This window comes from Ochotona princeps, chromosome 7, assembly GCF_030435755.1.
Source record: "Ochotona princeps isolate mOchPri1 chromosome 7, mOchPri1.hap1, whole genome shotgun sequence".
Taxonomy (NCBI): domain Eukaryota; kingdom Metazoa; phylum Chordata; class Mammalia; order Lagomorpha; family Ochotonidae; genus Ochotona; species Ochotona princeps.
The window spans coordinates 6,440,044-6,728,401 of record NC_080838.1 but is presented as its reverse complement, the minus strand read 5'-3'; the positions used below and the strand labels follow the sequence as shown (position 1 = coordinate 6,728,401).

General features: G+C 42.4%; 1 protein-coding gene and 1 pseudogene across 6 annotated transcripts; one reads left to right on the top strand and one right to left on the bottom strand.

The window, feature by feature from the left end:
- Window positions 1-125,049: 125,049 nt before the first annotated feature.
- FBXW7 (F-box and WD repeat domain containing 7) lies at window positions 125,050-264,843 on the bottom strand. Of its 6 annotated transcripts, none has more exons than XM_058666755.1 (13): window positions 264,802-264,843; window positions 258,858-259,019; window positions 206,507-207,073; window positions 152,460-152,542; window positions 149,518-149,659; window positions 141,924-142,058; window positions 136,001-136,124; window positions 134,411-134,547; window positions 132,908-133,021; window positions 131,601-131,782; window positions 129,543-129,768; window positions 127,824-128,034; window positions 125,050-126,991 (listed from the first exon to the last, which is right to left on the bottom strand). In XM_058666755.1, the coding sequence occupies exons 2-13, from the start codon at window positions 258,966-258,968 to the stop codon at window positions 126,723-126,725; spliced, it is 2,301 nt and encodes a 766-aa protein (XP_058522738.1). In that variant the 5' UTR covers window positions 258,969-259,019; window positions 264,802-264,843; the 3' UTR covers window positions 125,050-126,722. The 6 variants fall into 6 exon arrangements, with proteins under 6 accessions (XP_058522738.1, XP_058522739.1, XP_058522740.1 ...); XM_058666756.1 differs by lacking the exon at window positions 264,802-264,843 and adding an exon at window positions 254,137-254,180 and having other exon boundaries at window positions 258,858-258,968; XM_058666757.1 differs by lacking the exon at window positions 258,858-259,019.
- LOC118759057 (U6 spliceosomal RNA) lies at window positions 156,959-157,038 on the top strand (annotated as a pseudogene).
- Window positions 264,844-288,358: the final 23,515 nt, after the last annotated feature.

Here is a 288,358-nt window from a genome sequence, read left to right as displayed (position 1 = left end):
GAAAGGAAGATCTTCCATACGATGGTTCACTCCCCAAGTGGCCGCAACAGCTGGACCTGAGCCAATCCAAAGCCAGGATCCAGGAGCTTCCTCCATGTCTCCCACGTGGGTGCAGGGTCCCAAATCCTTGGGCCATCCTCGATTGCTTTCCCAGGTCACAGGCAGAAAGCTGGATGAGAAGCGGGGCCACCGGGATTAGAACCTGTGCCCCTATGGGATCCCGGAGGACTTTAGCTGCTTCGCTATTGCACTGAGCCCAATTATTAGCATTTTTTTAAAGTAGAAAATTATCTTCTAGAAATAATGAATGGAGCCAAAGTGCACATTATCTCAAGTGCGCATTTATCTCATCAAAGTGTGAGATAAACTGCACAATGCTCACATTATGTACTTCTCTATTCCTTTCTCTATGGACCTATTTCTCAAGGAGTTATTGTGATCATTCACAGGTAGCCATCTAGTGCAGCAGTTCCCTGCTGCGGACCCCGCATCCCTCCTTGGGGCAGGTGGGTGTGAGTTCCGGTTCCCTGCTGGGGACCCCCAACCCTCCTTGGGGCAGGTGGGTGTGAGTTCCGGTTCCCTGCTGCGGACCCCTCATCCCTCCTTGGAGCAGGTGGGTGTGAGATCCGGTTCCCTGCTGCGGACCCCTCATCCCTCCTTGGGGCAGGTGGGTGTGAGTTCCGGTTCCACTTGTGATTGTAGTTTCTTCATCATGCTTGGTCTGGGGGATAACTGGTATTCACTCAAGTAATTAGACCGTTTGAGGCCTCTGGCTTCCACCTGGGATAGTCTTGGCTGTTGTGGGCATTTGTGGTGTGAACCAAAAGATGGAAGATCTTTCTCCACTTGTTCTGACTCTGCTTTTGAATAAATAAATAAATAAATAACACAAGTCTTGATGACCATAGCATTTAACACCGCACACCACTGTCTGACTGCTCCGTGGTAAAAAGCCAGCAGATATTTGCTATGATGAACACCATTACTGCAACACCATCATTTCGTACCTCTCTATTTATACAGAAAAACTTCTGCAAGGATAGACCATAAAACGCTTAACAATGTTTACCTCTAGAAGGCACAAGTATGGATTTTTTCCCCCTTCTTCTTTGTGCTTATTTGCATTTCTGTAATGTTTCTGACCATGAAAACATATGGATTTTCTAATAAGGAGCAACAAGCTATTTTTAATTTTTGAAAACAAAAATCAATGAGATGGGGAAGGGAGTAGTGACTATGATCTTCCTATCATCAAGCACTCCCCATGAGCCAGCAGCCTAGCTGCTGAAGCAGAGTTCTCCTCCCACATACAGACGGTGTGGGGGCGGGAAGGTGGTCAAGGGAGGGAGTCGAGGCAAAAGGGGCAGAGTGACCCTGTCTTCATCCCGTGCTCAAGGTTAAGGTTCCATATAGCTGCAAAATGAACAAAGAACTCCAGTTAGGGGCCATAGGGACAAACACCAACTGGCTCTGGACTTCTGAAAGGCATCGGATAATTTCCTGACCATTAATAACATCTGCAGTCCTGCTGAGCCGGCTAATGACAGGGGTAATTAGAGCGTATGCTCTAAGACAGATGACTGCTTGTCACAACAGGGCACACCCATCCCGATGACCTCTGCCCAGGGTAGTCAGCTCCAGGAGGGGCAAGGCCTTGCCAGAAAGAACCCCAGCTGGTCACTGGGCAGCGAAGTCCCAGGTTGGCCTTGTGAGCAGATTCTTATAGGAGAGGGTGGAGCTAGGTGCAGCCTAGGACCTGGGCTGACCATAAAGACCTCCCACATTAATCACCTGCAGTGAAATATTTTCACACTTCACAAATCCAGGACAGAGGCCTACAGGAAGACACCCTGTCTAAAGAAGTTGTGAAATCAATAAGTTGTGTCATTAACCAGTAGTTAGCCAAGAGTAATGATTCGCAAGTGGAGTGATTTTCTAGTCACTCAAATCCAGAAGGAGCCATTGGGAAACATAATCGCTCTCCTAGAGCAAGGCAGACAAGGATTTAACATGACTGTTTTGACCTTTGCTTGCCTCCAAGCCAGATTAAGTTGTTTAGTTCTTTGATCAAGATGGCTAACACACATCTTTTTAAAGTTTTACACGTAAATGCAAAGGCTGATTTTTAAAGCGCATTTTTTAAACACTAACCATACCACTTAAATACTTTTGCCTTGGCAAAAACACACTCATGACTATTCCAGTGGACTTCTTTACAAGTGTGTTTTCTTGGAAATAGTAGACCTCACAATCAATGCCACACGATTCCAGAAAGCAGGTACTCAACTTTCACTCATACCAGCCCAAAGTGTTAATCTTCAGTGTCTCTACTCCTTTAGAAAGAGAATTTAGAATGTTTGAGAGTCCACAAGCACAAAATCCAAAAGGAAATGACAGCCGACTCCTTACGGTGATCAGATGGGTCACCGTAGCTGGGGACCTCCTCTTGCTGCCTGGAGAAAGACTGGTTCGTCTGACAAACTTTATGGCCACATATGCTGAGAGCCTCAGTACCTCACATTCAACAAACCTAACAAGACAAGGAGAGGGGGAACCAGGGGAGTGAGATAGGGAAGACAGAAAGAGAAAGAGAAGATTGGATAGAGTCTTACAAAGTTAACAGAAAAGAAAAATGTCACTGAACTTATGAAAAGTATCAATGTACTATTTCAGAAAATATCCATCATACAGGAGAATCACTCATAGGAGTAATGCGTCCTTTTGTAAAAACTAGATGGTGTATTCATTGGTGTTCATTGTAAAATTGGACTTCTTGAACGTGCATAGATAGTAGGTAGGCATATTCTTCGTAGTGTCTTAAAAACTATACACTGTGTACCTAGATCTTGCGATCCTCAGAAAGGCATCAGGAGTCTGAAGCTGATGCAAACACATAAGGGCTTTTATTCGGGCTGACCTAGGCTCCCAGCTGCCACCCCAGCCCCGCAGGACGGGGGAGCAGTACAGCCACCACAGTGGCCAAAGCAGGAAAAGCTGCGGCAGAAGAGAGGTTGAACAGCACAGGGTTCTTATACATTTTAGGCCAATTCCAAATAATTATACAGTTATGATTGGTCAGTTTATCTGTTAACTTTTAAAAAGAGCAAGTTGGTAGGCTTCTATTGGTAGGTTTGAAGTTTCACAAAGTTTGAGGTTTCAAAAAGTAGAAACTGACGGGCTATAGGGCAGTGAGGAGTCTTATCTAACACCAGGGTTCTCCTTCCTGAGGAGTGCTCTGCCTACGTGACCTGTCAGGTGTCACATAGACTGTCAGGCCTGGAGTTCACACAGCCCCCAGCCAGGCAAGTAAGGCAGACATCACAAAAGCAGAAAACACTTAGGTTCTTCAATACTTTAACAAGTTAAAGTATTTGGGTAAGTGTGAACTAACTTAGGCTCTGACTTTCTGATCTTTTTAAAGGCTGCAATAACAATTAAACCTATGGCAGGATAGGACTTTGAAAGGACCATGAACACAAAGGTAGGGATAAGCTGGGACTGATTAAAGTCTATAGTGGGGGCCCAGCGCCGTGGCCTAGTGGCTAAAGTCCTCGCCTTGAACGAGCCAGGAACCCATATGGGTGCCGGTTCTAATCCCGGCAGCTCCACTTCCCATCCAGCTCCCTGCTTGTGACCTGGGAAAGCAGTCGAGGACAGCCCAAAGCCTTGGGACCCTGCACCTGCGTGGGAGACCCGGACGTGGTTCCTGGTTCCCGGTTTCAGATCAGCGCAGCACCGGCTGTTGGGCTCACTTGGGGAGTGAATCATTGGACGGAAGATCTTCCTCTCTGTCTCTCCTCCTCTCTGTATATCTGACTTTGTAATAAAAATAAATAAATCTTTTTTAAAAAAGTCTATAGTGGGAAGTAGGTGGCCTGGGTTCCTTCTTCCAGCGACAGTTAACTTTCCCTCCACTATCCCAAGACTGAAGGTTTCCTTCAGGAGAAACTGAGTCAGAAGGATCTGAATTTGACACCAGATATGTCTGGGTTAAGTGACCATGCTCCCACCCCTGGCCCTGCTACACACATAAAATATTAATATTTTGATATTAATATTAATAATCGTAATAGTATTATTAATATTATTACTCCTTCCATTCTGTCAGAGAACAGATTAGGAATTTTGGTGTTTCGAGACAGATTGATACCCACATGGCCCAATCTAAAGATATTATCACTTTTTAAAAAAAGACTTGGTTATTTCACGCACACAGAGGAGCTGGGGCCGGCGGGACAGTGGGGATGCAGACAGGAAGAATATCCGATCCCCTGGTTCACCACAGCCAAGGCTGAGACAGGCCAAAGCTGGGAACAGGAAAACTCAGTCCAGGTCTCCATGCAGGTACCAGGAACGCAGTGAAGGGAGTCCTCGCTGCTGATCCTGGGACTGTAGTAGCGGAAGCTGGAGTCACTCACTTGGAAGATGAAGATGCGCAAGATGATGGCAAGTTCCGAGAGGGAGGAACAAGACTTCAGAGCAGCCGGCTTCCTGCTCCATGGGATGAGTGCTGGGGCCTGCTGGTCGGCTGGGGAGCCTCTCGGGGAACCTGCCCTGTCCCAGGGCAGGCCAAAACCCCAGACATCAAGAGGCCAGTTAAGCAGGCTGCAAATCACATCTTAGTGCCTGGGTCTGCAGCTCTGCTCCTGACTCCTGGCCCTGGCCCTGCCACACACGAGGAATGTTAATAATTTGTTAACAGACATCTGACGAAAGCTTCCCCTCCCCCATGAGAACCATACCTCAAGACACACCAATGGCGGGAAAAGGAAGAAGGCAGAAATCAACACAGGGCAGGAATGGGGGGCCATGAGCACAAAGTACAGTCCGTATGGAAACATGAGCAGGAATATTACCATCTATGAAGCGAGAGTTGAGTTTTTGGGAAAGGGACACCCAGAGAATAAGAAATAGGTGTTTAAAATTTAAAATACCATGATAGACATCTAAAAGTCCAATAGAAAGGTGAATGATAAAAACTAAATAACTGTTTTTTAAAAATGATAGAAAGCTACAGAAAAAAAACTATTTGGAATTCAGTCAAAAGGTTCAACATACACGTAATAGGGTTTCCACGCTGGGAAAACAGAAAACAAAATAGAGGAGAAATTATCAAACAGGTATCACAAATTGCCCAAATTTAAGGACACAGGTTTTTGTTAGTAAAGGTCCTTTTGAGAGCTAAGTAAAATGAACACTAAAAACAGCCACATCAAGTCATACTGAGTGAAGTTTTAATGTAGCAGGGAGGATGAGAAGAATCTGGGCAGGCATTCAATGTAGTGGTTAAGATACTACCTGTATTGCCTGTAGGTAGAGCCTACAGAGGCTGTGTCCGCCGCCTGGGAAGGGCTGTTCAGGGCATCTGAGGGACAGCCTAGTGGTGGGGGCACTGAGAGCCACTGAGGGATTTAAAAAGGTTGTTAAGGGATTCCACAGAACATGTCACTACCTTTACATGTGAGGAAGAGAGCTGTGACAGGATGTGGATCCAATCGGGAGCCTGGAGGGTCTCCCAAGGCCAGACTGCCATACCAACCAACACACAGGAGAGCTAGGCCTGGGTGTGAGCCAGACGAAAGTCCCTGGAGGGTCTCCCAAGGCCAGGCCGCTACACCCACTGACACACAGTAGAACTAGGCCTGGACGCGAGCCAGATGAGGGTCTGTGAGAGACCACCCCTGGATCTCTGCCTACTTGGCCTATGTGGCAGGTCATAGGTGTGAGATACATGACACACTGTGTCTGACTATGATTTCGGCTAACCGAGATCTCAACCTGGACTATTCATTGGCCATGCAGGTGAGGGCAGTGAGTTGCACCCCAGTCTCTCTTCTCTGTCCTTGGCCGAACTGTGCTGGGACTTCCTTGGTAAGTAACTCTGGGATGTCAGGTGTAGACCATGTTACCTACAATCCTACCTGGTATACGTGACCCACAGCCCACCTGCCAGCCGGGAGTGTTATACATGACCTGTGACATGATTGGAAGGTCTAGAGAAATAGACATGCCTTCTAGCCAATTACAGTGTTGTTGGGTGGGAGGACTGTTGGGAGATACTCTTCCGCCTTCCCCTTTATTAATCTATATAAGTTTGTGTTTGCATTATAATAAACAGACATGCTCAATCAGACTATCTCTGGGGTTCCTGTTGAAGAACATCGCTGCTGTTGCCTCATCCCCTTTGTGGTCACAGGGGCCTGCTGGTCAAGAAACCCCTAGGAAGTGTCCTTGCAGGATCTCCCTGGGCTCAGTTGTTGCATCTGCGCTTGCTGGGGCACATGAGAACGAAAGCAAATGGTGGGCCAAGTAGGGTGGCTGGGTCAGTAGTAGGCACCCTGAATTACATGAATGCCTTAAAGTGACAGGAACCCCAATCTCCACATTATGTGGTCTGGTCATTCAGCACATGTTGCAAGACCCAGGTCACCTCTGTTGCTGAGTAGAAAAAGGATGAAGAACATACCTAGATGCCCATGAAGGACAAGAGAGTCTGCTCCTCTAATCCAACAGAGGATCTCAAGGGCCTCTTCAAAGGGAAAGAAGAACAAATGGCACAGCACTTCAGGCCAAGTGCAACAGAAAATGCCCAGGCCTGTGGTCACTAAGAGGCAGACAGGGACAACCACAAGCTATAGAATGTACGCAGAGAGAACAGCGAAGAGCCCTGTGAGGACAGGTGGAGCGAGTCTCCTGCTACATAAGGAAGCCAACAGCATCTTAGAGCAATCCGAATGATGCTGGGGACACTGAAGGGAAATGCCCTGGCCAGCAAGAAGGCTCCACTAGATGAGGTCAGAGTCAGGACAACTATGCAGCAAGCTTCGGGCCACACGCATGCACTCCACAACATTCTTACCCATCTATCACTGAAGCAAGCCCCAGGACAGTCTACCCACACACACTCCCCAAGACCCCTGGGGCAGCCATCAGATCATCTCTATCCCCTGGCACTAATGTAGCTGACAATAGAGAGTAATCCCCCCCTCTCCACACACTCCCAGCCCCTCCCCCTCTCAGACACACTCCAATCCTCTCACCACAACCAGTGGCCAATAGGGATTGCAATCACCCACTTTGGTAATGCACATTAAAAAATTAGATAACCCACATCCATGACCTTTGGTTTAGGTCTATACAAGTACAATCCTCATAGCTCTAGGCCTTTGAATCTCATACTTTGTGAATGGATCCTCTATTTCTGCATTAATAAATTTGTTTGATTTTTTTCTTAAAAAAAAATGCCAGTGTCCCATGTTGGGGAGCATGGTTTGAATCCAGGTTCTCAGCCTCTGCTTCCTGCTGGTTCAGATCCTGCAATGTGGTCAGTGCTATCTCAAGTATGTGGGTTCCTACCTCCTGCATGGGAGTCCCAGATCGAGTTCTGTACCCCCAGTGTCCACCTGGCCCAGCACCCACTGGAGGGAACACTTGGGGAATGAGCCAGAAGATAGACGATCTCTCTCTCTTTCTGCCTTGCAAACAAAATAGAAATAGATAAAATTTTAAACTTTTTGCTAAACAAAGATAAGGTCTTTGTGTATGAAATAGGAGGAAGAGATTACATATAAAAATTAAGAATGGAAATGTTAGCAAAATTTCAACAGCTACAACAAAACCTCATGCACAGTAGAGCAAAGTTCTACTGGAAAAAAACTGGGAAAATAAACCACAATATTTTACACGAGCCAAATTATCAATCGGGTGTGAGCACAGGACAAAGGCTTCTTCAAGCATCTAAGTTTGCTTTCATGTATTGTGTCTCAGAAAATACTGTTCTCTACTAAACCAATGAGAGTAACGCCAAAAAGTAAACCGATGTTGGGAATGAAGGAAAAGCTTTGTTGGAGTTTTGAGACAGATTAAAGGTGAACCAAAATTTGGAGAGAGATAAAATATATCAAGCAATATAAAAAGATGTATGTTGATTATTGAAAATTTGGGGGCCCGACATGATAGTCTAGCAACTAAAGTCCTGCCTTGCATGCAAATGATCCCATGTGGGCGCCGTTTCTAAACCTGGCGACCCTGGTTCCCATCCAGCTCCCTGCTTGTGGCCTGGGAAAGTAGTGGAGGACAGTCCAAAGCCTTGGGACCCTGTGTCTGCTTGGGACACCCAGAAGAGGCTAGGGCTCCTGGTTTTGGATCTGTGCAGCTCCGGTGGCCATTGTGGCCACTTGGCGAATGAATCAATCGATGGAAGATCATCGTTGTCTCTCCTCCTTTCTGTATATCTGACTTTCCAATTCAAATAAATAAATAAATAAATCTTTTAAAAAAAATTTTTAAAGGAAATTTTGGGAGATGAATGCCAGGAGGGAAAAAAACAACACAAGTGGGGATTATTTGAAATGGTTGCCTTAGGATACTAAAAATAGGGGTTGGTTAGGAGTACAGGAAAAATATGACTGCTTTTCAATCTGCAATTTTACATTTAAGTCAGAAAATCTTGGTTTTTTTTTCCTAAACATCAACCATCATTTATTTCTATGCATTCAAGTTATCAGTTTAGGCCATGAAGAACCTTCAAGAAAGAAAGAGGGAAGCAAAAAAGAAATGGAGGAGAAAGGAGCCACGTTACTCATAATCTCACAACTCTATACAAGCAGTCTATCCATGTCCCTTCCAGAAGCTTCCTCTGAACATTTTACAGTTATAGCTATGGTGTCTACAGTTACATCCTTCTTCCCAACCCCCAACACATACAACACCACCATCAGTTTCTGGCTTTCTGCATAGCATTATTTTTTTCCTTTGAAATTAACTTCAATTTTTGAAACAGAAATAAACATGAACTATCATCAAAGAGATTCAGGGAGCAAGTGTCAAGAGAAAGGGGAGAATCCACGTATGAATGCTTCCACGCGGAAGCCATGGTCAACAAGGAGGAAGAAGTGTCTCTCACAGCCACAATTCTGAGCTGAACGTCCTCACATATCTGAAATGCAACAGCATTTATACCTGAACTTGGCCACCACTTTAAGCTGCTATTCGCATAGTATTACAACAGCTTCTTTCTTAGTGACCTGACAAGACTTTTTGCTCTGACTGCCCCATTCAACAAAGCAGATTCCCTCTGGACTAATCAGAATTTTCTTTTCCAGAAAAACAAAGCCCATAGCAGGCGTACAGGAGATGATTAGCGGTGAAAAATTGACCCATGCAATGATGGACGCTGAGAAGTCGGATGTCGGCAAGTTCAAGTCCATCTGTGCCGAAAAGTCCTGAAACCCAGGAACAGAAAGGCAGAAGAACGGGAGTAAACTCCCTCCGCCTCTGGCTGTTGCTTCCTCACGTCCCCAACAGGTGGATATGTGACCTCCTTACTCAGTCCACCCATGCGGAGGCCGATTTCCTCCTGAAACAGACCCACCCAGAAGTGATGTTTACCCTGGGCTCCCAGGGTTGTGACCATCCGGCCTCCTTTCCCTCCCTCTGGATTGCTGTTTTAGACTTTCTAGAATGTACTCGGCCCTGGGGGGTTCTTTCGAAGGACGCTGCCTCCCTGTGTCCCCAGTGAGAATCCGTTGCAGAGCCGCCCCGGAGCCTTCTCTTGGCCGGCGGGGCCTCCTTCTCTCACATTCTGCTTTCGTCATGGAAGTCCTCACTCCCAGAGGACTTTTGTGTCTTACTCTATCTGTTGGTCTGTGGTCTCTCTCGGAACAGAGAAGTTCCAAGAATACGGGGATCACAACAGGCACTCAGTAATTCTTTGGGGGAATGAATGCATGCATCAGTGAGTGACTGAGTGGTGAATGGATGAAATTCTAACCTCTGCAGGTCATTAAGAGAAACCGGAAACCGCGCACGGGTGATGGAGGTTTGCTGGCCTGTGATGAGGTGAGCTACTTCAAGACGTTCCTGAGCCACTGGCCAGGAGTCCAGCTTGGACTAACACACACTTCACCCCTCTGGGTCTCCTTCTCTCCCTAGTGAAGAGAAGACTGGGGCCGCCATCCTCCAGCTCCTGTTTCCACACAAAAAACCCAACTCCATCTTTGGGAGTCCTCTCGTTGCTCAAGGTTTCTGTAGAGACTTCCGGAGAATGACATTTGGGTTCAGTTTCCCGGGATGGGCACTGAATACAAATCCTTGTCAAATGCAACTCCCCACCCCTCCCCATAACAACAAATAATTCGATGTCATTCATCTTAAAAACAAAAACTGTACCTTTCATGACTGAAGGACTTTTTGTTACTTTTCAAACGTTGCTGAGTTTCGACTACATGGAAAACAGAGAGGGGCAGGGATCCCCCATCCATTGGCTCTCTCCCCGAAGCCTCACAACAGCCAGGGTTGAATCGGGACAAAGCCAGGTACTCCGTATGTGTCTCCCGCATGGGAAACGGGTGCCATCACCTGTTGCCTCCCGGGCGAGACTGAAAGCAAAGTGGCCTGAACTCAAACCAGGCACTCTGCTATAGCGTGAGACTCTCCCAAACGGAAGCCCCCTAATCCATTTCTTCCTGCAGTGAGTATTAACCGAGCGGTTCTGATGACTGCTCATGTCATTTCATCAACTTCAGATGGCAGTTTTGAATCTCGTTGAAAATGCCAGGCAGTACTGGGATTGAGTATACGCTGAGGCCTCTTCAGTAGCTCTCCAAGAGGTGTCCTGGTGTATACTGGGGAGGAGATTGTTCTCCGGGGGATGTCAGTCACCCCCCAGGAGCTGCTGGCCACCCAGGCACACAGTCCTCGCACCTGTTCTGTGCTGTCAGATTGACCCTTCTCCCGACTCACACCCTGGACCCAAAACAAGTCAGGAAGGCAAATGAAACAGAAACAAGAGTGTAACTCCCAACAACCGGAGGAAGACGGGGCTGGGGACGAGACACAGTCTCCTCCAGACATGAAGGGTGGTAGGCTGCCATGGAGGGTACGCGCGGCAGCCACACCTTCCTTCACTTCTCCAGCACTGGCACTCCTAAGAATCCTGCTCTAATGCAACCTGTGTCAACCCTAGTGATGAAATGGGACCACCCGTGGAGAAATGACAGCACCCTGACAACGGACTTCCCATCGCTGTTCACATCCATCACAGTTTACCTGGGACCAGCCACGGGACCACAAAGCCCCTGTAGGTATGACGTCCGGCACCCGGCAACCTGGGCTGATTTGGTTCTATCTTGGGATACGTGATTCACTGTGTTGAAGTTTTTGTGACTCTAACACAGCTGGGGTTTTTATTGTGGCTAATGTGATTGTACTTTGACAGCACTAACTCCCTGTTGAGCTTTTTTTTAGTAAGGGAGGCCGGACCATCCCCTGGCTGACGGATAACCCTATCAACAAGCGAGTGACGGAGATAACCAGTGAGACTCCTGGGGTCCAGAACTCACCCCTCCCAAGCTGACACATCTCTGGGGCCAAGAAAACTCCTGTCTTCCGCCCACCCACGTGCGACCCATCTGGCCAGGACTGACCTCTGTGAGTATCCGTTCTGAAATAGCGCCCACCCGTGGAGGCTCTGCTGGGGTGACAAGAACTTTACTTCTTTGAGGAGCTCCAGCCGGCCTGTGGATCTGTGTGAAGGGGCTTCTTCTTCCCGGGACGGGTTGGGAAATTTCCTTTATTGGATGCTCAGTGTTAGGCTGCTTGTTAGCGCGCCACGCCAAAATCATCTTCTTTTACCTACTTTTGCCTATCTTCCTCTCACATTGTTTCTACTTTAGCTGATTCTGTTTGTATTTGCCTTGCAATAAAATGATTCTTCAGGGAACTCTCTTTGCCTCATTTGCCTTGTCACATAAGGACTTGCCCCTTTTAGAAAAATTATAATCCTATGGTTAAAAATTGTTACCAGGAGGCCGGGCACAGTAGCCTAGTAGCTAAAGTCCTCGCCTTGCACACGCCAAGATCCCATGTGGGCGGCAGTTCGTGTCCCGGAAGCCCTGCTTCACATCCAGCTCTCTACCTGTGGCCTGGGAAAGCAGTTCAGGGTGGTCCAAAGCCTTGGGACCCAGCACCCACATGGGAGACCTGGAAGAAGCTCCAGGCTTCTGGCTTCAGATGGGCTCAGCTCAGGTCATTGTGGTCACTTGGGGAGTGAATCAGCTGACACCAGATCTTCCTCTCTGTCTCTTCTCTTCTCTGTATATCTGCTTTGAAAAAAAAATTCTCACCAGGACCCAGTGCGATAGCCTAGTGACTAAAATCCACTCCTTGTGTTGCATGTGCCAGGATCCATTAAGTGCACCAGTTCATGTCCCTGCTACTACACTTCCCATCCAGCTCCCTGCTTGTGGCCTGGGAAAGCAGTGGAGGACAGCCCAAAGCCTTAAGACTCTGCACCCACATGGGAGACCCAGAAGAAGCTCCTGGTTCCTGGCTTCAGATCGGCTCAGTTCTGGCATTACAGCCACTTGGGGAGTGAACCAGCAGACTGAAGATCTTTCTCTGGGTGTCTCCTTTGTATATTTGCTTTTAAAAATAAATCAATATTTCAAAAAAATTGTTACCAAGTATTGGGGAACCCAACCACCCTTCAGGTCCAGTATGAAATCTCTCCTGGCATGTGGCAGCAGGTAGGAAGAGTAGGAACTGACTACTGACGATTGGGCAGGCCTAATGTATTTTATGGGTCTTGGGAATATTTCAAGAAGGGGCTAGTGCTGTGGCATAGCACGTAAAGCTGTAGCCTACAGTGCTGGCATCCCATTTGGGCACCAGTTCAAGTCCCACCTGTGCCACTTCTGATCCAGCTTCCTGCTAATGCGCTTGAGAAAGCAGCAGAAGGTGGCCCAAGCGCTTCGGTCCTGGCACCTATGTGGAAGACCCAGAGAAAGCTCATGATTCCTGATTCCTGGCTTTGGCATGAGAACCCTGGTTGTTGCAGCCATTTAGAGAATAAGCCAGTGGATGGAAGATCTCTTTCTCTCCTTCTCTCTCTCTTTCTCTCTCTGTGTGTATGTGTAACTCTATCTTTTAAATAAATAAATAAAATCTCAAAAAAATAAAGATAAATAATTCCCAAAAGAAACACAAGGAAAACCTAAATTTCTTGTTGGTGCGGCAGACAGAACACATCATCCTGTTAAGATATCCTAAGTTAAAGAAGTACTTGACATTCTGGCCTCGCAACTGCTCACAGCCTTGGAGCTTGCTTACTGAGTTTAGTGAAACCCAGTTTAGTTGAGGCCAGAGGACAGCGAGTTGAGCGTCTGTTCGGGGTTTTGACAATAAGCTGGGAGAAACTTTGTGCCATGGTAGGAGAAAGCAAGGCCTTTGGGACTCCCACCAGAGCCCCAGGCTCAGCAAGGGGCTAGAGCTGCAATGAGTGGGCCTCCCTCGGGAACCACATTGCCCTGACCCAGAGGAGCCCCATTTATATCTGGAAAAGGAGGTAACCAGAGCCAGGGAGGTGGGGAGGAGGAGAGATGGGGCAGGATGGGGCAGGACGGGGACCACGCCTAACTCAACGCTTCTGCCCCTCTAAGAGCATAGTCTTACTTCTTGTCCAAACTCCTAGCTCCAAGCAGCTTTTGCACTTCCTTTCATTAGGCTGTGGAGGGGGAAAGAAGAGCTAGTAGATGGGGATGAGTGATGCGGAGAGATGGGAGAGCCAACACACAGGGCCCAGCACTGAGCACCGTGGCAGGTGTACCCTGGAGTCAAGGTTACCGTGGGCAGGACCCTCGATGCTAGCTAGAATGAAGCACCAGCCACTTGCCGGGACATCGTCCCTGGGGCCTTGCTAAGCCTGGCTTTGGGGCCATGGCTTCTGAAAGGGCTTTGAAGTCGTGATCATGATAGCCACTGAAAGCAGCTATCATTTGGCCACCTTGTCTGGCCCACTGACCTTGAGGAGGCCGGACAAGATGGACCGTTACAGGAGCAGGACACAGAGTTCTCAGTTGACGGAGCTGCGGGGCAGTTCGTTCCTTCCCTTTCGGTATTTCTGGGGGTGATTGGAAACCGATCAACAGGGTATAGAAGCTTTTCTTGCTGCTACAGCAACTCTCCTCCTGAGTTTCTCTCTGGATTTCCAATCTCACTGAAGGTCCTTTTGTTGCCTTTCCTGTGGAGTTCAGCACCTGCCCTGCTGAAGGCTTTCTGTCTGCCTTTTGTTCAGACGCTGGTACCAACATCAATGGGCTGTTATCCCTCAGCCTCTTTCTGTCTCTCTTTCCACCTGCTTCTCCCTCCCCTTCGCTTATCCCCTCCTCCTCCCTTCCCCAACAGCCTTTGAAATCACCAACACAGTGTTTCCTGCTCCGACTGGGGCAGCCTCGTTTATAGATCTGGTGTTTCCGGTCCACTGCCCACATGACTAACAGTATTTATCTCATGCGCTTCTCCCAGGTGGAATGGGTAGTGAGAGCGACCCTAAGTCAAATGCTGCCTTGTCACGCCAGTTCACAACACTAGCTACTGCTACAGAGACTCATCAGGCAGACCCATTCAGTCAGGTACAGGTAGGCCCTGCCCGATTGCAGGTGTTGGCTTCTTACTTGGGGTCTCAGGTAAGGCTGGCCAGCAACATGGATAGCTGTGGGGCTTGCCAGTCATCTGCACCCCCACGTTTTGATCTTCCTCTATTAGAGTTTTTTGCTCCTTTAGCTGGGGGATCAGGCCTGCTACATTCTCACCACCCCTCATTCCCTTAGAAGAAAGGCTGGAGACAGAAATGGCCCCAGCCGTGCTGGGCATCCAAGCTGTACCTGAGTTGCAAACTTAAAATGAAAAGCCCCCAATGTGAGACAACAACTTTCTGCTCCATTGTTGTTACCTCTCCCCTCAACAAGCGTATACCCGTCATGATTTGGACAATCTCTCGTGTTAACAACGCACATAGGAAGCCACAGAGGGAGATCCCAGAGCGTTTCACTCCAGGTTGCTATGGGACAATAGGTGACTTCCAAGACAAAAATAGTTTTACATCTCAGATGGAAGCCATCAGAATTGCTCCCATGCAATTCTAACAGTGTCTCCACTGGCTTAGCTCTTCCTGACTGCACTGTGTTACCTGAGGCTCTGCCACCTCTGAGCCCAGATCAGTGGGAGACAGGTGTAAATGCCCATCTTGGCTTCACTATGTGGGCTTGGGGAAGCCACTTCCTCTCCAGGCAGGCCTGGGATTCCTTGACTATGAATTTGGAATCAAATTTTGAATTATTTCTAAGACCTCATCAAAGTTGAAAAATCTATAATTTGGCTTTGAAATGTTTTAAGGGTTTATTTATTTTTTTATTATTATTTGAAAGGCAGAGAGAGAGAGGTGAGAGAGAGAGATAGATCTTCCATTTGCTGGTTCTCTCCCCAGATGGCCACAGTTTGGGGGGCTGAGCCCATCCAAAGCCTGGAACCTGGGACTCCATCCGCATCTCCCACATGGGTGGCAGGGGCTCAAGTACTTGGGCAGGAAGCTGGATTGGACTTGAACTACAGAGCGTTCATATAGTTTATATAGAGTGCTGACTCTGTGGTGACACTGCACTACCACCACCCACACACTCACACACACACACATTTGCAATTTGCTAATATTAGTGGTTCCCTAGATATCTCCACAAAGGTAGGAGAAACTGGTGATTTCATGCATTTTTTTTTTGCTAAAAAAGGAAAGTACAGTATACAAGTAGAAAAAGCTCTCGAGTGAATAACAGAGGAAGTTCTCCCAAACTGTGCATCCTCAGGCCACCAGCACCCTGTTCAACCTTCATGAATAGAAGGTTACAGAAACTCATCTCCTGTCCCCCTTCCAGTTCAGGCTGTCTGTTAATGCCTCACAAATAACACCTATCAACTCTCGGGGCTGTGTGTCTTCAATTCTGTACCTTAGGCAGTCATAACTAGTTTGCACCTGCATTGTGATGAACAATGGGTGCAAAATAAGTGATTTCAGGGAGCTGGAAGTGGTCCTTTATTACTCAGAGAAAGAAGTTGTCAAACACAGGGGACACACAAAAGCACAGGAGTAAAAGGGAAAATGGCTTAAAACATTGCAATTGTGGCGGTGGTCAGCCTCATCCGGCCCCCTGAGCGTCACTGCCGGGGGCGGGGTGGAAATCAGCCCACTCCCAAAAGGAACAGAACGGCCACAGGACACGTTCCACCCACAGAGACACCCGCTCACGCTCACAATGGCACATTCACTGGAAGGGAATTCCTCCCATTAGAGACAAACAAGCATTGAGGGTTCAGTGAATCCTATGCTCTCACATAAACAGCTTTGCAAACACGACAGGACTCTGCAAACATCTGTCTATGAGCTCCAGATGGAGGGGCTGTGGGTACACTTGCCTGATTTCACCAGCCATGAAGTCAGATTGCAGGGCCTGTGTCTTGGGCATGGGAGGGGAGAGGGCTGTCCTTTCTGAGTCTGTGCTAGGGCTTGTTCCCAGGGCAGGCGGCAGGGGTGGAGCTTCCACCTAGGGGAGGTGCAGTGCAAACTCTCCATTTCACAGATGACAAGATCTGGTCCTGAATGGGTAAGAGGGCAGAGAACCAGGATCTCCTTCCATGTCACCTGCTGTGGGCACCCACCCTAGTGCATTGGTGGCATATGTGCCCTAGAATTTCTTTGACCTTGTAAGCAGGTGGCCTGGCTCTGTGGTGTGTGGGTTTCTAAATGACAGCAAGGACCAGGTGCTATCAGCCTCCTTCCCCTTTTGCTCATTTGTGCTTTGAGTTCTATCCATGTTTGTTCAGTGGACTATTTTTAACTGTACAGTGTATTCAATGGTAGCAGGAACCACAGTTTATTCAGAGATTCTCCTAACAATGATTTGTCAAAATAACATTTTATTTGAAAAGCAAAGTGCCAGGGGGTGGAGAGAGAGAAAGAAAGAGAGAGAGAGAGAGAGAGAGAGAGAAAGAAGTGTTCTATTCACTGGTTCTCTCCCCCAAATGGCCACAGGAGCCAGGGTTGGACTAAGCCAACACCAGGAGTATATAGCTCCATTCTGGTTTCCCCTTGTGGGTGGCACGGTGCCAAGCACTTGGACCAGCTTCTGACTTTCCCAGCCACATTAGCAGGGAGTTAGATGTAAAATGGAGCAGCAGAACTCACTGGTACTCAGTGGAAAGCCAGGGTAACAGGCAGCAGCTCCCAAAATTGTACCACTCATCACGTGGTCTGTAACAACAAGTGAGCCCAATGCACAGGAACTACAGCCCTCCCTCCCTGCATGGCTGGGCAGAGAGGAGCTCTTCCTGACCTTGGCTGGTGTGTAAGGCTGTTGTGGCCTAGTGGTTACCATGAGGGAAGTGGATCTGCTGGCGAAACCAGAGCATGGGAAGAACAGAAAGTGAAGAGCCACAGACACACAAGAACCAACACCTTGAGCAAACCGTCCCCAGAAGCTCTGCAGTCTTGGAATTCACTCACATACTGTGGCCAGTACATTCGCTTCTTCGAGTGAAGTAGTTTGAGGTTGGTTTGCTATTAATTTGCAGCCCAAAAATCCTCTAAGTTATACAGAGCTTCAAGATCATGAGTTTATCCAACCTCAATCTCTTCGTTTATAAAATGGGATTTCTAAAGCCCACCTCACCTGATGAGACAGCACAGGCTATCAGCAGTGAAGTGCCTAGCTCTATACCTAACAGTAAATAAAGATCCGACAAAGGATTTTCTCTTCCTCTTCTCTCTTAAAGGACTGGCTATTTGTAGAGAGGAAAATGAGATGTGTATGCTCCTAATTGCATGGAGAAGAGAGGAAGAAAGATAGCAGGAAGCATGTGGCCACTGCCACACTCACAGGTAGGACTTGAACCTCTAGGAAGAATGGGATGTAGCGTGGGCTCTATGAGCTTCTTCAAACCCACGGCAGGGACCCTGCCCTCGCCACCTGCCCTGCTCTGAGCTGACTCTGATGCCTTCCCCCCAGCCCCTGCAGCTGGATGTTGTGACAGGGAGTGATTGTTCCCAGGCAGAGTTGGGGTGACTAGAACTGAGGACACTCAAGGACATGGCTGCCACACACAACCAGCCGGGGACCTGCTCTGATAAAAAGACAGACTCAACCGCACTCACTGGTCTATGTGGGCAAACGGATTCTTAAACAAACAAACAAAAAATGTAAAGATGGACTTTTAAGAAGATGTGGTTCGTTTGTTCAAAGGCAGAGTGACATACAAGGGGAAAAAGAGAAATTGGCTGGTTCACTCTCCAAATGGCTACAGGACTGGGGTCAGGTCTAGCCAAATTTAGGAGCTTACAACTCCATCTGGGCCTCCCACAAGGGGGGCAGGGGTTGAAGGACTTGGGTCATCTTCTTGTTTCCCGAACACACTAGCAGGAAGCTGGTTCTGAAGTGGGGCAGCCAGGACTTGAACACATGGAATGATAGCACCACAGACTGTGACTCAACTCAGTGTACCATAGTGCCAGCCAGCCCCAACATGATATTTTGTTTGTTTTGTTTTTTAAAGAAAACATCACTTTAATTGATATTTTCAACCCCATGCACAATAGATAATAATAGTCTTATTCTTTAAAGAAACGTACTACCTCTACCATATCTCAGAATTCACATTATAAAAACAAATATCTCTGCCCAAAACAGGGGACATTATTATGTCCACACAATGACTCCATCACCCGCGAAGACTTCCGGGTGCCACATCAGAATGTCTGGGTTTGACTCCAATGGCAGCTCTTGTTCTGGCTCCTTACTCTAGCCTTTTCTACTGCAGAGGTCGGAGGACAGTGATAAAGGCTCAAGTAATTAGATTCCTGCCAGCCACACAGGAGATCAGGACTGGTCTGCGGGCTCCCAGCTGCAGCTGACCCAGTTCCTACCAGGCGAGCACTGGGTGAGCGAAATAGCAAATGAATGTTCACTCTGCCTGTCTCCTGCCTCTCAAATAACTTTTACAACTGCTTTTAATGTTCTATTGTCACCTAAGAGGACGATAAATAAAGATTGGCATGGGGTTTCATCAACAACAAGAATTCTTTCAGTGAGTTTAGTACCCCTGGCATAAAATCTTTAAGAAAATCTAATTATCAAGTTTTTTAAGCTGAGAGTGAGGTGTTGAAAATGTGTCTGATTCAGGTGCAGCGATGGCTTTTTTTTCTTTTTGGCAAATGGTGACTAAAAGGAAATATTTCTCTCTAAAAAATAAGCATCCCAAATTTCCCCGGAAGGTATCACTGTGCTAGCATATTTTCAAGGATTCTCTGTTGGGGGGGATGAAGATGGCGGTAAGAGCATGGCCTTACCTGCTTTGCCCTTGGCCTCGCATCCTGGTTACCCCAGGAGCATATGCACTGGGTTATGTCTGGCTCAGCTGAGTGCAAAGCTCGGGGCTGGGGGCTGATGCTGGTCCCTTTGCCTTCTCCCAGCCTTGGGCACCTGTGCTTTATAGAGACCCTCCTATCATGATTGCATTATTCTCCCAGATGGGTACTTATTTTACAGGGAAAAAGATTTTTGCTTTCTTATGCCTTTTTAAAATGTAAAGATGAACAGCTAGTCATCTTTATGTCCTAATCCCAGGAATCTTGCTTTATAAACCTGGAGAGGGATGGGGGCGGAGGAGGACTCACATCCTCTTCTATTAAAAATGGTAGTATTTGGCCATGAAATAATTTTCTGGAAAAGCCATTTGGGATTTTTTATACAGCCGTGATGTACTTCTCATTTTTCTAATTTCCTTCTCGACCATGTACCTGTTTTGATCTCTGATTTCCTTTAAACTTCCAGTGAGGTAAATGTATTCTCCTCCTACTACCTTTGATGCATCCCAAATTACACCCCTTGGAATTGCTTCCATATTATTCATTTCAAAAATGGCTTCTCAACATTTCTTGAATTTCATTTATACAGGTAAAGTCTTTAAGCAAAAGGTTATTCTGGGGCCAGAGCTCACCGAATCCTGCGCGTACTCAGCCTCCTGACATGTTTTCCTCTGGAATCAGCCCAAGAAAGAATTCAGCCTGAGAGCTACAAAATGCAGCAAAATCAGCAGTGAATGAAACATACATCCAAATGCATTTGCACCAAACAAACCCCGAGTGCAGCGCCTTCATCTTTTTCCCAAAGACCTATTAGATTGATATGTTTGTTTATTTCATAATTCAATCTTTCAATTGCAGATTTAGCATCCAATTAAATCATCCTTTGAAAACTGCACTGGCTTCTGAGCGTAATTAGCATGTTAAGCAGAGAAGTTTGCTCGTTACCTGGGTTCTGTATAGAGCTCAGGCAACTGTGGTCACCCTCACTCCAAAGATGATTTCCAGGAGCCAAGTAGATGATTGGTGGAGTAATTATGTTATTCAGGGCCCTTCTCCAGCACTGAAAGATGAATCACATTTGCATAGGTGAAAACAAAGACTCAAATGAGAGGAAATAAAGCAAAGTTGTTTTGCAGAAACAAAGGAAAATAATGCTTCAGTGCTTTCTCTTCCGGAAATATCTTCTGCCTGCTGCCAACCCATGCAGGCTAAACACCAAGTCCTCACTGGGGCCTGGAGAGGGAGGCAAGTCCCTGGGACTCCAGGTCCCCACAGGTGGCTCTGGCATCATTGAGACCCCCTGTAAAGGGGCAGTCAGTGTAGAAAGACAATGCATGTACCCCTGTGATCACACGGTCACATTGTTCCCAATCACAAGCACATGGAAACAGATCAAGTGTCCATGGATGGATGAGAGAATAACCCAAATGTGGTCCATGACTGCCTATGACTGACTGGTACTTAGCCTTAAAAAGGAAATTCTGACACATGCTACCACACGGATGAGCCTTGAGCATGTTATGGTAGGTGAAATAAACCATAACAAAGAACCAATATTAAATACAATACTTACAAAAAGAGAAGGATGATTCCAAGAGGCTGGGAGGCGGGCAGTGGGAAGCTACTGTCTAAGGGTTCCAACGTATCTAAGGGTTCTGTGAGTACATGGTGATGTTGGCTTCGCAACCGTAGGAATGCACTTAATACTGTTGAACCGTCCACTTAGAATCATCAAGATGGCAAAGTTTATGGTATGTGTATTTAACCACCATAAAAAGAAATTAAGGAAGGTGAGGGTCTGGCTCAGTGGTGAAGCAGTCCCATTGGATGGCCTGTGTGTCATATCCAAGTGCTAGGGTTCGAGTCCTGTTTCCACTTCTGACTCCACTTCATCATCAGAGGCTGTAGGTGGTGGCTCAAGTACCTGGGTCCCTGCTGCCCATGTAGGAGCTCCAGGTTGATTTTCAGGCTGTTGGCTTTGGCCTGTCCCAAATCCAGCTGTTGCAGATATCTGGGGAGTGGACCAGCAGGGGGGAGCTCTCTAGGTTTCTGAGTCTCTCTCTTGCTCTCAGTAGTTCAAATTAATATGAAAGAATAAATAGTTTTCAATGGAGGCCCGGCGTGGTAGCCTGGTGGCTAAAGTCCTTGCCTTGCAAGCACTGGGATCCCATAATGGGCACTGGTTCTAATCCCGGCAGCCCTGCTTCCCATCCAGCTCCCTGCTTGTGGCCTGGGAAAGCAGTTGAGGACGGCCCAAAGCACTGCCTAAGACAGGACCACCAGACAGGTGTCTGGACCCCATATTTGCAGCTTAAATGCTCTATAGTTGCCACCTTGAACTTTTTAATCATTTTGAACTGAAGTTTCAAAGTGAAAGCCAGTGAGAGGTAAGAGTATACAGCAGGATGTTCATATCTTGCTGCCTGATAGTCTGGCCCCCTGCTCCCCTGCTTCCCTCCAGGCCAGGTTCTTATCCAGTGACCACTGCCTACCCTGGCACTTACTTACTTACTGCTGACGCTGTGTTCCTGAGGACATGATAAGACAAGAGTGAGCTGCTGCTTTTTTTTTTTTTTTTAAGATTTACTTATTTTTCTTGGAAAAGATTTATGAAGAGAAAGAAAGATCTTCCATCTGCTGATTTAGTTCCCAAATGGCAGCAACAGCTGAAGCTGACCGATCTGAAGCCAGGAGCTCTTCCAGGTCTCCCACGTTGGTGTAGGGTCCTAAGGTTTTAGGCCATCTTTTGCTGCTTTTCCAGGCCACAAGCAGGGAGCGGGATAGGAACTGAAGCAGTTGGGACATGAACCAGTGCCCATAAGGAATGTCGGAACTTACAGGCTGAGGATTAGCCAGTAGAGCCATCAAGACGTGTCCAAGAGTAAGCTGTTCGTCCACACTGATCTAGGCGTGTGTCTGCTCTGGTCCAGCAGCCACAATTCTTAGATAAGGTTGTTCCTTCTCCCCTGAGACTTTCTCTGGCAGAGACTGGGAGTGTAGCTTTGGTCCATTGCCCCCTGAATGGAGCAGAAGGGCCCTAGACTTGCTTAGTGTGTGTACTTGGCCTCCAGTTCCTGTGAAGGGAGTCTTCCCAGCCCACCTCCAGGCCTGGAGGATCCTCCCTTTCTCCTTCCAACCATACTGAGTCTGGCTACATCTGTGTCACATGACTAACTGGTGACACCACAAAAGACAAGCCACAAAAGACGAATTGTGTGATTCCAGTGACTGTGACACAAGTTGGACGCTCAAATTTACATTTGAAAGCAGTATTGCACAATGAAACGAAGGAAAATAAGATGCAGCCTAATAATTTGAATTTCTGAGTTTTCTTTACTTGAATGACATTAAAGAGCAGTCAAACAAACAAACAAAAATACACCAACATGACAAATCAAGAAAGGAACTGCAGGAGATAAGAATAGCTTTGTCTTTCAGAATCTTCGATAGCGTGTACTCTTTGCTTTCTGAACAGGAAGTCCATATTTTCACTTTGTGCCAGGCTCCACAAATCACATAACCCGTCTTGTTGAAGATTTAGCATTATTTCTGAAAGATCTGCTAAGATGCCCGTGTACCAAGGGCCAGTGTTGTGGCACCGAGATTTCTGACAGCATTGGCAGCATCAGCATCCCAACGTGGGTACCAGTTCAAGAGCAGCTGCTCCACTTGTGAGCTAGCTCCTTGCTAATGTGCCCAGGAGAGCAGGTGAAGATCACTCAGCTTGCATCCCTCCACCCACATGGGGGAACCAGGAGTTCCTGGCTCCTGGCTTCAGTCTGGCACAGTTTAGCTGGGGTAGCCATTTAGGAAGTGAACCAGCAAATGCAAGAGCTCTTGCTCACACTCTCCTCTCTCTCTCTCTCTCCTTCTGTCAGTGTAATCTGTCTTTCAAATAAATAAATAAACCTTTAAAAAGACACATATCTATGAAGAACATGAGAAGGCAAGCCACAGAATAGAATATTTGGAAAATACGTGGCTGATAAAAAAAAAAAAGAGGAAGACTATTATCCAAAGTGTATAAACAATTCATAAAACTCACTAGTAAAACAAGCAACCCATGAAATAATGGGCCAAAGACTTTACTAAACATCTCACCGAAGCAGACAAACAGCAAGTGTGCATACAGAAAGATATCCAACATCATTGTCACCAAGAATCCGTAAGCGAGAGCAACAAGGAGCTCTACACCTGCTAGTGGCCTGAATCCTGCACACGAACAGTGCCAGAGGCTGCTGTGAAGGGAGCCACAGGAACTCCTCTCCTCAGCCGACGGGAGTGCAAGAGACGATGGCCACTTTAGAAGATAACCAGATCATTTCTAACAGCACTCAACACACTCTTATCAGTTTCTGCAGTTCACACTTAATTAAAGTGTGAACATAAAACCATCCTTAAAGTTCTGTTAAAAGAAAAAAAACTTTAAAATAGATTTAGAAAATACATCTGCTCTGAGACTGCCCAGAATGAAAAACAATATTCTGCCCATGAACATTTGTGGTGCCCAGATTATGGTCTTTTTAAAAAATGTTTTGGGCCCGGCATGATAGCGTAGCAGTTAAAGTCCTCGCTTTGAAAGTGCCAGGATCCCATATTGGACCCGGCTCTAATCCTGGTGGCTCCACTTTCCATCCAGCTACCTGCTTGTGGCCTGGGAAAGCAGTTGAGGATGGCCCAAGGCCCTGGGACCCTGCACCCGCATGGGTGACCAGGAGGAAGTTCTTGGCTCCTGGCTCCGGATCGGCGCAGCACCAGTCGTTGCAGCCACTTGGGGAGTGAATCATCGGACAGAAGATCTTTCTCTCTGTCTCTCCTCCTCTCTGTATATCTGACTTTGCAATAAAAGTGAAATAAATCTTTAAAAAATGTTTTGAGAATATTTAAAAGTTTTTGAATACTTACACGTTGTTATGGAGAGATACACAATATTTCAACACATACACAGCATGAGCAGATTACATAAGGCAGCTAGCATTTCTATTTCTTTTTCTCTGTGTTTGGAGTCTACTAGCTTTTCCACTTCTTTTTTTAAATATATTTTTATTTTAAATTTTGGTTTACGTGATATAATTTCGAATAGGCTGGGATTCTCCCCCAAACTCCCACCCCCAACAGATTTTCCCAATTTTACTGCAATGGTGTAGTCCTTCATAAGGAATCATAATTCTATCAGTCTCTCATTTAAGTGTACCCCGACATTGTTCATACAGACAATGTCAGACAGTCCAGCATCCCATTGTCTGCACATGTCCAACAGTTTCATTGGGAATCCATCTTTCATCTGGAAGCAGGGATGCATGTTCCCTTATACCCCCATGTCTGTATATGATAGACCCCAGTACTCCATCACTATACATTACCATAAGTGAGAAGCCATGAAACCAGGTCAACAACTGGTATGAGTTAGAACAGCCACAACAACAACAACAACAAATTACAGCACCATGAAAAAATGTGCCACTGAGTAACCAGCACATGAGTGACAAAAAGGAAACACAAAAGTCTGTTGGGAAAAATGATGTCACTGTGTAATCCATGAGCCAGTGATGAATTCGACAAGAGAAAAATAAATTCTTCAGAATAAACAAAGCTGAAATAAAAAACATCAAAACACATGGGATACAGTCAAACAAGCACACAGAAAACAGTATGGATCAGATTATTGAAGTTACACTTTCCATGCTGGTTTCCTTATATAAGAGAGAACATACGGTATTTGTTGTTTTGTGATTGACTCATTTCACTGAGCATAATGGTCTCTAGTTGGGACCACCTATTTGTAAATAGTATAATTTCATTCTTCTTAATAACTGAATAATATTCCATGGAGTAGATGTACCACAGTTTCTTTAACCACTCTTCGTCAGACGCACATCTGGATTGTTTCCATGTCTTTGCTATTGTAGATTGTGCTGCTGCAAATATAGGATTACAGATCCCCTTCTCATATGCAGATTTCATTTCTATTGGGTATATTCCTAGGAGTAGGATAGCTGGGTTGTATGGCAGGTTTATTTACAATTCTCCAAGCACTCTCCATACTGATCTCCACAGTGGTTGTACTAGCCTACTCTCCCACCAGCAGTGAAGGAGGGTGCCTTTCTCCCCACATCCATGCCAGCAGGTGTTGTTCGTTGAGTTCTGAACGCAGGCCAGTCTCACTGGAGTTAGGTGGTACCTCAGCATGGTTTTTATTTGTATCTCTGTGATGGCTAGGGAGCCTGAGCATCTTTTCATATGTCTGTTAGCCATTTGAATCTGTTCTTTTGAAAAATGTCTATTCATTTACTTTGCCCATTTTGTTTTGTTTTGTTTTTGTTTGTTTTCTTGCTATCCCTGGATTTCTGAAGCTCTTTGTAAATCCTGGATATTAGTCCCCTATCACTTGTGTAGTGTGCAAAAATTTTCTCCCATTCTGTTGGTTGCTTCTTCACTGTGTTAATTGTTTCCTTGCTGTACAGAAGCTTTTTAGTTTGATGGCGTCCCATCTGTTCATTGTGGCTTTGATTGCCTTTGTTTTTGGTGTCTTTTCTAAGAAGTCTTTCTCTGTACCTATATCTTGGAGTGTGCTTCCTATGTTTTCCTTTAATAGTTTTATGGTTTCGGGGTGTAGATTTAGGTCCTTAGCTTTTCCACTTCTTTAGGCAGAATATAAAATATTATTCTGAAGTAGAGTCATTCCACTGCCTTGTAGAACTCCAGAACCCATTTCTGTCACCGACTATGTTTTGGTACTCCTTTCTAAATTTTTATTTTATTGGAAAGTCAGATGTACAGAGAGGAGGAGAGACAGAGAAGATCCTCTGTCTGTGGGTTCACTCCTTAAGTGGCCAAATGGCCAGAGTTGAGCTTATCCAAAGCCAGGAACCAGGAGCCTCCTCCTGGTCTCCCATGCAGGTGCAGGATCCCAAGGCTTTGGGCCATCCTGGACTGCTTTCCCAGGCCACAAGCAGGGAGCTGGATGGGAAGTAGAGCTGCCGGAATTAGAACTGGTGCCCATAGGGGATCCCAGCGCGTTCAAGGCAAGGACCTTAGCTGCTAGGCCACGCCGCTGGGCCCAGAAAAAATTTTTTTTGATTCTGTGAAATCTATGCAGATTCCAACAAAGAAACTTTCTGATGTTTTACTTAATGTTCTTAGAAGGACCAATGAACAAGCCGATTGTCTAAAACAACAACAGATTTCTCTATTCAAATGGAAAGTTAAGTTCTTTAATTCTATTAGAATTACACATATTAAGAATCTATGTCTTTTTATTCATTTTCACTCAAAAACCCAGGATCCTATTTCAATTTACAGCATCTGTGCTATTATCTGTAAAATAGATGAGTAACAAGGCTCCTGGCAGAATAATTAACAGTGTTCCACAGTCAGGGACTTGACCTTAATGGCTTGTTCCATGGTTGCTGCCTTTCCAGCAGCCTGTGTGGTCTGTCTTGGGGTCCTAGCGAGACATTGCCCTGAAATCAAATTGCCCCTGGTAGCTGGTGGGGGAGGTGTTTACAAATGGGTAAAGACTGCTATGCAGGTGGAAAACAATCAGGAACCAGAAAGCAGCCCCCGTCTTCAAGACCCTTCTGCTCCTTGCTCATGGAAGGTTCTGTGCGTGCCCCAACACCTTCTCCTTGCTCTGGCATTTGCCCAACTTTTCCTTGTAAGCACCCAACACCTTAGAGTCATTTCAGGCTTAGCTCCATTCATACCCTTTCAGTTCTACAACTGTGGACTTTGGTTCCAGTTTCTGAGTGGAGACAGGCAGTTGGCGCAGCGTGGCTTTGCCCACCCCATTTGGGTGGCCTAAGGATGGGTTCTGGTCAAGGCTCGACATTCATCACATTAGCTGTGACCCAGGAAGGAGCTGAGCCCCAAAGCACAAAACAAGGCTGCCTGAAATTGTCAGGGCCTGGGGATGGGCTGGTCTAACCAGAGTGGTGAAGTACTGTACACGTTTCTAGTCCCTTCCACCATCCCTGGATGGAATCAACTAACAACAATGAGTCCCCAGATCAACTTGGGCCTCCATTTACCAAACTCCAAAACTGAAAACATCTCAAATGAATGATTTCACAACCTGCTGAGTGCAGCCATCGGGAAGTGACACAGGTCCCAGGAATAAACCATGTCGTGTTCCTACCAACCTCACAACTGTTTACAGACTGTTAACTGAACATACTGCCATCTTGGGCACAGAACAAAAATGTTCAGGGTGAAGAACACTGTTGAACACTATTGTTGAACACTGCCTAACTAGCTACTATTGCTACACAGTGGGTCTTGGATTCCTTACATGTGTCACCTTAGTTATTTCCCCAACTTCAGATATGACTCTGTGTGACAGACATCTGTTTGACTGACCTCTGTTTGACTGAGGCTGAGAGGGGCCAAGAGGCTTGTCTAAGGCCACACAGCTACTAAGCAGCACTTCCAGAACCTGAATCCTGAGTGGATTGCTGAATCAATGCGTGATGTTGTCCTCTGTGCCGGAGGTTTCACTGCTCATGTCACTTGGTTCCACTGGGTCCTGTCATGTCTTCAGTGAAGAGGAACCATACACTGATCTTTGAAATATGTTCTCCAACTTGTTTATCCACTGTTAGGTCCCTGAGCCATCATCTCAAGGGTGACCTTGCTCATTCCAGGGACAAATGTCCGTGATTTAGCAAATTCATTCAAGGGATACAACATTTTCTGATAAGAGGGTCTTGGCCCGCACAGCATGCAAACGCATTTCAGAATGAACTCATTTATGATCGCATTAAGAAAAACTCCAACATAATGAGTTTCTGTGGCCTTGTTTATGAAAAGAGAACTTCCAGACTCTGCAATTACCCAAAGCCGTAAAGCAGCGAAAGAAAACCAGCATGTTAAATAATAATTGCAAATGTTATATAAATGAGAGTGGTTCGATTGAATTTATTAGATATGTGTTGCTGGTATTTTAAGATATAAAGCATTTATCACAAAATGATGATTTCTTCACTTAAGCTCATTAGGAAATCACACATCAATTCACACATAATTACAGAGGAATTTCTGCTGCTCCCTACAAATCATTAACATGTTAGCTAAAGTTGAATTGTTTTTTTTTTTTTTTTCTCATAATTTGGAAAGTTGAGTTCTCAACAGGAACCCACAGCTCAACCTCTATCTGGGATCCATCTCCTTGATTCAGGCAGAAAAGATAGTGGACAGAGACTCAGGACTAGAGTGTGGGGCTTGCCCCAAAGCCACACGTGACATTGTCTTGCTCCATCCTAATCACACCCTGTGAACCATCCTGCCTCAGACACTTGACGGAGAATTCAGTCTCCACATGACTGCTTGTACCAGATAAATGGCAATCACTATTTGAGAGAATTCGGAAAAAAACAAAACAAAGCAAAACAAAAAGCAAAGTGTAGTAGGCATAAGCTTAAGTGTAAGAAGGTTGTTCAATGTGAGCATTCCTTACAGTTACTGAGCAAGTCCTGGGCAAGTAGCATCCGTAAACCAACCAGCCATCCACGCACTCCGATCCTCCAATCGTCAGCAAGAACGGGGCTTTTCTGGCTTCAGTTTCTTCTTGTACATCTTGTTAATTGCATGCTTTTTGGCCACTCAAAATGACACTGCCCTGAACGCTGACTCACATCCTCCTTTCCCCATTTGACCCATAAACAAGTGCGGAAGTAATAGGGCAGACAGGGAGAGAGAGAGCAGGTAACATGTAGGAGCAAGAACTGATCACTGAAGCCACGATAAAGCAGGGATTTGGATGACATGAATCCTTGTCCAATTCCCCAAGATGTAAAAGAATTCTTACAAGTAAGAAGGAAAGAGGGTCCAGTCATTTTTTTTTTTTTTTTTAAAAAGGGCAAAATGCAGTAGAATCCAGTTCAGGGAAGATCCTCAATACCACCTGAAGTGCAACAACTGCAAATTAAAACGGTATGGGATACGACCTTCAGCCCAGCAGGCTGATAAAGTTCAAAATGTATACCATGGGGGCTGGTGCAATGGCTCAACTGGCTAATCCTCCACCTTCAACCTCTTACCCCAGGTTGAATTCCTGGCTCCTGGCTTCAGCCTGGCTCAGCCCTGATAATGCCAGCAAATGGGAGATGTCTCTCTCTTCTAATAAATAAGCAAGTAAATAGTTTCAAAAGAATTAAATAGGTTTATTTTCTTTTATATTAAGAAATAATGTTCAGGCCCAGCGCTGTGGCCTAGCGGCTAAAGTCCTTGCCTTGAACGCCCTGGGATCCCACATGGGTGCCAGTTCTAAGCCCAGAGGTCCTGCTTCCCATTCAGCTTCCTGCTTGTGGCCTGGGAAAGCAATCGAGGACAGCCAAAAGCATTGGGACCCTGCATCCACGTGGGAAACCCTGAAGAGCTTCTGGTTTCTGGCTTCGGATCGGCACAGTACTGGCCGTTGCGGCTCACTTGGGGAGCAAATCATCGGATGGAAGATCTTCCTCTCTGTCTCTCCTCCTCTCTGTATATCCTCCTTCCCAATAAAAATAAATAAATCTTTTTTAAAAAAACAAATAATGTTCTGCAAAGCTTTCAAGAGGTTTTAAAAATAAAGGTGTATAATATGCTAATGTTCATGTAAAACAAAGAATATACATGCATACACATAAATATAGCATATATTCATATATAGAAGATATAAAAGTAGCCATAGCCTCTCTCTTATTGAGAACTGGTAATAAAACTTCTTTCCATTGCCAACACTAGATATTATAGAATCCATTCAACATAATTTGGAAAGTTGTTTTTGTTTACTCTGTTGGAACTTAAATTCTGTGTGTGTGTATCTGTACACATGCCCACTTATATATTTACATTGGTGTGTTTCTGGAAGAATCATTAAGGAAAGAGTGGTGGTCTGCTGGGGAAGGAAGTCTTCGGGGTAGGGAAGAGAGTTCAAAAGAAATAATCTTTCCCTGTCAATTCATTCATAGTCATAGCCTTTATTATTGTTGTTGTTATTAATTATTATTATTATCATTATTAGAAAGTCAGATAGACAGATAGGAAGAGAGACAGAGAGAAAGTCGTCCGTCTGTTGATTCACTCCCCAAGTTACTGCAACAGCCAGAGCTGCGCCAATCTAAAGCCAGGAGCCCGGAGCCTCTTCCGTGGGTGCAGGGTCCCAAGACTTTATGCCATTGTCCACTGCTTTCCCAGGCCACAAGCAGGGAGCTGAATGGGAAGCAGGGTTGCCAAAACTAGAACCAGCATCCACACAGGATCCCGGCGCATGCAGGGTGAGGACTTTAGCCGCTAGACTATGGCACCAGGCCCTAGTAGCATTTTTTTAAAGCCAAGTTCTGGACTGTGGTCCTTGTTCCTTTGTCAGGGGTGTGGCGAGGGGCCGGGCTCTCAGCTCACCTGCTGGGTGTTTTGGGAGGTAGTTCCAGAAGACAGCTCCCCACCCTGCAGTCTTCTAAGCAACACACAGCAGCTGACTGCTAGAGGAGACAGTGACAATGAAAGCTGGCCTGCCCAGAGCACACTGCTTTCTGCCGGAAACAAGCTGTGGGAAACAAGTGGGGTTCTCCAGGGCGTAAGTCTCACACCTCCCAAGCACCCAGGAAGCCTTTTCTGAGCGGTGGCTGTGGGGCTGCCGTGGTTCATCCACTCAACTGGGGTCTCAGCAGACGTTTGGTACCCTGAGTTCCTAGGGGAGCAAAGCCCTGTTACAGAGGGAGTGAGTGGCCTTGGGTCCCCACCATGCTGAGGGGTCGTAGATGGCCCTTAGCACAGTGCTCAGTGCCTTGAAGCACCCCATTTCCCTGGGTGGCCTTATTTGGGGGAACCCAGGACTGGAGTGTCCCTTGGGACTCCTCCTGGACATTGTCAAGATTTTGATGGCTTTTACTTCCGTTCCATTCCATTTCAGAATCATAGGAAATGAGTTGAGAAGCCAGAAACAAAGCCTTTGGAAAGAACTCGGCATGTGCCCAGACTTGGCCATTGGCCATTGGTGGCATTTGCTAAGCGGCCGCACTGGCTTTGCCTAGTGGGCTCAGTGGGCTGCTAAGCCCAGGATCTGAACTGCTCACATCCAAAGCCCGCTAGCCTCAATAAGCAAGGCCAAAGTCATGTGCAAGGATACGCTAGAGAATTCAACTCCATTTTTTCCCTTAATGCTCCAATCTGCTGACAGTTACAAGTGGGAAAGAGATTCTCTTGTTATAAATGACAAGGGGGTAGGGACCCCACCTCTCCTTGTGTTCCTGTGCTGGAGAAACACAGAAAAGTGAAATGGCTTTCTCCTTTTTGGGAAAGAATAGTTTTCACCTTCAAGTAACTGCAGAGGTTGTTGGAGCTTATACAAGGAAACTCTTCAGAAAGACAAGGACATGAATCATGGCTCGTTTTATCTCCACTTTAAAGCACTCCAGCATTCACATTTCCTAAAGAAAAGACAGTCATGGTGCAAATGATCCGATCTGATGGATTTAATATCCTCAGGGCCAGCCCAAGGAGGTTTCTTTGCCTCTGCTGGCGGACATAAGGGGTGGTTTTTTTTTAATCTCACTTTTAAATTATTTCCCCCAGAGACTGAGTCACAGTGTCCCCAAGTCATGGGGTTGAGGTCCCTGGAGAGGGAAGTCGGTGTGCTTTCCATTTGTAAAACATCAGGGAGAGGGCGGCATGACCTGGCTCGGGGAAGGCACGTGCTACTGATGCCTGGAGTTTGACGAATGACTGAAGGCTGTGCTGTTAACAGAATGAAGGGGCAATCGACGTAAGTGTACCAAGAAGGGACACATGTAGGTCGACGAGTGCAGTGCCAGCTTCGCCAGGTTGGTGAGGAAATCGCAGCGGCTGGGAAGGAGCTGGCTCGCGCCACGTCGGCTGATACATGAAGGATGAAGAGGCAGAAGTCTTCTGCTAGGAACTTATTTTCTCTGGGAAAGAGCTGATGCATTTCCTTTTCCAGCAACATCCATCAGGGCCTGACATCGATGTGACATTGCTCATCAGATATTCATGAACATGTAGCTCGGGTTGAGCGTTGGGCTTGGAGGCACTTGGCAGCCACAAGGGTTGGGCCTCCTTCCCACAGACAGCTCACTGGCCCCTGGATGGCACCCACCGGTGAAGGATCGACCACATCCTGCAAACAGCAGTCCCCCAGACCCTGCTTCCCTGGCCTGCTGTCTCTTGTCTTTCCCTCTCTGGCCTTACTCCTCCTGAAATCTGGGACTCCAAGTTCTTTGAACAAACTCAGCACCACCCAGTTGTGCCCACAGCTGTCCACCTGCTCTGAGTCCAGCAGCTCCAGTTGCAGGCTGCCCAGAACCAAGGTCACAGCCCTAGCTTTTTGACATCCAGCTTTAGGGACTCCTGGATGCTTATTCTCTCTTCCCTGCTTCTCCTGGTCTGTGAAAAAGATGAGTGTGGGTAACAAGTGGGTAGAAAAAGAAGAAATGAGCTAGAACCCACTGTGGCTTCTGCCACAAGGAAAATAAACACAAACATTTTCAACTTAAAATCAGCCTCCAGGGCTGGTGTTATCGCCCAGTAGGTTAGGCTATTGCTAGCAATGGCAGACATCCCATATCACAGACTCTGTTCGAGGCCGGCTGCTCCACTTTGGATCCAGCTCCTGGCTCATGTGCCTGGGAAGGTGACAGAAAATGGCCCACGTGCTTGATCCCTGCATGGTCCCTGCTCCTGGCTTCAGCCTGGCCTAGACCTGGCTGTTGGCACCATTTGGAAAGCAAACTAGTAACATGGGAGATCTGTGTGTGTGTGTGTGTGTGTGTGTGTGTATGTCTCCCCCTCACTGTTGCTCTTTCAAGTAAATAAATAAATAGATCTTTAAAAAAAATTAAATATCCCTTTAGAGAAAACTAGAAAGTAATTCCCTCTTGGTTCCCTCTCCCTATACCCTAGTTGGTTAAAGACCAAGAACCTGCAGAAATGGAGAAAAATCTCAACTGGTAGTAGTTTTTCTACCTAAGGTCAGATGTCCCTTGTGAATAACTTTCCATGAAGTTGCCCAGATGTTTTTGTTTCCCTTCTAGATCCCCAGACATGTATGATATTTCCAACAGGACCGTAGCCGACTTCAATAACACTTTTATGCCATTACATCTTTAATCCCCATGGTGCCTAACCTACTCAACCGCTATTTTGGAATGGATGGATGAACTCATCACGTTTGGGTTAAATTTGAATTTGATTTGGCCCTACGTGGTAGCCTAGCAGCTAAGGTACTTGCCCTGCGCATACCAAGATCCCATATGGGCACCGGTTCTAATCCTGGCGGCCTTGCTTCCCATCCAGCTTCCTGTTTGTTGCCTGGGAAAGCAGTTGAGGACGGCCCAAAGCCTTGGGATCCTGAATCCGCATGGGAGACCCGGAAGAGAATACTGGCTCCTGGCTGCAGACTGGCTCCGTTCTGATCATTATAGCCACTTGGGGAGTGAACCAGCAGGTGGAAGATCTTCTGTGTCTCCTCCCCTCTGTAAATCTGCCTTTCCAATATAAATTTTTAAACTCTTAAAAAAAAAAAAAAAGAAAGAAAAGAAACCACAAATGTCTCCCAGTACCCAATAGACGAAAGGAGAGAGAGTTTAAACGCTTCTAACTTGGAGCTCATTAGGTCAGTTCTCAGATGTTCAGGCTGAACAGAGCACATCCAAGCAGCAGCAACAGGGCAAGCACTGCCCAGAATATTCTGTCTGTCAGAACTTCCCAAGGTCTTGTTTTTGTGTCAGCAACAGAACTGTGGGAGAGGAAGAGACAAATGCTTTCTGGGACGAATGTCTGAGCTAATGACACAGTGTCATCCTGATGCTCACACTGGGGACACCCCCACCCATCCCTTTGCCTCCTGTCTAGCCTGCCCATCACGCCTCCCAGCTGTGTAAATCAACCCACTGTATCCTCCCCACACCCCAATTCCCCATAATGTGTATTTAATGGAATTTGAATCTGGGATGCCATCCAAAAATCATTACCTGAACAATCCCATTAGGATGCTCAAACTATGGTACCACCATGACAAGTGTCCCAAGACTCCCAGGATTTAGTGTCTGAGATTTTAGTGTCTTTTCAGTTTTGATAGGGGGTAAAAGGGTACTCTTGTGTGTTTTCTTGCTTGTTAGAACCTGCCACACTTTCTGCAGAAGCTGAAGGAAAACACAAAAACATAAAAAGTTCACAGGAAAGAGTGAAAGGATAAGCTTATTCTGATGCCAAAGAATTTTCTTAGGATTTTTTTTTTTTTTTTTTTTTTTTGAAAAACAGAGTTACAGAGATAGAGGGAGATACAGAGAGAGAGTGCAAATTCTTCCCTCTAACAGTTCACCCCCCGCCCCCAAATGGCTGGAAGAGCCAAGACTGTGCCACATAAAGTCAAAAGCCTGGAGCTCCACCACGGTTGCCCATATGAGTGGTAGGAACCCGGGCACATATGCCATCTCCCTCTGTTTTCCCAAGTACTTCAGCAGGGAGCTGGATCAGAAGTGGAGCAGCTGGGACTCAAACTGGTTCCCATATTAAACAGCAGCATCTCAGCCGACAGCTGCAGGTCCATGGTGTCAGATCCATGCCAAAAAAAAAAAAAAAACTGAAATAAATCTATACATAATTCTCATAATATGCATTTTCTGTGAGCTTATTAAAGACTCTGCATATTTTATGAGATGTGCAAGGATTCTCAAATCATAATCTCCCCTTGACAACCCAGCAGTAAGTAGATGAGAGCAGGGCAAGCTTGAGATGTGGATGCCAGGGAGCAGGGTTGGCTTATACTCCAGCAGGTGCTCCACCATCCATGCCAGTGCCTAAGTGACATTTTGTGGCTGAGCAAAGCGGCAGACTCTACACATAGTGGACTTTGAGTTGCGGAAATCAAACAAATCAACCGGAAAGTATGAGTATTAGATTCATGGACACCAGGACTCCATTGTAAAAGAACCTCACAGATCATGTGCCCTGCAGTAATAAATGCTTCCCACATCATTGTCCGGGATGGAAACAGGGTGGAGACAAACATCCCGAGGCATCTGAAAGTGACAAGGGACCCAGCACGATGCCTCAGATAGCTAAGTCCTCACCTTGCTAGTGCTGGGACCCCGTATGCATGCCAGTTCACCTCCCGGCAGCTCCACTTCCCATCCAGCTGCCTGCTTGTGGCCTGGGAAAGCAAGGGAGGGTGTTCCAAGTGCTTGGCCTCTGCATCCGTGTGGGAGAATTTGAAGAGGCTCCCAGCTCCCGGCTTCAGACTGACTTAGCTCCAGCCATTGCGGCCATTTGCAGAGTAAACCAGTCGATGGAAGATACTTCTCTCTGTCTTTCCTTTTCTCTGTAAACCTGCCTTTCTAATGAAAAATAAAATCAAAGTGACAAGGATTGACGCAACAGGTGCAGTGACAGAAAATGACAAAACCAGGTGCACTCCTCCTGGCAAGATGAATCATCTCTGTATGATCACTCTACCATTTCCTGAGGGAAAATTCAAGATACTTGGAGAAGGAGCTGGCGTTCTTATGTAACTGGTTAAGCCACACCCTGAGATGCAAGCATTCCATGTGAGTGCTGGAGTTCCAGCTGCTGCACTTCTGATGCAGCTGCCTGCTGGTGCGGGAAAGTATCCAAAAATGGCTCCATTGCTTGGAACACTGCCACCCACATGAGCAACCTGAATGGAATTCCTGGCTCCTGGCTTCAGCCTGGCTCAGCCCTGGCTGTTTCAGCCATTTGGAGATCTTACTCTGTCTTCCTGTCTCTGTCACTGTGTCTTTCCAAGAAATAAATAAAATCTTTAACCAAAGCAAGATGCCCGGAGAAGCTCTGCTGCACACATGCCCTCCCCCGTGCTAGGAACAGAACGGGCTGCTGACTTTGCCTGCAGAGTGCCCAAGATTCCTGTGTCAGCGAAAGACTTGTTTCCTGTGGGATCCGCAGCAACTCCCTCCAAACTAGTCGAGTACCACCACACATGCAGCCTTGCACAATGCACCTCACACAGGATAGCATCAGCCAGCGTAGCGCATGCCATCTGGGAGTCAAACTGGGGCTCTCAGGGACCCCAGGATCTCTGTGACAATACAGACCCAACCTGACATGGTGTGGAGGGTGAGGCTGCTGGGTCCTGCCACTCTGAATGCCACAGCATGGGGAAGAAGCCACAGGCATGTCCTCCTTGCTGCCTCCTCTCATTCATGGAAAAAATACAACCCTCAGTGGAGGCTCATCCCGCCTGCCCCCAACTTTAGTTATGAGCAAATCATCCAGCTCTTAGCTGGGACACTGAGGCTGGGGATTCCAGCAATGGGCCTGGCACCCTCTCTCTTCCCCACCCTGGGGCATTGGTGCCCAGCTGGGGCCATACCTGCCCATGCTCTGGGGTCCTACAGGAAACGGGAGCCTTGTATACCCCTGATATTCTTCCATTTTCACTTGCCCTCTCTTTGTGAAAGAGTGGTCCACGAGTCCTCTAGCCCCTGACCCTACTCATGTGCAGCAGCCTTCAGCACTCCCATGCGTCTAGGTGGCTGCCGGCTGTGCCGGGGAGAAGCCATCACTGCCCTCACCCTGCACATGCACCTGGAGCCCTGCTGAGGCGAGTCCTTTTCCCTTCTTGCAGCAGATCTGGGCCTCACTAGACGCAGCTCACATCACACAGCTGTGACCCAGCATGGTGACCAGGACCTTTAGGGCAAGAAGCACACATCACACAGCCACGACCCAGCATGGTGACCAGCTCCCTCTGGTCAAAGAGTATGAAGAAGTGAGGTAGAAGAAACAAAAGAAAGGGAGAAAAAAAATATCACTGAAATGTTAACACAGACTTACATATGTACAACACATGTATTTGAACACACCCATAAAATGAGCGCATGGGCAGGAAAAAGGCCAGCGATGTGTTTGGCTGGGCCATTCATTTATGCCACAAGATTTCCTGGACCTGTGCACATGCCAGGCCCTGCTCTGCTCATCTCCCGGGTCAGAATACAGAACCTGGGTCTCCAAGGCACAGATATTGGTGCTGTGAGCATCTTGGAGATGCTAGGCCTGTGGCTTCCATAGCAACCACCTTCCTGCCTCTTTCGACGGGACACCCCCTAAGCTGGATATCCCATGTGGATGCTCGGCAGCTTCTACAAAGACCGTGACAGCCAGTTAGAAGACTGGGGGGACAGTGCCAGGCCCAAGGGGTTCAAGGAGCGTCGGACTCAGTTCAGATTCCTCCAAAGGGTTCATCCAACGGCTTTGGACCTAGTGTGGTTACACACACGGCTTCCTCCATGCAAGCACCTGTTCTAGGTGAGTGACTTGGAGCCACACTGTGAGCAAAGCAGGGGTGTGGAAGGTGGAGTATAGAGGGAAATGAAAGGGCTTTATAAGTCAATATTAGGGATATACTAATGTATTTTTATAAGGCAGTCTCTCCTATTAACTGCATGAAACCATAACTGATTTTATAGATATTTGAAGAGTGGGTATAAAACAACCATTAACCATCATTTTCTTTTATTGACAAAATAAAACAAGGTATTAAGTGTATACATTGAATTGTGCTCAGCTGTCACTGATGTCCCTGCCTCTTTGAGCACCAGACACTTAGCTGCACAGAACTTATAGGCAGACCTCCGTGGAGTTCCTTATAGGGTGGCTTGGATCAAGAATATACTCTCTCAAAAGAAAGAGCTAGGGGAGAAAGGATGGGATGGTAGAGGCGGCAGGGGGTGATGGTGAACACAGCGGTGGTAATAGTGTAACAGAATCAATGAAGAAAGAGAGAGTAAAAAAAAGGTACAATTGGGAGCCAGCATCATGGCATACTACCCTAAACCTCCACTTGCAGAGTTGGTATCCCATGTGGCTCCACTTTGAATCCTGGGTGCTCCACTTCCGCTGCAGCTCCCTGCTTACTTACGGACTGGGAAAGCGGCAAAGCAAGGTTCAAGACCTTCGCACCCCTGCACTCACATGGGAGTCCCAGAAGAAGTTCCTAACTCCTGGCTTTGGATCACTGAAACCCCAGCCTTTGCACCCATATAGGAGATGAACCAGCAGATGAAAGATTTTTTCTCTTTATGTGTAACTCTGCCTTTCAAATAAAAATAAATTAAAGAGCTTTAATGTTGCTAGTAGTGGGTTTTAAGCAGTCAATAAAAGAGTGTATCCCCAGCTTGCCTGAGTCCTTTGTTTCTCTTACTCCTGGAACACAACTGCATCCACTAAGGTCAAATCAGACAAGTGCAGCATCTTAACTCTCTTGCTGTCTGAGTCATTGAGGATTTAAGCCTAGATTGGCTGTGCTTCGGGCAGACATCAGTGCCGTCTTCTTTGAGGCTTTGCCCAGGAAAGCAACTCCAACACCACAGTGGTTTACATTATCCTATTGCTCAAGTTCTAATTCATTTCTCTCTCTCTCTCTCTCTTTTTTTCCTGGCTCCCAGAATACTAAACTGTCAACATCCAAGGCAAACCAGCTAAATGCAAAATGGAAGGGGTTAAGTGAAGCTTTAAGAAGGGGCTAAGGAGTATGCCTTTGCTGCTCTTCACCTTTGCAGAAATAACTTGCACCCCACTCATGCAGTCACTCAGTGCTTCATTCTTTCATGCGTTCAACAATGATTCACCTCTAACACTCTGCTAGTTCCTTGTGCAAAGTGGAGGACCAAAGATTCCCATCCTTACCTTAAAAATCAGACTGGAGAAGACACAATACTCCAGCGTGGAAGAGCTTCCGGGGTTGGAAGCGTCCTGCTCAGGCAAGGAGTATGGAAGGAAAGTGGGAGTGGTCTTTGAACTAGCACTGGCATTCTTTTTAGGATCTCCCTAATAAGGGCTAGCACCGTGACTCAACCGGCCATTCCTCCACCTTGTGGTACCAGCATCCCATATGGGTCCAGTTTGTGTCCTGGTTGCTCCACTTCTGATCCAGCTATCTGCTTATGACCTGGAAAAGCAGCAGAGGATGGCCTAAGCCCTTGGGACCCTGCACCCACTTGGCAAACCAGGAAGAAGCTCCTGGCTCCCAGCTTTGAATCAGCTCAGCTTTGGCTGTTGTGGCCATATGGAGAGTGAACCAGCAGATAGATGTTCTTTCTCTGTGTTTCCCTTCTCTGTTGAATCTGCCTTTCAAATAAAAATAAAAAATCTTTTTAAAAAGAGAGAGAAAGAAAAACTACAGTTAACATTATACTTTATGATGAGAAACTTGAAGCTTTCCTAAGACTAGGTGTAAGGTAGGAATGCCCTCTTCACACTCCCCTTGCAACATTGTATTAAATTACTAGCTAATGCAATAAGAAATTAAAATTATGTATATATATATGAAAGCACTAATATCATCTTTGTATGCAGATGACATGATCATTTATGCAGACAATCTAAAAGAATTTCTAAAATGGCAGCAACAAGTTAGTGGAATTTGAGATTAAAAACACAATATTATTTCTATTAGCATCCCTCCAAATGAAGTACTTTTAAAATAGTGTGTTTAGTGATTTCTACACCAGAGTCACTATAGGGATATGTTAAAAAGTAGGTTCTCTGGTGCTGGCACTGTGGTATAGCAGGCTAAGCCTCCCACCTGCAGCACCAGCATCCCAAATGGATGCTGGTCTACTACTTCAGCTCCCTGCTCGTGGCATGGGAAAACAAAAAAGGATGGCCCATCCTGGTTCCATGAACACGCAGCAGAGACCCAAAAGAAGTTCCTGGCTCCTGGCTTTAGATTGGCCCAGCTCCAGCCATTGCAGCCATTTGAGGAGTGAACCAGCAGATGAAAAATATCTCTTTCTATCTTTCCTTCTGTCTCTAACTCTACCTTTCAAATAAATAAATCTTCCCTGGTAGAAATCCCAGCACAATAGGCCTGGGACTTGCTGTTTTCACATGGGCTCCCACAGAGAATGCAGGGGATTAATACAGTGTCTTTCTTGAGTATCTGATAGACTTTACCAGTGAACCAATTCAGAGATAATGTTTTCTTTCTTGGAAGGCTGGTATTGATTCTACTTCTTCAATAGATGACGGTCTTCTTGGATTATTTATTCTTGTGTGAGCTTTGGTAACTCCTGCCTTTCAAGGATCATCTAGGTTATCAAACTTGTGTGCACAGAAGTTTCCTTTCGGTGCCTTTGAGATCTGTAGTGATGTCTCCTCGTTCATTGTCTGTATAAGTAGTTCATGTTCTCCTCTTGCTCTCAGCCTAGCTAGTAGCTGGTTGGTTTCTTATCTTTCCAAAGAACCAGCTTTTGTTTTTCTCTACTGAGTCTCTACTTCAGTCCCACTGATTCTGTTCTAATTCTAGGTGTTTTTTTTTTTTTTTTCAATTTGGCTGACTTTGAAGTTCTCTATTTTCTAAGCACTATTTTCCCTGCACCTCACAAATTTTGATAAGTTCTGTTTGCAACTTCACTTAGTTCAAAATGTTTTAAAATTTATTTCTGGATTTCTTCTTCCTCCTACATATTATTTTAAAGTGTGTTTTTTAATCAATGTATTTGGGGATTTCTTTATATATTTGAAAGACAGAATAACAAGGAAAGGCAGAGATAGAAGGAAATCTTTCATCTGCTGGTTCATTCCCCAAATGGCAGCAACAACTAAGGCTAGACCAGGAATAAGCCAGGAGCAAAGAACTCCAGTCAGCTCTCTCATAACAATGGCACAGGCTCAAGCACACCATTCCCCTGTTGCTTCCCAGTCAACTCCAATGTCTGTCACTTGAGCCCCACACTAGAATACAGAACATAGGCACTGCTGGCCCCATATTTGGTGATTATTCCTGTTATCTCTATTACTGATTCCTAGTATAATTCTGTGGTACCTGGAGAGCAGGTACTGCATACTTTCTAGTCTTTTAAATTTATTCAGGTGTATTTTATGGCTCAGAATCTAATCTATATTGATGACTGTTCCATATAAGTTCAAAAAGAATGTGTTATCTGTTGTTGGATGAAGCGGTAGCCACCTGCCAATTATATTCTGTTGGTTCACACTGGTTTTGAGTTCAACCATGTTCTTACTGATTTTCTGCCTATTGGATCCATCCATTTTTTTTCCCCCAACAGCTTTGTTAAGTCTTATTTTTAGAAATAGTTGTGCTATTTCAGGTCAACCATGGGGTAGGTAGTCATTTACAATACACAGCATTCAAACTCCCGTGTTCAATAGACTACCAAGGTTGGAAGGCCATTGTTAAATCCAATGAAGTTCTTCATGTGATTCCTGCATAGGACAAATTTAGAGTTCCAGCTGACATTTCATATTAGCCTGTTGTTTAACACATTGTGGATTTATGAGTCGTTACTGACTTTCAGGAAATGAGATGAAAATGACAGAATTATCAGTGTGAGGAGACACCAGCTGGAAAAGGAACCACAGCTCTTTGGAGGATCATTATCTCAGTAAACGTTAAGTTCAAATTGCCTGATATGTGCTCACACATTCAGGGGGGACAAATCCCAAATGATGCCTGGGTTTAGGAGAGTAGAGTGTATGCTGAAGACGGGTAAGGAGGGGAAGAGAGAATATGAATTTTAGCTTTTCCACACCCAAGGCATTTGTGCCATGGTGACTGTGTATGTGTCACAAGCAGGGAATTCTTCCTCCTGGGACTAAGATGACATCTCCCCAAAACAGAAGGATGCCTCCCCCTCATGAATTCAAACAAAATTGTACATCTTATAAAAACTCTTTACTTCAAATTCGACAGTCACTAGGAGTACAAAGTCCCCCAAAAGCAGAAGTGCACATATTTGGAGAAGGTGTTTGGCTCTCAGCAGGGATGCCCACACTCTACTTGGGAGTGCCTGGGTTCAGTGATTGCCTCTGGCTCAGGCCTCCAGCTTCCCACTCACACACGTTCTTGGAGGCAGGAGTGACGGTGCAGATGGTTGCATTCCTACCGCTCACACAGGGGACTTGGATTGACGTCTCAGCTCTTAGCTGTCTCAACACAGCTCCTGTGGGCATTTGAGCAATGAATCATTTGGTGAGACTGATTCTCTCTCTCATAAACAGAAAACTTTAACAACTTTTTCTTTTTCCTTTTTTCAATGCATCTCCAGCCCCTAAAGCTTCGCTTTCTGACATCTTTCTTCATTTCTGTTTTCTGCAGGGTCTGTCCCTGTTCACCATGACAGCTTTTTCCTCTTCCCCTTTGGGTGCCTTTACCTCCTGCAGATGCCCTGGCAGGCTCAGGAGGCTTGCACCTTTGGAAGAACAGCTTTCACAGAGAGCCCAGCAGATCTCCTCTGTGCTTGGTCCTTGATCTTGGCTTTGTCCTGGAGCAGGCCATGAAGCTTCTGTCTAGGGTCTGGTGGACTCAGGGACAAGATCGGTGCTGGACTCAGGGAAGCACTGGAAGTGATGTTCCGTTCTCTTCACACTCCTCCAGCTCTGTTCATTGCTGACAGAAGGATCTTGAAGTCTCTGACAGTAATATTAGATTCATCACTTTCCTGCAGAATCACACAGCTGGACGTTCTGTTATTGGCTAAGGATTGTTAAGCGCTTCCTGGAAGCGTGATCTGTTTCTCTTCATGTGGCACCATTATTCAACCCTGTAACTTTCCTTACTAAAATTTAAAGTCTGGGGCCCAGTACAATGGCTCAGTAGCTAAATCCTCACCTTGCATACGCTGGGATCCCATTTGGGATCATGTCCTAGCTGCTCCACTTTCCATCCAGCTCTCTGCTTGTGGCCTGGGAAAGCAGTAGAGGATAGAACAAAACCTTGGGACCTTGTACCCTTGTGGGAGACCCAGAAGAAGCTCCTGGTTCCTGGCTACAGATTGGCTTAGTTCCAGCCATTATGGCCATTTGGGGAGTTGCAAACAGAAGATCTTGCTCTCTGTCTTTCCTTCTCTCTGTAAATTTGCCTTTCCAATAAAAATTTCATAAAAAATGATTTAATGTCTACTCTACCTGAAATAACATGATATATTTTCTCCATCCATTTACTTATAATCCATGTGACATTAAATATATGTTAAATATATATACATATATAATTGAATCTTATTTTTTATCCTCTCTGACAATCTCTCTTTTTACTTAATATTTATTTACTTGGGGGTTCCATTATATAGATTTAATTAGATATCAGTGTGGATTATAACAGAATGTGATACCTAAAGGAAACCATAGCATAGAGTGATAAGCATAGAGAACCTATTACCATGAAGTATTTATGTATCAGTAAAAACCATATAAAAGTTCTAAAAATGGTAAATGGTTCTAAAAGATTGTGGAAAATTGAGAAGGCTAAAGAAGTAACACACAACAAAACAAAATTGCATTTATTTATTTTAAAGGTAGAGAGACAAACAGTAGTAGGAAAACCTCCCAACCACTGATTAACCCCCAAATGCCACAAGCTAGACTGGGAAGTAGCAAGGAGCCTGGATTTCCATCCAGGTTTCCTGAATGGGTGGCAGGGATGAGTGTATTAGAGTTCTCACCTGCCACTGCCCAGGCTATGCATCAGCAGGAAGCTGGAACCAGAACCCGAGGCAGGACTCAGAGCTGACCACTCCGACAGGGACTGTGAGCATCTCAAGGGGCATCTGAACCTGCTGTACCAAAGGCCCACAGAGGACTATGCGATTGTTCTAACAAGGGGAAGGCAGTGGGGGAAGGAGATCAAGGAGCCATGGGGAAATCCCAGAGCCTAAGGAATTGTATCATGGAATGATAAAATAAATTAATTTAAAATGAATGAATTAATAAAATTAAGTCTATATTTACTCATTTTTACTTATTTGAAATGCAAAGCAACATTTCTCCATCTGCTGGTTCACTCCCCACATGCCTGTAACAGCCAGGGCCAGGTCAGGCCCAAACCAGGATTGGATGATTCCACTCAGGTCTGCCAAATTTGAGACAGGGTCCCAAACATGTGACCCATCACCTGCTACCCACCCAGAATGCGCATCAGTTGGATGGAAAGCAGACGTAGCCCTCAATCCCAGGTACTGTGTGGATCTATGGTATTGAGGTGTCCCAAACTGCAAGTGACACCCTAAGCCACTGCCCCACAGTGTTAGCCTTCAAAGTGATGACAATGAGTTTGACGCGTATGCAACATAGCTGTTGTTGTTTTCTATTCCTTTCCTTTATACATTCTTCCTGTTTGCATCCTCCACTTTTTTCCCACCATGTGACCTGTATTTTTTAAACATGTGTTAGGATCTAACAGGCTATGTAGCTCCAAGCCGCCAAGACACAGCCCCCTCACTAGCCCAGCCCTTAATCACAGTTTCCTCAGTTATTCTGCCCAAGAGCTTGGCCTCCAGGATGCCAGGCTGCTTTGGGAACATCCCCTTTCCCAGAACGTTGCAGTAGCATGACCACATTGTATCAAGGGTGGGAGCTACAGCTCCAGTCTTGTTTGAGCAGCTTTGCTCCCCCTTGTCTGCTCACTGGTCCAGGGCCACAACTCATCATGCCTGGCATTTGGGCAGAAGTGCAGGCACCTCTTACAATAGCAATGCCTCCTACTAACTTTCCCAGAGTCACCTGGAGCCCATTTGTCAAAGTTGATCCTGCAGGCATGCCTGCCACCAGCATTGCCCCAGCCTCTTTGGAGTTTCCAGTGCCTGCCCAGGTGGCTATGGCCAAGGCTCTTGTAACCACAGAGTTTCCTCATCTTCTTCCTCAATCTGATTGGCAGGTTGGCTGCTATGACAAAGCTGGCCATTTTAATTCAACATTTTCTGTGATTCCATTTGCTTTACTTTTTAGCATCATGTCCATTATACTACTTTTTCCTAACACAAACAAACAACAAACTTTTCTTAGTGGCTGATTTGCAATATACACGTGAGGGTCACTTCCCCTTAATTCCATACCATTTCACAGGCAGTGTGGGCATATTCAAGAAGGAAAGGAATCTTCATTCTTCCCTGAGGTCCTTTGTAGCATCTTTTCTTCAGTGCGGCCAAGAGCAATTTTAAATTGCCTCTGTGACTTTCATTTGTGGCTCACGGCGTGTTTGGACAAGGATCCAAGACATGATGCCTGCTGGCCAGGGCTGGTCTAGATGATCTCTAATCCAGTACTGACATTCTGTGCCATTTTTAGATAGATTAATGCAGACTTGACAGGAGGTGTCACTTGAATCAGCGCTGGATCAAGGCTCTGAGCTCTGGCCGGAAGCCAGCCAACGTCCAGCAGGAAATCTCTCGCCCACCCAGTGCAGGAGGAAGCTGCAGAGAGGAACTGTTCAGCAGAGCCAGGCCCTGGCACGACCTCAAACACCGTCTCTAACAAATTTGAACAGTATTTGGCCATTTCAAAATCATCTTCAAGGCTGCCATTTGCCACCCTAGAGGGGTGGGAAGGGGTGATAGATCTCTGGCCAGCATAACCAACTGATGGTTTTTCTGGACTATTTGACATTTCTGCAATGACACTTTCAGAAATAGCTTTCTTTTTGGTTGTTGTTTTCTGTGAACACTATATTTGCAGGGTCATATATTAGCAAAGGCAAGCTTGGCTTGCCATGCAGAAATGAATCTAAATGTTCTTTTCCTTTCTTTTGCAAGAATGGCAATAACATTTGTAGAAGCTCAGATGTCCCTTTGCTAATTGTTCTAAGTAGTTAGAAAACAAAGAGACTGAATTCCTCGAAAGTGATCCTCACTTTGATAAGTCTTGCTGGGAGAAACAAGATGGCAGAATACGGTAAGGGCATGTTTAAACAGACAGAGGATCATTAGCCAGATGAAGAAGAGAGGCTGTGATTCCAAGAAATACGAGAGGACAGGAAGGACACCTGGAGATCCATGGACATGGGGAGGCAGAAGAGAGAACAGAGTGGTGTTGGTGACCAGACACCCTGGCAGTGCTCAGAGCTCCACCAGAAGCCAGGTGAGAAGGGGAGTTCACCGGGAGCTCAGGAGGTGAACCCAGGCATAAAATTGCCTGTCTTGCTGATTTGCTTGATTTGACCACAAGTAGAAGCAGAGTGGCAAAGCCCAAGCAGGCAAGTGTAGGAACAGGGTGGATCTCACAGCTCAGAAACCCACCAGCACCACATAGGGCACCATTTTGTGTACTGAGGAAAAGGCTATGAGCTGAAGGAGCAAAAGTGAGCTGCACACTAAGCCAGGGAACTCACTTCTGGCTCAATGCATTACCCTGGTCTCACAGGAAGAATAGTCCTAACTTGGCATCCTATGGGTTCTACCCAAAATAGCTTTGGGTAGCCTTCAGACTTAATGGCCAGCAGGTTCCAGCAAGACCAGCACCACTGAAAAATTAGTGATTTAGGATGGCTGGCATCTCCCTAATCCCAGGTACTGCTCAAACTGGGAGTGGGAGAAAGGCTGTGCAGGCAACAGTGTGGCCACAGCATAGGATCCCAGGGGGGTGGAAAGTGGCAAGCCAGGGGTTGGGCTATAAAGTTTGTGGTGGAAGCCTAAGAGCCCAGACTGAAACTTGCTGGAGGGAATAGCACTGCAAACAAAGAACAGGGTATCGCATGCAATCAGTAAAATTGACCTGTAGACCACTGAGCAACACAGCTTGGAAATTGGCCCTAAGGAAAAGAATCTGCTAACCAAAAGTACAATGTCCAAGAGCAAAAGAAGAGACAGAAGCACAATGAATATTACTCATACCTCCCCCCATACAGGAGCAAAAGCCTTTATTAACCTCAGAGTTAACTGAGAAAGACATTGAGGAAAAGGAAGATAAAGACTTTTTAAAAACTTGTTATGAAGCTTCTTAACAATGATGAGCACATACAAGAACTCAAGGAATTTAAGAAATTTGTCACACAGGAAATAGCAACTCTGAAACAAAATCAAGCCAAATTATTAGAAATGAAAATTCAGTGGCAAGTCTCAGTAATGGAATGAATGAGACAGAAGAAAGAATTTCAGAATTGAAAGATATCTCCTTCAACAATAGGGAAAAAATTAAAAAGGTGGAAGTAGAACTGAATCTAGCTAAAAAAATTCAAGAATTAAGAGACATTATTTAAAGGCCAAATGTAAGAGTTATGAGAGTTCTAGAAGGCACAGAAAGAGAAGCTGGGTTTAAAAATGTATTCAAAGAAACAATAAAGGAAAACTTCCCTAATCTGGAGACAGAATTGGAAAATAATATCCGGGAGAGGCACAGAACTCCCAACAGGGTTGATTAAAAGTAATCTTTATCACATCCCATGATAATCAAGCTCTCTTCAGTTGAACACAAGGAAAATATCCTTAAATATGCATGTGAAAAAAATCAATTAACCCATAGAGGAATCCCAATCAGACTCATTGCTGGCTTCTCAGAGGAAACTCTATAGGTCATAAAAAATGAAGTGACAAATTAAAGATTCTAAATGGAAAAACTCTAAGCCCAGAATAACATATCCAGCAAAGCTTTTCTTTATCTTTAGAAATGAAATGAAATGTTTCCACATTAAAGAAAAATTCGAAGAATTTGCCTTTTCAGACCTGCCCTACAAATGATATTTTTGTTCTCTTGACAGAGAAAAGGAATAGAACCTACCAAACCAAAGAAAAATGTGGAGAAGATCCCAACAAAACAACAACAACAGAAGACTAAGGAAAACAGCCAATAACTCATTGCTAAAATGACAAGATCAAATTACCACTTATCGATATTAACTCTGAATATAAACATGTTAAATTCATCAATCAAGCATCACAGTGGACTGGATCAAAAAACAGAACCCGGGCCCAGCGCCGTGGCCTAGCGGCTAAAGTCCTTGCCTTGAACACCCCGGGATCCCATGTGGGTGCCGGTTCTAATCCCAGCTGCTCCACTTCCCATCCAGCTCCCTGCTTGTGGCCTGGGAAAGCAGTTGAGGACGGCCCAATGCATTGGGACCCTGCACCCGCGTGGGAGACCTGGAGGAAGTTCCTGGTTCCCGGCTTCGGATCGGCGCGCACTGGCCTGTTGCGGCTCACTTGGGGAGTGAACCATCGGATGGAAGATCTTCCTCTCTGTCTCTCCTCCTCTCTGTATATCCGGCTTTCCAATAAAAATGAATAAATCTTTAAAAAAAAAAAAACAAAGAACAAAACCCATCTATCTGTCTCCTACAGAAGATATATTTCACCAAAAACAATATCCAGAAACTGAGAGTGAAAAGATGGAAAAGATATTCCAGGCTAATGGAAAAGGAAAATGAGTTGGTGTTGCCATTCACACATCAGATAATACAGACTTTTACATGGAAATGTATTAAAAAAGATGAGGAAGGACACCACATGTTGATCAAAGGATCCATTCAGCAAGAAGAGATCACCTTATTCGTTTCTTATGATGTTTTCTTTTTCAGCTAATTTTATTTGTTTTTTCTCTCTTGCTGTTTTTGCTAGTCTGGCTGAAAGTTTATTTTGCTCATCTTTTTGTTGCAATTTGTAGTTTTTAGTTTCAATTCCACATATTTTTATGTGATTTTTGTCGTTTGGTGCTTCTTGTTCATTTTTTTCTTTTTAAAATAAGTTCTTAGTATGCATTATTAGATCATTTATTTGAGATATTTCGATTTTTTTGTAAGCACCTGATGTTATGAATGGCTCTTTTAATGCTGTTTTGCTACATCTCATGGCTTTTGATTTTTTTGTTTGTTTTTACTTTCATTTCTTTTATTAATTTTTTCACTGACACAAGGTTTGTTTTCTTCAAGAAGGTTTTGTATTTTTTGTTTTTTCAGCAACACATTGGTCACTCAGTCATGTATTACTTAACTTCCTGTTGTAAATTTTCCATTTTTCCTCCTGTCTTTGCTTTTGGTCTACGGATTTCTTTTAAGGGGATATACAGTAAAGGTATAATAGAGAACATCATATCCACGCGTGAAGATGCAATGCAGTGTGCAGCTCTACCTCTGTATCAGATGAACTCCTAATATCTTGACAATAAGATACTGGACTGTCTGCTACTATCCATACCTACGATGTCAGGACACACTTAAATAGAAGAATGATGGCGTTACAACTGCTCATGAAGGACTATGCTATCGTAATAATAGAGGGGAAATGGGAAATCCCAGAGCCTAGGGAACTGTATCCTAATTCATTCATTAATTAAAATCCCTGGGGAAAAGAAAGAGAGTGATCTCATGGTCTCAGTGTCCATAGGTCTGGCTGCACTTCTGCTTTTCATTCACCATCTTTTTTTTTTTTTTTTTTTTTTTTTTTTTTTTTTAAAGATTTATTTTATTTTTAATTACAAAGTCAGATATACTGAGAGGAGGAGAGATAGAGAGGAAGTGGAGCTGCCGGGATTAGAACCAGCGGCCATATGGGATCAAGGCAAAGACCTTAGCCACTAGGCCACGCTGCCAAGCCCCATTCACCATCTTTTATTAGGTCTCCTTCCCCTTTCTCACAGCCCGTCCTTGCAGCCCCTGCTCAGTTACTCTCTCACTCCCCTTGACACTTTCCCAACCCCCTGTTGGTTCCTCCCCACCGTCCCAAGAGCCTGGCTTTGGAGCATTCTAAAGCTCAGGACTTGGCCTCCTCTCTCCTGTGCCTGTCCCCAGGGGATCTCCAGGCCTGCCCACATTCCTGCACACCAGTGGACAGCCAGCCCTCACGCCAGCTTGGAGCTCTTTCCTGCTGTTTGCATCTGTCTGTTCCCCAGGCGCACAAGCATACTCAGACTTAGCAGTCTGGGCTGAGCTGCACATTGTCCCCCTCTGATTTGCCCTCCTAGAATCTTGCCCCTCTCATTTAAGGATAGGTCCATCCTTCCTTCGGTTTAGTGCAAACCCTTGGCGTCATCTTTGTCTGTTCTCTCTCACATGTCCCGTGACCTGCTCATTAGCAATGCCTATTGGCAGTCTCTCCAAATGCGTCAAGACTCTTGTGGTTTTCCACCACATCTGCTGCCACCTCCTGGCACAGGGCATGGTCATTACCCCTCTAGTGGCCGTAGTCTCCCAAACAGCCTCCTGTTCCATATCTGCCCCTCCCCAGCTGTGCTCACCCCAAAAGACAGTGTAAGTGTGTTGACGTGTAAATGAGTTCAAGTCCCTCCTCTGCCTGCATGAAGTAACCGCTGACAATGACCTGAAATGTCCTATGTGATCTGACCAGTGACCTTCCATCTCTGTTTCCTTCACAAAACATATCAGAATTTGACATGACAAGTATTTCCCTTGTTGTCTGTTTTCTCCCACTGGACTGCAAGGTTCTCTTCAAACACAGGCTTCATTTTGTTCAGGCAATCGAAAGAGTACAAGAATAAACCAATGAATGGGCTGGAGTGCCCAGTTAACAGTTGAGTAGATGCTAAAGTTACTTACTATACACCTGCAAGGAGTACTGATTACAACCTTGGGGATTTAGCCTAACCATTTTGCTTGGGCTGATGTGGAAGAGGAGGATATATTTATGATACTATCATGTCCTTTTAACTTGCCCTCTTCTTGACATTTATTTTTCAGCTGTTCCTCACTGACGTGGACACACAGCACTGTGTACAGGGCTCATTTCCATGGCCCTTCATGAGCCACTGCACATCCAGAAGACATGCCAACACATGACCTTGAACTGTTAGGTCCAAAAGATCCTCAAACCACAGACAGACAGGTTCCACACACAACAATGCACGAGCAACGAAACTTTATTGCTAGCTTGAGCTAGGTTCCATGTCTCATCCATCACAGTGGAGTCTTGACAAGGACCCCGCTTGTCCCCTGCAGGCTGTTTTTATCCCCTCCTAGTCACGTATAGCACGTCTCCAGCAAGCTGTGCAGTCCTTGTCTTGGTCACGTATGGCTTATACTGGTGTAGGCCACATTCCCGTGCAACCGATACCAGCACAGACCACACTCCATCTGTGGATGTGCGGATGCCCCTCATTGGCCCATCTCCAGGGTTGCTGCCCTCTGCTCACTCCATCACTCTGAGGAAAATGAAACTTTGAAGTGAAGCGACTCAGACCTACTCCCCAATCTTAGGCCTATCATGGCATTGATCCTGTTCTTTATGCAGCAAAGCCAAGCAACAATTAAAGAAGCCAAATATAGCAGTTATGTTAACATTTGAAAGGCTACCTTATCACTACTCAACACCCGTGTATTCCTACTACTATTATATGTTTAACTAGTCTCACCTCTAGACACTAACTTGCTATTTGTCCCTAATAACCTTTTAACACTACTGTTGTTAAGAGTATATCCCTGCCAACCAGCCTTGCACCCCCAACTCCACAGAACGTGAGGTAGGCTTGATGTAGAGGTGTTTCTGAGAACCCTAACGTCTACGTGGAGGGCCAGAAGACTTTCTGGAAGTGGCAAAACTGAGTGTAGTCTTGAAGGGTAAAGAGACATTCTTTACGTAGGAAAGGGTAAAAGAACATTCCAGAAAGCAGTCTTCTGGAAACAAGAAGCAGAGAGACGAGACTGCCTGAAGAATTGGAAGGGTTAGGCATGCCCTGAGTGCAGACCAAGGATGCTAGTCGGAGGCACAAAGCAAGGCAGCTAGTCTGTGGTGAAGGGCTCATTCAGTATGCTGGCGCATCGCTCGCATTCTTCAGGCCTGGTGAAGGATTAAGCAGATCAGCACAATGAGACCCGCAAGCAGGTGTGCAACGTGACAGCGAGTGTAGAACCGGACCTGAGCACCAGGTTCAGTGGGAGGCGAGGGGGATGGGACAGGGTTGGGCAGGAAGGAGGAAGGAGATGACAGGGCAGCCTCCCCCAGGGGAAACAAAGGAATCAGCCCATGCAGGCAGGAAGGACTGCCGGCTTTCCAGGGAGATGTCAAAGCCGGAAGGTGAGAGCATGTTGAGGCACAACTGAATTCCAGCTGACTCTATTTCCTCACTAGCCACAGGCCTACCCTGTCGGAACAACCTGGAAGGGTTGTTAAATCCTTTCATTGTCCACACATCATGTAATCCCCTTCTCCTTGATCTTCATTCTGGAGCCAAACAGTCCTGACATGAGAGAGCCAGAGAGCGTCTCCGGGTGCATCTTAGCCGTGCCTCTCGACCTTCCCCACACAAAAATACAAACTGACTCTTGACATTGCTTGGAGATTCTGTTTTAGAATTAAGTGTGAAGGTTTGTATTCTGAGTCCAATGTCAGCATTTGTTTTGATAGCAAAAGGACAGTTTTCTTCCTCCAGAATCTCCTGATGAGTTTGATCTTCAATCGGACGTTGTACCGTGTTGATGGACTGCCACCCCATCACCCACGATGATGCCCCCAGGTGTGCAAGCAGCATGGAGTGATGCCTTGTTCACAGAAGAGGCCAATACAGGGGTTTTGCCATCTGCCTAACATTATCCAGCACATTAGGTGTAGACTAACGCCCAGACTCATTGCTGGAATTTTCCTTGGAGCCTGCTGGGCCTTGTAGGCAGTCCTGGCACTCCTGCTTTCCTTCCTGGTCTCCCATTTCACGGACCCATCTCGGGCTCCATCCTCCTCCTCTAGGACTCAAGGACTCAGAAGCGTCAGCAAGAGCAAGGAGAAAAAACCTCCAGCAGGAGAGCAGGTTCCAGAAAGCAGAGCTGCTGGGCAGCCAGGCCCTCACCTTGCTACAGCAGCATCTCATGCCTGCCTGCCTGCCTGCGAGAGGGGAGGTGCAAGCAGAACCAGATCAAAAGGTTGACGCGGGCATTCAGGACTGATCCTAATTAATTATACCTTTGCTTCCTGGAGGCACTTAGTACACATTTCTGTGAGGCTGCCTCAGAGCCCGGAGAAGGAAGCCGGCAGTCACATTGCCTAACCCAGAAAGCCTCCCACCGTTCATTTTCATCTATGCACAAGCCTTTGTGATCTCCTGCAGCAGGGCCCTGCTGGGGACATGTCTGGACTTCCCTCCCTCGGAGGCGAGAGCTGCTGCTGTAGGAGACGCCAGCTAGCATCATTCTGCAGTGGCCCGAGTCAGCCAAGCACGGGAGGGGACGCCGCAAAGCTTCTGGTGTTTCCCTGCAAAGCACAATCCTAGCCAGTTTTTGCCTCTTGCTTGCAACCCATCTCTCTCCCAAAGTCACCGGGATAAGGACATACCTCTCTGCCTTGGTCAGAGCCCCACTGCAAATCTGTCCCCACATAGTAAATTCCAGATTTCCTCTTAGCTCTGTTTATAGATGCTGCTAAGTTATGGATACCACAGGAGCATGGACACTACAGAGATTTGTGTGTTGGTCCCCATGTGTGATGTTGAAAGGAGAGTGGCAAGGCCTTTAAGAGGCAGGGCATAGGAGGAGGTCACTGGGGTGGCCTTCTCCCTTTAGAGTGAGATTAGCACCTCCCTCACAACTGGCCCCTAGCCTCTATCTTCCTGTCCCACCCTGGGATCCCTTCCTGTCCCACACACTCCCATGGCCATCTTCCATGATGTAATATAGTCAAGGTGACCCTTGTAAAAGTCTGCACATGGCTGTGTGGCCTTTCAGTCTCCAAAACTTTTGTGCTAAATAAAACTCTTTTTTTTCATAAAGAACTCAGCAGCCTCGAGTGACAGCAGCAGAAAATGGTTACTTCAGAAATCGTAGCTACCTTCCTCACGCTCCTCCCCTAACCATAGTACTTTGTACCTGCCACTTCTCAACCTGGAAGGCTCTCATGTTCACTTTCTCTACTCCTCCTTGAGTTCTCTGTTCCAATTTGCCTTCCTCAGAGAGGTTGACCATGCCCCCTTACCAATTATGCCTCTCTCCTTCCAGGCTTCAGAGCCCAGATGTGTCTACCCACGTCACAGACCATACGATGGGTTGCTGTGGAAAGTGTTTAGAGCTAGGCACTGTGGGTCCCTTGGGGTGCTCTCATCCCATTGCAGAGTGCCTCATCTGCTTCTGGAATCCCTGACCTGCTTCTGATCCTGCTTTGTGCTAATGTGCCACCCTGGGAAACACCAGAGAAGGCTCAAGCACTCAAGTCTCTGTCAAGTAGGGTTACCAGGGTGGCATTTTGGGCTCCTGGCTTTGGCCAGGCCCAGCTCCTGCTTTTGCAGACATTTGGGAAGTAAAACAATGGAAAGAAGTTAGCTATATGTATTTATCATCTATGTGTCTGTCACACATAGTAGACTTGGTAAACTTGGTGACTGAATGAATACAACAGCAGTTACACCTGATGATCTCTGAGACCCTGAGTTAATCCTTGGACTGATTTCTCCATTAGCAACACTTTCCTGTGGGTGACCAGTGCTTAGCAACATAGCCCTCCATTGCCTCCCAGTGATCAGCCATGCCTTTGTGTGCCTGTCATGGGCAAGGACACTTTCAGAAACTCTCTTGGCTCTCCCTCATCCTCATAATCTCTATTTCAATATAGATTGGATTCCATCAGACATATGCAAGCTGAGTGAGTTTATCATCAACAAACCAAGTGGATATGCACAGAAAGAACAAAAAATATCAACAAATGTGATTACATCAAATTAGAAACCTGTATAATGAAGGAAACAATAAATGCGGAGACAACCTATAGAATGGGAGAGGATATTTATCAACTGCAAATCCAATACATTTAAATCTAAAATACATAAGGAATCCATACAATTCAACAGCAAAATAAGCAAATGACCTGATTACCAACAAGCAAAGAATCTGAACAGATATTTTCCCAAGGACGACGGGCTACGGGGGCATCTGAAAAGGTAGTCAGTGTCTCTAATTATCAGACAAATGCAAACCAAAGGCACAGTGAGAAATCACCTCAAATCTGCTAACATAGTCACAGACAAAAAGTGCAAAGTACAGGTGTCAGCAAGGCAAAAGGAGGCCCTTTCACACTCTTCACAGTGATCAGCCCCACCTTTAGGCCCCTGCCTAGGTTGTCTTGTGTCTGGGCAAGTGTTACATTGCTGGGGGAAAAGCTACCAATCTCTGGTAGGCATTCTGGTTAATGCCAAATCTGTGCTAACTATACCAGTGTGCCTGCGTAGTTACTTATTCTACTTTAATATATGTGGGGAACTCTGTGTTCTTCGACTGTGCAGCAGAAAATGGGAGATGCCCCCGGCCCCAGGCATGCCACATGCTGCCATGTGGTGGAGGGTAGGGTGGGACTGCAGATTGCCCAGGGAAAGGATTCTAGGGACATGTTGGAGTGGGGGTCATCGAGGGCATGTTTGATGGGGGCGGGGCAATGGCTTCTAGGGATTCTGCAAAGAAGCAGAGATGGAGTGGTTTAGAGAGGGGAAACTGGAGGTCCTCTCGGGTTCAGGCGAAGGCACCCACTAACATGGGAGACCTGGGCTGAGCTAAGTAGCATTTTGCGCTGCCCACTGGCACACACAAAAGCTAGGGCTGTGGGCCATGCCCTGCTGGGCCAGGCCACAGTATCTGCCTGCAAATGTCAGAGCAGGAGTAGACCACGAAGCTGGGTCATAGCACCCACTGGAATGTGAAAGAACCAGATAGAGCGTGGATTCTGTTGGGGATTTATGGACTTGCTTCTGTGGGATTACAATACCCACTGGTTTACTGAGAGCTGCGGTGGTGACAGGGCAAGCAAGGCTGGACCACAGAACTCACTGGAGAACTGGAGCGGAGAGGAGGCCGGGGCTGGGTCAGGCCACAGCATCCACTAGCACATGCAAAGGCTGGGACTGAGGGCTCACCATACCAAGCCTGGGTGTGGCACTTGCCAGCACATGTGAGATCCAATATTGGGAGCAGGCCTGGTAGAACTTGGGGAACTCCCCTGCTAGGCCACAGATCTTGCTGCAGACCATGAGAGCTAGGGCTGCGGAGTGGGCCAGACTGGACAAGGCAGTATCTGTTGGCATATGGTAGGCCTGGGTCTGGGGGCAGGTCAAGCTATGCATGACAGCAAGATGGGATGCAAAATGGGCCAGGCTAGGCTGCAACTCATGCCAGCACATGCAAACACCAGGGCCTAGATCATGCCTAGTGGGAGTTTTAGGGGTCACTCCAAGTAGGCCAAGGCACCTGCTGGCCAATCCACCCTTGAGGACTGGGCCTATGGCTGGCTGGGCTAGGCTATAGCACCCATTGGTTCATTTGAGAGATGGGGCTGGGAGCAAAAGTGATCAGACAGCTATATCTATCAGTATATGTATGCACTTGCTGATGCAAGTGTCAATCAAATCTGACCCTGCACTAACTGGCACATGTAAGAATCAAGTCTGATGTCGTGTCAGGTGAGGTTTCTTGGAGGATTCCCCAACTAGATCTCTGGACTCAAACCCTGACTACAAGGAAAATCACATTATATGTGTCTGACCTTGGAGTATATGTATTGGGACTGGATCTCAGTTGCCTGTGTCAGTGCAGTAGACAGACAAAAACAGAGTCTATATTTTCCAAAAAGTAAAAATGGTTTATGAAAATGCATGAAACAAAGAAAAAATCATTTAAAGGTCAAATAAATAACACAAGATGTATAAAGAAATTAAAATATATTAATAATCACACTAAATGTAAATGAGCTAAGGTGGAGATTAAAGATGGAGATTGTGAAATTATACTTTGTGTGTCCATCTATATAATCTTTGTCAGATATATAAAATATAAAATAAACAGTGACTCCCAACCATAAATCATTACATTAATGGAGGCAAAATAAATTTTAGTATTTTTAAATACTCTGGGGCAACGAAATGATAAAAACATTAAATTCACCACGAAAAGAAAAGTTAGTGTGAGTAAGCAACACAGCATCACATATGCAACCAAATTTGGTGGAATTGGGTGGTTTTTTTTTTTTTTTGAGATTTTTTTGGTTTTTTTAATTATTAATTATCTTTATTTTTGTGATTTTTACATAGTTAATTAGGGTGATTAGGGTCAAGGGCTATGAAGATGGATGAGACCACCATTTCCACATTCTCTTTTTTTCCTTCCTGTATCTGGGGGAAGTAAGAAAATACGAAAAGAAGCCACACCAAGCCTCCCAAACACCTCTGTACCCTGGCATGGAGGACAGCCACTAGATACCACCTCAGCATCCCCAGTGTGTGGCATACTCTGAGGGTCCTGTTCAAGAGGTTTTGATAGTTCAACAGTTTCGAATTACTGCCAATCTCGCCACTCTAAGCATGATAAAAGCTCTTCAGAATCCACTGGTTGGCATAGTCTACCTTAAAGTCTCCATTTGTCCCGGTATTCATTGCAAAAACTTTGCTGAGGTAGTTGATTGATTGATTTGTTCTGTCCTCCGTCCTCTGTTGTGGTACCTGGTGTCCTCTACAGACTCCAATGTATTGCCATATCCTCCATGTGCATCTGGATATGCTGTCCACTGCTCTAAGCCTTTAAGGTGGCCCAACTCTGACACATCACTCCACTGTCAGACCATGGAACCTACAATCCTCTCCATGGTTAGGGTTCTGAGTCCAGCAATTCGTCTTCATCTGAGGTGATCCCAGATCTGATGCTTGTGTGTGCTTGCCAATACAGGGTCCGGCACAGTCTGTCGCCCCAATCAGCTTATGCACGTGCTGGGTCAGTTCTGCCTGTTTTGTTACTTCTTGACTTTCTCATTCAAATACTTTCTCATTCTCTCTTTTAGCAAGAGAGGTTTCCATCATATTTCTCTTCACTTGAGTGTGGGAAGGTCTCAGGGGACTGAAATGGTGTGTAGTTCTTTTTTGTCTTGCTGCTATTTCAGAGGCTGAGTAGGGAAACTCCAGCAGAGAGAGACCCATGGGTATCCTGAGAGCAAAATTTAATGACAATATCATTGATGTTTTCCAGACTGGCCGTGAACAGAACAATCAAATACAATTAACAAGGGTGAGGAGAGTCTAAGCAAAGGGCATTCATTTCTGTTGTTGAGACATAACATTTTTTTTTCCTTTCAAGAAAATAGTAGAGCCTAGGGTCCATTTGTGGTCCATTTCCTTTCATCTGGCTGGATTATCTTAGGTTACCAGTTTCTTGTCTGTATTTCTGATCATTAAGCTGTCTGAATTCCACATGAAGAAGGAGCTCCCTACGCCGGTTTTCATGCTCTCACAGGCAAAGGTTCATTTCTCAATCTCTGGGGCAAGAGATGTGAGGCTATGGAAGAGTAGCTGGATTTGAAGGCAGACCTGAATCCTCTATCCTTTGTTTGTTCCGAAACAGAAGACTGGCTGTACTTTATGTACTAGATTGTCTCATGATATACGGCATCACAGTGGTTTCATAGATGATGCTGACTGTGCTGCTGCTTCAAATTGATAAAAACAGCTCATGTCGTGGCTGACCACATGGATGCTGGATCCAGCATATAATGTGGACATGTCTTCATGGATGCAAACCAGGAAAGATAAATACTGCTGCTAATCATTGCAACCTGTTCTGCAGCAATTACAGCTTATTCAAGCTTAGACTGTAGCAATGCATCTTCCCCTCACCTCTGGCTTTGGTAAACTCCAGCCAACATGGATTTACATGTGAGTTTGCCCATGTTAGTCTTTTTTTTTTTTAATTTAACATATATTTTTATTGCATTTCCTTTTTTTTAAAACTAATTACATTGCATTATGTGATACATTTTTTTATGCACTGGAATTCCCCCCGCCCCTCCCAAAACCCTCCCCCCACGGTGGATTGCTCCACCTTGTTGCATTTCCATAGTTCAAATTCAGTTGACATTCTTTCATTGGAGGTATTTACCAAGCATAAAGTCCAGCATCTTATTGTCCTGGTAAGTTCAATGGTTTCTTGGTGAGACCATCTCTGGTCTGAAGGTAGAGCCAGCAGAGTATCATCCCAATCAGGTAAAAAACCCAACATAATATTTCCAAACATTTACAACATTATGGCATTAATTGACATGGTATTGATTAACCAATATGTTAATAGGAAAATGCAGGTTCTCAACCACAACCTGTGATTTCTACATTGACATTTCAATTTTGGTTTACATTCAACCGTTTTCTATACACCTTAAAATGGCTTAGATTGCTATTCAGCTGTCTCATGCCTATTTTAATTTTAGTCTTTAGCAGTTTATAGCATTGAAGCATGATTTCGCTGATCCTGGCTGTTTTTCAGGTGGTCTAACTCTCTAATTCTAACAGGATATATGTCAACAGTTTAGGTGAGCATGTTTAGGAGGGGTGTGCAGAGAAATCTTCCATACCCCAGTGAGGAGTAACTAATCTTTGTGCCCCACCCAGTGAGTTATAAGTGCATCCCCGCTGACCGTTTCCTGTCTGTTTCTAAGCTTTCCTTGTTGTTCTCTGTCTATCTATTCTAGTTTTTTTGTTTGTTTGTTTGTTTGTTTGTTTTGAGGGGTTTCTGGAGCGCTCCTGATGGTTATTACGAGAGAGGGTGGGGACCCAAAGTTGGTAGCAGGCAAGGACCAGAGAAAGCTCCTTTCCCTAGTCCTGAAGGAAGTTTACTGTTCTTCTGTTTCTGCAGACCGCTAAGGGATTCTGGTTGTTGTTCCGATGACCTTGGAACTTACAAGACAGGATTTGGGCTTCTTCCATCCCATGTGGTAGATCCAAATGGGGGTGGGTGACCTCAGAGTTCTTGGCCTCCGAAGGCACTCCATTTCCCCGTGGTCTCCTTGGCACTTGGGATGTAGTCCTCGGTGCTCATGCTGATAGTCCTTGGTTAGGATCTGGGAGTCTTCAGGGTTGGGATAAAAGCCTCCTCCTGTCTGCCTGCTCCACTCTGGGGTTCCCCCCCTGCTCTATGCGTATAACCTGCTAAGAGGTTGTTAGGATTACTCCTGATTCCCCCATATGCCTTTGTAGTTTTACTATTGTCTAATGCTAATTTGAGTCTGTTGTCTATGAGTTACCAGTTGTGATCCTGATAGGTTGTATTTCCCATCTTCCTCACACCTTCTAGGGTGATGTAAGATTTCTCTGCTCTCCCTCCCCATTTCCAAGTATCATGGGGTCTTACAAGTACATTAAGTTTTACAGTTCTTTGGTGTAGATCATAAGCAATCTGCCTCATATCATTGGTTACTTCACAATATCTTGCCCATGTTATTCTTGCTCCTGAGGCTTCATTCAGGACTAGGTTTCCTAGGAAAGTAGGAGGTCCCCGCAAGGTCTCCTCCTCAAGAATTTCCTCTCCCCATAAGCTTCTCTGCTGTTTATTTGAAGCTAAGTTTCCACCAGCTGGTCTTTGTTCCCAGGGCGAACTTGAGAGCTGATTGGCTTCAAACAATGCACACAATTTATAGCTATGGAAAATGTAGGCATCTTCTACACACACTGGTTCTTTAGAGACGGGCTCCAGGTCAAGTTGGAGATGCTTGGCTAATGTACAATCCAGCATTAATAAATCTGCAGAGAAGACACCTCCTACCTCTTCCTTTTGAGATTAAATTAAAAGCAACCTTTGAAATGTCTGCTTTGAAGCCCATGACTGCACACTTAATGTTTTGCCATCCAACAGTAGATGCCCTGAGCTAGGCTCTAATACAAACTTGGGATACAAAACCCCAAAGCTTGAAGAAACCAGAAGGACTAGTTCAAAATAGCAGTATGGTACTTTTTTCTACATAGCAAAAGTAATAAATGTTCACCTTGGAATATTGGCTAAAGCTGAAAAGTAAAAAGAGAATACCAAACTCACCTGTGATCTTTCCCCACTGAATAATTGGATACTTTTGGTCTTTTTTTTCTAAGGTCTACATAGTTCCATATTGTTAGATTATATATATCTGTGTAAATCTATGTATAAAATGGCTCACAAATTCTCATTTAACATGTCAGCCATTGTCTCATATTACTAAGTATTATCCCAAATATATTTTTGGTAATTACTTTGCATGAATGTACCATAATTTTCTAGACTGGCCCTTTAGAGTTGATATTGAGAATTTAAAGATAAATTTATTTTTGGTGCCTTCCTGGATAACGTGCTTTTTCCATGAGCTTGAGCTTTTGGAATAGCCTGGCCTAGATGGCTTTCTCTGATTCACTATTATTAAGCCTGCCATCGTGAACATTCTTGTGCATAAAAGCTATCTTGGCATTCTTGGTTGTGTGTATTCATTATTTAATATGCTATTAAAGTAGATTTGCCAGATTTCTGTTTTATTTACAATTTTTGAGTCTATTAAAGATGTTTCTAAAACCTGTAAGAAATGCATGTAAGCAGACTGTGTCCCACACTGAAGAAAGCGGTTTTGTGGAAGTGTGGAAGGCAATTATTGCTATATGCAAACAGTCTTGGTACCACTGCTATTAATACTGTGTTTGCTGCAGGTCCTCTGAAGGATGCACAGCTACAGCTATTCAAGCAGCATTGGAATTAGAGCAACTGTTCTATTATTGTCTGCAAACTCTGCCTATAAATAACCTGACAGTATCCATCTGCATGGGATGCAGAAAAACAAAAAAAACATGCAAAGACAAGACCAAAATAGACCTGGGGTCCATCTGGTGCACCCTCTCCATGGAGCCCCAAACAGATGGTACAAATTCCCAAGATATACCTACCTAATGGCATTGTCCTGTTTTGGAGGCAGGGTAGGGGGGATTCCTTCCAGCAACTGGCCCATCCAAAAAGAAAAGGGAAATGAGACAGTGAGATTCATCCTTTTATTGAATCAATGATTCTCTGATCACCTCTCAGGTTCCAGGCAGTGTGCTAGACCCTAAGAATACAGCCATGAACAAGAGAGATAAGTTCCTTCAGCTAACAACCTAGTGATGGTTGCTATTTTCCAATTCCATTTTCTCAACTTGTCCTCCTGTCTCCCCACTTGGCCTTCTCCTGTTCTGTCTTTGCATTTCCAAGGCTGAGCAGTCTATAGAAGTCTTTCTGTAAGCCAAAGTTCAGTCATCTGTGACATTTGCAACTTGATGCCTCACAAATCTAAAGAAGTGCCGGCCCATTCTGAAAGTCAGGGGCCATCATCTTTCCACCATTGACCAATTGGACCCTGCATGGTTCCCGACACCTGAAAGTATTCAATAAACAATGAGCTTAAAAAAACTCCAAAGGAGAGGCCTAACATCTCTGAAGTAGCCCTCCAGCAGCTGCATCATGTTGTCTCCCTTAACTCTTTCCAGAAGGGTAGAGCATTCCATCAAACACTTCCTGTGAGATCTGGTGGAGGACAGAATGTGTGTCATGCCAAGTAGACTGAAGTAGGCTTGCTGTTCATGAAATCAGATGGGTGTTTTCTTTTTTTTTTTTAATTAATTTTTAAATGATCTTACTTAGTTAATTAGGGTACAAAGGGTCAAGGGCTACAGGAAAGTGGGTTATACCATTGTTTCCACACTAATATCATTTTTCCCCTGTATCTGGGGTCAGGGGAGAAACAAAGGGAAAATCCCCACCCAGCTTCCCACCCATCCCCTGTCCCCAATGTGAGGCGTGCTACAAGGGTCCTGCTCAAGCAGTTTTGATAGTTCAACAGTTCTGAATTGCTGCCAATCTCGCTGTTCCAATCATGATGAAACCTATTCAGAATCCACTGGCTGACATAGTCTCTTCATGGTTGGGGTTCTGAGATCAGCAATTCAGTTGGAGGGATTGCCAAAGAAACAGCATCTGAGATGATCCCAAACCTGATTCTTGTGTGAATTTCCCAGTACAGGGTCTGGCATAATCTGTCACCCCAATCAGCTTATGTACATGCTGGTCATTGCACTTTCTGGGTCAGTTCTTTTTCCAGCCCTGTCTTCTACGTGAACCAATGGGTGCTGTAGTCCAGCTCGATCCTGCCCACTTCATACTCGGTCCTCACACAAACCAGTGGGAGCTGCAGCCTAGTTGAGGCGACTTGCAATAACCCCCACCAGGCCTGCTCTCTACCCTGGTTCCCATGCATGCCAGTATGTACCGCAGACTTGTTCAGTCTGTCCCATATCCCATTTAGCTCTGGTACTTGTCAATGGGCATTGAAGCCTAGTTTAACCCAACCAACCTACTATCCAGCCCACACATATACTGGCAGTGCCTTTCTGTCTAACCACCCCTGCCCCTGTCCTGGTTTTCGTGCTCTACAGTGGGAGTGATTACCCATGAGAGAGGTGCCCACTATCTCCCTACTAGGCCACTCCAACTTCTAGATTGTGCACTTTCCAGGTGGGTCTTACATTTAACTTAACAGAATTGATCCCCGGTGCCAGCTTCTGTCATCTGATGATGTGGCAAAGCCCAACCAACCCTCACTCACTCTAATTTTTGCCTGCACCAGTTGGAACAGTCAGCCCAATCTGGCCCTTCCGCAGTTTAGCTCACATGAGGCCCACAGGTGTTGTAGAGATGGGTCCTTTCTAATGGATCTCACCAACATTTGTCACCTCAGAGTAGAGAAGGAGATGTATAAATAGACAGACAGGTAGATATATATAGATAGACCTTTTGATAGAGAGATGGATGATAGAGGAAGTGAAAACTGGCAGGGAACACCATGTGTCACCGGCAGGAAACAGATGAAAGATGAAAAGGAAGACAGATGATAACCCAAAGCACTAAAGCTCTGAGTGATCCACAGAGGAGTCACTGGGGGAGTCAGGCATAGCCCTTCCAGTAGACAATGGAAGGCCTTCAAATGTTTTTGAAAAGCAAGGCTCATTTTAAGCGCTTGCAGCTGGAAACAAGAAGGTAGGAAGATGGTCTATGGATGCTTCCAGCTAAGGCCAAGGAAGATGTGCACAGAGATCTGAACCAAATGCAAGGTGGCTCCAGGTCCTCCATTTCTGGCTGAATCCCAATTCCAGTTCCATCTCAGGGTATGTTCTTCCCACAGGTTATCTCAATTCCCACAAAGAAAAAGATCTAAGAGACTTCTAGAAGCTCGATCCTGAGACTTTGCAAGGAAAGCTTAGAGCACAATGTCTGCGGACAGAGGGCTCGGCCTTACATATCCACAGACCCAGCCCCCTGTCGTGGTTGCCCCTACGTGCCCTGTGACGGCAGGCTGCTGCAGCAAAGGTTAAAGCTATGACCTGAATCGCCAAGAAGATAAATAAAGATCATGGAAAAATGAGGGTATACGCAACATTTCATATGTTTGGTCCAGAATCTCTGAATTTCCTGGCAAGCCATGAGTCATAAAAGATCTAAGGAACTGAGACTAGTTCAAGTCTGAATGTGGCCCTTAAACAGCAGGTCAACAGGGTCAGAAAGGACAAAATCAAGTGGAAAAACTCCCCCGTCTGCCAAAAAGAATGCCAAGTATGCCCATGAAGTTGGCCTTCTTGCAGAAAGGGTTGGTATTGGATGTTAGGTAAGTGCTTTCTTCCTTGCTATCCTCCTTCATGAAATTCATCTATAAATATTCTGAGATGCACATAATGGGGATGAGAGTCAGGAACACGTGAAATAACATCTATTCCACACATCCATACAGCAGTTTGGATTCCTAGGAAATCCTTGGATCACACACTGGATCCATGGAAAGCTCAAGCCAGTTGACTATCCCATGTTGAGGGTTAAGAGTTCCTTAACCCACCGCCCCCTGCCTTTTTTTAATCTCTGAGATTAATAGAGGTCATATCCTGACTGCAAGAGACTAAAAAGCCACTAGGCAAGACAGAGAGACAGGCACGAAAATGTTTCTGAAATGTGTTCCCTGGTCAGCAGGCACGGAACGTGTCAGAACTCATCTGCATCCTCCCCTCTTTGCCGACATGATTTCAATGGCCTTATTGTGGGGAATCACCACACTTGTCAATCCTGCTATGTCACTTCTGAAATTAACAAGATTTTCTTGAGGCTGCCCCTACTCAACTGTCAAAACCATAACCCTGCTGAACACAGAGCCCTACCCAGGTGAGGGAGAGATGGTGTCAGAGCCAAGTCCCTAAGCTTGGTCAATACTGGGATTCACGGTCAAGTCCAAATATATTTTCTTCAGAAGTAGCTTGAGGCTTTCCTTGGCAAGTAGTTATTAGCCTGCATTTTTAATTCATGGGGGGGGAGTGTGCACAGAGCCTCGTTATGTTGTCGTTTCCTCAAGCAAGGACGGCACTGATAACAGCGTCAGTGTGTGTCCAAGTGTGAAGGCAGAATCTGAGGTCTGTCCCTTGGATTATTCCACATGGATGTCTGAGGGAGCTCCAATGTGAGCTTCAGTTGTCAGTTTCTCATCGAATATGTGATCTCAGTCTGGATTCTTAAGGATGGTCCTCAGCATTTCAATCAATTCCCATGTTGCTGGTCGATGAAAAAGGGGCAGGGGAGGAAGATCCAGGTACTAACTATAGGGTTAATGAGAATGACTTTTCTAGAAAGAATGATAAATTGTATTCTGTCCTACAAGATTTGTGAATGTGATTAAAGATTTATTGATCAAATGTTGGGTGTATTCATGTGCAGTGTCTCAGTTCTTCTGTGCTCAGTACCCTGGGAAATTGGTGTTCCTGGGTCTGCATTTTTTTTTTAACTTAAAAGACAGAGTTACAGAGAGAAGAGGAGAGACAGAAAACAAAAGAGACAGAAAGAGGATATTCTATTTACTGGTTCACTTCCTAAATGTCTCAGTGACCTGGGGTTGGGCCAAGCAACAACCAGGAGCCAGGAATTCTTTCCAGATCTCCCACGTGAGTGCAGGGGCCCAAGCACTTGGGCCATCTTCCCTTGCTCTTCAGGCACATTAGCAGGCACCTGGATCAGATGTCGAGCAGCTGGTATTCCATTCAGAGCCCACAGGGGATGGCTGACATAACAGATGGAGGCCCAATGCACTATACCACACTGGCCCCTAATTCCATCTTTGAAGATGATGGAACTCAAATTTGAAGAAACTAGATGCCTTGCTCAAAATCATCTAGAGAGCAGGTGGCTGAGACAGGACTTTAATCCCACCTACCAAATCTTGGTCTGCCTACTGCTGGGCTTCTGTCCCTCCCTTAGCTATTGTAGCGTTCTGAGAGTTTCCATTAGTGAGAAGGAAGACGCTGACAGATGGGGCTAGCATGGGGGCAATGGCTGCAGAAAGCTGACCCAGGTGGCAGCTAAGGACCCCAGTACAGATCAGATCCCCACAGTGGCCAAGGTCATCGGCAGACAGCCTGCTAAGAGGACTTCCAGGCAGCCATGAACAATGGATCCTGGGTTGTTGGTGAGGGCTTTCTATGCAAAGAATGCAACAAGTCCCCAGAGTTTGTGAAAAGGAGTAGGTAGAAATGAAGAGAGGTGCTAGCAGAAGTGAGATTCCATGAAATCAAGTCCCAGAGTCTTATTTATCCCTTCCCAGCCCCACCAAATCCACCTGTGACAGGTGGCACAAGAAGCAGCAGTGGGCAGAGGTGACTGCCACCTGCCCTGACCACTCTCCAGGTGCCTGTCACTGCTGCTCCCTGCCCCCGCCTCCTAAAGCCACACTCCTGGCTCCAGTGGCCGCCTTAGCACTCGCTGAAACTTCCCCTTCTCGCCCTGAGCTCCAGCACTCTCAGCTTCTTTGATGCAAATCCTGACCCCAGTCTCCAAGTGTAACCAACCATTCCAAGCTGGGGTCATTTGAGAGCAAAAAAATGGGAAAAGGAGACATTTTCCTAACATGACCCCCCCCCCAAAATCACAAAAACTTCAACTAGTGAAATTGTCTGTGGCTCCATGCCTGGGGAGGTGGAGTTGGGAAGGGGGCGAGCATCACTAGACTTGTCTGACAGGACCAATCAGAGGAACCGAATGAGCTGAAATGTTAGAGAGGATAGTTAGATATCGCAACTTAAAATGTATGTCCTAACTCCAGACATCTAGGAAAATGAGATTTGTGTACAGTTACATTTACAGAGAGATAAACAGAGTTGGGCTACATCAAGTCTGAGAGGCAGGAACACAGTGTTCAACTCTACTGGAGTATTTGGTTCAAGAATGAGACACTTGGGGACCGGTGCCGTGGCATAAGTCTCTGCTTATGTGCCGGCATCCCATATGAATTCAAGTTGGAGTTCTGGGTGCTCCAAATCTGATCCAGCTTTCTGCTGATGGCTTAAGAAAGCAGCTGAGGGTGGCCCAAGTCCTTGGGTCCCTGCAAGCATGGGTCTGTGGTTTCCATAGACCCAGCTCTGGCCGTTGCAGCCATTTGAGGAAGGAACCAGTGGAATAAAGATCTCTCTGTCTCTCCTTCTCTCTGTTTAACTCTGACTTCCCAATAAAAATCAATGCATCTTTTAAAAATGAGATATTAAATGCTTCATGTTCCCAATGCTCCTCCAGAACCACAGGCAAGTCAAAAGAGGCAGGGTGTCAGAGGGTGCTGGGAAGTCCCTGTTGGCAGTAAAGTGGGTTTGGCGTTCAGATGTATGTTCAGGCCACAGGCTACAGAAGTGAGTGGGCCCTTGTGGAGATTCCAGAGAGCTGAGGCGCAGCGCCACCCCTGCCCCAGCCTGCTCTGTAACGGAAGGGTCATCAGGGAAACCCCAGGGCCCAGGTTGCGGAATGCGGGGCTTCAATGCCGCTGGAGATGCCCTGGGAGCAGGGAGGTCTGAGGGGAGTGACGTGAGCTAGCATATCAATGCCAGCACAGAAGGTCATGCAGGAGAGAGGCATGCTGCCCAGGGCCCAGGCTCTGAGTGTCTCATGTACCATGAGAGCACCTGACCTCCCATTCCTGTCTTTCTGGAATGAGTGTACGAAGATGCATTTGCTCTGGGACTTCGGAAGGTGCCTCCAATACAACCCAGCAAGCGGAGAAGTGAAATGAGGGGAGGGGTATAGGGTCTGCTGCCCACAGGAAGCTCCCAGATTAGTTCTCCAGAATTTTCCTTGAGGATTCTTTCTCTCCAGAATCATTGTCTGAGATTCTTCCCTCCTATTTCTATGGGGACTGTTAGTTGGCATTCAAAGTAAGTGGGCAGATGGAACCACTGTACAATACCTGGTCATCTTACCAAAGGGCTAGGGCCCCGGCCACCTCTTCTCAAGTTTTCATTCACCTTTTATGAAGTTTGGCCATTTCCTTTCTGTTTCTCTAAGAGGGAAGAATTTTTTTTTCTAAGTAATGTTTTATTAATTCTTTAATTTGGTCAGCAGTATTGTGCAAACGTGATGGTGAGCTCAGAGTTGGTGAGCAGTCACTGGGCATTCCAGCAAACAAGGGGAGTATGGGGCACCCTGGAAATCACAGCAGGGGCACCTATGCCCGCGGGGGGGGGGGGGTGGAGGCGTCTGTGAAGCGCGTGCTGAGGGCACAGGGCATGCAGCTATGTTAGAACTCCGGCTAGCAGGGCAGTCCTACTTGCTTATCTCTTCCATTTCCATAACTGGATAATCTAAATAGATACAAACATTAACATCTTTTATATCATTTTCTTTTTACCTGACCTTTACCATTTTTTTTTTTAAGGATTTATTTCATTTTTATCGGAAAGTCAAATATACAGAGAGGAGGAGAGACAGAGAGGAAGATCTTCCCTCCGTTGATTCACTCCCCAAGTGGCCGCGACGGCCGGTGCTGTTCCAATACGAAGCCAGGAGCCAGGAACCTCTTCCAGCTCTCCCATGCAAGTATAGCGTCCCAAGGCTTTGGGCTGTCCAAGACTGCTTTCCCAGGCCACAAGCAGGGAGCTGGATGGGAAGCAGAGCCACGGAGGCACAAATCAGCATCCATCTGGGATCCTGGTGTGTGCAAGGCTAGGTCTTTAGCCACTAGGCCACTGCATCAGGCCCGCCTGACCTTTACTTGAAGTCACTAATTCTAATAGCTTTCTTGGTAACCTATTCAGGTTTTCTGGGGGAATATTCTACAGGCAAGCCTAGTCTTTTCAAAATTGTTTATGGTTTTAATTTTTTCACCTCTTGGGATGAGAACTTGAAAAGTTGGTTTTTTCGCTGGATAACATGATCTTTCCTTCTGTTTGGCATGCATGTTACTTTCAAATCTCCAAACTAATCCCCTAGTTCTGATGCTCCATTGTGTGGTGAACAGGCCCTTGTTGATTCTACTCCTACCTTGTGTGAGATCAATAACTCCCTCACAGGCCAAAAGCGAAAATGAAAGAAGTGAATAAAACAGAACTTTACTCTCCCCTCACCTCTTTGTTTTTTTCTTTCCTAGAAGAATCCAAACGCAATCCTGGCAGGTGACGTGTCTCCTGGGTCTCACTGAGAATTTGGTGTGAGGTTCTTGTAATGGAATCCAATCGAGCCCAAATCCATTGCCACTTAGGGCAAGAACAGGCAGGGCGAATGTCACAGGAAGGGTGAGAACAAAGCTCTCCTAAGGGGAACAAGGCTGTTCCCTTCGCCTGACTGCGCATGTGCACATGTCTCGTCAGGTGAATCAGGCGGAAGCAGCCGCCGCACACTGGATCAGCCTCGCACACCCACCACGGCCCTCCCCCGGGGGACTGGAATCCCTGCTCTCCCCGAGGGACGGGTGTGAGACTTCCTGCTGTGCTGTCAAGAGGCACCAGGCTTTCCACAGAAGATGGGGACAAGGGGCTTAAGAGGAGAATGTCATGGATCATAGGATATGGAAGAGAGAAGGAGTGGAACTAGACAGGAGCATCATGGTGGACGCCTCTCTCCAAGACTCAAGACTGGGAGCGGCCTTCGCTTGTGCAGGGCCAGGGAGTTGATCATCTTTGGCTTGGTTCGAGGAAGTCCCAAACTCTGGCCCCAACACTCTTCACTAATTTGAGAGCTTTTTGCATCATTTGAGAGTTTTTGCATCTCCCTTGCGCTTCCAGGCTGGGGAGGGGTGAGACAGGCAGGGCAGGGGAGGGGTGAGACAGGCAGGGGGAAGGGCTGTGCCAGGCAGGGCTGGGGAGGGATGAGACAGGCAGGGGGAAGGGCTGGGGAGGGGTGAGACAGGCAGGGCTGGAGAGAGATGAGACAGGCAGGGCTGGGGAGGGGTGAGACAGGCAGGGGGAAGGGCTGTGCCAGGCAGGGCTGGGGAGGGGTGAGACAGGCAGGGGGAAGAGCTGTGCCAGGCAGGGCAGGGGAGGGATGAGACAGGCAGGGCTGGGGAGGGCTGTGCCAGGCAGGGGAAGGGCTGCCAGGCAGCAAGGGTTTTGCCAGCATCACGTGAGTCCCAGGCCCACTCAACAACAGAATCCGAGATCTGAATTACACCGTTTGCTACTGGTAGACATTTTCTGCAAAGGAGAGTGTAGGCTCTGCCCCATTCCTCTCACAGAGTCACGAGCACTACAGAGAAATAAGAGGCCAACCGCAGGAGGAGGGGGAGTCCACTGGCCAACTACAGTGTGATTTTTGTGTTAACTTACTTATGATTTATTTGAGGTCACAGAGAAAGGATCGAGAAAGAGAAAGAAAATCTTCCATCTCCTGGTTCACTTCCCCAAAGCTGACACAGCCAGGGCTACAAGGCCAAAGCCAGGAGCCTGCAGCTCCGTCCCTGTCTCCCACATGGGTGCGAGGGCCCATCATCTTCTGCCCTCCCGGGAAGTGGATCAGAAGCAGAGAAGCTGCAGCTCAAGCCAGCACTCCAATACGGGCTGCCGCCATCTCCAGCGGTGGCTTAACTAGCTGTAACACAACGCTGCTTCCGCACCATGTTTTTGATGGAATTTTGATGTTGTGGCCCGTTTAGGACTCCAAGGAAAACATACGCATTACTCACCACCAATCAACCTCTTCAGTCAGTTGCCTAACGCTGGGTCAAGGGCAGGGAGATTGGGCATTGACACGGCTCCCTCACCCCTGTAAACCCTTTGCACAGGATAACTGATGCTGAAGTTCATGGACGCAGTTTGAGGAACAGATGGTGGCTTGGAGAAACCATGACAGGTACTACCCTTTGCCAACTCAAAAAAAACCTCATCTGTCTCCCTTACGAAGCTGTGGCTTTCCTGAGGTGTCCACACTTTGAGTGGTTATTATTCATCTGGGATCCTACCACCAGCCTAGGAGGGGAGTAGTGGTTTATCTGAGCTGATCTTGGTGCCCTTTCTGGGACTGAAAGAGAGGTAGGCAAGGTTTGCAATGGCTGTCCCTTCCACTCATGATGCCGAGAGAATGATATTTTATTACCAAATGCAAACTCCATAAGCATTGCACAAATGCATTAGTTGGAACAGAAGAATTCAGTTGTTTAAAAAGCGAAACAAACCCTCCCTCCGTGCAGGAGCAGCGGACACCAAGATGCCAGTTTTATTTACTTTATCTCCTTGAAGGAAACAGTTAAGCCATTTCAAAGAGATGCCTGAGTTTTAATGAATCGGGACAACAAAAGACGTCCCCCCCCCCCCCAGTGACACGGCCCCCGTGTCTCAGGTGCAGGAGGTAACGCGTTCTAGAAACAACGAGCTGCTTTCGTATCCTCTTGCCACTCACCTCCAAACCTGGACCCTAACTTGGTGCTTCTCTTCTGATGCAGCCTTTTGGCTGGGACATTCCTGAAGTCTTGTAGGAAACCTGTGAGGGTTGATTTCTTCCTTTAGACCTCCTAATGAAAACCACCACTGCGGGCCTGGCACGCAGCTAGAGTCCTCGCCTTGCACATGCTGGGATCCCATATGGGCACCAGTTCCTGTCCCATCCAGCTCCCTGCCTATAACCTGGGAAAGCAGTCGAGGACGGCCCAAAGCCTTGGGACCCTGCACCCATGTGGGAGACCTGGAAGAGGATCGGCTCAGTTCCGGCCATTAGGGCTACTTGGGGAGTAAATCAGCAGACGGACGGATCTTCCTCTCTGTCCCTCCTTCTCTCTGTGTATCTGATTTTCAATCAAAATAAATAAGTCTGGGCCCTCAGTGCCAGAGAAAGTGGGTGAAAGAGAATGGCAGGATAGGCATTACCGCTTTGGATGCCCGCTCCCCACACCAGAGGGCCTGGACTTGAGTCCTGGCGCTGCTCCTGAGTTCAGCTTCCTACTGATGAGCACACTGCGAGGCAACTCAAACACCTGGACCCCCAACATCCCCATGGGAGACCTGGATGAAGTGCCATGCTCCTGGCTTGGGCCTGGCCAAAGGGCTGGCGGGCATTTGAGGCATGAACCATGGGTGGAAGTTCTCTTCTCTGTGTGTCTCCCTACCTTTCAATCAAACAGAAAATGAACCAATAGAATTGGTTTACATTTTATAAAAAGAAAAGAAGACTGGAAAAGTGAGAGGAATGACAAAGGCAAGGCAAGAAGGGAGTATGTTACTGCAGAATTCTTAAACCTAGTCACGCTGGTACAGGACGTGGGTGTCCCAAGAGATGTTATAACCGCTGTGCCAGGCACCTGCCCTTCCATGAACTGATTGAGGTTCCCTTGTATTCAGAGCATCCAAGAAACAGGTGAGGGAGTTAGTTCACCATTCTAATAACACCTTGGAGCTGCCATGCCCCTCCCGGGCCTTGAGGGGCCTCTGCACCATCAGAGTTCCAGCTCCAACATCCTCTTCAGTGCCTTTGGAACTGCAGGCCATCTGGAGACCAGGGAGGACATGGTTCCCACAGGGAGCCCCCCATGCCCCGGTCCCCAGCACAGGCCCAGTGGCTCGGCCCTGGCAGCTTCGATTCACCATCTTCTTCGCTTTGGGATTTCACCTGAGACTCATTTTAGAGAGAATGACCCATCATTCTACTGATCAGCATGGGAGTTTTGACATGCTCCGTTTCCAACCTGGGCCGGTTCACCCCCCCCTTAGGCAACCTGGTGGTCCCCCGCTCCCGGGAGGTCACCATATTGATGCCGAACTTAGTACGGACACCTGATCGGCATAGCGCACTACAGCCCAGAACTCCTGGACTCAAGCAATCCTCCAGCCTCAGCCTCCCAAGTAGCTGGGACTACAGGTGCGCACCACCGCGCCCGGCGACCCATCATTCTAAAAATCTGTAAATCTAGGCCAACTTTAATTTTTTTAAATTTATTTATTTATTTGATAGTTGGAGGGGTAAAGAGGGAACATGCCAGAAATCCATCCAAAGATTGCACTTGGGCCATCTTCTGCTACCTTCCTAGGTGCATTTGTAAGGAGCTGGGTTAGAAGCAGAGCCAGGACTCGAACCAACGCTCCAATATGGGATGTGGGCATTGCAGGCAGTGGCTTAACTTGCATGCAGCACAATGCCAGCATCTAAGCCAAACACTTTGATTTTGTGCTGTGAAGCTCAAAGGTGGGACATTAAGGTTGGAAGGCAGTTGAAGAAATGGAAGGAAACCAAGGCTTGAATGGGGGAAATATTTGTTGGAGAAGCAGATAGAGAAGGAGAGACAGAGAGGAAGATCTTTCATCCATGGTTCACTCCCCAAGTGGTCTCAACGGCCGGAGCTGAGCCCCTCCGAAGCCAGGAGCCTCCTCCACGTCTCCCACATGGGTGCAGGGTCCCAAGGCTTTGGGCCGTCCTCCACTGCCTTCCCAGGCCACAGGCAGAGAGCTGGGTGGGAAGTGGAGCAGCTGGGACTCGAACCAACACCCATATGGGATCCTGGGGCATGCAAGGCAAGGATTAGCCACTAGGCCACCACGCCAGGTGAATGGGGGAAATATTTGAACTTCACATTTTTAAAGTCGGATATACAAAGAAAAGGAGAGACAAAGAGGAAGATTTCCATCCAATGATTCACTCCCCAAGTAGCCTCAATGGCTGAAGCTGAGCCAATCAGAAGTCAGGGGCTTCTTCTGCGTCTCCCAAGCGGGTGCAGGGTACTGAGGCTTTGGGTCGTCCTCCACTGCCTTCCCAGGCCACAAACAGGTAGCTGGATGGGAAGTGGAGCACTCATACGGGATCCTGGCAAGTGCAAAGCTAAGTTTAGCCACTAGGCTACTGCGCTGGGCCCATCTTTGAACTTCTAACTTTCCCAGTAGCAACTGTGCTAGCCAGTGGCTGTACTCTGTCTAAGCAAACCCCAAAGCAGGTTAGTGGTAGTCTCATGCCAGAAGATCTCTCTTGAACTTGCAAAATGAAGATTCAGTCACTTCTTGGATACTCTCAATACAAGGGGAAAATTCACGGAAGGGCAGGTGTCTGACACAGAGGTTAAAACACCTCTTGGAGTGCCCATCCTCATACCAGAGTGCCCAGGTTTGAGTCCCAGCCGTGCTTCTTACAAACACTGATGCACGTTCTGAAAGGCGGCAGGTGAGGGCTCAAATATCCGGCCCTGCCACTCATATAAAAGATCTGGATTGAGTCCTGGAAATCCAATCTCGCCCTGACTCCGACCCACCTGCTCCGAGTACTTGGAGGAATGAACCAGTGGATGATGAACATTGTCTCTCTCTGTCCTTTCCTCCTTTTCAAATAAAGTGACAATGATTTTTTATTTGTTAAGTGTCTTAAAAAGATGGGACTCCAAGTTTTCTTTCAGGACACAACTGTTTTTGAAATTCCTGCAAAATATGGTTTATGAAAAAACTACACATGGATTTCAAAATCCTTTTTGCACCAAAGCAAGCTGATCTTTGACTTTCATTTTCTGCAAGCTTGCTGAGGGCTCTCACAGAGTCACAACTGCCCGAATCCCCTCACCTCCCCCAGCCCTATAGGAGAGCCTGCCTCTGGTTCTCTTTCTTGGGACTGGCATGAGGATGGGAAGAAAGCAGCTTTGTGCACCATTTTCCTGAGCTCGTTCGACTCCCTAAGCATGTCAGTGCACGGCTGAGTTTTACAGAGAGCTTTCTGCTGAGTGCAACCATCAAGGCAGCTTCAATTAATGTCTCCACTATTAGAGGCGATTTTACCAGCCGCCCTGGACCTTGATGCTTCGTCTCAACCTGGCCCAGGGAAACAGCAGGGCAGACAGAAGCATTTTCCTGGGAGATTGTGGTCCCAGCGTCAGAGCTGGGGAAAAGGGTTCAGCTCAGGCCAGGGCCAGGACGGAACAGGTGCGAGCATGTTTCCTGATGATAATGTATGCTGAGGGAGGGGTATGCGGTATGGAGCTTGTCGGTGTGGGGAAATAGTTGCCTGTGTCTCAGACGCACCAAGGTGCCTGGAAGGAGGCAGGGGTGAGAGGGAAGATAAAAACACGCAAAAAGAGGAAGGAAAAAAATGTGGCAATAGGTATCCTTAAGAATAAGAAAAGTCCAGAAAAAATTCAAGCATCAGATCTGCAAGCAAAGCCAAAAGGAAGAGGCCATTGCTTGCTACCTTTATGAACACTTATCCCCAAACAGTACTTAGCACGCACATAGGGGGACAGGCAGATTCTAGAAGATGCAGAGGTTGAGTTTATTCAGCTCCCACAGAAGAAAAGGGACAGGGCTGCCACCTTGGCATCAGCACTCCACGTGAATGCCAGTTCATGTACCAGCTGCTCTGCTTCCCACCCAGCTCCCTACTCGCAGCCTGGGAAAGCAGCAGATGGCTCAAGTGCCCTGGTCTTTGCACCCGCATAGGAGTCCCAGAGGAAGTTCTAGGCTCCTGGCTTTGGACCGGCCCAACTATAGCCATTGAGAGTGAAGCAGTGAATAGAAGATCTCTCCATCTCTCCCCACCTCCCTATAATTCTGCCATTCCAATAGAAAAATACATTTTTTAAATAAGAGAGAATAAACCTGATTGTGGGGGAAATGCCTTTCCAGAGAGGCCCAACAGTATCCAATTGTTAAGGTCACATCCTGGCCCCTTGGCCTAAATACTGAGCCCTTGGAAGAACATTCCTCAATCACTCCAAGCCTTGGTTTCCACAGCTGTGAAACCAAGATGCTAAGCCAACAGCAGCCTGTGCTCAAGCCTACAGCTCTGTGCCTGGCACCTGGTACCTATGGAAGCTTTCTCATTCTTCTTATGATGTTTATCTAGTTCGTTAGGGTGAGAGATATCAAGAATTAGGGCACAGTGGCTGCGATCATTATTTCGTAATTTTCTTTTTCTTCTTCCTCTATCTGGGGGAAGAGGGGAGACAAGGGGAGAAGCCACACCCAGCCTCCCAACCACTTCAGTACCCAGGGATGGGGAACAGTCTTCTGATGTCATCCCATGGTCCCTGATGTGGAGCATGTTATGAGGGTTCTGCTCAAGTGATTTCGATAGTTCTGAAACTTAATTTCGCCACTCCAAGGATGAGGAAATCCTTCCAAGGTTCTTGGCTGATATAGTCCACCTTAGAGTTTCCATTCGCCCAGAAATTTACTGTCAACACTTGACTGGGGTAGTTGCCCAATTTGTTCTGCCCTCATTCCTCTGCTATGTTACCAGATGTCCTGTGCAGGCCCCAACGGACTGCCATATTCTTATGCATCTGGCCATGCCATCCGCTGATCTGTCTAAGCCACAGAGGAGGCCCAGTTCTGACAGATGCATTCCACAATCAGACCACAGATCCTATGGTTCTCCCCACGGTTGGAGTTCTGAGTCCAGCGGTTCAGTTGGGGGAATCCTGAAAGAAACCTTATCTGAGGTGTTCCCAGACCTGACTCTTGTGTGTGCTTGCCAGTATGGGGTCCAGTTTGATCCATCACCCAAATCAGCCTATGCACACACTGGTCGTTGCGATTGCTGGATCAGTTCTGTCTCTAGCCCTGTCTATTACAAAACCAATGGATGCCGCAGCCCAGCCCAGTGCTGCCCACCACACACTCAGCCCTTACTTACACCAGCAGTAACTGCAGCCTAATTGGAGCAATCCCCAATAATCCCCACTAGGGGATTAGTCCTGGTTCCAGTATGTGCAGCAAATTGGTCCAGTCTGTCCCACATCCCATTCAGTTCTTGTATATGCCAGTGGACTTCGAAACCTAGCTCAATCCAACCAGCCTCCCAATCCCACCCACACTAATTCTGGGTGGTGCCACTGACTGTGTAGCCAGGCCCACCCCCAGCCCTAGTTCTCATGCTCACCAGTGGGAATTGTAGCCCATCAGAGAGGTGCCCACAGGGGCACCCTACTGGGGCACTCCCAGTCCTGAATCTTGTACTTTCTAAGTGGTCCTGTTGTCTAGCTTAACAAGGCTTGCCCCCAGCCCCAGCACTTGCCCAGCTGATGCTGCAGCAAAGCCCAACCAGTTTGCACTTACTCATGTTCATGCATGCTCAAGTAGACACAGTCAGTTAGCCCAGTTGGTTCTCTCCTTAACCTAGTTCATATGCAGGCCAAAAGGTGTTATAGTCCCACTGGCCTGGTGTGTCACCATTCCCAATTCTCACGCTTACCAGTGAGAAGAGTGGCCCAGTAGGAAATCCCACGAACAGCCCCGACTATCAGGCTCACACTCCCAACCCATGTCTCACATGTGCTGCTGGGTGCTGTGGCTCACTTTGGAATGATCCTCCTCAACTCAGAATTTGCCAGCAGGTGCTGTAGCCTAGCCCAGCCTAATCTGCCCCCAGTTCCAGCTCATGCTGGCAGGTGCTGCAGCCTAGCCCAACCCAGCCAGACCCCAATTCTTGCCCTAACATGAACTGGCTGGTGTTGGGTCCCGGACCAGCCTGTCCTGCACCCTAGAACTGGTTCTCAGATCTGCCAGTGGGTGTTGTGAACTGGTCCAGCCTGGACTGCTCCCCAAACCTTACCCACACATATGCCAGTGGGTACTGTAACCTGGTAGGGTCTGGGCTGCTCTCAGCCTTATTTCTTGCACTCACCTGTAGGTCCTTTGTTCCAAGAAAGAAATTCCCTGGGTTCCTCTATCAGATCTCTTCCCTGTGGCAGATCTCGCGCACAATGGTGGGTCCTTACCCTAGGCTGACTTAGTTTACCTCCTGTCCTGGCAGGAGCAGTGGCTTTGCCCAACCAGCCCATATCCATTCCAGTTCTTACTGGTGGGTACTAGAGGCAAAAAGCACTCTGTCCATGTCCAGACATAGCTCGTGCATGGTTCAGTTGGGGCTGAGACCTAACCCAGCCTGTTCTACACACTCTGTGGCTCTCAGACACATCAGTGGGTGTAGAATTTAGCCCAGCCCAGCACACTCTAGACCCAGTCCACACCCATGCTGAGGGACACTACAGCCATGTCTAACCCAGATCAGTGCCCCCTTTCCAGCTCTTGTACCCACTAGCAGGAACCACAACCTAGCTGGGGCATCCCCTTAGCTCCCCAACCAGGCCTGTTCCCAGTCACAGATCTTGTGCATGCCAGTGGTTGCTCTGACCCAGCTCAGCATAGCACATCCCCTTTTTTGGCTTTTGCCATCAGGTGCTGGAGCCTGGACTGTGCTGGCCCATCCCCAGTCCCAACTCTTATTGGTGGTTGCTATAGCCTAGCCCTGTCCAGGCTGCTCCCACCCTTGGTTCATGCAGAAAGATAGGTATGTTAGCCTAGCCCAGCATGACCCACACTCCAGCCTGGCTTTTGCATGTGACAGTGGGCTAAGATTGGCCTGGCCCTACCCAGTGCAATCCACATATTTACTGATGCCCAGCCTGACCAACACCCAAGTCTGAATCACATGCTCACCAGCGGGAGCTACGGCCCAAGCTTGCCTACCAGGCCCACTCCCAAGCCCAGATCTCACATGTGCAAGAGGGTGCTAGGCCTCTATCTGGCATAGTCTGCCCCCTCCACCTAGGGCTTTGTATAAGCTGGTGTATATCACAGCCTGGCCCACCCCACATCCTATTCTTGGGTATGCCTGTGAGTGCTGTAGCCTGGACCAGCTCTGCCAGTTCCCAATCCCAGTACCCATGAGTATCAGGGCGAGGGGGGAGGTTTCATTGTCATGCCAAGCTCAGCCTGTCACCACCCCAGCTCTTCAGCAAACTAGTGGAAATTACAGTTCCAAAGGGGTGGGCCCACATATCCCCCACAGGATCTGCCCCCAGATCTGGTTCTCTCATGTGCTGGTTAGGATCATGGTCCCACCTAACATGAACTGTCCCCTATTTCACCTCTCATGGCAGGAACTATGATCTATCCCTGCTAGGAAAGCCCCCAGCTCTAGCTATAGTGTATGTGTCAGTGAATGGTAGTTGGCAGTGATCTATGGTAACTAGCCCAGCTCAGGTCTCACATGTGGGTTGGTGTATCGATCTGACCCTCAAAGGTCTTCCAGCTTCCCCACTCCAAACTGCTCAGCCTCAGCCCCTCGCTTACCTGCAAGTACAGCGGTCTTGTTGATGAAAGTCCCTCAGAAGTCATTCCTCACCTGCAACATACTCTTTCGGTGGTTACCCCTCCCACCCACCTCCTTACCCCTTGCCTGTGGATCAATGCACAGTCCCTGCACCCAGGAGCACATGGTTTCCCCAGCCCAGTCTTGCTAAGCCCAGTCTTCTGGTGGGGTGGGGTGCTAGCCTGGAGCTCTGCCTGCCCACTAGGATCCTAAGCTCCTGGCACGTGTGCTGGCCTGGGACCTTACTCCTCCACATACCCAAGATCCAGACCTATTCAAAATCCCCCAAACCCAGTCCACCAGCACACCAGGCCAGCATACCAACCTTGGGCTGTCCTCTCCTCTCCCCTCCCTCCGCATCCCACCCAGGACCAAACACATGGGGAAATCCCTACGCGCACTCGGCCTGCCTGAATGTGAGACCCCAGGTCCCCACATGACCCCGCCAAGATCATGCCAAAAAGCACAAAACTCATGTCTAAAAAAACATTCATTTAGTTATTTCAAAGGCAGAGTAACCCAGAGAGAGGATTAGACTAAGAAAGAAGAGATTTTCCATCCACTGTTTCACTCCCCAAATGACCCCAACAGTCACAGCTAGACCAAGCTGAAAACCAGGAGCCTGGATCTCCATCTGGGTCTCAGTGGGTGATGGGAGTCCAAGCCGAGAGATCGCCTTGAGTTGTTTGAAATGGGAGTGATTGTTGGCCCTGGACCATTCATCATGCCACTCAGCAGAATGCTGGACCCGTAGGAGCAGGATAGAAAACCTCAAGCTAGGGAGACAGTGTGCATTGTTCACTTGCAGTGTCTTGCAAAGAATAGATCCCCGGGAGAGGAGGGGCCAGGCTGAGGTCTTGGCTGCTAGTAAGGAGAGAGCACCAGAAGTCACGCTCCCCCCAGAGACAGGGCTGAGTGTTTTTGTGGGGGTGCAACCTGGACGCAGCCCTGGGCAGGTCCTTGCTTCTGGAGAGTCAGGGAAAGCTCTGTGCTCTCTTCTCTGCCTGGTTTCCTGCGGTTAAGATTGGTGTCTCTCCACCACGAAGCTGGCAAGGCTTTGCCTAGAGAAGCATTCACCTGCTGGCAAGGGCTGTCATGCACTGTGGAAGGCTGGGAGTGGGTGACCCAGACCTGAGTGTCTGTAACCCAGCTGCTTTGAGCGCAGTCTATATGCCATGCAGGCTCACGGACAAGGGCCTCTCACACTCAGTGGTTGGTCTCCTGCAACAGCAATGTGGGGCAGGTACTGTCTGTGTCAAAGAAAGTGAACTGATGGGTCAGCGTAGTGGTGCAATGGGTTAAGCTGCCATGTGCACCACCAGCATCTCATATCTGAGCTTTGAGACCCGGCAGCTCTGGCTGCCCACCCAGTACCCTGCTAATGTGCCTAGCAAGACATCAGATGGTAGCCCAAGTGCTTGGTTCCTGCTACCTACATGGGAGACCCAGACAGACTTACAGGTTCCTGGTTTGGGCCGGGCCTAGCCTGAGCTATTGTCATCTTGGGAGGGAGGTAGCAACACCTGCGTCTCCCTCTCTCTCTCAGTCATTTTGCCTTTCAAACAAATGAAAACAAATCTTGTTTTAAGAATAAAAATGGGAAACAGAGACCCACGGTTGGTAAATCATGTTCTTTTTTTTTTTTTTAAAGATTTATTATTATTATTGGAAAGCCGGATATACACAGAGGAGGAGAGACAGAGAGGAAGATCTTCTGTCCATTGATTCACTCCCCAAGTGAGCCGCAACAGGCCAGTGCGCGCCGATCCGATGCCGGGAACCAGGAACCTCTTCCGGGTCTCCCACGCGGGTGCAGGGTCCCAAAGCTTTGGGCCGTCCTCGACTGCTTTCCCAGGCCACAAGCAGGGAGCTGGATGGGAAGTGGAGCTGCCGGGATTAGAACCGGCGCCCATATGGGATCCCGGGGCATTCAAGGCAAGGACTTTAGTTGCTAGGCCACGCCGCCGGGCCTGGTAAATCATGTTCTTAAAACTGCACAGACAGGAGACTGCAGGATCTGAATGCAGGCACAGGGCCAATCCCCGAGCCTGTGAACTAACCACTGCACAGCACTGCCCTCACCAAGGCAAGCTTTCATCCTTGGCCTACCTTGGTGCTGCTTATGTCACATGGCTTCTGGTGGGGAGGAAGATGAGAGCACCAGGGACCAGCCTTACAAGGCCTGGGGGCTCACAGCAAGCAGGCTAGCAGGAAGTGGGATGAGGCCAAGGACCCCCCAGCTCTTCACAGAACTACAGCTGTGACCCCCATAGTCCTGGGAGAATCCAGAGAAGTGAGTGTCCCTAGCCACCCTGGGGACCTGGTGCTTCCTGCTCCTCCTGCTTTTACATGCAGTGGGTATCTGATCTCTCCAGCACCTGCCAGCTTCCTCCACCTCCGCCTCTCCTCCCTGCACATCTCTGGTTTCTGCAGCCTGCCCCTCACTGGACAGGACAGGCCTGCCCTTCCGCAGCCCTACCCAGGCGCCTTCCCCCTCTTCCCATGCCCTGTGAGATCTGAGTCATTCCCAGCAAGTGAGTGAGAAGAAACAGAGAACACAGAATCAAGGGGGGGGGGAAGCCCTAAGGGCAGCAGCAATTAATATTTAACTTGAAAATTGCCTGGGAACAGATAGCACAGGCTATTCATGTGCTAATCACATGCAAATCATATGCAAACTCTCTCTACACCAGGCCCCAGTAATTATTCTGTAAACCTGGTGGGCCAGCTCTAAGGGCAGGAGTGAAAAAGCCCCAGGCCCCAATCCTGCAGTAGGTTGTGGAGCTCCTGCAGGTGACAGTGCACCTGCTTAGCTCCTCCCAGCACTCCCCAGGTCAAGGCCCCTTTCAACACTTTGGGTCCAGCCAGAGAGAATGCCCTCACAGCTCCCCTTGCCACTCCCCAGGATGTGCCACCTGAAGGCTGCCCATGGCCTTTGGCAACTGACTCCTGGTGTCTCAGCTCCAAACTCCATTCTACACTGAAGCTGCCTGTCTGTGACACTGTCCGCCCCAGAGCTCCACTGCCTTCCTGCCTGGCCCCTGTCCGGCCTGTCTCAGGCTCCTGCTGAGTCCCTCTCTGATATGCTCTGGACAGCATCTGTTCTCTCTGTGGACTCTGAGCAGACCCTGACCACTTTTCCCATTGGCCTGCCTCAAGAACCTAGAGTTCCTGCGACAAGGGTTGGGTGAGCAAGGTCTCCCAGGATCACAGGTTGAGGCCACCTTGTGGTGAGGGGCCTCTCTTTTTCCTCCCCACTGAGAAGCAGCCTCTAGGGCAGATACTGTTCTCCACCCTCCAGGACTCCGTTCTGCTCAAACCAGAAACCCCCAGAGAAAGAAAGGGAGGAAAGAAGGGAGAGGAGCCTCAACCCAATGGCAGGACGACTTAGCACAGGTACTGCCCTCAGCTCTGCTTGCACCGCCACACCCACATTCAAATTTCCCCAGCTCTGACTTGCTCTGCAGCAAAGCCCTTGAGAGTCCAGTCTGTAAGCAGGGAAGGTAGCACAGTCTGTATTGGGGTACCTGGGTTCAATTCCCAGTTACTGCTCCTGGTTGCAGTTCCCTGCTACCACAACCAACTGCGACACTTGAACACTGTTGCTATTGGCGCTGCATGGTGCTGGGTTCGGGAAACATGTAAGACATCCTCAAGGAACTGACCAGTCCTCTGCCAGACCAGGTCATGCCAGGCTTGACCGTCACCCCTGACCTCTCTGCTATGACTACTGGTGCTCAGGGAGAGGCTGGGGTCCCGCTACAGGTGGCCCAAGCCCTGAACTCCCTCCCATGGGTGCTGTGGACCCGGGGTGGGCCTTCAGTCCTCTGTGAATCTCATGGAAAGGACTTTTCTTTATTACAGAAACAAATGCACAGTCATCATTTACAAGGTGATTACTTTAAGATATGCAAAGACACAAAAGGAAAACAAAAGCCACCTGGATTCCTACTGTCCATAAATACATGCTATTAACATTTTAGTCACACACGCCTTCTTTTTCCTATGTCTATATTTGCATACAATTATAAACATCAAGTCTGGATTTTACCAAATCCCTTGCTCTGTAATCTGTTTGCTGCACTTAATATAATTTCCGCCATCATCAAATGGTCTTTTGTTTAAATGGTTACTTACTCTTATTTGTTTGAAAGCAGAGAGGTAAGAGACAGATAGAGATCTTCATCCTCAGGTTCACTCCGCCAATGCTACAAGAGCAGGGGTGGGTCAGGCTGAATACCAGGAACCCTGAACTCAATCCAGACAAGGACCCAAGTACTTAAGTCAGCACCAAGGCCTCCCAGGGCGCATATCAGCAGGAAGCAAGATCAGAAGCAGAGGTGACACTCAAACCCAGGCACTCCACGGCGGAATGTGTTCCAAGCAGGGTCTTAAGACGGAGTCACACACCCAGCCATCAAGTGTCCTCTGACAACCTCACTTGTAATAGCTTGCTCTATTCTAGCATACAGTTGTACAGCAACTGAATGTGCACATGCAGGTTATTCCTACATGTTTTTAAGCTTTGACCGATTTCATCTCTCTGAAAAGCAGAACAATAGAAATGCAGAGGAGGACTCGCAAGATGGCCGACATAGGAGGAAGACTGTGAGAGAGCTCACAGACAGAGAGGGCTAGAACGCGACAAAAGAGTAAGTGGAGCAGCATAGAACTACAGGGAGAAGAACGTGAAGTTCCCTGGACAGTGTGGAACCAAAAAAATCCACACAACTCGGAAGAACAACCAGGGAAAAAACAAAAGAAAGAGCAGGGGAGACGACTTTCCGCTCCTGACCTGCTGAGTCACCTCTGAGTGCAGACACTGAAAGCCGCCGACCGATCCGGAGACCGACCCGCAGACGCAGTGGCCGCGAGGACCAGCGGTGTTTGGGACCCGCCGGCATCCGCCCACCCTGTTCGCCAAGCCCCGCCGGGACCTGCCCCAGCCGCAGCCTCCAGGTTCCAGCCGCCTGCCCCCGCCGAGAACAGCAACGGACACAGCAGTCGCTGGGAGACACACCTGCGGCGAGAATTCCGACCAGAGGAAGAGGCAGACTGCAAGAACCTGAGGTTTGAGAGAGTTGGGTGGGGACAGTGATGGGTTGGAGGCTTCGGGAGTTGGCCCCCCAGGGGCATGCACAAAGCCTGAACACAATTGGTGCTCCTCTCCCCGCCCCTCCCCCACCCCCAGACTCCTGCGTCTAGAGACACAGGGCGAGTGCCTTGAAATTGCCAAAACTGTGTCTGGGAGAAAGGCAAAAGGCACATTGGATATTCCCCCGTGCCTTTGCGGTCTGGCACTCAGCTGGGCGGTGCTATACCACAGGAACCCAAGCACGCCATCTGGGCTGGGCAGTCCCGTGCTAGCGCTGGGGCGGTCGGTCCCCTGCAAGCGCTGGGGTGGGCGGGCCTGCACAGGAGGCGCTTCCAGAGAACACCTGGAACACCCCACGCCCTATAGTCCAGTGCTCCGAGCCCTGTGATCCCGCGCACAGAGGGTGCGCACAGAGAGTGCCTTCACTCCCCCACGCCCTGTGGTAGCATACCTGTAGGGGACGAGCTGAGAGTGCGCTTTGAATCCACTGGGCCCTGGAAGTGGCGCCCTGAGGTCCAGTGTTCTGGAGACGCACCAAAAGTGCCTTGAAAATTCCCACACCCTGCTACTCCACGCCTGCAGACTCCGATCTCTAGAGGATAGTGCTTGGAGACCCCTCAGCACACTGGTGCCTAGGTCTCTCAAAAAAGAAACACTAACACAATGGGAAGAAATACCAGAAAAGGTAATGATCCAGATGAGAGTGCCAACACCCTACCAATACAGGATCGAAAGCCAATGTCTATTTCGGAGATGCGAGATGAAGACATAGAAGATCTACCAGACAAGGAATTCAAAAAAATAATGTTAAAATATGTCAGAGAGAATGAGAAGAATTGGGAGGACTTCAAGGAATTCAAGAACCACATAGCCTCAGAAATACAACAAATGAAAAGTAAAATCCTTGACTTAGAGCACAAAATTGAGAGCCTAACCAACAGAACAAATACAGCAGAAGAGAGGATCTCTGAAACAGAAGACACACAAAACGAACATACCCAGTTCATGAAACAGCTGGAGACAAGTCTGAACAAAGCCAATAAGACCATACAAGAAATGAAAGACAACCTCAGAAAATCAAATATTAGGATTATTGGCCTTCCTGAAGGAGCGGAAAAAGAGTCAGGAATGCAAATGGTGCTCGACGAAATTATACAGGAAAACTTTCAAAACACTTGGAACATGAACCCAGCCCAAATCCAGGACGGTCAGAGGACTCCCAGCAGATATGACCCAAAGCGATCTTCACCCAGACATATGGTGCTCAAGTTCCACTCCAACGAAGACAAAGAAAGAATCCTAAGACAAGTACGAAGCAGAGAAAAGATCACATACCGGGGAAAACCAATCAGGATCACTGCTGACTTCTCTGAAGAGACTTTACAAGCAAGAAGAGAATGGACAAAGATCTTCCAAATCCTGAATCAGAACAACTGTCAACCAAGAATATTGTACCCAGCAAAGATCTCATTCGTATTTGAGAACGAAATCAAATACTTCCACAGCAAAGAGAAATTAGAAGAATATGCCAGCACAAAACCAGCTCTACAAAATCTCCTTAGAAATGCACTAAATCCAGAAAAAAAGGAGGTGAATCATAAGCAAAGATGGCAAACAGGAAGATCTCCCCACTAAAGTCCACACAAGGAAGGGCAATTACACAGATATCAACACCCACAAAAACAAGTATGGCAGGGCAAAATCACAACCTCTCAATTTTAACTCTTAACACAAATGGCCTGAACTCACCAATCAAAAGGCATAGATTAACAGAATGGATTCTCAAACAGCACCCAACTATCTGTTGCCTACAAGAGACACATCTAACCAGAAGAGATTCGAAGAAGCTGAAAGTGAAAGGTTGGAAACAGATATTTCATGCCAATGGACGAGAAAAAAAGGCTGGGGTAGCTGTCTTAATTTCAGATGATGTGGACTTCAATCTGACACACATCAAAAAGGACAGGGAAGGACATTATATATTGGTAAAGGGACTGATCCATCAGGAAGTAATTACCATTGTGAACATATATGCACCAAATTCAAACGCACCTAGCTACGTGAAGCAATTACTCACGGACTTAAGGGGAGACATAGATATGCACACAATAATAGTGGGTGATCTTAACACCCCACTAACAACTAAAGACAGATCAACAAAACAAAAACTCAACAAAGAAACAACAGAGCTCATACAAACAATAGAACAACTGGACTTGGTTGACATCTATAGAATTTTTTACCCTAAGGCCACAGATTATACATTTTTTTCAGCAGTGCATGGCACCTTCTCCAGGATCGACCACATGATAGGACACAAAGCAAACCTAAATAACTTCAAAAAGATAGAAATCATACCATGTACCCTCTCAGACCACCACGGAATGAAGCTGGAAATCAGCAATTCAAAATGTCCCAGGAAATACAGAAACTCTTGGAGGCTGAACAATATGCTACTAAACGAACAATGGATCAGAGAAGAAATTAAAGATGAGATCAAAAAATTTATGGAAACCAATGAAAACTCTGACACAACATTCCAAAATTTGTGGGACACTGCCAAAGCAGTGCTACGGGGTAAACTCATCGCAATTGGAGCTCATGTCAAGGCCCAAGAGAGGTGCCAAATACAGGAACTAAACACACACCTCCAGGAATTGGAAAAACAACAGCAGAAGAGCCCCACACACAATAGGAAACAAGAAATCATCAAAACAAGGGAGGAAATCAACCAGATAGAAATAAAAAAAACCATACACAAAATCAATGAATCAAAAAGCTGGTTTTTTGAGAAGATAAACAAGATAGACACCCCACTGGCCCGACTGACAAGGAAAAAACAAGAGAAGGCAAGAATTAACAACATCAAAGATGAAAAAGGCAACATAACAACAGACACCGCATCCATTAAGGCCATAATTAGAAATTACTACAAAGCACTGTACTCCAACAAATCAGAAGATCACCAAGAAATGGAAAAGTTCTTAGACTTCTACCACCTGCCAAAACTTAGCCCAGAGGCAACAAACGACCTGAACAAACCCATAACTGAAGTAGAGATTGAATCAGTGATTAAAGACCTCCCAACAAAGAAAAGCCCAGGCCCAGACGGCTTCACTCCAGAATTCTACAAAACATTCCGAACAGAACTGACCCCAATCCTCTACAAACTCTTCAAAACAATAGAAGAAGAGGCAACCCTTCCAAACTCATTCTATGAAGCCAACATTACCTTAATCCCAAAACCAGACAGAGAACTAACAGAGAAGGAAAACTACAGACCTATCTCTTTGATGAACATTGATGCTAAGATTCTCAACAAAATCCTAGCCAACAGAATTCAAAAACACATCAGACAGATCGTTCATCCAGATCAAGTAGGATTCATCCCTGGAATGCAGGGATGGTTCAACATTCGCAAATCCATAAATGTGATACACCACATCCAAAAACTGAAAAACAAGAATCACATGATAGTATCAATAGATGCAGAAAAAGCTTTCGACAAAATCCAACACCACTTCCTACTAAAAACCCTAACCAAGGTAGGCATAGATGGAAAAATCCACAACATAATTAAAGCCATATATGAAAAACCCAACGCCAGCATCATACTGAATGGAGAAAAACTGGAACCCTTCCCACTGAGATCTGGAACAAGACAGGGATGTCCACTTTCTCCACTACTATTCAACATAGTCCTAGAGGTACTCGCTGAGGCCATAAGACAAGAAAAAGAAATCAGAGGAATCCAAATGGGAAACGAAGAAGTCAAACTCTCACTATACGCAGATGATATGATTCTTTATGTAGAAGAGCCAAGAGACTCAATACAGAGACTGCTAGAACTTGTACAAGAGTTTGGTAGAGTGGCAGGGTACAAAATTAATGAACAAAAATCAACAGCCATAGTGTATGCGAACAGCCCCAAGATGGAAAAAGACTTAACCAGCAAGATACCATTCAAAATAACAGAGAAAAGTATGAAATATCTGGGAATAAATCTAACCAAAAATGTAGGAGACTTATTTGAAGAAAACTACAAACTACTTAAAAAAGAAATTGAACAAGACCTCAAAAGATGGAGTAACATCCCATGCTCCTGGATAGGTAAAATCAATATCATTAAAATGTCTATACTGCCAAAAGCAATATATACATTCAACGCAATCCCAATCAAATTGCCCAAAACATTCTTCATGGAACTGGAAACAATGATCCAAAGGTTCATCTGGAAGCACAAAAAACCACGGATAGCTAGAACCATCCTGAAGAACAGGAAGTTAGCAGGGGGAATCACAGTTCCGGACCTCTGGACATACTATAGGGCAGTGGTTATCAAAACAGCGTGGTACTGGCACAAAGATAGAGAGGAAGATCAATAGAGCAGAATAGAAACACCAGAAGGAAACCCACACAGATACAGCCAAATAATCTTTGACAAAAAGACAAACGACAATCCAGGCAAATGGGAAGGTCTGTTCAATAAATGCTGTTGGGACAACTGGTTGATAGCCTGCAGAAACAAAAAAATAGATCCACATCTCTCACCATACACTAAGATCAGATCTAAATGGATAACAGATCTAAACCTACATCCAGAAACCTTCAAACTTTTGGAAGAAAAAGTTGGAAACACACTGGAACACTTAGGGGTAGGCCCTCACTTCCTAAAAAAGACTCCAGATGCAGTAGAAATCGAGACCAAAATAAACAATTGGGACCTCATCAAACAAAGAAGCTTCTGTACAGCTAGAGAAACAATCAACAAAGTAAAAAGGCAACCCACAGAATGGGAGAAGATCTTCGCACACGACATAGGTGATAGAGGGCTGATCTCCAGAATATACAAAGAGCTACAAAACAACCAAAATGTCAAAACAAACAAGCCACTCAAGAAATGGGCACGGGAAATGAGTAGACACTTCACAAAGGAACAAACCCAAATGGCAAATAAACATATGAAAAAATGCTCAAGTTCCCTGGCAATAAGGGAAATCCAAATTAAAACATCAATGAGGTACCACTTAACACCAGTAAGACTGGCCCACATGAATAAAAGCACCAACAACACTTGTTGGCGAGGTTGCGGGGAAAAGGGAACCCTACTCCACTGCTGGTGGGGCTGCAGGCTGGTACAGCCTCTATGGAAATCAGTATGGAGAATATTCAAACAACTCAAATTCAACATACCGTATGATCCAGCAATAGCACTCCTAGGAATATATCCAGAACACTTGTTTTATGAGAAACCAACATGCACTCCTATGCTCATAGCAGCACAATCAGTAATTGCAAAAACATGGAAGCAACCAAAATGCCCATCAACAGAGGATTGGATAAGAAAGCTATGGTTCATCTACTCCATGGAATACTACTCAGCTATTAAAAAAAACAAAATGCAGTTCTTTGTGGCCAAATGGGCCAAACTGGAAACCATAATGCTAAGGGAAATGAGCCAATCCCAAAAGGTTAAATACCACATGTTTGCCTTAATTTAAGATGATATGATGTTATGTATAACATGTTATGTTTTGAATGTTATATGTTGTGTATAAACTAAGATTGAAGTATAGGTGAGGTGGTCACAGAAGGTGACTGGGAACTCGCATTTACTTTTAACATGTTGGTTACTCATTACTATGTCAATTAATTCCATAATGATGTAAATTTTTGCTGATGGTATGTTGGAGCTTTCAATTGACTGGGATGATGCTCTGCTGGCTCTGTCTTCAGACCAGAGAGGGTATACCTAAGAAGCCGTTGAACTTGACTGGACAATAAGATGCTGGACTCTATGTTTGGTATACGCTTGCAATGGGGGAATCTCAACTGAACTTGAGCTGTGGTTATGCAACAAGGTGGAGGAATCCACCATGGTGGGAGGGTTTGGGGAGGGGTGGGGAGAACCCAAGTATCTATGTAATTGTGTCACATAATACAATGTAATTACTGAAGTTAAATAATAAATATATATATATAAAAAAAAAAAAAAAAAAAAGAAATGCAGAGACAAACAGATGGAAATTTACCCTACACTCTGTGTGTGTGTGTGTCTGGTGTTTGCTATTACGAATCTTACTGCAGATCAGTAATGATCTCCTTGGGATTGATTCTGAAACACTAAACTCCTAGAGCAATGGTTTTTCTGAACGTTTTCAATACACATCACCCAACTGTAAATAGTCCTGTGGTATGTCATGGAGACTTACCGAACCATCAGAAAGACCTGCCCCCAAGTGGGAGGTGAGCGAAGTTGGTTCAGACCAAGTTGCGTGTCCAACACCCCAGAGTTAAGTAAGAGGGTTTAGAAAATTTCCTCTCCTCTCCACCTCCCTAAAAGCCTCCAAATCCCAAAGTCCCTTCATAAAGATCCCCTCCCCAAGAAGCTTTCTCCGTCATGATGAAACTCAACCCATTTAGGGATCTAAGACAAACCCATAAGGTCTCCCACGATTGTTTCTGAAAGCCAGGCTTCTGACAGAAGTACCTTTAAGCTTTTTTAAAAATAGCATTGTAGTGTGTGCTCTCATAGCAGTTGCTGATTCGAATGTGTGGATGGCAGAGTTGGTGGAAGGGTGAGGTTGGCGTTGGCATGGCAACCAACGACTAACTGAACCTCCCCCTTCCCCCCGCCCCACAGTCTGGGTTGATGTCTTTTTTTTTTTTTTACTGAAAAGTGCTGGAAATGGATTGTTTCCCTGTGTGCCATGAGCTTGGGGTACAGGAAAGGTTACCAACTCACGATCTAGGTTCTTTTGATCCGATCTGTATTTTCAGTTAGCACCATCTTTGGGGTTTGTGTCTCCTTGCCACGCTCGAATGTCAGGTTTCTTCTGATCTACGGTTAGCTCTTTCTGGCTCTAAACTGTGACCCCTCATTAGCGCAATGCCCAGTGTTGAGGGACTCCTCCTTCCTGTTCCAGGCACTCTGCACATGCTGTATATGCAAGCACAGTTTCAAAAGTTTGTGGGAAGATGGAAATTTAGAAAAAGTTTAGGGCCTGGCGCAGTAGCTTAGCAACTAAAGTCCTTGCCTTGTATGCACCAGGATCCCATATGGGCTCCAGTTCATATCCCGGCAGCCCCACTTCCCATCCAGCTCCCTGCTTGTGGCCTGGAAAAGCAGTGAAGGGCGGCCCAAGGCCTTGGACCCTGCTGGCTCCAGCCGTTGCTGCCACTTGGTGGATCAACAAACAGAAGATCTTCTTCTCTGTCTCTCCTCCTCTCCGTGTATCTGACTTTCCAATAAAAATAAACAAATCTTAAAAGAGAGAGAGAAAAGAGGAAGAAAAAGTTTATTTGAGTGTAAAGCTTGACTCATACACATGTATAGAAGGGATCTTCAGAAAGTCCATGGAAAATGCAAGCTGTGTGGGCTCGGCGGTGTGGCCTAGTGGCTAAGGTTCTCGCCTTGATCCCATGTGGCCGCTGGTTCTGATCCCGGCAGCTCCACTTCCTCTCTCTCTCTCCTCCTCTCAGTATATCTGACTTTGTAATGGAAATAAAATAAATCTTTAAAAAAAAAAATGCAAGCTGTGAACAAAATGCAGAGATTTCAAAAATTTAATTTTTTCAAAAGCCTTTAGTTCTTTATTCAAAAGACAGAGTGCAAGAAAGAGAGAGAGAGAGAGAGAGAGAGATCCTAGCTGTTGGTTAACTACCCAAGAGATCACAATGGCCAGAGTTGAGCCAGGCCGAGGCCAGGCTGAGAGACTCCATCTGGTTCTCCCACATGTACTGAAACCATCACCTGTTGCTTTCCCAGGCTATTTAGCAAGAAACTGCATTCCAAGCAGAGTAGCTATATCCAAACCCACACTCCATAAGGAATGCTGGCATTACAAGCAGTGGCTTAACCCACCGCACCACCACCCCAGTTTCCAAATAAACTTATCTTTCAATCTCACTTCCCTTACACATTTTAAAGGAGGCTCACAGATGTTTTCCTTCTAATCCTTAACAAAACTCTGTTGTGGGTCCTGCCACTATCTTGCCTTCTGAAACGGGTGAGGAAGCTGAGGTAGTGATTAAATGACTTGTTCAAGAGTCATAGTTCACAAAATGAGGATTAAAGCCCCGAGCTCTGGAGACCGAGGCTCTAACCATTTGTTCTTCTGCCCTGGTCATGTTGTGCTTGTCAGATCTGTTCCTTGGACTGTAGGAATCCTGGAGTTTGACAAGCCAGTCCAAGTACAAGCTTCTGATTCACTTGTCCTGTATGTAGCCTTTCTCGGCCTTCCAAAGTTAGAAGGTAGTAGCACCGTAGCCTGTCCTCCCCTCAAAGTTCTATTTATCTCCCTGATTGGATGCCCCTTGGGAAGTAAATAAGAGCTTCTTCTCCTTGTTAGCCTCACCAACTGTCAGCACTTTCATCTGCAAGATAAAAGGGGGCTCATGTTACGAAGGTCGCCCAGGGAGGCCTATGCAAAGCCCGGATGACCAAGTCCTGGAGAAGAACAGGTGCTTGGTAAAGCAGACTTGCCTTATCTCCTGTGGGACTTCCGGAGGCACTTTGTCTCAGGGTCCTAGAGCTTCCAGACAGAGCTCATCACTGGGGTTCCCACACTCCCCCTGACAGCAGAGGGATGATCTGACCTTGCTCTTTAGAAAGTTCGACTGTGCTGCATGGTGGCCTGGATCCTGGGGTGTCCTACAAGTCGCTGTGAAAGAAGAAGCTGGCGGGGAGAGAGGAGCCCTGCAGAGCAGAAGCAGGTGGGCAAGCCAAAGGTAGAAGTCCTCCAGGTGCTAGGGAAAGGTTGGGTCCAGATGATTCTTGCTCATGGTCTTTAGGGATCCAAAATGAACCCAACAGGGAACACTGATGATGAGTGCCTGGTGAAATCCCGGGAGAGAACAGTGCAGACTCACATGGGGAGTGACTGCATGAGATGGGTCGGGCAGAGAGGGAGCAGCACTGGGATCAGCAGATTGAACTCCTTGCTTGTCAGCCAGTGCTGCTCTCCGCCTGTTCTCGCCAGTATCCTCTATGGGAACACTGATTTGAGAGTCTCAGCTGCTCCTTTCATTGAGTTCACTTGGTTCGAAAGCAACAGAAGATGGCCCAAGGACTTGGGTCCCTTGCTTTCCTGTAGGGAACCAAGATGGAGCTCCTGGCTCCTGGCTTCAGCCTGCCTCAGCCCAGTTGTTATGGCATTTGGGGAGCAAACTAGGGGATGGAAGATCTCTATCTTTCTCTGTCTCTCTGTCATTCTATTTTCCAAATAAACAAATAAAGATTTCAAAAAATAAACCGCAGTCTGAGGGAACCTGGGCCAAGCAAGAATTCTCAGAACCGTTATGCAACCGCCTGGCCCCATGCAGCCATGACAAAGGATGTTACAGGGTGTGAATGCCATGGCAAGATATCTGTAATTACAATGTTGTGCTGTATGATACTAATATTAAGCAACTATATACATACCAAAAGCATGAAGGGAATGCTTCAAAATGTAGTAGCAGCCTTTGCATTGGCTGGCTTACAAGTAGGTTTTCATTTCATGTTTGTAAATAGAACGTTCTGTGACAAGCATGTATTTATTTTGTAATCAGAAAGAAATTAACATACTGTTTAAAGGTGATACGCATTTTATTGGGATTGCCAGGCTAGAGAGAGAATTTCCCCACGGCAGCTGGGACCGGGTCCTGTCAAGAATATCAGGTCATCTATTTTTTACAACTGCTTCACTGAGTGTCTGGCATAAGTCAGACGCTGTTCTATGCCCAGCTCTTGTCCCAGTGATGGGAAAATGTGAACTGCTTAGGAAGGTTCAAGGCAGGTGCTGCTGGAGAACTGAACCATTGTCAGTCAAGGTCAGTGCTGGGCTAAGTCAGTGCTCTAAGCACAGGCCTCAGGACAGCAACAGCATCAGTCAGACACACAGAGGCTCAGCTCCTCCCCAGGCACGTTGTGTCAGAGGCCTTGAGGCAGGGAGGATTACCTGTGGGTAGACAAGCTGCCCAGATGACGAGAACAAACAGCAGAGTCTGAGAAGCTCTGGGCAAGGTTATCTGCCACCAGGTGTCAGGGCCACGTGCTGGGCTAGCTGTGCTCTGGCCCACCCTGACAGCTGGCTGGGGGAGATCGAAGCCTGACTGGCCGTGACCTCACTTGGGTGTTAGAGCTCAGCGTCATACATGCCTATGCAAGTCCAAAGCAAGTCCAGCGACAAAGCCAGCCATCACTGGAGTAGGCAAAGTTTTCCCCCAAAGAGGGAGAAATCTTTGTATTTTGACACAAGTATAGATTTGCATGCCTTATACAAAAATCATGCAAAATGACCACATATCCTCTTCTCCCAGTTTCCCCCAGTGGTGACGTTTTGCCTAACTGTAGGATGATATCACACCAACCTAACTCACATGTCACCACCTTGGCGTTCACCTGGTATGAATGGCTTTTGCTCTTTCATCTTAAGATATATTTATTTAGTTATTTGGGAGACAAAATAACAGAAGGAGAAAGAGAGATCTTCCATCCCCTGGTTCGCTCCCCAAATGCCATAACAGCTGGACTGAGGCAGGCTGAAGCCAGGAGCCAGGAACTCCATCTTGGTTCCCTACAGGAAATTAAGGGACCAAGTCCTTGGGTCATCATCTGTTGCCTTCCCAGGCTCATTAGCAAGGGAGCTGGAGCAGAAGTGGAGCAGCCCGGACTCCAAGCAGGAGCTCCAATACAGGATGAGGGCATTGCAGACAGCTGACCCCTTAAGCTACTTTGAATTGCTTTTGCTGGCCCTTATTCCTTAAGAATCTTCAAGTTCTGACTTGTCCAAGAAACAGTTCCCAGTGCCAGACAGGAAGTCAAAGGAAAATGGTAGCTCTTCTGCCCAAGAGTATGAATGAAAACCAGTGGGTTTAGGAAAGTGCACACATGGCCACACCTCTGTGTGTGTGTGTGCACACATGTATGTGCCCTCCCTAACCCATGTAGAGTCTGCTCAGAAACTGTAAGCAACAAGCTTGATGAGATAGAATCGGCTCTCTGCTTCTTGCCCTTTTCTTTGAGTTTCTCCCATTGGTGGGAGAACTTTCTGGGGAAAAAAAAATAATCATCGTGCACAGGGCCCCTCTGTAGTGAACAGGTATTTTTGTAAGACCGATTATCCCTGGCAAGCTTTGAGTCTGGCAAGTTGAAGGCTGTAGAGGAAACCATACAATGAACAGCCTTCTCAGGGCTTGACGGTGCCTTGTTCCTCCCAGGGGTTTGCACACCGGTCTAAGCATTGACTATGCAGGTAGGCGCTGACACATTGATGCACTCTCCTCCCTGCCCAGGAAACTGGGGGCAGGGGAGGGGCTAATCAACACAATATGCAAAGGAAGATTCAAACCACCAAGTATTGTAACGTCCCCTGATACAAACACAGCACAATAAGTTTCTCAGGAAGTTTTGTCACCTGCTACTCAGTCACCAATCCAGGAGGGACAGGCCCACTCCATACACTCCCCCCAACCCCTGGCCCACAAGGCTCAAGGCAGGGCTGAGGTGGCTCTGGGCAGCTGTTGGAGAGTGAGACAAAGTGAAGCAACCCTCTGTTCTGTTCACCCCAAGCAGCTGCTTCTGAAACCCCCACAAGCCACAGTTGTGCCACCAGCACTTTCTGTGGCCTGCTTGGCCGAGTTCTCCTTGGGCTTTGAGGCTTGTGTTGCGCTCAACTTTCCAAGCTCCACACTGCGGCAGCACCTCTTTCGAAGCTGGGCAGCTGTGGAGGCTGGATAGCAGCCGTAGAGCCCAAGGCACTAGCTCCACTCTGCCACCCCAGCCAGGCTAGGGCCACCTGGCACAAGACTTTTTGCCCCTCATGAGTCGTGACTTCCTGTAAGATAGAGCGCTGACACCTGCCTCATAGTTTTATGGTAAAGACCAACAGTAGATGACAGAGCTACAGCCAAAAACATCTTTGCACAGCACTGTTGTAGACCTATAGGGTCATATCCTACAAGTCACACCGCTGGCGTACACACACACACACACACACACACACACACATCTATATACATACAAAGACACACACATAAACACATGCAAAGACACACAGACACATAGACATGCAGAAACACACATAGACACACATACAGACACCTGCACACACACACACACATAGACACACTCAGATAGATACATATAGAGATGGACACAAAGAAACACACACAAAGACACCTATGCAGAGACACATCCAGACACACGTGGACACACGTATGTGCCATCAAACCAGCCATCTATAGAGAGAATGTGGATTTTCTATGGTGGAGTGAGTTCAGGGAAGACTTGAGTAGAAATTTCACTGGCCAGTTTTTATATATTGGGGTCTAGCCAGTGAAATTTACCAGAAGGAATTTAACTTTGAAGGAGAGGGCTGCTAGAAAAGACTGAGTTCCTCAAGGTACTGTAAAGGGCAAGAGGAAGCTTCTAGAAGTATTGGATGATTACAGAACAAGGAGGGCGGGGTGGGGGAGGAGTGCCTGAATTTGAAGCCTTGCCTCTGTGGCTGTGTGCTCATTTTGCCTCCTTCCTATGAGTGCGTTTTCTCCTCTGTATCTTGGGAGTTAGAATGCACAACAGAGAGGGTTGGTGGGAGGATTAAATGCGATAACAAGAGGGAATCTTTTAGTCCAGTGCCTGGCAAGAAGTGGGTACCAACAATGGCTGTGATCTGAGGATGCTTGGAGTTCAGTGAAAGAAAAGGCCGTTTTAAGCACGTGGCTCAGAAGGCAGGCACGCCCAGACCGCATGAGGCCTGTCAGCAGCTTGGGATGGGACTTCTTCGCTTTCACTTCCATTGCCTTTTTGCCCTTTCCCACTTGTGTAGAGTGCCCTGTTTTAGCAGACCCCCAAGCCACAACAGGGCCAGCCTGTGGGCAGAGAACACTTGTTGCCCCCAAGACAGCATACCACTCTAAGCACCACCTAGTGTGACTCTGGTGGATGGAGCCCTTGTTCCTGCACCGAGGCTGGTGTAAGGCAGGTTCCTGCAGAGCCAGGCTGGGGGAGCTGGACAGACACCCAGGGGCAACTACCGGAGTCCAGCTTCAGCCGAGGCCGTAACTAGAGCAGGGTGCGTGGGATAAGCATAGAGAAAATGTTGCGGGGTGCGAGCGAGATCAACCAGACATGTCTAAGGTTCATTAAGGAATCTTTGTTAACCAAGCTTGGTGATAATAGAGCATACTAGAAATAGCAAATTACAAGTCCATATGGCAATCAAACCAATCATAATCCAACCAAACATAATTCAAAAAGGAACAAATGGTCATTACCCTTAAGTCCATCCGTTAAGCTGAAGACCTATGTCCCAGCTTCCCCAACAATATAAGTGATCCTAAGAGACATGCAACGAATAACCTGGACACACTCACAAAGAACCTGGACACACTTACAAAGCTGCAGACATTCACCTTTCCCTGGCTTCTCTGCCCACATTCCATCACTGCTAGGCCTCACCTCTCCTGGAACTCCTGACAGCACACAAACCAGAAACAACATTGCTGTATCCGTTGTTCCATCTAAGCAGTACACAGGGACCATGCTCAGGGGATTACCTGTCCCGGGACAGCCAAGAGTCGAGGTGCCAGAGAATGGACACACTTGACCAGAAAGAGAGTGAGCCCCGCCGCCCCTGCCACTTCATGGGCCTTTTAAAGGGGCTTGTGAAGGGAGTGGTTACACAACAATGCAATACTCTCCCCTTTGAGTTGATAGGTGAGTCACAGGTGGGCAGGAGCAAATACCTGGGGAGGGGAGTGGCTGAAAATGGAATTAACATTCTATTGCTGTTAGGACCCACCTTCAGGACAGAGGGTTGGGTACACAGCCACATTTCATTTGCCCGCTGTCAATGGGTGCTGGCTATCACTGGCTGTACCCCATAACAAAAAGAAATGGACCACTACAATTTCATGATCAAATGGATAATGCAAGAAAGCTGTCCCCTTTATTTATACAGAGACAGTCACAAACTCTGGCACAGACTTTTTTTTTTTTATTAATTACATTGCATTATGTGACAGTTTCATAGACTCTGGGTTTCCCCCAACCCCTCCCCATGCCCCTCCCCCATGGGGGCGTCTTCCACCTTGTTGCAGTATTACAGTTCAAATTCAATCAAGATTCTTTCTTTGCAGACATATACTAAGCATAGAGTCCAGCATCTTATTGTCCAGATAAGTTGAACAGTTTCTTGGTGAGACCATCTCTGGTCTGAAGGTAGAGCTGGTAGGATATCATTCCAATCAATGAAGAGTCCCAACATAACATCAACAACAATTTACAACATTATGGAATTGACATGGTTTTGAGTTACCAATATGTTAAAAAAAAATGCAAGTTCTTAGTCACATCCTGTGATTAGCTCATTGTATTTCAATTTTAGTTTATATACAGAACCAGCTGCTATACCCCATAAAATGGCTATAGGGTACTATTCAACTGTCTCGTGGCGCAGACTTTTTACGTCACAGTCAAGCGGGTGTTTCCAAGGATAATTCTGCCATTTGTTTCACCTTGAAGCAGGATGTTATCCATCCTGATCCCGTGATCATGAAGTTCTCAATAGATGGCGCATAGCAATCAGTTACACATTCCTACTACAATCATTCTACAACTTAATCTTGAATCAGTTAAGGCAGGAAATACATCACGGGGTAGGGACCTAAAGATCAAGGATGGTCAGTGGGGGCAGTTGACACAGCATGAATCGTAAAAGGCCCTTTTGCAAGACGTTATCAGCAACATCAAGTTCTAAGCTTACAATGATAGTAAAACCAACTCCACAGCAGCAAACAGTGCCTCAACAGATTCCAGAACTTTCAACGGGGTGGTCAGGTGTCCATGGAATGGAGATGGAACTGCCTTCGGGTGGTTGCAGAGACATCCTCTGGGCCCTGCCATGCAGCGGAAAATTCCTCATGCCCTTGCCTGCAGGGGAACAGTTCTCCACATACCTTCATGTCCTCCACACCCACTGCACAGACCCCAGCATTCAACCTAGTTTTCTGCCACAATGGGGTGGGGAGGGCAAGTTCCAAAACCTCACAGAGGTGTTACTTGGCTGAGTGGTTTTCTTTAAGAAAGTCAAAGCACTTGTCCTTACCATAGTGCCACTGATAAAGGGTTGACTCAGTAAATAGAGAATATTCTAGAAATAGCACAAGCTGTGTTTTTAGAAGTCCATCGGCTTCATCTTAGGTTGGTCAAATAGTGTTTCACTTGCTTCCGAGTGTGAGTATTGAATCACATCTGATTATGTGATGGCTCTCCCCACATTGTTTCCAGAGAGGAACGGGGACCTGACCTGACTTAGCTATGTGTACAGGGCACTTGGCCCAGCTGCTGAAATGAATAATGATCAATATCAATAGACACATCTTAGATTATTCAAAAGAATAGTTTTACACTCAACAAGAATACTTACTTGTCGGAAAGAATTCAATGCCCATAAACATACCCTATGAAATACACAGAGACGCATACAGACACAGACACACACATACAAGTAGACAGGACTAATGCCCAAATCTGTTTTTCCCCTAGACACTCATTAAGCACCTGCTGTGCACCACCCCCTGTTCTAGGAGATACAAAGACACACTGGGGATAAAATTCAGCCCAACAGGAAAGAAGCCCATGTTGAACAAGGGTCCTTGGAGCAGACAACCCCAAACCCTCTAGCTGGCTTCACCCGAGAAGCATTCATTAAGGTTTGCAAAGGTCTCACAACATCGCTGAGAAGAAGTGAGCCCCATGCCGAGCTTCCAGCACTTGTCCAAGAGAACTCGCTACCAAGAAGCAGCCTCTGCCTCAGAGACAGGAAGTGATGGCGTCTGAGACAGGAAGTGACGGCGTCTGAGACAGGAAGTGACGGCGTCTGAGACAGGAAGTGATAGCCGCCATGGCTGACAAGGAAAGCACATCGCAGGTGCCATTGGGCAAACCAATAGGAGTCATGGCCAATGTCCTACTTCTTTTCCCAAGAAACTTCCATCTGAATCCTACTCCCAGCCGAGTACATCTTGGCTGGCAAGACATACAGCAAGATGTGTCCCTGGTACAAGAGGGTTGAGAACTGCCAACATCCTTCCCAGGGAAGTTGGAGTGCATACTCTGAGAAATTAAGCAAAACTGGAGAGACTGTGTAGCATAATGCCCACCACAGGGATCAGATCAGCAGCCACAGCGGGCAGTGGGAATGCTGTGACCCCCAGATACACAGCATGTTCTAGGGTTGCAGAGACTGTCTTGGTCATCTAGCCTGCTGGGCACACCACATCACAGAAGCGAATCTCTCCAAGTGGGCTTTGACTGAGCAGGCAGAAAACATTCAGACAGTCAACATCCAAAAAAAAAAAAAAAATAGGCACATTATTGTGAGGGCCAGCTGGCATGGTGCTCTGAGCTGACAATCCAGCTGAAGCACCCATTGCTTACTCTCATGGGCACTGGCAGCAGGGAAAAAAAGTTGCTGGCATTTGCTGGAAGGCCAGGTGTGCTTGGGAATCAAGGCATCATGTCTGGAATGTGCCCCAAGTGGCTGTATTATTTTCTGATCTCCTGTGCATCACTGACCTGGGGACAGTTTATTCATAGCTCAGCCAGGGGCATCCGGTGATGGCCAAGAGTTGCCAAGCTCTTTCCCTGAGCATTGCACTGTGGGTGGGTGAGGGAGTTAGCAGGCGAAGACACCCATTTGTACAGTAGCCAGATGGAGCTAAGGGGTGCCACACGCAAAGGCCAAGTTCTGTGCAAACAGAAGACACAAAATCTAGGGGGTCCAGGAATAGCATCCTGGCTAGAACATGGAAGAGTTGATGGGAAGGCACGAAGAAGTAAAGCCAAGGCTGTGTCTCTGTACAACCAGCCTCACTCTGGAGGACAGTGAAACGTGATCCTAAGAGCCACGCTGGGTGCTGCCAGTGCCTAGCTTCCCTTCCCACCTCTGCAAGCCCCACTACGGAGGCTCCCCGGATGTCCTGGGCCGTAATTCCCACCTGCGCCCAGCCCCAGCCATCCTGTGAAGTAGCTTTCCAGCGCCTCTGTCATGGTATCAACTCATACGGTGGGAAGCTGAAAGTTTTGGAACTTAGGCCAACCAACATGAAAGAAGGCATTTATCTTCCCTAAAATTAAAAGAAAGAAAGAAAGAAAGAAAGAAAGAAAGAAAGAAAGAAAGAAAGAAAGCAAGCACAGTGACTAGCATGGGACTAGCCATGAGTCAAATCCTGGCTCTGTGTTTTGTTCTTACGCCCTCCTACTCCGGTGTCCTTTGATTCCCCCACCCTTGTTCTCTTCCCGGAGAGCAACTCTGAGAGCATGAGCGAGTCGGGGTCATCAGGAAAGAAAACAGAATAAATGCTCTCTTTTTACCTTTTTAAAAGACATCTATTTTACATTCAGAACAATACAGTCCCTCTTTCTCACCCTCGGCATGTAGCAAAATGCTAAACACATATCTGGTGTTCCTAAATGTACATTGATTGGTGATGTTTCAAATCAAAGGAGGTTCAAGTAAAAGCTTCTGCTGCTGTGTGAAGTTAGATTTAAGAGAGGAAGGATCTGGTTCCTGTCTTCTCTGTAGCCAAGTGACCTCATGGATCCCTCAGTGCCTCTGTCCCAGGTGGCCCCTCTGTCCCACCTGGCCCCAGGGTGCAGGTGGAGAGCTGAGCGGTGCACCAGCGGCCCAAGGAGTTGAGATGAGAACAAGGCCAAGTGTTGACCAAATAAAGACTTAGAGGGAATGTGGCGAGACCAGCGCAGCTGGGCAGGGGTTGTTTCACTCCCAATCATTTCTGCAGAAGAGGTTTACCAAGCGGAAGAGTTAGTCTTCCTTATAAGCTGTTAGACGCTGGGGAGCCAGGACTGCTCCACAACCTCTAGGAGGTGCTAGACAGTGATGTAGTGGTTATAGAGAGGGAGAGAAGCCCAACAGAGTGAATTGCCAGCTGGCCAGCTGTATTCATGTGTGGGCTGCAGCACCCTCAGACAGAAGCAGGTGAGAGGGGGGAACCGGCAACATCTCAACACACAACAGCCTACTGCAGGCAGTATGAAGTCTGGCTGGCTAAGATTTCCTATAATGGAAATCTACCACCATTAGAATGTTATAATCATTAGCTTGTCTACTGAATATTCACTGTGTGCTAGACACAGTGCCAAGTCCTCGCTTTGATTTTCCTGCTTAATCTTTCTAACAAGCCTGGAAATGGAGGGATTCTAGACAGGAACACTGAGCCTTGATGGTAGGCAGGGGATGGGACAAGGCCACACAGCCAAACTCTAGGGCAGAGAGCCCACCCAGGTTGGTCTAGTGGCCTGATGGCTGCCAGGGGCCCAGAGCTTTCTAGAATCACAGCTCCTCTGGGTCCCTGTCTGTCTGGCATTGGCAGACCTTGGCAGCAAGCACAGTTCAGTGGGCGTGGGACAAGAAGGACTAGACCCTTCGGTCGCCCCTCCCATGGCAGTCTCCTTTGAATATTCTGGCATGGAAGTGGTCTGGGTGGATCTGCACGAAACAGGGGTGTGTAGCGGAAGCCAGAGGAAAGGCGGTTGTTCCGAATCCTCAGGATTCAGTTGTTGCCTTTCAGTAGTGACGTCTTGGAAAGGAAAGTTGAGTTTGTCAGACAAGGTTGCGGCACAAAGGATGAACCTTGCTGAACGGAGCGTGGTCAAGCAGGAGGAAATTAACACATTCATTGTTAATCACACAAAAGAGCAACGGGCCCTGGTCGCAACAACCACAATAGGGAGGCATGTCTCAGAGCTGGAAGAAATGAGATGCAGAGGGGAATACTGGTCTGGACACAGGTGGTTTGTTTTACCTTGAGCGATTCCGATCTTCGTGGCATCTTTTCTCTTAATATGCTGTCCTAGAGGGGGTATTTTATTTAAAGTCCACTGGGAAGAAATGGGCTCATTTAAATAAATTTTAACACGTATCTGATAAGCCATCTTTCAACAGGAAGGCAGGCAGCCAATTTGTCTCAGTCACTGTTGTCACCATGTAGACGCCATGTAGACGCCTTCTGCATCAGCTATCTCTTCTAAGCATGCCTGTGTGCGTGTGCGTGTGCGTGTGTGTGTGTGTGTGTGTGTGGTTCAGCAGGTCTGGGGGAAGTCATGTTAGCATTTCTGACAAGCTGATACTGCAGGTCGGGGACTGCACTTTGAAAAACCACTTCTCTCAGCTATACATTTTTGAAAGTGTCTTTTGGTTTGTTTGTTTTTATAAATTTGAGAGACAAAGCACCCTCACTACTGGCTCACTTGCCAAATGTCTACAACAGTTGAGGCCCAGGAAGTGCCAAAACGAGCTCTCGATTCAGTCCAGGTCTTCCACGGCTGGGTGGAATCCGCGTGTTTGAATCATTACCTGGTGTCTTCCAGGGTGATCATCAGCAGGACGCTGGGAGCTGGGGGCAGTCGGAACTTGAACCTGAACACTGTGATGAGGGATGTATGTATCCCAAGCAGCATCTTACTGCTGCACCCCATGCCTGGCCCTGGCGTAAGATGTTTTAGGGAGCTGAAGAATAGGTTGAACTTATCTCAGCAGTAACCACCATTGGTTTTGTCATAATGACCACATCATTGCTATTTTTTTAAAAGGAAATCTGGATTAAATGAGCCAGACAACTGTTTCAGAACCGCCCGCCACCAGGGAGTCTCGGGTTCCCGGTGACAGGCTTGGTGAAGAGCCCAGTCCACCAGGAAGGAAGCACCTGTTGGTGGGACTCTGATCCTGATGCAGTCAGGACCCATTTCCCTTTTCTCTTGTTCTCTGTCCCATCCTGTCCTGACAGCACCCCACTCACCTGGTGCCAGAGGTCAGCAGTGCCGAAGAAGTCAGCAGAGGGGCCAGTGCTGCGGCACAGCAAGTAAAGCACCACGTGCAACACCGGTGTCCAGTATTGGAGCTGGTTCAAGTCCCAGCTTCTCCACTTCTGATCCAGCTTCCTGCTAATGTGTCTGGGAAAACAGTAGGAGACGGCCCAAGTGTTTTGGCCTCTGCACTTGCATGGGAGACCTAGAAGAAGCTCCAGACTCCTGGCTTCAGCCTGGCTCAGCCCTGGCTGTTGCAGTCTCCCATATCTCTCTCCCTCTCTTTACAGAGACTTTTAAACAAATAAATGAGTCTTCAAAAGAAAAAAGAAGTCAGCAAAACAAGTGCTGCATGGGGACTACCCAGGTGCCGAGCAGCCTTCCAGGATGGTGGCCCCCGAATCTGTTTGGGGACCCCCTAACCATGTTGCCTGGATGTCCGCCCCTCTGGTGTCTTAGCCTCACAGCTAGCTCAGAACTGATTCTCTATTTTATGCTGTTTAAGCAAAGCAAGGCTCCTTCTCCCATTTGGGCTTTGACTGCCTGGACTTTGGGTGAATTTTCTAAGAAGCATTTGTAACAAAATGGTCTCAACTGGAGACCATTATGCTCAAATAAGCCAATCCCAAAAAACTAATGTCATATATTCTCTCTGATATAAGGCAACCTTCAAGAAAAATATAAGATCAATAGATATATAGGTAAGCATGTATATACATATGTTTATCTGTATAATGCAGGCAAGTATATGATGACGTGGAGATACACTGTAGCATGTATCTCTACTTGTGATAAGAAGATGGACTCCCAATGAAACTGTTAAATACATCTTGATACTAGAATGCTTTATACCATTGTCCATACTAGATATTTTATACCATTGTCTATACCTACTATGTCAGGATATACTTAAATGGAAGAACGATGGACTTGTGGCTGTTGTTGCGACTATTGTAATAATACAGGGGAAATCAGTGGAGAGAAGGAGGTTTGGGGAGGGTGGTAGGGGACATTCAGAGCCTAAGGAACTGCATCGTGAAAAATGAAGAATTTTTAAAAAGCAAGCAAGCAAGCAAGCAAGGCTCTTCCACTTTCCTAAGCTGAAAGCTTAGGAAGTGGGACTCTCTAACAGATCATATTTTGTACAAAGAAATCTGTATTAAGGTAGTCACTGACTCACATGGATTGCATAGAACCTCCAAAGCAGCCCCGTTGCTTTCTCCCTTTTCTGGTAAGCTCAATACTCTGCAGCATGCATTTTTACTTGAATTTGGAGCAAAAGCTTCAAGGCTAGCGATAAAAAGCTCCACAGGAAATCACAGTGTGCAGACCGTGTGAACAGCGGTCATCTCAATGCTACTAGCAGTCAAAATGCTGTGTTTTGGTTTTAATTTATTTTTTGCTCCTATGTATATTTTGCAGCCACATACACACCTCTGCATATGTTTAAATTCAGCCTTAGGTTCAGAGCATTTGGAATGTGGCAGGTGCAGGAGCCCAAGGCCACCAGTGTGAGGGGGAGAGGGGGAGTTACTGCAGAAGGAGCTCCACAGGCCAGGGTCGATCAGGGCAGAACTGAGGGCTGGCAGGCCCCAAGCCTGTTCCTCAGATGGAAGATGATGAAAAGGTGTAGCTTCATGTCATAAATGAGAACTCGCCTTCAGCCCAGGGTGGCAGACAAGAGGAAGGCAGTGGTCCTCAATAGAGGGGAGGCTGGGATGCTGACGATTAGAGACACTTTGTGCAGGACCTGTGAGGTTCCCCGGGCCTGGCACACAAGGGCCTTGCCTTCCTCCAGGCACGCTTCCTGGAAGCATCCCTGACTCTGCTAGCATCTCTGGTAAAAAGAGCCTTCTTTCTCTTCTGGGTCTCCTTGAGGAGCTGTCCCCCTTGATGCTGACTCAGCTTGCAGAAAGGCACCTTCCCTTGCGTTCTGACCTTTTCTGAGTCCCAGACCTGACGGAAGCCTCACTCTCACCTGGCGGTGCTGCAGACTTGGAGATGGGGGCTCCTCTCACCTCTCTGCTACCAATCTTCTTGGTGAACTTTTCTTGCATTATTGGACTAGAAATAAACCTATGAAAGTCCACAACGGCCAAAGAATAACGAAACGGTGGTACACTCAAATGGTGAGTTTGGGGCTGCTGGCAAAGGTACTTTAGGCATCACGTGTGAGCTATAGGCAGGCTTTGTCTCTGAAGCCTGCCTTGGAAGGCAACCTCCCTGGAAGGCTCTTGGTCCCACCACTGGACCCAACAATTCCACTTCTAGGTACTGATGAGGGAATAATCAGATATGTACAGGAACAACAAATTTTGCGTAAGATGTTCATCCAAGCATCGTTTATATATATTTTTTAAAGAGCAAAAATAGTTAATTGGATAAATGGGCGATAAATATATTCAAAGTTTTATTACAGGGAAATTCTAAATTATGCCGCACAGAAAATTGTTCATGTTTTGCTGTCAGACAAAATACTATGTGTTTGCTGTGACCACAGTCCTCTGCTAAGCAGGAATCATTGATGACCAGTGACATGTGATGGACACCTGTCCCTGCCTGAGCTCCCTGTCCCATCTATGAGCTAAAAGACCAAAACAAAGGATACAAGCTGTAAAAGAATCCAGCGAACACACAGTATAGAAAGATCTTGGCCCCCAAATAAAATGCAGAAAATGTAAAATTAAATAGTTACTCAAGCTTTTTTTCAGTGCCTTTAATATGCTAATAGACACTGAAAATCAGCAAGAAAGAGGTGGAAGGATTTCACACAGAACACACTTTGGAAACTGCTGGGGTAGACCTAAGCAGAACCAGTGGCCTGCCAAGTAGTGTGGCCATTCACTCCCATCTGCCTGGGACAGTCTCCATGTGTCCCTGTCGCTCCATCTTCATTAACCCTCATTTTCACACTCAACAGGGTCCCAGTTAGGTGCTGCGTTAGGTGGTCACTCCCAGAGACCTGGGCTCAGAACTGCTGGTTGCTCCACATTGGATTGCATACCACTGACCCAATCAGATCCTCTCTTGGATGGATTTGGAACTAAACAAACAAACAAACAAACAAACAACCCCAGACACATCAGGGGAAAGAAATAAAAACAAAAACAAAATCAAGAGAAGCAGAAGCAGTAATGCCATGGGTCAAGGTAGGCTGAATCCAAGACCTGGGGGTGATCAGAAGGGAGGGCACATGGACACACTGATCCAAGGAGAGGCAGGAGGCAGATCGCCCAGCACTTCATGCGCCCTGACTTCCCCGCTGAGAAGTCAGCTGCTGGTTCTGCCTCGTGTCCAGTTACTCCTCAGAATGCTGGCAAAGCTTCAGCCCCAGAGCTAACCGGAGTCCAACCACGTGGGCTGGAAAGGCCCTGCTCTGTGGGGCCCTCCAACAGCACATCACAACCACCACCTGCAGAGCTTTCAGCAGGTGCGGACTCTCCTCCGCCCCTTGCCCCTAGCCTTTGACTTCCTAAGACAGATTCTTCAGACTGAGCACTTCAAAACCCTGGTGTGCTCCAGATAATATTTTAACATATTTATTGTTTGTATTCTTTGTCCCTTGTCATGTTTCCCAAAACTTCCATAATAAATATTTCCTTTTATACAAAGAAAAAAGGTGTTATAAAGCAAGGAGGTAGAAACACATCTCTACATTTGTGAACCATTAGCTCTCGGCAAGAGTGCCAAGATAATTTGATAGCAGAAAGAATAATTCTCTCAGGAAAAGATGCTGGGATAACCCAGATGAAGCTGAATCCCTACCTCATACCACACACACACAGTCAATCCAAATGGACTAATGGGACCAGCATTGAATTCCTACCTCACGCCACACACACACAGTCAACCCAGGTGGATTACATGGGGCCAGCATTGCAGTGTAACAGATAATGCTACTGCATACAACACTGCCATCCTACATGGGCACTAGCTCAAGCCCTGACTCTTCATTTTTCATCCTGCTTGCTGCTAATGGCCCGGGGAAAAGAGCAAAACAAGACCCAAGTGGTTGGGCACCTGTCACTCACATAGGAGACCCAGAAGTCTCTGGCTTTGTACCTACCCTTTCTAGCCATCACAGCCGTTTTGGGAGTGAATCAGTGATTAGAAGATCTCTCTATCTCTCCCTCTCTGTGCAACTCTGACTTTGAAATAAACCTTCTACGGAAATAGATCACAAACCTAATGTAAAAAGCTAAAATTGTAGAACTCTTAAAACATGAGCATAGGGGCCAGCACTGTGGGATGACAGGTTTAGCTGCCACCCGGGTGCCAGCATCCCTGATGGATGCCGGTTAAATGTCCTGGCTGCTCCACTTCCAGTCAAGCTTCCTGCTAATGTACCTGGGCAGACATCGAAGGATACCTCCAAGTGCTTGAGCCCCTGTACTCACATGAGAGACCCAGATGAAGCTCCTGGCTTCAGTGTGCACTGGCCCCAGCTGGTGCAGCCATTTGAGGAGTGAACCAGTAACTGAAAGCTCTCTCTCCCTCCTCTCCATTTCTCAAATCTATCAAATAAATAAAATAAACCTTTTTTTAAAAAATGAACATAAGTCTTTATGGTTTTTACTTAAGGATTAATTTCTTAGCTATGATAACAAAAGGATAAGAAACAAAAAATAAACAAAAATATAGATAAATCAGATCTCTTCTGATTAAAATCTTTTGTGCTTCAAACGCCATCCGTTAAAAAGTGAAAAGACCACCCATACAATGGGAGAAAACATTAGCAAATTTTATATAATGGATAATTTACTTGTTTCTAGAATAAAGACTTCTTTTAGCTCAATTATAAATACAATGTGTTTTTTAGTTATTTATTTGTTTATTTTGAGGGTCAGAGTTAGAGAGAGACAGTCAGAAAGACAGAGAGATCTCATAACCTCTGCCTACACCAAATGGTCACAATGACCAGCACTGAGCAAGGAGCCAGGAATCTCTTCCAGATCTCCATGTGGCTGGGTCATCCCTAGCTGTTTATCCCAGGCCAGCATCAGGATGGGTCAGAAGTGGAGGAGCTGGGACCTGAATCAGTGCCCATTGAGATGCTGGCATTGCAATCATCAGCCTGATCCACTAAGCCACATTGCTGGCCCCATAATTGAATTTGTTAAATGAGTAACGATTTTGAACAGACATTTCCACAAAAAAGATGGACAACTAGCTAATGAGCACATGAAAAGGTACATAGCACCATAGATATTAAGGAAACACAAATCAAAATTGCGAGATTTCAAACCCATCAATATGGCCATGAAGAAATCAGACAGTGACGAAAGTTGGTGGTATTACAACATAGTGCAGCCACTTGGGAAACTTTTTGGCGGTTTTTCAAAAAGTTAACAGTATAGTTATCATTTGATCAGCAATTCCATTCGCAGGAATAAATACAAGAGAATAAAAACCTGTTTCCACGCAAAACTTGATCATGAAGATTTATAGCAGCATTATTTTAATAGCACAAATATGGGAACAAATCAAACATCATCTTATGAATAGATATGTAAGCTGCGACAACATATCTATGCCTTAGAATATTACTCAGCTATCATAAAGGATGGGGTCTTCATACATACCAAGGCATGAAGTCATGCTAAGTGAGGAGAAACAGTCACGGGGGTAACGTGATGTATGCCTCTATGTTTATGAAGGACCCAGAAAAACTGCCTTAGTTTTTCTGCTGCTATGCCTGAGCCTCCACAAACTAGGTGCTATATAAAGAAAAATTTAGCTCAAAGTTCTGGGAGTCCAAGAGCATACAGCTGCCATCTGATTGGCACCTGGTGGGGGACGTCCTGTTGGGTTATACTGGCAGAAGGCATCCGGTGGTAAGACAGAGCAAGCGAGCCAGAGAGAGCTCATGTTTATTAACAACACCGCTCAGGGAATTAATCCACTCACAATCCATTGATCCACGAGGGATTAATCAATCCGCTGGGGAGGACAGAGCCATGGTGACCCAACCACTTTCTTGAGAGTCCCACCTCTTAACACCTCACAACAGGAATGATATTTTATCTTGAATATTGGTGGGCACTTTAAAGCCATGGTCAAATCTGCAGAAAGAGAAAGTTGGTCAATAGTTGCCAGGGTGTACAATTTAGAGAGAGTTCCAGCTAATGGACGGGAGATTCCTCTGGGAGATGATGACAATCTCTTAACATGACAATGTTGATGGTAGCAGAACTCTGACTGCTAAAAACAATGAATTGTACAGCTGGAAAGAGTGAAGTTGGGGTTGAGGAATTATGGCCCAACAAAGTTACTTAAAAACAGAGCAAAACATAGGCACACTGGCAAACGAATGTGGAGTCAATGAAGGGCGGGTGCTGAGGTTGGCCGAGTGGGACCAGCTGAGTGAGAGGTCCAGCAGGTGGCAGTGCATGGGTTTCGGCCCACCCAGCCACACATCACCGAAGCCTACTCCATTGACCCACCAGACCAAATTCCTTTAACAGTCCTGATGTTCTGGCACATGCTTTAGAATTGGGTGGGAACAATTGTATTTTACTCATCCACATGATCCTACTTTAAACTTACCTTTTAATTTCCTTGACCCATGATTTTTTTTTCTCATTTGTCTTGGATATATTGATTCTCTCTCCCCAAATGCCCTCAATGATCGGGCAGGGCCAGGCTGAAGCCAAGAGCCCAGAATGCCATCCATATCTCCCCGCTGGGAAGCAGAGGCACAAGTGCCGCAGCCGTCACCACCTGCTGCCTCTCAGGGTGCACATCAGGCAGCTGGAACCAGGAGGGGGAAGCTGTGACTCCAAACCAGGCATGATGAGATGTGAGCATCGCACCGGGCAGCTTGCCCTGTGTGCCAAATGCCAGCCCCCAACAGTTCTATGCCTTTAGGTTTACAGGAAAGTAGTGGCAAGAGGTCCCATATATACTGCATCCAGTCTTGTTGTCTGTAACATCTTAACACTAGTACAGCATATCTGTCACATCAATAACCCAAAAGTGACATTGGAGTCAGGAAGGCTGCAGCTGAAATCAGGCTTGGAACTCAGAGGAAACCTGTCTCTATTGGAAGTGCACCTGTTTCACTCGCTTGAAATGGAGCTGGAGGGAGACATGAGACCAGCCGTCCCCACTCTTATGCCTTTCCTTGCCTGAAACCCAGGTCTTACAGGGGAGCATGCAGCTTTTTTCCATTCTACTCTGCTGAAAGTTGGGGTGACCTCTTTTTTTATATTTATTTATTTTTATTGGAAAACCTGATATACAGAGAGGAAATATAGACAGGAAGATCTTCTGTCTGCTGATTCACTCCCCAAGTGACCACAACGGCCAGAGCTGAATCCATCTGAAGCCAGGAGCCTGGAGCCTCTTCAGTGTTCCACTCAGGTGCAGGGTCCCAAGGCTTTGGACCGTCCTCGACTGCTTTCCCAGGCCACAAGCAGGGAGCTGGATGGAAGGCTGGGCTGCTGGGGTAGAACCGGCAACCCTATGATATCCCAGTGTGTGCAAGGTGAGGACTTTAGCCACTAGGCTACAGTGCCGTGTGGTGTGTGTGTGTGCATGTGTTTGCACATTTGGGGAGCTCAGCCTGAGGCAGAAGGTTTCTCACCTCCAAGCAGCCCACGGAGCTGCAGGGCTTCCATGCACTCATGGAGTCCTCCTTTATATCTTTGGCTTGAACTCTCATTTATTTACAGTTGAATGAACTTCAGCCTTTGCTGCCAAGGTAGCTAAGCACCAGGAAGATAGAACACTCAGCCAGTCAAATGCTCTCCCTCTCCACACTTATCTTTCAGCCCTCGGCACCCTAAGCCGACTTCGAAAGCAGTTCAAGCCTTGGAGCTGGAAAATCCCGGATCTTCCAGGCCAGAGATTGGGTTGTGCTATAAATAAAGATTGGGTGGGGAGTGTGGTGGGGAACAGGGGGTTCCCTTTCTTTGGGGCGCATAGGCATCACTGCCTTGCCTCCTGGGCTGATTCAAAGGCTGCTAGATCCTTTCTTAGGGCCTCTGGGGTTCTACCAGCGCCTTGTGGCTGAGTCCCTTTAAGACACCACCCTTGTGTAAGCAAAGAGTGGTGCTTACCACCCCCCACTGACAGCCATCCCCAGGCCCTCTTGCTCTGGCTTCCCAGGACTCAGGCACAGCGAATACACAGATTCCCAGTGATGGTGGCAGGTCCCGCATGGGGCTGCGCTGCATCCTTTCTGAGGGGCTTCCAGGTGAGGCTGCTGTTGCCAGTGCACAAACCGTGATTGGAGAGTGCCGGACACAGGTCCTTGTACCTAGAGGGTCTGATTTCAACTTCATTATAGCCAGTGCTGTAGGCAGTGTCTTAGCTATCAAGTCATTCTGGTGCAAAGAAAGTGAGTAATTACTTGTGACCACCCAGCCACAAGTGGCAGGATCCCTGCCAGACTCCATAACCTGAGCACACAACCCCTTCCCTGGCCACCCTCCCCCCCTTCTCAGGAGGCACCCTTGGGAAAACAAAGGCACGAAGTGGATTTGGCACTGGTTGGGATTATTGGTGAGGTTTCTTGGGGTGGTATTGGGCAGCAGAGGCTTAAGCTGCCACTTGGCAATGCCAGCATCTTGTATCAGAACAGAGTTCCAGTCCTAACTACCCTGCTTCTCATCTAGCTCCCTGCTAATGCTCTTGGGACGGCAAAGTGCTTATCCTCCTGCCCCCCATGTGGGACATTCAGACGGGGCTCTGGGCCCCCTGGCTTCAGTCTGGTCCTGCCCAGCTCTGGCTGCTGTTGCAGCCATCTGGGAATTAAAGCAGTGGAGAAATCCCTGTCTCTCTCTCACTCTGCCTTGCAAGTAACTTTTTTTTTTAGTTGAAAATAATATTTATTTGAGGGCCCGGCGTGATAGCATAGTGGTTAAAGTGCTCACCTTGCATGTGCTGGGATTCCATATGGTCACCTGTTCTACTCCCGGCGATCCTGCTTCCCATCCAGCTCCCTGCTTGTGGTCTGGGAAAGCAGTCGAGGACGGCCCAAAGCCTTGGGACCCTGCACCTGCGTGGGAGATCTGTAACAGCTCCAGGCTCCTGGCTTTGAATCGGCGCAGCTCCAGCCATTGTGGTCACTTGGAGAGTGAACCATCAGAGGGAAGATCTTCCTCTCTGTCTCTCCTCCTCTCTGTATATCCACCTTTCCAATAAAAATAAATAAATCTTAAAAAAAAGAAAAGAAAATAATATTTATTTGAGACAGGGAGAGAGAAAAATCTTCCATTTACTGGTTGTCTCCCCAAATGCCCACCACACCCAGAGCCAGGCCGGGCTAAAGCTAGCAGACGGGGCACAAGGACTGGGCCATCAGCACCTGCTTCCCTTTAGCTGGATTGGAAGCAAAGGTGAGTCCGTATCTCAGGCTCTGCACTCTGAAATGCAGGTATCTTGAACCATGTTTTAATTTGCTGCACCACAACACCCACCCAGCCTGTTGGTCTTAATCCAGAATATTCTGTGATGATTCCATGTGAAATTCAGTAAGCCATGTCTTGATTTATCTGCCCTGTCGCTCATGGTCTCTGTCTAGCCAGCATCCCCATGCTGCCATGTGGAGGGCCCGGCCTCAGCAAGCACTCACTGGGAGCCTGGCACAGTCCTCTGCTCCTGTTGCTGCAATGCTGCCAACAGATCCCTCCCCCGTCGCAAACACTCCTTTCTTTTCTGATGACCTGAGTCAGATTATGTTCAGATGTGGCACATGTGACGGAGGTAACTTTCTGGCTCACTTGAAGGTGACGGGGGCACTGTGCGTCCCTCCTAGGCACTGTTTCTCTGCATTATTGAAATGCTCCTTCCTCTTAGCACCGCCCCAACAAAGCCTTGGTCTCCAAGAGAGACGTGGTAAGGGCTTCTGCTGCTTATCGGGCGTAAACTCTGGAGCCAGACCTGTCTGGGTTCTAGCTCCGGCTGAGCTGACTGCTATGAGTTTGGGCAATTTCCACAGCCTTCCTGAGCCGCAACAGGTGTGGGGGAGGCTGCATCCGCCTTGCTGAGAGTGCGCCTGGAACATGGGTGATGTGACCTATCAGGCCAAAGAGCTCACTTCCCAAGGTGGGGGCAAGGGGAGACACCTACAACAGCTGCAAAATTGACTCTTAAATGGTCCAGAGAAGACAGAGGGAGGAAAAGCGTCTTAGAGGTGGATGCTAGCACTTATGCAAATTATGGTTCTGGTTAGCCATTGAATGTCCTGAGGCGGTGCCAATCCAGACCTCCTCCCATCCCAGCTGTGTGCCCAGCTAGCGTTGGCCGAGCCCAGTTCCTGTGCCGAGGCTGCGGGACTCAAAGGCAAACACACTTTTATAAAGTAGAAACACACTTTTATTTCCTAAGGGCTCTCTAATCAAGGCAAAAGCTATTACTTGATCGCATAATTAACCTTAGGAATAGAAGTGTAAACAGCACAATTCATGAATTTGTTAATTGGACTTCCCCACCACTGACATTAGCCCAAGTTCGTCTGTTGTTCTCCTCCGCTGATTATCGCAAACAGAAAGTTGTCTAATTTGGGTTTCTCCAGGGTAAGGAAGGGCAGAGAGCACAGCAAGGGGTTTTTCGACAGCCTGAGACTCTTCGGCAGGTGAGAGATGTCTGTTGCCTCCAAGATGGACGCAGCCCGAGGGGAGATAGGATCTGGCCACACAGACTGGAAGCTCTATGCAGATTTTGGTTCTGTGTGCTGATAAGCCGGAGCTCCAGTTCCTCCCGTGGGAGACCCCACCGCCCCAGGCAGTGGGGACATAAAACACCCAGGAACGTTAGTTGGCAGTCATGCTTCCAGAACTCCGGCTCTCAGTCTAATTGAGTTCTAATTTATTTTCCCCTTTGCAATGATTTCTCAGCTGCGAAAGAGACACCAGGGTGTATAGGCTCAGGCGTTACAGATGGAGGCTGTGTGTGTGTGCATGTGTGTGTGTGGACCTATTTGTGTATGTATGCCTGTTTGTGCATGAGTGTATATGTGTGTTGTGTATGTATGTGTCCATATGGTGCATGTGTGTGCACATGTGCCCATGTCTGCATGTGTATGTGTGTTTGTGCCTGTGTGTACCTGTGTCAACATGTATGTGTGTCTGTATGCCTATATGCATGCGTCTTATGTGTCTCTGTGTGTCCTTATGTCTGTGTGTGTGTGTGTGCGAAGTCAGCCCCAGAATCCCTCTCCTGTAAGTTTTAAAGATTGTACTCAGCAAAGCGGGAGACCTGATTTCAGAGACAAGATGCAATGTCACATCTTTTTTTTTTTTTAAAGATTTATTTATTTTTATTGCAAAGTCAGATATACAGAGAGGAGGAGAGACAGAGAGGAAGATCTTCCCTCCGATGATTCACTCCCCAAATGAGCCGCAACGGGCCGGTGCTGTGCCGATCCAAAGCCAGGAACCAGGAAACTCTTCCGGGTGTCCCACGTGTGTGCAGGGTGCCAAGGCTTTTGGGCCGTCCTTGACTGCTTTCCCAGGCCACAACCGGCGCCCATATGGGATCCCGGGGCTTTCACGGCGAGGACTTTAGCCTCTAGGCCACGCCGCCAGGCCCGCAATGTCACATCTCAGCTCCTCCATGTTTCTTTTCTAACATGGCACATGGGAACCAGGGCCAGGGGCTAGAAGAAACGGCACATCCAACACAATCCTCTTCCCTGGCACTCCGGGTCTGACAGCCAGTCAGCTGACGACATCAGACCGCCAGCTCTCTAAAGGCTTCTGCAATTAAAAAAAAAAAAAATATCACGGAAGGTAGTGCTAACAGGCTTCATGTGTTCTCACAGACTTCAAAACAAAAGTTTAAGTCTACACCCCGTGGATTGTCACTGCCAACTTCAAAAAATTAAGGAGCTGGCTCTTTCAACCCACAGCCCATTTCAGTTGACAGGTGATGTCAAATACTTCCTAAAAAGAAAACAAACAGTAAAAAAAAAAAAAAAAAAAAAAAAAAAACCCTCACCAGAGGTCTCTGCTTTGAAACCAAGAGTGATCTGGCTGGGTAACAGTCTGGGTCAGCAGCCAGAAAGCCACAGTGAAACATACACGGGTGCATAGCCTGTGGCCACAGGCCTCGCGGAATGCGTCTGGTTTGGAAGCTTTTTAGCACTCCAGGACAGTTCAGAAGGATCAGGTGGCAGCAGCCGTCGTGGGGTCCTCAGTCCAGCTGTGCCGACAACAGGAGTCTCTCACAGTGTGTCTTTGGAACCTTCTAACAGCCAGAACCCATGAAGACTTCATAGGCAAGGTCTGCGGCTGCGCGGGTGGGGAGGGTGAAAGGTCGGGAGTGGCTCACCGTGCCCACACACCCTGTCACAGCCATCTGGCCGGGAGCCAGTGTCCACTGAGTGGGGCCAGGTGTGAAAAGATCAATGGCCCAGGGAGCCACGCGCTCAACATGCAGATCCCCTCTAGCCAGGCTGATGCGAGACCCCAGGAGCTCCCAGTTCCTGCCTTCAACCCCTCTCCTGGCCCTGCCCACTTCCCCTTCCCCATCTTTTTGGAAGTTTTGATTCAGGATTTTAAGGAAACATTAGAGGTTTCAAAAGAGATACCTTGCAGTTCGGTCAACCAGAAAATCAGATATTTTTGTTTTATCTGCCCACCAGGGGAGTCGGGAACAGATCCCAGGGCTCATTCGTGGTGGGAAGCAGGGGAGACTGAAAGCTTGCGGGGCCAGGAATGGCAGGTTTGTTGGTGGGAGACACATGGGGGCTGCAGCGCAGCTTATCCACCTGCGCACGCTCAACTCGGAGTCCGGTAGCTCTGCCTCCCACCTCTTCAGGCCTGCACGCACAGCCGCCGTCCTCTGGGGCTTCGGGGATGCTGGCGGGGACACTGCCCGGAGCCCCCGCCTTGTGGCCCAGAGTCCACACTAAGCGTGTCCCAGGCGCGCCGACTCGGTCCCCCTACAGTCCTCTGAGCTTAGCAGGACTTCTGTACCTGTTTTACAAATGAAATGGCAGAAGACTGAGAGGCCAGGCAGCCACCGACACTCTGCTTTGTCCAGAACACCCCCAAAGGGAGCCCCCCAAAACTCTTGTGGGGGTATAAGACACGGTCACGCCCCACAGCTGGCCCGACTAGCGCGGGCGGGTGGAGGCTGCCTGGGGTGGTAGGTAAACAAACGTAACTATTTATGAACCTTAGCCCACCCCCTTTGCTCTTTTTGGACTCATTTTCCATACTATTCCATACCCCGAAGTCAGGGACAAGGGTTTTAAGCAATCTTCTAGCTAATGCTTTTCATACCTATTTGCTTTCTTTATATAATATGCATGCTTTTTATTTCATGAGCATAATAACCTCTAATTGTGGTAGCTGAAGATTTGACTCTCTTTTCCTCCACTTCCCTACTGATCCTTATACATTCTAGCAAAATCGTTCATCGAGATTGAAACATTGTTTTGTCTACCTGCACGTTGATAACTGTTGGCCTAAATGGTATATGATTATGGGCTTGCCCGCCCCCCAGATTTCTTTGAATTAATAATTGTCTTATTTGTACTTGCTGACTCACTTTTCCCTCAACACTTGTTTTATTGTTATAATTTTCATGATGCAGTTTTCTAGGTGCAGGGATTCCCCTCTCTCCCCATTTTCTCTTCCCACCACCTTCCCTCTATATTGTTACATGTAGTCAGCACTCCAGGATGGAGACAGTCATTTCATGTGCCTAACTTTCGAACATGGAAACTTTAAAATATAGACTATCAATTTGAAAGTGAGTGAAGGGGCAGGGTAGAAGATAGACCTTCCATCTGCTGGTTCACTCCCCAAGTGACTGCACCAGCTAGGACAAAGCCAGGCCGGAGCTGGAAGCCAGGAATGTCACCCAGGCTTCCCTCATACATGGCAGGAATTCAGATGTGTGAGCCATCCTCCGCCACCTTCCCGGGTACACGAGCAGGGCGCCGGATGGGAAGCGAAGCACCTTGGGCTGCTGCACCGACATGGGATGCATGTGTCCTAAGCAGCAGCTTAACGTGCCAGTCCTGTCTCTATACCCACCTTTTCCCTGTTCGTTTCATTCTCTAAGAAATCACTTAAGAAGAGAAGGCATTTGAAGCAGTGGCTTAAAATTGTTATTTGGAAAGCTTGCATTCCACATCAGGATGCCTGGTGTGTTTCTGATCCACCTTGGTGCCTTCACCCACATCAGAGACCTGGACGAAGTTCCAGGTTCCCACTTCGGCCTGGCCGTTACAGGCATGTGGAGGTGAATTAGTGGGTAGAAACTTTCCCTTTCAAATAAAATGGACTTGGAATTCAACTGCCTTTCTCATTTCTGGCAACAGAAACACTGACAGCTACGATTGACTGACGATTTACTACTCACCTGACTTCACCTGCCTCTCCCCTTTACGGAGGGTCACAGCTTGCTGCTTCACTTACTCAGTTGTCTTTGGAACACAAGGGCGTCGATGCTGAAGTCATTTAGGAAATTTCTTGGGTACAGAATTAAAGCATCCATTGTATGTAGAAATAGCATTTTTTTCCTTCACCCAGAATGATTTGGAGCTAGAATTTCTTTTTGGAAAATGCACTGTTTTGCCCATTTTTGTTTATCACTTTAGGCAACTGTGTGTTGTCTCTCCAACTGAAAAAAACTAGAGCGCCACACCCGAGGGAACCCACTGCAGCCCTGTCCCTCGGCCTCTGCGGCTGAAATCTAGCGCTACACCAGTGTCATGACCTTGTGTCCGTGCCTAGGTTGGCAGGCTGAAATAGAGTGACGCTATTTTCAGGGTTGATCTTAGTCCCACATGTACAAGGCAGCTTTGAGTCGATACATAATCCAGTGACTGAGACCTAGTGCTCCGGAGGCCCCACACTCAAGTTTGAACACCAGCTTTTCCAGAAACATTTTTAATTTTTAAAAGATCTGTTTATTTATTTGATACAGAGAGTGAATCCACTGATTCACTTTTTTTTTAAAGATTTATTTTATTTTTATTGGAAAGTCAGATATACAGAGAGAAGGAGAGACAGAAAGATCTTGCGTCGATGGTTCACTCCCCAAGTGACCACAACGGCCAGTACTGCACCAAACTGAAGTCAGGAGCCAGGACCTCCTCCAGGTCTCCCACGCAGGTTCAGGGTCCCAAGGCTTTGGGCTGTCCTCAACTGCTTTCCCAGGCCACAAGCAGGGAGCTGGATGGGAAGCGGGGTCGCCGGGATGAGAACTGGTGACCATATGGGATCCGGGCGTGTTCAAGGCGAGGACCTTAGCCGCTAGGCCACTGTGCTGGGCCCAGACTGGTTCACCCTTTAAGGGACTGCATCAGCCAGAGCTGGACTTATGAGAAGCTGAGAGCCTGGAACTTCATCCGGGTCTCCTTTGCAGCTGCAAGGTTCCAACGACTTGGGCTATCCTCTGCTGCTTTCCTAAGCCACAAGCAGGGATCTGGGTTGGCGGAGCAGCTGAAACAGGAATGGGCACTCATTTGGGATGCCAGTGCTATAGGAGCGGCCTAACTAAACCCCAACACTGCCCCCCTCAACTTTGTTTTTCCTTAACTGTGTTCTTGAGCAAGTTACTTGATAGCTCCATGTCTGTTTTCTACTAAAATGGATTATCTGCAATAATAATACATCATGGAATGGCTGAGATTACATGCATACATTTTTTAAAAATAGAAGCACACTAAATATCAGCAAGTGTTCAGTAGCAGCTAGCTGCCGTATGATTGTAATAACAACCACCCTGTAATGAATTCTCACTGCATTCAGGTGATAGCTGCCGGACATACATTTCCCATGCACTCACCTTGAAACTGACAAAGCTAAGCTTCAGGGTCCCTCATTAACAGATGCTTCTGAGAGCCCGGGCTTGCTGGGAGCATTTCAGCAGCACAGACACCAAGCTGCAATGTGACACACTTCTTTTTCTTTAACATTTCATTTTATTTGGAAATCGCAAAGACAGAGGGAGAGATGGAGTAGGATCTTCCCTCTGCTGGTTCACTCCCCAAATGGCTGCAGTGGGTGGGGTTGGGTCAGAAAGGAGCCAGGAGTCCAAACTCCATCAGGCTTCCCACATGGATGGCAGGGGCCAAGCACTGGGCAGGGCTTATGTCCCCGGTGCAGTACCAGGGAGCTGGACAGGCAATGTATGTGACCTGGCACCCCAATACAGGATGTCATCATTGCAGGTAGTGACTTACCTCAGTGCACCACGATGCTGGCACCAAAGTGAAGCATTTCTTACAAGCCAATCTGGTCATTGCCAGAGATCGCACAAGACAGGCATCTGCACTTTTGAGACCTTAACAATTCACTATGATTTTTCTCATTTCGAATGATCCACTTTGTGGGCTTTCCTTTCTTCTCCTTCCTTGGAGGGACCTTAAAGTTTGTAAGTTTTGGGTTCCTCAAACCCAAATGCCAACCCTTGCCAGAGATGGGTGCAATTTTAGTCTTGACTTCTGCCCCATATTCTGTCCTGGTCAGATGTGTTGAAGCTACTTAAGGCCCCTTTACAGGGTGGCAAGCACACTCACACTAAGAGGCACCCTGACAACATTTAGTCAGGTGCAAGGGATTGGTGAAGTGTGTACACGCTGCAGCAATGTACATTACACAAGTCCTGCAGACAACCTGCTTACACTGAGCAATGGCTTGATGCCTTGCTTATAATCTCAAAAGCCGGGGGAAAAATAAAAAGCCAAGTATGGGTAATATATTTTTGTGGCCTATTAGAGATTTAAACCTTTGATTTGCAGAAGTGATTTTAAAGTCATTTTTCTTCACAATGTATGCATGGCTGCCCCCAGCAAAGAACAACCAAAAACCAGAAGCCTTGGTAGGCTGCGGCACCACAGATGTCCTAAAGGAAGTAGACCACTCAAGTGATTCCTTGTCCTTTCAGGAGAATCAGATCATCTGAAATAGAAACTCTGCTATTTTTTATACACAATTGCAAATCGGGAAGTTGCCAGACTTCAGCAGGTCGAGCCTTCCTAGAAAATAGACCTAGCACTTATGTATATTTTACATTCTGGGAAAAAATATACCCTGAGTCCTTTCAGCTTTTTCCCTTCCCGAAGGACCTTGGAAGGCACCTGTTGATATTCTGGCCTCATGTAGCTAGAGCGGTGCACAGATAGTTGCAATCGGCCCACAGCTCACTTCTTTGGGTATCACCACTAGTATTGACTGAATGGATTCAACACGCCACCCAGTCAACCATTCTGGACCTTGCTAGGTTTATTTGCCATTCAAAGCAACGAATGGGCACACCCAGTAAAGAGGGCTGGGTGGGGCTACTAGGATCCAACATTCATCTACTGGGCAGTAAATGGCAAAACCAAAATTTATGCATCAACTTAAAAGAAAATCACCATATGCTGGCTGAATTCAGGGCTCAGAGAACATCATGTGAACACATGCAATATTCCTTCCCTTTCTATGGCCCACTGCTTTTTAACAGGTGGAAGAAAAAAAAAAAAAGCAAAGGTGCAAGGGCATGTTAAGACTCAGAACAGGGTCCGGTGGCGTGGCCTAGTGGCTAAAGTCCTCGCCTTGCACGCGCCGGAATCCCATATGGGTGCCGGTTCTAATCCCAGCAGCTCCACTTCCCATCCAGCTCCCTGCTAGTGGCCTGGAAAGCAGTCGAGGACGGCCCAATGCTTTGGGACCCTGCACCCATGTGGGATAGCTGGAAGAAGTTCCTGGCTCCTGGCTCTGGATTGGCACAGTGCCGGTTGTTGTAGTGGTCACTTGGGGAGTGAATCATCGGATGGAAGATCTTCCTCTCTGTCTCTCCTCCTCTCTGTATATCTGACTTTGTAATGAAAATAAAAATAAATCTGAAAAAAAAGACTCAGAACAAAATGCGTACACACAAGCAGGCTTCAAAATGCAGGCGGACCGGAACATGACTACAACCTGTTTCAGAGGCGTTTATTCAAATTCACTCATTCGTCGCACTAAGCCACTCCTACTATTAGTAGAATCGCAAATGGCTCTGCCAAACCAGGAGGGTCTTCTGCAGCTGCTGTAAGGAACCACCAGGTTGATCCTTTATTGGCCGATGGGCTTGAAAAGAATACACACAGGCTACAACCATTTTACTGAGGGTAGGGGATGACTAACAGAAAGCAAACAAAGCTGTAGCTGAGGAGGCTTGTTAACTGAGGAGAAAGATTTCAAAGAATTTTCCCTCTCCCAGAAGGAAAGAGGAAAAAAAAAGTAATATGGACCTATTCCTGCTATGCCAGGAAAAAGAGCCGTATGCTTCTGGTTTCAAGGCGGAGCAGGCAGTCACAGATGAGGCTGCAGGTGTCTGCCGAGCGGTCTTCTAGTCCCACCTCCACTGTTCCTAGGGTTCATCAGGCGCCCTAAGCGCCGTGTGGCATAGGAATCCCCATCCTCTTCATGGATGAGCACAGCGGTCTTTGTGCTACTGTCTGGTTGTAGTCTCTGCTAAGTGGGCATACAGCTTTCTAACAGACTACCTTGGAAGCCAGGGCGGGAGTGGGCGTGGAAAGCACCTGCCTCCCACATCCGAGCAGGTGCCTTGGATTTCCAGGTCCAGTTCCCGATTCCAGCTTCCCGCTAATGCAGACCACAGGGGCAGTGACAGCCCAGAGCAGTTGGTTTTCTGTTACTCCCATGGGAAAACTGGACTGTGCTCCTGCCTCTGACCTTGAGCTTGGCCTAGCCCCGGCTTGGAGAACCAAACAATGCTGTCTTCTCAAATAAACACACTAAACCTTTTTTTTTCTTTAAAGTGTGGAGAACGTGACTTAAAACAATACATATAATTATATGTCAATTACTTATTTGAGGTTAACAAATGGGTAGGTTAAAACAATAATTTGGTAGGTCCTAGCTGTTGCAAAGGATTGAAATAGCTCTGGCAGATGAATTTCTGGCAGTGGGCTTCAAAACGCTAATATTCTAAACAATTCTAATGAAAACATAAATCAATTTCTCAATCCATCAAGCACAAGGATTTTACTGAGCAACTGCTATAGGTTTTTATAGGTTACCCTGTGTCCTAATTTTATTTTATGTTTCAGGTACTGTTTGATCTTTAGGAACTTGTAACACAGACTGTCTGTATTTCTGTTAGAAGATTTAGAAATGTATAGATATTTAAGGCAGCTAATATCCTCATTAAGGATTTAGCCAACTTTTTTTCCCCTATGATTATAATACTTTATTCTTTTGAAGTGAGGATAACATCTTTCCTTTAAGGAACAGATCCACTGTAAGACAATTTTTAATTTATCCATAAATAGTATTAATGACGTAACGTTATTGCCAGGCACTTACTATTAGCCTATCTCAGTTTCTGCAAGACTCAAATGAGATTCTTATGCAACTTTACTTAAAAGAAATGTAAATTATGTATATTCAGATAATTTGTGTATCTATCCCTCTCTATATGCTATTTTTATTATGAACCTGAGTAGATCACAGGTAATACAACTGTTCTCAAAAATGCAAACTTATAATTCCATTTGCCTGTTTTCTTGAAACCTGAATACCATTTTACTGGGTTCCAAATGCCACAACTCAGCTGCCATGGCCTGGGTTTTTAGTGCCATCAGTGTGCTATGTACTGTGCAGTGTTTCATCTAACCCGCATGACCACCTGGGGAAGTGGGCGGGTTCAGAGCTCCGATAAGACCCGGTGACTAGATAATTGTCAGTAAAGGAACCTCAGCACAGGCCTGGATTCTTGCAAGAGCCTTGAGTTCTCTACTCATTGATGTTCTAAAGGTTGGTGTTTTCCACAGCATCATCGTTAAACTTCATTTATAAGATATGAAAAGTCAAGCAGTTTCAAGAACTACCACACTGAAGTACAATTTTCCCTTCAGCAGTTCAGCTGCTACTGTGAATGGCTCAGGGTTGTGTCTGTCTGATCTGAAGCAGGCAGCGAGGGTTCCGACCCCTGCGATTAGCCTAATGTCATTTTTGCCTTGATTGTCTAAAAGATATGTTGGTTTCCATTTTTCTTTGAGAAGCAGAGACAGAGTGAGCTCCTACCTGCTGGTTTTCTCCCCAAATGCACGGTCAAGCTTAAGCCAGGAGCTGGCAATTCAACCCAGGTCTCCCATTTGGGTGACTTGAGCCATTGCTGCTGGCTCCAAGGGTATGTGCTGACAGGAGGTACCTGGAGTCAGGCGCTGAAAGCAGGACTCAAACCCAGCCACTCGGATGGGACATGTGGGTGTCTTCAATGCTTGGCTAGTTGCCCATAGCCAGCCTTGCCTTTAACTAGGCTGTGACCCAGCCACTCCTTCAGCCTGCCACTTTCCTCTGTTGTTACAGAGGCCTGTAATTTGCCATGGAGCAGTAGATAAAACACTGGTTCTCAAAGTTGAGCAGCCGTAACTCACTTGGTAGGCTAGTTTTAATGCAGATTCTTGGTCTTGCCCCCAAGCTTTCTGATTTTAGTAGCGCTGGAGGAGGGATGCCTTCAATTTGCTGCCTTCAATAAAGAACACATACTTCATCACTGTGAGAAAAGGATTCTCTACAGAGAGCCCATTTGAACTAGCTTTTAATTCTCATCTATGGCATGGATAGCTGATATACTATGTTTATGTGCGTATAGATACCCCCACACACACATATGTATTTGAGGTATCCGACTTAGAAGAACTACAACATTTTGGTACCCGAACTTTCTGCTCCCTGATCAAGCACTAAATATACTCACACTATTTAAAAATATTTGCTTAAATACCTTGCAAATGGTGGTCTAAGTCCCTCCAAACCTTGGTGTGTCAAAATTTCTTCACAGATAACATGGACACAGGTTCTGGAAACATGGGTTGGAATCTGAGTTATCCGACTGTCATTGGGTACACAAATAACCTAACAAGCCATTTTTATTCATCTCTAGAATGAAGACCCTCCTATCCACTTGTAAGGAGCTGTGGGAGTTAGAGGGAGAATGCTTGCTCAACACACACTGTGCAGTCAGCATTCTAAAAAGAGCTCAGTAAATGCATCCCTTCTGGCTGGTATTATCACAGAAATGTTGTACTTTTTGATTCTTCTCAGGAGGTGAGATCTGCTAGGGCTGCCTTTTATTTCTTGCTTTGGCTGTGTCCAGCGGGGTCCGAAATGTTGATTCCTTACGTCACCGTTCAGGGAAACCGTGCAAGGAAACCGTGGCTTTACTCTTAACCCGAGACAAATCTTGGGACATTTCAGAGGGGACCATGGCCTCCGTGGAAGAAACAGGCATACTAACATGAAAAAACACATTTTATTGCACTTAAGTTATAAGAAAATAAAATTTCTAAGTGAATCAAACCATAGACACAATCCCTTTAAAGGTCGTTCTCCTCCATCATGTCAGGTTGTTCCATAACTAAAATTAACCAACTTGAATCTGATTGTTTTAAATCAGACTATAAATAAAACAAAACAAAATAAACAGGAGGAGGGAAAAAAAAAGATCGCCTAAGATACAGTGTTAAACCACTTTCACAGTTCAGCTTGAGTTGTGGCTCTTGGAGAATGAGGCAAACCATCCGACTTTTTCATTCATTTCTGATGTTTGCATGTGATGCCCTCACTACAAAAACTGAATCGTTTCTGCTTTGTCAGTTATACAGAGCAACAAAACTGTAACAGTTGTTTTCCCAAATACTGTAAAACGCCAAGACTGACCAGCAACTTTATTTTCATTTTGTGTTTTATATATTTTTAAAATATTTTTTTGTCAGTTTTACTTTGTATGTTCATCCATTCACCACAGCCCTCAAAAAGAAAACTTTCCCCACAGAACAGGCGGTAACAGCTCTGTCCCAAGGAATGTGTAATTTTTGCCCGGATAAAAGAAAATAAGCTTTGCACACACTCTCAATTCTTTACTTGCAGGCAAACTTCACTCTTTATTATCTGAAACTCTTCCATGCTCAGCCTCTTAGAGGCACAGATGGTTCAAGTTTCAGCGGCAAAAAAGTCTTTTTTTTTTTTTTTTCTGTAACCAAACTAGAGCAAATTTGGAATTCAGTCTGGGACTAAAACGTCACAGCAGAAAAAAAATAAAAAAAAATAATTTGCTTCTTCTTCTTTTTTTTTTTTTTTCTTTCTTTCATTTAGCAGCATAAATAAGTTTGGCCACTGGGAGTACAGTACAGGGGTGGGACAACAATCCCATATTTGAAGACCTACTTCTAGCACCAGCATCCAGAATTCAATCCAACTCGGGACTCAGAGAACCCAGGACAACTTGCCACCTTTGAGCAACACAGGAATCGAAGGGTGTATATGGAAGCAACAGGAAAGAGAGGAACAGAGGCTAATACTGTGATTGATTGACATTGGCAATGGTTGGCAAAAAAAAAAAAAAAAAAAAGCTTTTCATGATAACTGTACAAAAAAAAAAAAATTCACAGTAATTTTTTCTTTTTTTTTTTTTTAAGCTTTTCCACTCCAGAAAAATTCTTTTTTGTTGCACATGCTCTCTAATTAGAAAGTCAACCAGTACTCATTTGGATGTTATTGCAGCTCCTTTCCTAGCTGTCAGTGGTAAAAGAACAGGCCGGCGGGATCAGCAATGATGTTTCAGCAGTTACACTGCCCAAGGACCACTGGAGAAGAAAATAAAGAAATAATTGCACCTGGTTTGATTTAGAAAGTCTCATTTTGCAAAGCTGCCCTCAGTCCAGAGTGACGCCTGTCCACGCTGCCACAGCAGGTGGCTCTCGTCACTCACACCCTGTCGTCCCTTCCTCTCTGCCGTCTTCGTCTGTAGGTCTTGCCAATCTGTTGTCCCAAGCCAACGTCCTGCACCACTGAGAACAAGGGATTTTTTTTTCTTTTTTTCATTTCTTCTTTCTTTTTTTTTTTCCAGGGGGAAGGGCAGGGAGTATATTGTCTACACATTTGGACAAATTCATCTTTCTCGTTCTTCATTTCATGTCCACGTCAAAGTCCAGCACCAGCAGCTTGGTTTCCTCAGTCCCGTTCCGACTCCCGACTGCGCACACCAGTTTGGTGTTGGAGGCTCGGATCCGCCACACAACTCCCCCGCTCCCCCCACTCTCCAATGTGACAAGGTTGCGAATAAATTCACCCGTTTTCAAGTCCCATAGTTTTACAGTTCCGTCATCTGAGCTGGTAATTACAAAGTTCTTGTTGAACTGTAAACAGGTCACAGCGCTCTGATGCTTGTTGGGACCTAGGCAAAAACCACAAGGGATTTAAGGACTGGTTAGAAAGCATGCGTGGGTTAGTTACACTGTCATCTGCAGACGGCTACATTAGAAAACACAGTAAATGCAACATCTAAAATGCTGTATATTTAGAAACTCTGTTCTGAGTATTTTAGGATCAGCATGGATGTAAGAAAATCTGGTAGCTATTTATAACTGAAGGCTTAACTTTCAAGAGTTTTGTCTTCCAGGAAGCTTGGTCAGCTACCAGACATACATTTAACTTTCTGGTAGTATCAATGAGAGCTTTCCCTGCCAAGGATATGGGCCATACAGCTCCATATATGCCATGATGGACAAGGGGGTAGACAGGATCTCCTTCCCTGTCACTCCGAACTGACTGAAGGTAAAAGCTGAATGAATGGACACTAAGCCTCACTCTCGGAGGAAGACACAATTCAGTGAGGAAAAAACTGGCATGAGGCAAACCCAAAAGCAAGGGTCTACTGTAGATGCTTTGCTCTGTCCAACAAAGTAGCCTTTTAAAAGTCAGATACAAAATGAGCACCACTCCAGATACTGTGAATGTAATGTTTCTCTGAGACAGGATTTTCACCTCACTGTTCCATAACTCAGGCAAAGTCAACAGAACATTCATTGAGGACGTGTTAGATTTTTATATTAAAAACACAACTTAAAGCATATGTTTGGGTAAGTCAGAGTGAAAAGGCTCACACTCTTCTTGGGAATGCACAGTGGGCAGGAGGTTAGCTCTTTGGTACGCTGAAGCTCTATTTGTCTCTTGAGAACGATCTCATGTTTAACTAACATAACTAAGGATAGACAGTCAATTCTTACCTTGCAATGTTTGTAAACACTGTCCTGTTTTGATATCCCAGATTTTGACTGTAGAATCTGCATTCCCAGAGACGAGGATATTGTCTTTGAGTTCCATCCCGCTGGTTAGTGATTGGTGCCCGGTTAGCGTGTGAATGCAGTTCCCGGTCTCCACGTCCCAAACTCGGATGGATGTATCCAGAGATCCACTCACCACATGGATTCCGTCAAACTACAACAGATACGGGCTGTTTAGCATAGAAGCTTGCAGACTCCTCGGATCAGTAAAGGACTCTATTCTTAACAGAAGTCTGTTAATGCCAAGAACACAATGAGGATACAGTGGCAACTAAGACAACGTGCTTTTCATTAAGCATTCCTATAGTGTTTTCAAACCTTTCTATCAGAAACGCTTTTTTTAAGGCCCAGTGGCTTCAACCTAGTTGCAGAAATAAGAAGAAAACAAAACACTTAATGTGACCAAAATATTTTGGGATCATCTGGTCCCACTTAAAGCAACACAGATACACTATGGATGATTCAGAGAGAATGTCATTTTGGGTTTACCTTGCTCATAGGAAGTGGAAACTAATGAGACAGCTTGTGATAAGTGGGTGCTTCTCAGCACTGAAGGCATAGAAAAGAATAGAGACAGCTCTCATGATGCCCAGAGAAAGTGCCATTAAAAAGTGGGTGACAAATAAAAGTTCCATTTACCATTTACAAGAACCTCATGCTAATTAGGAAAGATGCCAAAAAATAATCACATCAGAATTTTAAAAAGTGGCATTTTGGTAACAAAAGTAAGCTACAGAGCATCTCTTCTCATAGCTTTGTAGCTACATCAAAAGCACACACACACACACACACACACAGATGTGGTTGAAAATAGTACGTTCATTAAGGCTTAAGTATGTTATGAAACATAAAACAGCTGCAATTCCTCCTCTTAATTCATCACTCTGTAATTTAACAATCACCCTTACCAATATTGCATGGGACGGACAGTATCCTACCAATCAGGGAACAAATATGCTAACAATAAAAATGTCAGTCCTGTAGTTATACATGCATTTTCTGATCATTCACAGGCAGTCATTTGTAAATAAGCTATGTTAAGTAGCAGGAAATATTGCTATCTTTCAGGGAATGAACAAGACCTACTTTCTAACCTTGCTATTAGTCTAGTTGATATTTTGAAAAATGACACTTCATTCAAAGCTACCAGGTTCCAATGGACACAGACAAGGTCAGCTTAGGTGGCTTCCTTGTGACCACCATCAGGGGCTTGGTACTGCAGAGCAGCTCCGTGCAGGAAGGCTCCACTGGCACTCGGAACGGGGACTGAATCACAATTACATGGCCCATCAACTTCTAGCTATTAAGGCAAAGGGGCAGCATTTGGCCAAATTAATCCTCTGCTAAGGAGTTTATTAAAACCCAGGTGATTCTCCTATGAGACTATCTAATCATTAATTAATATAGCAAAACTTCGAGCTACTAGATCTCAGGTTGCAAGACAAATATTTTGTCTTTTACAGGGAAAATGGATCACAGAAAATTGAAGTCACTCAACGATTTCAGTATTTCTTAAAAACTTATGTTTCCTTTATCCCCACTTTAATGTAAATATATACAGCAGATTAGTCTGATTCATGTATTGGACTGGACCAGAGCGCCGTATTGACCGTGCTGCTCTGGATTCATCAGCACAGTGACGAGAGGGGTAAGATCTCTTACCTGTAATGAATAGACTCTGTTCGTGTGCCCCTGCAGCGTGTGTAGACAGGTCTCTGTCTCCGGATCCCACACCTTCACCATGAAATCATAGGCTCCGCTAACAACCCTTCTGCCATCATACTGAACACAGCGGACTGCTGCGACATGACCCATGAGAACGTGTAAACACTGGCCTGTCTCAATATCCCAAACCCTAAGAGTTGCGTCTCGAGAACCGCTAACAACACTGCAGCCGGGGAGGAGGACAGAAAAGAGAGAAACAAAATATTAGAACTTTTAACAATGGGACAAACATGCTGGATGAAGCCAGTGGCTTTTCAACTCGTTTTTTCTTTCTTAATCCTATGTAAAACCATTATATAGAAACATATAATACTGAGTTGCTCTGCTGGTTGTGGGAAGTATGGAAAGTTGAGAAGCCTAGAAACCTGTCTGCCAGGTTCCTTGACCTCTGGACCTTGCTTGGGGCCAGTAGCTCAAGGTCTGTAGAACAAAGTTTCTATTGCGTAAGAAAGTAGTCTAAATATATACAGAAGATCTTGATTTTACCAATAAAATGGCAAGATGGGAATTTAATATGTATGTGGGAGAATTCTAACTGGTATCATTTTGAACAGTTTATGTTTTCTTCATTATGCTGTCATTTCACAAAATTTCAATTATGAACACACATTAACAGTGTGATTAGGTAAAAATTCAATAAAGGTGAATCACCAAAACAAATCAGAACCTACAATTTAAACAGGGACAGATACGTGCTTTGCTCATACTATGGTAAAATTAACAAGTTCGAGACATGTACTCAAAAAGATTGTTTACAGCTATACTCCTTAAATATCTAAATATTCAATGGGCCAGGGGACATTAATACATACAGGTCATGAAGCACCTGAAAATTTTGAACCAAATTACTAAAAGTATAAATATACTTCTGTGAAGAAAAGCAGAGTGACATAAGTCCTTATAATCATTTTTGGATTACAAATCAAAGCTTAAAGCTCTGGTCATTCTTTAAGAAATGCTCCAGTTTCCATGCTTGAAAGAGTGGAAAATTGAAGTGCTGAGAGATTTAGGTCAGAACATAATGGGAGCTGAAATACAGAACTGTTTGAGGCTCATCCTCCAAATTTTGGTGGCAGAACCCACTGGTCAAAGTAGACTCAAATTACAATTGAAAAAGTACTCTTCTTCCTGTATTATAATTCCTGTGTGAAATCTGCTTGTTGGAATGGTTCTTAATAAAGAAATGGACAGAGATAAAGACTGTAGTAGATTCAATGGAAGGACTCTTCAATGACACGCCTTTTGATAAATGAAGCAGAAATTACAGTTGTTTAACAGGTATACAACGAACATCTGTCATTAGAAAGACAAGCAAGATTTTAGCAAGAAGGGCTTTGCAGGAGGACATAAAAGCTAAACAGCAAAGATAGTAAGAAGCAAAAGGTAGGCGGCGTGGTTTGGCTGAAACTGTTTTGAAAACTGAGAATTCCTTCCTTAGATCAGGAGGTGAGGGAGGGCTCCCAAAGAACGGAGCAGTCATGCAACCACAATTACAGGAGGATTTCCTGTTAGCTATAGAGTGTGTAAACATCTGGGTAACAGGTAATGGGAAATACGTTGGAATCTCCATGTCTCAGCGTTGGCCTACAGTTAGGAGATGTGATCTAGAGCAGAGGTGGATGTGTAATTACAGACTCAAGCTGGAAGGTTGAATGATTACATTTGTTCTACTTGCTGAAATGAGCATTAAGAAAGAGAGAGGGAGAAAATGACTTGGCTTTGGAGACAGTGAGTCATCAAATAGAAAAATAAGGATTACAGAATGGAGAGTTTCAGGGAAGAAGCCCAAAGCACTACCAAACAAGAAAAAAAGTTGAACGACAATCTTCCGATTTAAAGTCAATACCCCACTGGCTTTCCTGGTATAGAAACATGTCAAGCCTAATGAAGTCTAACTTAGGAGTACATTACCATATCTCAGTAGCTGCACAGAGAGGCCAAAAACTCTAAAGTAACAGAGAGGAAAAGTCTGAGCTGTGATGGTAGCTCCCTTACCGTTTTTCATGCAGGTGCATACAACGCACAGTGGACGTATGCCCATATAAGGTGTGGATGCATTCTCCAGTCTCTGCGTTCCATACTTTGAGGGTCCTATCCGTAGATCCACTGATGATGATGTTGTCCCTCATTTGTGATGACCACACTCCACCTGTATGGCCCACTAATGTTCTCAAACACTGGAAAAATACTTGAGATGATTACTTTGGGGTAGAAAGGAAAGTGATTTAAATACCACTTTAACAGCTCATTAAAATTTGCAGTAAAGTTACTTCTTCAACCTGTCTGATTCATCAGAAAATATTTTTTAATGACTCAATTTACTGCTTTATTTGCTAGCATTACATCCTCACACACACCCATGAACAAACATGTAGGAGACAAACACATGCAACTTACGATATGACAGAAACCAAACACACGATGTGAAAGTCAAGTCTAACAGTTCCAGTCTGGCCTCGGATGAAATAACACTACAACTGCAACTTGGTTCTTTCATGGAAATAGTCACTGATAGAATGCCAACAGGGTTGGGTGTGGCCACATACCACATTTCATCTGAATCTGCCCCCAGGCAGTAGTTAGGAGCCAGCCAAGTTACTTCTAGACAAGTAAAGACATACATTAAGGCTCTGAAATAAGTCCAAAACTAATATTACACCATGGAAACGTGAAGCTGCTTTTAAGCATTTAAGCATCTGACTTGGAATATTTATAAGAGTCTAGTCCAAGAAGCAACATGGTGAAGACAAGCATTTTTATTCTTTCTGTCTGTTAGCATTTTTTAGCTGGCCAATTACTTAATTCATGGTAACATGCTCCAGTCAAAAAAATAAAAATAAGCATTCACTAGAGAATCATTAGGGCATGATATTGTATCCAATCAAACAGTAAGCTTTATTTTCAAACAGTTTCAGGTAAGTTTAAATTAACATGATTTACTTCCAAGCTACAGAAAGTTCATCAACAAGGCAGTTACCGAAGAAAAAGTCAAAGTAAATACCCCTCAATTATACCTTTGAAAAACATTGGAAGTAGTGATGTATAACTTAAGAGTGTGAATAAAGGAGGAAAAAAACTGAGCCAAAAGACAAAGCACATCTAAAAACCTTCAAAATAGTCATAAAAAACACTGCCATGCAAGTCATGCCAACATCACTTCATAAATATGGGTGGGGTGAGAAGAGCTAAGTTAGAATCCTTGATACCTGCTATTAAAACAAGTGAGAATCAAAAATGAATCCTTGCTTTCCTTTTATTCTTTGCACCTTAAAACAGTGACATGAAGTAAGGAGTCAGCTTACCTTGCCTGTGACTGCTGACCAAACTTTCAACGTGTTGTCATCAGAACCACTAACTATTCGGTTACCACAAAATTGTAAGCATGTGATCACATGGTCATCGTGTCCTTTCAGCACCTGTAAGATAAACGTATAGAGCATAAATACTCTATTAGGTTATGTTCTTTAAAATACTGGTGAAAGGAAAAAGGAAGCTACGAACAGGAAAAATGATCTAGTCTATTCTAGAATTAAAATGAACATGGAATACAGAGCATCACCCCTTCTGGTGGATGAATCCAGAACCAAACATTTTGTTATTTCCATATTGTATTATTTATACTTGAAACATTAGCCATTAGAGTTTTATTCATTAAGACTTAATAAAGATGGTTCAAACACAAATGTAGCTTATATTCATCAACTTTGCTTTAACCAAAAGAACATGTATCTAACTCCTGAATTTTGGGCACAAAAGAACACAAGAAACACCTACTAACTAGAAAGATAAGAATAAAAATGATTAGCTTTTTAAATCTAAAGCCAAAAAAATCTATAATGATACATATTATTAGCATGACAGTACTTCCCCCAAATTGCTTCTTTCCATTGGTAAAAATACAATATTCAAGCATTTTAAGCATTTTCACAATTTCATATATTTTAAATATTGTACCAGAATTACATTTCCATTTAAAAATAAAAACATGTAAGACACTCCTCAAAAAAAATTATGTTTTAAATGGCTAAATACTAAAATGAAATAGACACGAGACAGCTGAATGGTACCTTATAGCCATTTTAAGGTATATAGCAGCTGGTCCTGTATATAAACTAAAATTGAAATGTCAATGAGCTAATCATAGGTTGTGGTTAGGACTTGCTTTTTTTTTTTTTTTTTAACATACTGGTTACTCAAAACCATGTCAATTCCATAATATTGCAAATTGATGTTGATGTTCTATTAGGACTCTTAATTGACTGATATTCTACCAGCTCTAACTTCGGACCAGAAATGGTCTCCCCAAGAAACTGTTCAACCCATCTGGACAATAAGTAGCTGGACTCTATGCTTGGTATATGTTTGCAAGGAAAGAATCTTGATTGAATTTGAACTGTAATACTGCATCAAGGTGGAGGAATCCACCAGGGGGGTGGGGGATTCCCAGAGCCTATGAAACTGTCACATAATGCAAAATAATTAATAAAAAAAAAATCATGCTTGGAGTATGACGTCAAAAAGGAGGCAGTAAATTTTTAGTAGGATGTACTAAAACTCAATAGGATATTTAGATGTTTTCATTTGCATAAGGCAGGGATGCAATTCATCTCATTTTTAAAAGTTCAAGTAGAGTTGGCTGTCAGTGTAGAGAAATTAGTAATATTAGAAATAGTGCTGCTTACAATTTTAGTTAGTTTTAAATACAGTGTTTTCCTTCTACAAAAGATAGATGTTAAGTTCTATGTTAGCCAAGAAGTGAAACGAGAGTATACTAGGTACTGATGCTGATGAATGGTTTCAGTTACCTTAGGAGATTTGAGTTCTCCTCGCCTCCAGTTGGTATCAATTCTGTGCTGCCTGATGTATGCACTTTTCCATGGACTGTGGATGAAACCTGGTTTTATTACTTTTCTTCTCTTGATGTGCAATGGTTCATCAATCCCTAAATATTAAAAAGTTCAAGAGTATAACTGACTTCACCAATAATTAAAATTACATTTTATAACATTTCTAATTTTCCTCCATGCTCACACCATTAAAATGCATTGTCCAATACTGAATACTGTTATTACAGTACGTAAAAATAACATATGGCATATACTTGCATTCACTATTTTATTTCTCAGAAAATGTTGATGAGTATGTAAAGAAAATGAAATACTGATGTTGTTGCTTTTGTGAATGGAAAATAATACAGTCATGAGAAAACACATGGTAGTTCAAAACAAAACAAAACAAAACAAAACAAAACAAAAACCACAGAATTAACACATGACCTTGCAATTCCACTTCCGGATATATACCCCAAAGAATTTAAATAAGACTCAGATACTGGCATTCATATTGACAGACGTATTGTTATCTGTCAAAAGGTAGAAATAAGCCAAGTGTGCATTGGCAGATGAAAGGGCAAACAAAATGTGGCTTATACACACAATAGTGTATCATTCAGCTTTAACAAAAAGAGGGAAATTCTGACCCATGTCGCAGATGAACTGTGACGACAAACTGAGCTAAATAAGCCACTCACAAGGCGACAAACGCGTCAGTTTCACCTACAGCAGAGGTGAAGGGAGGAGGAAGGTGGAGCAAGCATGGCATCCCAGCTGGGGAAGACGCAGGTGGAGACCACTGCACAGCAATGTGCACACACACACAACACCACCCAACTGCACACTCACAGATGGTTAAACTGGCACATCTTGTGTGGCAATGTGAGCAGTTTTTAAGAAGACACCCAAAAAGTAATTCTGTGATCCAAAGGAAAAACAGGGCAATTAATCCTACTTTGTGTATATGAACAATTGAGAAGAAGGTTTCACTGATGAATCCTTGCCCTGAACCAGGTAGAACCAGGATTAGAAACAAAGTACATGGGCTTTCCTCTTCAAAACTTGATCAACCCAAACTAAACATCAGCCTTCTCTATTTGACAGTAACGGCCGTGGTGGGCAGGATCACCCACAGAGCTACCTGCATTCCGTCCTATGTTCTGATTCTTTCTCACAGGTATTCTCTCTCTAAGGCAAATGATATTTTACACATTTTTGTAAAATACTGTGTTTTTCTAGACATCTGCTGGAAAGAAAAAGGCTCTCCCTTTAATTAGAATGCACAAAGCTTTCTCCTCTCCTGGGAGGGTGTCTGAAAACGAGGTGTCAAGAACAGGAGCTCCGTGACAGGAAGAGAAGGGCAGTTCACCAACACTCCACCAACACTCCAGAACAGGGTCCAGCACACTAGAGGCATTCGATAAATACTTGTGGAAGGCACAAACAAAACACTGAAGTTTGGCACCTAATCGATAATATAATTTTTGGATTTCCTTTAAATTATTCTCATCTTGTCCACTGCCGAACTTTATTAGGTGACCACCAATGATGACACATTCTTACCCTCTTCTTTGCACTTCTCTCTCCACAGAAGGTTGTCTTCGGCCAGAATCCTCCAGTAGCGACAAGTCTGAGCCGCTTGTAGCAGGTCTTTGGGTTCCAGGAATGAAAGTACATAGAGTGCCAGCTTTGAAAAAGAAGATAAGCATAGTATACCCATAGTTTAAAAAGAAGTACAGAAATAAAAAGATTATTATCATCCACAGTATAAAATATTTGTGTCATGTAATTCTGTATTAATGATTCCTAAAGTTATGAGATAGTATCTTTAATATTTTTTAAAAAAATTATTTATTTGAAAGGCACAGTGAGAGAGAAAGAGTGAGACAGTATCTTCCATGGCTGGCTCAACCTTCCAATCTCAATCTCCAGGCGGAAGCCAGGAGCCTTATGCGGCATGGTCTCCCACATGGGGTGGCCACAGGAACCCACCTGGGCCATTGTGTGCTGTCACTCCGCTTGCACTGAAAGGATGCTGGGTTGGAAGGAAAGCAGCCAGCAGTCAAAGCAGCTCTCTGACATGGGATGTGGGTCTCTCTGATGGAGCTTAGCCCGCTATTCTACAATGCCAGCATTTTCAATCTCCTACTCTTTTCAAAGAACACCTAACTAACTTCTCTCTGCTCTTGTTTCTTCTCTGGGAGTTTAAACTCAATAATTCTACTTTTTTTTTAAACTTGATTACTTGTTTAAATTTGTTTTCTCTCCCTGCTACAGGGTAAACTCACTGAATAGTATCTAAATACTTGTCTCATAGCCTGAATGAAAAGAAAAGAGATTCCAAACATTCTCTGTGGTATGATTTTACATAATTTCTGAGAGGTAGATATCTTAATTAATAATTATTTTCACTTTGAAAGGTTTATAATCACAATGATGAATCTTTGGGACATTTACACCCTTGACTATAAATGACAAAAGGGGACAATTATTAAGCTGTTCCATAGACATACCAGCATAATTGGGTTCTAAGTACTTTATACTGCTTACGGGGATTTTCTTGATGGGCCACACAAAGCTGTAGGCTTTCTGCCAGCCCTTTGATATGGCATTAATTTAAAATTTTTATTTATAGTATCTTTGTATGTGCATAAAGTCAATTTAAATCAACAAACAGAAGAGGACTGGCAGCCTGTGAAAATGCTTACTCAGGTGTCTCACATGTTACCTATGAACTCAATTAACAACATTTGGACAACAGCTCATTTAATCAGAGAAATTAAGTTAGACATGGATTAAAACAAATGATCATTTCAAGGGGCGAGTGTCATGTGGGAAGTGAAAGCACAATTTGATCTGTTTTTGGCTGCTAAGTAGGAATTACATGGTATAGATTGCTGCTTCCCAATGACTGCATGTATGGAGTTCAACATCAACCGCATATTTATTGACTACATTCTAAATACAGAGTACTCCAATTAGCTGGTATTCACTTTAATACTAACACTGATGAGTGATACAGAAAAACTTCCTGTAAAATAATTATCTTCTCTATCAGAAAAAAAAGCACTTGGTATGATGTAGAGAAATGCAGACACTTAAAATAGAAAGGCCTAACTATATCAATAACCCAAGGATATGTATCCATATAAATATGTGAATACGTATGAATGAACAAACATACCTTTCTCTCAATACTATACTTTTTAATGGATACTCCATAAGTTACTTAATTATGAAATTAGCCGTCAACTGAAGCCTATGCAAGTTTGTATGGTCAAAATAATAGGAATGCAATACAGCCATGATTAACTTCTATGGAATCAAAAGTCAATGCAGAAATGATCAGCTACAAAAGATAATTGTGAAAGAGATGCTAGATAATACCTCATATTGGAGAAAAGTGATATTAAAAAACATCTATTCTTTCTGTGGTTATCTGATTTAGAAATCGAGTAATGGATACTACATGTTAGAAAATGACAAATCTAGAACAGCTTGGGTTTCCAAAGAACAACCCACATTCAGCAAGTAAAATTCCCTTCCTTAATAATGACCAAGAGGTCATCTAATCCAGTGTCCACATACATCATGGAGAAAGGTGAAGAAACATTCAGGTTCTCAAGGAAGTTCAAGGGCTAGCACCACATGCGGCACATTTTCCTTTAAAGTAGCAAAAGCCCTAAGTTAACCATGAAGTTGTTAGATGTTTGTCCATTTCCTTTGAGACCTTTTCACATAGGTAATGCAGAACATACACAAAGCAAAACAGAAAAGCATGAATAAAAATGTCAGAACCAGGAGGCATATAAATCAGAAGATTTAAACCAGGGAAAACATAGAACACAATATGTTCACAACAGTGGTTTCTGAATTAAACTGCCAAGCAAAAAAAAGGAAACAGAAATTGGTTCCGTGATTCCTACTGTTAGGGGGAAGTATACTAAGTCCTCCAGGCGATCCAGGTTTATCATGGAGGGCTCTGGAATGCAGCTAGTTCCAGGTCCCTTCAAACGTGCACACTGAAAGCCTAACCCTCAATATGACAGAATTAGGAAGTGGGATCTCTGGGAGGGAGGTCACTGGGCCACAGAAGTGGCGTTCTCATGCATGGATTAATCTGCCTTTCCTAAGGCAGACCTCAGAGGATGTGCTTGCCCTCTTTCTGCACATCACAACAGAAAGAGACAAGACAACAGAAAGAGAAGGTGCAAGTCTACATACCCACCAAAAAAAAAAAAAAAAAAAGGAAAAAGTGGGGGGGACCCTCACCAGAACCTAATCATGCTGGCAGCCTGTGAAAAAGACTGTGTGTTGTTTAAGCCATGTACCTTTTACAGCAGCCAGAATTGACCAAGACAGATTCTTTATAAGGCACACAGATTTCTTGAACATTCTATAACACTAGTAGAGAGTTACAGATATGGGTATCTTGTAGCCCAGTCAAATGGTCTAGCTAAAAGATTTTCTATTCATGTGGCTTTAAGGCAAACCTATATTAATAATTCTTCCGAAAGACCACTCTGCCTTCAACAGACAGAAACTCTTACACTGAAAATCTATTTCAAATAATCATACCTTTTCCTTGCCAAGTTCACGCTTTCAGTGAGAGTTGCTGTTTATCTTTCTCTATAACCTATCCGGTAAAGATCACCACTCTGTAGCAGGTGGCCAACACTCACCCAGAATTGCTAGAGTTGAATGGGCTGGACTAATCAAGCGGGAAGAAAATGATCAGAAAAAAGAAAATGTTGGCTGATTCTGTTAATTTTAAGTTTTGCCCTAGATCACTATAATTTTCTGGACATTTCACTATAAAAGAAAGATAATGCTACTTATTATGACAAGCCTCCCTTTTGATACTAGTCAGATTTCTGTCAAAGGTTTTGAGATTAAGAAAATGTTGGTAAGGAGCTTTGACCCCTGCTTAATGAAATTTTAAGAAAAGCATTCCATTTTCCACCATGAAACTAATAATATTTAAAATAGTGATAGCATTTAGTCATCACTAAGTTAACACTAATTTCTTTAAGGCTTAGATCTATACCAACATTTCTCTGCATATAAAATAAAGCATTTTTTTCAGATTAGAATACATTTCCCCCTAATTTTTGAGAACAAAGTGAAACTATAGATACAGATCTGCTAAGCCATTGCACTCAATCCGTTGTGTTCCACCACTTTCCTTCCAGCAATCTTTAAAAGAACAACTAAGCCAAGGAAATCTTTATTTTATTGATAATTTATGCTTAGTTTTGTTAGGGTCTTCAAAATATGTACACATTCTAACTATAAATTGTGCTTGTGTGTTACTATAGAAAAAGTTACTATAGAAACTCAAATCAAAGCAAAGCAAAAACCAAACCAAACCAAAATAAACAAAAACCCTCATCATTCTGTAGCAATAAGGAGATGAATGCGACTATGAGAACATCTGAATTTTAACAAAAACGCTATTCTGTAAAATAAGAAGGATATACAAGGGAACTATGAAAAATATACCTAAGGTGAATTCGATCACTTTTGGTCAAATGCTTAACAAAGGGTTTCCTATTATTATTGTCTTTCTGAAAGCAAAGAGAGCTTATGCAACTTTTATTAAGCAAATCTATTCAAACAATTCAATTATAGAATGGGAAAAAAACAAACAAAGTTCCCAAAGGTTGGTGTTGTGGCACAGGATGTTAAACTGCCACTTGTAACACAAAGATCCATTATGGCTGCTGGTTAGTATCTGGCTGCTCCATTTCAGATACAGCTCCCTGCTAATGTGCTTGGGAAGCAACGGGATAGCCCAAGTGCTAGGGGTCCCTGCCATCCGTGTGGGAGACACAGACAAAGCTCCTGGCTCCTGGCTGCAGCTTGGCTCAGCCTTGGTTGTTCCAATGGATGGAACATCTTGCTGTTTCTGCTCTCCCTTTCTCTGTAACTCTTTCAAATCAATGAATTAATCTTAAAAATTTTTTTCCAACACAGTATTATTTTTAAAAACACTCCAAAGAAACATTAAAATTTAAAAATAAGTCTCTCCACTTTGCTGCTCTTCCCTGGCATTATGCTTAATTTTATATACCAAATATGACAAAACTATTTTATTCATATCTAATCTGAAATTTAATTTGAATTATTTTGATGCTATTTGGAAATTCAGAATGGTTATCTGAAAAAACACTCCCCTCTTTCTGTTCAAATTTAAGTTTTTAGGGCTATCTGCAACAATATATTAATACTTTATATTATCTTCTTAGTTGACATAATTAGTGACATGGAAACATATAACGTGAAAATAAAAGGCGTGGGAACTCTTTTTTTTTTAAAAGAGAGATCTATTTATTGCTTTACCTGAACGGTAGAGAGAAAGAGAGAGAGAGAGAGAGAGAGAATTTTCCATCCACTGGTTCATTTCCCAGAAGCCCCAAAACAATCAGGACTAAGCCAGACCAAGGGCAGGAACTCCATGCAAGTTCTGATATGGGTGACAGTATTGAAGCACTTGGGTCATCTTCAACTGATTCCCAGCCAAAGTAGCAGGAAGCCAGATTGCAAGCAGAGCAGCTTGGAGTCAGTGATGTAAGCTCTGACTTAATCCGCTTATTGCCTGTCCCTACTTGTCAACACTGCTCATTAAATTATTAACGTTCATTGAAAAACAAATGAAACTGTGTGGTCGTTAATAATGAAAGTATAAAATTTAAACTGAAACTTATTTATATAATCAAGAATGTTTATACTTTCTTAATCAGTCCATAAGAAAAATTAGTGTTGGTTTGCCTAAACATAAATGGATACAAAAAAATCTCAAAAGTGTTGGGGGTTGGTTTGAGTGCTGACTGCTCCACTTCTGATCTAGCTCTCTGCTAATGCACCTGAAAGACCAGGGAAGGACAGCCTGAGGGCCTGGCCCACTGCACCTATGTGGGCGGACCAGAAAGAAGCTCCTGCCTCCTTGCTTAGGACCAGCGCAGTTCTAGCCATTTCAGCCTTTTGGGGTGTTAATCAGTGGATAGAGGATCTCTCCCTCTCTCTCTGAAACCCTACCTTTCAAATAAATCAGTAAATCTTCAAAAAAGATTTTTGGTCTTGAAGGGATTTAGGATAAACAAAGTAAGATAAAAAGTACTACTGTCTTAATTAGAATTTTTTTCTAAAATCTACTATAATGAGCATATCAAGACAACTAAAGGTTAGGTTACAAGTAACCTGTGACGATATAATCAAAATAATGAAACTCAATAGTTACTCTCAGATATATCACTTATTCAAGCAGTGTGAAGAAGCTGCACAGTCCATAAGCATACTTCAATTTGACAATGACATTATTAAGTCATGGTAGATTATAGCAATTCACAGGCCTCTTCACCACTAATTAAGAGTGTTAAATTGACAACACTAAATACCATAATTAGCATGACAATGTGTAAAGGTGGTAGCTCATGAGATATATATGAAACAGCGCCCCATGAAGAATACAGCTGATACTCCTTACCTCTTTAGGGAGCAACGAAATGAAGTCTCGTTGAAACTGGGGTTCTATCACTTGCATCATATGCTTTACTTGTGTCGGCTCACAACTATCAATGAGTTCATCTAATGCAAGCAGTTTCTCTGGTCCACTCCAGCTCTATCAAATAATTAAAAATTCTGTTTTAACAGGTGTCCCAAATTATAAACTCATAAACGAAAACCCACACCCACATACACTCAAATCTGAACAAGAATTATATACAAGGTAGCTGTGTATAGTAACATTTTCTCTACAGAAGTCACTAGACTCTTACCAAATTTACTATTTTTTCTTGTCAAAGCTTTTGAAAAACAATGGTTTTGACACAGAATTTTTTTATTACGCGACTATAATAGTTATATGTTCATTTGCCACTCAAGACATTTATCAAGAAACTGAAATTTTATTTGAGAACCATCAATTTGTGCTACTCCCTGCTGGAATTCTGCTTGGTGATTTTCCTTTCTCTACATTCTTTCCAGTTAATTATGTAAAATTTGATGGGTTTAGTAAGACAGCTATCTAAGAGAACATTAGAATCATTTAGATAAAAATAAGTATATATGTTCAACATTTGAGAAGTGCCTCCCAATAATTAAGAGATTTTTGATTTATTCTATGAAAGTATTTTCAGATAAACAAAAAGTAATAAAATACAGAAGCTGAGTAGTAAAATGACAATCTGAACAAAAAGCCAGGGAGGGAAAGAAGTGCTACACTATAGAAAACCAAAAACATACAATTATCTTTCAAAAATATACATTCCTTTAAAGTTATATAGGGGATTAACAATAAATTGTTTTTTTCCAATGAAGAACACCTGTGTACACAAGCCAAAGAAACCCTAAAACATCAGAGTCGCATAATAATTATACAAAACATTTAAGCATCTCCTATTGTTTCTACTTAAGTGAGAGAACATCATGAACAGGCTTCCATTTCTGCAAATCTATGCTGATCTAAGCAGCTCTTTAAAACATGTCCATTTTGGATGTGGGTAAATAGAGAATAACAGAGTTGAATTTTGGGAGCTACAAACATATGCATTTTGACATTTCATTTCTTTTTCAAACAACTCGAATTTTTTTTAAACATGAGACATGTATAATATTTGGAAATATTTTTAAAAGCATTTACCCCTTTGGGGCAAAGGACAAAAAAACAACAACAACAAAAAAAACACCTTCATTCCTTCTGCCACATGGTGTCCAAAAACCCTATTAAACATTTCAACAGTATTTCATTACTTTTATAATATAATCTGAATAGGAGAAACACTGGCTTCACTGAGTCCTTTTAGCTTACACATACATATACTTGGACTATTCACCTTCAGTAATCATCTTGTATCATTTTTGGTCAGAGTGAGAAACTACACATAGAAATTAAAAATCCAAACGCATGTGTCCACATACAGAGCTTGGAATTTGGTTATTCTGTTCAGTTTCCTAAAGCTAACTTCAAGCACTGGTTCACAGCTTATCTCTTGGACAACGTGACATCCACTCATTTCTGAGAATTCAACAAAAAACAGCAAAAACTAATCTATGAACTGACATCTTTCACAGGATTTGAGGTCCATTTCCTGTAATATGTAGTCTCTCTCCACCTCCATCCTAGGAGCATTCATAGACACCAGTACAAGAATATGTCCATCATGGGTAAGGAAAAACTGTGCTGACTCAGAATGCAGCTTTTTTAAGGAATTTGGGAACAGAATGTTAATATAAATGTGCTGAGAAAGTTTTCAGAGTGTTAATGGTTACATTTTTAAATGAAAAGATAACCCATATTTCTGCAGTAAAAAGACAGTGATAAATCTTTCAATGTATAACTTCCTTACATATATGTACATGTATTGATTACTTATAAAACACTTTGACTATCTATAGTAAAGAACTATATGTGTACTTATTGTTTTCAGTTAATGGGTTACTACTCTCTTTTAACAATGAGAAAATGTAAAATATATATATTTACACATAATATATATATCAATACATGGCATATATAATATATATGCATATATAGCAAATAGCCACTAACAGATGTAAAATTCCTTTTATCAAAGCTTTTGGAAGGCAGAATATAAAATCTTTAGAAAAGAAGCCAGAACAGAAGATAAATAACCAATTCAGATCTTTTGTAAATGTCTAAAACACTGTTGCAAATGTCTAGATACTTAAGACAAAGTCACGACAAAACTATTATTACACAGCAAAATGTCTCCAACAATATTAAGCAATATTTTTCTTTTGTTTTAAAAGACATTTAACAAAAGTCAAATCAGAAGTACATTTCAATTTAAATGACACAGTTGTTACTCTGTGATATTGAGAAGATGATCATTGACAAAGATTAGTACCGTAAACTCTAATTACACAGAAAAAAAAATCTATTTCCCTTGATCACACCTATTGAACAGTCTAATTGAAAACTGTGTCTCCTAAGTGAAGGCCTGGACCATCTGAATACCTTTTCCTGCTCCAGCGTGGATTTCTGCCCTAAAATCCAACTCTGTATATAAAATTGCCCTCTCAATATTCTTACAGGTGCAAGAGAAACGCACATGTCCATAATCTTTCCCTCCAATCTTCCCTTCCATAGCCTTCCCTGTTTCCGTAAGATGCAACTATATACTTCTATTTGCTGGAGGGACAACTCGGGAGGCGTTCCTAGCTCTACTCTCTCCCTACGAGATGGCTCTCCCCTGTGTTTTATAGCCTCCAACTTCAAAAGACCTCCAGCCTCTGACCATTACTACACTGCTTTAAGCTTCCAGAACCTGTCACCTGACTTTCCCATAACCCTGGTCTCTGGTTTCTCAGCTTCTTCCCTTTGCCATCATCATTCTACCCTCCACATAGTACTCAGTGATACTGTTAAAGGTCAAGATCTTCTGGTGGCTTCCTATTTCAGCTAAAATAAAAACCAAAGCCCTCAGATTGGCCTATAAGATTCTAATTTCTTATCACCTTTTTTCTTTCTCACACTGTTTTTCTGTGCCTCAAAACCCTAGGGAAGCTCTTCTTCAAGAGTATTTTCACTTGTTCCCTGGAACATTCTTTCCCTAAATACCCACATGGCTTTCTGTTTTATTATTAGTACCTTTCCTAAGATCTTTTCTGGACAATATTTATTTCTCTCTTATTTCAACTTATTTTTTTAAAAAAGGATGATTTATCTACGTTGAAAGTCAGAGTTACAGAGATCCTCCATCCATGGTTTACTCCCTCGACAGCTGCAACAGTCAGCTGTGTGTCACGCCAAAGCCAGAGCTTCATCCAGGTCTCCCTTGTGGGTGCTAAGGTCCACGTGGCGCAGCCTGCATATGAGCAAATGCCCAGGAGATCCTGCTGCCACAGGCAGCAGTGACGCCTCAAAGTGGGCCTTTGGACGACATTTCCAAAATTGCCAACCAGTTCCAACCTTTCCATCCCATTTTGTCCTGACTAGAATATAAATTCCATAAAACAGATTTTTGCGTGTTTTATTTTCAGTTGTATCCCAGATCCAAAGCCAGGAGTAGAGAACTCAATTCAGTGGTCAAGATGGAGAGGAAGACGTTTTATGTTTAAATAAGCAGTTCAAAACCAGCACTTAAGAACCAATGGTACAGTGGTACGGGTGTTCCTTTGCATCCTAACCAAATGTTGTACTTCATGATGCTGGGTGCTACTGCAGCTAACTCATACGGCAAAAAACCATTTCTCATCACTTCTTGCCAATCCGTCCTGTGTGGCCAAACAGCTGCAGAGTATCTTCTGGTCCCCACCGTACAGTGGGCCAAGCTCTTACACAAAGCTCACTTTAAGAACAGATTTTAACTCTAAAGAAAATGATCTAGGTTTTATTTTTTGAGATAACAAGGAATCAGTCTTCCTGCTTTTGATATACTCAAGACCGACATAACATTTCCTCTTAGTCTTCTACGGATAAATTCAAGATTTTCTTAAACTTTTCCATACACAACAAGGTTTCTTAAATATACTATATACCAAATACAATTTCAAAGTAAGAACTAAATTCAATCTCTTCTGGCATTATGCTGTAGATTTTAATCTTTTGTTGACTAGCAAATAAGATTTAAACAAAATAAATCAGAAAACATGTACAATTTGTATTACCACGAAACTTGACTAAATCCTTGAATACGCAGTGTTTATTCCATTTTGAGTATCAAAGAAGTATTTTATACCTTATTGATACTTTGAGTATAACAGACTTTCAAAATAGTCACAGTTTAACACAAATATGCTTTGATTAAAATCACATTTATATAATGTTCAAACTTTCACATATTTTTATAGCTAGCACCTTTTTAGATCTAAGAAAATCAAGACTCCAAAAGGCGGTTTCTCTATTGCATTTCCAGGTACAGCTTTTAAGCACATTTTCATGTGTTCTCTATTTGACAATACTTTAGCTTTATGAGTTTTATTGAGTATCAAAATAAAAGGCAAGAGTAGTTACATAATATCAATACAATTATTCAGTTATTAACGGGGCAAAGCCCAAATTGGAACCAAGAGCTTTACCTCATAAGTCAAATGTGCTCTTTCTCTTAGGATATTTCTGAATATAAATTTTAACACATAAAAATTACTGATCTAAAAATTTCAAGTGAGAAACCATGTACTCATTTTCAAATAATATATGTAAGTGAAAAAACCTAAGTCTCTCCTAACAAAATGAATAATTTGCAACATCAATCTGGTCACCCCAAAGGTGGAGTCAACAGCTACTCAGAGTTTTTGCTCTTTGTTTTTGTCTTTCATTTCGTCTTCAATTTTGCAGTGGCATTCTGTTTCAATTTTCTTTTTTTCAAAAGGGTGTATCATTGGTTCTCATTCAAATTAAAAACGGAGTGCAGAGTACTTTGTCAGGATAGATGGAACTGGACCAAAACAATGCTGCAGCACCGCCTTAGGAGCAATGGAAGAACAGAATGGGACAAGTTCTCCCATGTTGCCTGTTATGCAACAGCGAAGTCTTCAGAAAATGCCCCCACAGCACAGCTGCAGAAATCATAGCAGTCTAATTATCCCTCAGCCACACCAATAGGTCAGTCAATTCATGCATCCTCCAATTGACTACAGAATTCTCTCTCCACAAGTCTGACACTGAAAAATGTAAGTGTTTAGGAAAGTGATTTGTTTCTGGTGACTCTCATCAGGGTGGGCAATACAGGGTAGTGCACAAACACTGAGGCCCTGAGAGTGCCAGAGACAAAAATGGCTTCCGTATGATTAAGCTACTCATCTACTGGCCTAGCTGACCTTTTGTTATAGATTTCTTTGCTACAGAATATTTATCTTAAAAAAAAAAAAACAGTACAGTTGTATACCTGCAGGGGTAATTCTGCATGTTGTTATTGTTAACTAAATTTTCTTCAGTTCCTACTTCTCTTATGAAAAACAAGCAAATGCTTATATTAGGACCAAATGCTGCCCCAACATTTTTTAGTTAATTAAGTCCCAATGTTTTTAAGAAACTAGTTTTATTATTATTATTTTACAATTAAATTGGGATGTATCAAATAATCTACTGGTGTGTCTAATTTTCCAAAATACAGTGGATAGAATATTTGGACATTTTTGGGGGTTTCTTTATTTTAATTTATTCGAATGGTAGAGAAAGAAAGGAGAAAATGATAATTTCTGCTGGTTTATTCACCACAGGAATTCAGATACTTTATTAAGGAAGGCATGAATTAAGCAAATACAGTACAGAAGATGATCTGAAATTTCTTTGAGGACAAAATAAAGCATAAATGCCTGTTACTATAAATTAAAATCACAGAATTTCCCAATTTCAAGCTGGGAAATATCTTACATAGCTTGGTATTCTGAAACTTTAAATAATGGGCCCTAGCAGATAAAAAAAAAATCTTACTCTGAACCAGCTTCTGAAAACAAGCCTTTCATATAAAATAAACGTTTTGCAGGAAGGTGTTTACAATGATGACAAAGCAATAGCCAGCAGCGTGGTGGTAAAGCGGGCTGCGTTTTCTCCTCACTGTGCTCCAGCAGCAGCTCTGGGCCATTGCTGAGTGCTGTGCTGCGCGTACCACGTGCATGTGCGGGCATGACAACACACCTTGTCCCCACTGCCTAGGCTTACTCACAGATGATACATTTCCAAGTATTTCTTCACAACCATATAAATGTCTGAGATTTATCCTCACCTCTTACTGATGGACAAATTTCTTTTTTTAAAAAGGCACAGTAAAACGTAACAATTTTGAATTGTGAGAGCACACATAAGAAAAAAAATCGCCTAAAAATTCAAACAACACAGACCTATGGTGAAAGAACCTAAGGGGAAGGTAGAGATAGAAATTATCCAGGGAGAGAAAAGGGAAGTTTATTCAACAAATGACTGCAAAAACTCAACAAAGTTTCCTCTTCATTGTAATAGTTAATCACATTTTAATGACAACAAAACACAACTTTGATTCATCTGACTCAGAGATGCTGCATCTTGGCACTGCTGAAGGTGGGATGGACACATGCCTGCAATGAACATCTTAACAACCTAAAATGCCCAAGTTAGGACTTTATCACCCATATTCCTCTGTGCATTCATCAAATAACCATCCAAGCCAGAAGTGATGGAATACATTCTCTTTTGATATTAGTTTAATGGCTGTTATCAACTTATCTGCATTTTATGTTATCTAATTACTATTTGCAGAGTAATTCAATACTTAATGCATAATATTTTGGCAACCATTTAATCTATGTGCAGTATCTTATGGGAAGAGATAAATCAGTTTGATATTACTATCAAGTTATAAAATTCACTATATTCAAGTTTTGGGTAACCAATCCTCCTAGCAAAATATTGAAAGAACCTAAGAACTAATAAAAAAAAAACAGTTGTCAGAATTTGAGCCTACTGAAGAAAAAACATTGCATCAACTCTGCAAGGATAGCAGGAAGGAAAGTTACGTATAATATTAATTAACAGTCTTAAAGCATTGTTAAATGCCTAACCTCCAATGCATTTTAAAAAGCAAGAGCATATTCAATAATCCAGAAATCCAAAACTAGAAAAGAAGGAAAACTCATTATTTAATTTAAAAAAATGTATTCTTAAGGCAAAATTAGTACTAGATTTTCTTAATCTTATATCTAAAAGTGAGCATCCTTATCTTTTAGTGGTATTTTTAAACCGCAATATTCATATATGTCTACAGTGTACACGTTAATGGTCATACCACAAATCCCTTTCAGGCCAACCATCACCACTGTCCAGCTCCAGGACAGTTTTCTTATGCAAAAACAAAGCCCATCCCTACAAGCACTCTGCTCCAATCGTCACTTCTCTGCAATTACCCTGCAACCACTAATTTACTTTTTGTCCCCATGGATTTGCCTTTTCTGGACATTGCAACTAAGCAGAATCGATGTGGTCTTTTATGTGTGGGTTCTTTCACTTAGCATCACGTTTTCAAGGTTCATCCATGGTGTAGCACGTAATCGTACTTCAGTCTTATTTTTCATGCTGAACAATCCTTTATGGTTTGCAGTAATTAAGTGAGGCATTTCAATACAGTATTTAGATATGTCACCTGAAACATCTTCAGCCATTCCTGGAGTCCTGTGGGTGGTTGTACAGATGTAATTCGGCGCCGTTGTTGCCCTTGGCCATTGGCTGCTCTCAGGTCCCCAAAAGTTGTTGGTGTTGCTGAACATGGTACAAGTCCAGTGGTACTACCAAAAAGAAATAAAAAAAAAAGTAGAAGCAAAATAAACATTTACTAAGTATAACAGACTCTGATTTAATAAGAATAATAATCTAACAAACTTCAAACATTAATCCAATTATTGCTTTTATTTGCTTATTCCATAGAGCAGGGGATATACAAAACCTACTTTCTATTCTTAGAGTTCAGTTTCCTCCCTCCCACATAACCACCTGTTATCATCCCGGCAGTGGTAACTGCATCCAAATGACAAAATCTCCACAGTAAAACTGTAAGATATATATAAAAATAATGCTAAAAATTTCCTTGGGCTATGCAGGCCTTGCTTCTATAGTCTGGTCTTCAGTGACATAACTAAATACAGCTAAATTTTCTTTATAAAAATGTAGAAATGCTGTTTATATTGTTGGATTTTACTAGCCATATTATTCCTCAGTTTATTCCAGACATCTTCAACATTATTCATAACATTCATCTATTTCTTTCCAATTTTGTATTGTTACTCATAGAGCATTTCTAGATATTTGACAGGACTTAGTCCTGATCAGAAATGTTATTTATTCAAACATGGTATTTAAAACTTACTGTATACAAAATTAAATATGTTGATCTACACATACTCAATAATTTAAGCTTTGAGACAACTTTAAAAAAAAATCATCTTGAAATTCAATTCTGCCTCTAGTAAAACAAGGGAGTAAGCAGATGATTTGGATCTAAAATTATCTGCCTTAAAAAGAATTAATTAATAGCAAAATAACACAGTTTTATGATCTTGCTTTAATGCACCAAACTTTATTTTCTAACTCATATATCTAATCTAATGATTTGATCTCAGTAACTTCTGTGCATCTGTATTTTATAGACATTAGGAAAAAAGGGACAGGAGGATATGGTTAACAAAATTATCTTGATGGAACACATGTTTGGGATAGCACTTGGGAATGCAACACCCCATATTCAAGTCCCAGGGCCTGAGTCTCCACGCTGCTCCCAACTGTCAGCTTCTTACCACCACGCATGCTGGGAGGCAGCAGAGTGATGGCTACCGTGGCTGAGTCCCTGCCACCCAGCTCTAGCCAAAACGCAGGCTCTTAGTGAATCGACAAACGGGAGTTCTATATATTCCTCTTAAAGTTCTTTTTTTCCCCTTCAAAATAAGGTAGGGTGCGTTTATAGACTTAAATCTTCATATTATTAGCTAATCTGTCCCAAAACATCAAATGTATACCTCAGCAACAGACAGGAACTCCAAATACAAAGACAAACAAATATGCTGTTTGGTCTAATTTTGCTTTGGTAAGATTGTATATTACCAGGCTAAAAATAAAACCTATGCCTTTCAGATGTTTTTTCAATATAAAATCTAAGCAATTAAGGACAAATTTTAGGAAAATATTTTCTGTTTTAAAAACTTAGTATTCATTCATTTTAATTATCTTATAAATAACTAAACAACATAACACTTTCATCCTGGTTATTAGCCATATGAACAGATCATCAATAGAATAGGGCTGATTGAATCAAAACAACATGACACCTCTTAACTTTTTATCCAAGAAATAATTTGTCAAGGCTAGAGGGAAAAAGTAAAACGAAGAAAACAGTTTTACTTGTCTCTATCCCTCCACACCCCCTGGTGGAAGTGCCAAACAGTCAAATTGTCAAAAGGCAGAGCAGGAGGGGAACTGGAGAATCAGCACGCAGAAAAGCACTTTCCGGAGATAGCTTTGTATTTCTATGTTTCGTCCTTCCATTTTTTAATCTGTGTAGTTATGCTAACTCCTATATCTCAACAAGAATACTTAAAAATATTTTCCACAACTGAATGGAAAAAAAAAATTAATCCATTTCTCTTTGAAAAGAAGATTTTTTTCTTTCGCTTCTTTTTTTTTGGAGGAGATTTAACCTTCAACAATGTTTACAATTAAGAGAACTTATATCTAAGAAATGCAAATTTTATTGCATCTGATTAAAACAGCTGAAAATATTTTGTGAGAAAAGAAGAGATGCTATTACTGACCATGGAAGTTCTTACAGTTTCTTTGCTAACCTTCTTACTTGAAGAAATAACAATTATGTTTTTAAGAGACCAAAGTAAGCTCTTAAGATACCTTTGTCATTTAAATTTTAAATCACTGTATTCTAAGTAACATCCAAAGCCATTTTTAATTAACTGGGTAATAGATATTGTGCCTAAGTCAGCCTAATCAGCATGAGATTGGGAAAAGTTTTACACTGATGCAAAATCCAAAAATGATGGACTGAAGCAGAAACAAGACTACAATTGTATTAGTTGTTATGGAAACTATTCTTCTAGTATAGAAATGTTATGTGTTTAAAAAAAAAAAAAACGAGACCTACCAGACCAATAAAGGGGAATGTCTAACACTGATTTCATGAAATTCAGTAATTGTGATATTTATTTCACTGCTAAGAAATCTATCTTCAATCTTACATATATAAATATTCACCCTAGAATAGCTGTTGCTATAGTAACAAAACATATTGGCTTACATTCGTATCTTATGGGGTACTTTTTAGAATTCTTTAAAAATCGTGGTTTTCAAATTTTGCTCACTGGAGACATTCTGCGTGTCTTGCTTCCACATTTCAGTAATAAAATACAAACTGTAGTGGGTAGTCCTTTCATTTTCTTTAAAATAATGTATTCCTCAATTATGTGTAAACCAGTCAATGGTACTCGTAACATCCTATTCTATGAGAATAAACCGAAAGAAATGCTTCCAGAATCAGCTCGCCCAGAAGCACAAGCATCCTGACACATCAACTCCACTCCATATTACCTTGTATATTCTGAAACTTTGCATGGTTTCTTTCCCAGTGAAAAAGAACGAACCTCAGAACCATGGTCCAACTTTCTTTTCATCTACAAGACACAAGAAAAACAAAAAAGATACTTAAAAAATATATCTACAATGGTAATTAAGCAGTTAATTAATTCATACAGAAAATGAGTGTTTCATAACTTGTATTTTTTCCACTTTGCTTTACTCTTAATAAACTGTAAGGAGTAATAGCTTTACAGAAGAACAGTATGCTGTGATTAAAAAATCTGTATTCATCATATATATTTCCTGAGAGTATTATACCTATTGACTAGTCCAGTTTAAAGACGAGTGTGACGAAAAATCTCATATTAACCCATACAGAAGAGGATGCAACATGCCTTTTCATCCATCTTCCTTTTTTGTAAAAGTATGGTTTAAGAAAGGAAAACAAAACTCAAAACTTCAAAATCAAACATGGGTAGAAGTAACTAACTGAATTTTAAGTACCAGCATCACAAAAAGATAAGTAGTGCGAATAAGATAATCTTGAACAGTGATCATAAGGTAGAAAGTAATTAATAAGTGACAGCAAAAAATAAACTCATAATTAACAGAAAAATTAGAGATGGAAAAATAGAGCTGGGGGGTTGTCCACTGATTATATGCACAATGAACACAGTTCTACCGGACAGACACTAATTTTAGGACAAACATTATAACTTGAAAAACAGCAATACCAAAAAAATTTTGAAGAGAACAAGTCATGCCTCTTTATAACAACACTTGCATTTTAAAGGTCTCTCATTATGCCATGCTATAACAGAAATATATTAGAAGTATGTTTTGTCAACACTGACACAGCAATACTTAGTTATTTAATTTATTCCACAATCAGTCAACTGAGCCCATCCGGCTGCATGTTTACTTTGAAACTAGAAAATAAGATCTGGTAAGATGCAACTTTTTCCACTTCAACAATCCTTTTCAGATCTGCATCCACTAATTAGTTACTGTAGAATTGAATGTTAGACTGGGGTGCGGGGGAATCTGGAATGACAGATAGGTCTTCTCATTTTTTTAATAAGCTGGGAACCTGTGCTTTGCAGTAGCCTTATTTTCCTACCTATCGGCTCACATGGGAACACTGTAACACAGCATGATACAATACAAATCCTGAAGAGAAGCAAAGGGACTCCAAGCATCTTTCTGAACAACACTGGATAGGGACTGTCTCTACCATCAGGCATAATTCCAGATAGGAGGGGCTAGAGAGGAGGGTACAAGCAGTTCATCTACAAGGTCCACCTGAGTTCCAGAAATACCTATTGGAAACAAATGAAATCGGTCTGAATTCTTCTCCTCAGAAGTTTCTGTTCTCATATTACAGGGTTTTAAAGTGATTATTCTCAAAATCATAATTTTACTTCTCCAGACATTGAGTAAAAAGGAAACATGAATATAAAAGCTGTAATATGCAGCTGGCCACGTGCCTCCATGTATGTAGTTTACACACACACACACACACACACACACACACACACAAGTGAATCCGTCACGAAGGTCAGTCAGTACAGACTACCTTAAAATCAAGTTTTCTGATAACTTTCCCAGGTTATCTATTCACTCTAATTAAGTTTGTAATACCGGCTTTCAGAACTTCCCAAGATATCTTACAAATACATTGCTGTAAATGCCATCTGCCAATAACAGCAAACTTTATTTTCATCTTAGAAATCCTCCAATGACTAAAATTGCCCAAACTGCATTAACAAGGAAACCACTGAAACAGGATTTTATTTTTACAGTATTTTATAAAGCGCCTTCTCTGTTACTACAGAAGTCTTAACGATACTGAATTGTTCACTGAAAATACTGAGTTTAGAATAAAAAAACAATTCGGCTTTTTTTTTTGCAGGCACAGAAAGTACATACAGCTTCCTCCATATAAATCCTAAATATTCAATAGATTTTATACTTTTAAGAGGCATCTAATGAGAAAAAGGAAAGGAAAAAACTCCTACATATGGTATAGAAAAACTGAAGGCAAGGGGCTCAGTAAACAGCAAGTAAGGATGGAGTATTTCCAGGTCAGCATTTAACGAAGCCACATTTCTAAAGTCAATATATTTTCAGTGAAAAATTCTCAGGTTAAGATACACATTTTAAATCCAAAGCTCTTTCCAGCTCACACTGTCTTTCAATTATTTGCTTACATTCATGATATAAACCAGAATACCAGACATCCAGCCACCCACCAAAACCAGAGGATACTGCAGCCATCTCTGACGGTTCAGATTTTCCTTCTCAGGCAGGCACACACACACACACACGCACACACAACCACACAGCATAGGAAGAAAACAGCTTACTTACTTTGTAAAAAATCATTTTTAATGTGCCGTAGAAACCCATATTTTCTGTATTTTTCCCCTTCAGTGGGTCTGTGCCCCCGTGCGTCCGGCTGCTTGGCACTCTCTGACAGTATAAACCTTTTTCAGGTAGGTATGTCACAGATTCTAATGTGGACATGCTCAGGCACGTCAGAAAAGGAAGATTAGGGAGCAGAACCGGCAGCAAAACTCCACAGTAAAGGCAAAGGCAGCTCAGTAGCAAACCGCTCCTCGGGACACACATACATACATGCAGCTTGACTGAGGAGAACTCGAGGGAATAATGAGAGAGAACGGAGAAGATTATTGGAGGAGACTGTGCCCTGTCAAAGCCTTGACTGAACAGATTCCTCCCTCAGCAGCAGAGGGATCAGATTACATCTTCCCTTGAACACAGAATGGTGCAGTCCAGGATTCAGCAATGCAGACTGCACATCAATTATATGGTGATCCGCTCCAGGGAACCCGTAAGCACACAACGCACTCAACACAGGCAGGATGTGGGCAGCAAATCAGACTGCCCCCGCACCGGCAGCCCCCACTCCCCCTGCAAACTTTCAGGAAATTATTTTTGCATTTTGTAAAATGTGTATTTTTTTGAAGAGTTTTAAATAGCAAGCAACAGTACCACAAATAAGTCCTTTCAGAAGCATTTTGAAAATGCAATATATTATTTAACGTACAGTCCCCTCCAACCCAAACACAGCAAGCTATCTGCACGAGCTGTCCCCCTACTGTAGTTCTGGTGCAGGCTGCTCAGCTTTGGCAAGTAGCTTGTGTAGTACAAAACGGGCATTCCCCAAAGGGGAAATTGAATATTCTTTGGGGGAACTGACAGGGAAGCCAGACTGGACCATACAGTTATTATAAAAATTATGTAATATATAACATTGCAACCTGCACATTTCTTGCAGTATCATCTGATGGAAATACTGCCCATGCTTTTCTATTTCACTCTTTTAAAACGCAGCTTTCAAGAAAACCACCACCTACTTCCTCAGTCCTCAGTAATGATGAGACCTTTTGAAGGTTAAAAAAAAACAAAAACCAAAAAACAAAACCCTAGCAATATCTAAATTTATGAAGTTTGGCTGAAAGGCTGTTTTGTCCAAAGGTAACAAAATCTGTGCCCTTGTTTGCTCATTTAATCATGAGTAAGGAGGAGATACTGGACTTCTTCCTCCAAAATTATCTCGATAACATTTTATCATTAAACAGGCACTTAACAGAATAGGAAAGTTACCAAAGTTTGCCTGAAGGCAATATTTTTCCGAGAATGACTACCACACAAATCTTGATATTTCATCTTGCAACTTGCCACGCAACTGGCTTTGGGGGCAATTATAAGATTCCTTGGGCTGAAAAGGCCCATTTATTAAGGGTCTAGTTAATTAACTCCTACCCTTCCCATTATAGTTACTACAAGTAAACAGAGTGCCTAAGTTATTTAAAGCACTTACGAACTTTCATCAGAAAAAAAAAAAATACTATTTGAACTTACTACATTTTAATACTCTGTGCTATGGTGGTAAATGCCTTTCTTCAGTAAAATGATTCCAAATACTGCATGAAACAGTATCACGATGATAAAAACAAAAAGGCCTACCTTTATAACTAAGATATTAAGTAAATGCAATGTCTTTTCATATTAAATGTAAACAAAAATAAGACAATGTGAAATTCCTGAGTCTCCAGCATATTGTGTTCTACTGTCTATTCTCTTTTAAATCACCAACTACCTGTCTCTTAAATTAATCCTTTCTCTCAAAAACAGTACCTACAGATTTCTTTTTTCTTTAGCTCACTTCAAAAGAAGTTCTTTTTCAACTGAAATCTCTTACTCAACTCAAAAAAGCTGATGCTGTGGAATGAACTCACTATTTTTTTTTTATTTGAGGCTTCAGAACACTCATGATTTAGCAAAGAAAAAAAGAAACTTTTCCTTCCTGCTCTGAGCTATCTGAAGAGTAGTAAAACAAATACCTGAAACTCCCTGAGTTTGTCAGTAATAACTAGCTTGTCATAGGACAAGTCAAATGCTAGTGATGTGGATATATTTTGACTTCAACTGAAATCATGCCTTATACCTCTAGCCAGTCTAACCTTTGCAAACTAGGCTACTCAGGGCTCGCTTCGGCAGCACATACATAAAAACTGGAATGATACAGAGATTAGCATGGCCCCTGTGCAAGGATGACACACAAGTAAGGCCACGCAGGTAAGACCCAAGAACAGTTCAATAAGGTAGAAGCTACTGTCTCAAACCCTAACGTATTTGAAGATGAAGACCTCTCCTGATTATGCGGCTACAGTGAACGGCTACAAAACTACAAGGAAATCTGTTCTCCGTAAGTGTTGCCTTATGTAGTTATTCCCAATCATGCTTTCTTTTTGAACAGGTGACCTATCTACATGGTTGAAAAGTCAAAGCCATGTATAAGAAGTCTTTGCATTACCATGCAACTTTCATCCACTGTGGCTCCCACTTTGATGGGTTTTATTAATTTGTCTATCCATTTAGTGAGAAACACATAGTGTATGTTTGTAAGTACTAATAACGACTTCATGACTTGTTCTCTCCAATATCTTGTTTAAAATGTCATTCTGAACTGTGGAGAATTTGCCAATCAAGGAAGCCTCTACTCAGATTTCAAATTATAAAATAAAAAAAAATTTCAAGTTTTCAACATTCTCTGAAGAGTTGTTGATGAAAATTATGATTATATAATGGTCAACATAATCTGTGAGGTTTTTCTCATATTCCGATTTTCTGGAAGTCTTGGCTAAAATACGATGTTTAAACTACTCAGCTTTGATATTTTAGTAAATATGATTTTGTGAATATCTATCTACTCTTGTAATAGAAACACTGTAAGCCTTAGAAAAGTCTACAATCTATATTAAATTAACTTATCTAAAAAAGGAAGTATTATTGCATTTTATGCTACAAAAATAGTAAGTTCAATGAAAAGGTCAATGAGTCAACCATTCCAGCTAAGAAAATAATTATATCATTCACCCAAATTTTTAGAAATTGTCATTATAATACACTAGACTTCCAGATAATTTCAGATAGGTAATAATTCTTTTTGTTCTATTAAAAATATTTTGTTGACTCACAACTTACAAACATTACTGAAAACCTATTAAGCCAAGAGAAGTAACCAGCAAAGAGACCCTGGAACACAACCCCACCGTTAGCTCCACACAACGTACATCTCATTGCAGTTCCATTAGAGCTAGACGGGTAAGAAAGGAGAAGAGCAGAGCAAACGCACCAAGATAGGATGGCATCTATCCCAGAGTGCAAGCCTCTGGGGAACAATGGCAGCAAGATGAGTAACCTGGGAGCTACTATCAGAGGAGAGACTCAGGGGAACAAATGGTTGGGATGATTAAACTTGTTATTTGGGCAAGTTCAAGTTATGGGTAAAACTACAAGATAATCTACATATAGGGAGTGAGAAAAATGCATAGTCTTCAGGGAAATCATGTATCTTTAAAGAAGCCTGTATCTTCATATACAGTGCTAACGGGGAAGTACCAGAGTGCTTTTCCTTATGTACATATTTCCACTGTAACAGAAATATTACATATACATATATACAATTGCACTTATCATAGTTCATTGCAATTATTTTTGTCTTTCCCTACTATTGACTCTTTGAAAGTCCACATTTTAATCAGCTTTAGCAATAGCATTCAGGAAACACTGCTAACAAATAATTAGTACTTTCAAACAACTGGTCATACAAGTCAACAGCAGCAACAATAGCACTGTTTTACTAGGTATAAAAATATCTTTATTAGTAGACAACTTATCTGTTTCTGTTATAATTAGTTGATGACACTATGAATACCACTGGTTTATAACTTTTCTAACATTTAACACTAAATTTGCATTTTATAATAAAAGGAGCATGTTTATTTTCCTATCAGTGACTTCATTATTGTCATGACAACATTCTTTGCCCCGGAAGGCAGTAGGAATCTACCTACCGGGGTTCGGGCCTTGGGGTTGGGGTGGCTTGCAGCTTCCTGAAGTGTGGCGGCTGTGGGGGGTGCTCCTGCTGCGCGGACCCAAAGTTGGGGACTCAGGCCAAAGCCACTGCCAAAAGGCAGTGAAAAAGTCCTTGGCTTCCTCCAGGCCCAAGAGAGATTTTCCCTCAGGGTAAGTACACCATGAGGGAAACTTGGGAACTGGATTAAAGTCCTAGCTCTGCCCTGCTGCTAACACCTTGTGGCAGGATGAGTTAAAAAACAAAAACAAAACCAAACAAAAAAACCCAAGCAAACAAAAAAAGGAATCTACCTACCAAGTCAGCTCTCTTCCCCAGAGCACAGAATCCAGATTAGGAGCGAGTTCAAAATTTCAATATCAAACACGTTAATGCTGAAACTTCACAAACTCACTGCCATTAACTTTTTAGAACACAAGTTTTTATTAAAAGGTTTTAGTTAAAACTGGCAAGTTAATAAACCTATTCTAAAATAGGTATTATCAATTAAAATTGTATGTCCGCCCAGCATCTACTTTTTACTAATATAAGTAGATAGCAATTTTGACCATGAAGCTGTAGCCTAAAGTTACTCACTCTGAAACATTTGTTTAGCACTCACTGCGTATCAGGTACAGGGTTGTATACAATTAAGGTGGATTTTGTTTTGTTTACATCTTTCACAGGATTTTAGTGACTCAATATATAAAACAAGGTGACATACTCTAAGAAGCCACTCTGAGATCAAGCCTAAAAATTCTTGAGAATGTGTAAAGTGAAACAAAGCAAGGCCGACACAGTTTAAAAATACAACCCAAGGAAACAAATAATTACAATACTAATGGCTTGAAAAATATTCTTAATTGGGGGGGATGTTTATTATAATATGCAAAATTCCACCCCTCAGTAAATTAAACTTCAAATCAAAATATTAAAGATTGCTTATCAAAATTTTAAATTAAATATACTTGTAGAGGCAGTACCTTCATATTTTTCCAATTTTGAAGATTAAGTTACTTAAAACTCTCCTAACAAAGAGTATCCCCTCGTGATTTGAGATATATTGATTATAACGTTCTTTTCACTCTTTTAGATTGGGCCAAAGTGATGTTCTCACAAAATGCATGCATGTATGCACCTGCGATGATAAAAAATGCACATGAGGAGTGCACATACAGCAGCAGCAGCTTTAACTGTGATGTCAGAGCCACAGAATAAAACAGTTGAGAGTTCATATATTCTTGAAAAATCCACATGCTTATCGTAGAGCTGTCAGAGACTTAATACTGAGTCAACATTCTCTACAACACTTCCCTTTTCCAGAAGTATCCTTTCATTTATGAGAGAGAAAAAGGAAAAAGATATTTCCTCTGCTGTTTCACTGCTTGCATCCCTACAATCGCTGGGGCTAGAAGCAGGAGCTGGGAATGCAAACCAGCTAGGCCACACTGCTGCCTGTGCCGTCGATACTGTGTGTAAGCGTCTGCATTTGGCAGGGAGCTAGAGACCACAGCCAGAGCCAGGTAGCATACAAGCACTCCAGTGTGAGACACAGGCACCCTAATCACTATGCTAAACATCCACTCCCAAAAATCAACACAAGACTCTGACAGCAAAGTTAGAAAGTTTACCCTTGATTTATTTGATTTCATCTTGATTTATCAGCCAAGAGTATATTCTTCACATCTCATGCTTCGATTTCAAAATAAAGTACAAGAATCCTGAATTCACAGCCAGTTTCCCCCCCCTCAAAATGTTATCATAAATTTCATATGCCAATATCATAAATAAAGCAAGGAAAACTAGATAGAAGTTGACATCAAGAAAAGGGAAACCAGTGTCGTAGCCTAGCAGTCGGGGTCCTTGCCTCAAACACACCGGGATCCCATATGGGCGCCAGTTCTGGTCTTGGTGGCCCTGGTTTCCATCCAGCTCCCTGTCTGTGGCCTGGGAAGGCAGTCCAAGACAGCCCATGGCTTTGGGACTGTGCACCTGTGCAGGGGGCCCCAGAGGAGGCTCCGGGCTTCTGACTTTGGATTGGCTCAGCTCCAGCCATTGTGGTCATTTGGGGTGTGAGTTAGCAGATGGAAGATCTTACTCTTTGTCTCTCCTCCTTTCTGTATATCTGGCTGTCCAATGAAAATAAATCTTAAAAAGAAAAAAAAAAAAGGAAAGGGAAACAACAATATGACCCAGGAAGGACTTTCCACAGGGAAATAATGACCCCAATTATTTCCTCAATAGGACCTAGAACCCTATTTGCTCTTCTACTTTTCGATCCAATTCCATATTCACTGCTGTTCTTCAAGATGCCCAATTATATTTTCCTGACTTTAAAAAGCTGTTTCACAGGTATGGTATATCAATGTTGCCTCATTTCAAGGACTATTTAAAATTTGAGGCTTAGTTTCCTAAATTAGCTGTAAGTCATGACCAAAAAAAAAAAGAAAAAGCTTTTGAGAAAAGATCTAAAACCCCTTAAGAACTAGAGTTAAAGAAGTAACAAAAGTGGTATCCACTGAATCAACAAAAAACATTAATAACAGAAAACCACAGAGACATTTTGGAACTTATCCTAGCTATAATTCTCCTGCTATTTTCTAGTATTTGTAACATGATACTAAGGACAAAGAAAAACAATACAATAACCTTCTTCCCCCAAAGACAATTAAAAACCCAGCTGGTAAGACAAGAAACTATTAGCTAGAAAGATTACGTTATCTATCAAGGGCAAAGTTTGGAGGGAGGAAATAAGAAACGTGAGCGATGATTTTAATTGTTCGAGGAGATCTAATACAAGAAATGGTCCTGTTCCTGGACTTGAGAGATGAAAACTGCAAGGTGTTAAGGAAGTAGGAAGTTAGCATCCGTGGACTCGGAGGTGCTCATTTGTGGGAATTATCATCCCCACAGTGCAGATATTTCTGAACTCAAAAGACTCCTGGTAGTTAGGCAGAGGTCTTACAAGGTTCATTACAGATAACCTGTTTGGTGCTTTATCTCTTTAAAACATTTAATGCTAGAGTTAAAAATGTTCTTTAGCTGATTAGTAATGGTTTCTTCCACAGTACTTCCTGTCATGACTCACCCTTCTGTTTTAGGACTATATGTGTCTTGCTAAATTAGAACTTTACTGTGTGGGTGTGAAAACTGTTGACTTCATTTTAGTTATAAACACTGACTAATAAGGAGTCTTTCTGTTTCAACAGGTACTTCTGACCAGAAAGTTTACATAGGTAAGACAATGGTGCTGAAAGATCTCTTAAATAGTCATTAAAATCTTATATGCTCCCAGAAAAACTTGATAAAAAGACAGTCAAAAATATAGCTGAGGGCAGCAGGTGCACACATTCAAAAATGTAGAGTTTGCTTGGAAAGTTTTCACCTTGTTCTTCCCCAGTTTGCTCTCTTTACATCTTCACTCTATAGCCCCTATAATGAAAGCCTCTTTGTACGTCATGGGCTTCATTACAGAGCATTTAGAAAGCACAGAAATTGTTCACCCAGTACAGAACAAGGGGAAGGGTTACTAGAAACTAGAAGACCCATGAGATTCAGTAACACGATTAAAGCGCAGTCCTACTGAACACACACACACTGAATATATTAATGCCTAGTTTTCAAAAGAGCCTACATATACAGAATGCTAACAGTGATCATCTGAACGGCGAAAAGGAAGCTTTTCCTGCTTTTCTCATACCTGTCGATACACAAGTATTACACGCTTCCCTTTTGACCATCTATTGTGTCAGCAATTATTCTACGCACTAGATAAAAGGTCTTCAATGACACAAATATCAAATAAATAGGCAAAACAAGTTCTACACAATTCTGCGTCTTAGGAGAAAAATCAAACTAAATGCTATGACACAGATGGGTAGTTCAGGTAGTAGAGAATGCGGTAATTTTGAAAGGCATTGCCAAGGAGATAACTTTCAAGACCAAATGATAGGATACTATATGAAGGCAGTAAGAATAAGGCCAGACTGGCTGGGGTGAAGCAACTGATAAGGATTAAGTCAGAGAAAAAACACGCATGACAGATTGTGCAAGGTCTTTCAGGCAATGGTCGAGAATTTACGATGTGAAGTTATTACAGGATTTCTTAGAATAGAACTGAGCACATCTCGTATACTCTTTGCTCTTTTTCTCTTACTTGCTGAAGTCAGAGATAGAGGGAAAAGTAATACATGCAAGTACTGAAACCCTTTAAATTCTTTACAGCAACTACTCTTCCTTTTCTATCACCACCTGTACCTCAAAACTGTTCTCAAACTCAGCACTTCTCTCCACAAGAGTCCTAAACTCGGAAGAACTGGAACACAACTTAATTAGTGTGTTCCATGTTCTCTGTTTGTAATGTCAATTCTCTGAGAATTCATATCCTATCTCTGTCTTCTTGCTCTTTTATTTTCTATGTTCTTATCTCATTTTCCCAAAGAGAGAGAGAGAGAGAGAGAGAGCGAGCAAGAGAGCAAGAGAGCACACGCGAGCTCAGATCTCTATAAGCTGCCAATGTTTCTGCCAATCTTATTTTAGTAAATGCATACTGAGGTGAAAGATGTGATTACTTAGTTTGTGGACATGAAATACTACTTTATAAACTGCTTCTCTGTGAACATAAAAATAAATTAGAATATAATCACAGCATCTCAAAGTTGAATAAAGTCTCCAGTCCAAGTTTTCTCCTACTTTTACATAGCAACCTCGCCAATGTGGTGTTAGCCAGGATCAGCTCACTCTAAAACGCACCTGTCCACCTCAAATGCGTAATCTTCTATTAGTTGGCTTGCTGACACAAAGTCTGGATTCAAACTTACTAATATTTTTAAAAACGCAGGCCACCTCTTCTCAGCCCAAGCTACTACTATCATTTCAACAGTGTTAATTTTCCAGAAGAATTCAAAATGACAATAGACTAATGCTTTTAAAACTAGTTACCAACACAAGTGTGGGTTTAAAACTCATTACACTTAAAAATATTTTTGAGGACCTAATCTGAAAAAAAATAACACAAGATTCTTGGCTCTTGAAAGAGCATATCACAGTGATCTTTAATCAGTTCTTTACTTATTTTAGTACCGCTTACTTGTTCTTTAAACACTCGAATGTTTGATGTAGCTGTCAAGTGGGTAGGGAAGAACCTAGTAATCATGCCCCCACTATATTTAAAAGAGAGGAGTCTAAATATTCATTTTAGAAACATCAATTTACATTTTAAAGCAATGACTGTATATATAATTGAACAAAATTGCATTCTTTGATTTGAAAAAAAAATCAAGAATTTTATGACTAACACACTGCTTACATGATTCCCTGTCTTGTCCTAAGGTTCCCTGATTGAAGATCCAGGAAAAAAAAAAATCTGGGTACGAAGAAATACTGGTGGAAACAAATGGATCATAAAAACCATTTGGCATAATTTTGCATGGAAATATTTTCAAAATAATTACTAATTTGAGGAGGTATCTACTGTCTTTTATTTGAAGGGGACTGTAAGACTGATGGTTAGGAGTACACTGATTCATAAAATTAATGTAGTTAGTGTTACTTCCGCTCAGCCTAACAAATATAATGGAAATGCTTTACAAACTCACTTTAATTATGATGTCTTTTCATATTTATCTTATAATTCCAAAAAGGCTTCCTAATGCTTAAAAGTTAGAGTTGTATTTTTCATTATATGACTCTAAAAGGCTCTTTACATGGGTTCAGTAACCTGGGTTTCCTACCAACTATATAAGGTACAGTATGTAACCTTGGAATGCTAACTACTAACACATGTGCATAACAACTTAATTAAGAACTGCTGTGCATACGAACAAGTGCACAGAGCTCGTCATTGCCTTTCGGAAACTAATTTTATAAAATGTTAGTTTTAAGTGTGTGAGTCAACGTATGTTCACAATTGCACAGCATGAAAACTCTGGTGGTGGAGAACTAAAGAACACCAACTCAAAGGATGCACAATAACGTGGAACTTAGTGTCATCTGCCAATTTAACATTTTGTTAGCTCTCGAGACAGACACACAGAAGCATACTTCTGTTAAAGTCATTTTATCAAGACGTAATACATTTCTAGAGATGGTAAAGTCATGTTTACCATGACTGTGACATAAACATCAAGGATTAAACATTAAAAAGCACATAATACTTTCTATGATATTATTACTCCTCTGGCTTATATTATACAATTGTGAAAAACAGCTTTTGTTATACCAAGATGTCATTTACTTTCTACCAATCCATTTATTTCAAAGACTGTAACTTTGAGAAGTTCATTATATTTGTTTTTATGTGGGTAACATAGGAAAAGGTAATTAGTGTAAGAACAATCCTATGGTGATCAAGTAACCCCAAATTTCATCCCATTATTATCATTCCCATCCAGATGCACCCTCTGAGTCATATAATGGATCTCTGGTTCTAAACAGTGAGGCAAGAGGCAGGGAAAATGAAGCATGTGAGATTTCAGGTTGGGGTTACCGAAAAGTTAGGCCCTCCAGGCAGGAAGGATGCACAAATGAGCATCTGTACTCATGTACTCTGTATTCTGGAAGAACTCCCAAGTCAGGGGGAAGGCCTGACAGGTCAATAAAAAATGACAAATCAATGTCACTGACAAATGAAATGGCTCAATTTACATGACAACACATGCTAGAAACAGAGTGGAATTATTGTCTGGAAATAATAGATAGCAAAACGAATAAAGAGTTAAAATTTTTCTCCCTAAGTGTCCACTATCAAAGATTTTGTAAAAAAATAAAACAAAAGGGGCCTGATACAGTGGCCTAGCAGCTAAAGTCCTTGCCTTGAACACCAGGATCCCATATGGGCGCCAGTTCTAATCCCGGCAGCTCCACTTCCCATCCAGCTCCCTACTTGTGGCCTGGGAAGGCAGTCAAGGATGGCCCAAAGCTTTGGGACCCTGCACCAGCATGGCAGACCTGGAAGAAGTTCCAGGTTCCCAGCTTCGGATCGGCACAGCACCAGACGTTGCGCTCACTTGGGGAGTGAATCATTGGACAGAAGATCTTTCTCTCCGTCTCTCCTCCTCTCTGTATATCTGACTTTGTAATAAAAATAAATAAATCTTTAAAAAAACCAAAACTTTATTCATGCTTGAATCAAACTTCTTTTTTCAAAAGTTTAGTTATTTTCATGGATATGAAATGTAGAATGAAAAGGGGTAGGGTGGAGTGGGGGGCAAGCCATTCTCCATCTACTGGCTCCCTCTCAGGTGCCCACAGCAGTTGAGCAAGGACCAGTTCCACGGCCAGTAACTGTGTCTGGGTCTCCAATGCGGGTGCAGAGGCCAAGGGTCTGAGCCATCATGTGCTTTCTCCAGGGATGCACACGAACAGGGAGCTGGTAGGAAGCAGAGGCGGGACTCTGTCCCAGGGATCCTGATAAAAGATGCAGACACACCAAGCAGCAGCTTCACTTGCTGAGTGACATCTGCCCCAGCAACTCCCTTTAAAAAGAGGCTCTTTTAGGACCAAGATTCCACTGAAACATCTTTTCTCCAAAAATTCTTTAGTAGTTATTCTGACTCTGCTCTAGTCAGTTTGGTTCTCTGAATATGAAAAATATGCAAAGAATACTTTTAATGTTAGATACATTTCTAGGTTTACTATTCACTCAACTTAATCTTCAACACAGTCAACATTATTTATAGATTTCCAAATCTTTGGAATCTTCCAATAAATATTCTAATATTACACACTAAAATTGAGCAATGTTATTAGTACATTTTCCCAAAGTATTTACACTCTTGTATATAGACATAGTCTGGGAGCTTTAAGTAAACAAATTGATGACAGATACTAAGTAACTGTATTAATTCTTTTGAAGTGGTATCGAGGTCTACAAAATATAATGAAGGAAAAAACAAAAAATTTTTTGGAGGAGGTTGTGGCTTGTCATTCATTACTTTTTTTTTTTTTTGCATTAGAGTTAATTAATATTCTAAAAAGGTCTACAAAAGGCTGAACAACCTCTCAAGCTCTGAATACATGGCATTGACCTTAGAGTTTCTCAAAATGATTTTAATGTACTCTGTTATTAGTAAAACCTGTTCAAACACATGCCCCATCTGCCAGCACCCCATCTGCAAGAGAGCTTCTTATTATTGCAGACAGTCCAACTTCTGCCTGCTCCCTTCGCCTCTCTGCGGACCAGCTGTATGGTAATGAGTATTAGCAGCTGAAAAATACTGCACGATAGCAAACATAATATGAAATCGGCACGACAACAGCAGGAATGAGGCTGATAAACTATTACATGGGGGTACACGGTGCCGGAATTTAATTGTGAGGATGCTTCTGTGTGGGGCAGCACATACGTAAATGTGTGAAATGTGGAATTTACCATGTAAGTGAAGAAACAGAAAGTAAGAGCAGCACAGGATACCAGGAAAGGCCTAAATCTCCAGGCACTGCTGTTAAGATCTGTGACCTTAAATCTCAAGTTTTATATAGTATTGACACACCAGTAGTATTTTGATTTTGATATGACAGCGTCCATGTTGTAATTACCAAATCTGGGGGCTTCGTGAAAGGAAACAGTGCCAGAAGTTAATGGAAGCTATTAGACGTTTAGGCAGCTAAAATAATATGTGAGTCAATAAATCATGTTCTTCTTTCTTATGTAAGCACTATTCAAGATTCAAATGTAAAGACATTTGAAGCCAACAAACTTATTTTGAATATTTCAGAATTTTCAAACAAAATGAAGATGCCACATACAGTTCTTCATTTAGGAAAACTGAATTAATTTTAAATACATGATACTCATACTGAATCAATTTTCATACCGTAAGTAGCACTAAACCACATTCCATTTATGCGCAATACCTTTTCATTTACAAACTGAAAGTTATTCAGGAAATTGTTTAAGAAACTCGACTATTGAAAAGTGGTGTTATATACTTTCAGAATTTGAAGACACTGAAACAATACTTAAAACACTAACCCTGAGTACAAGTAGCCAAATACTATTATGTATCAGAAGAGCTAATTATAATTTCGGGGAACCAGTGCTGTGGTTACCAGGTTAAGCTGCACCTGCAGTGACAGCATCCCACATGGGCACCAGTTCGAGCCCTGGCTACTCCACTCCTCAAACCAGCTCCCTGTTAACGTGTCTCAAAAGCAACTGAGAATGACCCAAGACCTTGCACCCTTGCCCCCATGTGGGAGACAAGAATAAAACTCCTGGTTCCTAGCTTCGGCCTGGCCTAGCTAGCCAGTCCCTGGCTCATACAAAGTGTTTAATAGAATGAATGAACAGATGAGAAAAGTAACTGCTCAAATGCATCAAGTGTAGTCAGGGGAAAAAAATAATAAAACTACTGACCTGGATTGTAAAAAAGCTTATATTAACCTTTCTAACCTTAATCATGTTGATACCAAAGAAAATTTATCAATTAAAGACTCTTAAGACTATTTAGTAATCTAAGTTTTACTCGTCATGTTGAAAAATTAAGACTTAATTTAAAAACAGCTTCTCATAATTAAGCATTCATCTTTGAAGGGCTGGTACAGAATGAATAAAAGCAAAATCGCACTGATGTTGGAATTTTGCATATTTTCATGAATCAATTTATTCTAATTTTTATTGTCTCACTATAAAAATATCTTTTTAATTAACATGTTATTTGACTTCAAATGTAAATCAAGGCAATAAGCATTCATAAGACTTTCTATATTGTATTAAGGTATTTCAAAAAGTTTGCAGAAAAATGGAATGAAAAAGATATTTTTTCCATAAACCTTCTGAAGTACCCTTATATATGTAAAAGGAAGTGAACTGAATGAACAGTTCCAACTTAATGAAGCATTATCAACCACCTTTCAAAAGAAAATATGTACAAGTTGCTTTTTCTCAGAAGTGCAAATTTCAAATAGTAACAGATTTAATACTCAGACAAAATTTACAAAAACAGTACCATACTGCCCCTACATGTTCATATGAGTAGTAACAATGACATTTTAAAATCTAAAATGATAATGTAGAGATTTCTGTGGCTTACCAAAAAGCTGTTTAAGCTTAAATTGTTCCCCAGTGAACTATATGAAATCATTCACACATAAAAATGTAATTAAATATAAGAATAACTCACAAGTTTCAATTTCATGTTAGACTATTCATAGAAAAAAATTTTAGAAGAGAATTTCATTCAACCTTATCTCCTCTTTCGCTCAAAACAAATTTCTCCACCATTATATGAGATCATAAAACAACAAGCCATGTCTTATTGTGATAAAATAATACAACTTCTCAGTATTTGGTGGGTTTATGCCTACATTTATTTGAGAAAGTTCAACCTGTTGTGGTTGTAGCAAAAATTTTAAAGAATGTAAACATGGGAATGGAATTCCACCACAAAATTTTATCAAGCTATTTGCATAAATATTAGAGTACTGCTACAAAATGGCCACCTTGAATTATTCTACTCCTCAAAAAAAAAAAAGTAAAGAACTCTAATGTAACAGGATTATGCTTAAGAAATGATAGTTCCCTTGATAAGAAAAGCCTGTTAACTTGGTATTTAGGTAGCTGTGAAAAACACTATAAAGGAAGACAGAATTCCAAATGCACTGCTCATGTATGTGAATAACATTTAGCTACTCATCTGTAGAACATATATTTGAAAGCATTTAAATTTGGCTATATTTGAGACTTAAAACAAAGCTTAAGGGCTGGGGTTGTGGCACAATCAGTTAAGCTGCCACCTGCAACACCAGATGCATATGGGTACTGGTTCAAGTCCCAGCTGCTCCATTTCCAATTCTGCTCTTTGCTAATGTGCCTGGGAAAACATTGACTGGGTCCCTGCACCCAGATGGGAGTCACAAATGCAGCCCCTGGTTGCTGGCTACCCCCTGGCCATGGTGGTCACTTGGAGAGTGAACCAGCAGATGGAAGGGTTCCCTAGGCCTCTCTTCATGCTTCCTCCCTTTTCCTGTTTCCCTGTAACTCTACCCTTCATATAAATACATCTTTTTAAAAGTTAAAAAAATGTTTAAAGACAATTATTAGACTACTGTGACATTTCAATGTATATTCTATTTATGTATGTGGGTGAAAATTATAAACATCAAAGTCAGTTCCACATTTTGGGAAACAACTCTTTCTAAATTCATAATTATTTTAGATTTTAGAAAGGTAATGCAGTATACATAATGTAAAGAACACTTACAGTACATTATACAATAATATTCCCACAGCAAAATATATGAAAATCAAGATAATCAATAAAAGCAGAATGATCATATACTAGTTTGGATTAGATTTTGCTATCTTTATCATAAAATGTTTAACTTTGGGAGTTTGTTGTATTTGTGGTCTGCAGACAAGGAACTGTGGATTTATTTCGTAGCTGTTTACCTTGCCAGGAGCTTAGTTCAAGTTTATTTTTAGCATATTTTTCATCCTTCTCCCATATTCCAAGTCTTAGTATTAAGTCACTTCTGTCAAGCAAACCTCAAAATTAAAAAAAACTTGCCCTGTTTTGTTCAAATAATCAACCTAGGGGTCCAGTGCTGCGGCGCAGTGGACAGAACCACATCATGCATGCCCTCCCTAACAGGCTTTCTGACTAAGCTCCCGCACTTCCCATCCCACTGCCCAGCAAAGTGCCTGCAAACAAAGCAGCACTTGATGCTTTCCTGCAAAACTAGGATGAAGTTCCAGGCTCACGGCTTCGACCTGGCGCTGCCCTTGCTGCTGCAGCTACTTGGAAAGGAAACAGTGAATGGAAGATCTCTCTCTCTCTGTTTCCCCCTCACTCTGTTGTGTTGCCACTCAAATAAATGGAAACATATTTCATTTTTATTATTTATTTTTTACAATTATATACTTAACAAAAGGAAGTTGTTCCTGGAAGCTGTTTCCATGATGAAGTGCATTTATAAATCATGGTGTGGGGACAGTGTTGTGTCACAGGGGGCTAAGGTACCACCTGCGATGCAGGCATCCCATGAGCACAAGTTGGAGTCTCAACTGTTCCACTTCTGATCCAGCTGGCTGCTAAAGCCAGGGAGAAAGAGGGAGGATGGCCCAAGTGCTTGGGCCCCTGGTACTCACAGGAGAGACCCAGATGCCGCTCCAGGCTCCTCGACCCTGATCCAGCCCTGGCCACTTTCTCTCTGCAACTGCTGCCTCTTAAGCAAATAAATAAATTTTTTTTATAATTTAACAAATAGTGGTGTTAATTTACTTTGCATTCATTTCTGAAAATTGAGGTATAATGCAGTACTATCAGTAATTAAATATCGAGGTCATAATAAATTTGGGGAATGAGGGGAATTACATACTTAAAATCTCAGGGTTACACTGCAGCAATTGACCATGAAGGCATTCGGAGATGGGGACATGTGGTCTGACACTTGTTAGGAGTGGCTGGGTTGGATGTGGGCTCCTCGCTTCCTCATTGCAGCTTTCTGCTAAGGCAGACACTGGGAAAACAGTGGTGATGAATAAAGCACTCAGGTTGCTACCCGTCGAATTCTTGGCCGCTGTCAATGACATCTTGAAGGAGGAGGAATTGGTGGCTAACCAACAGATGGAAGCTCACGTGTGTGTGTGTGTGTGTGTATTTCCCCAATAAATAAATAAAGATTAAAAAACAAAAACAAAACAAAAACAACTTGCAGGGCTGGGTATTGTGGCACAGGGCTCAAGCTGCCGCTTGACTGGCCATGACTTACATCCAAGTTCCAGGGTCAAGTCTGGACTCCACCTCCGACCCAGTATCTTGCTAATGAGCACGCTGGAGTCAGCAAGTGATGGCTCTGGTAGCTGCCACTTGGCAGAGCCACATGCTTGGCCCAGCCCTGCCTTTTGCAGACACAGAGAGAGTGAACCAGAGTACAGAAAATCAATTCTTTCTCTTCCAGTCTGTGTGTGTGTGTTTAATTCAGCCTTTCAACAGAGATAGTTAATGCTGACAACAGCTTGCCCAAGTTAAGATTCCCAGCTGTTGGGCCGGCGGCGTGGCCTAGCAGCTAAAGTCCTTGCCTTGAACGTCCCGGGATCCCATATGGGTGCCAGTTCTAATCCCGGCTGCTCCACTTCCCATCCAGCTCCCTACTTGTGGCCTGGGAAAGCAGTCGAGGACGGCCCAAAGCTTTGGGACCCTGTACCCGCGTGGGAGACCCAGAAGAGGTTCCAGGTTCCCGGCTTCGGATCGGCGCAGCACCGGCCGTTGCGGCTCACTTGGGGAGTGAATCATTGGACGGAAGATCTTCCCCTCTGTCTCTCCTCCTCTCTGTATATCTGACTTTGTAATAAAAATAAACCTTTTAAAAAAAAAAAGATTCCCAGCTGTATCACTAGCTATGGGACAAATTACTTAATCAATGTAATTTTCCTTTGTCTCTTGATTTCCCACCTACGAAATAGCAGATATGGAGACATCAACAAGTCTTTTGTAAAAGCTATTTAAAGATATGTTTATTCTGGTATTTGAAAATCTTGAAGCCCATGTACTTTCATAATATGCATTTTCCAAAAACTCTGAAAATCCCTTGTTTAGATGGGTGCACCTATTCCATCTAGTTCTATTAAATTCATGGGTTTCAGAGGAGCTCTCAACTCCTTTGTGCCTGCTCATATAGTTCTTGAATAACATTAAATCAGAAGCAATGTGTAAGTGAATAATTTGCAACAGCATAATTGATGTAAAAAAAAAAAAAGATGAGAGCCCAAGTAATACTACATCTAGCATTCTTCTGATCATTTGCTTAGCAGCTCTCCTCGTGTTTTTATTCCAAATTACTGAGCAGCACACAGTACTTTGTATGTTAAGTCCATTAAAGCAATTATACTTTTGCACTAAAGCGGTGTCCTTGTGGCTTACCACTACACTGTGAAATGCTTAGAGAACGGCGATTTTTCATTTCTGCATCCCTGTGCCTCATTTTTTATGCATGATATATGAAACATTATTAAGAAGCCTATATAATCTAAAGTAGAATTATCAGATATGTACAAACTGATAAGAAGTCCCTCATTAAGAAAACAGTGACCTTCTGTCTTGCAAATAAAAAGAAAAAATTTAATCTAATTAAGCACAGGTACCATTTCTCAAATTACCACTTCATTCTTTCTTCTGGTTCAATGTTCTTCCAGTATTTGCTGCCATTTTCATCTACTGCAGAATCTCAAAAGTACCACCCCAAAGATGATATCCTGTGTGTTTCCCCATCATTTTCGAAATTGGTAAGTAGTAATTGCTTTTAAAATTAAGTGTCAAACTCTATCTGAGTTTAGTTAAATTTAGAAAATGTAATATTCAAAATAACAGCTGCATAGGCATTTAAAAACATTTAGTAAACAAAAACATGCCATATTCCTGAAGTATGAAAACTTTAAAGAGTTTTCCAAGTTCAACAGATACTTCAACAAATCAGTCATACAAATATTTATACTAACTTTCTGCATATCTCTAGGAGCATAAAAAATAACAAAGGCAACTCCTGAATCCTAAGAGTTAATAGCCTATTACAGGAGAAAAAATGATCTATACAGAGTTGTCATGTAATACCAATGAGCAGCTCACACACACACACACACACACACACGCCAAAACTAATAGCCGTGATTGGTTCAAATTTCACTTTAATGCGTGTGGGGAACATCTAGCCCTTGAGCCATATAAGGTCTGTAAATTTATTTGGGCAGATACTAACAAGGCAAGTACAGGTGGGACTGAAGAATTTAATAAATCTATAGTAAGCTAATGCTTAAGCTGATGATTTTGTATGGTCCATGAATAACATTACAAATATTCAAACAGTCCTTGGTACCAAAAAAGGCTCTTCATTCCTCCTGAAATGGATGAGGAGAACAGCAGATGAAGTCATGCCGGAAAGGACTCATCAGAGAGATAAGGTGGACTATCAGGTCATGGAAGGGACTGGAAAGAAAGAGGCAGAAACTGAACAGGTGAATATCAAATTGACTCATATGTAAGAGAGTGGCATCATGCTAACTTTTAAAGATATTATATTTCTGTAGGTTAAGGAGCTATCTGTCTATTTATACTCAGCTAAGACTTCCACGAAACAGATGTTGAGTTCACGACACCCCTTTTAGGTATCAAGACATTCAGAAGAGCAGACTTGCTACAACTTTAAATGAAAATGAACCAAGGCTGTATTACAATTTTTTTTTTAAATAAACCTGGATTGAGGGCGACTGGACAAAACGATGATAGAAACATAAAACTAAGTAATAGCCCAATAAGAAACAGACAGTATTCTGGCAACTGCTCTTGCCAGCATGATAAGTACTCTTACAGTAGAGATTATTAATAGCAATACACTATGGGAGAAGCTGTCATTTACACTCTGAAATCATTACACTCAAATTCAGAACTATAAAGAGCATAAGCTAATGCAACAAAAATTGAGACAACCACAAATTAGCAATAAATACATGTCCAGTCAATAATAAATCATAAAATCATACTAGAGGGGCAGTTGTTTAGGTAAAAACACAAATCACAGTTCTGAAACAATTGGTGGAGTATAAGAAAATAACAGCTGATAATAATGTAGATCAAGGACAGGTATCCAGCCTAATAGTTAAGCCACTGGTTATGACAGCTGTATCCTAACCCACATCAGAAGAGCTAGATGTGATACCCATTCCTGGCTCCTGATGCCAGTCTCCCATTAATGTGGACCTTGAGAGACAGAGGTTAGTTTAAGTACTTAGATTCCTGAGTGGGGTTCCACCCCAGGGAACTGTGGTCCTGGCCTCCATCCGATCACTCCACTTCCACATCTCTCACGCTGCCGCAAGCATTTTGGGACCAGCAAGTGGGCACACATACCTACTCCCTCCTCCCTCAGCCTCCCAAATAAATAAAAAATATAATTTTGTTAAGTCTATGGCAAACATCACTTTCTGCAAGAATGAAATATAAAATCAACAATTTAAAAACTATTTATGTATTTTCCTCATTAAGCCTTAAATATATGCATGTATCATCCTCTCAAAATGTGCCCGCATCCTTATATAGAGTTGGGAGATTAACTACCAGCCATATCATTCACCAAGCAAATTGGCAGAGTGCACCTGTGTGTACCTGGGTTTTCTCATGTACTGAACAGAGACAACACTCAACTTATAGTGCTTAACTAATGCTTAACCATTTAAACATTAAATGAGTTAAAACACTCAAATTAACTGGACCAGTGACTGAGATACAAAGTAAGTTCATTTACGATGACAGCATTTATTAATAGTGTTATTATATTAACACTACATTTAGAAAAGAAACACTAAAAAGGCAGTATTACTGAAATTTTAGGGATGAGATACAAAAACATAAATGTCTTCATGTAACAAGAGTAAGGATGAAAATGTGTAAAAGAATGATTCAAACTTTCTTTCGTAACTTAATTCCATAAGTTAACCATAAGCTGAGACTTTAGATACGTAAGCAAAAAGGTATGTGTACATGACTTATTACAGTATTACCGTAATGGTAAAAATTTGGTTTTAATGACACTATTGTAAGAGCAATGTAAACCAAGTTTTTACTATTACTAAATACCGTTGATGGCTGCTTTCATGCTGTTAAGGCAGAGCTGGATGCCTGTAACAGAGGCAGTGCAGTCTACAAGGCCTCAAATGGTGATACGCCCTTTACAGAAAAAGATAGCAGACTCTGGGATTTATGGTATTCTCCAAGGATAACGATGCATAGGGGGGATTATCATTTTTTCAAAATATACCCAGTTACCTCTATTTCAACTTCATTTCCATTTTCACTTTAAAGAAAAAAAATACTTTTAAAATGGTATTTGTTCTACAGGTTGATATAAAATGTAATCAACAAAAATTGTTTACATCTATCAGAAATCTCAATTATATATTTCACTGTTCTTGGAGTTTTGGGGCTTCAAATGGAGAAGTCCTTGTTCCATTCCAGCACCCTACCCTTCCTCGAGAAGTCTACCATCCCATGAGGCCTCTGTGCTGTCAATACCCAAGTTGCACAAAGTCACGTGGCACCTTAAAAAGGCTCTGTGCTTAAAAACTAGCATAGTCAGCCAGACATATCAGGCCAACAGCTCTGAGTCATCTGGAGGTTTCTACCAAAAAGAGTGACACTGTAATGTTAATAGGATATTCTAAAGTGCATCATCATTTCTCTTCTCACTTCAAACAAACAAAAGCTGCTACCACCCTCACAAAGCACCTTGGGATTTAAGTTCAATACCGCCATCATGAAAGGCATTCCAATTGCAAAGTAAAAATAAAGTAATTTTTTTCCGGTAGCGTTTCTCTTCCCCTAAGGGACCACACTGAAAACCATTTTCACTTAGAGGTAACCTTAACAGTTTAGATCTCCACATGTTTACTACTGTTACTACTAAACTCAATGCTTACAGATCTCAGACGAGAAATCAGAAAATTAACGGCATAAAAAACTAGACCACTAAAACTAATATTATACATTACAGTAAGGTTAACAAATATCCTGAAAATGTTTCAGAGGATACAAATGGAAGTTGTACTTATAACTACTATTTTAAAGGATTTTTCACAATTCTGAAAATTTTTTTTTATTTGTGCAAGGCATAAACTGTCCAAATATTAACTGACTAAGCATCTTTAATGGGTGGACAGCATTTTTTTATATATATTTTAAATCAAGGTGGCATATACGTCAATAAACAGTAACCACACAAAACTTTTAGTTCACTATTGGGACAAAAAAAAAATACCTGCACAACACAGTGCTCTGTGCTTTAAGCACTTCATTGTCAAGGTACAGAGTAACCTGCTTGAAAAGCTAAACATAACTACTGTAAGAACTATATAAGGTTAGGCATACAATGGATTAGTTATAGCTGAATCAATAGCAAAGGCTTTTTAGAAAATTCTGATAAAGAAAAAAACACATTCTAAAAATGTTTAGTACAAACTTTACCAAAAGTTAAGAGACTACAAGTCAACGTAAAGCTTCCTAAATTAACTAGCTGAAGGAAGAGGGAGAAAGACAGAGTTCCCCAGCCCCTAACAGTTCTTGCAGTCACACTCAATGAGTCACGCAATCGTCAGTTAGCAGCAGGCAGGCAGGCTAAAACTGAATGTGTTAACTTTGCTACTTAAATATTCTTAATACTTTTTTGAAAAAAATTTTAGCATGAACTTTTCTGTTCATATTACGTTCTGTTCCGCTATTAAAACTGCAAAGCTATAATTTAACTTAACATGGTAACCTAGAAAAGTCACATTGAATGGTGACCCTGAGAAGCCCTCAGGGGAAACCATTCAAGTTCACTATTAATTTTTCTTACATGATCTTTTCCTATGCCTCTTAATGTCCATGTTGAAATATACAGGTGAAAAACATGGTGGCATATGAAATAATGTACTATAAACTGCACTTAAGTTTATTAGAAATACGCAACAAACATATTAAAATGAATTCAATTGCTAGTATTATATCCTTTTAACTAAAAATAAAACCCCCATCCCTTCTCTTCAATTTCTAAAACTATTTGTATTGGTACTTTCTTATTCAGAAGCATTAAAACATAAGTTAGTTTATGAATGACTTTAGAGCTATTACAGGCCTCTGTGTAAAATGCTTAAACCAGAGCAGTGATCTCATTCAGCAGAAGCTATAAAACTCACAAGGTGAAAGAAGATGAAAGAAGCTCTTTATGCAAACACAGTAAAGCAGAGAAGAAACAGAAGGTGATAGGAATATTTGTGTTATATCTTCAGTGTTTAAACTGCATTACATTTTAATTTCCCTCAAAATCTTTTCCAACATGGCTGCCATTCGTTTGGGACAGAAGTGGAACCTATTCGAAATGAACAAAGCTAACCAGAAAATGTACCTCGAGCAAACATTATTTAAATCCCACTAAACAGCTTTTTCTTTTAAAGATGGGAAAATGTTTTTCTGGCATTCTGGATTTTACTTGCTTGAGAGAAAATTGCCCTTACAGTTAAGATCATTTTTAAAAGTACAGAAAGAAAACTCCCAGCACTGATAAACCTAAGCAGTCATTTCAGTCCAAAGAGACTGTGCTGTTTTATGCTAATGGCAAGAGGAGGAAGAGAAGGAAGGGAAGGTTTAATGTGTTCAGGATCACAAACATATTTTAGATCTAAAAATATATCACTCTAGTAAAGAATTCAAAATAGCGATACCAACTAACTCAGAAAACACAAAAAGTTGCTACTAAATAAGCAGGGTCAAAACAGTGTGGAGCACTGCATGTCATCTTGAAAAAATATCTAGTAGATCATAACCAGATTACATATTAGGGCAAAAGCTACAAAATGGGTTCGTTTCAGAATTATCTATATATAAACTGTATCCTGGCTGCCACACGATAGTATGTTACTTTTATTTTATATAAGAGCAAAAACTAATGTCTTTATAATGTTAAGTTTTAATTTTAGAATAACAGTCTTACAACAGTTCAGTTAATGGGCCAAAGAAGCCTAAGGACTAAGATACTCTTCAACAGAACTAAATACTCTATTTCCTTTGCAGAAGAGGAACCCGGCCACTTTTTTGCTTTCCCCATGTAACAGCGACAAATTGGGGTTTGCCCAATTTGCCCTCGAATTTTCAAACACAGCTTTTTTACATTTGCCAGTTTTATAAAGTTCGCAAGATTTTAATGTCATGAAAAATAAACAGAGGCAGCACAGTGGACTGGTAATCTTGCCAGGCTTTACATGATCGAAGTTCTCATTGGCTACACAGCACACTGATATTTTAGTTATAACTATCAATTGAAATATGAAGCGCTTCTTCACTGAAAAACCACAGGACTTCACTTCAACACACACTGATGTTTTCCGCATGCGCAGGACTTACCCGTCTTCGACAAAAGGGAAGGCCTTGAGCAATGATGCTAATGCTAAATATCTTCATCACAGTTTGATGTGGCAGAGGCTCTTTCGCACTTTTAAGATCAACAGGAACCAAGCCATGGTTTAGAGACGCTTTTCCCGGTTTTGACATTTTGAAACTCCTCTTGGTTGATGCAGTACTCTCTACATGTAACACAGGCACATTCCTGAAAACTCTAACCACCAGACTAATGTAAGGATTTTCACTAATAATTTTAAAAGGCTGAGAACCCAAGGCCTACTGCTTTTTTCTTTCAACCTTCTCCTACCAAATGTCCTGACCTGACTGTGGCTTGGTGAAGTGCAAACTATCCTAGAATAGCCAGGAATTATAAACTCCTGAAGTGAAAGCTCCTGCTGCTGCCACTCAAACAGCTGGTGCACCTCCCATACAGTCAGCAATGTGAACACAATCAAACAGGCCCGTGCGGCTGGGCTCCTTCTCATATTTTTCCAATGAACTAACCTAGGTGTTCCCTAGAAAATGAAAGTAACTCTGTAGCAAATATTTAAAATGTGTACTGCCTCTGTTCTCAAATACTTTAATTCTTCCTTACTCACACATTAGATTATTATTTCAGGAATGCTTTAAGCTAAGGACGACTTCACGCATGCTGAAGCACACACACACGTCTGTTCTTCCTTAGATACACTGGAGTGAGTTCTACTTCCAAGTGTTCAGCTTGAACATTCCCCCTTTCCTCAGTGGTTTTCTTCACATACCACTGTTTATCGCTTGCTTTCTAAGACATTAAATACAACCTAATTGTCTAGAGCTATTAAATGCACTTAGAGTTATCTTCCTGCTACAGATTCTGTTATTTTCAGACTAATATTCATAATTACGAAAAAAACCCTTTGATTCTACAAGAAATACAAATCACATGACTGATTGAAGAAGTATTTTAAAAGCATTTGTTCATGAAGTTACCTATGATGGAAACCAATTACAGTCATATAACACCTAAAAACACGGTTACATGTTGAGAAATGAGCCATTGTGCCAATCTGGTACTGTACCAACATCACAGCATGTACTTGTACAAACTGAGAGTGCCACCATGTCACTGGGTGGTATCATCTTGGATGTAACCTTTTGCGATCACTTTTATGTATGTGCCCCATTGTTGACCGAAAAAAATGTGGCACATGAATGCATAAGACCAGATAATAACAAGCTGGCCCACTGTAAAACCCTAGCAGTTAATTTCTGACACACCATGCTCAGGTAAATCTTCCGGAAACACAGGAAGAAAGTGGTGTACAATCCAGTTAGGAACCATCCATGGCTCCCCAGCGCCTTCCAGAGTACTTACGGTAAGGGTCTGCCTAACAATGGCCCAAACTAAGCCTCCTCACTCCAACTCAGATAAGTGCTTATTTTAATCACTGATGCAACTAGTAATTAATCTTATCATTCAATATTCAGATCTGTGAAACAGGCTGCTATGAAAATCACAAAAATTTTCAATGTGAAGATTAAGTTCTAACATAATATAATAAATGTGAACTACAGGATCAAAATACTAAGTAAACTACTAGTTTTTTTTTTCTCCTTCCAGTCTACAGTCATCTTACTTATCTCTCCACGGAGCAACTGTTACACATCTTTGTAGTAGGAGGTTAGAATTTGATAAGGAGAGAATTCTAAAGGAAAATGACAGAAGTGGATGGCTCCTTTTAGTCTTTGGATAGATCTATCCCATCGGATTTCAAATGGGCTGCTGGGAAGGTAATCTATATCTAAACAAAGAAACACACCCAGTCCTAGGCTGATGGCACGCCCTTCAAACAGACCTTTCTCTTACACCAAAATCTAAAATGTAATTAAAAATGCAAAATCACTGGTGTAGGTGACACTATTCCTCACACAAAAGTAAATTTATCCAACAAGAGAAACAAATGGTCGTTGAACACTGGAAAAAAAAATTCCCGACGAGTTATTAAGAAAATGCAAATCAAAACTGTAATGAGCTACTATTTTATAGATACCCATTATATAGCTGGAAGGAAGGAAGGAAGGAAGGAAGGAAGGAAGGAAGGAAGGAAGGAAGGAAGGAAGGAAGGGAGGGAGGGAGGGAAAGAGGCAAAACAAGGTAAGGAAATGCAAGATATACTGATAGGATATAAAAACTGGAATCTTGACGCACTGCTGTAGGAATAATACATAAAACAGGTATAGCTGCTGTGAAAAGGACACAGCAGTTTCTCAAAGAATTACACAGAACTACCCCAAGACACAGCATTTCTACTTGTGCATATCTACCCTGAAGAATTACAAACTGGGACCTCCAAAGACGTTTTTACAGCTATGTTTACAGCAACCTTACTCACACCAGACTGAAAACAGAAGCAACCAAAGCAGCCAGTGGTGCATGAATGAATCAATAACAAGGACACAGATACACGCTAGAACATGGACCAGTTGGAAGATGCTACATGGAACAAAATAAGTCAGAAAGGAGAAACTGTGATTCCACTTACATGAGGCACTCAAAAGTAGTTACATTTATAGGGTGAGAGAGAGGGGTGGCTGACAGGGACAAGGAGATAGGAGAAGTTAGAATTTAACTGGTACAAAATTTAACTGGCAAAAAAAAAAGTTACAAAGTAATAGCCACTCCTACAACACTGACTATAATTAGGTATTCTTAAAGGTGACTGAAATACTAAATGCTGAGTAATAGCTATAATTACAATTTTATTTATTTTTATTGGAAAGTCAGATATACAGAGAAGAGGAGAGACAGAGAGGAAGATATTCGTCTGCTGGTTCACTACTCCCCAAGTGGCTGCACAACCAGAGCTGAGCCAATCCAAAGCCAGGAGCCAGAAGCCTTCTCCAGGTCTCCCATGCCGGTGCAGGGTCCCAAGGTTTTGGGTCGTCCTTGACTGCTTTCCCAGGCCACAAGCAGGGAGCCTGATGAAAAGCAGAGATGTCTGGAAGCAAACCAGCATGGATCCCGGCATGTGCAAGGGGAGGACTTTAGCCACTAGGCTACTGCGCCAGGCCCAGCTAAAATGACAAATCTAAAAATTTTAAATAAAAAGTAAATGAAAATAGAACCAGTATCATTCAAAAAGCCCAACACAAATCAAAGGATGAGAGAAATGAGACAGTATGCAAGAACTAAAAGTATATAAACTATAGAAAAAGAAAAAAGTAAGGCCGATATCCAAGATGAATGTCTACAGCCTCACTAGGCTACTCACCACCCTGCAGAACATCACTAGCCTTATCCCACTTTCAGCATTTCCTGGTACCGTTTATTCCCCAATATAATCTTTCTAATTGTGCATTATATAATCTTCAGTCACTTTATCTTTTACTAGCAAACACAGCTTTGTTACATACGTTCCCACGGTATTGCCCACCCCAGTTACGTTCACAATCTGCTCGGCTGACACTGCATTACGGCTGGAAGTGGCGGGGCTGGAGGTGAGCAGCACTGCAGCCAGTGTAGATGCCACCTGTATCGCTAGCATCCCACATGGGCAGCAGTTCAAGTCCCGGCTGCTTCACTTCTGATCGAGCATCCTGCATCCGGGACAGCAGTGGAAGATGGCCCATGTTTTTGGGTCCCTGCACCCATGTCGGAGACTTAGAAGTTGTTCCTGGCTCCTGGCTTCAACCTAGCCCAGCTCAGGCTGCTGCAGCTACTTGGGGAATAAAGCAGTAGAAGGGAGATCTCCCTCTCTATATATAAATAAATCCTGCCTTTCAAATAAATTTTTAAAAACTCTTGTTGGAAAGTTTGTCACAGTGATATTTTTAATCCAAAATTACTTTTTCTAAACTATCTAGAAAACAAGCTTTAACTATATGATATACCAATGTGAAAAAATTAGAAAAATAAATCACATTCCATAAGTTTAATACATTTATTCTGCAAAGGAAAATAAATCCAATACATTTATTTAATGGTCACTAAATTCACCTGGTAAGAATGACAATATATTAAAATCATATTTTTTCACTTTCATCATCAAAAGTTGTCAAAGAACTTTGAGGCAAGAACAGATCTAAAACTTTCTGTGCAGTCAAAGCTTCAGGGCTAAAAAAAAAGCATAAAATTGAAAAGAATCTGAACTGGAAAAATTAAAACTACAATCTATACAGTCTTCATCTTCTAGTTTCTAAAAGGGTAAAAAATTATTATGAAGCAAAACGAAACTTTTTATTTTAAAAAAAATTATCTCCAATGATAACAAAAGCAAACCGACGCGTGAAAATAAAAGCTGGTTGGTACTAAATTCTGTGTTTTACACTAGAAACTACTTTAGAAAAGCTAAGAGTGGGGACATTCTAATTCAGCTTTTTAATCAGTAAACAGCTGCCCTCAACTGGATAATATAGAGTATTACATCTCCAGCAAACCAAATGCTATATGAAAATAGACGGTGTATGTATCAACATACTTTTGTATAAGCAGCACTAATTTCCAGGTGTATGTACTGTAAGTTTTCTCTATTTTGGAGAGAAAAGTAACAGTACTTCTGAAATCATGAATTCTAGCAGCCTCAAAACATGTAAAACACCAACTTCCTTAAACACGGGGAAAACCTAGTGAGAGAAATTGTACACGAAATACATTAAAATCCCCATTGCCCGGGCCTAGTGGCTAAAGTCTTTGCCTTGCATGTCCAGGATCCCATATGGGTTCTGGTTCGCTTCCTGGCAGCCCTGCTTCCCATCCAGCTCCCTGCTTGTGGCCTGGGAAAGCTGTCGAGGACGGCCCAAAGCCTTGGGACCCTGCACTCTCGTGGACGACCTGGAAGAAGCTCCAGGCTCCTGGGTTTGTATTGGCTCAGCTCAGCAGTTAAAACTGCTGTTAGGATCACTACTTCTGTTGTTAGGATAAATAAAATTTCAAACACAGCTTTGTGGATTCTATTTCCATTTTTAAATCACTAAGAAAGCAAGCTGACTTCATAAAACCCATGTGTATCAATTATGGAAATGCAAGACACAAGTTTCCACAAAGATCTCCATAATTCAAAATGTAACTGTAGCGGTTCGGGGTATAGCATTCCAGGTAGAGCTGTCCCCAAAGGATGCCAGTACCCTTCTATGGGGTGTTTTGGCTGCTCCTTTTCTGATCTAGCTCCCTGCTAAGGGTCTGGGAAAAGCCACGATGATAGCCCAAGTGTTTAGACCCCTGCACCAATGTGGGAGACACAGAAGCAGCTCCTGGCATCCTTCTGGCCCAGCACTGACCACTGCAGCCATGTGGGCAGCGAAACAGAAGTTGAAAGATGTGTCTCTGTGTCTCCCTCTATAACTCTGACTTTTACAATGAACAAGTAAATCTTAAAAAAAAAAAAAAAAAAAAAGTAACTGCAGTATCTTAGCCAGAGTGTGTTGATTTTCAGATTAAAGTTATCTGCTAAGGTTGTGGTAAGTAGGTTCCTACAGATTATTTTGGCTATTTTTTTTTAATCACTTCTTCGTTTTCTTGCCTGTAAAAGCTTACATTAGCAAAACAAATTATATACAAATATTACATATAGCACAATAACAATTTAGTATTTATAAAACACTTTGCATTTCCCAAACACTCCAATTATCTCTTAACAATAACAGAAAATCTATCTTGGATTTCTATTGTTTCTGTCACTCATTATTACATGAAAGGCTAGGATACAGATGCTCTTGCAAAGTCCAGAGCTATGAGCAGCACAGGCTTTCTATAAACTGTTCCCGAACCAGCTACAAAAAAATCACTTCAAAGATGTAAGTTTATCTACAAGCATATACGATTCTTATATCAAGAGTTCTCAAAAATCTCACCTCAAAACCATTGACAGGGAGTATACTGACATCATCTCAAATCCATGATATTCAGTGCCCAATGACTTAAATTTTATGGAAACAGAACAATCAGGATGCTAAAAAATATACCACTGCTGAAGACAAACAAGTGAGACTCAATATCCCTGGAATCAGACAGATGTATAGGAAGTGTCCTCATTTATTCAGGGATATAGAATAGGACATATGTTTTCCTATACTGAACTCATTTTCAGTTTTTCCAAACACCTTACCTATCAAAGTGCTAAGGAATTTTCCTAATAAGCAACTCACGAATGAGGATAGAAATTAAGTTCTGTGCTGGATGACAAGTGAACTATCCATCTTTTACTAGTAGTAACTTAAAGAAAAATCCAACAAACAATATACTACTATTTGAATTGTGGAAACATACTTCAATTAGTTCAACATGAAAGAAAAAAATTATACTTTAATATTTGCAAAGTGCACGTTAAAAATGTTTTATAATAACCTAAATCACATTCAAAATGATTCTGAAAAAGTTCTAAGGCATGTACGTGCTCAAAGCACTCAAAAAGATTATGACTTCCCATTATAACGTGTGTCAGAAGTCACAGTAATATCCAAACATACTACTGTACTTCCTTGCTAATTTTGGGGGGAATCCCTATTTGCCTATGAGAAATTAGGCTGGTTTAAGAAATAGCACATACAATATATGTAAATGTTAAACAAATGGTTTTTAGTAATTTAACATTTGCAAAATAACAGCGCATGAATTGTACATGTTCATGCAGTATTTTCAAAATAAAAGTTCTGAAATGTCAGGCTATGTAAAATACTACAACTGCTTTGATTTATACAATCAAGGGTAGACTGTCCAATATTTAGACTACTTCAAATTTTGTTGCAAATTCCCAAATGATTGGTTGAAAATGCTACAAGTGAAAAAGTAAAATATAGAAAACCATTCAAAATAAGTCCTAAAAAAATGAGAAGCTTAAAAGTGAAAAAAGAAAAGAAGAAGTCCTTAGAACACCAGAAACTTAAGAATCAAAAGCTCTACTTATTACTTATTTATAACTAAATTATTGGACTAAACTATGGTCACAGGCAACTACACAGGATGCCAAGAATACGGACTTGACAGTTCTAGGTTCAGCTCCACCGCTAACTGGTAACCTCAGGCAAATTTCTTCACCTGTGTGACACTTCAAATTTCTACAAGAGAAGGTTGGCCTAGAAGATCAACAATGAAATCTTCTGCAGTATATTATGGCTTCTATAGCTCCAGGTACACATACAATATTCCTGCAATATGTTGGATTGTCTATTTGGTAAGCCCTCCTTTATTGTAGCATAATGAATAGTATGCATTCACATAATATATCTAAATAAAATTCTTTTATTTAACCTTCCCAAAACAGACATCGGTGTTTGTATTATTCATGTATACTTGTATAATTAGGAAATACTGTAATTAGAAGAATTTAAGGTACAATGATATTCAAAATGCAATTAAGTAGATGAAATAAAGAAAAAGATCACAAGATATCTGATTCCATGTTGTATTAATTTATATATTTTGTAATTTATACATTTTCTTCATTTATCTACTACTGTAACCTAACCTAAACAATGACATTCCAAGTAGATAGATAGATACACACTGTTTTTTCCTTTGAGAGACACACAGGAATAAGAAAGAATTGTCAGTCGCTGTTTCATTCCACAAATGCCTCAAACAGTTGGGGCTAAGCTGGAAGCTAGAGGTCATGAACGAACTCCAAGTCTTCCATATGCATGGTACAAACTCAGTTAGTGGAACCCTCACGGCTATCTCCCAGGGTCTGTGCTAGCAGGGAGCTGGGATCAGGAGGCAGAGCTGAAAAGAGAACCCAGGCATTCCCAGCGTAGGACCCGGGCATCTCAAATACTAAACACCCAACGCTGACTTTTTTAAATGAATAAATTTTGGATTTTATTCCTGCAATTTCTGCTTGAGGATTTTAGTTGTCAACTTTAAAATTACATTCTTCCTCATTCTTTCATTATGAATTTAAAGAAATATTTAAAATGAAAAAAAATTTACCCATCAGATTAAATGTTGTAAATATTTCAGAAATGCCCACTATGAAGCCCTCACTGATTATAACGTAATTTACCTCATGATTAAGTTTAATTCTTACAGTGTGTGCTGTTACCCAGCTGTTAAAATAGCCTTGCACAGCTGCTCACCAAGAATTTAGCTGATGATTATTATAGTCACACCTTTTAGTCAACTATGACAAAAATGACATAGTAATTACAGGTATTTCAGTCATGCAAAAGTACCATATGTGGACTGGGTAAGCCACTTAAAACAACCCAACTGTCTACAATTCCCAAAACATAATTCTCATTCCCACGCTAGAAAAGCCTGTGAGATTTGTTAACATCCACTGAAACTATTTCAGCACAGAAGTTGAGTACAGGATTAGAGTACAGAAAACATTTTGTAGAATTAAGCTACAGAAATTACATATTTAGTGATGATCCCCTCCTAGAATGGGTTGGCAGTTGATATCCGTGGAAAAATTGCATAATCAATAAAATACACCCAATGATACACATCAACAATAACTTTACAGCTGAATTTTAAAGCAAACTCGGAATCCAAGTTTCCATTTTTTTTCCCCAATAAGTAAAACATTAATGGCTATCAAGAAAAGCTGAAAATAAGCAAAACTCATAAAAATCCTTATAGTTCTTGGGATGGGAAGAGAAAGCAGTCTAGGGATGTTAGGAAAGACTACTAAGAGATCAACAAGAGAGGCCAATGGAGTTTGCAGCTACTGGATTTGGAAAATTCATCCGGTATTATTTGAGATTAGGACAACAAAGACAGGGAATAAAACGCTGATAAGAGTTCCTAACAGATGACCTTCCATTTCACTTAATTATCATGACAAAACTGCAAAGTACTTTTCTATAGGCTAGAAAGTGAAGGTTCAGAAAGTCTTAAAATTTTCTCCAAGGCTACAGAACTGACAGGTAATGAAGCCCCTATTATGTGTCACCCCCAATCTCAAGCTTTGTAATAGAATGTCTCTTGCATTATATAGAATGTAAGTCCCAACCTAGTCGTGGTACTTCTCAGGCTACCAGTGTGGAGACTTCCTTCTGGTTAACTGTATTTCAGACATAAGTGAAAGTTTATCAGATAATTGAGTTCCAGACAATTAAAATGAAGTAGTAATACACAGACATTCATGTGTTACATATAGATTTTTTTCAACATGCTTGGTTTCACTGAAGTTCAAATGAAAAAATAATGAGTAAGAGGAAGTATATTATGACATCCTGTGGCAAACTGCTCTTGAAGATGGTCCCAACATGATCTCCATGTTGCATCCACTTCTTGAAATGTGACTGACACTGAAAGGCAGAGGGTACATGCTCTTCCCTTAAAAACTGGCCTGACTTTTTTTTTGACTGTTTCATCCACCTGATATGGTAAAAGTGACAGGTGACTAGGCTTAGTGGTAGTAAGGAGATTCCGTTTCTACTGGGTTTGCTGGAACATTCACATGGTAGCCCTGATGAGCTGCTTGAGTAAAAATTTTTTTGTTTTAATACTACAGAGAGTCATCACAGTGGAACATTAATTTCAAAGTTTAACAACAGAAATAACAAGCGATTCAGAATGAAAATACAAGTGGTTCTTTTTCAGAGGCACAGACTCTCTGGTACTGATCTCCCACCTTGATAATAATAGCCACAGAAAATAATATATAAACAAATCTCTGGCTGTTTCCACATTATACTTCAAAAAACGTACTACTGATTTATATCCAAACTAATTTGAGAAGCGACAAAGAGGGGAAACATCAACTCACTTTCAGATATCTAGTCATGCCATTCTGGCTAAGAGTCACACTGAAAGGAACATGGCCAGCCTGCATCGTATTACCAGCTGATCACTCAGGATAACTATTTACTTCTGTCCCACCCCTGGTCTTGTCCTCATAGAGTATTCTAATAGTTCAGTGCTTCCTCTGGTTCAGATTTTCACATAAACTTTATTATTCCATTATTTGTGTTTCCCTACATAGAGACCACCTCAAATTCCTATATAACTTCAGATATACAATTATTTTCAACTAGATCAATTCATTGGGCAATTACAACTAAAGCAAGCATATCAAACTCTCATGGACAAAAGTCCCCACATCATTTGTTAAAGTGCTTTAGATATACTGCAGTTTCACTCCAAACAACCCAATTCCCATTAAGAGATCTTCACAATGTGAAACTTTTGATTTTGAATAAACAATCTGTTCATCTATGATGTCTGGCAAAGATGGGTGGTTCTTTGGCAAAGCCAAATCACAAAAACACTTTTGTAAAGTCTGGACACCAACCAACAAACAAAAGTTGCGAAAAAGAAGAAAATTTGGAATCCCAGGAACTTAAAAAACTCAAGGCCACAGCAATATTAAGATCATAGCTGTAACAGTTTTGGTTCCCTGGTCTTATAGGGATCTTCAAAAAGCTTGCAGAAAATGAACACTATGAAACTACGCATGGATTTCAAACTTTATTTTCATCAAGATAAACTTACTATTTAATTCCATTTTCCCACAAATGTCTCCAATTTTCTTCATTAAGTTCATTTCATTCATTAAGTTACTTTTCAGCCTGGCTTCTTCAGGGATTTCCATCTCAATACTAGATGAGTCTTATAAACTGTGATATGGGAGAACAAAGTTACAGGGTTCTCCCACTGCAAATAATTCCACTGCAGCCAAGGAGTCACTGACGGAAGTTAGTTACGATACGCCAGTTATTACTGATATTTTGGAAATAGCTCTAATACTCAGTAGATTAGGTTTCACAAACCTCCTGACTTATGGCAAAGTAAGCAATCTCTTACCTTTATAAAATACTACAAACTCTCAACTCCACACTCATGGAATGAACTGGAATGAACATTAAAATGATGTATGCATTTAACATAGTAATGGGTCTCAATGGGGTCCTCGCTGAACTCCTTTAATAGCTAATATTAGACTGTGGCATATTTTAGAAGAATAATGGCAATTCTTTGTGCAGAGTAATATTGTTCAATTGATTCAAGTGTTAACTAGTAAGGTAGTGTTTCCTCCAGACACATGTTAAAAAGACAATTACACTGATATTTCCAGTTGGTCAACAATATGTAATAGCATTCTCTGTCTTGCTCATTTGCTTTCAAAGGAGTAGTTCAGGTGTTTCTCACTATATCAAAATGCTGATCTCTTTTTTTTTTTTTTTTTACTCATTTTAAATTTCGAACCACTTAAGAGTTTCACACGCACCAACTAGATTATGGTTACAGCACATCATTTCATTAGTCGAGCAAAAGAGATCAGAATTCAAGCTTGGCATTTATACTAATCACCTACCCACACATACGAATTTTCCCAAAATACAGCAAAGAATTTGGTTTTCATACAACAACAGTGATACAGAAAACCAGCAAAAACACAACTAGAGGCATATGACAAAACTATATCAGGTACAGAACACTGCTGATCATAAAAATGACTTTAAATTGCAAAGAAGCTCATCAATATCCAAGAGAAATAATTTAGTAAAAGAAGAATTAAAGATCATGTTTTTTGTTCATTGTAGTTCATAGTAACTATAAACCGAAAAAAGAGGATCAACTCAAAAGATGAAGTTATTTTGGGTCTATAAATATTACTTGTAGAAATCTTGCTTTTCTCACATCTATTCCTACAAATCTTAGAGCAACTAACATTGCTGGCCTCTCGTTTTGATGTATTTTGTGCAGGCACTTGAAAATAAATTTTTTAAAAGAACACACGCATTTGTAAATCACAAGAAGTTTATATTTACCCGAACACTCAGTCTCCCATCACTGCATTGTTCCTGGGAAGCACCAGGAACAGCGCAAGAACCCGGGATCCCACCACCCTATCGCAGTTTCTGGATCCTAGCAATGGCCTGGCCTAGCCTCACCTGCTCCGGGCAATAGAGGGGTGAACCAGAAAGATGGAAAACACCTCCTTCTCCTTGTCTGCTATCCTCCTTTCTTTTCTCTCCCTTCCATTCTTCTGTGTGTGTCTCTCTTCCACCATGCTATCTTTCAAATAAATACAAGCTATTTTTGTAGGTTTTTTTAAAACAGCACAAAGAAAACCCACAGATATCCCATACACTGTATGTGAATGCACACAACAAAGTATCCACATTCTGAGCAAGCAATGGTACACTAGAACACAAATCAGAAGACACAGCACTCAGCATTTGTAAATACACGTAAAACAGTCCTATCAATAGCATTCAGGTATTATATGGCCCTCTAGTGTTCAATGAAGATACAGATAAATTCTTCAGTAATTAAACACAAGGTCTCACAGTAAAAAAATAAAACTTTCTCCAAATGACCAAGTATGTTTAGTACATTACCATATGAATTGCACAAAAACAAATATTTTACATCTTCTGTGGCTTTATACTATTGTGTTTTCTTTGGAATTACTATTGATTTTCAGAATGTTCAGTAAAATCATTCTGAAATGTTTTCAAATATTTTTCCCATCAAAAAGAATCCCAATACCGAGGCATACACAGTCTGCAACCATGAGTGTCTTTTAAGTAGGTTGTATCTCACAGAGTCTGCAACCTACACATCTCTGGATGACAACTATCATTATCTTTTTTATTTAAACTATATTTCCTTCACATTCTTCTCCCTGTAGCTCTATGCCGCTCCACTTACGCTTTTGTCACGTTCTAGCCCTCTCTGTCTGTGAGCTCCCTCACAGTCTTCCTCCTATGTCGGCCATCTTGCGAGTCTCCTAAACTATATTTCCTAATAAGGACATAAAGAAAAATATCAAGTGGGGGAAATAACATTTTGAAATTAATTTTTAGTTAGAAAGTAATAAACTAAGACAAGTTTCAAAAAGGATCTCAAAATCAAAGAACAATGTCATATTTGCAAATTATTTAAAAACACATACATTTTAGAACTGTAGTTTTCCTCTGTATCCTATTTCAGTAATTCATTCAACTTAGTTGTTCTCCATCACATTAATTTATATGTAGCAGAGCTATTGATGTTATCACTATTCGCAGTAAAAGCCTTTTAGTTATAAAAGTTAACAGCTAATATTCTCTGCTACACTAGCAGCAGCAGCATATATTCTGTGTTCACAAGGTTTCTCAATTACCTCAACAGTCCAGTCCATTTCAGGTGATTAATACATATCACTAACGTCTAAGTAAGTACATTTTATGACATCTGCACAAAGTTTAAAAAGCAAAACAAACATGCTTCTCAGAGAGTAGCCTCATCATTAAGTAACGCATGTTTATACACACAAATAAATAAACTGCTAAAAACAAGTTAAAAACAAAAGGCTAGTGGAGGTACAGACTTTTACTCAGAAACCTATAAAATAGTGTTAGGGTAGGGAAGACTTCAAATGGAGCTCCAAAGTAGACAGGGATTTGTAAAAGACAATAACACGAAGAAAGGCCTCAACACAAGTACCAAGATTGCTGAATTTCTCTGTGTTCAGAAAAGTTAAATAGACCTATATCGTTCAGCAGTGAAAACAAGCTGAAGAAATATAACAGACTGTTATTTTTGTATGTATTATTAATATAGCAAAACAAATGAAAGAAAGAGGGGTCCCAGCAAACAAGAAATAGTGAGTAAATTCCTCAATCTGACACAATATACAAAAAAACCTTGGGCTAAAATCATGTTTAGTTATGAGAAACTTGATAATGCCCTGACAAAACACGTCCCCTCTCATTACTGTTTTCCCATATGGTACCAGAAGAAAAGGCTTGAAAATTAGGAAATAACACTTTCTTTAGTCACAGATGACAGAATCCTACGTAGAAAATCCTCCAAATTATAACATATGTATGTGTATATATATTACATATATATGGTAACACATATGGTAATATATATTATACATATATATTTTATACATATATTATACATATATGTATAATATATGCATATATTATATATATATGGTAAGCAGTTACAGGGAGGATACAAGGTTAATACATAATAGTCCACTGTTTTTCTCTATACCAGCAATGGACACACAGAATCTGAAGCAGGAAACTTTATATTAGCAAAATAGTATGAATAAAATGCTTAGTTACAAATCTAAAAAACAGTTACAAAATGTATATGTAGTTAAGTCTAATGAAATGTATGAAAGAAAAATATATTCCCTGTTGTTAGATGGAAAAAAACAAAAACAATATCTTTTACCTTTGACAATATTGTTAAGAGGTTAGCTCTTCCCAATTTGGTCCATAAATGGTTCAATCAAAATCCCAGCATATTATCCTATAGATATCAACAAAGTTGCCCTAAAGTTTCCACAGAGAGACAAATGACTCACAACAGATAGAACAGAACTGAAGGAGAAGACCAAAATTGAGACTAATTTCACCCACCTTCCAGACCCACTATAAAATTCTAGCAATCAAGACAATGCGGAAAAAAGAATGGACAACTGGATTAGTGGAATAGAATCAAGAGTTCAGAAATACATCAACATAAATACAGTCAACTAGTTGTTGACAAAGGAGCAAAGAGAATTCAACAGAGAAAAGACAATCCTGTACAAATAGTGTTGGAATAACTAGACATCCACAAGCAAACAAAAAATCTAGACACAAACCTTATACTATTCACACAAATTAACTAACAAAAGACATAAATACAAAATACAAAATATAAAGCACTTAAAAAACAATATAATATAAAAATTAGACAACTTCAGTTATAATATTGACATTTTAGTTAACACCACCAATAGCATCACCCTTGAAACAGTTAAGAAGTTGTCTCACTAAAATTTAAAACTTACATTCTCTCTAAGACAATGCCAAGAAAACGAGCAGAGAAGCCAGAGTCTGGGAGAAAATGTACATAAAAGATCCATCTGATAAATGACTATCCGGCAAAATACACACAATTCTTAAAATTCAATGACATAAAATTAAGAACCTAATTTTTAAAGCGGGTCATTAATCTGGACACATCGCAAGAAGATAAACAAATGGCAAAGAAAAGATGTTCCAGCCCACATTTAATCAGGGAACGGAGAACTGAAACAATAAAAAAAATCACCTATTAGAGTGGCCAAAATTCAGAATGCTGACAATACCAAAGGCTGGCAAGGATGTGGAACAAAAGGAATTTTCTTCTTCATTAATAGTGAGAATGCAAAATGAACCTTGGAAGATAGCTTGGAGGTAAGTAAGCATATTGTCAGCAAAAATCCAGCAACTATATTGTTTCAGATTTATCCTAAGAACTTGAAAATCTACATCCACACAAAAACCTAATCACAGATTTATTCAAAACTGCTTGAATTTAAAAGTAACCTAGAAGTCCTTTAGTAGGTGAGTTTAAAACTACACAAACTGGGACCAGCAGCATGGCCTAGGGGCTAAAGTCCTCGCCTTAAACGCCCAGGGATCCCATATGGGTGCCGGTTCTAATCCTGGCAGCTCCACTTCCCATCCAGCTCCCTGCTTGTGGCCTGGGAAAGCAGTCAAGGACGGTCCAATGCCTTGGGACCCTGCACCCGCACGGGAGACCGGGAGGAAGCTCCAGGTTCCCGGCTTCAGATCAGTGCAGCACCGGCCGTTGCGCTCACTTGGGGAGTGAATCATCGGACGGAAGATCTTCCTCTCTGTCTCTCCTCCTCTGTATATCTGACTTTGTAATAAAAATAAATAAATCCTTAAAAAAAAAAACAAGACAATGAGAGAGTGAAAAAAATACACAAACTGTGGTACACACAATCAGGTAATATTCAGTACTAAAACCAAAGGAGCCATCAGGCCAAGAAAAGACATGCAAGAACATTAAATGCATATTACTAAGTGAAAGAAGTCAACCTGAAAAAGCTACCTACATACAATTCTAATTACATGACTTCCTAAAAAAGGTAAAATTCTGAAGACAGCAAAAAATGGGTGGTTGGTCTGGATCTGGGGCATGCTGAGGGAATTTTCTTTTAGGGCAGTGAAACCACTGTGTATACTAATATAATGACACATAGTTGTCATTAGTTTGTCCAAGCCTACAGAATGAATAACAGCAAGAATGAAACCTAGTGGGAATTACACATTCTAGGTAATAACGACATGTCAATGTGAGTTTATCGACTGTAACAAATATATCAATCCAGTAAGGGGTGTTGACAGTTGCAAAGGTTGTATACTTGTGGAGGCATGGCACACATGGGAACTCAATATATTCTACTTAGTTTTGCTGTGAACCTAAAATGACTCTAAAGAACAAGATCAACTAATTTAAATACCAAAAAGAAGTGTGGCTAATACAAAAAGCTTTCCCTTTCACAGGCCTTGAAATCAGTAACTCAAGCAAAGTAGAGTACTGCTTATAAAGGAGAAAAGTATTTCTACCTCTGCATCTGGAAGGATAGGGGTTGGGCCAGGTATAGATGAAATTATCAGGTGAAGGAAAGTTAAACAGAAAAAATTTTCGTTAATGCATACTGGTGAGAGGTGGACACTTTTGAAAGATGTATTTGAGAGATTATTAGAGACAGCCACTGGCTCACTCCTCAAATGCCTACAACAGCTGGGCCAGGACTGATGGAAACTGGGAGCCACAAACTCAGAGGATCCCATGTGAAGGCCAGGGAATCGGGTAGTGGAGCCAACAGCTACTCTATCACAGGGTGTCCAGCAGCAGGAAATTGGGAGCAGGGCTGGGAAAGCAAGCAAGGCATTCTCATAGGACGCCGGCCACCACAGGAGCAACTTAAGCACTGGGTCAAACACCCACGCCACAATAATTCTTCTTGAGTGGCCATGCAGGTCAAATGTTTAAACAGTTTACCAACTAAAGACTATTATTAAGTTTACTGAAAGCAGGGGTGCAAAACAGTAACTGATCCAGTCATGCAAATTACATACTGATGTGGAAAGGATGGCCTGTACACAAAAATTTACTCCCTCATTATTTACTGACCAATAGGTCACTGGGTAATGGATATAAATAAATATTAGTAAGCAAGAAAATAGCATGTCAAAGGACTTGAACAAGACACAGGCAAAAAAAATTTAATTCAATACATTATAAGTCTAAAACATACCATAGGATCAGAATTTAACTGGGACAACTTTCAGGGCATAAAACAGACAGGATGGTGGCTTCACCCATTTGAAAATTACTAGTATTGTCTAACTGCACCTTCAAAATTTAACAAGCATACAACCTGGATGACTCAACATAAAATCTGTGTTCCAGGCCTTGCTCTGCTACTTGTCAGCTGACCGCTGTTGAATTCCTTCTCTTCACTTACTTCTCATTTCTGATTCAGCTATAAAAAGTAGAACTTCTACCACAGGACTGTGCAGATAAAGTAGTTATCACAGTGTTCAGCGTGTATTCACAAAGCACTTGTCACAGTGTCAGCACACTGTCATCTACATGGTTCAATAAATAGCCCGCTATCATTACCGACATCATCTCTGTCAATGAATGCTGTCTTCTCGTCCCTGATGAGGTCCAGCATAAGAACAGCTGATAGCTGGACTCTGCCACTGCTAGGCCGCACCATGGACACCTCAGGGGCAACCTGTCTAGGGAAGAGCAACAGGACTGCGATCCTGGGAAGACACTGAAAGTCATCAGACTGGAGAAAAGAAGATGATGGATGAAGGTGACAGCAGTCTATAGGGCTGTCACTGCTCTAAATGGAAGAATGAGGACCAAAGCATGTGATAAATATCAATATAAAAATAAAGAACGTTAATACATAAAGAACTGTCTAAAAACATGCAGGTATGTCACATAGTATTCCCTAGTGATGACCTCATATCCTAGGTCTTCTGACAAAGCTACCAGGCAAAGGTTCATGCGTGGTTATCACACAAGTCCTTTCCAATTTAGGAGACTTTGTCTTACAGCACTGGCTACCACTTCAGGATTAAATTTAGAACCACAGCTGTAGGCAACTGTCTAGGTTGATTGTACCTAGGCAAGTGTTACACTGCTGGGAGAAAATCAGTTAATAGCTGGCTGACATTCTGGATCTGCTTAATGCCAAATTTGTGTTAACTATGCCAGTGTGCCAAGACAATTGCCCCACCTCTTTTTTTTTAACTATGTGGAGGGCAGATGTGGGCATTCCAGCAGACAGGGGCTGGACCACTGGACTCAAAACTCCATCTATGAGGGCAATTACAGGATCTGTGGTCTGACTGTGGAGTGGATATGTCATACTGGGTCTCCTCGGTTGGTGAAGCCTGTGCAGTGGACAGCATGTCCAGATGAACTTGGGGAATATGACAACAGTTCATTGAGGCCTGCAGAAGACATGTAGTACTATGGAGCACAGAACAAATTGGACAGCTTTGACAGCAAGTATCCTGGCAAACTGACCCTGAGATTGACTGTGTCAGTCAATGGACCTTGGAAGGACCCCTCATCCTTGCAGCAACAAAGTCAACAACATTGCAGAACTAGGAAAACCACTTTAGCAGTGTCCCCAGAATATGCTCCACACTGAGGACTATGGGACATCAGGTGCTTGTCCCCCATCCCAGGGCAGCGATGGAGCTGGGCTGCTGAGAACAGACCTATCCCCATTTTCCCCAAATACATAAACAAAGAGAGACTGGAAACAGTTGTCTCACCCACTTTCCTCCATTCCTCGACCCTCCCCACCCTAATCAATGGTCCATATGGGCAAGCATCCTAAACTATGTAAACATCACCAAGAACAAATTTATTATAGAATTAAATTTAGAGATAGGCTCTCAAATTGTTAACAGAAAGATTATTTAATGAAATAAATTTAAAAGTGTTGTGGAGGCTACATCAAACAACTCTTAAAAGAAACTACATACTAGGGGCCTCAGGATGGGGCGTCTTGCTTGGATCCCGACTCCAGCGACCAAGTGCACGTGTTGAGTTGTCCCTGGGCCTGCCTGGGTTCAGGGGCTGCTTCCTTCGGGGTGAGTACACCAAGGGGGGAAGTCTCTGTGGCTGGGTAGGCCTGGGGCCCGCCCACCACCTTCACTGGGCAGTGAACAGGATTGGGGAGGGGCATGACCTTGGACCTGGGGGTTTAAACTTCCAGCAGCTTCCCGGCTGCTGGTGGGCCTCAGGATGGGGCGTCTTGCTCAGATCCTGACTCCAGCCACCATGTGCACGTGGTGAGTTGTCCCCGGGTGGTCAGTGCGCCACTTGGTGCCAGGCTCTGCCTTGGCCACCTAGCCGGGCAGCTCTGGGGTTTTGCTTCTTTGAATAGCTGCTTAGGTAGCTCCAGGTTGATCCCCACTGAGCTTCTGGGATCTGAGTCAATCCTAAGCATTCCCAATGACAGTAACTTCCTTTGAAGAACTTGTAATCACTGAACAATGCTGAGCACCGAACACCAGTTCATGCAAAAGGTAAGGGTCGGGGCTTGTCCAGCAGGATATCCTATTACCTGACATGATGATGGATCAGGAGAAGGTTCACATTAGGCATTCTGACGTTAACTAGCACTCAAGAACCATATTCGGGGGTAGATTCTGTGTAGGATGTGTGGGCCACACCCTGGGGAAAGTCTAGCCCCACTGGTTAGCTCAAAAGTTTGGGTGGTGATGGACTAAGCTAGGTGTGACCAAGGAGCCTGCCATCAATCACAGGTAAAGGAACCCGCAACAGTCTGGAACTGTCAAGGCAGCAGCACCCGAAAGTGCATCCTGACTAGGGTGTGGGGTGGGCCGGGCTGCAACATTCACCAGCTCATACACAGCCAAATGGAAGGCCAGACTGTACCGGGCACTGGCCTAAAACCCATTGGCATGTATGAGAACTGGGTTGGGGAGTGGATCAAGTGGAGGAACTTGGGAAACTCTCCTGGGGAGTCATAGCTCCTGCTGGTGAATATGTGGTCCAGACCTGGGGGTCGGACAAGCTGGGCAAAGTAGCTCCAACAGTTGGCTAATGTGTAAATTGGTAATGGAACAGGATGTAGTGGGCAGGACTGAGCAAACCTTAGCCTACAAGCGAAACTAGAAACAAGGATGAAGCACAGGTCATGCCAAGCTAGGCTCTTGCACCTACTGGTCTACGTGAGTCAAAGACGCTAAGGGACACTGTCTAAGGCAGAGGCCAGGACAAGTGAGGGACTGAGCCAAGCTGAGTCAGAACAACCACTGGCATGCGCGTGATCTATGGCTGGGAACAGGCCTGGTTGGGGAGGTAAGGGGACACCCTAACTGGGTTAAGGTTCCCACCAAGGGGCGCGTGTGCTGGAATGGGGGCTGCTTTCTAACAAGGAAAAAGTCATAGTCTCCCTTGGCACTAGTGTGGAATGGGACTGGATGTACCAGGCCAGGGCAGACCCCAACACCGTCTGGTGCGTCTAATGTCCTGGAGGACCAGGGTAGATGTGGGACGGACTAGGCTAGGTCTCAACCCCTACTGAGCCATATGTGAGCCGTATGTGGGTATGGACGAGCCATGGCTGGGCTGAAACATCCAACAACAAGAACCAGAATGGGTTGAAGACCAGCCAAGAAAAGCCACTGTTCCTGCTAGGACAGGTGAACTGAGTAGGGCTGGCTCATGGATCCCCTGCGATGTGCAAAATCTGACATTGGGAAGGGTTCTGATGGAGGACCCTGGGCAACTCCTCTGGCAGGACACAGTCCCTGCAGGAAGCGCAAGAAGCATGATAGGAAACAGCCCAGAATAGGCCATGGAAAGTTTCCCACTGGCTAACATTTGGCATGGGTCGGGGGCAGACCAGGCTGAATCAGTTCATGTCATCCACTGGCAAATCCGAACACCAGAACAGAGTGTGGGTTGAGCCAGGTTTGGTCGCGACAAAAACCAGTGCATGATATGGAATGCCAGGGTGAGGTAGCCTGTACTGCATGTAACTGCAGCGCCCAACCAGCACAAGTGAGAACCAGGAAGGGAGGGGGCAGAGCCAGCAGGGGGATTAAGGGGCTGGTCCCCTCGCCAGACAGCTACTCCCACTGGAGAGCGTGAGCTGGGATGGGGACAGGCCAGACTAAGCAGGGCTACAATACCTGTGTGCCTCATGTGGACTAGATCAGGGAAAAGCCAGGCTGGGCTGATTATTCCTGTGGGTGCAAGCATAAATTAGAGTGGGTGAGGGATGTTTGGGCTTAGCCACAGCATCAGATGGCAGAAGCTGGCACTGGGGGCTAACTCTGTTAAGTCAAACCACAGAACCACCCGAAGGGTGCATAAACCGGGACTGAGAGAAACCTGAGAGGGAAAAAGTGGGCCCATCCCTCTTAGGTTATTACTCCCGCGGGAGGGCATGAAAACTAGGACAGGGGCTGGGGTGGCTAGACAGAGAGGCACTCAACAACATCCGTGAGGGCTGGATGGTTGAGCTGGTTAGATGGAACTAAGCTTTAATACCAACTGACATGTACGAGAGCTGAATGGGATTTGGGACAGACTGGACTAGTTGGCTACACACACTGGCAAACCAGGATAGGGGGCGGGCCTGGTGGGGGTTATTGTGGGTCGCCCCGGCTGGCTGCAGCTCCCACTGGTTTATGTGAAGGCTGAGTATGTGCTGGGCAGAACCAGACTGGACTGCAACACCGATTGGTTCCAGTGGAAGTCGGGGCTGAAAACAGAACCAACCCAGCAATTGTAGCCACCAGCTGATCGGCGTGATGGACTGTGCCGGGCCCTGTGCTTGCTGGAACACAGAAGAATCTGGCCTGGGAATACCTCAAAGTTTCTTTGGGGATTCCCCAGTCAAACTGCCAGACTCAGAACCCTAACCATGAAAAGACAGAAGACAGAACAACTCAATCCATCACCTCAGTTATATGTTGGCAGCGAAATACTGGGCAAATGGAGACTCTATGATGGACTGTCAATCCATGGATTCTTCAATGATCTCATCATGCTCGGAGTGGCGAGACTGGCAGTGATTCATAACTGGTGAACTATCAAAACCACTTAAGCAACTATCTCAGAGCATGCCCCACATCTGGGACTTGGGGTGGGTGGGAAACTGGGTAGGGCTTCTACTTCAATATCCCCCTTTACCTCAGATACATGAAGGAAACAATATGGAAATAATAGTCTTACCCACTTTTCTATAGCCCTTGAACCTTTTTATTGTAATTAACTATGTAAAGATTGCCAAAAATATAATAATAAAAAAAAAGAAATTACATAGTAAACAAGTATCTTAAAGAAACGTGTGTTGCTTTTAGCAAGTTGTCCTAAATATGTAAAAGAATCGCTTAGGCTAGAATGAAAGAGTCTGGCCCAAGCTCTCTCCATTACACACAGCTACATCTTCAGGACAACGGCATTACATAATACAATTTCTTGTGGGGAGCATCTTTTCTCATTTTTATTTTATGAAAGTAATCCATAAAAGACTAAATGGAATAATAATTGGTCCTAGCAGATAAAATCCTTTTTCTAAAATATGATACTAATATATGCTTACTGTAATAATGTTGCAACAAGGGGAATTCTGAAATGCATATAAGACGTAAAAAAAGCAATCCTTTAGTCAGCCATATTCACAGGCTATTTCTAACATTTGGTACAATTACTTGCAATAATTTCTCCGCATTTTTTTCCACACACAATAATCATCAGTCCCTATCCAAAAGGAACTGGTTCCAGCTACTCTGCAAACAAGAAAACCTGAGAATATTCACGTATATTGCAACAGAGGATTCTCAGAGCCAATATATAGATTGCTACACACATTTGCTTCATTAGTAGGACTGTGCCATAAAGACAGCTTTAAATCGTATACTTTACGTAAATTTTATTTGCAAGCATTTTCTATTATTAAATGCTCCTTTAAAATGTCATTTTTTAAGGGCTCAGTATGGTGGCCTAGTGACTACATTCTTATTCTTGCAACCACCAGGATCCCATATGGGCACTGGTTTGTGTCCCGGCTGCTCCACTCCCCATCCAGCTCCCTGGCTGTGGCCTGGGATAGCAGTCAAGGACAGCCCAAAGCCTTGGGACCCTGCACCCACGTGGGAGATTTGGAAGAGGCTCTGGGCTCCTGGCATCGGATCAGCTCGGCTCTGGCCACTGAGGCCAATTAGGGAATGAACCAGCAGATGGAAGATCTTTCCCTGTCTCTCCTTTCTATAAATCTAAGTTTCTAATAGAAAATAATAAATAAGTCTTTTTTTAAAAAGTTATTATGGTTTAAAATAATGTTAAGAAATATTTTTCAAACTGTATCACAGGAATTAATTAGAAACTAATCATAAGTTAAAATTCATCTTAGCTTCCAAATTAAGACTTGCAAAGAATTAAAGTCTACAAAAGCTTTCAAATCAGTACACAATAAAAGGAAATGGTATAGACCTATCAACTGGGAAATCTGTGGTCTACAATCACTTGCACATGTGTAATATTTTTGCTTTTGTTGAAGAAAGTCCCCACTTTCTACAGTATGATTCCAATCTTCTTGTGTAGCTCTTTAAAAGTATTTATCTATTCCAATCTTTTTCCACTAGATGGTGATATGATGACTCAACTCTAAGCACTGTTAAAATCACAGACTTGGGGCCTGGCGGCATAGCCTAGGGGCTTAAGTCCTCACCTTGAAAGCCCCGGGATCCCATATGGGCACCGGTTCTAATCCCAGCAGCCCCACTTCCCATCCAGCTCCCTGCTTGTGGCCTGGGAAAGCAGTCGAGGACAGCCCAAAGCCTTGGGACCCTGCACCCGCGTGGGAGACCTGGAAGAAGTTCCTGGTTCCCGGCTTCAGATCTGCACAGCACCGGCCCGTTGGGCTCACTTGGGGAGTGAATCATCGGATGGAAGATCTTCCTCTCTGTCTCTCCTCTCTGTATATCTGACTTTGTAATAAAAATAAATAAATCTTAAGAAAAAAAAAAAGAGTTCTACGAAGTTTCAGATATTAGCCACATTGTGCTACAAAGTTTCCTGAAATCTCTTGATTCCCTGAGTGGTTGGAGGGTGGTGGACCAAACACACCCATATCGCTTGACTTAAGGACGACCTATCTACCCGATTCCTCTATCGTTTAGACACTGGAGACGAGAGGGGGCCTTGAATCCCTAAATTCCAGTGTACAAGACACACTACTTCTCTCAATGGATACTTTTTAATAGGAATTTTTTTTAAAATTGGGAGCAATGAGGAGTTAAAAATAATGGTGTTAAGCAAATGCTTCTAAAATTCCACCATAGGGGGCAGCATAGCACACAGAAAGGGAAAAAAAAAAAAAAGTTTCAGCACACTTTAGGATTAAAATCTCCCTGCACCTTTGCGGGAGGCCCAGAAGAAGTTCCCGGCTCCAGATCAGCTCAGCTCTAGCTATTGCAGCCACTTGGAGGAGTGAATCCGTGGACAAAAGGTCGTTCTCTCTGTATTCCTTTCTGTCTGTATATCTGTTTTTCCAACAAAAATAAACAGATCTTTTTAAAAAAAGTTCTCATCATTTATAGTGCGATTTGGAATGAGCCACTTGGACTCACTGTTTACCTATTACCTATCTTCCAAAGAACCTTGTACACAATCCAGCCTTAATAACTAGCAATTCTTACTTTCTGTACTTTTAGCATCTGTTCCAGAATCAGTAGAAGAGTGATTTACTGACTCACTTCCCAAAATGTCCACAACAGCCAGAGCTGGACTGGGCTCAGCTAGGCTGGGCTCAGTTTAGGTTAGGAGCTGGGAACTCCAACCAGCTCAAACATAATGATGGTAGGGAACTCAAAATCTTGAGCCATCACCTGTTGCCTCCCAGGGTATGCACAGCAAATAATGTGGAATCAGAAGCCAAATCAGGCAGTAAGCTCAGACACTTGCAATAAGGCATACAGGCATCTTAATGAGTCTTAATGTCTAGGCCAAACACTTGTCTCTAAACAGCAATTCCTGTTTACCTGACTACCACTGCTCTTGACTTTTAATATCAGGGCAATCTGGAGTTTGGATATTCATTGTTTGCCATAAGCTCTCGGGAAAAAAAAAAAAAAAAAAACACTTCCGGGGGACTGCACTGTGGCACGCAGGGCTGACATCTATAATGCTGACATCCCATTATCACAGCAGTTCAAGTTCCAACTGCTCCAATTCCAATCCAGTTCCTGCTAATGTTCCTGGGAAGGAAGCAGAAGACAGCCAAAGTGTCTAGGTCCTGGCACCTAAGCAGGAAGCCCAGTTGGAGCGCCAGGCTCCTGGTTTTGGGCTGCAACAGTCCATTTGGGGAGTGAACCAGCAGATGGGATATCTTTCCCTGTCACGTTCCTAATAAGATAAATAAATCTTGTTTTTTTTTTAAGTGAAAAATAAACTAAATCAAATAAATCCCATATTAACTAGGGTAAAAATAAAGTGCTCCAAATTTTGAGAGTTTTCTATATGCTTCCAAAGCAGCAGCCATGCAACTATGCTTTCTCATTCACACAAACAGCATTCGGGAAGAAGGTGTAAAGGAGGACAGTGGTATTTTTGCATTTTGTTTTTGGTTTTTACAGGGAACTGACAGAAAGCAAAATCTGAAAAGTATGCTGTATTAATATTTAGAAACTCAATCTTTTAAAATATTTTAAAGATGATTCTTATGCTTCTTTTTTAGAAAAAAAAAATATTTAATTTTTTATTGAAAATGGATTTACACGGAGGAGAGACAGCAAGAAAGATCACATAACCACTGATTCACTCTCCAAGTGATCAAGTGGTCGGCTTAGCAGAGGCCAGAGCTGAGCCGATCGGAAGCCAGGAGACAAGTCTCTTCCGGGTCTCCCACAAGGGGGCAGGGTCCCACGACTGGGCTGTCCTCGACTGCTTTCCCAGGCCACAGGCAGGGAGGGAGCTGGATGGGAAGTGGAGCAGCTGGGACACTCATATGGAATCCCAGTGCTTGCGAGAGGAGGATTAGTCCATCTAGCCATTCTGCTGGGCCGCTTCTGTTCCTTCCTAAAGTGAAGACTTGGATGAATCAGCTGGACTACAGCAGAGTCTGTAGAACTACCTTACGACTATTTCAAGCTCTTCTAAAACAAAGGATTTGATTTACCGTTTCTTGATACTTTTCATTTCAAAGATTTGTTCATGTGGGTGACCGATGTTTTCTGCTTAACTAACGCAGCAATAGGTGACTTTTGGAGTGCTGTTGGAAGATTGCATACCCTGGGGATGATCCTGAAGAAGAGTTTCAGGAAGAAACCAAAAGGAAAAGACCTGAAGTCAGTTTCATGCTGCAGTGCTACTTCGTTAAAGGGCACGACTGCCTTGCAATGGTGCAGCCTTATACTCTGCCATATTTATGAAGGCAAATGACCTCACGAGAAACACCCTATCAAAGCAAGTACACAGGAACCCCCTGACACACACAATCTATTCCTGTTGTTTTCAGTAACCAGCCCATTCTTCTTGTCTTATATGTGCAAATAATTGTAAATAATAATAGAATCGCTAAGAAAAAAATTCAATATTATTTATTAAAATGTAGCTATATAAGATGTTTATGAAAGTTATGTTTATGACTTTAACCTGAAGGTAATAAAAAATAAATCTGTATTAAGTTTCCCTACAGGAAATTATGTTGACTTCTGTTGGAAAAAGATACGTAGGAAAAATCAGTGAGCTGTCCTGCACTGCTCAGCAAAGCTTAGGTTGGACTGGACTTCTTGCAGCGGTTGATGTTGTAGCTAGCAGGCTAAGCCAACACTTCCTGCATGAGCATTCCATGCGGCCACTGTTTCTTGTCCTGGCTGCTCTACTTCTAATCCAGCTCGCTGTTAATGGACTGGGAAAAGTATTTAAGGATGACTGGGAAAAGTATTTAAGGATGACCCAGGTGTTTGGGCCCTGTTACCCACCAACAATACCTGGACGAATCCTGACTGCTGGCTTCAGCTTGCTCCAGCCCAGGCTGCTGTGGCCACATGGGGAGTGAACCAGCAGAGGGAAGGTAGCTCTCTGCCTCTGCATATGCATGTAATTCTGAATTTCAAATTAATTATAAATAAAGTATCTTTTTAGAAAATCATGCAATTGACTCTTAAGTATCAAACCCCATTTCCAAGCCTTCAGGCAAAGAAAAAAAAGTGTGTGTGTGTGTGTGTGTGTGTGTTTAAAATTACCTCTTGGTACAGTTATCTCAATAAAGCCAGATCCAGATGGGATGAAAGCTGGGGAGGTAATACTACGTAAGACCTAAGCTTACTAACAAAAACGGTCACGGCTGGTAGCAGTACATCCAACTCGCGGATAGGCTGGGGAATGCAAGCATATAAATGCACTTTAGGAGGAATTTTGCAAGCTGGAGTGATGTTGCAGCAACTCAAGCGTTGATCTAAGTGAGTAAAATACTTAATTTTTGGTCAAGTTAGGTTAAAGGAGATGATGCAAAAACCGTACTATTCATGGGCTACAGCAATGATTCACTGTAAGACTGAAAACCAAGCAAATGGGAGAGAGCAGATGTACCATTATACGCGTTATTTATCTTAATATCTGTAAAAATACTATTCAAGTTAAAATGTTCATTTCCAAAGTGTGGTTAAACTCATTAAGTCTACTCTACATTGGGTATTCAAGCTTTGTATCTATGATCAATGACAAACAACCAGAACTACTTCAAGGCCAACTTCCAGTAGCATATGTTGGAGCAATAACAGTGAACTCATATTCCAAAAACATATTAGCTGCATTTTAGTAATAAAAGATTCTTGATTATTTCACTTAGGTAAGTCAAGTTTTCTCTCAACCTTCCACACCCCAAGCAAATCAATAACTTAACCCTACGCCCTGGGAACATTTATATTTGTAACACATCCTAATACCTTCTGTAAAACAAAAATCAGTTTGTTTTAATTGTTACACATCCAAAGAGTAATTTGTATTAAAGCAAAGACTGTAAGAAAATTCTTCTGGCAGTTAAAATAGGCAGGTAAAGTGTCTTGCATCTACTCACTTTGGTTGTCTTGGTGTAGAGTGAGGAGGAGAGCTGGTGAATGGGGGCGTCCACAGCACTACTGGAATTGGTGACACTGTTACTGTGTGTATGCTCATCTTCCCGGCTACTGTCATCAGACTGATCAAAGTCATCACTCTCCTGGTCCATCTCCTCTTCCTCCTCATCCTCCTCATCCTGCTCACCAGCATGCTCTTCATCCTCCTCTTGTTCTTCCTGGTTTCCTGAGGAGTCCTCATCCACTGAAATAAATCTATTGTTGTTTTCTTCCAATGGTCCTTGATGGGAATCGTTTTGGTCTCCAGGTCTGAGTTCTGCTCCAACCACCTCCCCATTCCTTACAGTGTGTTCCTCCTCTTGCTGTCGGAGTTGCTGCTGCTGCTCCTCCACCACACGATTCATCTGCTCCTCATCAGCCTGGCTTGAGGAAGGGTTCCCTCTCAGAGAGCCTCCAGTTCGTCGTCGTTTGCTGCCCACAGAGAGCAGTTCCTGATTCATTTCCAAAAGCCAGCTTGCTACTTCTTGGACCTTGGCTAGACTATCACAAGATGCAAAGGTTTTCACATTCTGCAGGGGAAAATGGAGGGAAAAACAGGTTTGTACGTTTCCATGTACATTTATTTTTCATGCTTACAGACTAAATATCAATAAGAATATTACGAATATTTAGTGCCACAGAGACATCAAGACATTCTCCAGCAATCAATATAGAAAATTTAAATTACAAAAGTCATGAGGCTTTATAGAGGCATACACAACAAATACAGTTAACAGCTTTATTTTAATATACTTCTTTCAACAACTCTAAAAGCAGCTTTATGGTTCAGTTGTTTTGGCCAGTAAAACATAATTTAAAATAACGTTAAAGTTTGGATCAACAGTGTTTATTAAACTATAGACTATGCAAAACTTCTACAAAGTGTCAAGCAGTATACCAATAAAAACATTGTATGCTCACCTACTGGAAATGCTGAGTAAATCCAGTTAACACAGCTTCTGTCATCCTAGCAAGGCCCTAAACATTCCTGATGACACAATCTTGCCCTTCTGATACAGTTCTCAAATTAGGGAGCAAGGATAATCATTATGATCTTCATTTTTCACAATGAATATAAATCAACTATCAAGCAAACAATCTGGTTTTTCTCTTTGGCTTTTGTTTTTACAAAAAGGAAAAAAGTTCTTAGGTTCATACCCTCTGACCCAGTAATTCCACTTTTGGCAATCTATCCTAAGGAAGTAATCCTAAAGCAGAAAAAAAAGTATACAAAGGATGCTCACTGCAGCTTTAACCAAAAAAGCAAAAAATAAAGATACAAGTAAACGTAAATAAAAACTCGAATGCTCAAGAGAAAAGAATGCATAAAATGAAATATTTATAGTACAATTCCTAACCATCATATTCATTAAAATGCGGACAGATATGAATATGATGTCATTATATTAAGGAGAAAATGAAGAAAATCATCAATGATCACAGTATAATTTCCAATCTGTATGCAGGGTCATAATTTAAAATAAGCTCTATTTTGAACAATGGTTATTTTAGATCCTTTCAATTCATTATTAACATATTTTTGAAATTTTAATACACTAAATAATTATTTTTAACACATGCTCTAAAGTTATATTTGCTACACAATCTTTTCATAATATTCATTTTTAAATTTCTTTGTCTTTGGATCTGTATGGACAGGTTTGAGTTTACCTAAGATAATATCAACATATTACATATTATTTTAAAAACCATTCATAGATATAAAACAAACTGTAAATCAGGAAAAACAATAAATGAAATTCTGTCACCCCAAAATGCACATTTTCCTTTTAAAATTAACTTAGAGAAAAAAAAATATATTGTGTGGTTAAAAGACTGTCACATAAAACACAAACAGTCATGAATTTTGTTATTTTAAAAATCAATATGAAATTGCAATTTCTTATCGTCAAAAGTACATAATGTCAAGATATGACAAAGAAATAATTTTTGTTTTGTTGATAATTAAAGACATTAAATTTGAGTTTGGTAAAATAAAATCTGATGGCTAAATGTTGACACTACTTGCACTATTTCCTCAGCACTTAGATGCGAAGAGAAGGGGAATGCTTCATGGTCAAGAGAATCACTGGTGATTAAAGAAAACCACAGGCTATTTAAGTGGAAACGTTCCTTACTTCCCCAAGCAGGCCATCAGGCCTCCAAGATGAGTGCTAGCCTGGAGCCCAGCACAAACAGGAGCCTGACACTCAACTGTGTCCCCTTTCCATCTACAAGAACTGGATGTAAAAAAACCAAGAAAGAATAATCTCTCACTGTCTTACGTTTACAAAACAAGAATTACTACAATGCTCAAGGACTGTTACTCTAAAGCAAATATTCCTTGGGCACTCGATAGGATGGGGCACGTCATAATTTTGAGGATAATAATATTAAGAAATGTTTATTTACATGTCAATAACATGTATTAGCCTTTTTGGATCAGAACCCACTGTAAAAGTAGATTTTACATTACAACTCTGCATGCACCTAGTTAAACATACTTGAAACACTGGTTTCGGACAGAAGAAATTATGAAACATTTCTAATAGCCAAAGTCTATTAACCCAATAGTTTTTTTTTTTTAAATAATTATTACATGGTTGATCAGGGTGGGAAGGATCAAGGTTTAGTGAAAATTGAGTGAATTCGTTACTTCCAAATTTGCCATTTCTTATTGTTCCTGGGGGGAAGAGGAGAAACAAACAGGAAAACTACTCATGACTTTCCACACATTCCAGAACCCAGGGGTAAGGAACCACCACCTCATATCAACCCAACAGTTATTATTATTTTTCACAGTTACTCTATGAAGTCTCTTTGGAAACTGAACAATTGCTCTTAAGGGAAACACAATTCCTGCAAACCTCTGATGAGAACATTTTTGCAACCAATCAGTGCATACTCTCGTATGTGTCTTAGTTCAAAAATATACCTATTTAATACACCTTATTTATTTCATCAGCATTGGACTTAACAGACAACATGAAAGCCATACCTGAGTAAAGCTTATCTACCATGCACACCTTTATTTTCTCCATAAGGCACCACCTAGCCTTGTTCTTATGAACACTAACCAAAACTTCACTATGTTCGGGGATCATTTTAAACATTGAATCAAAAAGTACAAATACAGGAATGGTATTTCACAACTGATTATGAGAAGAGTGTGTGTTTGCAGTATAAGAGCTGAGACCAGAAGGCAATGTCACCTTGTTGACCTCAAATGGAAATACACATGTCATGTAGCTCCAATTTTTGGCCACTGTGTGCAAGCTCAATTCCACAAACGTCTGTGAAAGTGCCTCGAGAATTGATTTGATGTTTATAAATAAATTCTATTGAGTAGGCAAATCCACAAATAAAGAATCCATAAATACTGAGGATGAGTTGTACCTGCTTTATGCAAACCCTCTGGGCTGAGTGCTGCCTGCAATGTGAGACTTCGACAGTATCCTGCTATCAGTGAGGACACCATAGGTGTACCTATTGCCAAGGTTCTACCAGTCTAGCAAAGGGTAAATTTGCAGAGAAATTACAAGCTCAAGTGGGAATATGTGCCACTAAATTTTAAAGTAAATGAGCAGTTTAGATAGTCAAGACAAAGGAAAGTTGAACTTTGTAATAAAATACTTCATAGAGACGGAAAAAGGACCTCTGCTTTTGCAAGTTCAGAGCAACGTTCTTCTGACAGTGTTTCATGGAAAGAATACAGGAGATTCCTAAGGAGACATCCACAAGTCAGCTCCTTCCTAGGGGAGAAGTGGTATTATAAAAAATGTGTTCTTTGAAAAAAATTTAAAAATACGGTTATTTTTTAAGAGGTCATAGGAAACACAGTGTAACTGTTAGAGACACATTAGATCTGATCTCAGTGTGCTTTCAGCTACTTTCTCGTGAACTTGCTTCCCCGAAACGCATCTGAAAATTCAAAATCATTTTAATGCTTATTTAGGGTACTCTGAGGAATGAAAACAGGAGAGTACATGTAACATCACTGAGATGAGAGCTCTGACCCAGAGTTGTGAGTCTTCAAGGAAAAAAAATTCTCAAACCAAAAATTAACTGCAATCATAGTGGCTGCTGAAGAATACGGGCTCACACTCACAAAGCGGTGATGCAGGCAAATTACCAAAGCCTCCAAAAGTGCAATACGAACATTTGCAGAAGTAGTGTAACAGGTAGGACCACTAGACCTGAGCTACCAGGCATTTAAGAAACTTTAGGACCCCAACTCCTCCTCCCCCAAAAAGATCCAAGCCAAACTGTACTGACGATCAGTTAGCGTAAATTAAAGCTTGGAATTGCCTCCTGCAATCAAGATAAGATTGGTTTTTAAGGAATCCTGTTTCCCTCATGGAGAGTATGCCTTCCTATGAAAGGTCTACTTTTGATCAAATATACTTCGACTTCATATTATGAAGTTTCTAAACACAAGATGGATAATTTCATAGCTGCTACGGTCAAGCTAATGAGTAGTAAGCACCTGGAACACATGATAAACTCAAGGATATCTTAGCACAGTGCTTCCCACGTCACTCACAGCAGAAGTCTTCACCTTTTACAATTACTTGTTGGGCCCAAAGAAACCACACATTTTCCACTGCTCTGAGCTCAGACCTTTCCTCATAGTTTCTTTCTCACTTGGCTCTACCTTTTCTGTCTCTCTAAAGTACCCTACAAACCCAAAGCCTACATCTTCCAGGATACTCTCCCACATCTTTGCATTACTTTCGGTAGGACTTCATTCCTTAATCAATGCACTTTCCCTAAGCATTTCATTTAAAACCATAATATCTTCCTGCCCCGCATCCTCCTGATCCTGCGTCCTGACCTTTTCCATAGCACTGGGAACACTGAAGCACCACCTGGCACACAGGTTCATTTATTTGCACACAGTAGAATTTAAGCTCGACAAACAAAGGCTCTTTCATCACGGTCATCTCCAGCACCCATAAAAATGCCTGGCTCAGCAGGTACTAAAACACTGGTTTACCTAGAGAAGAGATCACCATGCACTGTAATGCTTTTTGCAAGCTAGGCCACAAACACAGCATCACTCATTCCAAATACTTTTGAAACCTGGGTGTAACTACTAATATCATAACATGTACTTGTAAATTATCTTTTAAATCATAAAACACTTTTCTCTTTCTCAAATTTTTGCTATTTTCAATACAAGTGCTAAACAAAGATGGAGTGAAAAAACAGTAATAATCTGAAAACTTTTTTAAAATTAATTCTGGTTCCATATCCTCTATACTGAAGCTGAGAGATCACACACACAACTTCAGGTGAAAATCTTAAAAACTGCAAAATTGGCTATAAAAGGATACTTAGATTAACAAAAATCAAAACAAATTGGACAATACTGAGAAACAGCATCATTTGAGCATTAAGTGATTTCATAAAATTTTATGGTTTTGAATGAGGAGATTTAAATTCACATTTCTAATCCATTATTCATGTTTTTACTGGAAAGCACAGAAAACGCCGTTTTTCAGTCTACATGAGAATACCTAGTTTTTATGCTGTTTGACTTATAACATTTATTTCTGTTCTGGTCAAATTTAATTCTTCATTCCATTTACTCTACTATCTCTGGGATCAGGGTTTATCACATTACAAATAAATTTTAACTCAAAATAAATACCAGCTCACTTGAAGACCTTTTTTCCACTGTAAAACATTCTTTCTTTTTTTAAATTTACTTATTTTTATTGCAAAGTCAGATATACAGAGAGGAGGAGAGACAGAAAAAATCTTCTGTCCGATGATTCACTCCCCAAGTGGTCACAACAGTCAGAGCTGAGCCAATCTGAAGCCGGGAACCACGAACCTCTTCCAGGTCTCCCATGCAGGTGCAGGGTCCCAAAGCTTTGGGCTGTCCTTGACTGCTTTCCCAGGCCACAAGCAGGGAGCTGGATGGGAAGTGAAGCAGGGCTGCTGGGATTAGAATGGTGCCCACATGGGATTCTGGCACGTTCAAGAAAAGGACTTCAGCTGCTAGGCTACCACACCGGGCCCGATACTCCTTCTTCTCTCTGGTCTCTTAAGTTTCCTTGGCGTCAACCCTTAGTAAAAGCATCAGGCAGCTCTGTTGCTCTTCTAGATGGCCAGTTCCTCCGTTCCTTGCAGTTTCTTTAAAACACAAAGTTTCACCTACCCAACTGGGCCAAAGATTCCGAACTCTATCATCTGCAACGACAGTGCCCTTCTGCTCCTATTAGTTTTATAAAAATGTCAAAAACTCATCCCAAAGTCATTATTTTAAAAATCAAAACTATGTGGCTCATACACATCTACTGTCCAAAGGTACTCTTTGAGTCTCCTACTATTTTTGCTACTTCGGTGAATGAAACCATATTCTAGCTGATTGCACCAGTTAGAAACCGGATAGTTTCTCTTCTTGCTCCTTCTCATCTTCAACAATTTAGACTTTAAAGTCCCTAGGTGGTCAAGCACGCTGGGTATGTGCAAAGCCAGACAGCAGTACAAAACGGGAATGAGTACAAACAGATGGCGGAAAACCTCTGTGGGCAGTAGTGTGATAAAAAGAGCTAGAGCAAGCACTAAGAGATGTCAACCTTGTCTCTGAGGAAGGTGGGGAGTGATCCATACAAGAGGAGACACCTCACAGGTCAAAGGCAGAGCAGGGCAAAACCATGCATCTGGGTGAGGGGATTACATGCACACAGGGTAAGAAAGCTGCCTGGGCAGTGTCAACACCTGTCTATTAGAAGTACCCGGCTCAGTGGCCATGCAACCTAACCTGCTTTGGGCAGCAGGCCTGTTCGGTAACCTACAGCCATTCTCACCTCCAAGTCCTTGGCAATATCCACACCTGGCCATGGAGCCTCCTGGGCTTCTCCCAGGAAAACTACTGAGCATAGTGAGATTAACAGAATCAGCCCCATCCTCTCCATCTTGTCACACCTGTTTCACTAAAGACCCAAACAGGGATGGATATCAATATTTTAAAAGTTGAAAGACATTACCAAATGGCTAACTTTGTTAAGCAAAGGCCATTTCAGTCAGGAATGTTTAAAGAGCATCTATCACACAAAGAAATCCAATGGTTTAGCAGAGGCAGTTCTCCATAAAGTATAAAAGAAAAAAGGGGTCCTTTAAAGAAAATAATAGGCTAGACTGTGTTGAATACTTTGAAGATGAAGAAGGGCTGCAGAAAACCAGCTTAGGTAGGGCGTATTTCTCAGTCTCTGTAAGGTGTGAAAAAACAGCTGGGTTTTTGTTGCAGTTGTTTACTTCTAGAAACACAATTCTCAAATTTAAAAGGAAAATGAGCTTTTGGAAAACATCATGCTACAAAAGGAAATCCTGAAACGTTTCCACTGCAGCTTGGGGTTTGACAGTGAAGAAGGGTGTCATTAAGCCCCAAGTCTTCTTGGAAAGCACCTGGAGAAGCTGTACACAAAACTGAACAGATTTTCCTTCTATTTCAATACAAGTGTATAACTGGGCTAGGGATCCTTTTTGCTGAATCTTCTTTTTGTGAAAATATGACTTGAAGAAAAAAAAAAAAAGGAGAGCTGTAGTCTCACACATTCAAGTTGAGTTTTACTGATCTTCTCCAGACAAGTTCTGGATTTCTGTGAAAAGAATATTCTGCTATTCACGGGGAAACAATGAACATTAAGCTGCAGCTTTCAACTTCTCCACACATGAACAATCTTTTCCTTATTCAACAAACAGCAAGAGTAAGCTCAGCAACAGTCTCATTTCAGCTGAAAATAAAATCTGTATGACTCACTTAACCCATATTTAATCCAGAATTCATACTTGAGCAGCAAGAAACAAAGAAAAACATTAGAAGTAGTTTTACACTGAAGAAGTATACTTGCAATTTTTAAGATTTCAAAATAATACTTTATACAAACCTATCAAAAAATCATTTTTCCAAGTGCTTGGCCTACAGTTGAGGCTGGTCATCTGGCTGAGTGAAGGTATGCTTCCTCAAATCTTGTATAAAATCATGGCTGTGCTGCAACTTTGTTTGCATTGCTTTGGCTTACGGTTTTAATAGCGTTAGTATTCAAAACCGTCAACATATTTTCATGTTGGAAATAACTAACAAAAATCATTTACAACTTCCATTTAAACTAAATCTGCTGGGGCTGCATTAAAAAAAAATTAGTCCCCTTTTGGCATAAGCTAGTTAACTAAAATTTATGCAAGGCAGAGATTAGATTCAAGGAAGCTGAGCTGAGCTTAAGTACCAGGATGTTTCACTTTTTCTCAAGAAAACAGCTGGTTTAAGCAGCATATATAGTTTTCAATAGGGAGTGAAAATTCTCTTTTGGCTACCGTATCTTATTTGGATCTCATTCAGCAGAAATTTGTAATATGGTTAAAAAAAAAAAGACGAAGTAAAAACTGTTTGATTTCGTTTTTTAAAAAAGGAGTTTCCTCCACCTCTTCTAATGATTTATAAAGAGCTGAAATAGTTTGAGGGGAGCGGGAAACCACACAAAAAAGAGGCCAGTGAGTTCTGAAATACAGAGTCACAGAAAAACAGCATCCTCTACTCAAAAGAATACTGTCAACTATCAATGAGTCATTATATCTACGACCACGCCAATGTACTATGAGCTGAATATAACCACTTCTATATAGCTGTCCCAAGGTCTGAAAAATCATCTTAAGTTCAGCAGGAAAAAAAAAAAGAAGAAAGAAAGAAAAGAAACAAAGCAAGCAAGCAAGCAAGCAAGCAAGCAAGCAAACATGCTGAAAAGAATTATTGATACCAGGACAAATGAAAGGTACGCTTAGGGCCCTACGCAGTAGCCCAGTGGGGGTGGACTGCACACACCGGGATCCCATATGGGTGCCGGTTCTAATCCCGGCAGCTCCACTTCCCATCCAGCTCCCTACCTGTGGCCTGGGAAAGCAGTCAAGGACAGCCCAAAGCCTTGGATCTCTGCACCCGCATTGAAGACCTGGAAGAGGATCCTGGCTTCTGGCTGTTGTGACCACTTGGGGAGTGAATCAGTGGATGGAAGATCTTCCTCTCTGTCTCTCCTCCTCTCTGTATATCTGACTTTCCAATAAAAGTATATATGCCTAGAAAGCACAAAGCAGAGAGTAACATGACAACTTGTTTGTGACACTCCTGCCAAAGATGCACAATCTGAATCACCTAACGAGGAAACATTACATAACAAGCCAAAGCAGCAGCCACTGCCCAAAGTGCCCACACAGGAAGAAAGGACCACACAGGAAGAAAGTAATCCAGGAATGTAACTAAACCATCCTACACTTGCAAATGTAATCATTTTTATCAGTACTTCAACAACTGGTGAAATTAAAATAGAGTCCCAAGAACTGACAGCATAATGTGTCAATGTCAACATCCATATTTTAGAGTGTTTGTAAGTAATGATACAGGAAGTGCACTTGTTTTTAAGAAAGAACTACACCAGTGTTGGAGGGTAAATCCCATTGGCAGCTTCTTAAACATAATCCAGTGCAAACTAAAAGCTTTGTGAGATTTTCTGAAAGTAGAAAGAGGGAGGAGAGGATCTGGATATCACTGGGGTTCCCATCATTTGCTACAAACTATCTTTACAGTGGCCCCACACCTTTGTCACTACTCATCATTGACGAGTCTCTAGCCAACACCAACTAATTAAGCTGTCACCAAGTGTCTCTTGCTGAACTCTTTCAACAGCAGCCCTAGCCATTTCTGTCCATTTCTGCTGAAATAATAACACTTTGCAAGTCATTTCCAAATTTTTACATGCTGAATTTGTTCTAACAAAGGCAAAATACTAAACAAGTAAAAAGGAAGGAAGTTGATGACAATACTAACTTTTTATATTATCCCAATATGTTACGTACTCTCATGTCTTTGCAAATGTTTCCTTCTCTCAACCTCCTTGACATTTTGATGCCCACTTTTTATTAATCCTACTGACAGCAGGAATTATCTTCCCTCCTTCTCTTACTCTGTGTCACAGAACTAAAGAACTTGGCTAGCACCGGTCTCCTGCACAAGGTTCTCCTCTTTCCCCCTACAAAAAGGGTAGAAAAAGTGGAATATTTAGGAAAACCGGGGAACAAGGTAAGAGAAAGTAGTGAAGTAACTATCAGATTGACAAAGGGGTAAGCTAAAGCACAGAGGCCAGACTACCAAATTGCATATTATCTCTTTCAAATGTCCTACCATGCAATTCCATAAAGCAACCAGAAACTACTTTTGCCCTTTTTTATGCTAACTGAAAGCATAACTTCAGTAAATATTACAAGGGCAAATTTCTATATATTTACAAAGATAATAAATGATAGGCTCATTTCTACAATCAGAAGTGCTGCTCCACTATCCATATCAACATTACTGCCCACATACCCTGCTACGTATGACTTCTAAAAAGATTACATGAGTGGGTCTGTACAGATCTCAAAAATTTTTGCACACAGAATAACTCTAAAATATTTTAAAATGTTATTTGAGAGATGGACAGTAAAAGAGCTCCGGCCAACTCAGTCCTAACAGCCACATCAGACAGGACCTGTTTGGGGCTGGTGCCAGGAACTGATTGAAGGGAAGGTATGGAGGGTTCCCACGTGGGTGTCAACTCTCAGATCACTGAGCTATCATCACAGCCTCCAGGGCCTCCAGGGAGAGAACAGCCGCAGTCAGGAGTCTGGCAGGAATCAAACTTAAATAATCCCTCGTGGGAGGCGGGCATCTTGATCACTAAGTTAAATGACTTCTAAAGTCATTTTAAATTCTGTTTTCTGTTAGCTTTTTAAATTATCTCTCACAAAGGGTACACTAGAAAACATAAGAAAAGCAGATTTTTATGACATGAAAAAAGTGTTATACATGTTTTTTACAATGTTTCCAGACTAAGTCTCCCTCTGAAACAAACCCAGTGCTTGTGCCAACAGATCCTTCCTAGAGGTTCTTTAGGTAGAGCACTGGGGTCACCCTGACCTCACTGCTCACCTATAGAAGTTGAAATCTACACAAGAAAAGGCAAACAACCACAGAAGTCATACAGGTGCATATTCAGTCATTAATTATCCAAAATTTGAGTGGAAAAGTGGAGATAAAGAGGTGGTGACTAAAAAGGTAAAGAAGATCTGACAAACACATGAAGAAGTATCCATTAATGTCAGATTTGCAAATTAAAACTATAATACTACCTCCCATCCTCAAGAACTACTTAAAAGAAACCAAACTCTACCAAATATTAGTGCAAACAGGAAACAAGTTAAACTGTCACATATGGTTGATGGGATTGTAAAAACATCAGCAACACTGTAGAAAATCATTTGGCAGTTTCTTCTAAGAATATACACTTATCCAGTACGTTCCTGCATTCATCATTAGGTATTTAGCTAGAAATTTCCACAAACAGGCTGGAGCAAGAAGCGTTTTATTCAAACTAGACAAAAACTCAACTATTTATCAAGAGTGGATAAACAAAATGAAGTATGTTCATACAACAGAAGAGAAATAAAAATAATGAATTTATGATATATACATGCACCAAATATGGATGTTAAAAACAGTATGCTTAATGAACAAAGGCACAGAAAAAGAAATATGGCTTGTTTCATTTTATATATTTAAAACTCCATGAATCAAAGCTAGGATGGTGAAAACAGAACAATAGTTGTCTACATGTGGTAGGGACCGACTGGAAGGTAGCACAAGGGAACTTTTAGAGACAAATATTCTCAGCCAAAGCTGGTGCCGAGTACACAGCTACAAATATTTTTTCAAAAATTACTCACGCACTCCACTTCTCATAAAAAACACCGCAACTAAAAATGAACACACAGGTTGAACACACAAAGAAAATATGAGTCTCCTAATTTGAGCCTGTTACATATTGAAGGAGGCTTTGATATTCTCTGCTGTGGTCTCCTTAGTTGATAGTTCCCCACGGTCACACCAGCTATGACCACATACAGTCACACCAGCTGTGACACATACAGTCACACCAGCTATGAACACATATAGTTACACCAGTGTTGACACAGTCACACCAGCTATGAACACATACACAGTGACAACAGCTATGACCACATACAGTCACACCAGCTATGACCACATACACAGTCACACCAGCTGTGACACACAGTCACACCAGCTATCACCACATACACAGTCACACCAGCTATGACCACATATACAGTCACACCAGCTATCACCACATATAGTTACACCAGTGTTGACACATACAGTCACACCAGCTATGACCATATATAGTCACACCAGCTATGTCACATACAGTCACACCAGCTGTGACACAGTCACACCAGCTGTGACACAGTCACACCAGCTATCACCACATACAGTCACACCAGCCATGACCATATATACAGTCACACCAGCTATGTCAATACAGTCACACCAGCTGTGACACAGTCATACCAGCTATGACCACATACACAGTCACACTAACTATGACATATACAATCACACCAGCTATGATCACATATTCAACAGAGAAGGTAACCGTCATCCCCTGATCCATAATACCTGATTTTGAGGCATCAGAACATTACTCTAGAAGGTAGAAAAATTTTTGATTGAAGAACATGAGAGGACCATATAAACAACTACTTCAGAAGGAACAACACTTGAAGCCACTGGAGGATCAGAAAAAATTACAATCTGCAAGTTATAAAAACACAATGTTTTAAGGAAATCCTCAACTCCATCATGAGACTCTGAAGAGTAGAAAGGAATTACTAAAATTCTTTTAGCTTCTACTCTATCATTTTATATAGAGAAAACATGAAGAGAAAACTTTTCTATAAAGACATCATCTGTAAAGTAATGGGCTCATCGGGGGAAAGCCAGTGACCATTCAGCAGGGTTCTCCTCCACAATCACAACTTTAGCATGGCAATGAGTTACTGTGGATCACAAGAAGGAAAAGATGATGTATTACTTGCTCTTTAAAACTTGGGACCCTTTCTTTTCATGTGCTACTGCTTACCTGTGTTCCTGGGAGGTGGCATTTGGTAAGTGTGCAATTAAGAGGCCACATAAAGCCACACTGCTTTTTATTTAATCTTCTTCCCATTTCAAAAATTTCTGCCTGGATTTCTCTGCTGATTCGCAAAAGCAAAACAATTACCTCATTTAGATGACTATGCCAGACAATCATGGTTCACAGATAGACTCCCTGAAACAATCCTTCCATCTTCCTCTTCAAATTCCTGGCAGGAAGGCAGGGCCACACTGACAAAGATAGTGCCTAATTGCATTGTACCAAGTGTGGTTTCAGAAACCATGTATTTAAAGTGAATTGCAAAAACTGTGAGACAAACATCTACTACAGATACACCTGCATAAGATAGACAAATAAGAAAAATTGCTGTAACTTACATTGTTATAGTTTTTTTAAAAAGTGAACTTCATTCTAACCAGAACCTGTTCCTGCCCTCTTATTTCCTCACACTATGGTGATTTTAAAAAACAGAAATTACTACCACCACCATTTTAAAAATTTAAAAACAAAACAGCTAAAACAGTACTTTCAAAATAAAAAATATTATATTCTACTTAAAACTGTTATTTCTTTCTTGGTATAGACTGAGAGCTATTCTTTTATAAATGGTAATGAATGATTATTTTCTTACAAAGCTCTTCTATCTAAGCAGAAATAAAGCAACACTGTCACAATTAAATCAGTAAACTACATCACTTATGTGTTGATCTTTAATTTGTCACACGAGAAATTTTTAAGATTTTTCAGGTTATAGAACATTATTTCTGGACAAACCTAACAAGGCAGTAGTTGTAAAACACTCTCAAACTTCAAAACACCCTTCCATTTCAGCACAAACAATGCTGTGTTGTACACTCATCCCAAAACTAAGAGGAAGCATTGTCAGTTGCTCGCAACTGGAATTCCTTATCACAATGAGGATATGCTTTAGGATTTGACCACTATACTCTGTCATTAGAGTAATTAAGAAGACAGTAATAGCGGCCACTGCTTTCACAATCACTGAAATTCATATGTCTTCACATCTGGTTTTCTGAATCATGAAGGTATGCCTCTTGTCTGGGCAAAATTAGAGCACTAATTCAAAAGTTATGAATCAAGACATTTAAAAAGTCTTTTTCTATATGAATTCAGCTATTCAAGATACAGAAACCAAAACATCAGCAGAAAGTCTAACAGATATGACACCTGTACATATTCAAATCAATGAAGATGCTTCCCCTGAATTCATTTATTTTTATTTAATTTGTTCTTATTTTGATGATCTTTACATAGTTGATTAGGGTGCAAAGGGTCAAGGGCTAAAGAAAGTAGGCCCATTGTTTCCACATTCTTTATTCCTTCTGTATCTCCAAGCAATCCACTGGCTGACAGTCTACCTTAGAGTCTCCATTTGCCCAGATATTCACAGCCACTTGGTCGGATAGTTGATCAATTTGTTCTGTGCTCCATTCTCTGTTATGGTACCAAGTTATGCTGTCCACTGTTCCATCTAAGCCACTGAGGAGGCCCAGCTCCAACACAAGCTCTACATGGTTGGATCATGGAACCTGCAATTCTCTCCAAGGTTGGAATGCTGAATCAAGTAGTTCAGTCAGAGGATCCCCAAAGAAACTTCATCTAATGTGATCCCAGACCGATTCTTGTATGTGCTTGCCAATCTGTCTGGCACAATCTGTCACCCCAATCAGCTCATGTGCACATTGGTGCTTGCAATTGCTAGGTCAGTTCTGTTTCCAGACCTGTCCCCTACACAAACCAATATGTGTTGCAGTCCAGCCCGGTCCCACCCACCATACACTTGGCCATGTAAACCAGTGGGAGCTGCAGCCCAGTTGGGGCGACTCTCAATAACCCCCACCAGGCTTGCTCCTGTCCTGGTTCCCATGCTTGCCAATAGGTACAGCAGACTGGTCCAGTCTGTCGTACAGCCCATTCAGCTTTCATGAATGTCAATGGGCACTGAAGCCCAGTGCAACCAACCACTATCCAGTCCCACACATTGGTGTCTGCAGGGGCCACTCCCTGTCTAACCATGCCTGTCCCATTCCTGGTTCCCATGCTCACCACTGGGAGTGCTTCATTGCCTAGCATATAGTAGTTAACTGTGGTTTCTGATTATACTGTTTGGAATAGTGGGGAAAAGAATAGTGCATTCATGTCACAAGAGAACCTGGATGGTTGTGCTTCAGTGTGCCCATGGAGTTTTTGGATTTCAGAGAGATAAATTGGTTGAACTTTGACTCTAAAATGAGGTGAGTATGTCCTGATGTTTATCCACATGCTTAGGTAAGTCCTTTTTAATGAGATGCAGAAATCCCGTGTTTATATAACAACAGTGCTGTCCTGACACTGTAGTTAGAATTCTTGAACTCCAACAGCATTTTCAGCATTAGCAGAAACTAAAGGGGCAGGTGTTTGGCCAGACATTAAGATGTTAAATCAGACTCCTGTGTCTTCTATTGCGCTACCTGAGTTGAACATCTGGCTCTGGGGTCTGATCCTAGCTTGTCACTAGTACAGACCTGAGGAGGCATTAGGTGATGGTTTTGGAAGTTGGGTATCTGTCACCCACATAGGGGATCTGGATTGAGTTCTGACCTCCTTATTTTGGTCCTGACCTAGTCCCAGCCATGGAAGATGTTTGAGGAGTGACTTAGCACATGGAAAATTCTTTTGGCTCAATGGCTCAGTGGCTGGCTGGCTGGCTGGCAGGTTCTCCATCTCTTTGCTTCCGAAATAACTGAAAATACAAAAAGAAAAAGAAAGAGAAAAGAAAAGAAAAGAAAGAGAAAGGAAAAGAAACCCAGAAAAGAAAGAAAAGAAACCCAGAAAAGCCCAATGACTGAATAGCCACGACTTGCTGCCTAGCTGCACAAGTGAATTATTGTGTTGAATATTGATAGTGGGGTAGCGGAATACTTGACCTGGTTTTTCATAGAGTTTTCTGGTAGCCAGTTTGGCTGATTGCACCCACATAATGGAGTTCAACACATTTCATCTGTTCCCTTTATTTCTAGCAAATTGGCAGTTGGACCCAAAGGCTTGGTTTGATTTTGAAGAGCACAGCTCTACTTTCTTATTTTTCTAATTGCTTTTCTAAAAATTATTGCTGCAGTCTAATGCATAGCTATGCCAGTTTTAGCTTCCTGCTTATAACCCTTTGTGTTTGCCAGTCGTAAGCTCATTTTATGACACGCAGAAATCGTCAAGGTTGAGTCCTCAGCTTCTTTGAACCACATCTCTCAGTCTATAAGCCTCATTTCCGCTTTTCATACAACTCAGTTTCAAGACCAGCAAAACATTTCACATACCTTAACTCCTGTAATTTCTTTTTCTCCCCCTACTGTATCCCTAGTTGCCACCGAATACTACATTGTTACCCACGTTCAGTAGTATATTTTTCATAAATTCTTCCCAACTCTCTCTTCAGGAAGTTATGACTTCTCTTTCTAGCTATGGTCAAATACTTAGTAGAAACCTCGAACAAAACAACGAAGTAGCAGGTATAATTAAAGCAGATAAATGAATGTATAGATTTAGAGTTGAGCTGTCCTTAAAGAAAAAAAAAAAAAAATCCAACGGGGCCAAGTGCAAAGGACCCTGGGTGCTAAGCCTAAGCTCAGACCAGCTTTTGCCCTGCAAGTTCTCCAAACTTGGAGACCTTGAGCTTGTGATTTTAGGGTTTGGCTGTGTCTGAGTGCATGAAAGGACTGAGGCTGTAATTAAGGTAAGTAACTAATTAGAGACACCCACACATAAAGCTGGAATCCCAAAGGGTTCTACTTTTAAGTGAATGAACAGAAAACAAAACTGCTGTTCAAAAAATTGACAATGTATCAATTTTAGCCCTAGATGAAGTCAGAAAGCTCTTCTACCTTGTAAGAATTTGTAGCTAAAAACAGCCCTAAAATACTCCAGCAATGACCTTATTTAAAATGATAACCAGCTTCCTGGACTGCTGACCAAAGTCTGAGTTTGCTCTGACACAATGTAAATTCATGCCAGTGTTGCTAAGGAATAGTGCAACTTCAGAGCTTGAAAACAAAACAGGAAGTTTAAGAGGTGTGGGAAACAGAGGGCAAGGGGAGGGGAGGTCTAACATACCTCAAACTGGAGCTGATAAAAAATCATGGGGGAAACTGATTATCTAGCTTGCTGGTTAGCACCTCCATGTCTCAAATTAAATACTGGATTTGGTTCCTGATTCCAGTTTCCTGTTAATGTAGAGCCTGTGTTGGCTTAAGTAATCAGGTTAGTGGTGCTCACAGGGATACTTGGACTGAGTTCCTGATTCCAATCTTGGCTTCTAATAGCCCCTTTTGTTGTGCTATTCTGGGAGTGATCCAAAAGATCGGTGCTTTGTTGAAAATCCCTCCGCAGGCTCCCTCCCTCGCTCCCCTCCAAATAGAATTGGAGAAATGTCAGTATTTCACTGGATAATGGTTATACATTTTTTAAAAAGGAGTGACAGGTACCCAACTTCCAAAACCATCACCTAATGCCTCCTCAGGTCTGTACTAGTGACAAGCTAGGATCAGACCCCAGAGCCAGATGTTCAACTCAGGTAGCGCAATAGAAGACACAGGAGTCTGATTTAACATCTTAATGTCTGGCCAAACACCTGCCCCTTTAGTTTCTGCTAATGCTGAAAATGCTGTTGGAGTTCAAGAATTCTAACTACAGTGTCAGGACAGCACTGTTGTTATATAAACACGGGATTTCTGCATCTCATTAAAAAGGACATACTCACTTCACTTCTTGAAGGAACCTTTGATACCTCATTTTAGAGTCAAAGTTCAACCAATTTATCTCTCTGAAATCCAAAAACTCCATGGGCACACTGAAGCACAACCATCCAGGTTCTCTTGTGACATAAATTTTACTGGCTAAAGTAACTGCATATATTAGAAGCCTTGGATTCAATTGAATATAATGTTTCATAAAGAGAAACAGAATAAATAAGTTATAAATTCATCACCCACTTATGAAAATTTAGATATATAATCCCAAGTTTTGGAAAAATTAGTTCAGGGCCCAGCACAACAACCTAATGGCTAAAGCCTAATCTTGCATGCATCGAGATCCCATGTGGGCGCCAGTTTCGTGTCCCAGCTGCTCCACTTCCATCCAGCTTCCTGCTTGTGACCTGGGAAAGCAGTAGAGGATTTCTCAAAGCCTTGGGACCCTGCACCCACATGGGAGACTCAGAAGAAGCTCCTGGCTCCTGGATTTGGATTAGTTCAGCTCCAGCAGCTGTGGGCACCTGGGGAATGAATCAGCAAACAAATAACAGAGGGAAGATCTTTCTGTCTCTCTGTTAAATCTGTCTCTCCAATTACCAAAAAAAAAAAAAAAAAAAAAAAACAGAAATCTGTAAGTTAAAAATATTTAATTTATTCAAAAAACTGAAAGCCAGACACCTTTCTATCACAATTTCAAAACATAATATACAACTTAAAATCTCAATAAATAATCATACAACCTGTATAAATACAAACAACATGCCTTCTGTAAAATCTACACTATGCACAAACCCTAAGCTTGTTCCATTTAGGGTAAATAATTGCATGCCACAAAAACAAATCTCATTAAAAGAATACTGAGGCTCTTCCTTTTTTCTTACACTAGAAGGTAGCAACCTGAAGACAGGGTAAAAGTAAATAATTCTTTCTGTATTTTCATCTCAAAACAGAAGGATTAAAAAAATGACCATATCAAGCTATAAAAATTTTATAGATAAACAAATACAGAGCAGTTAAATTCACCTAAACCAAGTTATTCCATAAATATTGGAAAATTACCAGTCAAACCCTTAACTGCTCAGCATCACGCAGCAGTATAAATAAGCAGTCTGGCATATTTTATCTGAACCAGGGAAAAGCCCATGACATGCCTCCTCCCTCAACGTTAACACTGAATTTATCTAAGCCTAAGCCCGATAGTTCAACTAGAGAAGGACTTCTCTAGTCTATTCATATTGGAAAAGTGCACGCCAATTTGAATTAAAGTGTTGACACAACCTAAGTGCAGCATCCTTCACTCTAAAGTGGCAAGAGTCTAATTAGAGCGAGAAGTTACATCAAGGGAAGAGCTTCACTACCAGTCTGTTGATCATCCTCAGCAATATCTGATAGAAAATATGAACAAGAGAAATGTGTGGATGAATTAAGCGGAGAGTAAAACTTGAATCAAACAATAAAAAAACCTACAGCAATGTGCACACCCAAAAGATACATGTACACACACACACACACACACACACATATATATATATCTCCTTACAGCTGTATTTCTAAAACCAGTTAAATTTTGTTTCACGTTCTCCCATACAGCATTAAGGACACAAACATGGTAGAAAATAATCAGTCTGTAACTTTGGGCAATTCACTAAATATTTGCCACCTTGAGATTCATATTTAAAAAGCAGATAGTATTTCTTGAGTGTTTGGTATGTGCAGCCACTGGGCTAGGTGGCTTATATATTTATGTATATACACACATGAATGACACCTCTTAATCTGCAAAAGAAACCTCTCACATAATCAATGTTATTTTCATGTAACTACCATCCAGCAACATAAAATCTGATTCAATCACAAGGAAGCCTGATTCCAGGGCTTCTTTTTTTCATTCTGTGGTAACAACATGCTGAGCTCAATATCTACACTATCTGAAATAAAAAATGACTCTAACACATGACAAGATAGCCCATGGTCCTGTTTTAAAACCCAAAGCTATACAATCAACGTGTAAGAAATGAATAGCTTGGGCCCAGCGTGATAGCCTAGCGGCTAAAGTCCTCACCTCGCACGCACCTGGATCCCATGTGGGCGCCAGTTCTAATCCCAGCAGCCCTGATACCATGTATCTAATTTTACATGCCTTTTAAAAACCTTGGTCTTTCCTATGCAAAACTTGTAAGATAGAAATTATAAACATAAAACAACAGAAAACAGATACCAAAACTACATAATTCTGTAAAAATAAAATTCTTATTAATTAACTAAGATGTAAACTGTTGAATGAGTACTTACTCTCCTCAAGGAGATAACTTAAACTTTATTTTTTTTTTAAAGATTTATTTGTTTTCTTATTACAAAGTCAGATATACAGAGAGGAGGAGAGACAGAAAAGATCTTCTGTCCAATTATTCACTCCCCGAGTGCAACAGCCAAAGTTGAGCCAATCTGAAGCCGGGAACCTGGAACCTCTTCCGGGTCTCCCACACAGGTGCAGGGTCCCAAAGCTTTGGGCCGTCCTCGACTGCTTTCCCAGGCCACAAGCAGGGAGCTGGATGGGAAGTGATGGGAAGTGGAGCTTCCGGGATTAGAACCGGCACCCATATGGGATCCCGGGGCATTCAAGGCGAGGACTTTAGCCGCTAGGCCACTGTGCCGGGCCCTAACTCTAAGCTTTCAGAGTGGTGTGCAGACCACTCAATTAATTATTTTCTTTACATATTTATTCTCACTGAAAAGGTAAAGATACAGAGAGAAGGAAAGACAGAAAGATCTTCCACTCACTAGTTCACTCCCCAAATGGCCTCAAAAGTCAGAGCTGAGCTGATCTGAAGCCAGGAGCCAGGAGCTTCCTCTGGGTCTACCATGAAGTGCAGGGTCCCAGGTCCTTGGGCCATCCTCGACTGCTTCCCCACATCACAAGCAGGGAGCTGGGTGGGAAGTGGGGCAGCCAGGACATGAACTGGCACTAAAATGGGATGCTGTTCTTGGAGGTAGGGGATTAACCAGTTGAGTCATTGCACTAGCCCCCAGACCACTCAATTTCAGAAGCCTTCTTTCTCCATTCCTCCTTTCACCTTCCTGTCTTCCCTCTGAGGAAAAGGGTGATTCCATACAGGTTGCAATCTAACACCTTTGGACTGCCTACCACTACACCTCCTCCAGTAATTTGTTCCATGTATCAGCTCCTCATGCTTAAAGGCTCTTTTTCTTTAAACTCATTCTTGTCTATTTTTCTATACAAGCATTCACAAGTAACGTCAATAGTTACAGAACAGTAAGATCTATTTTCTTTTAAATTCACAATTAAACTCAGTCACATAAAGGGGGAAGTCAAAGTTAGTGTCATAACTTATGCAATAAATGAAGACGAAAAAAGGACAATGATTTCCAAACTATTTTTCATTACCAAAGAACTTTCTGGATATGCCAAATTATATCTAAAAATCTAACACGATTCTAAGAAACAAAATTTCAAAGGCACTTTTGGACGTTAGAATATTTTGACTTTTAATACCCAGTTGACCCAAAAATCTGGGAATTCATTTTTCAGACAGGCAGAATATGTTGCAAATCTTTGTTCTTATTACTCTAACCCTGTTTGTTAAACATTATCTTTAGAAGGCCACCACTAGGGGGCCAGTGCCAAGGCCTAGTAAGCTAACCTGCCTGTGCTGCCAGCATCCCACACCTGCGGCAGGTCCAATCTCAGCCACTCTGCCTCTGATCCAGCTCCCTGTTAAAGCTTGGGAATTCAGCAAGCATGACGCAAGCCTTTGGAACCCTGCAACCACGTGGAAGGGGCAGAGGAAGATCATGGCTCCTGGCTTCAGATGAGTTTAGCTCCAGCCATTTGTTAGGTGAACCAGCACATGGAGGATCTTTCTCTTTCCTTCTTTCTGTGTGTGTGTGTGTGTGTGTGTGTGTGTGTGTGTGTGTGTGTTTCCTTCCCTCATAGCTCTGCTTTGAAATAAAAATCTTTGTTTAAAATAAAAATTTTTAAAAAGCCAACACTGCTTTTTATTTATTCTTAATCACATTTGATATTAAAAAGTGACAATATTTTGTCCCAGGATAATGTAATCTCCATCAGAGTTCTGACAGTCTTCCTCTAAACTTTTGTAATTTTTATCCAAAATCTAAGACATTTCCAATGCTATTCTCTGGCATCAAAAAAATGTCACTTTCCATATTTAAATCATAATTGTCACATTAATCAAAAAAGCATCCTGAGCCAATGACAAAGCTGTGTTACACTAGATGGCTTTCAATACACCTCCGTAGGGACCAGGTCACAACTGCCTCCATCAACTTATACATGATCTAAATGTAGTTCTAACTTAAAGGGACAGGAGAAAATTTATTACAAAGCCCAGAATAATAACTTTAAATGGCAAAGGACATACGGATAATTTCTGATGAAGCTAAAAGTAATCCTCCTGGGTCTCTCCTACATCACCGCCATGCTGTTGCTTTCAGGGTTCTGACTTGTCATTTCTCATCCTACATGAAACATTCTCCTCAGGCCATTCCATCCACTCTGACAGCATCAACTGCCATCTACAGAGGAAGTTCTCAAACTTCAACAAGATGAAAGATCACTAAAGGAGCTTGTTAAAACACAGATTCCTAGTGGCTATATGAAATATAAAATCTCTGGCTCCTTCTAAATTCGCTTTTTCTAAGATGGTTTTTCATTTACCCCCAACTTGTTAACAATTTCATGCTCCAACACTTTCGATTTCATATCAGAGTTCTGAATTACCCTGCAACATTTTTTTACTTTCTCCTGTTGAGACTGTGAACTGTCAAAAGGCAGAGTAAGCTTTCTAATCATTGCCTCGATTAGAAGATAGCTAAACACATGTCTGAATAAAATGCGAATGGCTATTTCATGCATTTCTTTTACAGTCTGAATTAGGAAGAATTATAGTAAAGATTTCCTTGGGACCCAGAGTGGTAGCCTAGTGGCTAAGTCCTCTCCTTGCATGAGCCAGAGTTCCATATGGGTACTGTGGGGCTTAAAGGGAGAATGGGTCACTGATTCAACAAGATGGTGACTAACAGTCAAGGTCACTGTGGTACCCAAGGCAAACAAGATGGCAGCCAAGGACAGAGCCCTGGGAGTGAACCAGGGCGGGGGTCAAGTTGTTTCAAAGAAAGACTGATTGGTGTGAGTCATTTTGCTCACCTGCCCCTGGCCTATGGGAGGTGGCTTCTGCAATCATGCTGATCACAACTGGCTGCTAGTTTCTCCCTCCCTGGAATTCCTGGCCTGAAGCTGTTCGCTATTCTATAAGAACCTGTATTTGCCAAATAAACTAGAACTGCTGAGATGGAACTCAGGTCTGTTTGCCTCTTGCATACAAGGAGGGTGGGTGGCAGGCAGCAGGAACTGATAACAGGGTACTAGAGGAATCTGTGGGGGGGACCCAGCAGAGCACCAGCTTGTGTCGGCTGCTCCACTTCGCTTCCACCTCCTTTCCTGTGACCTAGGAAAGCAGATGAGGACGGCCCAAAGCTTTCGGACCCTGCACCAGCATGGGAGACCTGGAAGAAGCTCCTGGCTTCATATTTGCTCAACTCTGGCCATTGTGGCCACTTAGGGAGTGAACCAGCGGATAAAACATCTTTCTGTTTCTCCTCTCTGTGTAAATCTGACCTTCCAATAAAAATAAATCTTAAAAGAAAAAAAAAAAAGATTTTCTTCTTCCCCTCATTGCAATTAAATTTCAGACATACTGACCAGGATATGACTGAGATAAAAATCTAACACACTTAATACCAACCTGCCCAAGTTTGCAATAACCTCAGGGTTTCCTCAACTCCAAAATGAAGCTTCTATCTAATGAATACATTTCAGACAATATAAGGCCTCCAATGCCTAGTATATAATAATCACTATCTTATTAAACCATAATTTTTTAAATTAAAACAATTATGGAGACAGAGAGAAGTAACTTTCTTCCAGAAAAATATGATGATTTTAAAACTAGAATCAATGTACAGGCTTTTAACATTAAAGTCTACTGTATTTCATAAATTATTATCAACATTTAAAACAACATGACCTGGGCCCGGCGGCATGGCCTAGCGGCTAAAGTCCTCGCCTTGAAAGCCCCAGGATCCCATATGGGCGCCGGTTCTAATCCCAGCAGCTCCACTTCCCATCCAGCTCCCTGCTTGTGGCCTGGGAAAGCAGTCGAGGACGGCCCAATGCATTGGGACACTGCACCCGTGTGGGAGACCTGGAAGAGGTTCCTGGTTCCCAGATTCGGATCGGCGCGCATCGGCCCGTTGCGGCTCACTTGGGGAGTGAATTATCGGACGGAAGATCTTCCTCTCTGTCTCTCCTCCTCTGTGTGTATCTGGCTGTAATAAAAAATGAATAAATCTTTAAAAAAAAAAAAAAAAAAACATGACCTGAAGGAAAGTGTTCAACTTAAAGTAGCTACCCAATGAATTCTCGCAAATGGGTGATGGATTTAAGAATCCAGTGCAGGTACAGGTACTGCACCACACTGGGCTAAGCTCCCACTTGGGATATACATCCCATGCTGAGTATCAGTGTTTCCTTCTGATGGAGCTCCCTACTCACAGACCTGGGAACAGCAAATGGAAGCTCCAGTGAGCTCCTGACATCCCGACCGCAATCCCAGATGGAGTTCTGGCTCCTGGTTTCAGCCTGGCCAGCCTTAGGCACTGTGAGCATTCGCAAAGCTAAGTAGCGGTGTCTCTCTCTCTCTCTCTCTCTATCTTGCCCTATCTTCCCCCTTCAAAAAAATAAAAGCTAAAAGAGAGGAAGAGACAAACAGTAAAAAACTTATAGACCCCCAAAAACATAAACACACAAAAAAGAAAAAGCCAACAAATGGGACTTCATCAACTAAGAAGCTTCAGCAAAGCAAAGGGTAACATCAACAGTGACAAGACAACCTGCAAAATAAGAGAAAATATTTGCAAACTATCCATCAGACAAGGGATTAATATACAGAAGGTATACAGAATTAAAACACTCAACAGCCCCCCAAAAAACCTGATTGAAAAAAGGGAAATTTCAAATAGGATACAACTCAAAAGAAGATCTACAAATGGCCAACAAAGACATGTTAAAAGGCTCATCATCGGGCCCGGCGGCGTGGCCTAGTGGCTAAAGTCCTCACCTTGAACATGCCAGGATCCCATATGGACACCGGTTCTAATCCCGGCAGCTCCACTTCCCATCGAGCTCCCTGCTTGTGGCCTGGGAAAGCAGTCAAGGATGGCCCAATGCTTTGGGACCCTGCACCCGCGTGGGAGACCCGGAAGAAGTTCCTGGTTCCCGGCTTCAGATTGGCACAGCACCAGCCGTTGCGGCTCACTTGGGGAGTGAATCATTGGACAGAAGATCTTCCTCTCTGTCTCTCCTCTCTGTATATCTGACTTTGTAATAAAAACAAATAAATCTTAAAAAAAAAAAAGGCTCATCACTGACATCAAGGAAATGCCAATCAAATCATAGATATCCTAGTATTCCAGCTAGGAAGAATCGCTGTACTAAAGGAAGACAAGACAACAAATTCTAGTGAGGATGTGGATAAAGGAAGACTCCTACACATTGTTGGTGGGAATATAAAATTAGAATAGCCATTGCAGACAATAATATGGAATTTTCTCAGAAAGTAAACATAGAAACCGCAATTTATATAATTCATATGCCAAAGAGGTATCTTGTGTGTTTATTGCAACATTCACAATATCCAAGATACAGAATCAGTTCTCCAAATACATGAGTGGATTGAAAAACAGCAGTGTGTGTGTATTTATATAGTAGAATATTACTTGGCCATAAAAAAGGACATTCTGGGCTGATGCAGGGCAGACTTATCCTCAGCCTGAACACTGGCACCCCATACGGGCACTGGTTCATGTCCCATCTCCACTTCCCATCCAGCTTCCTGCTTACGACCTGGGGAAGCAGTGGGAAATGGTGCAGATTTCAGAGCCCCTGGACCCACATGAAGGACCTGCAGGGAGCTCTTAGCCCCTGGCTTCTGAATGGCTCAGCTCTGGCCAATGCACCATCTGGGGTGGAAGACCTCTTTCTCTGTCTCTCTCCATAAAAAGCCTATCTTTCAATTAAAACTAAATAAATACTTTTTAAAGAAAAAATGACATTCTGCCATCTACAGTAACATAAAATGTAAGTGGAAGATACTATGTTAAGTAAAATAAGCTAGACATAGACAAATACCACATTTTCCTACTCAGCATTTCCTACTCACAAATACAATCAGTATCAGAAAAGAGGTAAGAAAATCTCTACAGAGGAAAATTGATAATTAATTAAAATTTGTATAAGTTTTACTTAATGTTTCTCACAACAGCTTTGCAACTGCTTCTAATCACTGGATCACTCAGTAATTTATGCTGCCCGATAACAAAAGTCAAATCTAAGACAACAATTTTGAAAATTCGTTTGCCAAGAGCACTCCAAAAACTCCATCAAAAAATGAACTAAAGGTTAACCGTGGTGCCAAAAGGTTCTGATATCCATTCCTAATATAAAAATATAACATTCGAAATTATCTATCATGTACCCATCTAGAAATATTTACATTATAAATGTTATATTCCATTCAGTCTCTTCATAACATTGTAATAAAAATTTTTAAAGTGCTATCATATTAGGCTATACTATATGAAAATATAATCCGTCTTGACCTACAAAAAAAAATACAGTTTCACATAGTTTAACTAAATGTCATATCTAGTTTAACTAAAATCTCAAGTGTAGAAGAAGCTCCTGGTTCCCAGTTTTGGACTGGCCCGGCTCTGGCCATTGTAGTCACTAGAGGAATGAACCAGAGAATGGAAGATCTCTCTCTCTGTCTCTCTCTCCGTCTGTAATTATGACTTTCCAAGTAAAATAAATAAATCTTTTTAAAAATGGAAGATTTATCTTGTGAATCAGTTGATGAGTCCTGGGATAAGCTCATGGTTTTAATCATCATCCTGACTGATACAGATATAAATGACCTTTGAATCATACTTTGAGAAATATTCTAAACAGTATTTCAATATGCTTTACATGAATAATTATTGCACATAAATTACTGCCGAGTAAGAGATAAACATATCATTTACAAATATTAGGTAATCATCTAATGTCTTCAGACCAAACTTTTCCTCACTGCAATGTATTTAAAGTATACTTTTCCATACTTGAAACAAATATTAAAATACAGTATTAGACTATAATTGTACTTTTATACTGATGTTGATTATTTCTTGGTTGTGCAATTTTAAGTTATAGGAACCCTTTCGATCTGTTTCCTCATCTTTAAAAATAATCATCAGAGTTATCTTCCTTCATTATATTGGATAAAATTAACAGACAAAACATTTTTAAAAATTGTATACAATCAGTAGGCCTTAGAAATGACATAACTCAGATTTCTTAAATGTTTTATCTATAGGGCCCAGCAGCATGGCCTAGTGGCTAAAATCCTCGCCTTGAATGCGCCAGAATCCCATATGGGCACTGGTTCTAATCCCGGCAGCTCCACTTCCCATCGAGCTCCCTGCTTGTGGCCTGGGAAAGTAGTTAAGGACGGCCCAAAGCTTTGGGACCCTGCACCCGCATGGGAGTCCTGGAAGAGGTTCCTGGTTCCCGGCTTCGGATCGGCACAGCACTGGTTGTTGCGGCTCACTTGGGGAGTGAATCATCGGATGGAAGATCTTCCTCTCTGTCTCTCCTCCTCTCTGTATATTTGACTTTGTAATAAAATAAAAATAAATCTTTAAAAAAATGTTTTATCTGTAAAACCACTAAGAAAGCAAAACTAAAAAGTGATACAAAATAACTCTATCACAACTGAAGAGAACAAGTATTTACTGTAATTTCAAAGGTAACCATAGCCAGTGTTACAAACTAATGAAGTTCACAAATGCTAAGAAATTCTATTTCATTTACATAATAAAAGATATTTAATGTAAGCGCTTATATTTTAGTCATGTGCTTTCAGGGTCATTACCAGAGTCTGTTGGTATTTATATCGATACTGAACTAGGAATGCGGAGCACAGAGATCATATTTGGTTATACTTAAAGTTAGTCAATCAATGAACTTTTATGAATTATTCAGTAGAATCATACGTAAGCTCTACATTTTTCATGGAGGCTCTTAAACCCAAGTACATGAAATTACAGAAGTTACTCAAAATGTAAAACAAGGAAAACAAAAGGGATAAACGATTTTGTTTTAAAAAAATAAGTGCTACTGCTTTAAGTAGCCAGCCGTCTCACATGCACTCCAGGCTGCAATCACAACACCCATTAGAGTGCTCCACATCGCAGGGCAAGCAAGTGCTTGTCAGTGCAGCTAGCCAATCACCTGATCCGATTACAAAATCAATTACTGCACTGCATTTCCATTGCCACACAATCTGAGGATGACAAAACGATATTGAATCGCTACTGCAAGGTCAACAAAACTGCTAAGAACATCTTTCATTTTCCATCATTTGAGCCTAGTTATAAGGCATTCATTTTAATTGTATATTTTAATTGAAATAAATCTATGCAGTTACCTTCGGTTGCCTGGGACATTCGGTGGATAATCTCTGCAACTGGTCTGATGTATGGCTACAAGAGAACAGCTCGGAGCAGCAGGTCGAACGGCTCAACCTCTTCATTAAGGAAGAAACAATGCTGCAGCCACAGCCACACATTGACTTGCTCATCAGAAGAAGATCTGACTTTAAAAATCAGAACTGGTGATGTCCCATGTATACTTACAGTGGGTTAACTGCCTCATTCTGCAGCTCCCTGAGTGAAAGAAACACTGCTAAAAAAGAATAAAACAGCTTCTCTACAGACGAAACCAGCCTCAAACTCATCGCCAAGATAAACTCAGGATTCAACACTGAAGTCTCCTGGCTACTCTTCAGAAAGAAGGTAAGATCGTTTAATATTTCAAACTCTTTTCTATGAAACCCCAAGTACTTAACGAAGGGGCAAACTCACGAAATCCCAAAATTATACTAACCACTCTGTCTTCTATCAGTTTTCATCTGTTTGCCTACCCCTTCAGCTCAGCCTATCCAATCTGTTTCCTCTGTTAATGCATATTATCTCAGGAGCCAACAAGAATGAGCCCCACCCCTGTGGATCCCCACACACACTGCTCAAGAAGAGTTCAATATCTGGAAAAGAACTGCTGCTGCGCTGCTTGCAGAAACAACAGGGAGCAAATCACGGGATGGATTCTTCAACGTACCAGTCAGAACTGTGACCTTTCAGGACTCCAGTTCAAGAAGCCTGCCAAACCCTCACAGTGAGAATGACAAGCCGATCTTACTTCCATCCGAGAGATTTAACTTACAGAATTGTTTTTAACCTAAAATTAAATAACAGAAATAGGAACATACGCCTAAGTATTCTTTTAAACAAACGAAATTTAGACAGTGGCTAATGAGGGCAAGAGGGTAAGAGGGGTGTTGAATAAGAGAGGAAAACTAAGAGAGACCCCTGCGAATACTATGCTTAGTCTGGGGACCCAACAAGCAATAAAATCCTATAGCAACAGCACTGATTTAGAAAAACATTAAAAAAAAACAATGCAGATAGTATAAGGAGGCAATGCAATCATAAATGTTGGAAGAGGTTTATTTTTTTTTTTTAAGGCATACATAACTTAATAGATAAATGCTGACAGTAAAAACTGAGAGGTCCGGCGGCGTGGCCTAGCGGCTAAAGTCCTCGCCTTGAAAGCCCCGGGATCCCATATGGGCGCCGGTTCTAATCCCGGCAGCTCCACTTCCCATCCAGCTCCCTGCTTGTGGCCCGGGAAAGCAGTTGAGGACGGCCCAATGCATTGGGACACTGCACCCACGTGGGAGACCCGGAAGAGGTTCCCGGTTCCCGGCTTCGGATCGGCGCACACCGGCCCGTTGCGGCTCACTTGGGGAGTGAAACATCGGACGGAGGGTCTTCCTCTCTGTCTCCCCTCCTCTCTGTATATCTGGCTGTAATAAAATGAATAAATCTTTAAGAAAAAAAAAACTGAGGAAAAAAATTGGATTGTTTTGATACTGAATCATCCTCCCATTTGGTTATTTTCATTTCATTAGAAAACTTTATAAAGAAGAAAACCCACAAACCCCCTGAAAACATAAGCAATAACATTAACTATGTCAGTCATACTTTATTAAGTATTATAATTAAGTATTCCATCTCTCCCCATAATACATGTATTTATACAAGGTAATTATAATCCAACTTCAAATATCTAGGCCCAAGAAAGTGGCCACATTAACACAAAAGTTTTACAGTCTTTTCAAACAATTTAATGGACATTTACAGACCACTGTCTGTCAAACTGGGTGAGCAGCACTCTTTTTGGGGAAGAGAGTCTAAAAGTTAAGCATAATAATGAACACCTTGATTCTGTGTCTATATTTGAAACTTTCTATTTTCTGTGGCATTGGAAGTTTCTTTGTGTACCTCTCGTGTTCAATTTTCCCAATGATCCACAGCTAGAAAAAGCCAGAACGGCTGATGCCTTCACCTTGTATTGTCCTTTTGATACTCATGTTTTACTTACATCAATTTCCAGGAATGCATTTCACACTGAATTTTTTTAAAAAAAAAAAACTTATGTAAATAAAGGTTATGGGAACAAACAAAATAATGCAGTAACCTTTTACTCGCCTGCTGAAGGTAAAGTCTGCTGCACAGAATTTTAAATTCTCATCTGCAGACGGAACTGAGCTGTGAGTGCCAAGACGTCTGCTTCCCGGAGCTGCTCCAGAGAGCCGTCAGTCGGAAGAGCACCACAATGGAGAGTGTTACGGAAAGTATTATCAGTTTAAGCTCCATATGTTATTTGACCAAAACTACTTGTAAAATCTACCTATGACTCTGTTTTGTAGTTTTCAGATGCATGGCAGACATGTTAGGGAAAAAATTATCAAAAAATATTATTCAGAAAAAGCAGTTAACATCTAACTTTGGCAATAGATAAGTTGGAAAAGTAAGAGGCATTAATATTTGTTTATTAATGCTAAGTATCATGATTATTTCATAAATAAACTTCACATTACAGCTGTTTCCCCGTAACTACATCAAAAACATGTTTAAAATATTTAACAATTTATTTCTGTTGAATTCTCACTTAAGAAAAAAGTGATCATGTCAGGATACACTTAAATAGCAAAATGATGGATTTATGACTTTATGGGAAGGACAAAACTATTATAATAACACAGGGGAAATCAGTGAGGGAGGGGAATTGGGAAGAGTGAAGGGAAAGCCCAGACCCCATGGAATTGTATCATAAAATTATAAAATAAAATGTCTTTAAAACCTGATAATGTTGCTAAACTAGAAGATATGAAATCCACAAACCTGACCCTGCAACTGGACACCTTTCCTCAATACCTAAACATCTATGTATATACGTACAGTTAAGCATAAGCTATGACCAATAGTTCTCTCAAGTAAAATACATCAAGTGAAAACCTAGCCTGACTGACACTATCAACTTTTCCAAAAGTAGTGATTCTGACCATTAAAAATACCATATTATCACATATAGATTCTAATTCTCCAAATGCTGACCTTGGGGTTTCCCAAGAGTCTCACATGAAGTGCTTTTTATAATAATATAAATGTCACCCAAGGGTTTACTTTGAATCTCTATTATTACAGTTTACAGAAAGTGAGGTTATCCTCAGACCACATGGCACATAACATCCACCACACTGACGACAGCAACAGTAAGGGGAATCCAACTATCTTCTGGTAAGACAAACTTAAAATACAGTAACAACAGTGAAAAAACAATGCAGTTTTTTTTTTTTAAATTAATGTTGCTACTTCAGGAAGATATGCCTGTTCCCTACCCACAAAATGTCAATAGGCAGTTAACTGTTACTTTTAAATTTCTCGGGCCCGGCGGCGTGGCCTAGCGGCTAAAGTCCTCGCCTTGAAAGCCCCGGGATCCCATATGGGCGCCGGTTCTAATCCCGGCTGCTCCACTTCCCATCCAGCTCCCTGCTTGTGGCCTGGGAAAGCAGTCGAGGACGGCCCAAAGCATTGGGACACTGCACCCGTGTGGGAGACCTGGAAGAGGTTCCCGGTTCCCGGCTTCGGATTGGCACGCATCGGGCCCGTTGCAGCTCACTTGGGGAGTGAATCATCGGACGGAGGGTCTTCCTCTCTGTCTCTCCTCCTCTCTGTATATCCGGCTTTCCAATAAAAATGAATAAATCTTTTAAAAAAAATTTCTTTTTATCTTACAATAGGTTAAATATTAAGATCTATAACTTACATAAATCAAGAATTGCTGCAATTCAAAGTGTCCCTAAGATCAAAACAAATTGAGAATCAACAGAAATTTTTACTTGTATTTTCCTTAAGTCAAAACTATCTCTTGATAAAAATTACATCAGTCATTTTAAAAGAAGAAATTCTAAAATTACTCAATTTTAAGATAGCAAGTTTGGAATTTTACAATTTTCAGTGATACAGTTTAATACTCAATATTCAGTGTAATTTTTGGGCTCAGTTATCATTAGCCATCCTTCACAGTTAACAGCTAACATCTAACACCTATTTTTTTGAAATAGCTCATAATCATAATATCCACAGGGCAATACTTTTTAAAATAACAGAAAAATTGCTTATAAACATATATACGTGTGTGTGTGTGGTAGAAGAAAATCAATTAATAGAAAAAAGGAATATGTGAAATGACAAATTCTTAATACAACTAGAAATTTTTGTGTTTTAGGCCAAATTTTCCTCTATGTGGTCCCAAAGAGTGACATTTAAAATAAGTTCTTGAATTTGATCTTCGACAAACTTCATGTCCTTAGTCTTTCTAAGAGCTCTGTTCCCTTCATCCATTCATTCATAAGCACTAAAATATCTATTAAGCACCTACCACATACTTGGAAGGTATAGGAAATAAATATTTGGCAATATATAAAATCAACAAAAAATTGCCCCTTCTTCATTTAAATAAGAATCATCAACCAGTATTAAGACTGATCTATTAGAGTTGATACAATTTTTCATCATCAAAGAGAATCATCTGAGAAAAATGCAAAAACAAAACCCAAAGAGATGGCATTTTTAATAATATACCAGGCAAAATACGTATATCCATGAAACAGAAGGACCTTGAAAATTAGTAAGAAAACAAGGCAGATAACTCAATAAATATAAGCAAACAACCTGAACAGGTACATAGTAAGTGAGCATACCCAAACAGCTGCTCAAAATTAAAACAGAGCTTCACATATGTGAAACCATGTATAAATTACAGAGAAACACTTGTCAGAATGGTTTAAACTACCATGAAATACATAATCATCAGGCTGTTGAAATCCACAATGAAACACACGCTTGCCATAAGAGCTGAACCGAATAAAGCTGACAGAATCAAGTGTTGGGGAAGATCTGAAATAACTGCAACTCACAGACACTGTTGGCAAGAGAGTTAATCTATAACCAATGTTGAAACCTGTTCACCAATACTTCCTACATAAATAAACACTCATCTCATGACTCAAAGCTCCCTTGTACGGATAAAGTCAAAAGAAATGAGTGTTCATGTCCACTAAAAGATATCTCCAAGAATGCTTATAGCAACCCCAATCATAAATCACTACAACGCTCACCAACAGAAATAAACTGTGATGTGATGAAAAAGAGCAACTACAACAGCACCTGCAAAAATGAAGAATTTCACAAATACGATGCTGATGAAATAAAATGACACAAAATACTACAGTTGTCGTAATTCCAGTGACACAGATATAAAGCCAGTGACAAAAGTCAGAGCAGTGGTATGCCTGAGGACAGACAGGCAACCTCCTCTCCACCTGGGTACTGGTTAGAAGAATCATCCACAGGCAACAGCACATCAATCCAAATGCTTAAGGACCAGGAAGCTACGTGCACTACCACAATTAGTTCCTTTTTAAATTTTATTTTTAATGTTGTTTAAGTAGTTGAGAGGGATGCACACACTCGGGTCTCTGATTAGGGTGGGAAGGTATGGAAGAAGGTAGGTAGGTCACTGAACTTCCAAACCCCCAAACAAATGTTTACTATTGTAAATGTAACAATTAGGAGTCACTGGGAAAAAATACACAAAGAAAGATAAAATTGCCAGGAAAACTCTAATGTGTTTCATGTAAAATAAAACAAACTGCTAACATTTCAACATTAGGAGCAGTACTAGCAAAATAAATAAAGCAAATAAGTATAATGAGTTGCTACATATTCATGTATCATTCATGCTCAAAGACTTCTCAAACTATTCTTAATATCACCTTATTTTTCATTCCTTTTCATTAAGACAATTTAAAATAAATTCCAGAAATATCAATATCTCACCCAACCACATGCATCACTATGCATACTTAAATTAATTGGCCATCACCTTTCATACTCACAAAATCATTAAACACACTTATGAAATCATATTTGAATGATTTGAATGTTTGGACACCAACAAACATTCCAATTTCCCAGACTGTCTTAAAAATATTCATTACTCAACCTGATCTAAACAGAACCCAAGTGAACCATTCTGTTTATGGCCAGAATTTTTCTCAGATCTCTTATTTTGAGGGTAATTTCCTAGCAATGCCCTTTCACTGTTTTGAACATCATGGACTTGCAGAATTTATGCTGGAAATCTTGTATTCTGGACTTCTTTTTATAACTTCATTATCACAATGCCCATGTACCTGACTCTAACATGTTTCTTATATTTAACTGTTGATGATAATTATGTGAAACCCCAACCTCAACAGAAACACTAGCATTAGAACACGCAGACACATAAGTCCTAAGTGCAAAGTTTGTAAGTATCTTTACGCACATGCTGAATGACTGAAAACCTCAACATGGTGTAATAGCTCTAAAATGACAGAAGAGGGAACTGTAATATTTAGAAATCATATACAAAATTATTTTAAAGTTTAAACACTGATATCAACTGAGTAGTACTTAAAAATAACAAACATTTTTCCATATCTTTAAAACACAAGCTATCAAGAGGAAAGTCCAGGCAGAGGTGTGGGTGTCCAGTCCGGGCTTCCTGATGAGGGTCCTAGTTCCCCGTCCACCACGGCCACGTGGTGGGCAAATCCTGAGCTTTCCCAAGCTGGAGGTCCAAGAATTTCCTCCATCCACAGGGATCATTCTGTGTGCAGATCTCAAATCGCTCTGGGCATGCTCAAGACCATGCTCGGCCCACTGTTGCCATGCTGGCGGATGCAGTCCAGGTAAGCCTGCTCAAAGGAGCGGATGTCTGGATCTCCCCATCTGTAGTTGTGGCTGGGAGAATCCATGCTGGTTCAGGCATCCTGCTAGGGACCCTAGTTCCCTGTCTGTGGGCTAAGGAGTTGATTAGCGCTCATTGGGCTGGGCAGGAACAGGAACTGGGCTTATAGCGAAAAACACCTGGACTAATTGGACTCATCTGTATCCAATTTCCTGGCTAAATTAGGACGGAAGGGGGGAAGAGTATATAAGGAGAGGTGAAGGAGCAATAAAGAGACAATTTGGAGAGACTTCATCATCACTGGTCTCCTGTTGGTGCTTCATCCCCAGACCCTCTCCGGTCCACGTTACTGGCTCTGCTGGTCGGAGCAAACGGCGCCTAATGTGGGCCACAGAACAAGGGACAATCTGAGGGACCCCTGGACCTATGAAGGCAAGTTTAGAACTAAAAATTTTGCAGGGGCTTAAGTAACTTCACCCCCAGACCCTCTCCCTGTCCTGGGAGCACGAGGGATAATCTAAGGGACCCCTGGAACTCTGGAGGCAAGGTTAGAATTCGATATTTTGCACGGGCATAAGTAAAAAGTTATCATGGGGCAAGAACTTGCTGAAGTGCAGGTGATTAAGGGAATCGGAGATCGCTCCAGTTACAAGGCACTGACATTAAGCCTCAGACTGAGCAGAAGTTCGCTGAAACTGCAAAATATTCCCATGGTCTGCTCTCCTTGCAGCTCTCTGATGCTTGGTAAAAAGAGCTTTGCCATCCCCCTAAGCAACCCTTCCTTTAAAAATTATGTTAGAAGGAGGAGGGAGCCGCAAATCAGAGTAAAAAAGGAGGAACCCCAAAACAAAGTCTGGAGAAAGTGCGCTAGGAAGATTCGCAGTCCTAGAGAATCAAGATGGCGGAATAGGGTAAAGACACGTTTAAACGGACAGAAAAACATTTAATCAGGATGAAGCAGAGAGGACATATATTCCAGGAAATACGAAAGGACAGAACAACAGCAGAGGGGTACCTGGAAACTGACAGACACAGGAAAGCAGCTGACACAATGGTGTGGTGTTGCAGTGACTGATACTCCAGCGGCATTCAGCTAACTGCGATCTGAACTCCACCAGCAACCAGGTAGAAAGGGACTTTCACTGGGAGCTTGGGAGGTGAACCCAAACAAAGAGTTGTCCATCCTGCTGGTCTGTTTAATTTGACCAGGAGCAGAGACAGAACAGCAGATCCCAGACGGACAGTGCGAGAACAGGGGGGATTTCACAGCCCGGTCAGCCCCCTAGAGCTGACTGGGCACCATCTTGTATAAGGAGGTAAAGGCAAGGAAGAGGACTGAGCATACACTGAGCTGGGAGTGAACTCGTTTCTGACTCTGTGAACTGCAGCAAGGTGGCATTCTACAGGTTCCACCAGAGACAGGTCTGGGTAGCCCTAAGACCTGACAGCCAGCAGATCAAGAACTCTAGTAGTGGTACATCAGGCACCATTTTGTACACTGTGACAATAGCTTTGGGACTGCAGGGGACAACAGCGAACTGCGTATGTGCTGAGCTTGCGAGAACTCACTGAGGTCCATGGGTTACACTGGTCCCGAAGGAAAATGATACCAACTGTGGCATCGTACGGGTCAAAATAGGTCCGTGTGGCACCCAGACCTAACGTCCAACAGGTTCCGACAAGATAAGTGCCACCAACAACCTAACTAGGACGCCTGGTGTCTCTCTAATCCTGGTACCTGCTCCAACTGAAAGTGGGATAAAGGTTGCAGAGACAACGGTGCAGCCTCAGCACGGTATCACAGGAAGCGGAGAGTGGTGAGCCAGGAGCTGGGGCTATGGAGACCACGGTGGAAATCTAACATAAGAACCCAGACTGGAACTTATTGGAGGTTGTGGCACAAGTGGCTGCAAGCAAAAAGTTGTGTACCAACCGCAATAAGGAAAATCGCATTATAGACCTGTGGGTGACAAAGCTTAGAAACCTGCCCCAAGAAGACTGCTAACCAGAAGTGCAATGACCAAGAACAAAAGAAGAGACAAAAGCACAATGAATATTACTGAAAACTCCCCTGCAAAGGAACAAAACCCTATGCCAACCTCAGAGTTAACTGAGGAAGACATCAAGAAAATGGGGCACACAGAATTCATAAAACTCATTTTAAAGCTTCTGATCAACAATGAGAAGCACATACAAGAGTTCAAAGAATTTAAGGAAGCAATAAAGCAAATCAAGGCTGATACATCAGAAATTAAGAACACAATAGAGCAAATTAAAAGTACAGTGGAGTGTCGCGGCTAGCTGAGCCGGCGTAGTAGGCACGGCGAATGTCCAAGCGAAAAGCACCGACACACGGAGACCATGATGGTGTTACAAGTGCTGGGAGCCATCTCTCCCCGCCGTCTCTCCACAAGCCTCTTTATTACCATATTATCTCCTCTTTCCCCCAAGCCCATCAACAGGACAATAGGACACCAATGAGTCTGCAAAGGCTAGGTGCTACTGCCCTAGGCCCGATTCCTGAGTGCTCAGCTTAAGGAATGTAAATCAACTCCTCAGCCCACAACAGTGGAGTCTCCAAAATAGAATGAAGCAAGCAGAAGAAAGAATCTCAGAATTGGAAGATATCTCCTGCCATCAGTGGGAAGCAAACAAAAAGCTGGAAGCAGAGCTGGATCAGGCCAAAAAAAGTATTCAAGAATTGAAAGACACTATTAAGAGGCCAAATATAAGAGTTATAGGAGTCCCAGAAGGTGCAGAAAGAGAAGCTGAGTTTGCAAATGTATTTACTGAAACAGTAAAGGAAAATTTCCATAATCTGGAGAAAGAACTGGGAAACAAGACCCAGGAGGGGCACAGAACTCCCAACAGGCTTGATCAAAAGCGATCTTCACCAAGACACATGATCATCAAGCTCTCTTCAACTGAACATAAGGAAAAGATCCTTAAGTGTGCACGTGAAAAAAATCAATTGACATATGAAGGAATGCCAAGTAAACTCACAGGAGATCTCTCACAGGAAACTACAGGCAAGAAGAGAATGAAGTGACATATTCCAGATTCTAAAAGAAAAAAAATTGTCGGCCTAGGATAACATATCCAGCAAAGCTTTCTTTTGTCTTTGAAAATGAAATAAAATTCTTCCACAGTCAAGAGAAGTTAAAAGAATTTGCCTCTTCCAAACCTGCCCTACAAATGATACTTCAAGATGTTCTCTTGACACAGAAGAGGAATAGCACCTACCAAAACCAAAGGCAAATGGGAAGAACATCCCAGTAAAAAGACAACAGAAGACTAAACCAACGAACAACCCATTCCTAAAATGACAGGACCAAAGTACCATCTATACATATTAACCCTGAACGTAAATGGCTTAAGCTCAATCCAACTTCATAGATTAGTAGGCTGGATTAAAAAACAAAACCCATCTATTTATTGTCTAAAAGAGACACAATTCACCAACAAAAATCAGCAGAAACTCTATCGCATGGGTTTTGTTGTTTTCTGTTGGTTTCATCTCTTCAAAACACTTTCTTCTGATTAAATCATTCAATGACTCCTAGATCATACAGTAGCATCATTTTCTTCAAGAAGGTTCTTGATTTTCATTTCTTCAGCTACACGTTAGTCATTTAGTAGCATGTTATTTAACTTCATAGTGTTGTTAATTTCTTTTTTCTCCTTGATGTTGATTTTGTTTTGTGGTTTTTGATTTAAGGGGATGTATAGTAGCTGTGTAATGGAGACTGTCATATCTAGTAACATGTCCTTTAACTTCATGGCATTGTAAATTTCTATTTTTCTTTCTATTGTTGATTTTGTTATGACTTTTCATTTGAGGGGATGTACAGTAAATGTGAAATGGAGACTAACATCCAGATGTGAGGAAACAATGCAGTATGCGTCTCTACTTCCAGACAAAGAGGGACTTACAATGAAACTGTTCACTGTATCTCGACAATAGGATGCTGGACTCTCCGCCATTGTCCATGCCCGCAGTGATGGACACATGACTGTGTATGAAGAACTATATTTTAGTAATGATATAGAGGAACTAGGTGAGGGGTAGGGAGTTGGGGAGGGGATTAGGGAAATGCCAGGAGCCTATGGAACTGTATCATAAAATGATAATAATAATAATAAAATGTAAAAAAAAAAGAAAGGAAATTTATTTTCTCATCAAAAAAAAAAAAAAAAAAAAGATTCACAGTCCTCTTCTGAGGAGGAGGAAGAGGGAAAGGATGGAAGTGAGTTTGTCAAGGATCCTCCACCTGTAGAGCATGTGCCCATAGCGCGTGTGCCAAGCAAAAATCTCTTTTGGACAGGCACGGAGCCCTCTGTGCCACCTGTGCCACTGAGTCACTGAGTCTGGGCATAGCTGTGAAAGATTTACAGGAGCAACTTCAGCGTCTCTCTCTTCAGTTGAGGCAGGAACAGGGCAGATGCACTAGTGGCGCTTGCGTTGGACTCCTGCTTTCAACTTCTCTTTCAGCTGTGGAACGTGCAGTACAGCAAGCGCAAGGGCAGGGAGACCCTGAGGCAGCTGCCCCTGCTAGGCGCTTTGCCTTCCAGGTGGTTGAGGTAGAAGATCAGCAAGGGTAGAAAATCAGGCAGCACCTGGCACTGTCCCTTAAAGGACGCAAAGAGTCTGAGGGATATTGCATGGCCTGTTGGGCCCCCTTCACTGTTTCTGTGACTGAAGCCTTGGCACCTACCAATTTGACCCCGGCCGATGGAAATAGCTCTGTAGGGCCACCCTGGACGGGCGATTTGACACGGCTCGGCGATATGCCCAAGCAGGCCTTCCTGAGAGAAATCACGATATGTTGACAGGTGAAGGGAATTTTGCTGATGTACAGAATCAGCTTAATTATGAGCCAGGGGTTTATGCTCAGACCGCTGCTGCTGCAATAAGGGCCTAGAAGTGTTTATCACCAAAGGGCTCCCTGTATGCGCATCTCTCAAATTGTCCAAAGTCCGAATGAACCCTACCAGGCATTTGCAGATCACCTGCTGGTAGCTGCAGGTAGGGTATTAGGTGATGTAAAGCAACTAGCATATGAAAATGCCTTTTGTAAAGCAACTAGCATATGAAAATGCCAACAAATGCTGCCAGAAGGCAATTAGACCTTAGAAGCATAAACCCCTTAACGCGTATCTTAAACTTTGTAAAGACATCGGGGAAGGACAGATAATGGTTGCAGTCATTGCAGAGGCATAGTGTTGTGGCACCACTGTAGGCTCAGGGGCCCACCCAAAACCAGGATGTTTCAGTGGCCGGCAAGGGCATATCCGCCGGAACTGCCCATGCCAGGGTCGTGTATAGGCCCCTGTTAAAATGGACAGGCAGCCCCCAGGAGTGTGACCCCGATGCCAACATGGGAAACATTAGGCGAACGAATGCAGGTCCAAGATAGACATCTCCGGTTGGCTGTTTGTGCCGGGAAACGGGAGCAGGGGCCAGCCCTGGGCCCCGCAAGCACCAATGTACGGGACAGCGATTCAGTTTGTCCCTCAGGGACAAAGGCCATTCATGACCTTGTCTGAGGGAGCCCAGGCAGCAGAGGATTGGACCTCCACACCACCGCCTATGTCGTATTGACACTCCCAATTGTGGTACTGTCTATTCCCACATGAATTTTTGGGCCGCTACCCCATGACACTGTAGGGCTTCTGCTTGGACAAAGTAGCACGGCCTTGAAAGGAGTTCACATTACCCCAGGAGTGATTGATGCAGACTAAACAGGGGAAATTAAAGTTTTAGCCAGTGATCACGCCAGAGTTGCAGTTTTGCCCCAGAGGACATGAACAGCACAGTTAGTGCTACTCCCCATGTTGAAGACAGATAATACTTGAATGGCTAGACAGAGGAAAGGAGCGTTTGGTTCCACTGGTGATGCCTCTGTTTATTGGGTCGCTGATATGGCAGGCCGTCCTACCTTGAAGTTGAGTATAGAAGGAAAGAAACTTACTGGGTTCCTAGACACTGGCACCAACACCACTCTCATTTCACAGATTATTGGTCCCCAGATTGGCCTGTTACACCCACCATGAACACCCTGCAATGACTGGGAATGACCCAAAGCCCCCTTATTAGCTCCAGCCCATTGGTTGTGGAGGGATAAGGAAGGAAATCGTGGTCATGTTACTAGCTATATGGTACCAGACCTGCCAGTTAATCCCTGGGGGAGGGATATTTTGCGACAGATGGGGGCAGTACTAATATCTGGTCAAGAATTAGCTATGCAGCAGATAGAAAGGCATGGCTACATTTCTGGAAAAAGAATAGGGAGAGAGCTGCAAGGAATTACACAACCAATCTCCGTGGAACCAAGAAAGATAGGAAGGGGGTAGAGCATTTTCCCTAGGGGCGATTGTGATGGTGGCTGAGATTACTCCAAAAACAATTACATGGAAAAATTCTCAATCAGTTTGGATGGGCCAATGTCCCCTTTCTACAGAAGAAATAGCCACCATTAAGGAAATACTTCAAGAACAGCTAGCTGCCGGACATACTGTCCCTTCCATGTCACCATGGAATACACCTATTTTCGTGATTAAAAAGAAATCAGGGGAGTGGAGACTTTTACAGGATCTTAGAGCAGTGAATGATGCTACCATGGAGATAACGGGATCATAGCAGCCAGGATTACCTCTGCCTTCTGCCGTTCCAAAAGATTTTAACATCGTTGTAATTGATTTAAAGGATTGTTTTTTCCATTCCCCTTCATCCGGGAGTCCCCTCATTTTGCTTTCAGTGTGCCCTGTTAATTTGCGAGAACCATTTGATTGGTATCAATGGAAATTTCTGCCCCAAGGAATGACCAATACTCCTATGTGTCAGATTTACGTGGTTGCCGCCTTAAAACGACTGCGCACCAGCTTTCCCTCCGTGATGATTAATCATTATATGGATGATATTTTACTGGCCGCTCTATCTGCTCAGGTATTGCAATCCTGCTTATGTAAGCTACAGCATGAGTTAGAAAAGGCAGGATTAGCTATAGCCCCAGACAAAATGCAACTTGTTTTTCCATTTAATTTTTGGAATTTCAACTTTTTCAGAATTGTATTAAACCCCCCCAAAATTTCCATAGCCATAGAAAAGTTGCAAACTCTTAATGATTTTCAAAAATTATTGGGGGACATTAATTGAATGAGACCTAGTTTGAAACTTACTAATGCAGATTTGAAACCTTTGTTCGATATCTTAAAAGGCGACTCCTCTCCAGCATCCCGTAGGGTGCTGACTGTGGAGGGACGTCAGGTCCTACCCAAGGTTGAGATGGCCACTGAACAATCCCATCTGACCAGGATTGGTTACAGTGCCCCACTTTTATCTATTGCTGTAGCATCCTCATATACGCCTACAGGGGCATTTTAACATCTGCACGTCTCTCCTGCTAAGACAATTATGCCTTACTATTTGGCCATAGCAGAGTTGATATAGAAGGCCATTAAGAGCAGCCTAAGACATTTTGGGAAGGTCCCAGACACCATTATTGTTGCATACACTTTGAAGCAGCTTTTGTGGTTACAAAATATGGAAGAGACCTGGGCAATACTTTTCAGCACTTTAAATGTTAATTTTGACAACCACTATCCCAAGGACCCCATTATACAGTTTTTTTTCATTTTGCACTCTGTTGTTTTTCCATTTGTAACCTCTCTTCAACCATTGCCAGAAGCATTAACTGTTTTAACTGATGGGTCGTCCAATGGTCAGGCAGCTTTTGTAGTAGATGGCCAGGTTACCACCATCCCCACATCTTTTGTCTCTGCACAGGTTGTAGAATTGGTGGCCGTTCTTGCAGTCTTTCAAACATTTTCCATGCAGCCCTTTAATTTGTATTCTGATAGTGGGTATGTTGCCCATTCCCTTCCCATGCTGGAGACTGCAGGTCAAATTTCTTGCCACTCTGCAGCAGCGGGCCTGTATTTGCAAAAATTCAAGCCTATATTTGGGCCTTAAAAGAAATTCTTTGTGACTCATAATCGAGCCCATACAGGTTTGCCTGGGCCCTTGACATCAGGAAATGTGGCTGCAGATATTGCCACCAAATTGATGGCCTCAGCCCTTGAGGAAGTGCAAAAGGCACATGCTAGGTTTCACTTTAATTCTAACACCCTTCATTTGCACTTTAGTTTGACCAAGGAACAAGCCAGAACCATCGTGAAGCAATGCTCAGTGTGCCCTCATTTTTTGCCTGTTCCCCATTATGGCATAAATCCCCGAGGACTGTTACCCAACCATGTCTGGCAAATGGACGTGACACACATCCCAGAGTTTGGGACTCTGAAGTGTGTGCATGTTACTGTCGATACTTGCTGTGGATTTATTCTAGCTACTCCTCAGACAGGGGAACAAGTCAGACACGCTCTAGCCCATTGCTATGCATGTTTTCCCATATTGGGAACTCTCAAGTTATTAAAACTGATAATGCCCCCTGCTATACCAGCAGTAAGTTTTGTGATTTTGCTGCCTCCTACCATATACAACTAATTACAAGTATTCCTTATAATCCTCAAGGACAAGGTATTGTGGAACATGCCAACTGCACTATTAAGGATTATCTTATTAAAACAAAAAGGGGGGAGTATAGCACTCCCCAAGATCATTTGAACCTCGTATTATTTATCTTAAATTTTCGAACACTGGATGCTGAAGGATGGTCAGCTGCAGATCGTCACTGGAATCCATCTCGGAAACAGAAGGGTTACATGATGTGGAAGGATCCCTTGACTGGTCAGTGGCAAGGCCAAGATCCAGTCCTCATATGGGGGTGAGGATCAGTTTGTGTTTTTCCAGAAAACGAAAATGGCCCACGGTAGATTCCTGAGAGGCTTGTCCAGCAAGCTCCTGCTGTACAGTCTTGTGAAAGCTCGGGTACTGGCCATGGTGATGGCATTTGAGTCAGAAGATCGACGGGACAAACAAGCATATTAGGCCTTTTTGTATTAGCATATTGTTCAGCACCCCACTTTTTTTCTTCCTCCGAGGACCCGATATTTCCTGCCTTTTCTATGTGGCAGCTTTGTGAGAAATGGGCATGCACTGCATGCTCCCCCTTTTTTCTTATTAAGGGAGGCAATTATTCCTATGGAAATTATTAGTTCAATCATTCCTCTGGATTTGAGAACTCGCTCACATGGGTGAACCTTAGCTCCTTGAATTTTAAACCCATGTCTGCCTGTGTTATCTCCCCATTTTTCTCTCTTACATACAGAAAACGTCTCTGATGTGAACTGCACCGAGGTCAGCTGCACCCTAATGGCAATCACGATACTGCTGTTGTCATTCGGCTGCCCGGAATCCTGCCTGTGCCTGTTGGGACTGACGGAGAGGCCTCTGTTGACCTGATAAAGAATAAAAGAGACTTTGGCATAACATCAACCATCGTACCCAGTGTTGCCCTGGCGTCAACAGCCACCGTCACAGCAGCGGTGACCCTAGGACACCCTACAGCTACCACGGAGACCATGAAAACAAGTTTACGGAACAGGCAGCCTGAGTTATGGAACAACAGAACTTTATTAATGAACATATGCGGGTAGGCATCTTTATGTTCAAATAGCAAGTTGATTTGTTGGCAGAGGAGCAGCAGATGCTGTGAGATGTGGTCAGGGCCTCTTGTTCCCCATCATATGTCTTTATGTTTGTAACACCTGTGTGAGTGCAAAATGTTTCCCAAGCCCAGGAACTGCTGTCTGCTTATTGATACCACGCTAAAGATACTCCTAGCCATAGAAACAGGGTTACCAGTCTCCCCAAGTATTGTTTACGCAGCTGCAGCAGGCAATGCATTGAGTGGCAGCCAGTGACAGGTAAGATGGACCGGGCACTGACCAACCTAAGACAGGGGCTCCGTCATGCAACAGAGATTCCCAATGATGGTTCAGGCTTACAACCTGACAGTTCACAACCTAAGACAGGTGTATTCAAGTCTACTTTAAAACAAAAAGGGCGACCTGCTGTGGGCTAAGGAGTTGATTAGCGCTCATTGGGCTGGGCAGGAACAGGAACTGGGCTTATAGCGAAAAACACCTGGACTAATTGGACTCATCTGTATCCAATTTCCTGGCTAAATTAGGACGGAAGGAGGGAAGAGTATATAAGGAGAGGTGAAGGAGCAATAAAGAGAGACTTTGGAGAGGCTTCTATCATCACTGCTCTCCTGTTGGTGCTTCATCCCCAGACCCTCTCCCTGTCCACCAACCACTGGCCACCAGTGATGAGCTTTAGGTTCTTGGAGGTATGGAATTACTGCCTAGGGACATCCAAGGATAAGGCCACTTTACATGTAAATGAGGAACGAATCCTGAGGAACACCCAGTGACAGGGTCACTGTACTTGCAGGTAAGCAAGGAGACCGAGACCTGGTGGCTTGAAGGGGACCGAGACCGGGTGATCCATACGGGTCAGACCAAATCACTAGCTCACTTGGGAGTCATGAGTTGGGCTTGTTCTCTTGGAATATTGTTGACAACCACATTGCCAGTCCATGAGAAAGCTAGGCTTGGGGGTCTGTCTAGCAGAGATCCAAGTACCTGACTGTCGGAACAGGGGATGAGTCACACTAGGGAGGCTGTGACACTAACCAGGACACAAGAGAACCAGGTCTGGGGGTAGATTCTGTAGGGGATATGTGGGCCCAACCCTGGGAAAGGTAAGTCCCACCAGTCAGGTCAAAAGTTGGGTGGTGAAGGGCTGAGCTAGGAATGACCATGAAACCTGCCAAACCTCTTGGGTACAGGGACTGAGAACAGTTTGGGCAGGTCCAGGCTGCAGCACCCACATGTGCACCCTAAAACTGGGTGTGAAATGGGATAGGCCACAATATTCACCAGCTCATGCAAGGCCAAGATGGAGGGGCAGACTATGTTGGGCAAGGGCCTAGCACATACTGGCATGCATGAGATCTGGGTCTGGGAGTGGCCCAAGTGTGAGAACTTGAGAAACTTTCCTAATGGGTCATAGCTCCTGCTGGTGAACACATGCTCCAGTATACTGGGTGTTGGGCAAGCTGGGCAAGGTAGCTACAACTATTGGCAAATCTGTGGGTTGCTTTTGAAAGGGGGCAAACTAGGCAATGCCAAGCAAATCCTAGCTTACTGGCAAGTGTAGAAACCAGGCTGGAGTGCAGGTCATGCTGGGCTACTTTGTTAGACCTACCAGTTTTCCAGAGGCAGGGATGGGAGCAGACTAAACAGGGCCAGGTTTCTGTACCCGCCAGCCAGAGTTGGGATTAGGGGCTAGCCAGGTCAGGCCAGGCTACAGAATCCGAAGGCAAAGGCCAAGACATGTGAGGGACTATGCCAAGTTGGATCAAAAGATCACTGGAACACACAAGATCTATTACTGGGAACAGGCCTGGTTGGGAAGCTTAGAAGATGCCCTGGCTGGGTTGTGGTTCCCATTGGTGAACATGGCTGCAGTGTCCCTCGGCACAAGTGTGAACTCGGTCTGGGGTGTGCAAGACTGGGATGGACTCCAGCACACACTGGTGCTCATGAAAACCAGGGTAGGTGTAGGATGGGGTGGGCTAGAATTCTGCCCCTAATGAATCATGTGTGAGCTGTGTCTGGTTGTGGACCAGGTTTGGCTGGGCTGTAACACCAATAGCAAAAATCAGAACAGGTGAAGGCCAATCAGGAAAGGCCACTGTTCCTTCTAGGACGGCAGGTGGACTAAGTAGGGCTGTCCTGTGGATGCACCAATGGCTGCAAGATATTGCATTGAAAGAAGTTCTGATGGATGAACTTGGCAACTCCTTGGTTGGGAAACAGTCCCTCCAGGTGAGAGCAAGAACCAAGGAAGGGAGCATCCCAGACCAGGCCAGGGAATGGTACCCACCTGGGGGTAATCATGTATAACTAGCCCTAGCTCCTTTTGGACCATTAACTCTAAAAGGGACTATATCTTCCTTTCCTTGTCTTAGCTGGCACATAAAAATCCATGTTCTACAATGATTTATTAAGCAAATGAGCCTCTGCTAAGGACTGTGTTATGTCTAAAAATGGCATACATTTGGCTCAGGTCTTGGAGAAAACAGGCTAGGCCAGTTCATATCACCCACTGGCAAATCCCAGAGCCAGAATAGTGTGTGGATCAGGCTGGGTCAGGTCACAAAACCAGTCAGCTTACATTAGGGCTAGGACTAGGAGCTGTCTGGACTGGGCTGGGCTGTAGCCCCCATCAGCGTGAGCTGAGATTCAGGATGGGCTGGGCTAGGCCAGGCTACAGCACTCACTGGTAAATGCCAAGGTAAGGTGGACCATGCCAGACAGGGCCACAGCACCCAACCAGCACAGAAGAGACCCAAGGAGGGAGAGGGAGAACCATTCTAGAGGCTTAAAACAAAGTTTCCTTGTCTTCTGGTTCTTAGAATACTGTCCTGAATTCCTTAGTCCATTCCAAACTCTGCCAAAGTCTTTTCTGATTCCCTCCTGCCCTGATCATCTGCCTCCCTATTCTAAGGACTCTGTAACTACACTGGGCTCGCATGGATGATGGAGACCATCTCTATCTCAGGATCCTATACATAATCACAACTACTAAGACAACTTTATCATACCTGGAAACCAGAACACGGACATCTTTCCAGGGCACTCATTCAACCTTGTCACCACCGCCCAGCAACGGTGACACTAAAACGCCGAGTCATACTCTTGAGGGTCTGGGGAAAGCCGGAACCGGACCCCTCACTGCCAAAAGCGGCTGCGTTTAAATCCTTCTCTCCGCTGAGCCTGTCCACATTGATCTAAGCTTTCCTCTCTGCTTCTTCCGCCACCCTTCTTCCCACATTTCTTCCCGTACTCTCTGCTTCATTCCCCAGTCTTCAGTCTTACTCGTCGCCCCCCAGTCTCCACATCACCCCCCAGTCTGTCTCTGCATCACCCCCCATTCTTTCTTTGTCGTCGTCGCCTGTTTAGTCCATCCGTCCATCCAGCTTTTACTGGCTACTTTTATATAGTTCTCCACCAATCACTTCTCTCCATAGGTCCATTTGGCGCTATCTGATAGGCCAGCAATTGCAGCGGGGACATCAGCCTATCCCTGTGACTTCCTGTTTACCTGCTGGCGAGACCAGCTTCGCCTCCTGGCCTGGGCCAGCTGCCATCTTGCAACGGCCCCTCCCAGTCCCAGGAGCGGCTTTAGCACCCCGCTCCCCACATAACCTAGCAAAACAACACAAAGAAACATTTTCTAGGGTTTGGCAGCGTGGCCTAGTGGCTAAGGTCCTCGCCTTGATCCCATATGGCTGCTGGTTCTAATCCCGGCAGCTCCACTTCCTCTCTATCTCTCCTCCTCTCAGTATATCTGACTTTGTAATAAAAATAAAATAAATCTTTAAAAAAAAAAAAAAAAAAAGAAACATTTTCTACTAAAAAGAAAATGCATAGTAGACATCATCAAAATCAAGACACTGGTCTAAAAAAGTTAAATGCAAGTCACAAACTGGGAAAACACTGCTAATAGTATCCAAGGAGCTAACTTCTAATCATATAAAGAACCCTTGCAACTCAATAAGGTAATCCAAAGGGGAAAAATAAACAAAAGATTTTAGAAAGCATCTCAAGAAAAGATAATGCATTAACAAATATAAATAAGCACTAGCAGAGATATCCAACATTATGATTAATTAGAGAAAAGCAAATTACCACCACAATGAGGTACCACTACATAACTAGTCAAACAAGGTAAAGCAAAAATTGACCATACAAAGTATTCTGGGGACGTAGATCAACTGGAATGCACCATACATGGCTAGCAATAATGCAAAAAGGCACAACAGCTTTGGGAAAGTTTGGCAGTTTTGCAGAAAGGTAAATATATAGCTATTTTGTGACTTAATACATGTCCACTTGACAAACTAAACACAAGGAGCGTGTCCACTTGACGAACTATACACAAATGTTTGTGGCCTTTTTATCTGTAACGATCAAAAATTGCTAACAATCGAGCCCAGAAACACATAAATGAGAAAAGGTAAATGCAAATTATCATGCATTAAAAAATGGAAAACTATTTCCTAATAAGAAACAGTATATTGATAGTTCATCCAATATTACAGGAGCTGGTGGGAAGAAACCAGATAAAACAGAAGGTACAGTATATAAAATTCCACTCATCTCACATACTGGAAAATATAAACTGACTCGCTATGACAGAGGCCAGTGAAGATGGTATATCCCACAGCAGAGTACCGATGCTAAGTCCCCAACCTGAAACCCTAGAAGGCAGCCATGAAGGTTGAATAACTGAGCTCTAGCACCGATCTGGGAAATTGGGACTCAGTATCCACCTCCCAACATCCTGCCAATCTAATCCCAGTGGATGCCAATACCTGGGGAGTAAATCAATGAATGAGGAAGCTTGCGTACGCTCGCTCTCTCTCTGCCTCTCTCTGCCTCTCAAAACACATTCTTACAATTTGCTTAAAAAAAAAAAAACTGCAGTAACTCATTTTTGTTATACTACAAACTACAGACAGTAATGCTTTATATATTCCATATATCCTAACAACACCTTCTGCTTGTGAGTTCTAATGTGCATAGTGGGGAAGAGAAAAGAGACACAGAGGAACTCTCCATAACTATAAAGAAGAGGTTAATAGTCGTTTTAGTAAGTATTGGGAGAGAGGAGAAGGGAGGAAATGGGGGGAGAGGAGGGGGAACAGCCCAGGATGCCAACATGTCTAGTCTGTAAGTCAAAGGAATTAAACTACAAACTCTCTTCAAAGGTACTAATGTATACTAATTGAAATTCATACCAGAAACTGAGGTAGGAAAACAGTCAATCCTGAAATTCTAGTTTTTAAAGCAAAATAAATGCTATATTACTAAACTAGTTATACAGAAAAAAAAAAAGCTTTTAACTGTCTTATTACACAGAATGTATTTATGGAATTTAAAAACTCTTAATTTCCATAACAAATGGATTTAGAGAAATCAAAAAGCATCCAAAGCAAAATCTACATCTACTCTGGAGCCTTGCGGACCTCCCTCTACTCTCTGTGCTATGATGTGGAGTCACTATTATATAACTGTACATGAGAAAATACATGACCGTCATTGACTTCTCCTTTCATGACTGCAGCTGACCAGGAGCTGTGAATGTTGCCACCACACAGCATGAGGAGAGTTACTGTGGCATACCACTGGCCTGAGAAAGCATTGAAATTTAAACTGTGGTTTCCACTAAATGTTATTGTAACACTTCCACAGGATTATAAAGACGAAAAAAACATAAAAGCAAACTGTTGTAAGTCATGAACCACCTGTACACCCAGTGAGAAAACTTTTAAAAACACACAATATCGTGTCACATAGTTTCTCTACAACTACACAAAGTAAAAAATATAGTCCCTGATACCACCCGGCAGCCACCTCACACTATCAGTTGCCCAAGCTGTGGTGCTCTTTTGCTGGAGACAGGGCAACTCCCTACAACATCAGCATCAAACAAACTCCTTGTGTTCAGGACAGATCCACATCAAATCAAGACCACCTCCACCAAACAGTAACTGCTGTCTAATAGCTGCCGCTATTGGCTCTCCCTACAATGTGGGATCTACTGGGAAATCAGGTGATGAAACAGGTCCTGCTTTCAGACAGTATCCAACCACTGCTCGGACCATCACAAAACCACCCAACCAAAGCTCAAATCCTTCAGGTCTTTCTAGGCGGCTTCTCTTTGAGAACACTGAGGTTTTCCATATTATATGCTCTGTCTTGGTGCAATGAGTAACAAGCCATCTTGTCTGTGAGCTGTCCTCTTAGTGATCTCTCCTGCGGGGCATTAACAACAAAAATCAGCCTCAAAATCACTGTTTCTAATGGTGAGGAACAGTGAAATTAGCAATACAATTCAAGCAAGAATCATCAACGGATGGTAAAATCGTTACGTGAAAACAGTACATTCACGTGGCTTCCAAGAGTCACCCATTTTGTAATCAGCGGGCGCGCGCGCGTGTGTGTGTTTAATCCAAATCTGAGCAGAGAGAAAGGCTTTTTCCAGAATAACCTGGGAATGTGAGGTTTTCTACAGAGCAACTGGCTGGACTCTTCAAAAAGTAGGTGTCCTAAGATACAAAATCAAGGCCACAAAGCGCCAATAATCAAATTCAATGAGGAACCCTGAATTGAGCAACCCTAGCTAGTGTGGGAAGATAGAGATTACTATAAAAGGCTTTAGAAATAATTAGAAAAATTATACATGCTCTATGTTGCTAGATTTTTGTCAATTTAAGGATAATCCTATAGGAATAAAAATGGTTTTGTGGTTATATGCAGAAAATATTTTATTCTAATTTCATCAGTGCTTACTATATATTACTAAAGTGTCTAAAACTTAATTATCTAACCACAGAAATTTTATGTTAACATACAGATATGGAGAAAAACAAACTACATGGAACACAAGAAAGCATAGTATGGTATTTTTTAAAAATACAAACAGTTGGTAAATCTAGGTAAAGAATGTAAAGTTATCATTGTATTATTCATTTAACTTTAGACCCAAAACGTTTAAATGTTTAAATAAAATACAAAAATAACAAATTACAAGAAATAACAGAATTTTTCAAAATCTAAAACCTCATATGAAGTAGTATAAGGCTCGTTGCTTGGAAGCAAGTAACGTTAAGGTTAGAATTCCAATTTTTTATTTCTATATTGAAATAATAAATATAACAAGCACCACAAATAATTTTTGTAACTGACAACAAACTGAGAAAATGCTTTTAAAACATGAGGCAGAAGACTAAAATATTAACCAAATAGCTTTTTAAAGGCAATTTCAATAGAAAAAAAATAGGAATATGTAAGTAAGCAATTCATAGAAGTAGCCACTTACCAAAAGATAATCAACCTCACTAGTAATAAACACAGATGAAAATAATACAGGAGCATTTCTCAGTTCAATTATTTTTTTAAAAAAGTGTTACTGAGGGAGAAAGGGAAAAAGAAATTATCATCCACTGATAAAAGTAACACTTCAAGGACAATCTTACAGTACCTATTTTTAATGTTTATAACCTATTATGCTGTAATTATACTTTTTTATCACTCTAATGTTCAGAGGCATAATAGGATTGCTTGCTGAAACCTTGCTTGTGATACCAAGAATATCACAATGACTTGATTTTAGCAGTAAATGGATTATTAACTATTACACTATTATACAATCTTAATATGGCATACTACAAAGAAGTCAGAGTAAGTCAGATTTTATATGCTAATACCCTAAGTATTAACATGGCAGAGACACCAAATTTTTAAAATTCATTCTCACCTTCCATAGTAACAGGACTGAAGCTGAGCTCATGACTCCCTTGCAATTACATGTAACTAAATTCTCACCAAAGGAGGAAGAGTTTTGCAAGTAATGTATGTCCTTCTGCATTGGGTATTTTAGGGGAACAGGTTTCCAGGTTATCTCCCTTTCCTGACACAGCTGAAAAAAAACATGAGAATAAAGCACAATGGAGTGATGGAGCCGAGAGACGAAAGAAGCCTGGATCCCCAGACGAGCACACAAGAAAAATCTCCCCAGGGTGATCTAACACCTGCACTCCTTACCGCAGCCTACCCAGGCTGGACATAATTTAGCCTCCTTCATAACCTTACCTTCTACCACTAGGCTCCAATCTTATTATGCTAAATATTTTATGGTGCCACTTATATAATATATGGAGATCAGTACAACTCATTAAAGCCAAGAACAGGCATCACCAAAATTAAGAAAGGCAAAATGAAAAATAATGCATAATGAGTAAATAGTTTCTGTTCAGAGTCATGGAAATTTTCTGGAAATAGTGGTGATGGATGCTCAACATTGTAAACGTCATTGATGTTAATGAATTATACATCTAAATTGCTTAAACTGAAAAACTAATAAACACTTTACTCTATTTCTAAAAGCAACAATAAACTACTATACATTTCTGAGAAGACAGATAACTTTAATCGGAGAAACATCTATTCATAAATTAAAAGACTAAACATTGATTAACGTCAACTTTTCATCATATGCCTTATTACAGCATATACACAATAAACAATGTATATTATGTCAGTTCTTAAAATCTCTAACAGATGCATCATTTAAAAAAAAGATGTATTCAAGTACACAAATCCACATGAATGATGTTCATCATTGGCATCAGAGAAGTGCAAATTAAACCACATAGGAATACCTTAACTTGGTGACGTTTCATACATATATTATACGCCCCAACAATAAAATAACAAAGTTTCCTTTAAATCACTGGTAATGTTTTAAAATAAGAAAAGCAGATGGCTTTCTGTTGATTATAAAAGTTACAATAAATTATATACTTACTAGCTGTGATATTGGTTCACTCTTTCCTGTAGGTTGTACTCAGGATGATGACAACAAACTCATAATTGCTCATAATGTTGGTCATATAGTGAAAAGCCCTGGTTTTTTACTTTTAATTTTGGCTGGAAGTATACTTGATAGCTTTCATTCCTTTCAGCTATTTCAAAACACTCTTTTTCCATGTCTCCTAGCCTAAATGACTCCTTGATAACTTCAGGACATTTTTTTGCTCTTGCTGAATTCATGATTTTCTCGCTGTCCTGGACAGTTTGGCTGCTTCAATGCATGGACGGAGTTTTTCCTGTGTGTTAATTCGGACGTCAGCTGTGCTTCCAGGACATGTAAACTGGTGCTCTCTGTCAGGCACTACTAACTTCCCCGAAGCTCCATTTTGATACGTGCTCACCACTGAGTGTGATCTCGCAGGTCTCTCAAACTGTTCAAGTGACTCTACCCTTTCTGCTTTCCAGCTGTCAGGCTGATAAGCTTTATTCATGTAAAATTGATTAAAAGTTATACAACCTCCAAACAACTTTTCTTTACCCAAATTAAATTTGAGGCAGAGGTGGGGGGGAAGTGTTCTCACTGCTTGCTTACTTGACTCGGTCAAGGCCAAGCTGGGAGGCAGGAACTCAGTGCAGGTCTGCCTCATGAGCAGCAAGGACCCATCTACCTGAGCAATGTCCCGCTGCCTCCCACAGTGTGCATGAGCAGGAAGCCAGAATCAGGAGCAGAGCCAGCACTCAAGCCTAGGCAGACCAGAACAGGAAACGGGAATTCCAACAGACACTAAAATTCATTTACTCTTCTTTTAAAAAAAAAAGTTTGCCTTTATTTGTTTGTCAGAAAAAGAAAAACCTTCCACCTGTTGGTTCACTTCTCAAATACAGCAACAATCAGGAGTGGACCAGCCCAAAGCCAGGAGCCTACAGCTCCATCCAGGTCTCCCACATGGAGAGCAGAGATGAAGCACCAGAGCCGTCAGCTGCCATTTCCCGGGATGCATGTTAGCAGAAAGCTGGACCAGAGCAGAGCAGCGGGCACCACAACTAGGCACTGGCTGGGCATCCTAAGTGGCTGCTTCACCATATCCTACCAATCTTGCTTTACTTTCTTCAGTGCCTGCTTTTCTATTCAAATCCCCTTTCACTGGAGCTATTTTCTAATCCTTATTAGCAAAGGATTCTGTAATTCTGATCACACTTAAAGTTGTTTTGAAGTCTTTAAAGACTTTTAAATGTCCAGCCCTACCTTAATTTATACTGACTGATTTCCTTTGTCTGGAAATGGGCCTTATTTCTAATTTCTTCCTTCCTTTCTTTTCTTCTTCTTTTTTTTTTTTGGAAGATTTATTTATTTCAAAGGCAGATTTACAAAGAGAGCGAGAGACTCAGCGGTTTTCCATCTATTTGTTTACTCCCCAGAAGGCCACAAGGAGCAGAGCAGGTTCAGTCTGAAGCCAGCAGCCAGGAACTTTGTCCAGCTGTCCACATGAGCACAGAGACCCAAGCACTTGACCCATCCCCTGCTGCTTACCCAGGCACATTAGCAGGTAACTGAATTGGCAGTGGAGCGGCCACACTTAAACTGGCATACATTTCAGATGCTGGCACCACAGGCAATGGTTTTACTCGCTTTGTCACAGCCCTGACCCCAATATTTCCAATTTCTTTGCATAGTCAATAATTTTGGTTGAAAGGGATATTGCCAACAGCATAGTATATATAGCAACTCTGATTTTTGTTAAATAAATTCTTTCAAAGGACTGTTTGACTTTGATTTAGGAATCACATAGGTCTAACAGCCTTGCTTGAACTCAAAACTGCTAACACTGACTCCCCTGCAGTGCAACAACTGATTTCACCTTCTAGACTGTCTTCTTTTGGTCTAAAGCTTTGTGGATAATCCCAGTATCCAAGTAGTTTGGCAGTCAGCCAACGAATTGGGTAGAGATTGTATTCAGACACAAGACTCACATCCCTGGTATTCTGCTACTGTGAGGATTTCTGCCCTTGGTTGTAATCATGCCACGAGCACTGTGTTAGGGACTCTTGACATCTCAAGCCAGCTTTTAGCCAACCAAGCTGCAATTAAGTTGAGAAATGTACTCAGTTAAAAAAGAAAAACAGAAACATGAATGTAATCTGTCAATTCATTCTGAAGAGCAGAACTCACATAATTATCAAAAATAAGTTAGAAATGTAATCCCACAGAAACTTTAAAAGCATGTACTTATTATAACAGAGGAAAACTTTACATATAGCATATGTAGTTTTATAAAACATCAAAATGCTTTTTTTGCCTGCCAATTACCTGTATATGACTAAAATCAATGAGAATCTCCAAGCATTTTTTCATCACAAGACAGACACAAAGAACACTGATAAATCTCAACATCTAAAAGACAATGGTTTATTATGGGATGGAATCAAACATGCAGCAACTCTCATGGCCACCTGAACTATCTTGGATGGCCCCGCCCTTCGCTAACCCACAAACCTAAATAAATGCACAAGTGTCATTAAGCATCTCACACAGAGCTAATACTTTCCTGGTAAGACACGGAATCCAAACGTAAGGCTTTTCTTAAAACAATTAGCTGAGGAATTGAAGCACAGATGCAAAAATAATTGCCTCCTTTGGGATTTGGCTGTCAAGCACAGGAAACACCAATGCTTTCTTAGAGTCCTATAAATAATTAAAAGCTTGTCATATACCTAAGCATTCAGTGAATATGTATTTGTAATACGACACCAAAAGCACCAACAATCAAAAAAAGGAACAAATTAGACTTCATCGAACACTTAGCTCTGAAAGCCATCATCAAAAAAGTAAAGATACGATTCACAGAATAGCACACAAATATTTGAAAACTGTATAATAAGAACCTAAAGTTCATATCATACAAATACAATCTAGTTTTTTAAATAGGTAAAGGATTTGAGTAAAAAGTAAATAAGCATACAAGCTGATGCTTACCATTCATCACTATGAAAATGAAAATCAAAAACACAGTGAGATACCACTTCACACTAACTAGGGTGTCTACAACACAATATATGCCCAGAGGATGTTAACAAAAAAGCTAGGAATACCTATACACCAATGGTGGGATTATAAAACACTGCACCATTATGACACTTTCTTCAAAACAATTATATGTAGTGTTACTGAATCAGTCATCCATTTCATATCCATATATAAAAAAGAAACTAAAGCCTAAGTCTTCACAAAAACTTATACCAGAATAGGAATGGTCACATCAGAAATATTCCTAACAGCCACAATAAGATGATACAACTCATCAACTGAAGAAGATAAACAAACTGTGGTATACAATGGATTATCAGTCACAAAAATGAATGAGATATTAATAAACACACTTTATTATAGCTAAGCGAAAAAAGACACAAAACAACAAATATTATGATTCCATTTTTATAAAATGTTCAGAACTGGCCAAATTGATTTATTTGTTGCTGCCTAGGACTGGGAGGTGGGAGATATGGACAGGAGAGAGACTGATTGAGATATCCTAAGATTAGACAGTAACAATAACTGTACAGCTCTGTAATTCTGCAAAAATATCAATGATGTACACAGAGGGTTGAACTTATATCACAATAAAAACGTCATTAAAGATAACTAAATTTGCAAAGATGAAATAAACATCATTAACATTTTTAATACAAAGACAACAATTTCCCTCTAACTCAAATACATGCATTGATGGAAGAAAATTACAGTAATGACTCTTCTCTAACACATATCCATAAACAGGTTACCACATTTTACATGAATAAAAATGTTTGGGAGACTGTCACATGCTCATACAACTGCTATACCTGAGGCAAAAAAAAATGCTGTAAGCCAAATAGTATAATTGTGGAATATTTAATCAGCCACTGTGATTACTTTTAAAAATTTAAAAACACCATTTGGCTACAATATTCATTGCTTTAAACACATAAAATGTAGGAAAGTTAGTGTTTGTCATTAATTACGAGTGTACTTCAAAAAATCTGTGGAAATGAAGTTAAAAGATAAGTTTCAGTTGGTGCAAAAATAACCAAAATCCATGCTCCATATTTCAAAACATGCAACTTTTTATTCACATATCTAGGAAATCTATTTCAAGAAACCTATTCGAGTAGCCTATGCCAAATAAATGTATTCCTTAAATAAATATCTTTTATGGACTAAATTAGAAGCAGCCACCCAAAAATCACATATTAACCATTTGATTACATAATGTCTATGTACTTCTCTTCCATTTTTGAAGTACACTTAATACTTTTAAGATCTATCATTATTAACCAAAGCACTTATAATCACTATGCAAACAAATCTGAAACATTATATAGCTAAAGGAAAACACATTCTTAGATTAATTAATCTATCTTTACTTAAAATGCAAAAGTTAACTCATTTCATGAAATGATAGCTTATGAAACTCTTCATATGACATCTACAACATTTTTCATATTTTACTCTTGCAATAAAGACACTGGGCAGTAAACAAAATAGAACCTGGTCCCAATAATGGAGTTTGCCATTTTGTAGCAAGCAAAACATACTGAAAGAGTACATGGATGACTACAGAAGAAATCTTAACTAGTATTGGCAAATAAAGGAGAACTATTACAAAACCTTAGCATTTCTGGCCACCAAAACCATTTTTTTTAACTCTGCACACAAAAAGAATTTTCTGAACACCGTGTATAGAAAGGATCAGAAAGGTAGCAGAAGCAGAGAAGTCTAGCATCCTGGTAAAGGTTAAAAGAAATATAAGTGATAATTGTAACTTATATTGGCTATTATAAATATCATTCATGCAGTATATCTATAAACTTTGATAACAAGAAAAGAATATAACATCAGAACAGGTACTCACCAAATATCTATGTAGTCTTTTAAAATCTTGCTGATGGTTGGAACTCCCTAAAAAAGAAATAATAATTCTTTAACTTCAAGGTTTCATCTGTTCTGTTAAATCCACCCAAAATTTCCATTTAGTAGGGTAATATGTCTGTATTTAAAAATTTAAAATTCATGGCAGGTACTAAAACTTTGGCATAAGACATTTTCACAACATTATAATTAACTTGAATTTTAAATGTGATATTTAGGGAAGCTAATGAATTATCAAAACATTGGCAGCATCCCCTAGACCACAAAAAGGATGAATCTTTCAGGAATTGAAGAACTTCAGGCCAGGAGCACGCATCTGCCCTGTGTGTGTGTGTGTGTGTGTGTGGGGGGGGGTCTGCCTCTCTGCCTTCCAATACAATTAACTTTTTAAGTAGAACCAAAGAAGTAGAAAGTATTTTACAAATTCCACTTTCACATAGAAATCACTTAAGAAACATTTCAAGTCCCATCCTAGGATTGCAGTAATTATATGTGTTTATATACATATATGTACATATATATTATCCATAAAACTCAACTGTATTATCTAGCCAATGAACTTCAGTACTTATAAAAGTTAGCTGTAAATAGTGTTACAGCAAACTTGTATTACAAATCCTTTCAAGTATCTCAAGTTATCCTAAGTCCAAAAACTCAAAAATAAAAGCAATGAATAATATTTGCAGAGTTCCCTACTGGCCAGGCATTTTTCTCTAGAACTCGAAATATTTACATATACTTTTTTAAAATCACGGAATGCCTTATAGTGAGTATGTCATCTGCTCAAATACAGTAGCAACAACTGACTCCACAACCCAATGTTTTAAAACTACCACCATGAAACTTCAAAAACAAAAGAACAAATAAGGCAGAATATTGCGTCCTACAAAGTAAAACTTTCTTTTTCAAAGCCATGAAAGGAATCTGTTTCTAAATTCCATTTAAACAATCACCACAATAAAAGTCATCTATCTTAACTAGAGGAAAATTTTACACACCACATATTACAGTAGCACACATAAAAGTAAAATATTTCCTTATCAGTAAGCCATACCAAAAGAGATCACTACTGTTAAAAAGCGATCAAATTAATGACATCTATCCAGAGGCCATGAAAACAGGGAGTAAGAAGACAAACTAGAGGATCAAATATAAAATTGCAAATAATGAAGATTCTATGACCATATTATCATGACTTTGAATTAGGCAAGACTTTTTTAAAGGATACACTAAAAAGCAAAATAAAATAGATTTCATTCCAGGTAAAAGATATTCTTTGATAAAAAAAAAAAAAAGAAAAGAAGGAAAGGAAGGAAGAACAGAAGGAATGAATGAAGGGAAGGTGGGAGGGAGGGGATAAAACGAAGCAGAGCAGGAAAAAAATGGCCATGCACAAGTCCAACAAATGGTTCACATACAAAATACATTTAATCTAAAGGAAGCTTCAGATCATCAAGAAAAGGGGCAGTAATTTTTACGATAGGCTACAAATCAAATAAAACGTCACAAGAGAATTCTGAACACCTTTTCTAGTTATCAGGAGCATTGGGAGAATATAAATTTAATGAGATACCACTAATACCCATCAAAATAACTAATTTTCATCTAGAAATAAACAATGCCGGTGTACACAAGAATGGGCATCAACTGTCACTTTCATACCCTGCAGGCAGAGATACAAAATGGTGTAAACAGTACAGAAAGCAATACTACTCCCAAATGCAACAGAAAAAATGCACGTGTGTGCACAAAAACAGATTGACCAGAGGAGTCCAAAACAGTACATCATCTATGCGTCACAGTAGTGGTTGTGGCTTAGCATATTAAATGCCACTTGCAACACCAGCATCCTATTTGGACTCAGGTTCAAATCCAGCTGCTCTAATTCCCAATTCAGCTCCCTGCTAAGGTGCCTGGGAAAGCAGCAGAAGATGACCAGGTACTTGGGTCCCCACACTCACATGAGAAACACAGAAGAAGCTCCTGGCTCCTGGCTCCTGGCTCCTGGCTTCAGACCAGCACAATCCCAGCCACTGCACCCATTTGGGGAGTGAGCCAGCTGATGGAAATCTTTCATTCTTTCTCTTTTTTCACTTAAGTTTGCCTTTCAAATAAATCTTTAAAAAAAAAAATCTATCAGCAGTTCAGGCAAAAATAAAGTATAATATTTTCATATAGTAGTCCTATACCTCAACAAAAATGAAAAACACCAATAATAACAATGCAAAAAACAAAATAAGATACATTCAGAAACACAATGCTATGTGAAAGAAGGCAGAAAAACAAAATAAAGAAGCAAATAGCATGCAATTTTTCTGTACAAGATTCAAAAAGAATCTCTGGTTGTAACAGCAGAGGGGTTACTGGGGTGGGAAAGGCCCTGGGTAGGGGTCTGAGAGTAGGCATCTTGCTGAGGATGCTGATTAGCAGGTAAAAGCTCATCTACGCCATTCTTTGTATAAACTGGTTCAATTATTAATCTTGAGCTTTAAAAAGTCAAATGCTAAAAAAATAACCTACCTCTCTTTACCTCTGTACACAAAATTACACTTTAAATATCAGTATCTTTTTTCTATTACTTGATTGGCAATTGGGACTTAAGGTCTGGTCTTATAAAAGAGCTGGAATATCTCTCTATCTCCAAAACACAGGATCTACAGTTCCTCCAACTGTACATTAAACACTAACTTACAAAACATGGCTTAATACACTTTTTAAAAAGCTAAAAGCACAAAATTGTATTTCCCAATTAAAATGAAGTTAAGGTGTATATGAGTAACAGAAAGATTTAAAAAAAAAATCCCAAATTCAACATTGTACCTAGATACGATAATCACACGCATGGCTCAAAAAGTCTCAAAAAAAATATCCAAAATGTGGTTAAAGTAGTACCTAAAGAGAATTATTCTCTATGAGAGAAAAGGAAACGTTTCATCAGTAAGCTCCCACCTTATAAAAAAGAATAAGGAGCCATTCAACCTGAGTGCAAACAACAGGAAGGCGATAAAAAAGAACAAAAATCAATGGGACTGAAAATAAATGGAGAAATTCAACAAAACTGGTAAGTCCTTGGTCAGAAAACAAAAAAAAAAAAAAAACCACATAAAACAAGAAATGGGAGAGAAACAAATCTCCAAATAAAAGCAAGGGTATTACTGCAACATTAAAGCATAAAACCATCTCCATGCCCACATTTCAACAACTGAGATAAAATAGAGCGTTTGATCCTGAAAGATACAAACTACAATACTCATTCAAGAAGAATTACTTCACCCGGACCGTCCAACATACATGAAAGAAAACACTCTTGCTGTCCATCTCACTGTGTGTGTTTGTGTGTAATTCTGCCTTTCAAATAAAAATAAATAAATCTGGGGCAGGTGAGGTGGCTCAACAAGCTAACCCTCTTCTGCCTCCTGTTGGTGCCAGCATCTCTTGCGGGCACCGATTCCTGTCCTGGCTGCTCCACTTCCAATCCAGCTCCCTGCTACGGACCGGGAGGGCAGCAGCGGATGCCCCAGGTTCTCAGGACTCTGCCCCATGTGGGCGACGCAGAACAAGCACCTGGCTTCAGATCAGCTCAGCTCTGACGACTGCAGCCATCTGGGGAATGAACTAGCAGATGCAAGATCAAGTCTCTCCTAATGCCTTTCAAATAAAAAAAAAATACATCAATTTCCTTAAAAATAAATAAATCAGTGGGCTTTATACCAACATGGGGGAGGCGGAGGGTGCTGCACAGCAACTGGTAAATACTGCTGGCTGAGATGCCAGCACTCCATACAAGCAGCAGAGGACGGCCCAACCACTTGGCTCCCATCACCCTCGTGGAGGACGCAGAAGAAGCTCCTGGCTCTTGATTTTGGACTGGTCCTGCTCTGGCCCCAGTGGCCATTTACGAAATGAATCAACAGATCTCTCTCTCTTTCTCTCTTTCTCCTTCCTTCCCTCCTCCCTCTCCATGTAACTCTGCCTTTCAAATAAAAAATAAGTCTTAAGAGGGAACATTTCCCAACTCAGAATACCAAAGACAAAAAAACCCTGACAACAGCACCAGGCCAGCATAGTGGCATAGCCAATGAATCCTCTGCCTGCAGTGGTGACAGTGCATATGGGTGCCAGTGTCGTGGCTGCTTCACTTCTGATGTAGTGTCCTGCTTCTGCCCTGGGAAAGCAGTGGAAGATGGCCCGTGGTGTTGGGTTCCGTCCTTCAAGGTGGAGGCCAGAAAGGAGCTTCTGGCTCCCAGCTTCAGACCATCCAGCTGTGGCTGTCTCAACCATTTGCGTAGAGATCCAGCAAATGGAAGATTTGTTTCTCCTTCTCTCTATATATAACTAATAAACCTTTTAAAACAAACAGCAAACAACATCCATCATGAAGATACACAGAAACTTTCAACAAAATCTAAGTAACTCCAACGTAACTATACAAAAAAATAATATACAGCTCATCACCAAGTAGGATTCATCACAAGAATACAAAGTAGAGTCAGTATTTTAAAAGCAAATAGTGGGATAAATCATTAGCAAGCTAACAAGAGAAGCTACATGGCTGCGAAAGAGGTATTATCTAATCAAATAAAAAGACAAATACACTCAGCAAAGCAGGCACACAGGGAATTTCTGTAATCTCATAAAGGACATCTAAATCAACCTAACAACTAGCATTATGTTTGATAATAAAAGACTAATGAAAGACCATAAACAAAGCTGAATGTTCTCACCACTCTATTCAGCACTGTGCTGCAGGAGCCCTAGTGCATGCAATTAGAAAAGAAAATGAAACAAAGATATATGAATATGAAACAAAGAAAAAAAAAGTCTTTGTTCACAGGCATGAACTGTCTACATAGGAATTCCAAAGGACTCTACAAAAAAGCTCCTAGAACTAATGTATAATTTTCCACAGTCACGGGAATCTTAAGTTCAACCACAAGTCCTTCATCCCACATGGGTGTGGGGCCCAAACACTTGGCCTGTCTTCCACTGCTTCTCCCATGCCATTAGCAGGGAGCTGGATTAGAAGTTTAGCACAAACCGGTGCCCATCTGAGATGCGAGCATCACGGGAAGGCAACAGTATTGCCTACTATACCACAATACCCACCCCACATTAAAAAATATTAAACCTGTAACATTTACAATAGCATTAAAACAGTTAAGTAATTAACTATCAACCAACAATGCGTAGCTATGTCAGCCAATGGATCTTGGAAAGATTTCCTCAGTCTTGCAGCAATGCAATCAAAAGCATCTCAGAACTATTAGAACCACTTCAGCAATACCCTCAGAACATAACACCACATCGGAGACTGTGGGATGACATCAGCTGGCTGTCCCCCATCCCCAGGTACTGATGCAGCTGGGCTGCTGGGAGTAGCCCTCTCCCCTTCCCTCCCCAGATGCAGGAAGAAAAAAGGAGATTGGAGGAGATTGGGGATTAGATTGGTCTCATCCACTTTCCCCCACTCTATGACCCTGTCCTCCCTAATCAGCGTTCCACATGGGCATGTATCCTTCTCAACTATGGAATAAACATAATAACATAATAGATAAATTTATTATTGAAAAAATCCCACTGTGTAGCCATCTGCATGGTAAACACCATAAAACTAGTGAAAGACCTACAAAATGGAGAAATACACTATGTTCACACACTGAAAGGCTCAATGCTGTTAAAATGTCAATTTTCCTCACATTGGTCTTAGAGTAAATGTAATCTCACTCAAAATCTCAGCAGAATCTGGTTGACTCTGAATATTCACAAAAGCTTGTTTCCTGTACCCGTCAATAATAAATCTATACTTAAATCCCTTATTTAAAAAACGGTGTGGTGTTTACATATAATCTTTGCACATCTTAAACCAATTTTAAACTATTTAGGATACTTATTACCATATACACAGTACATAAATTTCATCTTTATTATTTATTTTTAAAAAGTCCGCACATGTTTAATATGGATATAATTTTTCTCCAAATATTTTTGAAGTGCTAGTTGCTATATGTTTGTAGTTTAAAGTTACGGGGAAAACGGAGTGGCGCTGTGGAGCAGTGGGTTGAGGCACAGCCTGCCATACCAGCAGCTCAGAGAGCACTGGTTCAAGTTCAAGCTACTCCCCTTCCAATTCAGCTCCCTGCTAATGTGCCTGGGAAGGCAATGGAAGATGGCCCAAACACTAGGGCACCTGTCAGTTATACGAAAGAGTCAGAAAGAGTTCCTGTCTCCTCACTTTGGCCTGGCCTGGGCCAACTCAAGTCATTATAGCCAACTGGAGAGTGAACCAGCAGAAAGAAGACATCCTCTCCCCCTTCCTCTGTCTTCCAAATTAATAAAATAAATCTAAAAACAAACAAAACAAAACTGCACGGGAAAGCAAAAACAAAAAACAAGAATATGTAAAACAACTTAGAAAAAAAAAATGGAACACTAATTTCAATAATTACTCCACGCCTCAATATTCAAAACAAGGTATCAGCAAAAACACACACATATTGATCAAAAGAATTACATATCCAGAAAGATAGAGATAGAAGCACTGATTTCTTAAGACATATATTTAGATCCTACTTACTTAGCTAACTATTTATGAATAAGGCAGAATGACAGAGAAACGAGGGTAGATATTCCACACACTGGCTCACTTCCCAAAGGCAAATTGAAGGCTAGTGACAACAAATCTATTCTTGTCTCCCTCGAGCGGGGGAGGGACCCAGTCAGGGACCATCACTGGTTGCCTTCCCAGTGCATTAGCAGGAGACTGCACCAGAACCCAAGGAGCCAAAGCTGAAGAGCCAATACAGCACTAGGCATGAACATCCAAGAGGTTAGAAAAAAGACATACTATGCCACAACGCCACCCCGACAACTGCTTTCTTTCAATAGTACAAAGGCAAGGCGACATGGGAAAGACAGTGTCTTCAACAAATGCTGCTAGAACAAGTGGATATCCATAAACAGTAACAGTTCACCTAACTCATTCCTCATAACCTATACAAAAGGTAATGCAAGGCAGATCACAGAAAAATAAAACATCTGGAAGGATAAAGAAACAATTTCAGACTTGAAGCAAAAAAAAAAAAGTAAAAATACAATTCACAAGAAAACTTTATTAAAAACAAAAAGGTTTCTTCTGCAAAAAGAGACTTAATAGGTCACACACTAAGGAAAAAAAAAAGCATTTGCAAATGTATTTGCAAAGTATTGCTGAATGTCCAGGGTCAAAATCTCAATTTCAGCTTTTCATTAACGCAGAGACCCTGGGAGGCAGCAGCTGACAGCTAAGGTGGCAGGTCCCTGCTTACCCTGCGGCAAACCTGGGTTGGATCTGTGGCTCGACTCTGGCAGATACAGGCTTCGGGGCTGGCTCACTGTCACTCCCTCTCCCGTCCTTTTCCTTCTCTCCCCTATCAGGGAGACAAGCATTGGACACATCTATGGAAGTTACCCCTCGCTGCTTCCCAGGATTCACAGAAGCAGGACTCAATAACAGGGAGCAAAGTCGGGTCTCAAGCCCACACATTCCAATATGGGACCCGGGAATCCCAAGCAGCATCTTGGCCAATGTGTCAAACACCCACCCTGGTACTTTATTTTAAAACTGAAAGGGAGAAAAAAAATAAGGCATAGAAAGCTCTCTGGCAACAATCTTGCTTTAATAAAATTAACTGTGTAACTGCTATTCTCAGACTGAAGAACTAAACTAGGGGCTGAAAGCAGCACTCTAATAAACAATAAGCCAGAACAGCAAACTTGATTACACAGCTATTAAACGAAACAGAATGTAATGATAATGGCAGTAGAAGTTCTTTGGAGCAAGCTACTTTGAAAGACAATTACACATAATCCGGGCTCTCATAAATTGCACTAGCTTCTTGAAGAAGCAAATGACAAACATATTTACATATATATTTTATATACACATAAAATGGAGACTTTATTAAGTGGTAAAATCTATTTGTTAATGGTTTAGATATGAGTTTGGATATCAAATTTATGACAAGGTTCCAAAGGTGGCAATTGGATTTATACCAGGGTTCCAAAGGTGGCACTTGTAAATCAGTGGAACTCCTGAGGCAGAGCCTAAGTGGCAGGTCCTGGGGAGGGGGGTGCCTGTGGAGTACAGTTCTCAGGATACAGTTGCTCTGCAACACATTTCTCTCCTCCTCTGCCCTCCATGACTCCTCACATGAACTCTGCCACTGCCAGCCACTATACTTGTCACATACAAACCAATGGGGTTGCTCAACTGCATATCTGAACATCCAGCGCTGCAGACTAAGGAACTTATAAAGTCACTTCAGGTATTTCATTGTTGCAACCAAAAGCTGACTAATACAATATCTTTTAAAACAGCCTCACAGTAGCAGTCACCAGGCAAGGTGATGAAGGTGTTCCTTGGAACAGCTACAACCCACATCTGAGTTCCTAGTTTGAGTCCCCACTCTGCTTCCAAGTCCAGTTTCCTGCCAACAGGCGATCTTGAGAGCAGATGATGGCTCCATATCCAAGTCCTTGTCAGCCACATGGGAAACCCAAACTGAGTTCAGGACTCCCGGCTTCAGCCTGGCCTAGGTGCAAGGGTTGTGGATATTTGGGAAGCAAATGAAAGGATGGGAGATCTCTTTTTAATCTCTCTCACAGTCTTTCAAATAAAATTTGAAAATCAATGCATTTATAAAACAAAAAGTGCTACTAAACACTGAAATTAATTAAATATATAAATAAAAAACCTTACAAATGTAATACATTCATTAGCTATGACATATGGTCAAAGAAAATAAACAAAAAAAACATAACTTGGCATCATATTTTTCAAATTGAAATGAATACGTTACAATTTGTTTCCTCAACTATTCCCAAGATAACTTTTTATTTTTTCAACTTCTGCAGGTGGAGAGATGGGCGGCCAGGAGATCAACTCAAATCAAAATTCATCCTTGTGTTTAGCTGTTTCATCAACTTGGTCTCCAGCCCTCAAACAACCCCACATCCACAAGCGTTTTCCTTCAAATGCTGATGAGGTATTCTGGCCAGTTTTCTTGTAGAATACTTCATATAACCTGCATTTGTTTCATTGTTTCCCAGAGTAAAACTGAATAATTGCCTATACTTCCCAGAAAGCTCTGCTAACCAACTGGTTTCAGAACACAGCAGATAACAAAGCAAAAGCTACCTTATTCCATATTACATCTTTACAAGAAACATGGCATTACATTATCCTACCATAGAGCCTTGGTCACTTGGCTGAAGCAGCAACTTGACCTATTTTATTCTTTCTTTGTCATAGTGATTTGGAGATTGCCAACTTGGCAACCATATATATGGAACCATATACGTATGGTTCATATATATATATATATATATATCCTGTTCCCAGCAGTCTTGAACCCAAAAGTTTTGGCATTCCTTGATGTTTGTTTCTGGCCCCAACTGTCTGGAGCCAACATATTATGACTACTGATTCAACAATTCCCTTGAGAAAGCTTTTCTTTTTTCTTTTTCTCTTCTGGTCATTCTGAGGTCATGGACTGTTTTTAGAGTTTAAGTGTTAATCATTCATTACAATCAAAATTTATGTAATGCTTACGTAAGTCCATATATATGTGGCAGATAACCACTGAGTTGGTTGGATTTTGGTGGTAGGCAACCAACCAACTCCTCTGGGTTGGTTATCTGAAAGTAAACCATTAGTCTGTGACACTTTCTTACTCTCTCACTTGATGTGTGCTTTCCCAAGAACTAGCACCTGCATTTTTCTAATAAGCCTTAGATGTCTTTCACTGGCACAGAATAATTAAAGACTAAGACATGGAAGTTTTCTTTATTCTCTTACATGAAATTTCTGGTTCCAAATAATATTAACATATTTAAATTAATATGTTAATATTATTTTTATTTATTTTTATTCTTGCTCAGGGGTCCAACACGACAGCCTGGTGACTAAAGCTCTTGCCATGCATGTGCCAGGATCCCATAGCTCATATCCTGGCTGCTCCACTTCCCATCCAGCTCCCTGATTGTGGCCTGGGAAAGCAGTTGAGGACGGCCCAAAGCCCCGGGACCCTGTACCCACGTTGGGGACCCAGAAGAGGCTCCTGACTCCTGGTTTCTGATTGGCTCAGCTCTAACCATTGCTGCCACTTGGGGAGTGAACCAGCAGATGGAAGATCTTCTCTGTCTCTCCTCCTCTCTGTATATCTGACTTCCCAATTAAAAAAATAAATAAATTATACAAAATGTAGAGCAAAATTAGAATGAAGATCCTTTCTCTGAAAAAGTTTACATTTTTAAACACGATCTCCATTCAGTCTTTATACCCCACCACTGAGACCTATCCAAAATGGTTCACTTTTGTTGAATAAATCTATCTTTGAAAATACAATTTTGCGATAATCTAAAAAGACTTACTTCATAATATGATATACTCAACTACATATGATTGTGTTTTCTTATCTTTTTAAGATTTATTTATTTTATTGGAAAGTCAGATTTACAGAGAAGGAGAGACAGAGAAAAAGATCTTCCACCCACTGGTTCCCTTCCCAAGTGGCCGCAAAGCCAGAGGTGAGTCAATTCAAAGTCAGATGCCAAGAGCTTCTGCATCTCCCACACGGGTGCAGGGTCCCAGAGCTTTGGGCCGTCCTCGACTGCTTTCCCAGGCCACAAGCAGGGAGCTGGATGGGAAGTGGAGCTGCCCCTACGGAATCCTGGCACATGCAAGGCGAGGATTTTAGCCACTAGGCTACTACGCCAGGCCGATGATTTTGTTTTCTACATGAAATATAACTATCATGTCACTTACATATAAGATTAAAATATAAACAGAGAAAGCTTAGATGCTATGAGGTAGACATCAACTGCAATTTTTTTAAGGGAGGCTAACAGATGATGTAGGGTCCTTCTACCCTTTGGTTTATTTTGCAAATTGTAATTGATGTGGGTTTTTTTTTAATTCATTTAAGTTGTTACAAACCAAATAATTTTAAAAGTCCATTTTATAATCACTTTACATCTTTGTATTCCACCAGTTTATTCATTTAGCTCACAGGAAGCCATCTAACAATGAAGATACTCAATATTTATTAAGTAAAATTATCTTAGTTGCCTAAGCTTCACTTTCATCTGAGTAAAACCAGCATGGCAATGCCATCATATTATAATTGCTGAAGATTAATAATACATGTTCATGTTAGCCAGGTATCTTGTTTCAGTAAATACAATTATGACAAACAATTGGTGCTTTTACTGCAGTTTACAACTTTAAAAGAAAGGTCCAATAATCCCCCTCAAAGTTTAGATGAAAATAAGATGTTCTGAGGAAGTAGGCAAGCTAATGCCAAAATTTAGAGTAAAAAGAAAGGGTACTTACTAACAGATATGAAGACCAGTAAAAACTGTAGCATTCTGGAAAAGAGGCCAGTAAAACAAAACACACATCCCCAATTCAGACCTGCAGAGGCACGGAACCCTGACACCCATTGAGAAGAGGAAGCCACTACTTAAAGAATGGCTCAGCTACAATTAGTCATCCACCTCAGCCCAGCTAAAAATTTCCCAGTTGAATTTTTTTTTAACCTAAACACAAAAATCTAAGTTAAACCTTTAAATTAAAAAAAGACAATATGGGATAATTTCAGAAGACAAAAAAAATAGTAAAAGAAACAAAAAGCAAAAATATAAAGGAAAAAAATTGATCTACTTGGCAGTGAAACTCTAAGTTTGAGTATTTAAAAAGGGGCCCATGAAAGGTAACAGTGAAGTGATTACATTTTAATTTCCCTAGGGTAATGGCAATATAAATCCAACAGATCTACAAATTTTTCCACATATCCTCCAAAAAACAGGCGAGGCAGCAACTTCAACACAGAAGGTAAAACTACTTACACACCACAACATAACTAGCAAGTTAATAACAGTCCAAGTTAAATACAAGTTGATGAAGAATGTAAAATTCCAGCAAAGCAAGCTCTTAAGAACAATCCAGAATCTACATACACACAAAAAAGAAGGAAAACCGAGCCTGAAGTAAGACAAACAGACAGAACAATCCTCACACAATGGAAGTGTGTCACCAAGTGGGAAAATTGGGAGTGGGTGTCTGGGAGGTGGATTGTATCCTTCGCAACTGAAGCAGACAAAAGGAAATAATGCAGAAAGATGGCATTCCCAGAAAGACAACACTTCCAGAAGAGTGGAGTAACTTGGATGTGGCATCCCTCAGAGTTTTAGAGTTACAAGAAAGAAACAAACAAACAAACAAAAGGTGAAAATTAAAGGTTCTGCAAAAACAAATCCCCCCTCTCCAAAAAGCCCAAAAACCACAGGAAACACCAACTGCAGCCTGTTTCTCCAGGATCGCCACCACCAAGCAGCAACAAAACCTGCACGCCCAGGAGACTGTACTTCACAACACTACCAATATTATAGTATTCCTCAAGAAAGAAATACTATAAACCAAACACATCCCTCACCTGTTTCTAAACCACCAGTGATGCTGAGCCATGAAGCTGCAGGCCACATTAACCAAAACTACCTAACAAAAACTCCAAATCAAAACTCTTCAGCTAATGAAAATTCTCACCAACAGCTCAAACTCCAGAAAGCATGTAAAATAACACTCTCAGAAGAAGTAGGTACCTGTAACAGGCATTTACAGATATTAAAAACAAAATTTGAAAAGCCCACAACAGAAATGCAGAAAATACCAGAAAGACATGAAACAATGATTGACCTATTTCAGTGGAAACAAAATTGAAGGAAAAGACAAAAGACTGCCTCAGAAACACATTCTAGTAAAACCAGAAAATTAAAAAGCAGGAGTAAAGGGAGAGTTCTTGAGGGAACCTCAAGGAAAAAAAAAAAAAAAAAAACAGAAAACTTCTCTTTAGAGAGGACTGAAAGGAAAGATGGCGTAAGACTTCTAAACAGCCACATTCAAAGTAGCTTTTTCAAGTGTTGTAGCTTCTTCAAGAAACTCAAGCAATGAATATATGTAATTCAAAAACATTCCATCTAGTCAGGCAACCTTATCAGTATCGAGACTATCAAAAAAACACAAATTTAAACCTGGTGGAACTCAAGGGCATATGTTACACACAAACCACTGCAAACAATCCACAAAATGAGCTTCATTCTATAAAACAGAGGCTAAGGAAATTTTGGCAAAAGTTTGGTAAGCTTTGACAAATCGTGAATATATTTTAATTTTATCATTAAAAACAAACGTATGGACCAAGACAAAAAAAAAATGGTAACTAAACTCTGTACTCTCACACATATTATAATGGATTTTTTTCTTTTTTCAAGATTATCTGAAAGTCTAAGTTAAAAGTACGGGGAGGGGGAGACGAAGTTTTTCCACCCACTGACTCACTCCGTGGCTGACAAGAATGGTCAATGCTGGTCCAGGCAAAGGCCAGGAACCAGGAGGAGCATTCAAGTCTCCTCCACAGGTAGCAGGGGTCCCAGCACTTGAGCCATCTTCCATTGCTTTCCCAGGCTGCTAACAGGGAGTTGGATCAGAAGTGGAGCAGCTAGTGCTCAACCCACTGCCCATAGGGGATGCCAGCATCAGATCGGCAGCTCTACCCACTGTGTCAGCCTCATAATGGAATTTTTTAAATATGAAGAAAAGGTAGCTAACAAAACACAAGGCAAAATCAGCTCATTGGCATTGAACAGGCAATAAATTAATGTCAACAGATGCGAAATACCCTAATGTATCATAAAGACAGCATGCAACACCAAATACCAATCCTCCTAAGAATGTATTAAAAAAAAAAATAAGGGCCCAGCAGTGTGGCCTAGCGGCTAAGGTCCTCGCCTTGAACGCCCCGGGATCCCATATGGGCGCCGGTTCTAGTCCCGGCAGCTCCACTTCCCATCCAGCTCCCTGCTTCTGGCCTGGGAAAGCAGTCGAGGACGGCCCAATGCATTGGGACCCTGCACCCGCGTTGGGAGACCCGGAAGAGGTTCCAGGTTCCCGGCTTCGGATTGGCGCAGCACCGGCCGTTGCGGCTCAGTTGGGGAGTGAATCATCGGACGGAAGATATTCCCCTCTGTCTCTCCTCTCTGTATATCTGACTTTGTAATAAACTGAATAAATCTTAAAAAAAAAAAAATAAATAAAAGGCTATGTTGAAAAAGAAAACCAACAAATATAACATAGGCCAACACTAAATATGTCATATCAATGAGACAAAACACTCGGATGAAGATGTTCATAGGCTTAATTCTCCCTTAACAAGGGTTCATGTTGTACACTATTATGCAAGAACAACAAAAAACATAACTTTGGAATAAATTTAAGGAAAGAGTACAACTTCTGTGAGGAAAGCCTTAAAACATTTCTGAAAGATAAAATGGAAAGAAACCACTAATCATAAAGATAGTGCAGCAATGAATAGCTTCATTCAAATAAAGACACCAAGAAATTTTTTTTCTCAAAAATCCCTAAGTTGATTCCCAAATTCATTCACAGAGAAATGTAAATTTAAATTTTACAAGAAGCCAAATACATTAGTAAGAATACAAAAAGTGACCGAACACCTTGTTGGAAAGTCTGTGAAGAAACAGGCCTTCACTTAACTGCAGGCAAAAATGTAAAATGCTATCATTTCTGTACAGAGAAAATCAGCAATATATACCTACCTACCTATGCACTTAACTTTTACCACAACGATATCAAATTCTAGCAATTTACTCAGAAGATACAACTCCAAATAGAGAAATCAATTTCTATGGCATTTTTTGGTACTACAATGATTGTCTATCTCTCCCACCCCCATCTCCATTAAAAAAAAAAAGTTAGTTCAATAAACTGTGGAATTCCCTACATTCCGTACAGCAGAGTACTATAGAGCTGGGAAACAGAATGAGGAGTAGTCCTATGAACTGATACGAGGTAACCTCCAAAAAAACTTAAAAAGGTACCTACTCAGGACTGGCATTATTGCACAGCAAGTTAAGCCACCTCCTGAGGTGCCAGCAAGCTGTATGTCTGTTCTATTTCAGATCCAGCTCTCTGCCAATGCCAAGCCCATTTAAAAAGAAAAACTGCATATTGTTTTAGTATGTTGTTTGCATTTTAAAAGGAATTGAATACATACAAATAAAAACACATGCATAAATATTAAATGCCTAATTTTCTAGAGATGAACTAAAAAATAAACCAGAAACTAATAACAAAATTGGTTACTTATAGAGTGAATGAAAATGACAAAAAAGAATAGAAGAAAATAAGACTTCTGAGTATGCATGTTTATATATTCTGAGTATGGCTTTTAGTCATGTTGTTATTTGCCACACTCAAAATATTTTCATTAAATCCACAATAGGGGCCTTGCTAGAGACAAGGTTAGGTGTTCCTGTTGGTGGTAGAGAAGTATAATTAACTTATGAGAATAGTATATTCATAGTTCATAGTTAAGAGCTCCAGAAATAAAAGCATGCCTAGAATCCTAAGCTTTGCTTTTAGATTTTATTACAAGTCGTAGAATTGGTGTAGTAACTCAACTATTATACATAAATGTACTATATTTATGTTAGTGACCAGGATACTCACTGTGGAAGAAGTCAGATACAAACATGCAACAGCAACAGTAGACTAGAAACCCTGTGGTGCTGGACTGGAAATACAAACAGCAGTGCTTTCGTCTCGCTCTGCCCGATGGCGAACCAATGAGCCCAGTTCTCCAGAACACACCATCCCAGTAGCCTGGGTTTATAAACACCGTTCCCCTCCAAGAGAAACAAGGCTCCTTGGTGAAACAGCCAAGTCCAGACCCAGAGCAGAAGATCCCCGGGGTAAGGATGGGACATTCTGTTGTGCCGGAAATCAAATAAATGCTCTCAAAATGACTGGACATGTCAAAGAGGCACAGAAACCAGGCTGAATGAGTTTCTGCTGATGAAATTTTAACACAACTGAGGCTCCAGGAAATAAACAGATGAATAACTCGGCCCACCAGAAAAACAAGAAAAAAGAAAAACCCTGAGCACACAATGATAATGAAGGAAGGAAAACAGCAATTCTTCCTTACAGAAGAATAACAGCTAACAAATGTGGAAACAAGAGTACAACCAGAAAAATCACAATTTCACAAGCATCAACATAATCAATACAGTCAAAAATCAACAAAAGTTAAAATCAAAGTAAAAAAAAAATGAGAAACAGTATCTACTCAGTCTGAAGGAATTACCATGCAGAACAATGATTCCTTGGGGAGAAAAGAGACTTTTAAAACAGAGAAACTAAATGTAATGTGAACCAATTCAAGTACAAAAACGAATAAATCTTGAATATTGGGTCTAAAAAGTAAGTTATAAAGGGATGTAAGTGACATACAATTTTAAAACTAAATTAATACAATGTATCAATTCAAACAAAAACAGTTCAAGTAATCTTGAGCAAAAAGAACAAGGCAAGAGAGATCAACTTAGCTCATGTCAAAACATACCACAAAGCTACAGTAATTATGACAGCATGGCATCAGCACAAAGTGCTAGGCACCTGCACCAGTGGGACAGGCCATGAATCTAAGGCCAACTGATCTTTGACAAAGATGCTAAGAACACAAATTGAATTGCATACCCATATGAAGAACAAATTCCTATCTCTCATCATTTATTAAAAAAAAATTCAACTCAAAATAAGTTAAAATCTTCAGTGTGAATCCTGAAACTATAAAAATTAGTAGAAATTCACATAGGGGAGATGTGTCAGGGCACTGGAATGGGCAAGAATTTTTTTGGGTAAGATTCCAAAAGCACACATGAAACAAAAGCAAAAATAGCCAAACAGGATCCCATCAAACTAAAATGCTTCAGCACAGCAAAGGAAACACTCAGTGAAGAGACAGCCTGAAGGGTGGTAGAAGATACCTGCACACCCCACATCTGAGAAAGAGTTCATATCAAAAATACGCAATCAACTCACACATCAGCACCAAAAGCACAATCCAACTGCTAAATGGGCAGCAGATTCATGCAGACAAGTTCTTTTCAAACTCAGACAAGTAGCCAACAAGTATATCTTTCAAGGTCCAACATCACTAATTACCAAGGAAATGCCAATCAAAACCACAATGGACTATCACCTCAAAGTATAAAATAACAAGAGTTGGTGGGGATGTTAAGTTGCACATTACTGATGAAATATCATTTAATACAGCCACTGTGGAAAACACGAAGATTCATCGAAATAAATAAATAGGAGTAGTCCCACTACTCGAGATTTATGCAAAGGAAATTAAATCAGTCTGTCAAAAGAAGTATTTACCAATCCCAATGTTTACTACAGCAATATTCCTAAGAGCCAAAAAATGGAAACAATCTACATGTTCATCACTGAAGAATGGATAAAACGTGTACATACACACAATGGAACAGAATTCAGTCAAAAGAATCAAGTCTTGTCACTTGCAGCAACATGTATGGAACTCAGGGACATTACATTAAGTGATTATGCCACAGAAAGACAAAAACTGCACGATCTCACTGATATGGAAAAACTTCAAAAAAATGATCTCAAAGAAGCTGACAGAATCACGGTTACCGGAGACTAGCGAAGGGAAGGAAAGAACAGATAGAGAAGGGTTAGGTTAACCACTGAGCTGCAGTCTATAAAAGAAGTTCTGCTTTATTGAACAGCAGGTGACCATTTATGTTTATTATTATTATTATTAGACTAGAAGAGAAGATTTCGAATTGTTTGAGCCATGAAGAAATAATTAAAGTATTAGGGCCCCTGAACTCACGTGGGGGATTTGGATGACGCTCGCTTCTGGCTCCTGGCTTCCATTTGGCCCAGCCCTGGCCACTGTGGCCACTCGGGGAGTAAACCAACAGGTGGTATCTCTCTCTCTCCTCCTTTCTCTGTTACTCTGCCTTTCAAGCAAATAAACAGATATTTTCTTAAGAAAATATAAAGTATACTTTCAAAATAGTGATTACCACTGAGAGGCCAAATATTAGGATTCTTCATTCATCAGAAACATTCTATAAAACAATAGTAAAATGCTAATATTTGCTCATTTTGGCAGGACGACATGAGAATCTTACTAATTTCCTTGTACTTTTTACACTTTTAATTATTTCATCACTCATAATTTTTAAATTTAAGAATTGGTATTATATAATTCTTTGTTCTATACTGCTATGCAATACTTAGGTTCAGTGATTCCTGGCACCTGAAACCATTGTTCTGAAGAACTTCGACTGACAAACAGTCCTCTGGTGACTGCAGATGTCAACTCCTGATGCAGAACAACTCTTCCAAAATGACTGACGAGTAAATGTATTTCCTTTACCTAAAAAATTAATTTGGGAGGGCTGGCACTGTGGCATAAATTGTCACCTGCAATGCCTGCGTCCCATACAGGTACGATTCTCCACTTCCAATCTAGCTCCCTGCTACTGTACCTGGGGAAAGCAGCAGACAATGGTCCAAGTCCCTGGGCTATGGCCACCCCCATGAGAAACTCAAATGAAGCCCCTGGCTTGTGGCTTCAGCCTGGCCAACCCCTGGCCACTGAGGGAGTGAGAGAAGACATCCTCCTCTCTCTAACATTGTCTTTAAATCAAATAAAAAAAACTTTTTGAAAAAAGTGATTTCAGAATGTAGTCTATGCTGGTGGTATTGTATGTTCTTTGGTATTATCCCCTCTGTATCTCATGTAGCGATCTTAAGATCTAACACCATTTGGAAAACTGAGAGTTTACCTATCTTAATGACCGAGTCATGTCTCTATTGAACCATTCTACTAATTATTATTTTAAATATGAAATAACAGATCTAGAGGGGCAAAACCTACTATAGTAAGACTTGCCACCATAAAACTGTTTGATAAAACTTTTGATAAAAGTTTTTAGTTTAAGTGATTTGGCAGGAATTTTGTTCTCCACTAATGTCCCTTAAAATGCTTTAATCTGTTTATTAAAATTTTCTATTTTCTGCTTAAAAGAAGGTCAATGGCTTTTACTTCACTATTCTAACATAATCATGAATTGAAACACGAACTCTTAGCTCTTTGGACCAACAAAGCTACCAGTATGCGTAGCAATAAAGCAATCTGTTCATTAATGCTGCTTGATAAAGCAACCTTTTGTTAATCTCTGAAACATCAGAAATCTCACAGACACAAATTTGCAACTTTTTCCTGATTTTGCCATTTGTACTTGAAAGTTTTCTTACATGCCATTTATTTTAACAACTAAAACACTAACATTCAGAAATCCAACTTTCCATTCTGGACAATTCCATAACATATTAGATCCAACTGCAGAAAAGTACCCAGAGAGAAACTACTTTTATTTCATTTAATAATTCTCTTGTTCCCATAGAGTCCATTTGTACAGAAATCTGTATCATCTATTAAGCAACTAAAGGAACAATTCTTGGAATAGCCTCAAAATGAACAAGCAAAAATGTTTCAATTATCCAGTTACTACTTACTGATCAAACACAGTAAGGCATGAAATGATTCTGAAAGGATTGATACTCAACTCTACCATCAATCAGTCAAATTTAAATAATAAGAACACACTGGACAACTACCCTAGTTAAACGATGACAGCAAAACATCCTGGTGAATGCAGACTTGTGGCTTACTATATATCAGCCAATGGACACTGGGAGGGTGACATCATCCTCGGGTTGGTGAGACAGACAGCATTCCAGAACTATCCAAACCACTTGGGTAGAACCTTCGGAATATGTACACATTGAGACTCTGGGTTGATATGAGGTGGTGTGGTTCCTCATCTCTGGGTACTGGGAAGTTTGGAAAGTCGTGAGTGGCTTCCTCCTTTATCTCTCCCCTCCCCCAGAAACAAGACAAAATAGCAAAACTGGAAACAATGAGTTCACCCAGTTTTTCCTAAACTTCGACCCTTCCCACCCCGATCAACCATGTCATCATTACAAAAAGTAAACTTAATAAAAGGAAAAAACTGTAAATAGTAAGGCAGGTATCTAGAAGCATTGTTATAATATACATAACACTAAAATAAACTAATCTAACTTCTTTCTTGTGGGAAGAATCTTCTTATTCCCATCATTCACTCTCTGCATTTCCTAGTCACTTTATAAAATTTGACAAAGAAACTCTGAGTGTGCATATGATATTTTTAAATTTCATAACATTCTGACTTCAAACTTGAAAATATACACAAAGTAAAACACATTATGGTAACTTCCTAGCTTCCCATAGCCAATTTTGGCAACCACCAACAGTCTGCAATTCTTACTTCATCTGTACTTCCCAGCCCCTGGCAGCTAACACAATCACTTCTACAATCTTTAGATAAATTTACATATATTGAAATGCTTCTTAACTGCACAGCTTTGACAGAGAAATCCACATAGCCCACAACTCTTATCAGACACTGAATGTTCTTACCACTTCAGGAAACTCTTCCAGGCCCCTTTTTAATCTAACACAACCTGTTCCACAGCCAACAGTCAACTACTATTCTCTGTATTTTTTCACCACAGCTTGGCATTGCCTGTTCTACAACTTAATACAAATAAAACCATACAGCATTATGTCTAGCTTCTTTGCAATTATGTCTGTGAGATACATCCAGACCATTTTATGTACATTAGTAGTTCCTTTTTACTGAGCAAGCATTTCATTGAGTCAATGTAGCAAAATTTGTGTTCACTACCCTAACATCAAGGCTGTTTCAGTTTTTGCTATTATGTTCACTATAGACATTATTTTAAAGATCTTTTTCTTTTTGTGGATTCGTGTGTTCATTTCTGGTCAGAGTGGGAAGGTGAGAAGCCCTAGCCACCTGCTTGCCAAGAACCCACAGATGAAAACAAAATGGGCACGCCCTTGATCTTGGACTTCTAGAATTAAAAACCATGATTAAAACAAATTGTTTTGCAGTCTAAGCCATGCAAACTGTGGTATTTTATGGCAGCTCTAGCACTGTAAAATAGATTTTTAAAAAAAGCACATCTAAAAGCATGAACTTAATTTACTGACAAAAGGGTCATGGTATCATTAGCAAATACTATTTAGTGGAATGAATAACTTGAGACAAGTCAAAGGTGAGAAACGAAAAGCAAATACAGATTCTAAGTATCTAGCGAGCGAAAGAACTAAAAGGTGAAGAATATAGTAACTAGGAAAACATTGTTTAAATACAGTATGATTAACACAGTATGCCTAAAATCCTATCGGGACAATCAAGTGTAAAAATAAGATACTGAGGAAAAAAAGAGATAATTATCAGTGCACAGTACCCCCAGAGAGCAGGCAAGAGAGCTTTAGATGAAAAGTGACAATAAGACCTTAGCATTAAGAAGGAATAAAAAACTAGGAAGGGTAGCAGGCGACCAAGGGCTCTTAGAAGGCACCCCTACTTTCACTGGAAAATAATAGAAAAGATTTTCAATAGAAAGAGAAAGGTCATGTTAGAGGCCTGAAGAGAGTAGATGATTGAAAGAACCACTGAGATGATGATGAAACCAGTTAGCAAGAGTGATGTCACATTTCTAAGCAGTATTAGATCCAACTGTGGTTGATCACAGATTTATAGGGAAAAAAATGCCCTCTTACATGACTATAATGCAGCATTCAAGTGGTGCAGGACTGGAGAACTCACATAATGAAGTGAATCCACAAGCGGAATTTTTGCCAGGTGTGTGTGTGTGTGTGTGTAAGGGGAACTGAGGATACAGAGCGGAAGCAGTTAAGACTCTCAGTGTAGGGATATTAAAAATGGAGAAAGCAGATGACTGGAAGAGGCAAAAAGGCTGGAAACACAAATGAGTTGACGGAGTAGTTACAATGGGAATAATTAATCATGCAGTCCTGCAGGATGCAGGGTGAGAATTGACAGGCTTCAGTTGCAGCAGAAAATCATCAGATTTGGGGAGATCTGAGAAATGAGACTCGGGATGCTGATGAGCCATCCATACAGATGCTGCAGTCACCGAGCGTTACCGTAGGACCTGGAACAAGCACAGCTATTACGCGCACTGTGCCGCCGGCTTCCCAGAAGCAGACTCATCAGCAAGGCACTCAACGTGAGCCTGCAGAAGGTCCAGAGCAGCACCTACCACCGTTCTGAATGCTGTGCAATTACTGATTTCTTTATAATTCTTACAACAATCTATACCATTACTACAGAAAAAGAAACAAGTAAGTTTCAACAGAATTAACCAACGCTATTCTTAAAGGAAATGTAACACATCAGTAACCAGAAGGAGAGGGTTTCAGGACAGAGTCCCCAGAGACAGTGAAACCCTCTCCCTCTGGTTATTGATGCACTCATGTATTGCCAATCTCAATAACACACCAAATTTGGTCACCTGAAAATCCTCCTTGAAGAAATTTTATTCAAAAGGGTTTGTCAAATCATTCTTCAGAATGAATCCTTTCTATAAGAAAGCTTTACTGCCAGTAACACTAGGGAAAAAAAAAAAACCCCCTAAAGATTGCAAGTTGGTAATGCTCCTTCCCTTCAACGGTCTCTGGGTCTTAAGCGGTACTATTGACCTGACTCACATTCAGGTTCTGGGGATGAGATCCAGGCTCCGCACTGCAAGATGGACAACAGCATCTCCTTTGCGCCAGCACTCACTCACACGTATGAAGCCAGCATCTAGAAAGAGCTGTAATTTTCTTTAAAGATTTTTTTTAATTTGAAATTCAGATATACAGAGAGGAGTAGAGGGGGTGGGGGAAGATTTTCTGTCCACTGATTCACCCCGGAAGTGGCCGCAATGGCAGGAGCTGAGCCAATCGGAGGCCAGGAGCCAGGAGCTTCTTCCGGGTCTCTCACATGGGTGCACACAAGGTGTGATGCCTAGTGGCTGCATACTTGCCTTGCATTTCCCAGGATCCCATATGGATACCAGTTCATATCCCAGCTACTCCACTTCCTATCCAGCTCCCTGCTCATGACTTGGGAAAGCAGTAGCAGATGGCCCAAAGCCTTAAGACCCTGCACCTGCATGGGAGACTGTGGGGCTCAAAGGCGAATGGGTCACTGATTCTTCAACAAGATGGCGACTAACAGTCAAGGTCACTGTGTTACCCAAGGCAAACCAGATGGCAGCCAAGGACAGGGCCCTGGGAGTGAACCAGGACGGGGGTCAAGTCATTTCAAAGACCGGCCAGGGCCATTTAGCTCACCTGCCCCTGGCCTATGGGAGGTGCTTCCACAATGGTGCTGATCACAATTAGCTCCTAGTTCTCCCTTCCTGGAATTCCTGGAATTCCTGGTGTGAGGCTGTTCACTGCTCCATATAGGAGTATGAGTTTCCCAAATAAACCACAACTGCTGAGATGGAACCCCTGCCGCACCTGTGTGTCCCGGCATAGGGAGGCTGGTTGGCGGGCAGCAAGTTCATGCCCGCTGATCATGGGTTACTAGAGGAATCTGTGGGGGAGACCCCGCAGGAGACCCAGAGGAGGCTCCTGGCTCCTGGCCCCAGATCGGTTAAGCTCCAGCTGTTGCAGCCACTTAGGGCGTGAACCAGTGGACGGAAGATCTTTCTCTGTCTCTCCTCCTTCGCCCTG

Excerpts from the sequence above, each read along its gene's own strand:
- FBXW7 (XM_058666755.1), bottom strand. The coding sequence starts at position 258,968 with ATGCAGAAGGACATACATTACTTGCAAAACTCTTCCTCCTTTGGTGAG. Across the intron at positions 207,074-258,857 it reads CAGTCCTGTTACTATGGAAG|AATGTGAAAACCTTTGCATC; the intron begins GTGAGAATGAAT and ends TTTCCCCTGCAG. Across the intron at positions 128,035-129,542 it reads ACAGAGTCTATTCATTACAG|TTTGACGGAATCCATGTGGT; the intron begins GTAAGAGATCTT and ends TATCTGTTGTAG.